This window comes from Papio anubis, chromosome 9 (genome assembly GCF_008728515.1).
Source record: "Papio anubis isolate 15944 chromosome 9, Panubis1.0, whole genome shotgun sequence".
Classification (NCBI taxonomy): Eukaryota; Metazoa; Chordata; class Mammalia; order Primates; family Cercopithecidae; genus Papio; species Papio anubis.
Genome location: NC_044984.1, coordinates 65,736,936 through 66,023,371, shown reverse-complemented (window position 1 = coordinate 66,023,371; position 286,436 = coordinate 65,736,936). Strand labels below are relative to the sequence as shown.

Sequence of the window (286,436 nt, the reverse complement as noted above, 5' to 3'; positions counted from 1 at the left end):
TTTATATTCAATACCAATCACAAAAATTATCCTAATGGCAAAAAGCACTTACTGTGTGAAACTATCAGATTTTATTTACAATCCCTTTGAATCTAATCCAAAGGGATTGGTTTCGATTTTCTGAAATGTGCAAATATTTGAGTGATTTGAGTGCCAACACACATATACCACAGTCTCTGCCTTGAAGGAACATAGCAGATGAAAATGGACATGTGGACCATTACATTATAATAAGATGATGATTTTATCCAAGTCATATATAAACAGGACTCAAGGAGAAAAGCACTTATGTCCCTTTGGTATGTTTAGGGATGGTGTCACACAAGAGAGGGGAGCATCCAAGGTAAGAACTGAAAGATGACAAAGAGTTTGCTCAGTGACTAAGCTAAAGGAAGGGCAATTTGTAAAGGTTTGTTTGGTGGTTAAGAAGAACATGAAAATAGGAAGTTCAAGAGAATGGAGAAGAGTTAGAAATAACACATTTTGGAGTGTTTGCTAAATAATTTGTTAAACCAAAAATTCATCTGAGAAACAGACACCTCTTTAAAAAATTTTTTAATATAAAAATAGAGGTGAGGTCTCACTGTGTTGTCCAGGCTGGTCCCAAACTCCTGGCTATAAGTGATCCTCCTGCCTTGGCCTCCCAAAGTGTTGGGATTACAGGTGTGAGCCACTGCATCCAACCAATATGTGCCTTCTTGACATTAAACCCAAATATTTTGTTTTTTAAATGTTTGTAGTATAGATTTTAAAAGACTAGGGAGCAATTTGAAGATGGATTTGTTGTATTAGATCGAGCTCATTCTAACAGGGCCTTAGGGAGAGGGTGGGGAGCAATGAAGGCAGGAATAAATAAATGGAATACTGTTTACCAGCAACCTTGAGGACAGACACTATGTCTGTCTGGCACATCCTAGTTTGATCAGTGTCTCTTATGAGTGTTAAGATAGTATTTTTGGGCCAGGTACAGTGGCTCACACCTGTAATCCCAGCGATTTGGGAGGCCAAGGTGGGCGGATCACCTGAGGTTGGGAGTTCCAGACCAGCCTGACCAACATGGGGAAACCATGTCTCTACTAAAAATACAAAATTAGCTGGGCATGGTGGTGCGTGCCTGTGATCCCAGCTACTCAGGAGGCTGAGGCAGGAGAATCACTTGAACTCGGGAGGTGGAGGTTCTAGTGAGCTGAGATTGTGCCATTGCACTCCAGCCTGAGCAACCAGAGCAAAAATCTATCTCAAAAAACAAAAAACAAACAAACAAACAAAAAAAAAACATAGCATTTTTTGAATTATAGTATTCGAAACAATTTTTTTTTTTTTAAGACAGTCTCACACTATTGCCGGAGCTGGAGTGCAATGGCACAATGTCGGCTCATTGCAACCTCCGCCTCCCGGGTTCAAGCGATTCTCCTGCCTCAGCCTCCTGAGTAGCTGGGATTACAGGCACCCGCCACCACGCCTGGCTTATTTTTTGTATTTTTTAGCAGAGACGGAGTTTCACTATGTTGGCCAGGCTGGTCTGGAACTCCTGACCTTGTGATCCGCCCACCTCGGCCTCCCAAAGTGCTGGGATTACAGGCGTGAGCCACTGCGCCCGGCCCGAAACAATGTTTTAATCAGAAAAAAATTAATAAAATATCACAATCTTCTTTCCCTTTTGTTAGTAAAATTGTGCTTTGATAATGTCTTTTTTTTTTTTTTTTTTAAGAGACAGGGTTGTACTCTGTTGCCCAGGCTGAAGTGCAGTGGTGCAATCATAGTTCACTGCAGCCTTGAACTCCTGGGCTCAAGCAGTCCTCCTGCCTCAGCCTCCTGAGTAGCTAGGGGACTACGTCACATGCCTCCATGCCTGGCTAATTTTTATTTCATTATTTTTGTAGAGACGGGTGTCTCGCTAAGTTGCCCAGGCTGATCTTAAACTCCTGGCCTTAAGTGATCCACCCATCTTAGCCCCACAACATGCTGGGATTACAAGCACGAACCCCTGTACTTAGCCTGCAAATAAATTTTTGTGTGAGCCTCAAATTACGGTCAGGATAGAGATAGACTCTTACCATTTTTATAGCCCTTCATGTATCTCGTCTAGATTGCCTAACCAGTATCTAAAACAGTGCAAATAAACTATAATGTACATTTAGATATAACTTGAGCAACAAAAATGAAAATAACTTCTCTTCAAGGCTTTACATTATCTTTATTTGTTTTACCATTTGCTTCAGTTTAGGGAGAAGGACTTCACAGAAGTCTTTTAGGGGGTCAGTGTAAAAGAACTTTCACAGAAATATTTATGTACATTTTTGAGAAATAACAGGCATGACAGTAATTTCCTTGGGGAAAAATGTTTAATATCACCATACTCAGAATACATTTTTGTGAATATGCAATTATTTAGTATACATTACAAAATCCTCAATTTTAGAAAGTTTCCAACTGTCTAAATATCAGAAGAATCCAATATTTTGGTACAAAGATGAAACATTTCCTATATTATAGCAAAATTAAAATCTACCCGTATTCTAACATTGAGAAATGAGATAAAACACAGTATTATAAAGTCTACTTTATAGGAAAGATCAAGTGACCTCAAAGACTTTACTATTTTCATATTTTAAGACACATGATTTGTCCTATTTTAGTAACCTGGTTCATATGTTAAACAAAGTGTAATGTGAACAGCAGAGAGGATTTGTTGGCAGAAGATCTATGTTCAATCTAGAACTATCTAGATCACAGACATTTCTATTCCTTGTGCAAGTTGGCACATAGTAAATGCCCAAATGAATAAATAAATCGAATTAACAAAGATGTCTTCATGTGTAAATCAGAGGTAATACCACCTACCACACAGAATGTAAGGAAAAAGAGAACAAATAAATACCAAAGTGCTTTATAAGATTCTGAGTTATTTTAAAAATCTGTGTTCATAGGTTTGTTATTTTACACAAAATACCAAATTTCAAATGAACCCCAGTACTAGATTTTGATGTACTATTTTATTTATAGCTATGTTTTCCTTTTAACAAAGATACCATTAACACCACATTTGTTCAGTGTTCATTTTAAAGGGTAAAAATGTTGTCTTATAGCTCCTTCAATAAAACACCATAATTCAGGTCAAATGCCAATGTCCTGTACCTCCTTTGCTAAGTCAATATAAGGAGGAATCTGTTTTGTTTCAAAACAAAAGCATTTGATTATAAAAAGGTCTACAGTTTATAGTTCTTACTGAATTCCAATTCAACAGCATTTACCAAAGGGACTTTATAGCTATTTCTTTTGTAGCATTTATCATATTGTGTTATAAATATTACTTCTCTCAAGAGATACAGCAACTTGAGGGCAGAAAATAATGTCATATTCCTTTGTATATCAAGTACCTAGCCTTTGGCTGGTTCTTTGTAGAGGTTGGTGCCCAATAGACGGAGGACAAATAAACAGAAGATCTGTGTTGTGACCAGCAGAGGAAAAAAAGCTATTATAATTTCAGTTAGTTTTATGGTCAGGGTGATAAAAAAAAAAAAACCTATTGAACTGAAAGCAGGATTTTAATAGACTCCTTTTAGGTTTTTCTCTGTGAATAAAGCTAGTTCAAAGGTAGACAAATGTATACTAATAAAACAATTTGATGCAAACAGTTTGGAGCATGTTGTCAGGACAGTAAAACGAAAATGACAGAGAAAACACAGAAAAGTTTACTCTAAAATTATTGAGTAGTAGTTTATTTAATACTGTCAAGTAATAATGAATGAAGATGAAGTAACTTTGTCAAAAAGTTGTTGTATTTTGCAATATTTTATTTTTATGATTTTTAAAATTTATTAAGATTTCAAAGTATTATTGTAGATGGGAACTGGGCTACATAAGTAAGTGTTTTGTATCTGGGGTGAAGGGTGAACCACATGAGAGTGGTTATACTTGGAAAAAATAGTTTTTATTCAAATGATTATTTGTCCAACTTATTTTGAGTTATAAGGTAGATGTGGTCAGTAAATGTTTGATGATGATTATATGCTGGTGAAAAGTTATTTGAAACCATACTAGAAAAAAATAAGTATGTAATGACAATTCCAAGGAACTACATCTAATACTTAAGATAAAGATAAAATAACTAGCAAGATTTATAACATCCACAAAAAGATTTTCATAAATATCTGTTTTAAATACCTCATGGGCATTCTAAGAGACTTTTCCTACCTTTGCATTTCCTTGGGAGGCATTCCTTAGTAAAGAGAGTGCTAAAACTGTAAAAGAATTCTTACTAGGATCCAAGCAAATGCAATCCTAAACAGTTGGCAAAAAGAGGGATTTTTTTTTAAAATCATAAATTAGCTATTACTTTACAGAAAAGTTTTATAGCAATTTATGACTTAGGTTTATGCTACCTTCATATGTTAGTATCACCAGTTTGAATTAAATAAGTTAAGTTAAATAACTTGATTATATATTAACACATTTTTACATGATTTCAACAAAGGTGTTTGAAGCAAAGGGTTCCTATTAAACATTAGTGAAATAAAGCAAACCCTTTAATTGTTCAAGTGCCAATGATAAGAATAGTTCTGATACTTTTATTTTGTAAAATAATTAGCATTTGTATACCACTATCACAGACATACACATATTTCTATAGGGAACATTTAATTTCCCTTATGCACTATGGTTGCTTTATTTGTTTTTGCTGTTGTTGTTGTTGTTGTTTTAGAGACAGGGGTCTCACTCCATCGCCCAGGCTGGAGTGCAGTGGTGCAATCACAGCTCACCACAGCCTCAACCTCCTAGGTTCAAGTGATCTTCCCACCTTACCCTCCCAGGTAGCTGGGAACACAGGCATGCTGGTTGCTCTATTTCACTCACTGAAAAAGGAGATAAAAAGCAAGCTGATGTCTAAAATAAACTGATGCCATTTTAAGTTATTAATACAAATTGTGAAGATATAAGTAGTTTCCTGTGATTAAATTTTACTGGGGGTTTATGAAGAGGAAAAAAAAAATCTCACTATATTGATATACTATTTCTGAGGTATAGCATGCATTTAGAAAGTAGTTAAAAAGAAAACAAAAAACCTTAGGAGTTTTGGTTATCAATCAATACGTAAGCACCAATTTTGAAGTTGGAAATGTAAGGTTTTTATTATGAGAAAAAGAGGAGTATACATTTACTTAGCTAGGTCCTGAACTCTGAATTATTTTACAACGTTTTCTTAGGTGAATATTATCAGCTACTAGATTTTACTAGTTTAAAGTACTTGAGGCCTTACCTAGTTTGGATGACTCAATGGTACTTCACATTCAAATATTTTCAAAATATTTTACAACCTATTTTAAAATCTAATATTCTTACGAGAGAGGCCATGACAAGCTCACTTTTACTGGTAAAACAAAATACAGAACATTTTAATTTAAAAACTTGCCCTGTACCTTTTTTTTCTATAAATTTTTCAAATCACAGTGCCAATTATAATTTAATACAAATCCCAGCAGTTTTAAGGTCATGTAAATGTTGGTTAACTGTTATTTAGCATCTTATTTAGAATGCAATATGCCAACTTTGGTACAGGAAAAAATTCTTTTCTAATGTAAGTTAAACATATTACTTATCATAAGCTGTTCTTTTAATAGTAGTTTAAAAAGACAGAAACAAAAAACACCTTTCAAACATACAATTTATTGGCAAAAATTTTAAGTCCGTAATTCTAATGTAAGGCACTTCCATTCATTTTCAAATAAAAATTTCATACAAATTTTTTTATTCTTTTGTAATCAAGTCTTCACAAATTATACAGTAATGTTACTTCAAGTAAAACTTTATTAAATAATGCATTTTGGCGTAAGTGCCATAATTATCTTTACTTCTGAAAAGAATGAAGGATAGGCATCAAGCTCTGTGCAAGCTAAACTGAAATGAAGGTACTCTTGGTCTGTTTTAGATTTAGACTCGGCAGTGTTTTATCTTGTTGATCTTGTTCAAGGATCTTAAAATCTTCCAAAGGAAGAGTGCTTAAGGCAGTTGGTAAAATGTGTTCTGATGTACCTTTAGGTAATACACTATTCGCCTCTAAATTCTTTACCAAACAAGTGGCTTTGATCCATCTTCGAGTTGCTCTGCGTTCCTTTTGTAGGCAAGTTTTCATTTTTCTTCTTAAGCTTGCTATTTCTTTTTCCAGTTTAATGATCCTCTTTTTTGCCTCTATAGGATTCCTAAAGGCATAGCTGTGTTCAAGTAGTACTTGCTGACTACTCATGTTTGATTTTAAATTAGATGGTCCAGCTGGGGAACAACTGTTGTTTTTCTTCAGAAGATTCCTTGACTTGAGTTTCTGAGCCGAATAAAATTAGAGGGTTGAACATAAATTATGAAATATCACAAATAAGCAAATAGTGTCCAGTTTTGGATAACAGAGTATTTAAACTGTTCTTTTAAAAGTCAATATCAAAACCTTAATAGGAAACAGCAGCAGCCATCTCATGTAATCCAAGATTAAGTTTTTTAACTGGCTGAATAAACTCTAGTCACCTACTTCTTTTTGTCCCATATCCAGAGAGATTCAAACATTGATTTGGAAATAGACAATGGATGTCCAAGGTTTTTTCCAAATCATTGACTATGATTCTATAGAGACTTTAAAGATCCTTTGCAATTTACTAAGGTCAATTTAGAATACATGTAGATATTATTTATGATATTAATTTGATCCCCTTTTAATTAAATACCATTTTCTCAATCTGATGAATATTTTAGAACCAGGGTCCTACTTAATGAAAACTGAAGGATCTGGAGAAATATATTCTTAAGTACCAAGTTTCTAAATATATTTACCTATTCATTTTTGATAGTTACATACGTCTTCAAGGATTTAAAATCTGGCTAGGAACATTTGCCAAAATCAGGAGATTTGTTTTGCTTTTGTCTCTTTCATTCAAATGGTCATCAAGTCCTGTTAAGTCTACCCACTAAATATTCCCACCATGAATCCTCTCCTCTCCATCATTCTTTTTTTTCCTTTCTCTGTTCCACAGTAAGGCTGAACACTGTCATTCTCGATGTCACTACTTACACTGGGCCTCTATCATATCTGTTCTGACTGTATTATTCTTTATTGATCTCTGCACTTCATTTTGATCCTCATTAATCCACATTCTGCCATGAGAATAATTTTTCTAGAATATTTGACATTTCTATTCTGGCCAAATTATTCTTTGCCTACCTATTATCTCAAGGGAAAAAAATCTTTACATGGCATACTATACAATTTAGGATCTCACCCCATTCTGCAATTTACCATCTTGATTTATACTCCAGCAATACTAAGCCACTGAGAGTTTCCAGATTATATCATATCCTCATAAGTCTGTGTCTTTTATTCATAAACATTTATTGAAACACATACTATGAATTCCTGGGGACACAACACTGAACAAATAAGACAATATGGTTCCTATCTTCATGAAACCTCAGTTAGTCCCTCTGCCTAGGGAATTGACAGGAACTCTTTTTTGATCTTTGTATCTCTAGCACTGAGCTTAGATTCTGGCATAATGGAAAGTTTACTTGTATTTATTAAATAAATAATCAAAATGTCAAAAATAAGGTACATTTCAAATTCAGTATTTGAGTATATACTATGTCCCAGACACTGTTTGAGGTGCTGAGGATTCACACATGAAAAAGACTAGTTCTTGCCCTCCTGGAGCTTTTCTAACATCAGTGGTAATTAGATTACCACAATCTGGTCTCCCATTCAGATAATAACTCATATACACTTAAAAGTTTAACTGTTACAAACAAGAGAAACAGTAGTTTTTCCTGTCTCAGAGGAAAACATGTTTGTCCTGCCTTTCAAAGCTAAACTATTTGTGTTCATTTTACCCTTTCTTACCCTTGGTGACCCTGTCTTTCCCAGCTAGGTTTTCCTCTCTGGTCAGATCTTCCCTAACTAGATAAAACATTGTTTTAATTCATTCGTCTTATATCTTAATTCTTTCATTTTTTAATTTTACTTTTTTTGCTTCATTTTTTCTTCATTCTTTCCTTTTAAATATCAGTTGCTAACATTTCCTACTCACCCCTTAGCCCACTGGTTTTTGATCTCATCATGCAACTGTAATTATTCTGTGCAAAGCCAAGATCCCTTTCCTCTATTTTAAACTCCCAAGGCTTCAAAAGCCCACTCTAAATGCCCAAGCTCTCTGAAGATTTCTGTTATGTCTGCCTCCCTCTGAACTTACATTCTTTGGTGTAACTCTGGCTGTGCTGCTCTTAAAGTACTTTACACATGTTATTTGTATGTCATTTTAAAATCAGAACACAGTGATGCTGGAAGTTTCATTACTTATATGATTTTTCAGTTTTACCAATGGTACAATTATTAATAATAATTGGTAATAATGTAAAATTCCAATATAGTAAAACAATTTGGATTGGGGAAAGAATATTGGAGTCAGGAGACCCAAACTCTGATTCTAGCCTGTACCTTTACTGTACAAAAGGAAGGTCTGCAACTTTTTTGAGGCATATCACTATAAATGAATCTCAGTTAATAACTGCATAAACAAAAAGGAATGGGTTCTAAAAATGGTTTTAAAAACAGGAGAGTAACATTACCTACCATAGACTTTATATGGGTACAAAAATCAAAAATGGTTGGAACAGCATCCATTTTAAGTCTTCGAGTTTGTCCTGTTAGGTCAAAACAGGAGGCTTCAAAGTGCTTTGAACAAAGAAATGTGTGTTTTCCTGGCACAAAATTTTTGCGCCTAACCAGGCGAACCCATTCTTTTCTTCTTTTAGGATCCAAAGGAAACCTTAAACAAAAAGAAATATGCAACTGAAGTTCCAACTATCATAATTCTGGTTGCACCTAAATGATTAAAAGAAATTTCGAAGATGATTAAAAGTGTGTCCCATTTACATAGAAAATGTTAAACTCACAATATCCAGACACTGAAACAGAAACCAATTCATGGTAATGTTTTATAAGTTTGAAAAACTTAGTCAGAAACTGACTTGAGTCGTTTTATATTTCAGGGCTTTTAAAAAGAGACACTTCTTCCCAATTAGCCCTTAATCTGGGCAGTAAAATAAAACATGACTAAACTGATTTAGATCAAGTTTAAGTAGAACCATTACAAGCAGGAATAATTTCACCATGCTTTAATCTGCTGCTGATATATGTAGTCAAGAAAAATCAGGTATCTAAAGATTAAATTTTGTCAAGGAAAGCCTAGGCAGATGCCAGTACTCCTTCCTCTATGTCCCATCATTATGACACTTACCACATTATTTTGTAATTTTTCCATTTTAATTTCCAATGACAAAGATTATAAATTTCTTGAGAACAGGGATCATTATATCTTGGCATGTATTTATCTTTGACACTTAGCACAATGCTTTGCAAACAGCAGGGATTCAACAAAATTTGCTAAATTAATACAAATACAGAATAATAATATTCTGTATGTAAACAACAAATATTTTTAAAAAGTCAACTCTTTAATTATGTAGTGCAGCAGAAAGCAAACTTACAAAAACGTAAAATGCTTTGTAGCAATGTTTTTCCTTTCATACTTCAAGTATAAAATACAGTTGACGCTTTAACAACATGGGTTTGAACTACACAGGTCCAATTATATGTGCATTTTTTTCAATAAATATATTGGAATTTGAAACAATTGAAAAAAACTTGCAGACAAACCATGTAGCCTGGAAACATCGAAAAAATTAAGAAAAAGGTATGTCATTAATATATAAAATATATGTAGATGCCAGTCTATTTCATCATTTACTACCATAAAATGTACACATACTAGTCTATTTTGTCATTTACTACCGTGAAATATATCGATTTTAAAAAGTTAAAATTATCAAATTTTGCAGAGACTGTACATGGCATCATTCAGTCCAGAAGAATGTAAACAAATGCAAAGATGCAGTATAATGATAACTGCATAAAACCAACTGTAGTACATACTGTACTACTGTAATAATTTTATAGCCATCTTTTATTGTGGTGAGCTCAATAAGTGCTGTTGAGTACCCACTTAAAGTGCCATGTGATGCTAATTATCTCTGTCTGAGCAATTTGTCTCTCCAGTAAGTTGTGTATCATGGCAGAAAGTGATTTCTCGCAGTTCTTGCATATTTTTCATTGTATTTAGTGCAATATCATAAACCTTAAATAATACCATGATACCCATATGAAGTGCCATTAGTGATGATGGATGTGCTCTAAGAAGCAGAGTCATGACAATACAAGAAAAATTTGAATTGCTTGAGAGAGATATATATCCCCCATAGATTTAGGTGTGCAGCTGTGGTTGCTTGCCATTTCAAAATAAATAAATCCAGGACCATTGTTAAAAAAAAAAAAAAATTGTCAAGCTGTTGCTACAGCTATGCCAGCAGGTACAAAGATCTTGTACTTTTTGTGAAATATCTTTCTATTCTGTATTGGAAATGCAGCTTTTATATGAGTGCACAATTGCTGTAAGAAAGTCATACCTATATTCCAGGACTACAGGTAGTTTTTTTTTAGAAAGAAAATTTTTTAGAAAAATCATATTAGAGTTTATATAGAACTCTGGAGAAAAAGTGAGGTTGTCATATGATAAAACAAAAGGAAGGTGAATGATCTGAAGCTGCAAATTTAATGCCATCAGAGGATGTTTGATAATTTTAGAAAGAGGTTTGGCTTAAAAAATGTGAAGATAAGAGAGAAACAGCTTCTGCTGACCAAGAGGCTGCAGATGTTCCCCGATGCCATTAAGACCATTCAAGAGAAAGGCTATCTGTCTAAACAGGTTTTTGATGCAGACAAAAATGCCCTTTCTTGAAAAAAAATGCCACAAAGGATATTTATTAGTAAGGAAGAGACGCAAACATCAGGACTTAAGGCAAGAAGGCATAGGCTAACACTGTTTTGTACAAATGCAGTTGGGTTTATATCAATTCTGCCCTTATCTACAAACCTGCTAAACCCTGAGCCTTGAAAAAGAAAGATAAACACCAGCTGCCAGTCTTTTTGTTGTAAAATGAGAGGCCCGGACACCGAGAACCCTTTTTCTGGATTGGTTCCATTAAATTTAGGAAGCACGTTGCCAGTAAGGTACTGCCTTTTAAAGTTCTTTCCATTTTGGACAATGCCCCTGGCCACCAAGATCCGTGAGTCCAACACAGAAGGTGTCAAAGTGGTCTATTCGCCCTCAAATTCAATGTCTTTAATTCAACTTCTAGATCAGAGGGTCACAAGTTTTAAGGATCATTACACATGGTACTCTATGGAAAGGATTGCCAACGTGATGGAAAAAAACCCAACAAAGATAGAAAACACTATGAAAGTATACAAGGACTGCACCATTGAAAATTATTACAGAAAAAGTGGTGAAAGACACCAAGCCCAAAACAATAACTTCCTGTTAAAGAAAACTGTGTATTTGTGTGTGACTTCACAGTCTTTATGACAGAGCTGATAAGGGAAATCATGAAAGAGATTGTTGATATGGCAAAAAAGGTGGACAATGACAGGTTTCAAGATATAGATCTTAAAGAAATTCAAGAACTGATTGAAGACACCACACCAGAGGAATTAACAGAAGACTGCTTGATGGAGCTGAGTGCTTCTGAACCACTGCCAGATGATGACGAAGAAGTTGTAGAAGAAGCAATGCCAGAAAAATTGACATTAGAAAATCTGGCAGAAGGGTTCTGATTATTTAAGACTGCTTTTGACTTCTTTTATGACATGGACCCTTCTATAACAGGGTCACTGAAACTAAAGCAAACAGGGAAGAAGGATCGGTACGATATAGAACCATTTTTAGAGAAATGAAAAAGAGTAAGACAGAAATTATGATATATTTCCATAAAGTTAGACCGAGTGTGCCTGCCTTTCCTGCTTCCCCTTCCACCTCTTTCACCTTTGCCATGCCTGAGGCAGCAAAACCAACCCCCCTCTTCCTCCTCCTCCTCAGCCTACTCAGTGTGAAGACAACAAGGATGAATACCTTTATAGTATCCACTTCCACGTAATCAATAGTAAATATATTTTCTCTTAAGATTTTTTTTTTCTTTTTTTGAGACAGAGTTTTGTTCTCGTTGCCCAGGCTGGAGTGCAATGGCGCCATCTCGGCTCACTGCAACCTCCACCTCCCAGGTTCAAGTGATTCTCCTGCCTCAGCCTTCTGAGTAGCTGAGATTACAGGCATCTGCCACCACGCCCGCCTAATTTTTGTATTTTTAATAGAGACGGGGTTTCACCATGTTGGCCAGGCTGGTCTCGAACTCCTGACCTCAGGTGACCCACCTGCCTCGGGCTCCCAAAGTGTTGGGATTACAGGGGTGAGTCACCATGCCTGGCAGGATTTTCTTAATAACATTTTCTTTTCTCTGGCTTACTTTATTGTAAGAATACTGTACAGAACACATGTAACATAAAAAATGTGTTGATTGTTTGTGTTATTGTTTAAGGCTATTAGTTCAATTTGGGGGGAATCAAAAGTCATACTCTGATTTTCGACTGTGTGGTGAGGGAGCTTCTGCACCCCTAAACCCTGTATTGTTCAAGGGTCAACTATATACTGATATGCATCCAGCGTGTACCTGTTAAGGAAGAGACAAATATAAGGGGCTCTCTCTAAAAATTATACCGGTAACTTGGAAATATAAGAATCAACAGTCGCATGTAGTCAGCTTGTGTAAAACTCTTTGGTTTGACTACATTATCCTTTAGATATTAATTATGAAATCACTGGTGCTTAAAAAGAACCACAAAATCCAAGTTAGAAGATCATGTGGTTCAGAAGCCCCCAAATGCAGCCTCATTAGGTAACAGCTTTGGGTATATCGCATATACTAGGTTTGCTAACATTACCAGCAATGAGGGGCACAAAGAAATGAATGTCTGGATTTACAGTCAACACTCTCCCATCTTCTGTCTCCATCACCCTCAACCCTATAGGCACCCTGATCTGAAGATACTAACATCTGTATATCACTCCACAATTCACATTTGCATTTTTTTCTATTTTACAAGAAAATAGAGATTTTTTTTTTTTCTTTGAGAGGGAGTTTCACTCTTGTTGCCGAGGCTGGAGGGCAGTGGCAGGATCTCAGCTCACTGCAACCTCTGCGTCCCGGGTTCAAGCGATTCTCCTGCCTCAGCCTCCTGAGTAGTTAGGATTACAGGCGCCCGCCACACCTGGCTAATTTTTTTTTTTTTTTTGTATTTTTAGTAGAGACGGTGTTTCCCATGTTGGCTAGGCTGGTCTCGAACTCTTGACCTCACGTGATCCACCTGCCTTGGCCTCCCAAAGTGCTAGGATTACAGGCATGAGCCACCGCGCCTGGCTGAATAATTTTCTGATAACTTATTTACTCTGCCTAGCCTCACCTCTTAACAACAATCTAGTCTCATTTCAAAGATCTCTGTCCCAGTATTTGACAGTTTGAAAATATTTCCTAAAGACTAAGCAAAAAATAAGGCTTTAAACATATTTCTTCTTGTCAGGGCCTCGATAAAGACTCAATAAACAAGTACTATCATTGTATTATTATTTGTGTAAGACTCTTCCACTCTAAGACTGTCTTTCAGATATTATTCAGGTCCTTAATTCTCTTTCTTTTAAAGCTCTTTTTAAAACTAGCTCCTTAATTAGGAAATCAATGCCTTGAATCAAACCTTAACTTGACCAGATTCTACTTAAGACTGTTAAGGAACCCTATCTTATTAAGGAAGTTTTCCATGATCAGAGGACTGGGTTAGATGTTGCTATAGCACTGATATCACAGTTTTTTGGTTACTTTTCTATCTTTCCCACTGGACTGTAAGTTTCTCTAGGGTAGGAGCTATGTTTTTCACTGCTTTGTCCCTGAGTTTAGCATAGTATCTAGCATAGTACCTGTTAAGCACTCAATGAACTTTTCTGAATCAATGAATCAATGAACTAATGGGGTTAATTTGGCACTACTAGTCTTTAGATTTTTAGATTCATAACAGAAAATGAATAATCAATGATTTTATATTTAATTTTGGTGTAATGTTTTTGTACAGCACTAACCTTGATCATGTTTTGGATGTGTTGTTTGGACTTTTCTCAGCACATTCAAAGAGTGGGAGATATAGCCATAAGCTAAATTTAGGTTCACCTTAATTTAATAATAAATCATCACATAAATATGATGAAATTAATATTATGGTAAGAGAAGGATATATTCTTATCTATACAGTAACAGAACCAGGCTCTTACAAATATTTGATGTTTTGAAAAGTCACTCAGTAGTTTAAACAGTGCTATTTTGTGTGCATCTTCAATAATCAGTTGAATGCCTCATACATTCCAAGCACTGTCCTAGGCACTGAAGACACAGTAGTAAACAAAATAGACATAGTACTTCTCTTCCATGAGTGTATACTGTAATGGGGAAGGTAGGGAATCAACTAGCTGGATGCAATGGAACAGTGGCCACTGTCTCTGGACTCAAACCAGGGCACCAATCCTTGCTCCTCTGCATAATATCTGGGTGACTTTAGGCAAGTTAACCTTTTTGGGTCTCCTTTTTATCATATATAAAGTGGTGATAAGAATGGCGCCTAGTGTGGTCATAAGGATTATATGAAAAAATGTCAGTAAATGCTTAGCCCAGTGCACAGTACCTGCTAAATACTAAATAAATGCTATTTATTATTATAATAAAAGTAACTACAAGTGTCCATGAGTCTTATAAAAGGGTAAGTACAAGATTGTATGGAATCATAAAACAGGAAGAGCTAGTCTAGTCAGGAGGCCTTAAAAATTATAGGAATCAGCTAGGAAAGTTAGGGTGGGTCAGTAGAGTGTTAAGAATATCTTGGGGACAGAGAATAGTGTTATGAAACAACGCTGGAGGACCTTCTAAGTCAAAGAGTAATTTTGAACCTTGTCCACCTTATCCAAAATGGCAATGGTAAGCCATTAAAAGGCTGAATTGTGAGAGCTGATTGTTAACAGAAAATCTGTGAGCCAGTTGTTAAACACACCCATTATTAAAATTAAATTAATATAAAGTTGCAATTAAATAAAATGAAAAGGTAATGAATACCAAAATTCCCAAATTTCCTAGTGATTTTACTGTTACCTTTACTCTTAAGGTTGTCTGTTTTATCTGTATGGTGGAAGTACTATAGAATAGTGTGAGACTGCACATCTCTTCCCAACTCCATAATCAGTGATGTTATATTGATAGCTTGAAACTAGACTTGGTAGTAGTATTTACATCATAGAAGGTGGGGAAACACTACAAATCAGGGCTTTTTCCCCTCCCTAAAGAACCATTTATTAAATATTTAGCAACATACTATTGATTATAGAAGAGTGGCTAGGAGTGCATGGATGGAAACAGTGAGCCAGTTAAAAGCCTACTGTAATAATCTAATCAAGGGGTAATGGTGAGAAGTCAAGGGAGGAAGACTTCCAAGTTTCCAGATGGGTAGTGTCTTCATTTACTGAGAAACAGAGTACAGGAAGTGGGGGTATGTTTGGGGAAGGGCAGTTTGTCAATATAGATAACAAATCTGGGTAACTAGAAGACCAGAGAAATACTGAGTAGACACTTGCCTATAGGTCTAGAACTCATTAGACAGAGATGGACTGGAGATACTGATTTGGGAGGCATCAACAAGTAGATGCTGAGACCACAGAATAGCTGAAATTATTTTGATATGAGTGTGAAGACCTGGGTTAAGGAGTAGAGAGAAGAGTAGCAAAGGAGATTGAAGACAGGCCAAAAAAGTAAGAAGATAATCATAAAATTAGTGTCAATTAATTTAAAAGTAGAGAGTATTTCAAGGAGGAAATGATCACACACCATGAAAAATGAATGTAGAGAGACATAAAGGTCATGTTAGCAAGAGCAATTTCAGATTACTGGGGAGACTTAAGACTAGAGTTGGCTAAGAGGTAAAAAAGATAGAGACAGTAAGTTTAGGCAAAATAACTTGCACATGGAGATACAGAAGTCTACTAATGGCCAGGCGCAGTGGCTTATGCCTGTAATCCCAGCACTTTGGGAGGCCGAGGCAGGTGGATCACGAGGTCAGGAGTTCAAGACCAGCCTGGCCAATATGGTGAAACTCAGTCTCTTCTAAAAAAATATAAAAATTAGCCAGGCATGTGGGCATGCACCTGTAGTCCCAGCGATTTGGGAGGCTGAGGCAGGAGAATCGCTGGAACCCAGAAGGTGGAGGTTGCAGTGAGCCAAGATCGCACCACTGTACTCCAGCCTGGGTGACAGAATGAGACTCTATCTCAACCTGGTTTGTATTTACGAAATAGGAATGTATTTTTATTATAATGATACTATTTTAAGACCTAAATTTCTGAGGTTACACATGAAAATATTCAATTCATAGGCAAGTTTTATGCATGTTATTGTACCACTATCCATCTTTTTTTTGTTTTTTCTTGACCCTGGCAATACAGGGTCTCACTGTATTGCCCAGGCTGGAGTACAGTGGTACAATCACAGCTCAGCGCAGCCTCAACTTCCCCAGTTCAGGCAGTCCTCCCACCTCAGCCTCCCAAGTAGCTGGGACTACAGGCACGCGTCACCATGGCCAGCTAATTTTTTGTATTTTTTTTGTAAAGACGAAGTTTCACCATGTTTTCTAGGCTGGTCTCAAACTCCTGGGCTCAAGTGATCAGCCCACCCTGGCCTCCCGAAGTGCTGGGATTACAGGTGTGAGCCAACACACTGGGTTAAACATTGTTATTGGTGTCTGGACTACCCTCTCTCATCTATCCAAATTACTAAATTCAGTAGTTTCTCCTAGAACATTTCTCAAATCTGTCCCCTCCTCTCCAATTCTACTCTAATATCACCCTAGTCTAGAAAATTGGGTGGACTTTCCTTGTTTTATTTACTACAGCTTCCTAACTAGTTTTTCTCTGTCAGCTCACACCTTCCCTAATCCAATGCTGATTGTGCCAGCAACTGAGTACAGGGTTTAGTTTAGTTGACATTGTAACAAGATTTCCCTGTGAAGGAAAAAATAGGTACATTAATATTCTGTAATAAGTTCCTTTCTCATCAAGTTCATTCCCGATGATGCTTGACCAGCACTTTCAGTAACACTACGATTCTCTACACTGCAACCAGAGGACTTTTTAATATGCAAATCTAATCGTGCCATTCTTTTTTTAAACCCTCCAAGGCTTCTTAAGTACTCTTAGGATAAAACAGAAAATACTTAAGTAGCATACAGGACCAAATCTGTCATCCTTTGGTCTCATTTGAAATAGCACATCCTTTGAGAAGTGTTCTTTGACGTTCCAAGACTAAGTCAGGTCTCTGAATGTTTCTTCTGTGGCACTTAATTATAATGATTTATGTCTTTCTCCTCCACTAAATTCTAAACTCCAGGAGGATTAGAACTTTCTGGATCCTTAGCACAATGTCAGGTAATTAGGAACTCCGTACATACTTGATGGATGAATGAACAAAGCACTACATATGCATGAACTAGTTTAAAAACAGAAACATCACAAGATTTTTTTTAAGTGGCAGCTTTTAATAAAAGTACAGTTCGTAATAGTGAGGTAGGGAAAAAGGTCAAGGATATAATTTCTACATACTAACATCACATACGTTGTTAGGTATATAAAATATATAAAATCAGGACCGGTGTCACTTAACTTTTTAATGTGTCTTTTCTTGAGGCACGTGGCAGGCACTTGCAGAGAAGGTAAACATTTACAGAGTACCTGTTATTTTCCAAGCATTGTTCAAAGTGCTTTCAAGAGTTCTGGTTTGACAGAACTAAAGAATTTTGATTTTTCTTCCAGCAAACAAAAGAAAACCTAGGTTCTTTTTATTACTCTGTTCTAGTAAGAACAGAAAGGTTATCTTTTGCACTTTAATTAACATCGCTTAATTCCATGGCTATCAAAGATGACTCAATTCCTCCGCAGAATTACTATGTGACTATTAGAAATCTAAATGCCTCCCCAGTCAATTCATCTAGTGAGAATTTCCTAATTTTAACGGGAACACAGCAGGCTTTTACGGTGATTGCTGATTGAATGGGAAGATCTCTTTCTCCCTTACGGCGTCATTCATGTCAAGACCCGGTCTAACAGAGGAATAAAAGAGTAGAAAATTACGATATCCTCCTGTTACTTTTTTACTAAGGGGTAATCACCAAACAGTACTTGGATTTCTTTTAGAAAATGAGTAAAGCTTCCCCGAAAGCAGGGAAAAATTGGGCAGATTTGAGAAAAACAAAGGACGTATGATGCTTCCCTGCTACCAGCTGGGAAAGTTATTAGAATTAGGAGAATCCTCCTGTTCCTTCCACACAAGCGATAGCCAGAATAGGACCTCCAGTTTCCGTCACCCCCACTCCCTGCCCAGGTTACCTGTGGAAGCTGATGTTAATGTGCTTGTTGTAGGTAGTGGCACAGCCCGCCGCGGCGCAATTGGTCGGCATTTCCCTTTCCCACTCATTCAGCGCCCTTAAGTCTCTACTGAGGCGCTGGCTGCTAAGCTTCCTTCGGGCAGAGGCTGGACAATCGAGGCAGGCGTGCCTTAATCGTGAGAGCTTAGTCGTGAGAGCGGAGTGGGAAGAAGGGGTGTGTATGTGGGGGCGGAGGCGAGGGAGGGTCAGCCTTCCCTTTCTCTTTATTAATATGGCGGACTAGAGCCCACAGAACTGGCCCTCCTGGAGCTCTAGTCGCCTTCGCTTGACTTCACCAACATGGCGGACACAACCCGTTCTTTCTCCCCGCCCCCAAAAGGGAGCGGATCTACTGCGTTTCTTCGGCAGCGGTCCTCACAGCAATTAAAAGGAAGTGTTTTCCCCTCCGATTACTATAAATTATAAGAGTTTTACAATAAAACTCTCTCAAGGATGCAACTAAGAGCAGCTCCACCTACTTCTGCATGCACCCAGCTGTACCAGGCCAGATCCTGCAGTGGGTGTGACCCGTAGACCGGAAGAGTGAACCCGAAAAAAGAAGAAAGACTACAAATCCTAGTGAGTATCGAGTGGTGTTATTATCGCGTGAACTGTGAGCCTTTGTTTCCTGCGTGTCGCAGGAAGTGACGTTTCGGGTACAGCCGCTACCAGAGTCCCTTTCTCGCGAGGCGGAAGAACCCCGATCGCTGAGGAGCAAGGGGGCGCTAGGAAAAGGAACTGGGTTGCGACGGTCCGGCGAGAGAGAGCTGGGGTGCGGGGAAGTTGGGGAACAGAGGCCGCTAGGTGTCCGAGTAGGGTAAGACCGCACCGACCCGGCGGAAACGAGGCAATTGTCGGGCGGATCCCCGGACGGAGAGCTAAGGTTGTGTGGAAGGCGCTGCTCCCCGGATGGCGACCGCAGATACTCCGGCCCCGGCCTCCAGTGGCCTCTCGCCGAAGGAAGAAGGGGAGCTGGAAGATGGGGAGATCAGTGACGACGATAATAACAGCCAGATACGGAGCCGGAGCAGCAGCAGCAGCAGTGGCGGCGGGCTGTTACCCTATCCGCGGCGAAGGCCTCCTCACTCGGCCCGGGGCGGTGGATCCGGCGGAGGCGGTGGCTCTTCCTCGTCATCGTCCTCTTCTCAGCAGCAGCTGAGGAATTTCTCACGCTCGCGGCACGCGTCTGAGCGGGGCCACCTCAGGGGACCCAGCAGCTACCGACCCAAAGAACCATTCCGGTCTCATCCGCCCTCTGTACGGATGCCTTCGAGTTCACTGTCCGAAAGCAGTCCCCGGCCGTCTTTCTGGGAGCGGAGCCACCTCGCCTTGGACCGTTTCCGCTTTCGAGGCAGGCCTTACCGGGGTGGGAGTCGCTGGAGTCGGGGGCGAGGAGTGGGTGAGCGAGGAGGCAAGCCGGGGTGCAGACCCCCTCTGGGAGGAGGAGCAGGATCCGGGTTCAGCAGCAGTCAGAGCTGGCGAGAGCCCTCTCCACCTCGGAAGAGCTGTATCCTTAACGTGGCGGTCGGCGCTGGGTGTGTCACTTACCAAAGTTCCCTTTAGCGTCATTACTAGGTCTGTGAGACGAGTGTAACTTTGAATCATCAGAACCGCTGATTTCTCCCTGTGTCAGTATACTTAAAGTAAGTTGTTCTTTGGTAATTCCCCGTGTGTCACACTATAGCGTTATTGTTAAGACTGCTTCATTGGATATATTAACGTGCTATGGACTGGGTTAAGCTGATGAAATCCAAGACAGTTAAGTCTGATTTGGAATAATACCTTAGAAGCCCAAGTTTCATTAGCATTTGTATTTTTGCTGGGACAGAAACTTTGTATTTTATGTGAAGTTGACATATTGTTAGAGAAAAAACTATTCATAACCAGTTTGGGGAATACTGTTGCTTTATCATATTGCGGTTTGACATTGAAAATTGTAAAAGTTTCAGTCTTCGCAGTCCTGCACTATTTTTGTGATTCTGTTTTTATCTTGATGTATTCCGGTTGCTGCCTTTTAAATTGCGGGGGGGGGGGGGTGTGGGGAGGTTAAAAAAAAACACTCTGGTGTCTTTAACAAGTCTGTTTCAGAGCTTTTTGATTCATTTGATCTTTTTGGAACGCTTTAGCTCCTTTACATTTGTATCTGTGTTCACTTTTGCGCATTGTGTAACTCTTCGTGCTGACTAAATGAGGGCCAGAAAGAGAAAGATAAACTTATCAGCATTTTTATTTTAATACGTTAGAGTGGAGGAATGTGTATGCGAGGGTGGAGATTACGGATACTTTGAGAAAGGAAATAGTAACATACCAGATTTTTGCTACTTCTAAGCTTATTCTCAGTTTTAAACATTACTGAGTTTACTCAGGATTTATACAGAGGAATCAGTCATCCGAAGGTTTCCTGTTTTGTAATGGGTTTGTAAAACACTATCTTGACTTACACTGTGACCATTGCAAAAGTTTAAAGACTTTCATTACTGGTTGTAATTCCCATAGTGTGATTTTTAATTTCGTCATTATATATGAAACTTAAAAGTAATGACAGTTATTTGGAAGACAATCAGAATTACTTTTATAGAACACTTAGGTCCAGAATAGGTCTTTCTCAAATGTCATGATGTAAAAGGGGCAAGGAATGTACATTTAGGTAAGAAACAGCAGCTTCTGATGCTAGTCCCCTGAAAAACCTTACTTCTGCAACGAAAAGTTGGGTTAGGAGCATTTTAGGATTGTTTCAGAGAAAATCATGTAGGCGCTGGGCGTGGTGGCTCACGCCTGTAATCCCAACATTTTGGGAGACCGAGGCGGCGGATCACTTGAGATCAGGAATTCGAGACCAGCCTAGCCAACATGGTGAAACCTTGTCTCTACTAAAAATAAAAAAGTTAGCCAGCGTGGCATTGGGCGCCTGTATTTCCAGCTACCCGGGAGGCTGAGGCAGGAGAATCGCTTGAGCTCGGGAGGCGGAGTTTCAGTGAGCAGAGATTGCACCTCTGCACTCCATCCTGCACGGTAAAGCGAGACTCCATTTCAAAAAAAGAAAAGAAAAGAAAATTATATAGATATTTAACTTTTTAAAAGCCAGCACATGGTTCTTCCAAGAAGGTTAGAAAACCTCTGTCCACGGTGTTTCTTAATTGTAGTCTAGTTTCAATCCAAAAGCCAGAAAGGCTATTTGAGCATATGTGTGTGTATGATTTTAAAATTTTTTCAATTAAAAAAAATTTTATTAAATTTATTTTTAAAAATTTGGAGAGACGAGGTCTTGCTATGTTGCCCAGGCTGATCTTGAACTTGTAGCTTCAAGAGATCCTCCTTCCTCGGACTCCCAAAGTGCTGGGATTTATAGGCGAGAGCCACCAGTCTATATGTGTTTTGTAAAGGTACAAAGATGAAACCTGTAGTTTGTATTAGGGAAACAAATGAAAATAAGTAGTTGTAGTTTAGTATAAAAAGTTGAAACTGAGGTATGTGTATAAAAAGTACTATGGGAGCTCAAAAGTTTTTCTTAAAAGTTTTATTCTGTGTTAGAAAAGGGGGAGGTGAGTGGGCTTTCTGCTTTTGTCCTCTTTCTGCGTGTTTATTCAATACTATTTTGGGCCTCTACCATAGACCTTTATTAATTGGTAAGCTTGTATGTTTTTATTAGTAAACTGACATATGATGTTGCAAAAAAAAAAAAAAAAAAGTACCGGAAAATACCCAGTTTGTGTGACTTTGATTTCTGTAGTAACTTGTCATAAATAAGATATCTTACTGTTTTTCTTTTCACAGATGCCGCACTTAAAAGGATGCTTGTTTTGATCCTCTGCTCATTGTTTTCCTCATGAAGTATCACTGATTCATCCTAGAGGTGGTGTTCTTTTTAAGAATTTGAGAAGGAAAACGTAGTTTCCAGCTACTTTTGTATAATGTGAGCAAACAAAATATTTGTTACAACACTTTATTCAAATTTATTTAATATCAAGATTGTACTCAGTTTAATTCATATTTCCACTGTGTGATTATAATAATACCTTTTTTATTTTGCAAATACTGTATAAAGAAATAATGCAGGTTACTCTGTGGCATATTTTTATAATTTAGAAGTAAAGTAGCCTGTGTATAGGGTTTTTTTATTTCTGTTTTTGTCATAACTCCTTTCACTGTAATAACTAAGATATGATAGTTGCAACTTTAAAGAAATAGAATAAACTAAATTCAATTGCAGTTCTTATTTTCATCCTTAATTTTTCTTAATGATAGACACTTTGTCAGTACATCTTAGCCTGTCTCCCTTGAATGACTGCTCTTTTAAACTTTCAAATCTGATGAGAGCTAACATAATTAGGCCAGTGTCTCTCATCAGTAAAAAGTCATTCCATTTTCAGCTGCAGCTGAAAAGGTTGAATAGCACTTCTTTTTGTTTAAACCAAGGTTCAGTTAGAAATTGTATCTTGACAAGCGTGAAATTAAATCTGGTAAGTGTTGGTTTGATCTTAGCTATTCTGTGTAGATAGGGGTAGATTTTCTTTAGCCTTAAAGGAGATTAGTCAGTTATAGTTGTAACTCAATTGCTTTTCTGTATTTTTCTATTTAGCATTTTTGTTAGTATATTTAATCATTTCCCTTTGCAGATATTTCCAAGGTCTTCAGTCTTTTTTTTTTTTTTTTAACTGCAGTTGTGCCTTTAAATGACTCCAGTGAAAAGTAAGATATAAATGCAGATAATTACAGAACTTACGTACAAAGAGTGCATAAGAGGGGAAAGGGGAGTGAGAAACTCCGCCTTCATAGAGGTGACGCTCAAATTGGGGTTAAGTTGAAGAACAGACAAACTTAGACACAAAGCTATGCAAAAATTGTGATGAAAGGGGAAAAAGTAAGTTTGGAAAGGAAAGCACAGGTCAGATTATATTTATTCTCAGGATTTTGGACTTAATTTTATTAGTGAAATTTAAACAAGGGGAGTCATCTTATATTTTTATTCTAGAAAGATTACTCTGACAGCAGCAGTATGAAGGATGGCTTGTAGGAGATAAGAGAAATATCTTTTCACCAGGGTAAACTCTCCTGTGGTAGGTAGAACGGTGGAGGTGCTGCATTAAAATGCTCAAAATAAGAAGAGAAAGAGGCTAAGTAGTGCTCTCTGAAGAGCACCATTATTTCACAAGTTAGAAAGGACTCAATGGAGACTTAAAAGACAAAAAACAAATAGGGAAACAAAGGGAAACGGGGAGTTATGGAAGCCAAGAGAGAAGTGGTTTATGGTGTCAGATTCTCATAGGGGTCAGGTAAAAAAAAAAAGTAAGGTTTGAAAACATTGATAAGAAAACTTAGCCACAGCAGTCTCTCTAGATTAATGGGACAGAAACCAGATTCCATTTGGTAAGAAGGGTACAGAGAAACTAGTTTTCTTCCAAGAAACTTGACTTTGAAGAGATCAGAAAACCAGAGATTTACTAGAACAGTTTTGCTGTAGAACTGTTAAGATTTTCAGATGTACTTACTGCTTATTTTTGTTTCTCAAATGATGGTAATTCTCATTTTTAGAACTGATCATCAGGAGAGTTTAAAAACCTTTTCTGCTGCTTGTCCTGTGAGGAGTTTAAACAGAAGAACCATATTTGGGGTACTGAATTGTTACATCCTAGCCAACTGAAAATGATCTATAGGCTGGGTGTGGTGGCTTATGCCTGTAATCCCGGCACTTTGGGAGGCTAAGGCAGGCGGATCACCTGAGGTCAGGAGTTCAAGACCAACCTGGTCAACATGGTGAAACTCCATCTCTACTAAAAATACAAAAATTAGCCGGGCATGGTGGCACGCACCTGTAATCCAAGCTACTTGGGAGGCTGAGGCAGGAGAATTACTTGAGCCCGCGAGACGGAGGTTGCAGTGACCAGGATCGCGCCACTGCACTCCAGCCTGGCTGACAGAGCAAGACTGTCTCAAAAAAAAAAAAAATCTATAAATGGTATATTAAAACCCTAGGAGGTGCTGTCTTTTCTCTTGCTAATATCTGGTCTGGAAAAATAAGGTATAACAATTCTCATGTATGAATTGTTTAGAATAAAAATTGTAGTTTGAAATTGTGTAGCTGTTTCTAAGGAAGAAGTTACTTTTCGTGTATCACTGTGTTAGAGAAGAAAATAAGAACAGTTGCTTCAGATTATTTTCATTACATTGTCCCTTCTCTGTAGGGGAAAAATAGGAGATATATTTTGAGTACTATTTTAAAGTGTTTTTTTTTTTTCTTTTTTTCTTTTTTTTGAGACGGAGTCTCCCTCTGTTGCCCAGGCTGGAGTGCAGCCGTGGGATCTTGGCTCAGTGCAGCCTCCGCCTCCTGGGTTCAAGCAATTCTCTTGCCTCAACTTCTCAAGTAGCTGGGACTACAGGCCTGCACCACCATGCCTGGCTAATTTTTATATTTTTAGTAGAGATGGGGTTTCACCGTGTTGGCCAGGCTGGTCTTGAACTCCTGACCTCAAGTGATCCTCCTGCCTCGGCCTCCCGAAGTGCTGGGATTACAGGTGTGAGCCACCGCACCCGGCCCCCTGAAGTGTAAATTGTCCACATCTGTGACAAACCATTCAGTTTCTCACTTCTTCATTCAGAAAATAATCTTTAACATACAGCTAATTATGACTTTCCTGGCACTTACAGAAGGAAGGATGCTATAACCTAACTAGGTGGACTATCTGTGGATACTACTGGTAATTATGACACTAGTGATTTTGTAAGTGGACTATTTATATGGTACTTATTAAATTCAAATATGGGCACATAATGAAAGTGGGTATTAGCTGCACATACATTAAATGGAATTTAGTAATTTAAAAATATCGATTCATTTTTCTTGAAAAATTAAAAAGGGAGAAAATTCATCCATAATCTATGTGTTTTTTTTTTTGTTAAATTTAACTGTGGAAAATTTTTGGAAACTGGTTTCCTTAATATGCTGCTCAGCCAAAAGTTTTGGAAGGTCTCCATCAAGAAAACAAAATTATTCATCAAAAAATGAAAACTGTGTGGAAGAAACTTTTGAAGATTTGCTTTTAAAGTATAAGCAAATACAATTGGAACTAGAATGCATCAATAAGGATGAAAAACTAGCATTGAGTAGCAAAGAAGAGAATGTGCAGGAAGATCCTAAAACATTGAACTTTGAGGACCAAACTAGCACTGATAATGTCAGTATTACAAAGGATTCAAGTAAAGAAATAGCTCCTGAGGAGAAAACACAAGTCAAAACTTTTCAGGCATTTGAATTAAAACCACTCAGGCAAAAATTGACTTTACCAGGAGATAAGAACCGTTTGAAAAAAGTTAAAGATGGAGCAAAACCGCTTTCCCTGAAATCCGACACTACTGATTCTAGTCAAGGTAATGGAATTAAATATTTCAGTTAGTAATGACTGTTCTTTCTCTAAAGGAGTAACTACTTGTTTTGGTAGTGTACTTCATTTAAATGATTGTACGCTCATTTAAATGATTGTAATTATCTGTAAATTTTGTACTTTCTGCGTAGACATATTATTGAATAATTACTAATTTTGTTTACTTTTAGTCTTTATTTCTTTATTTTTTTTTGCCTGACATGCTGGCCTCTATAATAGAATGTTATACATAAGTGATAATAGTGGACACCTTTGTTTCCTAACCAAAGAAAATGGTTTTGATATTTGTCATTAAATATGATGTTAATTTATTTGTAGGTATCCCTTATGGGGTAAAGGAGGGTTTTACTCCTATTCCTAGTTTGAAATTTTCAGTGTGAATGGATGTTAAAGTTTACAAAATCTTTTTTCTTCATTATTGGAATGAGCATCTAATTTATTCTAAGTTGTTAGTGTAATGAATTATATAATTTATTTCTAGTATTAAACCACCCTTGTATGCTTGCGTTTAATACAGTTTATGATATACCATTTTTAAATCATGGATTTGGCTTTTTTCTTTTCCTCTTTATTTTTAAGATATAATTGATATACAGTAAAATTTACCTTTTAACATTATAAATGTGTGTGTAGTTCTTCAGGTTTTGACAAATGCAGACAGTGCGTAACCATCACCAGCCACCATTAATATACAGAATTCTTTCATCAACCTCAAACAGTTTCTCCAAGTGTCTTTGTAGTTACCCCTCCCTCAGCCCTTAGTTCACCTGGTAACCACTGATTTGTCCCTATAGTTTTGCCTTTTCCAGAATGTCACATTAATGGAATCGTACAGTATATTGCCTTTGATTATCACTTCTTTCATTGAACATAATGTGTTTGAAATTCATTCATGTACTTGTATAGGTCAGTAGTTCTTTTTTGTTGAGTATCCCATCATACTATAGTTTATCCATTTCCCAATTATGTTTGGGTTTTTCCAACTTTCGGCAATTACAAATGAAGGTTTGCTAGTGTTTTGTTTAGAATTTTACAGGCTATGTTCATAGCCTGTAATTTTTTCCCCCCTCTTTTTCCTTGCCAGTTTTTAGTGTAAGGTTGTGATACTCAAATCGGTTGGGGCTGGTTTCATCTTTATTCTCTGCAATAGTTTAAGATTGGAAACATTCTGAGATACTTGGTAGGTCTTGCTGCTAAGTGTCTGAGCCTGGGTGGAGTTTTTTTCCGAGAAGGTTTTAATCTGACTTTTCGTGTTTTCTATTTCTGTTAAGGCAGTTTATGTAAACTATATATTTTTTGTAATGTGTCTTTCCTATAAGTTATAGAAGTTATAAAAATTATTCTTAAGAATCTTTACTTTTTTATCTATAGTATTTATAAGTTGTATCTTTTTTTCCGTGCTCTCTTATTTAATTTCCCCTGAAATAAGTACATAGCTTCTTAAACTTTAATTTCCCCTGAAATAAGTACATAGGTTTTTTCTCTGCTCTGTTCTTTAATTTCCCCTGAAATAAGTACAGAGGTTTTTCAGCCTCTCTCCTATTAAGATCATTTTAGGCCATCAAATTTGACTTTAGTTCTGTCTCAATCAAGTTGGGATGTTTAACTTTTTTCATTTGTTCTAAATATTTTCTAATATTTATTTTTCATTGACTTGTAGGCTACTTGAAAGTGTTTCTTCGAAACATGTAGGTTGTCTAGCAGTGTTTTTTATTGATATCTAAGTCGATCATACTGTCAGAAAATAAGATTGCTATGATAACCAATCTTTTGAAATACTTAAAGACTTCCTTTATTGTCTAGTATGTAATCAACTCTTGTAAGAGTTCTGTGTATGTTTGAAAGAAATTTGTAGATTACTTGAGCTTTTTGTGTTGTTCACTTTTTTATTTTTTGATACGCTTGATCAGCTACTAAGAGAAGTTTGTTAAAATTTGCCAGTATGATGATGGATTTGTGATTTTTACTTTTTGCTTTAAATACTTTGAAGCTGGGTAATTAAGTCATTATGTGGTGACTTTATCTCTGATGTTTTTGCCTAAAAGACTATTTTGTCTTATATATTAATAGCCACATCATCTTTCTCTTTATATAATTTCCCACCCTTTCAGTCTTTCTGTATCCTCATGTCTCAGATATTACTTGTACATAGTATAGAGCTGGTTTTAATTTATAATTCAGTATGACAATCTTTGTCCTTTAGCTTAAACATAGTCTACTCACATTTTTTATGATTATTGACATTTGGTTCTATTTCTTCTTTTTTTTTTTTTTTTCTCTTTTTAGTCTCTTATTTTTCTTCACACAATTTTTTTTTTTCATTTGCTAGTTTGGAAGTTAAATACTAAATTTCTGGTCTTATATTCCTGCCAGTGTTTAAAGTTAATCAAGAACCTTACCCTTTCCCCGAAATACAAAGAATGATGTTTGCTTAGTTTTGCCTATATTTTTAGCACTTTCTTGGCTGTTTGTATTATGTCTGGAATTATATATGTATAAATACATTCTCTGTGTGTGTGTGTGTGTGTGTGTGTGTGTGTGTGTGTTTTAGATAAGGTCTCACTGTGTTGCCCAGGCTGGAGTGCAGGGGTGTGATCATGACTCAGTGCAGCCTTGACCTCCTGGGCTCGGGTGATCCTCCCACCTCAGCCTCCTGAGTTGCTGGGACCACAGGCATGTACTACCATGCCCGGCTATGTTTTAAAAATTTCTGTAGAGACGGGGTCTCAGTATGTTGTCTAGGCTGGTCTCAAACTCTGGGCGCAAGTGATCCTCCTGCCTTGGCCTCCTGAAATGCTGGGATTACAGGTGTGAGCCACCATGCTCAGTGCTTAAATACATCCTTTAGACATTTTTGCTTTTAATGTGTTTTTGCTGGGTGGAAAACGATTTCTGTTTACTCTTTTTAAAAGATATTTTCCCTGGGTTTAGAATTCTAGGTTGTTTAATTATATGCTTTTTGTTTGTTGGTTGGTTTGTTTTTGAGACAAAGTCTTGCCCTATCATCCAGGCTGGAGTGCAGTGGTACTATCTTGGCTCACTGCAACCTCCGCCTCCTGGGTTCTAGTGATTCTTATGCCTCATTTTCCTGAGTAGCTGGGACTATGGCACATGCCATTGCACCTGGCTAATTTTTGTATTTAGTGGAGATGGGATTTTGCCATGTTGGTCAGTCTGGTCTCAAACTCTTGGCCTGAAGTGATCCACCTGCCTTGGCCTCCCAAAGTGCTGGGATTACAGGCATGAGCCACCACACCCAGCCCCTAATTATGTTCTTACTAACAATATTTTCTGATTTCCATTGTTGATTTTCGAAAGTTATCAGTCTTAATGGTTTCCAATTTGAAGATAATCTTTTTTCTTTGATTGTTTTAAATATCCTTTTTGTCTTTGATATTCTGTAGTTGAACTGTGATGTGCTGATTGTAGATTTCTTTTTTTGTATCCAGCTTGGAATTTGTTGTTTCTTGAATCTGGATTGGATCTTGCATTGGTTCTGAAAAAATGATCATTATCTCTTAGAATATTATCACATTCTCTCTCTTTTTTGGAACTCTGTATAGATGTATGTTATGTTAAGTCATCGTACTTTATCGTTCATGTCTCCTAATTTCTCTAAGTTTCTGTCACTTTGTAATTGACAAATTCTGGAAAATTTTCTCTGATACATCTTTCATTTTACTGATTCTCTCTTCAGCTGTATCTGATTTGCCTTAAGCGCACTTATTGAGTTTTAAATTTCAATTACAGTTTTTATTTTTATTTCATTTTTGTTTGTTTTCAAATCACTTTGATCATTCTTTGCACTTTTCTTCTCCCTGCTTATAATTTCAGCTTTATCTTTGTTTCTTTAAACAAATTAACCATAGGTCTGTTTTGTTTTATCTCCTATCCCTGCTAATTTTCAATATGTCAGGTCTTTGGGGGTTTGATTTCTGATGTTTGTTTTTGTTATTACTCATTTTTGGTACTTTCTTTCTTGAACAGTTAGTGGTTTTGTTTTGTTTTGTTTTAATGTGAGATGATCATTTTCTTTTGAATTTTAGTGGTGGGAAGTTTTTGAGACCTGGGACAAAAGTGCATTCTCCAGAGAGAATTTGCTAAAGACTTTAGCCTTGAAATCATTTCAACCCTCACTGGCTGCCCGTATAGTGTGAATTTGGTTGTAAACCTAAGTGATGATTATTTTGGGTTGCACATTCTCAGGGAGATGCCTTTCTTTCCCCTCTTCAATTTAGTGCTATGATTCTATACAAGTAGTTTTGAAAAGTATAACACAGAGGGATAGAAAAGACACACAAATAACTATCATGGAGTATAATACGAGTTATGTGTGAAAGCCTAGAGTAACACAGGAAGGATTAAATATCCTCACCTGGATTTAGAAAGGTTTCATAGAGATGTAAATGTTTGATATACTTCTGGAAAAATGAATCTTTTCCACTGAGGAAGTCAGAAGGAACCAAATGAGCAGATAGGCACAGAGGGCTTTTTAAGGGCAGTGAGATTCATCAAATATGTATGCAGTATGAGAGATAATGGTGTTTTTTTGGTGAGTGGTTGGACATAAAATTATAAAAGGACAGGTTAGTGTTGGATTGGGAGGGGCGTTTAATATTTTGCTAAAGAATTTGAATTTTGTTCTTTAAACATTGGGTGGGCTGTTAAATGTTTTTAAGCAAGAAGATGATTGATCAAATGTGTGTTTTAGAAAAATAACTGGCATCAGTATGGAAGAGTGATTGGAGGAAAATCAAAGAAGCTAAAATGTCATCTGAATCAGTAAATTATATAATTGTTTCTACATGTATATTTCCCCACCAATCCTCACCAAGACTCTACTGTCAAACTTAACGTTATTGGTGAGCCTTTTTTCCATATCTTTTGACAACTCTTCTATACCTTCATAATTTTTTAGGCCTTTTACTCAAGCTTTATTATTGTCAGTATATAAGCTTGCCTCTTATTTGAGGTAATCACACTCAATTCCAGCTTTTCACTTCCTGACCATAAACTTGTTTGTAATCCGTATCAATTTTCACTTCAGTTCTTTCATCCTGAGGGTAATGATTCTCTTGTTCTTGGCCATTTTGTTTTAACTTGTTCCCCTGGCTCTAACTTCTTCTGCCTTCTCTGGGACCTTGCTTTATTTATTCTGCTTTATCTTGAACCATTGTCTCCTTAGGGTGTTCTTAATATATTTGACTTTTCCATCCAAAAATGGAAATCCTCTTCCACCTTATCCTACATTCTGTCTTAAATTATGTCAAGTATTCTTCCTCTTTTCAATAAGACTTCTGAGACGTCTAATCTGTACCAGCTTTTCGCTTTACCTCTCATTTCCTTATTAGCCCAGTACAGTTTGCTTTTCTACCCCCATCACAATACTGAAACTACTCATGGTAGTTTTCTGTGACCTAATTGCAAATTTTAGTGGATGTATTTCATTCTTCCATTCATTGAAAAATTAGTTGAGCACTTTATTCCACGCTCTTGGAAATAAATTGGTGAGCAAAATAGTCACTTATGTTTTCATGGGCTTGCATTTTAGAAGGTAAAACAGTAAACATGATGAGTAAATTAACTGTTATGAAAGAGAAAAAGTATAGCAGGGTAAGTCAGAAAGGGATATTGAGGATACAGGTTGCAGCACTAATAGGGTGGTCAGCATAGGTATCTATTTGAAGGTGAGATTTAAAAAGAGACTGAAGACAGTAAAGGAATAGCCAAATGGATATCTGGTGGAAGAGGCTTCTACACAAAAGGAATAACTAGAGCAGTGATTTTCAAAGTGTGATTTCTGGGGACTGCATTATCTGGGAACTTGATAGAACACAAATTCTCAGTTTCTACCTTAGATCTGTTGAACTGGGAGCTCTGGAAATGGGGCCTAGCAATCTGTATTTAACCAGCCCTTCTGTTGATTCTGCTACATGCTGAAGTTTGGTTATTGCTGAACTAGAGAAATGACCATAATACAGAAGGATGCCTGACATGTTTGGGGAAGAACCAGGAGTCCTGTGCTAATACAGAAGAGAGAGTGAGGGGAATGAATAATGGGAGAGAAGCTGTTGGAGATGGCAGGAGGGCGCAGATCTTATAGACAGAGCCTTGTAAGAACTTTGTTTTTTTATTCCTAGTGAAATGGTGACCTCTTACAGGGTTTTGAGCAAAGGACTGACATAATCTGTTTTTTTTATATATATATATATATTTTTTTTTTTTTTTTTTTTGAGACGGAGTCTCGCTCTATCGCCCAGGCTGGAGTGCTGTGGCCGGATCTCAGCTCACTGCAAGCTCCGCCTCCCGGGTTTACGCCATTCTCCTGCCTCAGCCTCCGAGTAGCTGGGATTACAGGTGCCCGCCACCTTGCCCGGCTAGTTTTTTGTATTTTTTAGTAGAGACGGGGTTTCACCGGGTTAGCCAGGATGGTCTCGATCTCCTGACCTTGTGATCCGCCCGTCTCGGCCTCCCAAAGTGCTGGGATTACAGGCTTGAGCCACCGCGCCCGGCCTGTTTTATATTTTTAAGGCATCACTCTGGCTGCATTGTTGAGAATATTCTGTTGGGGGTAGATATCTCAGCTATATTCAGTGATGTTTTTCTTCCTTTGAAATTTTGGAATTTCTGTAATGGATTTTAAAAATAACTTTCTGATTTTCCTTTTCTGTCTTTTGTTTGTTTTAAATAATTACTTTTCCTATGTAATTTCTTAATTTGTCATGTCCTCAGTGTCCCATTTTCTAGGGGTGTTATCGTTGTGGTTTTAACTACTACCTAGGTGCTGGTGACTTTAGCTCACATTAGACTTTTAGTGGGTAATATTTTAAATTCTGTGTGACGAGAACAGTGTTCATTTTGGAGGTTTTGAGTAAAACTTGAGATAATTTTATTGTACAGACCTATGACAGTGGTAGAACAGTGTCTAGCTACCCATTTGATCAGTTTAAACCTGCATTTATAATCTTTGTATAAAGTTATATTTATTGTCTGGAATTTGTATTTATTGAATTTATTGTATTTATTATTTTGTTTTTGTTTTTGTTTTGTTTTTGAGACGGACTCGCTCTGTTGCCCAGGCTGGAGTGCAGTGGCGCGATCTCAGCTCACGATCTCGGCTCACGGCAGGCTCCATCTCCGGGATGGACACCAGTCTCCTGCCTTGGCCTCCTGAGTAGCTGGGACTACAGGTGCCCGCCACCATGCCTGGCTAAGTTTTTTGTATTTTTAGTAGAGACAGGGTTTCACCGTGTTAGCCAGGATGGTCTCCATCTCCTGACCTCGTGATCCACCTGCCTTTGGCCTCCCAAAGTGCTGGGATTACAGGCGTGAGCCACCGTGCCCGGCCTATTGTGTTTATTTTTAAGGTAGCAATGTAGTCGTAAGGTACCTGTTATGTTAATAGATGTTTGCCTCTATGCTACATTAAAGGGAGGTGCTGCCATTTTGTATAGACAAGTGAGATCCTAATCGACCAGTAGATTTCTCATGACCTAATGAAACTCATGTAGGAGAATAATTTAGTGTTTAATGTTTACCTGTTTATTTTTTGTCTGATAGTTATTACTATTCTGTTGTTTTTAAAAGCTTGATCATTTTTCCTACAATGGGGCATACGCATTCCCCAAAATTACCACACTGCAAAATTGTGCAATAAAAACAATAGGGTGTGTGGAGAAAATGGGGTTAGAGGAACAACACTCAAAAACTTTATCCGTGGCACATAAAAGATAGGAATAAATGAAAAATGATAGCACAGCTTTGCATGTGAAATGGGGGAAAAAAGTGTGAAATATTAAAGTAAACATGTCAGCATTCCATAAAATAGACCTGAAGTATACCTGTGGAAGTGGAATGTTTGCTACTTATGAGTTATTATGAAGTAAAACAAGGAGTGTTACCTGAAATCAGACAGTAAATTGTAGTACCAGATGTGGATGGATGTGACTTATAACACACACAATGAACTTGGGTATTTGATAGATGTTTGAAGTGTATGTTTGTGTATTCCTACATGGCTCAGATCAGTTGGGTGCAGTTTTCTGCAATCTTAGTGTTTCTCTGAGACAAATCACACATATAAATTTGTGTTATGCTCAAATTCTTTTCTTTTCTTTTTTCTTTTTTTTTTTTGAGACAGAGTCTTAACTCTGTTGCCCAGGATGGAGTGCAGTGGTACAATCTCAGGTCACTGCAACCTCCACCTCTCAGCTCCAAGCGATTCTCCTCTCTCAGCCTCCCTAGTAGCTGGAACTATAGGCACGCACCACCATGCCTGGCTAATTTTTTGTATTTTCAGCAGAGATGGAGTTTTGCCATGTTGCCCGGGCTGGTCTCGAAATCCTGACCTCATGTGATCCACCTGCCTTGGCCACCCAAAGCACTGGGATTACAGGCATGAGCCACTGCACCTGGTTGCTCAAATTATTTTCTACTCTATCAATCATGTTGCAACAAGTTCACATTTATAGACTAAGCCTTTCAACAGAACTCATTTGTCTTGAAATTTGGTCATTGCCTTCTATTTACATTGATTGAGGTGCTTGATTAGTCATTTCTCTATTTATTGAATAAGTTGCATATTCTTTGGTTCACTTGAGCAGTCAAATTAGGATGTTTGGAACATTGACAGGTGTGGTGTTATGGTAAAAACACTAGGCTTGAAGTTAAGATCTAATTTAATCCTAGCTTTGCAACTTCAGTTTTGTCATCTTAAGGAAAGATTTCTGAATTTTTAACATAATCTGTTTTAGCTACAAAAGTATCTCAACAGGATTGTAGATATTCTGTAACTTTATTATGTGATGTTTAAAGCTGTTGTAGATTACATAATATATAAATAAGGTTTCGTACATTGTTTCATCAGTCATCTGGGCCCAAGGCTAGATGTTTAGAAAAAAATGTATGGATAGACTTAATTTTATTGATACTTAAGCTGCTTCTACCGATGCTTTTCTAGGTAAATAAAAGACCAATTCTCTAATGCACAAATGTAGACATTGAATTTATTTCAGTTTAGAGGACTGGATTAATTTAGTCATCATTATATTCTATCAGTGTGGATAATCCAGTTGGTAATTAAGTGTTGCTGCTTGTTTCTATGCTTTATAAATTCTGTTCTTATTTGAAATGACTGTTTGTAGTTCAGAAGTCATTTTATTGAAAGTGTGGTTTTATTTTAATATTTTGAATCATTTTGCCTTATAACTTTCAGGAATGAGGCTGATAAGAAGTTTGTTCAGATTTTCGTTCTCTTTAATGGTGTTTTCCTTTGGTTGAGAGATTGAGAAAATGAGACCCTTTAATGATATCTTTAAAATAATTACCAGATATTATATAGGATTATTTTATTTTAGATTGTGGCTATCTTGGAGTATTCAAAAAATATTATTTTATTTTAAAGGATTACAAGATAAAGAACAAAATTTAACAAGAAGAATTAGTACCTCAGATATTCTGTCTGAAAAGGTAAGATGCTGCTTTGTAAGACTGTATCATCTCTGTATGACCCATTTTCACATTGCTTTATTTTGTTCTTTTGTAAGGGAAATTGTCTTACTTTCACTCATTTTCTTTCATCATTCCTATAACTCCATTTGGACATAAGCCTTAAAGATAAGAAATTCTTAGTGTAGTGACATCTTGGAGTCTCTTTTCCCTGGGTTCTGCAAATTATGTTTAATTAAATGTTATATATATTCATACAGGATCTTTTTTTATCATTTGTTTTTTTGAAACCTGTAATTTTGATCCAGATATTTTCTCCATTTTTTGTGGATTATCCTGTGTGGGTAAGCTTTTGGAGTTAGGTAGACCTTCACCTGGTATCAAATTCTATTTCCACTTCTTGTTAGCTGAGTGACCTTGTATAAACTATTTAGCCTTTGCTTGCTTCTATATTCTTTTCTACAAAAAGAACTTAACGTCTTCTGTCATCTGGGTTGTTGTGAGGCTTCAGTATAATGAAATACAGAAGCATCAAGCACTGTGTTTGACATGTAACAGGCACTCAATAACCCAAGCTTTTTCAGTTTGTTGAATTAGAGATCTGAAATATCTGTAGTTTTTTTCTTTTGAGATTTCAGTTTGTTTTTCTGTATAAATTGAAATGATTTAAATGGTCTAGGAGCTTTAGGAAAAAGATGGCCCTGAATTTAGAAATCATACTATAACGTACACATACACATTTTTAATACCCTCACAATTACCCTGTGAATCAAGTTGACATTATGTATATTCATAGATGAAGTAAGAGTCCTGTGAGTAGATTAAGTGACTTCCCTAAAGTTATATAGGAATTAAGTGTCAGAGCAAGTAATTTAATGAGCTTGTCTGACTAATGGGAACTAACGAGCTTAGCTCTGTGCTCTTGCTGTTCAAGTAGCTACCTCACGTATCATACAGATGGGGGACAGAATCAGTGGTTTCTTTCATGCCAAAGGGAGTAGTTGCAAAAAATAATCAAAAGTCTCACTGGGCGTGGTGGCTTATGCCTGTAATCCCAGCACTCTGGAAGGCTGAGGTGGATTGATCACTTTAGCTCAGGAGTTTGAGACCAGCCTGGGCAACATAGTGAGATCCCAACTTGAAAAATTAAATAATTTAAAACAAAAGAAAACAAAAAGACTTTGTCTCAGTGGAACAGTGAGGATAGCTTTATTTTAGTTAAACTCTCTACATGAGTACTGTTTAATAGAATTTTCTACAATAATGGAAATGTTTTATAGCTGTATTCTCCAATATGGTAGCTGTTAGCTACACGTGGCTATGAAGAACTTGAAAAGTGATTAGTGTGGCTTAGGTCCAAATTTTTAAATTCAGTTTTGGTAATTTAAATTCAAATAGCCACATGTGACTCATTGCTGCCATATTGAACAGCACAGCTCTAGAATTTCAGTACTAGGCAATAGAATTTGATACAGTTAAGTGACTGAGAACTTAAAAAAGAATCATGATAATTTTAAAATTATTGCTTACATGTAGTTATCAACAGTGGAAAGGGTAACTGTATACTGGTTTGGTTAAATTGAAGTACTGAAGTGTATGACAGTAGTTTAGGGCTTATAGTAGTTCATATTCAGGTGAAATCATTAGTTAGTATCCACTCTTTATGTTTAACAATAGAAATAATTTAATTGGATTTTAGGAGAAAATATAATTACGATTTACCTATAAGAAAAAGTTATTAGATAAGTAGGCCTTTATCTTTTGGAATCTTTTTTGACTCTTCCTTTCCCTTCTATGCACATACATAAAGAAAAAACAGAGTTTGTGTTTAACTTCAAGGGTGGGGAAGACAAAGCTATCCTCCCACCCATTATTAAAATCAATGGACTCTAATTATGAGCCTCTTCGGAGCCTCCCATTTTTCAGTTCTATTTTTGCTATTATGTGGAGAATATTTCGAAAGTGAAATGCAAAAGTTGTTTCAATTTGAAAAAAGTCTCAGACATCTGCTTTTAACATTATTGTCCTGTTTTAGCTTTCCTGAAGAAAAGTCTTATGTTTTCAAAATATATAAAATATTCAGATAAATATCTGTAGCCTTAGAACACATGTCAGCTGTAAGCAAATCTCTGTAGATTTTTCCCTTCACTAGTAATTTAAAGAATTAAAAAATATACACATAAAAGAAAATTTGTACGTTTGAATCTTGAGTATGTCTGTTGTTCTCTATTACTGGTGAGGCCAGCAAATCGCGTGATCAGGGAACCACTTCCTCCTTCTTTCCTTACCTCTCCTGGGTCTTATTTCTTCATTGCATTTGCTGCCATCAGACTTTTACTCTTTCAGGTTTGGGAAGCCCTCTTAAATGTTAGCTACTAACTCTTTTATTTTTTGCATTATCCTGTTCTATCAGTTGTACCGCCTCACCAACCCTACGTTACATATATACACATACCTTCTGCAGACTGATCTTCTATTCGTATTTTAGGAATTACATTAGAGTCTTAGGCTCTGGGAAGTAAATTAATTTACTTATTTTATCTGTATTTGCCTTGTCATATTTGCCTTCAAACTATAATTTTTATCTTATAAAGGATTTGACTTGATAAAATGTATAAGCTAAATAATAGAATTAAAAAATTTTAGCTCTTTCTTTTTGCTTTAAAGAAACTTGGTGAAGATGAAGAGGAACTATCTGAATTACAGCTTCGCCTTTTGGCCCTTCAGTCAGCCAGTAAAAAATGGCAACAAAAAGAACAGCAGGTGATGAAAGAAAGCAAAGAAAAGTTGACTAAGACGAAAACTGTACAGCAAAAAGTTAAAACAAGTACAAAAACACATTCGGCCAAAAAAGTTAGCACTACAGGTGATCATTTTTATTAAATTCTTGTGTTTTTGTTTTGTTTTGTTTTTTGAGACAGAGTTTTGCTCTTGTCACCCAGGCTGGAGTGCAGTGGTGTGATCTCTGCTCACCTCCACCTCCACCTCCCGGGTTCAGGCGATTCTCCTGCCTCAGTCTCCCAAGTAGCTGGGATTACAGGCGTCCACCACCACGCCCAGCTAATCTTTTGTAGTTTTGATAGAGACGGAGTTTCGCCATGTTGGGTAGGCTGGTCTCAAACTCCTGACCTCAGGTGATCCGCTCACCTTGGCCTCCCAGAGTGCTGGGGTTATAGGTGTGAGCCACTGCTTGTTAAATTCTTCTAGCTGAATTCATGTATCAGTATAGTTTTGGGATTTTAATTCAGAGTTTTGAGTTTGGGGAATTATAGGGCCCTAAAATGAAAGACAGTCTTATATAAACAACTTAAGAGGAGCATCATCATTGATGAATCGATAATGAAAATATTTTTTAAGACTCTTATTTTTCTTTTATCTCCTAACAGATACTAATGTTTCTGTATTTTTTATTTAAAGCTAAACAAGCATTGAGGAAGCAGCAAACAAAGGCATGGAAGAAGCTACAACAACAAAAAGAACAGGAAAGACAGAAAGAAGAGGATCAGCGGAAACAAGCTGAAGAAGAAGAGAGAAGGAAAAGAGAGGAAGAAATCAGAAAAATTCGAGATCTCTCAAATCAGGAAGAACAGTATAATCGATTCATGAAATTGGTTGGTGGCAAGAGGAGATCAAGAAGTAAAGTAAGAAATGCAAAAATATAAAATCAAAATGTTACTCTAAGTTTCCTTAAAGTCTTATTTCATAGATTCTGTCAAATAAGAAAGCTTATTTTATAAATAACTCTTGGAAGAAAGGAAGGTAGATTATAATTGGGAAAGCATCTTTTGTAATCGTAGGTATTAGAGGACAAAATGAAGGCTAAACTTATGATTAGCAGAGACTACTTTTAGCTTTTTTACCATTTTCTATTTAGGTAAAAGTAGGATTACTAAATTGTGAAAACAAAATGGCTGTTTCTTAAGTACAGGGGTAGAATTTCATTAGTTTTTCATTGTTTAGTAATGTAGATTGACAAGTATGTCATGACTAGTATGGACTATTTTAATGTTAAATCATCATATAGTAATAACCTTAGTGCATGTGGCTATTTTGTGTTTAGTGGTCAAGCATTTGTTGAACATTTACTATGTATATGAATATACTTGTTGTCTTCTCTTTTTCTCTCTCCCTCCCTTCTTTTACCCTCTGCACCCGAAAAGAAGAAAAAAAGCCCAAAAAGAGTACACTTGAGAATGTATTAATGAAGAATAGAGGGATATTAAAGAGTAAATTCATTAATTGGAGTTAGATTTGCTTAATCAAGGAATATTGTAAATATTTATACTTTGAACTTTTTTTTTTTTTTTTTGAGAGGGACTCTTGTCGCCTAGGCTGGAGTGCAATGGCATGATCTCGGCTCACTGCAACCTCCGCCTCCCAGGTTCAAGCGATTCTTCTGCCTCAACCTCCCGAGTAGCTGGGATTACAGGCGCCCGCCACCACGCCTGGCTAATTTTTTTGTATTTTAAAAGTAGAGACGGGTTTCGCCATGTTGGCCAGGCTGGTCTCGAACTCCTGACCACATGAGCCACCGCACCGGGCCAATAGAATCTTTTTCTAGAGATAAATATGGTATTATTTGCACATTATTCTTTACCTCCTCCTCGAGAGGTTTTGCGAGTTTTTAGTTTATTATAAACTGTCTCTGAGTGAAACATAGTAAGAAGTAGATAAGAAAACAGCATACAATAGGTAAACACATTTACCCAGAATTTGTAGTTTTCAGGTATCATTAATTTATTCATAATTAAAATGTTTTTGAATTTTTAGAGAAATGTTCTCTATGTAGTCATGATGACGTAAAACTTGCTTGTATTCCTCTAGTTTCTTAATCATACAGAAGTCATAAGTGTACAAGAGTTTGATGTCATTTTTACAAGAAGAGCTAATTATTTAGTGGCTTAGCTAACAGTGGGGGATTTCATCTGTATAGCTAGTATTTTGGAAATTCCATTATCTATCTCATACAGTTATGAAACGTCAGCCAGTGTAGCTGTCATTTAAATTGAATCTCCCAAAGATGTGATAGGCACATCTAACTGAATCACCATGATTTTTTATACTCTTCCCTAGAAGATAACTATCGGTTCTTTTGTGATTTGTAACCCAAGACAGAAAATGCTTTGAAACTAAAAAAAAGTGTTGTATACTTAGTCTTCAGATCCTGACCTGAGGCGATCCTTAGATAAGCAACCTACTGATAGTGGAGGAGGCATTTATCAGTATGATAACTATGAAGAAGTTGCTATGGATACAGATAGTGAAACCAGTTCTCCAGGTATGAGCCAAAACTTGAAACCTTTGTGTATTTACATGTATTAAATAGAGAATAGTCATTATGGTACTCAAAACCTTGAAAGAAATGTGTCATGCAAGTGAGATTTGCTGATGAACTGTATGATGATAGACATTATTTGTTGTTATAAATACTTAGCAAACCTCAAATAAGTAATATTAACCTTTATTTCCGAGTGTTTCTAGATAGCCTTTAAATTAAAAAATAAATAAATAAGGCATTGTTTAAACTCTTAACTATTGCTCCAGAAAGTGAAGATTGGGCCGGATGCAGTGGCTCACGCCTGTAATCCCAATACTTTGGGATGCTGAGGTAGGCAGATTGCTTGAGGCCAGGAGTTGGAGACCAGCCTGGCTGACGTGACAAAACCCCGTCTCTGCTAAAAATACAAAAATTCGCTGGGTGTGGTGGCATGTGCCTGTAATCTCAGCTTCTTGGGAGGCTAAGGCATGAGAATTGCTTGAACCTGGAAGGTGGAGTTTTCGGTGAGCTGACATCGCACCACTGCACTCCCACCTGAGTAACAGAGAAGATTCTGTCTCAAAAAATAAAATGAAAAGTGAAGAATGGAAAAGATGAGAACACTACTCTTTAGAAAAACAAACTCTTGATGTTTATATCCAAGATTCTTTCTGCTTTAGTCAAAGAACAAAAGACCTTTTTTGCTATTTGGCTTCCTGTCTCTTTCTAGTATGATAATTTGTAGAAATTTTGAGACAGAAAATTATACTAGTGGCATCTCAGGAAAGACTAGTTAGAACTGGTCAGGGCTATAACTCTCCTTTAGGTTGCATTGTCTAGAATCTGACTTATCTTTGAGGGCCAGAGACTTGATTTTGTTGATGTTCAGGGGTGATTGGCTGTGAGAGACCTATTCCTTCACAAATAATTTAAAACACGTAAGACTGAGACAGATAACAGAATGCAGTTGGCATTCCAGGAACTGGAGAATTTGGAAGAACACATAATCCGTGTATTTCTCCCTGTAGTCACATGGTGAGACCAAATCAAAACTAGAATCCTACTTTGGTGTATCTAGACTAGAGACAAAACAAAATATGTATTATTTGGCTAGTGTTTACCAAAATGCTCATTTTTCAGGTTGTTATTGTAAGCTGGTATATGATAGTCTTACATTATATTATGTTTTGATAATGTAATTTAACTTGCTTTGGTCAATCTTTAATTTTCTTATTTTCAGATTCTTGGAGATGATTCTTTGTAATTCCCAAGTATTGACAATATTATTAATACTTTATTTCTATAAAATAACTTTATGATCTATGCTTTTAATGATTTTGTGAAACATGTAGAGAACATACTCTCTATGCAGCTTTGTCTAATTTTTTTGCCACATTAACTGCAGATATTTATATATATATTTTTTTCCATTCAAGATCAATTTTTTTCTCAAATTTTGCCAACACAAACATACTATATTTGAGGAAATGTGCTTTAAAAATATCTTTTAATTCACTTTATCTTGTATTTAAAAAAATGTTTTCCATATAGAGTTTTTCCCTTGAGGGGGAAAAAAACAAGATAATTCAAATACAGTAAAAAACCAGTTTAGGATCTGAGGTTCCAGGCAGTTGAAAAATTGCTGGAAGGTTATTTTTTTTTTCACCAGGATACCACAATGGCAGAACAACTTGAAAATCAGAATACTAAAATGGTGGGGTGGTGCCGGCAGCTTCCCCATCCAGCTGGAGCACACAGTGCCACCAAGGTAGAGAGGCCAGGGTCAGAGGCAGTGGGCATCCCAATGCCAGCCTGCCCATCCATGTAATGAAAGCAGAGCAGGAACTGCAGCTGCATGGCCTTGGGAGCAGGTAGACTTGTGGAAAGCCAGGCTTTGAGGCTGCAAATACTTTGAGTACCACTGGTGGTCCCAGAGCAGGTGGAGCCTGTATCTGCACCTCTGTTCCAACCAGCCTCCTGGCACAGGGCTAGGCCCACATCCTGGCCTCTGCATCTTGATCTGGGCTGGGGCTGGTCCACCTCGTATTTCTGGCCAGTGCTCATACTGTAAGCCAATCACAAGTTATGTCAACTTCTTTCCTGTGTTGAAAAACAAGAATGACTGGGCAAGGTGGCTCACACCTGTAATCCCAGAACTTTGGGAGGCCGAGGTGGGAGGATCACCTGAGGTCAACAGTTCGAAACCAGCCTGATCAACATGGTGAAACCTCGCCTCTACTAAAAATACAAAAATTAGAGCCAGTAGTGGTGGCTTGCCCCTATAGTCCCAGCTACTCAGGAGCCTGAGGCAGGAGAATCACTTGAACCCGGGAGGTGGAGGTTGTAGTGAGCTGAGATCGCGCAACTGCACTCTAGCCTGGGAACTGAGCAAGACTGTGTCTCAAAAATAAATAAATAACAAGAAAGCATGACACAGAATCAAGAGCACAGTAGAAGTGCCTACTGTTAATACTATTAACTGAATCAAACACCAGCAAACACTTTCCCTGTTCTTTGTCCTCCTGGATGATCCTGACATGGTGGGTAGCATGAACCAGCACGTAATGGACTTCATCTTTTCTGCCAGTAGTTTCTAACATTCATGAATGAAGGCTCCTCTTGCTGAGGGCACCCTCTACCTTCCCACTGTTCTTTCAGACCCCCTAGTGGCGGGCCCAACACAAAGGTTAGAAAGTCCTCAGAAGCCTCTCCTGGCACCTGGCAGTGAGTCAGGGCTGGTTAAATCTGGATGAGGACAGTGCAAGCTGGAGGGCTTTCCTTGGAGATCAGTGCACTCACTAGGTCCACCCTCTCTCCCAGATACTAGGAAGGGAAAACATGCCAAGTCCGTAAAACGAGAGCACCATCAAATGTCAGACTATTAAACATTCAGATGTTCATGGGGCAGAACACTGAGCATAGACATAGCCTCTCTCTGCCACCTAATAACACAAATGTGACACAGCAGCCACATCTGCAGCGCTATGTAAAATGTTCCAAAGATTAGTGTAGATTCAGATGATCTCATTTGGGACTCAAGTCAACCCCATATAAGGCATGTGGATAATAATGTATTGACTTGTGAGACAACTGGGATAAAGAAGAAATGTTAGATTTTCTCTAAGATTATGTAGTTAGTAGGTAGGGTAGTAAGAGTAGTCTTTGAAACTGCTATATTTCAGTGAGCCTAACAAGTCATTGAAGATAAAATACACAATTATTTTTATCTGCTACCAAGGAAGAAAAATGCTGAGATGCATCAACTGTAATTATTTCAAAATTAAAATGTGAAAAAATGTGCACCTTATTGACTAAATACACTAAGTCATTCTTCTCATTCCTGGTTTTATTTTCTTTCAACACAGCTTATATAGTCCATGTCCTCAACTTTCTTTTGCTCCACAAGAAGGGAATAATGAAGTCACCACATCATTGTTTTCCTTTGGCTAGGGCACTTTGGCAGGATTCAAGGGAATTTTTTGTTTCATTATTTCTTAAAAAGTATGCTTGTGGTTTTGCTGTTTGTGTGTGTGTGTGTTTTAAGTGTGCTTCTAGCCTTTCCTGCTCTATTCCCTGCTCTCATCATTAGGTTAAAAGTGGAACAAAGTGAGAGTTTTGAGGACTAATCGTTAGTTTGAAGTGAATGACTGACTTTATGATGATATGACAATTTTAAATGGCTAGAGATGGACTTATGAGCGTTAAAGATTAAAATCTAATTTGCACTCCACCTAGATGTATTTCTTCAAACATAACATAAACCTAATGTATTCCTGGTGAAATATTTCTGTTACTAAACTCTTAACAAAAAATTTGTTTACAGCTCCTTCACCAGTGCAACCGCCATTTTTCTCTGAATGTTCATTGGGGTATTTTTCTCCAGCACCATCTCTTTCTTTGCCTCCACCACCTCAGGTTTCTGTAAGTCAAAATTGATTTCTAAGAAAATTATTTTATCTTGTCTTTTCTAATTTGTTTTTAAAAACAAATGAATGGTTAGGTTTAAAGATGGCTTAAAAAATCAGAATTGCTTACGAGAATTAATAGCAATGAAATATGTAGAATAAACAGTTGATTAAAGCAGCAAGCTATCCATTTGGTAGATTTTTTTCATAGCTAATTTTTAATTTCATGTTGACTTTCAGGTACCTATCATGTTTCCTTCTTCTCTTTACTGTTATCTAGTAGCTACTCAGAAAATTTATTCAAAAACAGAAGTTATCTACTGTTTTGGACTGTCTCTTTTTTAGGGAATTGGAATTTACATGCATTAGGATGCTTCTAAAAATTGATATTCTCTCCTTTCTCCTCTTTTCATAAAGATGGTTATTTTTAACTTGAAAATCCAGCAAAAGAAAAGCATTTTCTATGAAGTTAATTTCTTTCCCCCCGTCTCCAGTCCTCCCACTAAAAACAAAACAAAACCAAAAAACGAAAACAATAAAAGGAAAAGGAAAAAAAGGAAGTAGAGGAATCAGACATTAAAAGTTTTGACATTATTTTTAGATTGTGAGAGCCTAGAGATCAAATTGAGTATCTCTCAGTAGGTGTAAGAGGGAACCTTTCCGTTTCAGGAAAGATGCCTAGTGTGTTTCTAGAACATATATGGTGAGGGGAATATTAGAGCCAATAGTGAGAGAGAAAGCAGCACTTTCTTCGTTGTAATGTTTTCTTTTGGGAAATAAATAAATGAACTAAATGCCGAGAGAAATACTGGAAGATCTTTGATGCAAATACATACCCAAATTCAGGGATTTGTGTAAAATTAGTTTCCTTTATAGATATTCTGTAAGAAGTCATTTTAAGAGAGCAGTGGTGATTCTTCTTGATACTTAATTAATGATTAAGGTACTCTGGACTGTTATTCACAGAATCCCTTGGTTTCTAATTTTTATTTTTTACTGAAATATGTCTCGGGTTTCAGTATCTCTTCTTGCTTTCAGGTAGTCATCTAGAAGGAAGGACCCGGTATAGTTTGATATCTGTATTTTCTAGAATGCTAAATGTGTATAAGAATGAGAACAGAGAGGTTTCTATAATTTTCCTTGAAGTTAATAAATGTTTCAAATATATATTTTTTTTAATTGTAAAAATAACACTTTTTCATGGTTGGCTATTGATTTCTGGGTTTGTTTTGAGGTTAACATATACTTAGCTTACTATACTTACAGCTAAAATAATAATATAAAGTTTATTTTTTTCTAGTTTAATATTGCTGCAGAGATAAGCATTTGAGTTGATAAAATTTGCATTTTAATTATTTCTTTTTTAAAAAAATAGTCTCTGCCACCTTTGAGCCAGCCTTATGTGGAAGGCTTGTGTGTTTCTCTTGAACCTCTACCTCCTCTACCACCATTACCACCTCTCCCACCTGAAGATCCAGAACAGCCTCCAAAACCACCTTTTGCAGATGAGGAAGAGGAGGAAGAAATGCTGCTTCGAGAAGAACTACTTAAATCTCTAGCAAATAAAAGAGCTTTTAAGCCAGAGGTAATTTAGGTACTTGAACCTCTAGGTGGTGCTCTTGAGCTTAGCTTTACGGTAGTCCTACTTTTTTCTGGTTACTTGGGATTCATTGGACTTTTCTGCCAAGTGGGGATAATTCTAACATGCTCCAGATTTTTAAAGATGGCAGAAATTTATTTTTATTTGGAATGTTTCATATCTTTCTCTTCCTTATATAGGAAACATCCAGTAATAGTGACCCACCTTCACCTCCAGTTCTGAACAATTCACATACTGTGCCAAGAAGCAATCTATCAATAGTCAGTATTAACACAGTGTCTCAGCCTAGGATACAGAATCCAAAGTTTCACAGAGGACCTCGTCTTCCACGAACTGTGATCTCGGTAAAAACAAAAATTTAATGCTACTTTTATTCAAACAGTTGTGAGAAATTTCTATGAAGTTTAGCTGTCCTGTTTTCTACCCCTTAGTTTATTTATATATACACATATATTCACATATAAATACAAATTTTTAAAATTTATTTTTAATTTATTGATAAAATGAGAGCAACACCTTCACTTGAAAACTGGTAGAGTTTGGTGATAGTGTGTTGGGGGAGTTACTGTTTTCATCAGAGTGGTATACTTTCCTCTGTCGTTTCTTCAGCTTTTTTTCTATAGAAATTGGCTTATTCAGATTTTCTATCTTTTTGGAGTCAAAATTTTAATAAATTGCATGTTTTTTATTTCTCCCATCTCTTTGTATACTTTGTGTATGTTTTCCAACCAATGACTATACTATTATGGAAGAAATTATTAGTGATGTTTATTAAGGAAGTTGAAATGATAGTTTGTTTCTATCTTGTTTTCTAATGGCTTCAAAGTAAAATAAATAGAACATAGACAAGTTGAAATCTTGCCTCTGTTAGGTAAGCCAGTTTTGGCAATTTACCCTCTATATGTAACCACAAAGTATAGAATTTTGATAATTATGTAAAATTAACAAAATAATTTTTCTTTGGTTTTAAAAGAGTTAATTTAAATTGCATTGTGGTTCTTTATATAGAAAACGAAAATAAAATTTTAATGAGAGTAATTATAGTATAGAAAGACTTAAAGAGTATACAACATTTTATGTCTTGGGCATGTAACCAGTATTGGTTGACACAGTGGATTATGTAATACAACCCTAGAAGGAGACATAAACTGTCTACTTGGAGCCCATTATTTTTGTGGATTGAAATTCAGAGAGGTTAAATGACGTCCTTTTGGTATCACGAGTGATAATATATTGTCTTTGCAGCTTCCAAAGCATAAATCAGTGGTTGTAACACTAAATGATTCAGATGATAGTGAATCTGATGGAGAGGCTTCCAAGTCAACAAATAGTGTTTTTGGTGGATTAGAGTCCATGATTAAAGAAGCAAGACGAACTGCTGAGGTAAGTGCAATAATTAAAGGTGGAAAGAAAGATGACCTTTTGACAATCAGTAAAGTTTATTTTTTCCTGAAAATTAAACCATGAAGTTACAAATTTTTAATAACATTGATTTGTGAACATATTTTAAGTATTTGTGCTATGAGGACTTTATATAATGTATCAATGTAGATTGATTTTACTATTAAAAGTTTCCATTATTTGTGTTTCCTATTAAGTGTTTCCTTTTTCAAAATAGTAAAATTGGTTGGATAATTGTTGTTTGTAGTAAGGAGACTGTTGTTTTAGAGTTGTGTTGTGTTACCAGAAAACAGTTTTTATTAAAATTTATTATCTTAAGTACAACTTTTATCCTTTTTTCCCTATTTCAATTGTTGTTTAGCTATTAAATAATACAATGATTTTCAGACTGTAGATCTTGACTACTTGGTGGCATATATAATTTAGTAGTTATCAATGAACATTGTTTTAGAAAAAAGAATAGAAAATGATGAAGACATTCAGGTATTTCTAAATAAATTCAGTATACGCTGGGTTGCAATGTAAAATATAAATCTTAGTATGGAATTTTGGAAAGCTGATGATCTAGTTGACTTCAAATTTTTTTTTTTTTTTAGCAAGCTTCAAAACCGAAAGTACCTCCAAAATCTGAAAAAGAAAATGATCCTTTGCGAACACCGGAGGCTTTGCCTGAAGAAAAGAAGATTGAATATAGATTGTTAAAGGAAGAGATTGCCAAGTAAGTGTAATTTTATGTAATTTACATTAAAAGTATGTGATGTTTTCAAAACTTCTCTTACAGAGTTCATTGGCACTGGGAAATGAGTGATGATAGTTTCATCCAAGATACAGAGTTAATGTTTTATAACTCACACAGAAGAGGGAGCTGGATGGTCATACATAGACTTGAATAGAGTGATGTGCTGAGACGTAACCAGCTTAGAAAAAAGATGAAAACTCTCAAAGAGAAGGACTCCACTATCAACTTTGAATGTTAACTTGGGTCATGCATATTGGTCATCATCTTTATTATTAGTCGGTGTGATTAATATTGTTACTGCATGAAGTAGAATACGTTTTAAAATTAGTTTAAGTTTATTCTTGGGTATAATGCATATATCCTTTTTGATAATTTTAGCCGTGAGAAACAGCGTTTGATTAAATCAGATCAGCTGAAGACAAGTTCATCATCTCCAGCAAACTCTGATGTGGAAATTGATGGTATTGGCAGGATAGCAATGGTTACTAAGCAGGTTACAGATGCAGAATCCAAACTGAAAAAACATAGGTGAGCCTTGTTATCTTCACATATCTAATTGTTCCTGTAGTAGAGAAATATATTTTTGTGGTATATGTTATTAATAAGCATACTGTAGAATTATACATTTTCTCACTTAAACTTTGTAGAATGTAGAAGTCTGTCATTTTGTTGAATGATACTACATTTACATAAAGTAATGAAATTAATGTTTAAGTAAAAATACCAGCCAGGCATGATGGCTCATGCCTATAATCATAGCACTTTGGTAGGCTGAGGCGGGTAGATCACTTGAGGTCAGGAGTTTGAGACCAGCCTGGCCAACATGGTGAAACCCTGTCTCTACTAAAAATACAAAAAAAAATTAGCTGGACATGGTGGTGCATGCCTGTAATCCTAGCTACTTGGGAGGCTGAGGTGGGAGAATCGCTTGAACCAGGGAAATGTGTGCCCACCGCACCTGGCCCAACACTGAGTATTTACTATAAGTTTTCAACAGTAATTGACATTACCTCAAGCTTAAATGGTGTTTTTTTTTTTTAAAGAGATCAGCCTCATAGTTACTATTATCAGTGTAGCAGTGTTACTTTAAATACCTGTGTGATGAATATAAAAATATTCATCCCTTTAAATTTTTATCTGTGTCCCATTGTAGATGCATTTTTAAAAATTGTGTTACTACTTTGAAAATTTTTTATTCTGACAGTATTAGTCTGCTCTTGTAGGGAAACATTAAAAATAATTTTGTTATTTCTCATTTAGGATTCTCTTGATGAAAGATGAATCTGTTTTAAAGAATCTTGTGCAGCAAGAAGCCAAGAAGAAAGAATCTGTTAGAAATGCTGAAGCAAAGATTACAAAACTTACAGAACAACTTCAAGCCACTGAAAAAATTCTTAATGTTAACAGAATGTTTTTGAAGAAGCTTCAGGAACAAGTAATTATTTTAAAATACTGTAGTCTCCCATTTACTACACATTTTTATAGGCCAAATTTTCTGTAAGACAAACCACCATATACTAAAGCCAGCAACATATGTGTAACCTATAGTTTCTCATTGATAAATAATATTGGAATATTTTTATTTTCAGTTGAATAAAGCTGCGGTGTTTGAGAAGAAGAAATTTCCTGTTTTAAGGTTTTCATTTACATTTTGAGGATTATTCTATATTTTCAGATTCACAGAGTTCAACAGCGTGTTACAATTAAGAAAGCTTTGACTCTAAAATATGGAGAAGAGCTTGCTCGGGCAAAGGCAGTGGCTAGTAAAGAAATAGGAAAACGTAAACTGGAACAAGATCGCTTTGGGGTGAGTTTTTTATAGAAATATTTTACTTTTAGAAAGCAGAAAGTTTTTATGAAAGTTTTAAGGGTAAGATGTATATATAAAGTAACTTTGCTATAAATTCCAAGAGATTAAGATTAAAGCTTTGTTTTTAAATGACATCCACATTTTTGGATGCCTACTTTATTATTTTATCTTGACTTTGTTTTTTTCATAAGTCATAGATTAACTAGCAAAACTTTTGGCTACTTACGTTAAACTCTGTTTTATTCTCCATATTGATTTAGTTTTGGAATGTTAGCATTGTATGGTGGGGATAGCACAATTATCTTACCAGAAGTTGTTTATAAAATCACAGTGATGTGAAGTATTTATATCATTTTTCTCCCTTAGCCAAACAAAATGATGAGACTGGACGGTTCTCCAGTATCAAGTCCAAGAAAGCATTCAGCAGAACTAATTGCTATGGAGAAAAGACGGTTACAAAAGCTGGAATATGAATATGCCCTGAAAATTCAAAAATTAAAAGAAGCCCGGGCCCTTAAAGCAAAGGAACAACAAAATATCTCTCCAGTTGTGGAAGAGGAACCCGAATTTTCTTTACCTCAACCCTCACTTCATGATCTGACACAAGATAAATTAACCCTGGACACTGAAGAAAATGATGTTGATGATGAAATTTTGTCTGGTTCAAGCAGAGAGCGAAGAAGATCCTTTTTAGAATCCAATTATTTTACTAAACCTAACCTTAAGCACACTGATACCGCTAACAAAGAATGCATAAACAAACTTAATAAAAATACGGTGGAAAAACCAGAACTTTTTCTAGGGTTAAAAATTGGTGAATTGCAAAAATTATATTCAAAAGCTGACAGCCTAAAACAGCTGATTTTAAAAACCACCACAGGCATTACAGAGAAGGTTTTGCATGGTCAGGTAATTGAATATTTCATATTTTCTCTAAAATCTGGAATTCACCCCAGCCTTACTTGCCTTACAGAATTTTATTGTCTTTTGCAGGAGATTTCTGTAGATGTGGATTTTGTCACAGCACAAAGTAAAACAATGGAAGTGAAGCCATGTCCTTTTAGACCCTACCATAGTCCTCTTCTAGTTTTTAAGTCCTACAGGTATAAAAGAAAGATTCAATAGCTTGAATTTTGGGATTTCTCTGGTTTTTAATATTTTACCTTGAAAATTTGATGATAATGAAAAAGCAGTTGAATCATTGCTCTTGATAACCAGACTTAACCCTTTTAAGGAACATAAAAATTAAGTGTCCTGCTGTTGGGCTCAAACCACACTCTTGGATTTATCAATTCGTATCAAATTCCAGTTTCTGGCTATTGGTAGAAATGTGGAGAATTTTGGATTTCTGTTTGTTAGGGATTTTAGGAAAAATAATTGGAGTCTTAGAGGTTTTTTTAATTTTTGATTTTTAATTTTACTATTATTCAGTGTAAGAAGTGCATTGGCCAGCCTTCAGAGTATTTCTTTAGACGTTTTCAAATGATTAACTTTGTGGGTCCCCCAAAGTTTTTAGACTTTTAAAAGTTGTGAGAATGTTAAAGGGTTGCATGTTTTTATCTGAAAATTGTAAGGCACCTTCCAGGTAGTATAGACTTTTTCCAGATTTTCTTGTCTTAGCTGGTGATGTGTGTAAGAAATACCAGTATTATATACTATTTTATCATGTGGTGAGAAACTACTTTTAGAATACAAGGTTTTTTCTATTTCAACTGTTTTATGTTCTTGGTAAGCGGCTTGTTTCTATCACTTGATATTCTGGGTGTTTTCTCGAATTAATTTTGGCATTAATTTAATTTGATAAAAACCTGATAAATAGTAAGTATGGAAATTTTAACTTGAAAAAGAAAAACTAAAGTTTTCTTAGTTTTCTGAGGAATATTTATTGGGCATAATATACCTACCTGTTCACTCTTTTCACCTTAGATTTAGTCCATACTATCGAACCAAGGAAAAACTTCCTCTGAGCTCAGTGTCATACAGTAATATGATTAAACCGGATCAGTGTTTCTGCCGTTTTGATTTAACAGGAACATGTAATGATGATGATTGTCAATGGTGAGTAGTTTTTGTGAACCTTCTGTAATTTGAAAAACGGTCTTATTTGCTTAACTTTGATATGTACATGATTATCTTTTCTGTGTTTTTTTAATCTTAGGCAGCATATCCAAGACTATACGCTTAGCCGAAAACAATTATTCCAGGACATTCTGTCATATAATCTGTCTTTGATTGGTTGTGCAGAGACAAGTACTAATGAAGAAATTACTGCTGCAGCAGGTTTTTAAAGATTTCTTATTCTCTCTCAAATGAAAATTGAATTTAAGCAACTTAAAAATTATATGTTTAGTTGTTGACATTGTAAAATACTTACTATAATTCAGTGTGTTTACCCATAATGCTTTATCTAGATTTGCTGTATCCAGTATAATTAAGGTAAAAATTTACTTCCTCTGTTATACTAGCCACATTTCAAGTACCCAGTGGCCACATGTGGCAAGTGCATGCCAGCACAGATTTAAGACATTTCCAACATTGCAGAAAGTTCTTTGGACAGAGCTCATTTAAATATTTAGTTCCATTTATTTAAAAGAAAATATTAAGCTATTTGTATAGAAACTTTCCTGTTGATCTTACTTACTGTTTTAAAAAATAGAGGAAGGCTGGAAATTACGATGGCTGTTGTTTCCAATTCTATAATGAAATAAGACTTCATACACTTTGTGTAGAAAGCAGAGATTACTGTCACACATTGTGGGCAAATATTATTAAGCTTTTTCTCAGATTTGGTGCCAAGTAATAAACCTTAAGCTACAAATCTTTTGAAAGTAAAGGAAATAATAATTACTAAATTTGGTGTTATCACAGCCCAGAGTGATTGCCATGTCACTGAATCTATTTTATTGCTCCCAAATTGGGACTTTAACTTAATTATTTAGTTCATTTCAGGAACTATTTTTTTTTAGCCTAAATTGGGTATATGATGTGGTAGGATTTGCTATAGTAGTTAAGATAATACAGGCTTTGCCCTTTCAAATGCCATAGGTGTTATTGACTAGTACCATATACTCGCCTTTAATTCTTAAACTAGTTCACATCATACATTTTAATTATCCTAGTCTCTTAATTGATATTTGTCATGAAGATTGCATTGCATGTATTTCAGAAAAATACATTGAGAAACTTTTTGGAGTAAACAAAGATCGAATGTCAATGGACCAGATGGCTGTTCTCCTTGTTAGCAATATCAATGAAAGTAAAGGTCATAGTAAGTACATATATAAGAGAGAGAGAGAGAGTGTGTGTGTGTGTGTGTGTACTGCATCTCTTTCTGAAAAGGACTTTTTAGTTTCTGTATGACAGATTTTGTTGGTATTATGTTCTTAATATAAAATACATATCATTTCAGACTGGGTGCGGTGGCCCACGCCTGTAATCCCAGCACTTTGGGAGGCCTAGGCGGGCTGATCACTTGAGGTTAGGAGTTTGAGACCAGCCTGGCCATCATGGCGAAACCCCGTCTCTACTAAAAATATAAGAAGTAACCAGGTGATGGTAGCGTGTGCCTGCAGCCTCAACTACTTGGGAGGCTGAGGCAAGAGAATCACTTGAACCCAAGAGGCGGAGGTTGCAGTGAGCAGAGATTGCGCCACTGCACTCCAGCCTGGGTGACAGAGCGAGACTTCTGTGTCAAAAAAAAAAAAAACAAAAAAAAAACAAAACATATCATTTTTAAGATGGAGTAAATGTAGTTCTTTTCAAATATTGAATATCCTTCAAAATGTTAAAAAAAAAAAACTAGTTATATCAATTAACAATCTTCTCCTATCTACTTTAGCTCCTCCATTTACAACCTACAAAGATAAAAGAAAGTGGAAGCCAAAGTTTTGGAGAAAACCTATTTCAGATAATAGCTTCAGTAGTGATGAGGAACAGTCTACAGGACCAATTAAGTATGGTAAGAAGTTATGTAATTTAAGATCCAGAATTATTAAATTGTGGTGTTCCATCTTTATTTAACACTTTGCTAATCCTTTGGTGTATCAGCCTGCCTAGTTAAAAAAATTTTTTTTGTAAAAACGATGCCATTGGGTTTTTAGGCAATACAGTTAATTCACTGTGCAGGATTGCCTCTGAAATTGTAGGATATTTGTGTTCATGGCTTCTCTCCAGTAAATGCAAGCAGTACTGCTTAGTAAATAATTATGACTGCTTCAGATATTTCCAAACATACATTAGTTGTCTGGGAAGGTAGCTTCCATTTGAGAACCACTGCCCAGACTGTGTCCTCCTTAAGGGCAGGTGTTCTATTTTACTTCATCTTTGAATATGTTTTCTGACATGCAGAAGGCTCAAAAAATAAGAATGAACAAATGATGGATGAACTAATGAACAGAATAATGTATGAATGAGTACCTGTATGTTTGGCACATTTTACTTTTTAATTTCAAGTTTGCATTATTTGTGAATTAGCAAGTATCCAAGAGATGAATACTATTATATACTTATTTACACTAATGTAACACTTTTTTTCTAGTTTAGATATAGTAAAGTAATCTTTATAAAGTATGACTTTTAATTACTTAATTATAATTTGCAATTTAACAAACGTGAATTCATTTGATGATAATGAAAAAGCAGTTGAATCATGGTTACTGATAAGTCGACTGAAAAGGTAATGTCACTTAGCCTTAAAATAGTAGAGTCCTAATTACTCCTTTTGTTCTGGTGTAATTTTTAATAGCTCCTCTTTCCACTCAGAAGGGTCCTGGTTTGGGCGATAAATTATGTCATAGCTCTACCTTAAAGCTATGAGCTAATACATATCATTAGAATCTTTAGGTTTTTAAGTTATTTTAAAGATGAGAACAATTGTTTTCTTTTTCTTGCATCTGTGGACTAAAGAAAATATGAAGCTAATAATACTTTTTTTTAAAAATAGCTTTCCAGCCAGAGAACCAAATAAATGTTCCAGCTCTGGATACAGTTGTCACTCCAGATGATGTCAGATACTTTACAAATGAGACTGATGACATCGCTAATTTAGAAGCAAGTGTGCTTGAAAATCCTTCTCATGTACAACTTTGGCTCAAGCTTGCGTACAAGTACTTGAATCAAAATGAGGGGTAGGTCAGCTTCAAATCTTTGTGTAAACAGTTGCACATTTATATTTTTATGTTTGAGGGTTTTTTTACCTATGGTAATCAGTCAGGTTTCTTTCCTAGTATCAATGGAGTCTTTGTTTTTTGACAAAGCCAAAAGCATTTTATTGTTTAAAAGCTATTAGACAAGTTTAAGATTAGATCTTGAGTTTGTGTGCATGGCTCAGTGTATGGGTAATAAATTATACTAAAGTTTTTTACTCCAGTAGGCTCTTATTTCAAAGTAGGATTAGTTAAAACAGTAAATTCTGATTGGTGGAATGATTGATTATTATTTTTTTAAAAAATCATAGTAGTCATAGTTTTTTAATAAAATTATGATAAAATAATGGTGGAACGGGTTAAATTTTGTTAATTTGTAATGGATATTTAAAGCTTATCTGAGAACCTCCAAATTATGGTGAATTTTCTTTTTGTCTCTGTCATATTAAATTATATGTATTTAAATAAGGTAAATAGTAATAACTTATACAACCAATAGTTTGTATTACAAATGGCATCTTCTAACTTCTTGGTAGTATAAATAAGCCAAGAATAGTCTTTTCATAATTATAACTTTATAGTTACAATAATTCAAGGGTTTTTGGTTTTTTTTTTTTTTACACATTTCTTTGAAATATTTGACTATCTTAAAAGCTTTTAAATAAGGCAGTGCTGCAGAGTGCTAATACACCCACACATGCCTGGATGTGTTGCTTATTTAACTTTCCTGTGTGTCATTTCCATGTTAATGGGATAAATACAGTGTTTTCTTTTCTGACTCATTTACTGAGTGAAGGCCAAAAGAACTGTACATTATTTTATGAATAGGATCATGAGAAAGAATTATCTTCTCCAAGAGATAGCAAGCCCTTGACCGTTGAAAAGAACTATTATACTGAAAGCTTTGATATTTTGTACTTGCAGTAGCTGGCCTTGAGAGAGAGTCGTTTAACTTTTCCCATTCTTGAACAGTGTAAATCATAAAAGGTGTTGCTGAATATAGACATAAAGCACATTTGAAGTTGATAATCTTAGTGGTTTTATAACACTGTGCTTTTGTCTGTGGTAAATGCTTACTGAACGTTCACTTAAAACATTGTTGAGTCTGTGGAAAATCAAACTTTCAGGCACGTGATTTAAAATCTTAATCTAGTACCCCTTTTCATAAGTGATCCTGGCTTCTTGGTAAATTCTAATAAAAATGGAATTTTAAAATTGATTCATTGTATTAGCCCTGTTTAAATTTTCAAGCAGGTTCTAAAAAGCAGTCCCGCCTTTTCTTTTATATATACAGGGAGTGCTCAGAATCCTTGGATTCTGCTTTAAACGTTCTGGCGCGAGCATTGGAAAATAACAAAGACAATCCAGAAATTTGGTGCCATTACCTCAGATTGTTCTCAAAAAGAGGAACCAAGGACGAGGTGCAGGAAATGTGTGAAACAGCTGTTGAATATGCTCCAGATTATCAGAGCTTTTGGACTGTGAGTAGAAAAGATAACGTACATGTGCGTGTGTGTGTGTGCGCGCGCGTGTGTGTGTAATCTTTTGGATCATCTTAAATATTGATATGTAGCTTAATAGAGCATATGCCTTATCTGAATATGGATATAATAACCTTACTTTCAGTTTCTAGTAACCACAAAGCCACTTCTGGATCAGAATTTAGACTAAGCAGAAGAAAATATTTAGTGAAGCAGTGATTTTTTGTTGTTGTTAACTTTATTAGTAAAGAAAAAATGTAAAATTATTAAAAATTTCACACTTGCCTATATTTACACAGTTTTAGTTTGGGCAAAGTTAAGTGTAGCTTTTGCAAAACACCTGAAAAAATTATTTCTTTTAAATTTATCTTAAATTGCCTCTATAAAATTATAATGACTGCCAGGAAACATTTTTGTCTTTTTATTATTTGTTTCCATGCTTATAGAAATAATCCCAGTCTGTAATTCACACTAATATCTAAAGTTGCCAAGCTAAAAACATTTGATTGAGAAAAAGTGGCCTCCTCTTCTTTCTCCAAGAGAATGAGATGGTTTTTTTGGCTGTCAATTTTTGAGACAGGGTCTTACTATGTCACCCAGGCTGAGTGCAGTAGTGCAGTCATGACTTACTGCAGCCTCTACCTTCTGGACCCAAGCGATTCTCCTACCTCAGCCTCCTGAGTAGCTGGGGCCACACGTGTGTGCTACCATGCCTGGATAGTTTTTAGATTTTTTTGTAGAGATGGGTTCTTGCTCTGTTGCCCAGACTGGTCTTGAACTCTTGGGCTCATGCAATCCTCCTGCCTGGGCCTCCCGAAGTGCTGGGACTAAAGATGTGAGCCACCATGCCCAGCCAAGAATGGGATGTTTTTTACCCAGACTTAAAATTATAATTGATCCACTTGAGAAATAAAATAAATATTCACCTGAACTTTTATCACCTGAACTTGGGAGCCATTAGTTTCAGATAAATTTTTAAATAAATCTGTTGCTGTCAGATCTGTCATTTACTTACCAACTGAAGTTGTGAACCTGATAGATTTAGATAACATGATACTCCTTAATAAACTTCCTCCTCTATTTCTTACTCTTTGAACGTAGGTACTGAACAGATTTGGATAGTAAAGGATGCTTGATTTTATTTTTTTTCTTTTTTGAAACCTAGAGCATTGTACCAAAGTGAATGTTGTTGATCACTACAAGATTTTATAAGGTGTGGAATATTCAAAAGTTGTAATATTTTTCTTTGAAGTTGTTTGGTCTTTAATGTGTTTTGTCATGCATTTCCTTTCTTTTTTAAAAAATCTTTTTTGAAACGGAGTCTCGCTGTGCCACCCAGGCTGGAGTGCAATGGTGCGATGTTGGCTCACTGCAACCTCTGCCTCCCAGGTTGAAGTGGTCCTCCTGCCTCAGCCTCCAAAGTAACTGGGACTACAGGCATGCACCACCAAGCCTGGCTAAGTTTTATATTTTTAGTACAGGTGGGGTTTCACTATATTGGCCAGGCTGGTCTCAAACTCACGTGATCCACCCACCTGGGCCGCCCTAAGTGCTGGGATTATAGGTGTGAGCCACTGTGCCCAGCACATTTCTAATATAAGTCTATTCTCAAAACTTTTATATAGTCACACACCTAAGCAACACAAATTGTATGTGATAATAAATGTGAACTTTGGATATTCATCCTGATCTTGCTGCGATTTACCTTTTAAATCAGGGAAAAGAGAAATGAAATTGCTTCAGTGATGACTATAAGAGTATATCTGTATTGTTTTAGTTTTCATCTGATTCCACTTTTCGATATGTGATAGAAGAGGAATCTAGGTTGTAGTACTAGAAGATGGATTTATACATTTTTACAATTATCCTTTTTGCAGAAGTTGAAGATTTACTATGAGATGGTTTTTTAATGAAATGTGAAAAGTCTGTAGTTTTGGTTTATTCCCGTAAGGCAAGATTAATAATATAAAGGCCCTTTGGGCAGTTTTTACACCTAGAAAGCACCTTTGAAGAGAAGGATTACGTATGTGAGAGAATGTTGGAGTTTCTGATGGGAGCAGCCAAGCGGGAAACATCCAGTATTTTGTCCTTTCAGCTTTTGGAGGCTCTTTTGTTTAGAGTTCAACTGCACATATTTACTGGAAGATGCCAAAGTGCACTGGCAATTTTACAGGTAAGCACTTGTTACAGGATTTAATTGCATTTTGTAGAAAAAGTTTAAAAGGTCTACACTGTTATCCATAGCATTATTTAATGGTTGAAAGCACAAGATTTGGATTTGAATCCTTGTTCTTCCACTTACTGCTAAGTCGTGTGACATTGGGTAAGTCTATGACTTTATTTCCTCATTTGCCTGATGGGTGTAGTATCTTTTTTTATAAGATACTAATAAGTCGAGTTTTTATAAGATACTAATAGTAGAGTTTTATAATAAGTAGAGTTTTTATAAGGTTTCAATGAAAGTATTTTATGTTAAGAATCCACAGATAAACTTCAAGATTCAAGCCATAAGGGAAAAAAATCAGTCTGATGAAAATAATCTATATGAGTGTGGTTTAAAAAATTTTTTTTCTTTTTACTGTTTTGTCTTTGTCTTACTAGATTTTAAGTATCAGGACACTTAAGATGTACCAACAAATGTGACCTTTTTATTATTTCATAAACTTTAGCATGGTAAAAATTATGTTTATCTGGTATTGACATCTCTAAATAATTTTTTTATCAAAAAATTTAAAATTTTTCCTAGAATGCATTGAAATCTGCTAATGATGGAATAGTTGCTGAATACCTTAAAACAAGTGATCGATGTTTGGCATGGTTGGCCTACATACATCTTATTGAATTCAACATTCTCCCTTCAAAATTTTATGATCCATCTAATGATAATCCTTCAAGAATTGTTAACACAGAATCATTTGTAATGCCATGGCAAGCAGTTCAAGATGTAAAGACTAATCCTGACATGTTGTTAGCAGTTTTTGAAGGTAAGTATAAAGTTTATAAATTGTAATATCAACTGTTATAACATCAGTGTTTAGAACATTAACTACCCATTATTGTGATTCTCCATAATTAAGTGGAACAAATTTATATCTCTATATTGCAAGTTTTAGTTTCACAATTTATAAGGCAAATTAAGTATTGAATCAGAGAAGATGGTCACTGGCATCTTTGAAAACCAGTAACTTCATGATATTACATTATCTTTCTGATTGTGGCAAAGGGTATCTGTTAAATGTGTAGAGAAAATAAATTATGTAAGTTTGATGAACTGATTAAATCAGAGAACTAGGTACCCCTTTTTTTTTTTTTTAGCAGTCCATTAAGGTGGAAGTTTAAAGATTTGTATCTTGTCAGCCAATTAATATTTTCTCCATCAGTCAGTGAAGTTGGTTGCTTCTCTATATTAAATGATAGGCCTGTTGTGGAACACATTACAAGATGTAAAGCCTGTTCCTAAAAGAAGTATATAGCCTAGTCAGAAGATAAAATCTATACATTTGTCATAATTATTAAACATATAAGGCCATATAACTGTGTGTTAGTATATAGTCTAAACTGTATGCTACATAAAAGAGACTAGGGCCGGGCACAGTGGCTCATGCCTGTAATCCCAGCCAAGGAGGCATGGGCAGATCACGTGAGGTCAGGAGTTCGAGACCAGCCTGGCCAACGTGGTGAATCCCCATCTCTACTAAAAATACAAAATTTAACCGGGCGTGGTGATGCACGCCTGTATTCCCAGCTACTCAGGAGGCTGAAGCACAAGAATTGCTTGAACCAGGAGGCGAAGGTTGCAGTGAGCTGAGATCACGCCATTGTACTCCATCCTGGACAACAGAGTGAGACTCAGTCTCAAAAAAAACAAGAGACTAGGATCTGTGATTTATAGAATTATTTGATACTGGCCATGAACCCAAAGGGAAGAGATTGTTATAGATTGGCATGATAAAGGAAGTCTTCATAGAAGAATGGGGACCTGGAGCTAGATGTTGAAGCATGGCTATCAATATGACAAAGTGGGTCTCCTCAGAGATGGGAGTAGACCCTTGTCTTATTTATCGTTTTACTCCTAAGGTCCTGTAAGGATGTATGGCAAAATATTAAGTGCTTATTAAATGCTTGTTAAATACCCAGTGAAGGAAGGAAAGCAAAGAAAGGACATTACTGTTAGGGGAGTTAAACAAAAAGCAACAGGTAGATGGGAATTTATGCAGTGGATTTGAAGTGTGATTGGGAAAAGGGATAGGTCTTACCAAACTGAGAATTCTGTGCTGGACAATCGTAGTGATTAAGCCTGATAAGTAGAATGATACTTGATTTTCAAGAACCTTGAAAATGTGGTAGACTTGATGGCACTAGAGGTTCTTTAAGAAAGAGAATGTGCTGGAAGAGAAATTACACCAATGATAGGAAAACCAACCAGAAGCTGATGGCAGTAACTGAAGTGCAAGAAAAGTATCCTGGGAAGGAGGGTATTAGAGACGTTTTAAGTTATCACATAGAAATACATGGGGGGGAGGAGGCAGGGGGAGGCAGGGGCGGGTTGCAGATTAAATGTCGGGAAAGAGGAGAAGGAGTAATCAAAGATTTCAGAGTTTTGAGACTGGGAAAAGGAAAGTGTCATTAATAGAAAACTGGTAAGTTGGGAAGACTGATTTTGATGGTAGGAGTAATATTTGTGATTGTAATTGGTCATTCAAGTGGAAATGATTGTTGGCGGTAGGAAATAAGGAAGTGGACCTTGGCCATGCGTGGTGCCTCACATCTGTAATCCCAGCACTTGATAATCTGCTGACGCAAGTGGATCACCTGAGGTCAGGAGTTTGAGACCAGCCTGGCCAACATGGTGAAACCCCATCCCTACTAAAAATACAAAAATTAGTCGGGCATGGTGGTGTGTGTGCCTGTAATCCCAACTACTCAGGAGGCTGAGGCAGGATAATTGCCTGAACCCAGGAGGCAGAGGTTGCAGTGAGCTGAGATCGTGCCACTGCACTCCAGCCTGGGCAACAGAGCAAGACTCCGTTTCAAAAAAAAAGGAAGTGGACCTTACTTGGACAATTATCAATACATAAGTGGATTTGAGTGTTATTCACATAGAAGTTACTGTGTTATAGAATGCTTTACAGTTTTTATAATGTGCTTTTGAAGTAAATTATGCAGTAGTTGAGGCTATGGGATATTTTCTCTGAGGAAAATGAGATTTAAGAGCATAACAGTAAGGAGTAAAAGGGACAGTGGAGTCATTAAAATGGGAATAAGAGGAAATGTAAACAATCTCTTGGAAGCAGAAGCAAGAAGAAATTAAGAAGAAGAGGAAGAACACTGTCAAATGTTAAATAAAATGAAGGTAGAGGTGAGCTTTTATGTTTGGTTAGATAAGAGTCCTTATAAGTGAACCTCAAGAGTGTAGTTTCAAAATGATTGCATTCACTTTTAAACTCCACGGATCTGGGAAGTTGTGGTACCATTGGGTAAGGAGGAAATGGTCACAGCTGTGCAAAGTAAAACATTGTACCATTTAGTAAGTAGCAACAAGATCAAGAAAGAACCCTTTACAAGGGGAAAAGTGTGTTTTGATGGAGTAAGGAAAGGATCTAGTTTGGAGAGACATTCAAATGGCTGTGGGGCAGCAGGGCAAGACTTCCTTTGCAGTTGTCAGGGAAAGATGAAAAGATAATTTATTCTATAATTTTTTTTTTGAGATGGGTTTTAAAGAATTTAGGATAACAGAGATACTTGTTTAAATGAAAACACTGATAGATGCAAAAGCTCATATGGGATGACTTTATTCTTACCAGGAAAGTTGAGGAAAAGTTGAAGGAATTGAATTTTAGGATTTTGGAGATTGCTTGAATAACTTCCTTTGAGTAAAAGCCAGAAGCTCAGTAAAGGTGAATAAGATGATGGATGGGTAATCAAAGGGAGGGGTCATCTTTTCCCATTGGTCTCTAGGAGTTGAAGTAACACAGTCAAATATTTCATTTTTATGATTGACATGATTCATGTTGTGATGTTTTTGGGTAGATGCGGTGAAAGCTTGCACAGATGAGAGCCTTACTGTTGAGGAAAGAATAGAGGCCTGCCTTCCACTTTACACAAACATGATTGCTCTGCACCAACTCCTGGAGAGGTACAACTTAATTGCCAAGCAGCTCACCTTGTATTAAAAAGTGATCTTTTCATGTCTTTAACCTTTTTGTTTTTGTTTTTGTTAAGGTATGAGGCTGCAATGGAGCTTTGTAAATCTTTACTGGAATCATGTCCCATTAACTGCCAGTTGCTGGAAGCCCTCGTTGCATTATATTTGAAAACAAATCAGCATGACAAAGCCAGAGCATTGTGGCTTACTGCATTTGAAAAAAATCCTCAGAATGCAGAGGTTTTTTATCATATGTGCAAATTCTTCATCTTACAGGTAAAAAATAATGTATAATTCTTAAATATGATGCTTTTATATTTCAAATTTCCCTGTCAGCACCAGGAAGTGTTTCCTGGTCCTTTTACCCTTTGCAAGCTGTGTTAGGTGTTCCTTCTCTCTCTGCCATAGTTCTACCTTAACACTTATTACAGTGCTTTGTAATTTTATTCCTAGCTACTTTAATATATGCTATACTAAACTTCTTGAAGGCAAGGAACATGTTTACTCATATTTGCAGCCCAACGCCTACCACAGTGCTAGATGGCTAGTACGTAATTGATGGATGAAATGTGAGCCTATGGTAGTGTTAGAGGTTAAGCTGTTTAATCGTTAGTGGAACTTAATTCAGAGAGTAAAATATAATAACAGTTTTCTGAGTATGTCTCAAACTCATCCCCTCCGCCCCTTACCCACCCAAGAAACTTAATCTAATGAGTACTTTTTTAAGGCTTTTTTTCCCCCTTGTGACATTTTAATTAAACATTGTAAGCCTGATATATATCCCCCTCCCTCTTTTTAAAATAGAATCGAGGCGATAATCTTCTTCCATTTTTGCGGAAATTTATTGCATCCTTCTTTAAACCGGGGTTTGAGAAGTATAATAACTTGGATCTGTTTCGGTAAGTTGTAGAATTCTTAGTTTGTAGAGGAATGAGAGGTAGCACAGTTCAGTAGAAAGATTACAGTTTTTTTCTTATATGATTACATTTTAGACTGACTTTTTAGTACTTGAATACCCACTTAACAGAATACTCGAAACAGAATAAATAGAACAATAAAAATGGAGGCAAGATGGAAAATTCTTTAACATTCTTTGGATTAAACACACTATACAAAGTAAGGCATATATTATAACCATAGTAACTCATTCTTTTACTTTATTGTTATTGTTGTTAATTTTAGTACTGAATATTATAGCACTTAGTTATCCCAAGGCAATCTCAGTGATTTTTTACAAAATATATTTTCATTTATTTGATTGGTTATCAAAGTGAATATAAATAATATGCCTTTTTCTTTTTTTAATTCTGAAGAGAACTACTCTAGCCCTTGATATGTCATGGAGTAAGAAGTTTCAGAGGATCCTTTTCTCAACCATTAATTTCTTAATAGCTCATATAGAGCTGTACTTACTGTCTTTCCTGAGAGTTCCTATTCCAACAATAAGAGGTCGTGGCAGGTTTTGAATAATGATTTTTTAGGGGGGAGCCTCTTAAAATTATCTTTCCTTTGTCCTCCCCATCTCTTTATGGGGTTAGCAAACTTTTTTTTCTTAAGAGCCAGAAAGTAAATATTTTAGGTTAGCAGGCCATGTAGCCATGAAGTCTATTACCACTACTCTACTATATTGCTTTATTGAGAAACCAGCCACAGATGAAATGTAAATGAATGGTTATGACTGTGTTCCAGTACAGCTGTTTACAAAAATAGGCATGGTTTGCTGATCCTAAGTTAAAGCAGCATCAAAAGGAAAATATTTTATCACGACATACTCTATTTTGTATTAGGAAGAACTGAGAGAAGAAAGACCTAAGCTGAATATCTCTCAAAAAAATTTATTGTAGAAAATACAGATGAGTGAAAGTAGAATCTTAAAGCCCAAATTTTTTTAAGTAAGTGATCTACCCAACCTAGACCTTGTTTTTGTTGTTGTTTTTAAATTTTATTTTAAGAAATGGAATCTCGCTCTGTCTCCCAGGCTGGAGTGCTGTGGTGCAATCTCACCTCATTGCAACCCTCCGTCTCCCAGGTTCAAGCAATTCTCCTGTCTCAGCCTCCAGAGTAGCTGGGATTACAGGCGCACACCCCCCACACTTGACTAATTTTTTGTATTTTAGTAGAGACAGGTTTCACTGTGTTACCCAGGATGGTCTTGAACTCCTGAGCTCAGGCAATCCGCCTGCCTTAGCCTCCCAAAGTGCCAGAATTACAGTTGTGAGCCACTGTGCCCGGCCCACCCTAGAACTTTTTGTGAACATGGCAGTTTTATTTGAGATTTGGGAACACTATTCCCTTCCAGACTTGAGTCTTTGTATGTGTCCTCTTATGGTAGCAATTTATTGCCATAGCAATTTTAGTGCCCTTCCCAAAGGACCCTTCTTTCTGCTCTGTTACATCTATGTTAATATTTACAACTAATTACAAAGGAAATAATTCTAAATGCAAATTAATAGAAAATAATTAAACTTCTATAAGGAGTTTAGAGATTTTTCAGCTTCTCCATACTCAATTTCTTCCTCGTTTAAATTAGTTTGCTTTAACATCTCAAGCTCAGGCAAAGGACTAATTCAAGGCTGAACCAAGCTCTTTAGAGATTGCTGGTTCTGGTCTTCCCTTGGGCACGGAGATAATGGGTTTAGTTTAAAAGAAAATGCTACCAATTTCTGCCTTGGTAACTAATCAAAGATTTTCACATCTTCTTGATGCCAGCTTAATAAGGCAGAATAAATAAGCATCAATAAAAATTTGAAAATGAGTTGTCTCCAAATATATTCTCATTACTAAGTCATCTTTATTATTTTGTGGAAATAGTCATAATTCACTGAGAATTAAGAGAAAAAGGTATTCTGTTTATAGCTTATTTAGACAATAATGAAACCCTTGTTTACACAAAGATTGTGCATTTCTGTTAATTTAGAAAGTCTTTTTCATCAGCTATTAGGAGAATGACGATAGATGAGATAATTTTTGGCCTTGCCATACTTACTGTATATTGATACAAGTTTTTAAAATTTATAAATTGTCAATGTTTATTAATAGGAGAAATCTGCTCTTAATTGGTTCAAAACACTTTTAAAATTTCATGAGTAGAAATTGTTAAGCAAAATACTTAGCATTGTAATTTTTACCTGGAGTTGAATCAACTCTCTATGTGACATTTAGTATAAAGATGGCAGGCAGAAGGAACTAGATAGGTAATTTTCATGTGTTTCAAGTCAATTTGAAGATTAAGTAGATAGCTAGAAAAATTAATTTGGGGATATCATTTACTTTACTAAAGTTAAACTAGGGATTATAGTCTTAAGTAGATTAGATTTGAAGTTATCTCTTCTGACCATCTCAGTTTTCAGTGAGGATGTTAAGGGATTAACTCATGGTAATGTAGCTTGTCTTGGCAAAGTCAGGATTATAACCTGACTTCTAGATGTTCTGTTTCTTCTCTTTCTTATGTTTGCCCCTGATGCAGCCTGTCTAATTGATTAAGACTTGTCCCCTTGCAATTATTTAAAAATTTAAGACAAATAGTTATACTAGATTGTCATTTTTGTGATCAATGTATTTCCTTTAAAAACGTTGTTCTTAAGGATGGTGGTATCTTACACACAGATTAAAATACACTGGAGGGAAAGTGGACTTAGTCCAGTAGAATTCTTTACTGATTGACTTTTTAGAGTTACTGGGATTGACTTACAATCCTAATAAGTATTGTGGTTTTTCAAGAAGGGGCTATAATTTGTAATATTTCCCAAACTTATTTGATCATAGATCTCTTTTGACAGGTACCTTATAGGCTAATGTGTTATAGAATACACTTTGATATCATGTCTAAAATTAAACTTAAATGGGTTGTATGTGTGTATGGCTGTATGTGAGAGAGATTACTTTCAGACATAAGTAATCTTTTTTTTTTTTAAGAAAGGGTCTCACTCTTTAACATGGGCTGGAGCACAGTGTTGTGATCTCAGCTCACTGCAATCTCTGCCTCCTGAGTTCAAGCTATTCTCCCACCTCAGTCCGGGAGTAGCTGGGACTACAGGCATGCACCACCACGCCTGGCTAATTTTTGTATTTTTTGTAGAGATCTTGGAGTTTCACCCAAGTTGTTAGCCAGGCTGATCTTGAACTCCTGACCTTAAGTGATCCACCTACCTTGGCCTCCCTAAGTGCTGGGATTATGGGTGTGAGCCACAGCCCCAGGCCTTGTAAATCTTTTTTTAACAAGAAAGTACAGATTTCATTGGAAAATTTCAGATACTTGGTAGACTCATTTGTTCTTTTTAAACTAGGTTTAATTAGAGGATTATGGGGTTTCGTTTAATCTTGGGGATAGAATAAAAAATTCATTTTAGGAGGAGAGTTTTTCATATAGGTATAAAATAATAAAATTGTGGCCAGGCACAGTGGCTCATGCCTATAATCCCAGCACTTTGGGAGGTTGAGGCATGTGAATTACTTGAAGCCTGGAGTTCAAGACCAGCCTGGCCAACATGGCGAAACACTGTCTCTATTACAAATACAAAAATTAGCTGGGCATGGTGCTGCATGCCTGTAGTCCCAGCTACTCGGGAAGCTAAGACATGAGAATCACCTGAACTTGGGAAGTGGAGGCTGCAATGAGCCGAGATTGTGCCACTGCACTCCAGCCTGGGCGACAGAGCGAGACTCGTCTCAAAAACAAACACACACAAAAAACATTGTGAGTAACGTGTAATCCTAGAGATGTGACCAAACAGGTATGGTATGCATATGAAAAGAAAGTCTCGTTGCTTTCTAAAAAATATTTAAATGAAATTTAAGTGAAACTAACGATTTTAAAAAATATGTGTGTAATTCATGTGTGTATAGGTGTAATTTAAAACAATACTTGGTTTTTTTTCAGGTATCTTTTAAATATTCCAGGACCAATTGACATTCCATCTCGTTTATGTAAAGGGAATTTTGAGGATGATATGTTTAACCACCAAGTTCCTTATTTGTGGCTGATTTACTGGTGAGACATCCACTGTGGAGAGATATTGCATACTAGGCCTGCATTTGCTGTTTATTATTGAATTACACTGTGTTTGTTATAATTAACTTGATGTTAAAGTCATTGAAGCACAATTGAAGAGATGCTAAGGTTTACTATATACTAGAGAAGAAAGATCAAAAGAAGGATTCTATTGTAATAACATCTGTAATGTTTAAAATCCTTTGTCATTCCTTCACCTGATAGAATTGAATGATAGACATGTTTTCCTTCATTTTTTAAACAGCCTTTGTCATCCTCTTCAATCAAGTATTAAAGAGACAGTGGAGGCATATGAGGCAGCATTAGGGGTGGCCATGAGGTGTGATATAGTACAGAAGATATGGATGGAGTAAGTTTAATTTTTCTTGATAAGAATGGGATTTGGGGATAAAGGGGTATGGTTGGGAAAGGTATGACCAGCTTTCTTGGTGAGAGAACTACTGGCTTAGTTGTTCTAAATTACAATATTTTTCTTTTGGCAGTTATCTTGTCTTTGCGAATAATAGAGCTGCTGGATCCAGAAACAAAGTTCAAGAATTCAAATTTTTTACTGATTTAGTGAATAGATGTTTGGTTACAGTCCCTGCCCGATACCCCATTCCTTTTAGCAGTGCTGATTACTGGTCCAACTATGAATTTCATAATAGGGTAAGAACTCAAAACTTTTTTCTTTAGATGTTTGTATAAAACAAAGACTTTAAAAATGATAGCAAAACTCCTGTTTTATATCAAGAGAGCTTTTTCTAGGACTACTTTCTTAACATTCACTATTATTCTTGACCATGTTTCTTATCTATTTAGAGTCTATCAATAGAACCCTTTGAGGCTCAATTAAAATGTGCATTAATTATTATGTTATAGTTATGAAAATTTAACATTGGAAGCAAAATAGGGATATTAAGGTGTAATTAATATTAATGAAAATGAAACATATTATGAAAAAACATCAAATCAAAGATTCTATTGTAATACCTGTAATGTTTTGCTTGAGTAGTTGAAAATTCTACTGAATGAAAAATTTAGTAACTTCAAAATAAGTAAGAATGGGCTTATACGTTGTAGCTGCTCTTTTTGTAAATATTTTGTCAAGCAAATATAGCTATACATAAGGCATAAGAAAGTTTAAGATTAGGTGCTGCTTATAATTCTAAAAGTAGAATCTAAAGATACAGTTTTGTGATTACCTTTTTAAAAAATTTTTTTTCAGGCACTACTTTTATTCAGCGCATTATAGGCTAAAAAGCTCCTTGCTAAAGCTTATTGTAGACTAAAACATATATATGTTTTATTTATTTATTTTTGGTGGGGTGGTTTTGTTGCTAATCAGGATAACCAATTATTATGCTTGTACTTCTATGCCATTCTTTATCCCAGGATCTCAAACCACTTTATGGACATTAAGTCATTTACACACGGGCATTCCATGAGCAAGATGTGGCAGGTATTATTAGCCCTATGACTTGCCGAGCTATACAGCAAGTAAAGGTAGACTCAGGAATGAAAACCCGGACTCCTGGCTTCTTGTCAGTGTTCTGCCCATGGTTCTCATCACTAGACCATATTTCCTAATTCGTATTTGGAAAGTCACTAATAAAATTAATGGTAGGAACTGTAACTCACAACATCATACATTACTATAATTTATACATTCATATCTTAAAGACCATTTTGGTTTTCGTGTTAAAACACATAGGTAATTGGATTTCACATTTTGGTTGCATTCATTTTTCGCCCCCCTCAACCTTTACAGGTTATTTTCTTTTATTTGAGCTGTGTTCCAAAGACCCAGCATTCCAAAACCTTGGAACGGTTTTGTTCAATTATGCCAGCTAATTCTGGACTTGCATTGAGGTAAGAAAAAGTAACATTCTTTTGGTTCTCTGCCTAATGGAATAGGCTCTTCATATAAAATTATTCTTGAAAACTTGATAAAAATAGTCTGTTGTTCCATTATGTCCTCATGAATATATACTACTTAATTTCAGAGTTGTTAAGCCAATATTTAGCTATTCGTTCAAAAGTCAGTGTAAAAATTCTGGTCGCTTCAGAAAACTTCAAGTTACAAGGGGGCAAATAATTCCATTCAAGTAAAGTTCATCTGTGTTCCCTAAACACACACCATCTGTCCTTAGCATGTGCATTATAAGCGGTAAGCTTGTTTTCCATGGCAAGGAAATATTATTTAAGAGGCTTTCATATTTTCACCTAGGTCAGTTGCTCTCAAATATTGGCAAACATTAGAATCTCCTGGGATGCTCATTTAAAATGTAGATTCCTGACCTTGAGCCCTCACACCACATTTTTGAAGCACTGATTAGGGATTTCATATATTCAATCAGAACGAGATTTCTCAGCCTTTCTTTGTACTTTCTCTGCTCTGATACAGCAAACCCACTTTCATCCACAAGAATTATGCTTTTTAATTCAAAAGGGTACCCTGCACGCTAATGCATTGGCCTCCACTTGTACAGTCATTCCCACTGCATCAGTTGTATCTTATCGTTTTATGGATCATAAGATACCTAAAATATTTATAAAATGTTCCCTTATGTTTTAAAGGATTTACATTTCATTTAGCATGTATTTGGGCAAAATCATATAAAAGTTTAAAAACTACAGTTGAGACAAACATAATGGTAGTATTTTACAATTTTCTTAGCAAGCCTGCCAATCTGTAGAAGCTCATTACAGAAATGTTAATTATGAAACACCTTTGATAAAATGTGAAATAGAAAATGTGGTCATATTTTGACATAGTTTTCTATTGTGATAGGCATTTTAGAATGTAGGTAGTTTACTTGTTTATTTTGTTGGTAAATCCCTACCTCTGTGTTTTGACACTTATTTCCTCTGGTCGTCCCTGTTCTTTTTTTCCAGGAGAATAGAGAACTTTAATGGTTACTATACATGCATTTTAGTTCAAGAAATATTCAAGATTGATCATACTCTAAGAAAGAAAAATACCAGGAAATTGCATTAGTATCAAGCCATTAGTTTAAAAAAAAAATTGGGATGGGAAATAGGGACTCTTATTTGGAGGGAATGCTTTTATGTCCTATAGAAATACATGCACCTTAGTGTAGTTTGGTAAGATGAGCATAGATCTTGACTTGACCTCTTCATAGTTTGCACATTCCTGTCCCAGGGTAATTTTTGTAAGAGACATTCTGAAATATTTGCTGGGTAGCCTTTATGGAATTTAACTAATCAAGATTTATACTTAATCATTGTGCTCATAGAGCACATTTGGGGTTCCCTACACTGCAATGCTTTGTTCATTTTCCTGAATGTACTTTACAGGTTACTTCAACATGAATGGGAAGAAAGCAATGTTCAGATTCTGAAACTTCAAGCCAAGATGTTTACATATAATATCCCAACATGCCTGGCCACCTGGAAAATGTAATGCAACAATCATGTACATGTTTTTATAGCTATTGCTTTTATTTATAAGGTTTGCTCCAGGCAGGTAAAATCTGAAATGACATCTATATATATATATGTATTTTTTTTTTCTTTTTTTCGTGGACAGATTGCTATTCTTAATTTAGATTTGTTTTTAGCATTTACTGAGGTTTAATGAGAGTGAGTACTCATTAAGAATTGCCTCTAAAAGCAAAAAGCATAGACTTTTAATTTTCTTTGAAGGAGAACATTTAAGTAACAGTACTGTTATCAAACAAATCTGCTACAGTCATTTTAAGACCGCCTCTTTTGAAATGTGGTGTGTCTACCCTGTTATAGTCTGATTTCTTCTTTCTTTTAAAGGTGTTAGTGCTAGGTATTTTTGACTAGTAATTATGAGGTGTTTTGTTTTTGTTTTTGTTTTTTTTTCCTCCCGTGAACGTTATTTATGTTCAAAACACTGGTCTGCTTTTTTCTTGTAAAGTTGATAAAAATTGTTGAATTTTTCTTTTCACTATAGGTTTTCCTCCTTGGAAGTTTAGCCTGTTAACTTTCAGGAAGTTTTGTACTCAGATTCCCACAGTCAGTATTCTGCCAGTGGTGGTGTTTCATTTTGTTCAAAGATATATAAATTTTTCTTTTCCTTTTTCTGTATTCCTTTTTTTTTTTTTTTTTTTTTCCTTAGAGCCATTGCTGCTGAGATTGTTCTAAAGGGACAAAGAGAGGTAAGCCATGGTTGAATATCAGATGGGTCACTTTTAAAAAGTTTTTCTGTCCCTTTTGTTGACTTCTCAATTTAAAAGAATTAAAGCACAGAAGTTAACATTTCATGCACACTAGGAACCAGGTGGGGAAACAAAAGTAGTTAACATTTTAAGAGCACCAAATATTTGGAAACTCCAAAACTCAGCATAACCATTTTGTCTCAGATGTTACTGTGAATTACCATTCTTTAAACAGATAGAATTATGAAGGTGTTTTTCATTATGTTTTCTGATGGAATTGTGTGTATATCTATCTTACAGGTCCACCGTTTATATCAGAGAGCCTTACAGAAGTTACCTCTTTGTGCATCACTGTGGAAAGATGTAATGCTTTTTATCTTTTATTTTATCTTGATGTTTTCCTGTAAATTTTCTGCATGTGCCATATCCATTGATGTGGTAATGCTCAAACTCTAGCTAAGTCTTACTTCTATGCTTCCCTGTCTTTTACAGCAACTCTTGTTTGAAGCATCAGAAGGAGGTAAAACTGATAACCTGAGAAAACTAGTTTCCAAGTGCCAAGAGATTGGAGTCAGCCTAAATGAGCTCTTAAATTTAAACAGTAACAAAACAGAAAGCAAGAATCACTGAACACTGGGTGCAGTCAGTTCTAAGTCCTTATAATAATTGCCAAAATTATTTGAATGATTCTTCAAGATTAGGCTGATCCCTGGCTAAGGTCTGTGTAAGGCAGACAAGCATTATTGATCATATCAAGTTCCCTACAATACCCTGTCCTCAAAACCGGAAGCAATGAACATGATCCTCTTCGGTTGGATAAATGAACTTCCTGTTTGGCCTGCTTCTAGGCCCTGCCAGATTCTCATAACATCATATACGTAAGTATAGTTCCTCAAAGTGACTGACATTTATTTTAATTTTGCCTTGTTTTTGTTTTTTATTTTCTCCCCCATTCCTTTATTTTGTGTTATTCCTGATTCACTTGACACTCTCTGATGCCTGAGAGATTCCTGTTTGGGATTTAATATCCAGGGCTGTGTTTACAGTAAAAAAGCAGGCAGTCCCTTTTAGTTTTTCCTTTTTAAATTTTTTTGAGATTCTTCATTTCAGGATTTAAAACTATAGCAGTCCATCTTAAGGAAAGTGTAACTGCCATGGCCACAAGTCTGCTAGTTGCACTTGAATGCTCTATCAGGGTTGTTTATTGCCCTTTCTACGTTCTGGACTCCTTGCCGAGACTGTTTAACTTGAAGATTAAAGAAACTATTGCAAATGCCAGTGCATCAGAACCTAAGAGTGGTCAAATATTATGTGCAATTTTTTTGTAAAGAAATTTTAATTTATAATAAAGTTTAACAGTTTAAAGAACAGTTAATATTTGAACTGCTTTGTATTGAAATACTACTTTGTAGTATTAAAATTGTTTATATACTTTTTTAATATAAGTTAACTTTCTAAAAACTCTTGCTGTCTTTATTCACTTTTCACACTGGTGGGAAAGGGTCGAAGTCGGAGATAAAGATATTTACCATAACTTATAGCAGTACTTTTTTATCTTGAAACTGCTTTCTCATTAAAAAAAAAAATTTAATGATTTCTTAATTCATGAGAAGATGGATACTGTTGTGAGGACAGTGAACAGAGAGGTTTGCACTACCATTAAATTCCTTGTTCTCAAATTCACAGTGTTTAGAAGGTGCCTCCCAACTGTAGTTTGAATGATTTGCCTAGTGACATGCCATCTTATGTTGAATATTAGTGTGATTGAATGCAAAGGAGACCTTGCTTTTTATTTTGTTTTCAGTTTATATTTGGTTGTTTTAACCTTGGCAAGAAAAATGTTAATGACACACACACACCACCACAAGTCTGGTCTTAACAACTTGCACTTGAACTGTTAGAGGCAGAGCAGCAACCCCATGAAATACCAGGCAAACTTGTACATGTTTACATTTGTATAATGCTCACTAAAAATAGAACCATATTTTACCAGACAGGGCGATTTGGCTAGTAAGTGCTGTTTGATGGGGTCAAGAATGGAATCCATTTGTCTAGTGTCTTTCGTTTAATCAAAAAGAAAGCTGGAGGCTTACTGGTTTTTCCCTAAAACCAAAAAAATGTGGGTGGAAGATAGTAATCCTGGAGGAATAGATACCTATCTACTCACTGTATGCATTTAACTTTATATAACTTTGAAAGCTTTTCCTGCTCTGATTTTTTGAAAACAGTTGTTAGGTGCTTAGTAAAATATTTCCAGTGTGTGCCTCCATAGTGTAACAGTTTTTAATGTTAACTGAAATGTCTCAGTAGTTTTTAGGAGACAGTGCTAAGCTTGAACTTTTGTTGCATTAACAGTTCCATCAGCAGTAACTGTTTTATCTGTCCCTTTTTTTTTTTTTTAATGAGTTCTTTGCATTGGTGTATGTAGAATTCCACTCAGTGCATGCAGTCACAGGGTCCATCCATGGAGGCTGTACACTGACAACTCTAGGGATGGCCATTCACATGTTCTGCACAGTCATGTAGGAATAGGCCCTGTTTCCTCTTTGATCCATTGTCATTGCTATTTAAAGGTATCTTACACAAATGATATTGCCTTAAAGATAAATTCTCGTATCATCTTTTCTTCCTGTCAGTTTATAAACTCACTTTAACCTTCACATTAAAAAAAAAATCACACACACTGCTTAAGGGTGAGGTATATGTTCCTGTCATCCTTCCGTTATCAGTTTTACTTTTTTTTTTTTTAATGAAGTGCTTTCAGTACATGATAATTAAAGTATTAAGCAAATTTGGGTTAAAGTTTTTATGGTTATTGCAGAAACATGAATATAAAAATATTTAACATACTGTGTGACTAAAGTCTTTCTTTTGGACAGAGAAAAGACTAGTCATTGAGAACTGCAGTCCCTTGTATCTGCCACCCCTGCTGGGGGACAAAACATGCTAACAAAAGAGGCCTTTTTAGGCTGTGGGATTTTATCTCTGATAAAGGAAATGGAGTGGTAGATTGTGATGTATTTTTATGTGTTTTTGTTCATTTTAGAGAACAGCCTAATATTTCTATTTGCCTTTTAACGGAAAGTGGACCTTGTAACGTTGTTTTTCACTCGATTATCTAAGGCGGTTTGCTTTCAATTAAAGGGTGTATAAACCTACATCATAAAGTAAGCAAGAATCTCCAGGTGCAACATCTAAGAGCTAAAGGCACTAAGCAGACAAGAAAAAAGTGATTAAGACTGACAACAAATGTAGAGGGACTTTATTGAAGATTGTAGTTCAAATATTTATTTTTCAAGGTTGTTGAAAAGGTAGGAACATGTGGCTAGAATACAAAGCAGGGCCAATATTCTTGGTTAAAGCTGTCATGTGTTCACAGATAAGTCCTAATTTCCTCAAGTCTGCTTTCATGTCTGTATGTTAACATTAATGTGAGGGAAGAATGGGGAAATACAATTTTAGTGACCTTTCAGGTTTCAGGATTATGCCTGCAGGTGTGTCATTGCCCTTCAGTGCATATTAACAGTAATTATACAGAACATTTTGAACAAGAGCTGGTCAAGAAAAGGCAAGCTTCTGATGAACATTTCTGATATTGTTTCTTTTTTGTTTAAAATTAGGACTATATCTTTCCAAGCTGTGATGCTTCTTAATGTAGGTGGTAGAGTCAAACTGAAAAAGAGCTTTTTCTTTCTTTCGTCTTTTTTGGGGGTAGAGGAGTTTATTCCATATGCCACCAGAATGCCCCCTTTCTACAGGTGTTCCTCAGTTGCATGTTTCACTATTGGGGAGAGGGGCGGTGAACAGCTACCTCAGGACATGCTGTTCCATCCTGTCCTCATTCCCGTCTTCCACTCTCATTCACATAACCTTCCTCACTACTTTTTCAGTACTACCTGATTTAGATTATGATAAATGTGAAAAGGTTTTTCAATTTTTTCTGACATCTTTGAGGTAGATAATGGAAACTTGCCTCTGTCTTCCACAAATGCTAAGATGGATATAGAGATTGTCTCCACTTCTCATTTGGTGACCTTCAAAAGAGGGACCCCACAACATGTTTTTCAGAAGCCTCATGAAGAGAATCAGGCATTTTTTCATTTCAGAATCCATTTGAGCTCTGTGCTAGGCATTGTCAATACAGAGAAAAGGGATCCCCTTTTACGTTCTAACAGAAGAGGAACGTATGCCAAGGAAGCATCTCCAAAGGGTATCTATCCTAACTTGAGTTAGAAGTTGGGAAAGGCTTCCTGAATGGAAGTTAATCACTGAGCTAAGGGAAAAAATGGAGGAAAAGTTGAGACCAATAATAATTTCAAAAATCGTGTCACTTCTATCTGCACATTTGGAAACCTGTACATTTTTTAAAAACTTTCTGAAAAGCTTTAACTTTCCAAATTCATTCACAACTGAAAATTCATTAAACATAGTAACAGATGTGTAAAACTCCATAGCAGCCTAACTGTTCAGAAGAGAGTGCCTTTGGGGCATCCTGTGCTTCAAAAGCCACATGAGCATGAGTGACTAGGAGTAATCCTATTGGAAGACCCAGTTTAAACAGCATTGATTTCCAAAGTCTGATTGTAATTGCAGCTGCTGCTACTAGCTTTTACTTTTTTCCCTCTCTCTAACTTCTTGGGTAATGCATGAATAAAATGTCACTTGCAACATTTATTATCTACAACTTGCAGAGCACTATTTCAATTCCAGTCTACATGGTTTTCCATTACTTTTTTTTAAACCTTTCCTATGGTGTTGAGCCATTACGTTTTAAGAGTCATGGTTATTTTTCTGTTTATATAGAACTACCCAAAGTGGGCCGGGGGTGGTGGCTTACTTCTGTAATCCCAGCACTTTGGGAGACCGAGGCGGGCAGATCACGAGGTTGACGGATCACGAGGTCAGGAGATAGAGACCATAGAGACCATCCTGGCTAACATGGTGAAACCCCGTCACCCCGTCTCTACTAAAAATGTAAATTAGCTGGGCGTGGTGGCGGGCACCTGTAGTCTCAGCTACTCGGTAGGCTGAGGCGGGAGAATGGTGTGAACCTGGGAGGGGGAGCTTGCAGTGAGCTGAGATTGCGCCGCTGCACTCCAGCCTGGGCGACAGAGCGAGACTCCATCTCAAAAAAAAAAAAAGTGGCCCAAAGTGTCTTCACTGCTTTAAACTGGTTTTTCCATATGACCCAATACCAGAAATGTTTTCAACCAATGTAAAGCTAATTAAAGCCAGGAATAAAATGATTCCGTTGAGGAACAACAATAACCAAAAAAAAAGTTTAAACTTAGAGGAATGTGTGCTTCCTAGTTTAATGGAAGGCAGAAGTTCCAGAGTATCTGAAGCCATTACTACTCTTAAGTGGTGGGTGCTGTGATTGATCTGAATTTTCCCTCCAGTGTAAGAATAAAACAATACAAAACAGTGAATAGAACGTTAAGAGTATGTGAGTTAATTGTATTTCAATTACCATAGAGTAACATGAATATTTTACGCAAGACTATATAATAAATTTTCAAACTATAAACAAATACGACTTTTCAAGGGCTGTCTTCTATGAATTAAGTAAAATTTTAAATTTAAACATGAAAACTATTTGCATAGCCTTTCTTAAAAAGTATATACATTTGCCTTTTGGGAATCTGAAAATCTCAAGACTGATTATCAAGTCCGTTGAAATCAAAGGTAGGTTTACAATATTGTTTGGTCAGTCAAGCAGCTTGATTGCAAAAGTTCTTACCTAGCGAAAGTAAGCCATATGAAAGAGAATGATAGCCAACAGTCTAAAGGAGCTGAATCAATTAGGAAGAATGACAGACTGGTGAGCTGTTTGCATTAGTGGACATAATCAGGGCATATGCTGCCAAGGCCAAAACAAACACTCAACTTGGCACATCATACAGTGAAATTTATGAGATTGCCAGGAGATAGATTTGACATTTCATACTGTTTGAAATGGAGCTACAAAGAAATAGTTTCAGGAAATGGAGAAGTGTGAACCAATGTGAGTGATGAAAAAGTGTGTATCTAAAAGATCTGGGTATTAGATTCAGCTCTACCATAAACTAGCTATGTAATTGTGACAGGCCATTTCACTGCCCCCTGTCTCTTTTTCTGCATTAAAATGGGGAATGATGTGTACTTACCTCAGGGGTGTTGAGATCAAATAATAGGAATTACCTTTAAAAAAAAAATGAGAAGTATTTTGAGTTTAGAATCATGTTCCAAAATTTTGAAAGCAGAGATGCTACAAAATAATAGTTTGCTTCCTCTGGACCTAATTTCTTTTCTTCTTTTTTTTTTTTAATTTTTTTTTTGAGACAGGGTCTCTTACCCAGGTTGGAGTGCAATGGTGCAGTCATGGCTCACTGCAGCCCCAACCTCCTGGGCTCAAGTGATCCTCCCACCTCAGCCTCATGAGTAGCTGGGATCACAGGCACACACTACCGTGCTTGGCTTTTTTTCTTTTTTTTTTTTTTTTTGTATTTGTAGAGACAGGGTTTCACTGTATTGGCTAGGCTGGTCTTGAACTCCTGAGCTCAAGCAGTCTAACTGCCTAGGCCTTCCAAAGTATTGGGATTACAGGTGTGAGGCACCATGCCCAGCCCTGGACAGAATTTCATTGCTGTCACTTGATAAAGAGCATATAACTCTACCAATGCTCAAGCATGAATTAGTTGCTGTTTGCAAGAGAGACAGCAGAAAATTGTAGTGTAGGCCAGGTACCGTGGCTCAGGCCTGTAATACCTGCACTTCGGGAGGCCAAGACAGGAGGATTGCTTGAGACCAGCCTGGGAAACAGCGAGACCATGTCTCTAAAAAAAAAAAAAGCTGCTGTCTAAATTCAGTGGCTCATTCCTGGCATTACCAAAATAACAGATAAAAATATCAGTTAAGAGATGGTCGGCCGGGCGCGGTGGCTCAAGCCTGTAATCCCAGCACTTTGGGAGGCCGAGGCGGGTGGATCACGAGGTCAGGAGATCGAGACCATCCTGGCTAACATGGTGAAACCCCGTCTCTACTAAAAATACAAAAAACTAGCCGGGCGCTGTAGCGGGCGCCTGTAGTCCCAGCTACTTGGGAGGCTGAGGCGGGAGAATGGCGTGAACCCGGGGGGCGGAGCTTGCAGTGAGCCGACATCGCGCCACTGCACTCCAGCCTGGGAGACACAGTGAGACTCCGTCTCAAAAAAAAAAAAAAAAAAAAAAAAAAAAAAGAGATGGTCTTGGCTGGACGCGGCGGCTCACGCCTGTAATCCCAGCACTTTGGGAGGCACTTAGCAGCTGCCCAGCACCTGCTAAGGCAGGCGGATCACGAGGTCAGGAGATCGAGACCATCCTGGCTAACGTGGTGAAACCCCGTCTCTACTAAAAATACAAAAAAGTTAGCCAACTTGGTGGCGGGCGCCTGTAGTCCCAGCTACTCGGGAGGCTGAGGCAGGAGAATGGCGTGAACCCAGGAGGCGGAGCTTGCAGTGAGCCAAGATCAGGCCACTGCACTTCAGCCTGGGCGACAGAGCAAGACTCTGTCTCAAAAAAAAGAAAGAGATGGTCTTGAGACAGGCGTGGTGGCTCATGCCTGTAATCCTAGGACTTTGGGAAGCCAAGTTAAGACGATCTCAAGTTTAGGAGTTTGAGACCATCCTGGGCAATATAAAGAAACCCCATCTCTTTAAAAACAAGGTCTTTAGGTTTTAAAGTCAAAAGGAATCAAAATTTAGTCTGCTCCTGTTTTCCGTTCTCAGGATTCTCAGCATGTTGGCTGTATTCCCTTTGTGGTGAAATAGAGGATAAAAACTACCCCTTAATTCAGTACTCAGAATTTAAGTGTAGAGAGTATCTTAATAATCGAAGCCACTTTCCACACTTTTTTGTAGTTGCCTATAAAAGAACATGAGAGTGTTGACCAGTTAAGTTTACTTATTTTGTAGGCAGCAGTCATAAAATGACCTAACCAGGCAAGAGGACTTGCATAGAGTTTGCATATAAGATAATAATCCAGGAACATACTTTTAAGAGAAAAGAATTGCTGGGTTTTTTAAACCATAATTAGACCAAATTTGGCTGAAGCTCTGGCCCAGTGATGAAAAATCAGAGAATGCAGAACAAGGGGTAATTGGTAGTGTTCACTTGGTGATTAATACTGTTCTAAATAAAAGTAATATCTAATTTGGGGGTGGAGAGGAAAGGATGTGAGTCAAAATAGCCAGTAGTAAAATCCAAGGCTTACAATTCAATGTGAATGACGCTTTCTATATTAGAATTGACAGATGAAAATAGCAGTGGTTTCAAAGTTTCAGTAGGGTGGACCAGGGCTGACTGTATGATACTCCACTGTAACAGAGACCTAGGCACCTGTTTGTCCTGTGTGACCTCCTTTCCCAAAAGGGGTGCTACATATGGTTGTGTTAGTCATGTCCTGTGCAAGGACACATGGCCAAAGGCTGAACTAGCAGGGGATGAAATTAATTCCAAAGCACCTAAGGCACCAGTTGAGTCAGCATGGAGGAATGGTGGCCTTTTAAAAATCCACACAAAGGGATCATTAAGAACCCAAGCTCTATGGGGAGGGTTGGCGTTTTTCCAAATTGCACAACAGCACCACGTGGGCTGGTGGTCCTGATGATTCTAGATGGTTGCTCCACACCCAAGCTCTTTTGTTCACATTCTATTTAGCAGGAAGGAAAAATGAAGGGAAGCAAGACCCGCCTCCTTTCTTAAGAGGACTCAGAAGCTGAACATGCCACATTTGCTTTTGTCCGATTGTTCAGAACGTAGACGTGGCCACTGCAGGGAGGCTGGGCAATGTGGTCGTTATTTTGAGTAGCTCCGTGGACCACATAAATTCAAATATGAAAGGGAATACGTATCTAAGGAACAACTAAATATGTGCCACACTACCATCAAGTGGAGTAAACAAACTGTAGAGTGGAGTTAGTGGCTTCAACCTAGCTTTTTTGGAGGCCTAAAAAAGTTTTAAATAGTGAACCTGTAAAATCTCTTCTAGTTCTCTAATTCTACTCTATAATCTTGAGTTTGGAAGAGGGAAGCTAAAATCACATTTCCCAGACCTAGCTGGTCTGGAAATTTAATAAACGGTCATTTAATAACAACTAACACTTTGTTGAGATTTTAGTCTGTCACACCATTGTAAGTGCTCAAGGAATATTTATTTACATTTTCACAACAACCCTATGAGATATTGCTGTAATCTCCATTTTACAAATGTAAATTGAGTCATGAGAAATTAATTAACTCAGCCAGGTCACAAAGATAGTAAATGACAAACCCAGGAAGTTGACTTCCGAGTGCCTGCCCTTAATTTGCAACCTAAAAATCCCCTAGAGTAAAACTGGTCCACTGAGAAGCAATCCTGAGAACTTTGAGGGAATTATTGAGAAAGAGGCACTTTCTTTTTGTTACTAATCTACACTAAGTTAGGGGAATGTAAGCCTGGAACAGTGGGTAGTTGCCTTGACACAGCACTGTTAGAGCCCCCTGGAAGTGAGGCCCAAGAGGAAAGCAGAGCCAAGAGCTGAGGAAAGACATTCTTGGTAATAGCAGAATTTGTTGTGTCTGAAATCAGATAACGCTGAATTCTTCAGGCATTTAAATGTTTTCATTCTCATTGACTACCTCTTCTCCCCATTTGAAAAATTGACCTGGCTTTGCACAGTGTTTCACACCTATAGTTACAGCTACTCAGGAGGCTAAGGTGGGAGGATCATTTGAGCCCAATTCAAGGAGGCAGTGTGCCACGATCACATCTGTAAATAGCCACTGCACTCTAGCCTGGGTAACATAATGAGACTTTGTCTCTAAGAAAAATTTAAAAACTAAAAATCGAGCTTCTAAGACTCAGTATAGGTTCCTGTCCTCTGAAAACACTAAATTTAAACATTTGTGGGTGTATGCCTGCAGAATGTAACATCACTGATTAAGTCATTGGACAATCAGGACAAAAGATGGTGTAAGTTCTTAGAATTGTATGAATTGTGATCTAAGTTGAGAGGTATGGAAGTGAGAGAATTGCATATTTAGATATGTAGGGGGTAGGGCTGAGAAGTTTCAGGAGGGAAATAAATATAGCCATAGTGCTTAAATTCTTTTTGGATTTTCCTTGGATTGAAAACTTGGCTGTATGATTAGGAGAAAGTTCACTTAATAATTCTTAAGTCAACATTTCTTCATTTTTAAGATGGGATTAGTACTAGTGCTTATTTCACCTGAAGTTGTCAGGATAAAATAAGAGCATACTAGTAAAGGGCTTAGCCATAAGAGATGTGTGATAGTAGAAGCTATTTGAGGATAGAAGGCTTGGAAATGTGGGTTAGGGCAGTGTTTCATAATAATAAGAAAAGGGTGGGCAGGTGCAGTGACTCATGCCTGTAATCTCAGCACTTTGGGAGGCTGAGGTGGGTGGACCACTTGAGATCAAGAGTTCGAGGCCAGCCTGACCAACGTGGTGAAACCTTGTCTCTACTAAAAATACAAAAATTGGCCGGGCATGGCGGCTTGCGCCTGTAGTCCCACCTACTCAGGAGGCTGAGGTGGGAGAATCGCTTGAACTCAAGAGGCAGAAATTGAAGTGAGCCAAGATTGTGCCACTATAGTCCAGCCTGAGTGACAGAGCAAGACTCTGTAAAAAAAAAAAAAGGAATAAAACAACTTATTAGTGGTGGTGGGGTCTCATTGCTTGATAAAACTTTTCACTAGAGGAAGAAGAACAAGTAGAGACCAAAAGTGGAATAATTGAGTTTGAACCGTTATTTGGTGAAAGAAAGTTCTAGTAAAGGTTTGGAAACTAGTATTGATGGATGGGATGGCACTTGCAAAGAGATGAAAAGAGAATACGGCTTTTTCCGTTGGAGATTCCCTGGTGTAGGGAATGTGCTAAAAAGACTACAGTGATCTAGGCCTTTGCTGCTCAGTGTAGTTCTGGATCTACAGCATCAGGGTCATCTGGAAGCTCGTTAGAAATGCAGAATCTCAGGCCCTACCCAGACCCACTGAATCAGAATCTGCATTTTAATAAGATCCCAAGGTGATCTCATGCGCATTAAAATTTGAGAAGCACTGCTCCAGGCTAGAGAGCAATGCATGGATTTCCATTGTTTAAAATGCAAAAGAATGAAGAAATGTGGTCCCAAATCACTGGGACATCTGTTTTAATATCTGTGATACAGTAGCAACAAGTTGCATAGTCTTCTTTAGGCTTACTGTTTCATTATGCAGTGTGTGCCTGCCAGGTTTCAGAAACACAAAACTAACCACTAATTTTCATCCTTATCAATGCTCTTTCCTCCAAAACTGATGCTAAGGAATACTTCTGGCTTCCCAAGTTTTAAATATTGAAGTGCTCTTGAAATTTAAGTGAACTATAACTCCTTGCTTACCCACAGTATTAGTTATCTATTGCTGCATAACTATCCCAAAACTTACCAACCTAAAATAACAAACATGTGTCACAGTATCTGTGCTTGGCTGAGTGATTTGGCTAAGGGTCACTTGTGAAGTTGAATCAAGCTATAGGCTGGGGCTTCAGTCAGTCATCTGAGGTTCCACTGGGGCTGAAGGATCTATTTCCAAGATTGCTCATACAGTTGTTTGCAGGCCTCAGTTTGTCACCATATAGATGTCTCCCTAGGCTGCTCGAGTGGTTTCATGGCAGGACAACTAGTTTTGCTCAAATTTAGTGTGCTGAGAGAGGAAAAAAACAGAAACTTTGGTCTGATAACCTAATCCTGGAAATGACAAGTATTAATCCATTTTCACACTGCTATAAAGAACTGCCTGAGACAGGGTGATGTATAAAGGAAAGAGGTTTAATTGACTCACAGTTCAGCATGGTTGGGGAAGCGTCAGGAAACTTACAATCATGGCAGATGGAGAAGGGGAAGCAAGGCACCTTCTTCACAAGGCAACAGGAAGGAGAAGTGCTGAGCAAAGGAGGAAGAGCCCCTTATAAAAACATCAGATCTTGTGAAAACTCACTCTCACGAGAACAGCGTGGAGGAAATGGCCCCCGTGATTCAATTACCTCTACCTGGTCGCCTCCTTGACATGGAATTATGGGGATTACGATTCAAGATGAGATTTGGGTGGGGACACAAAACCTAACCATATCAACATACTATCACTTCTGCCATATGCTGTTAGTCACACAAACCAAACCTACCTAATACAGTATGGGAGGGGATTACACAATGGTGTGAACACCAGTGAATGAAGATCACTGGGAGGTTGTCTTGGAGCCTGGCTACTACAGTGATGGGAAAAGCACTTTGCTTTGTGCAACCAGACTCATCAATAGCTCCAGGTGCAGCTTATACAGCTGGGAGCCTCTTTAGTCTCTATGGAGAGGACGGAGTGAAACAATGAGTGACTTGCAGATCTCACACCCATATTCACATTACTTCTAGGGCTGCTGATCCAATCAGAAATGGATTTTAATCTTGCTTGGATGGGGGAAATAGGGGAGTATGAAAGCAAAGAGCACCTATTTGGTTGAGACTGCCTTTACATTTCAAAAAAATTTAATGCAGAGTAGTCTCATCAGTTCTTTAATTCATAATTGTATCAACATTGGGGAAGGATGTTTTGCTGGAGAGTGGTCAGACTAACTCTTTGAAACAGGTCGTATCTACTAGGCATACTGACTTTCCCATGTCAAAACTTGGTTTTTTGTTTTTTGTTTTTTTTTTTGGTCTAGAGCCAAAGAAGCAATGAGTGATGTGTATAACCAAATGTTGGGATAACTCCTTTTATCAATAGGCTTGCATCCATTTCTCTTTATCCTGATGCTTCTTAATCAGCTCTGTGCAGCTTTACTCTCTGCAATTCTCCATACTTAACCATGCACATAACCAGCCCAACACACTGTACATCCTACGGTCCATAAACTCTTAAAATTAGAAAAATAAATTATATAGAAGAGTTGTCAATCTCCACTGAAATTTGGCTGGGATAGATCGCTCCAGTCATACATTAAAAATATTTAAATTTCCTTCTATTACAAAGGTATTCAGAGAAAAATCTCTGAATATTCCAGAGATTGCAGAGTGTAAAATCAGCTAAACAATCTTTATCTAATTATTGTAACAAAACAACATACCAGGAATTCTTATTTTGCCATTGGGAAATAAAGTTATGTTGGCAAATAAAATTATGTTAATCTGAAGCAATGACATTTGGTCCACTTTAGATCAAAGGCCCCTCTGTACCCCAGAGGGCCAATTCTGCTCTTGTTAGGACAAAAGGCTTGGGTAAAAAGTACAAGTATTTCTTTTTCTTTTTTGTGGGTCACCTTCTTGTTGTTGCTTCCAATAAACCTCTCAGTGGTTAGCAAGTTTTAACCAGAATATCAAGCAAGATCATTTTCTTACTATGAAATGGAGATTTAAAATTTGATAAGTTAGATAAGTATCAGGTATACAGGAACAGCATATTACTCCAATGAAAATACAACCTTTCGCATAATTAATATATCTCCATGACGTATATTACTGTTTTTTTATTTTTACAGTTAATTGGTGTCTTAGTTCATTCAAGATGCTATACCAAAAATACCATAAACTAGGTGACTTATAAACAACATTTATTTCTCACAGTTCTGGAGGTTGGGAATTCCAAGATCTATGAGCTGGCAGAGTTGGTGTCTGCTGAGGGCCCATTCTTCATAGATGGTACCTTCTATCTGTGTTCTCATATGGTGGAAAGGCTATTTGGGGCCTCTTTTCTTCTATCTGTGTTCTCATATGGTGGAAGGGCTGTCTATCTGGGGTCTCTTTTACAAGAGGACTCATCCCATTGATGAGGGTTCTGCCGTCATGACCTAATCACGTCCCTAAAGGCCTTACCTCCTAATTCCATGACCTCAGGGATAAGGATATAACACATGAATTTTGGAGGGACACAAACATGCAGACAATAGCAATTGGAAAGTGAACTTTGCTGACAGACACAGTATAATATGATTGTATCAACTCCATTTTACTGATGAGCACTTTGAAGAAAGGGAGCTAAAGAAAATTGCCAGGATCGCACAACTTTTGAAAGTTGGAGTTGGGACTGGAATCCAGGTGTTTTGGTTCATTTTATCTTGCTATAACAGAACACCACAGGCTGGGTAATTTATAAACAATGTAAGTTTATTGGGCTTATGGTTCTGGAGGCTGGGAAGTTCAAGATTGAGGGGCCGCATCTAGTAAGGACTTTCTTTCTGTGTCATCCCATGGCAGAAGGCAGAAGGGCAAGAAAGCACAAGAGTGTGAGAGAGAGCCCAGAAGAGGGCCAAAGTCATCCTTTTATTAGGAATCCACTCCCTTGATGGACAGCATTTATCTCTTCATGAGGGAAGAGCCCTCATGATTTAATCACCACTTAAAGATCCTACCTCTTGGGAGGGGAACAAGGGTTAAAAAACTAACTATTGGGTATTCTCCTCAGTACCTGGGTGATGGGATCAATTATCCCCCAAACCTCAGCATCACACAATATAACACAGGTCACAGACCTGCACATGTCCCCCCTAAATCCAAAAAGAAAGTTGACATTATTTTTTAAAATATATATATTTATGAGGAAAAATGTAATGTTTTGCTACATGTTTACAATGTAGAATGACCAAATCAGGCTAATTAATAAAATAGCCTTATCACAGTCTATCTTTTTTCTTTTTTTTTTTTGAGACAGAGTCTCGCTTTGTTGCCCAGGCTGGAGTGCAGTGGCACGGTCTCGGCTCACTGCAAGCTGCGCCTCCTGGGCTCACGCCATTCTCCTGTCTCAGCCTCCTGAGTAGCTGGGACTACAGGCGTCCGCCACCATGCCCAGAGAATTTTTTGTATTTTTAGTGGAGACGGGGTTTCACCATGTTAGCCAGGATGGTCTCAATCTCCTGACCTCGTGATCCGCCGGCCTTAGCCTCCCAAAGTGCTGGGATTACAAGCGTGAGCCACCGCGCCCGGCCCACAGTCTATCTTTAAATAATACACTGCAACACCCATATTATAAGAACCCTATAGCAGCATATTTGCATTTTTTCTTTGTCATCATTTGCACTATTATTCTCAAATATTTTACTTTTACATCTATTCTAAACCTCAAAATACACTCTTAATATTTTTGCTTTAAATAATTATCTCTTTGCCAGATTTGTTGAATTATAATTGGTATACAGAAAACTGCACATAATTAATATATACAATTAGGCAAGTTAGTAGACATTACCATCACTGCAATCCAGATAATAAACAAATCTGTCATCTCATAAAAGAAAAAAAAATCTCGACTCTTAACATTTGCATTGGGGATTAAATTTCCAAAACATAAACCTTGGAGGACATTCAAACCATAGCACCAGGCTACTTGGATTCAAAGTCTGAATGCTCAGTCACTGTATTATATTACCCCTGAAGGTACCCACCCAATGAATGTTTACAGAATAGTTACATTTTTCTAAATGTGTGCTACATAAATTTTTTATAGACAAATTTTTTAAAAATACAAAAGGATATTTATCCAATTCTATAAATATTTCTCCTAGTCAATGCTTTAGCCAACATTTTTACTCATTTTTTAAAAATATGAAATGAAATGTCATGCCTCCACTACTCCCCTTTACCCTGGACTCAGGATAACCACTTTTTCTTTTCATTTCCTATTCTCCCATGCCCTAGGAATGATAGCTCAATTCTCTCTTAAGGTCTACTCCTGTAGTCAGTACAGCGGTTCTTCAACTTAAACCTGCATCAGAATCACCTGGAGGCCATATGAAAACACAGATTGCTGGACTCTACTTCCAGAATTTCTGATGCAGTAAGACTGGAGTGATGCCTGTCATTTCTAACAAGTGTGCATTTCTAACAAGTTCCCAGGGACCATACTTTGAAAATCACTAGTGTAGCTGTTAAAAGAAATGTCTTTGAGACCTGTCTCCCCTATTTACTACGTAAATGATCTTAGGCAAGTTAACAAATCTTTGTGCTATTGCTTAATCTACAAAATGGCAGTGATAACAAGACACATCTCATAGGCTTGTATCCTAATTAAGTGACATATTGTGCATAAAGCACCCAACATACAAGTCCTTATAATAACTATTATGACAGGCTGGCTTTTCTAGATAAGCATCCACTTAAAATATATTTAATAATAAAATAATAGTTATTAGCAGTAAAAAGGTATTCCTCATTCTTTTTGTTTGTTTGTTTTTGAGACAGCCTTGCTCTGTCACCAGGCTGAAATGCAGTGGCATGATCATGGCTTACTGCACCCTCAACTTCTTGGGCTCAAGAGATCCTCCTACCTCAGCCTCCTGAGTAGCTGGGACTATAGGCGTGTACCACCACGCCCAGCTAATTTTTACGAATTTTTGGTAGAGATGTGGGTCTCATGTTGCCCAGGCTGGTCTTGATCTCCTGGGCTCAAGCAGTCCTCCTGCCTTCGCCTCTCAAAGTGCTGGGATTACAGCATGAGCCACCACGCCGAGTTTATATGCCTCATTCTTGATACTTCCTTCTCTGTAGAGGGAGCTCCCTTAATGTCACTATCCCGGCCTTTTGGTATATTCATTCACTGTCTTCTCCCAGGGGAGCAGGAATAATAGATTTTATTGGAGCATTTGGGAAAGGAATCTGGCCTGCTTGAGTAAGCCCCTTCCTCTTTTTTTAAAAAATTTTGGAATGAGGTTGTCCACTTGGATCTAAGTTCTGCAGCTCCAGAATTATAGGGCGTCTTGCCTCCCAGTGGGGAGGCTATGGCCATCCAATGCTGCCAGCGACTGGGAAAAGAATATGACTAGCTCTGGAGAGCGCATTGCTGAGATACTTAAGACACACTCTAAATATTAAGCTTATGATTAAGAAATGTGGCAGATTGATACGTATCTGCCTTATTATTTTTTCTTGTTTCTCACTGTTTAGAACTCAGGCCAAGGGAAAGGATGCTATTTGTCAGAACCTTTCAAATCCAGTACGAGGTCTGAATCTTCAGCTATGTGGTATTTTTGTCTTGATAGATTATTGAGGTTTACAGAGGCTGTGTCCACAGATGAGTGTATGTTTTCATATAGACTACCCTGGTCTTTAGCAAGTCTAAGATATTCGAAAGCTGAGAAAAAACAGGGTCTTTTGGGAACATGACATGACAGAGCCTTCTAGAGACCAAATCTCCTTCTCCTCCTGGTCCCGGGAAGATATCTCCAGAAGCTGGGAAACAGCTTTGTGAAGGTGGAATAAAACCGCCCTGTCTGCAGTTGAGATCCTTCTCTGAGAGGACAGCCACATTTCTGGCTTATCACAGTCCCACGGGGTAAGCCTCACAGATTACACTGAAAGAACAAAATGTAATGAAATCTAGGGGAGAAATCACACTCACTCCCTGATGTTTCCTTCCATAGGAGGGAGCACTATTAGAGTAACACCCTGGCAGCATGCCAGCCTCTTACTGATTTTTCCATAGGGAGGATAAGTGACATATCTTATTAGAATTTAGAACTCTATTTTTTCTTCCTTCTGTTACTGTCCCCAACAAGGTTACATTTGGCTCTGTTCTCCCATGGTGTTATTTTATAGAAGCACACTTCTGTGTGGGAAGGTGTGTGGTGGTCTGATGTTCTCTGTGTCTCAGTGGACAAATCTGCCGAATTCTCACATTAAGTATTAGGAAACCTAGTTGCCGGTGGATAAAAACCCTGCTATCTTTGGTCAGCTTTATCGGTAATGAAGGTGATGTTTTACCTCTGTTGCTTTTCTGTTTGTCCCATTTTTAATAGGTTTGGGGCAAAGGCGGTTCTGTTTATTTTGCCATTCCAAACTCTAGACAATGGCTACACCTTTATTGAGCATGTATGATATACTAAACACTTTGATATTAATAATTCCTCAGTAGAGAGTAAATAAGCTGTGAGGAAATAAGCCATTATTATTATTCCCATTTTATAAACAAAGAAATGACCACTTAGAGGAATTAAGTAACATGCCTAAGGTTACCCAGGTGGTAAATGCTGGTGCTGGTACTCAAGCCTAGGGGTGTCTGATCCCAGAACCCTTGCAGTTATTTCTACCACTCTCTTTGTCCAAATTTCTTACTTGAAAACAGAAAGGAAGTTTTTAAAAATAGAGTTTTAGGTTGTGAACCCCAAAAATCTGAGACAGATCTCAGTTAATTTAGAAAGTTTATTTTGCCAAGGTTGAGGACATATGCCCATGGCACAGCCTCAGGAGGTCCTGATGACATGTGCCCAAGGTGGTCAGGGCACAGTTTGGTTTTATGCATTTTGGGGAGACATGAGACATCTCAATCAACATATGTAAGATGTACATTGGTTCCGTCCCGAAACGTGGGACAACTCAAGCAGGGAGGGGGCTTCCAGGTCACAGGTAGGTGAGAGACAAATGGTTGCACTCTTTCAAGTTTCTGATTATCCTTTCCAGAGGAGGCAATTAGATATGCATTTCTCTCAGTGAGCAGAGGGATGACTTTGAGTAGAATGGGATGCAGGTTTGCCCTAAGCAGTTCCCAAATTGACTTTTCCCTTTAGCTTAGTGATTTTGGGGTACCAAGATTTCCAAGATGTATTTATTTATGTATTTATTATTGACTTATTTTCCTTTCACAAGGTAAAAAAAAATTCCATCTGTATGTACTGTATGTATTATATGTAAATGCCTACTTTGTTTTGGATGTTGCATAAATATATCTAATATAATGAACAGAGCAAGTGACCATAGCAAATGAGGGATAGAATGATGATTCACGGAAGGGTCAGTGGTTTCCTGCTGTATGTCCCCTGTGGCAATGGAAACTGTAACTAAGCTGGGGAAGAAAGGCTTAAAAGATTTTGCCCAGACGTTTAGGAAAGACAATACAGCTATACTAACAAACGTTTTGGACAGTTGGGGGTGGGCATTTTAGTTGGAGAGTGGTTTTTTTGTGAGGGATAATAACAACTACCAAAAGTTCTTCAAACTGGTTCAAATATAAAAGGGGTTCATTGAAAGAATACAACAGGCAAATTCCCAGACACCTAAAAATAGGACCAAAAACCATGACCAAGCCACCCAGGGAATGGAACTGTCTAGAAACTTTATCATTCCTAGAGCTGCTTGGCATCTTCTACTCCTTTTTGCTTGCTACCCCAGTCTTTTGTTTTTCTCACCGTAGTGGCCATTTCTACTTCTCAAAACTTAAATTTACACATAATTTTGGCTTCTCATGGTGTCATTGCCAGCCAAAATTCTGTTTGATCTTTCAGTTCAAGCATCTTCCCTTCATGATCTGACTGAGTGTAGCAGTGAGGACGACCAGACGTCACTCTTGTCGCCATCTTGGTCTTGGTGGGTTTTAGCCGGCTTCTTTACTGCAAGCTCTTTTAGCAGCAAGGTCTTTATGACCTGTATTTTGTGCCAACCTCCCATCTCCTCTGTAGAATGCCTTAACCATCAGGGAATGCAACCCAGTAGATTTCAGCCTCATTTTACCCAGCTCCTTGTTCGAGACGGAATTGCTCTGGTTCAAACACCTTTGACAGTTGCAGTGAGTCGAGATCACACCACTGCACTCCATCCTGGGTGAAGGAGTAAGACCCTGTCTCAAAATAAATAAATAAATAAGAAGTGGAAGGCTTTAACCCAGCCCTGGGATAGAGTGTTTCTATTGTCCCCTTCACCTTATGGATTTCTCACCAGTATGGTGACCCAGTTTTTCTTCGTCTTTGCTTCAAACACTTCTGTTGCTTCCAGTTGATCATCTCTATTCTGTATTTTTTTTCTTGTAGAGATAGAGTTTTGCCATGTTGCCCAGTGCCCACGCTGGTCTGGAGCTCCTGGGCTCAAACTCCTGGGCTCAAGTGCTTCTCCAGCCTTGGCCTCCCAAAGTGCTGAGACTACAGGTGTGAGCCACCCCACCCAGCCCAATCATCTAAATTCTGTAACTTTTCTCTATGGCATAACTTTATTTGCTGGTGCTTGTTACCTCAGCCCATTTCCCCAACACTTCCCCTACAAGGTTTTCCCTGAGGGCATGCACTTACTACTAATCGTCTTGCCTCAATTTGAATCTTCTGCTTCTCTAAAAGGGAAAGAATCTGGTTGTTCATTGTCCTTGTGGGACAGAGCCTTGGGGGCTGGGCCATCCAGAGGTTCAAGGACCAAGACAGATTTTCCTCACTAAGGGAGGCAGATTGGGGGTACTAATCCAGCCCATGCTCTCATATTTGCCGTTGTTTTCCAGCCACAAACCCTAACACATCCTCTGTGGATGCAGCATCATGACAGTTTACAAATACCATGGCAACGCCAGGGTTACCCTATATGGTCTAAAAAGGGGAGGCATTAATAATACACCCCTTGTTTCGCATATCATCAAGCAATAACCATAAAAATGGGCAACTAGCAGCCATTAGGGCTGCTCTGTCCATGGAGTAGCCATTCTTTTATTTCTTTTTTTCTTTTTGAAATGGAGTCTCGCTCTGTCGCCCAACCTGGAGTGCAGTGGCCCCATCTCGGCTCACTGCAACTCCACCTCCCGTGTTCAAGCTATTCTCCTGCCTCAGCCTCCTGAGTAGCTGGAATTACAGGCACATGCCACAACACCCGGCTAGTTTTTTGTATTTTTAGTAGAGACGAGGTTTCACCATGTTGACCAGGCTGGTCTCAAACTCCCGACGTCAGGTGATCCTCCTGCCTTGGCCTCCCAAAGTGCTGGAATTACAGGCGTGAGCCACCGCGCCCGGCCAGATTCCTGTTTTTCTTGTTTCCACGTGTGTCCTACCAGTAACTCTCTACTCTCCATCATGACTTATGATCAAAAGAGGCTAACTAACCACAGTCATTGAATATTTCATCTCAGTAATCTAATACTTACAGGCTTAGATCAAAAATGATACGAAGAAAGAAGGAAGACAGGCAGCAAATAGAGTGACGGGTAGACATCTGAGGACTGTCAGCAGCTAAAGAGACAATCTGATGTGTGATGTCTTAACTTTGCCATCTATTGCTGTTTGGTGATGGTATTTCTGTGATTTGGGGCTGTGGCTCTGGCTTACTAGACTTTTATCTGTACTTCTCACTACCTGGAGAGAGAGAGAGCAGTAGAAAGAACAGACATCAAATCTGCTAGAACCTTAAAGAGTTGATATTGTTTCATCAGTAGTTTGAGGGCAAAGATCAGACTCAGTCAGGAACCAAAACAATGAAGGGACTTTTCTAGTGTTGCACAGCAGGTCTGTAACAAGTGGGCTTAAATCTCACGTCTTTATCCTTCACCATGCTGAGTGGACTGACGAACGCCCACCCACTTGTGACAACTATACCCTCTGGTTTCAGGATGTTGATATAAGGTCTCACTGCCTTCCTCAGCAATCTTCTGAATCTGGCATTCCTTCTGAGAAGACTAACAAGCATTCATCCAAAACGTTGGTCATAGGAAAGTGAGCTGTAATTTGATCTAACTTCTCACTCAGTATGGTAGTTTTTTTTGGTATACAAGAGACCTGATGGAATCTTTCTTAGGTAAGCCAAATCTGTCTCTCTGAATCGTTCACCAGTTGGTTCTTGTTCTCTTAAAGAGTAAGTCAGCTTACTCTACGACTGTTTTTCAGTTCTATTAAGTGAAACTTGGGTTTTAGTCCTAGTTCCTCATCTGTGACCTTCGAAAGTCACTTATTCTTCTGACTCTATATTTTCATTGGCAAAATGACAAGTCCTGCTTTGCTCATTCCATAAGGCTGTCAAAAAAGGGAGAAAAGACAGGATCCATTTATTAAATACGTACTATTGAATACTTTTCAGGTAGTGTGATGATAACTTTATATACACTGAGTTATTAGTATTTCCAATGCTATGAGACTGGTGGTATGATGCCCATATTTTTGAGGAGAAATTTGAGGCTGAAAAAAAATTAAATACCTTGTCCAAGGATTACACAGATGGTAACAGAAGTAGGATTTGAACCCAGGCCTGTCTGGCAGTTGAGTTTAATCATTTTACTATTTGGCCTACTATAGGCTGGTACTTAGAAAAGCACTTAGTAAATTTCAATTATTCAAAGATTTTAAATATTTTCCTTTAGCCTGCTTTTCTCCAGGTGATACATTCTCCATTTTTTAGGCTATTATTTGATAGGATATCATTTCCCTATTCCACTCACTGTTTCATTCACTGTTCTCATGGAGTAGCATGTTTTCAACATTCCTGTAAAGTACAGTCTCTAGAGTGGAAAGTCATGTCCACAATGGGTATGAACCTGTATTCCATGATGCTTCTCCAGCCTATCACATGCATTTTCTGCCTGTTTCTGAGGTTTTATCATCCTACCCGATAGGCTTCAGGAACTTGTGTGAGATGAATGAGTCAGTGTAGAATCTGATTCAACATCTTTAGAAATGTTCATAAGGACATTGAAATGGGGATAGGGCTACACAGCCCCTCCCCACTTCACTTGCAAGGAAAAGCGACCATAACCTAATCGTAGTTAAGGGTCTCTGTGGCCTGAGACAGAAAATGGTTAGTGTTTAGTGGCCCGTAGGAAGACAGTCTCTTTTATCTGCATAGTGGAACTATAAAATCAAATCTCCAGTACTGAAGAGCATGAATGGAACTAGTAGGGTCACAGCAATCCCGTCTATTTGTCTAGGACTTCTTTCTCATCAGATGGGCCCCTGAACTAAATGTGGTAAGAGTAACAAAGAAGTAGGACAATGTTATTTTTTCATATGTTAAAGTTTTTCTGGTTCTAAATGAACAGGGTGTGGCTACTTTTGTTTCCTTTTACTACTTCATTTTTCTATTTTTAGCCAAAACTAAATGAGTAGATGTTTTTTATTTCATATAAGAATGATTTTCTCTTCAGTAAGAGTTGAACAAAAATTGTGTGTGATAACAGCCACCTAATATATTTTTTTATTAAAATGTCCTTCAAAATAGTTTGTCATGGGTGACATATGAAGAGAGGGACTACAGTTGATGAGTTTTTTGATGTAACTGGTTAAATTCAAAAGCAAAGGTAGCTCCATCGTGAGCATAAGGTCTTAGCTTAAAAGGTGGCTTTCCAGAGAGGCCTTTCCTGAGCTCCACGTCTAAAGCAGCACACGAATCATTCCCAACAGACTATTTAAAATAGCTTCATTTCCTTCATTTATGTTCCTATTGGATATTTCCATGTTTATATTTGTTTATTGTCTATCTCCCCTCCACTGGAATGCGAATTCCAGACCTTGTTTTTTGTTATCCCCAATGCACAGAATACTGCACATAATGGTGCACAGTATTTGTTGAATAAATGAACCTGTTTTTGGAAACAAAATTGTTACTCCCTTACTTTAAGCTAGTTCACAGTTTATGGTTTTTACAAATTTGCTCCATGGTTTGTTCTTTACTGTTGTTCAATCTGTCCCCTTCTCACTGTAGATTTATTTATTTGTGGATGTAATTCAAGTTCTTTCTGATTATGCTATATTAGAGTGAAGAACATTTATCAGATGTCAGTGTTTTGTGTAAGGTGTATTATGAGTAGTGTTTTGTCAATAAAATAATAAAGCCTATGGATTTATCTAAAGAAATAAGTTGCAGTGAATTTAAGTATCTGTTTTTTTTTTTTTTTTAATTACATTACTGTCTTGTGTTTTCTTGAGTGGGAGACAAAGGGGCTGCCAGGACTTGTTCCTGACTTTGGGCAAGTATATTAAAAATATTAAAAAGAAAGAATGAGATGCATTGCTCTAGAGGCAACTTTTATATCTGCTGCCTGGGCTAAGAGGTGTGAGAGTAGCAGGAGTGAGCTCTTGTTTCCGCTGAAGATAAGCCAAGCCAAGCCAAGCCAAGCGTGGACTGCACAAGAGAGGATCCCATTGGATACCTGTTAACTAGGTTTGGGCATGTGGTTAAGTCTGATGGGTAGGTGGAAAACTCAGTGCCAGGTGCCCTGTGGGTGCTCCGTAAACATGTTAATTTTAGCAATAATACTGTGCCTCTTACCAGTACTTCATGGTTTCATTTTGCAATCCATGCAAGGAGGGTGGGAATCACCACTGGAGTTGGTAAGGTCTGGCACAGATGTCTAGAAAAATAATTTCATTTCTCATGTTTTTGGGGATGAGGACTGAAGGGGAACAGTGCGTTTCTTTGTGCCCTGGGAATTGCATGTCCTCATGTTTTGGCCTTGACATAATCATAAAATGAATTATTTAAGGTTGATTTGTTATTCATATGTTTCTTTCTAATTGTGAGGTTTTTTTCTTACATTGCAAAAGAGGTTTGAGACCAAAAAAAGTTCTAGCTTATAAAATCCAAACTATCATAAGCTTCACAACAGTCAGGACAAAATGGCGTTATCAATCATAAACAATTCAGGAGTTGGTAATGATATTTTGATTTGTTTTGTGAAATATTGATTTTTTAAGATAAGTCCCATATATTTCGAGTATTAAGAACAAATATTAATACTTAAATAGCAAAGGTACTTATACTCCAAAACTTAAAAACATTTAGGAGACTATATATCTGCCTGTGGGCTCAATAAATAGACTTGAAAATATTTTGTTTTATAGTCACATTTTATTACAAATTTATTTTTTACCCAATAGAAAAGCAAATTTAGAATCTATTTACAAGTACTATATATTTACATATATACAGTTCATGAATTTAAAGAAAATGGACAGAGAAATGCAATATATATGGAAGAATATGCCACTGTACAAGGTTTATTATCATTATCATGGTCCTTAATGTTACTGAACCTTTACTATAGTAATAAATACAGTTCTATATTTACACATCTTATAAAACATCTCATAAATGTATTTTTTCAAATCCAAGTTAAAACATCTGATCAAAATAAACATGCTTATATAAAAATAAATCTACCTAACAACCATTTGGTTTGGATGTATTGAAGCTAATATAGGATAATAGAAGGTAAGAATTAATACTTTGACTTTTCTTATTTAATAACTTGCTTCTTAAAATACCTAACACAGTATTAATATCGAATAAGCAGAGAAGTAATGTTCCTGACACAAGTGGGTTATCCAGAGAGAACACAGCTAAAACCAAGCTAAATAAACAGGATAATATGTTACTGAGTCTCTTGAGTCCAAAGTGGTGTCAGATATTGGGTTTGCCAGAGCTGCTAGAGAGGCATGTGTGAGAAGTTGTATCAGTGGACTTAATTTATGTCATGTGCACATTTGATCATTAAGATACACATCGGTTTGAATCAACTGATAAAAGCTCTTGCAAAAATTATTTACTAACCCAGGAAAAAAAAAAAAAAATTGCTTACTGTCTTTTCCAGGTATGTTCATTGCTGGCAGTGGAATTCCCTTCTGAGCTTTGGGCACCAAGGAGTTAAAAGCAAATCAGATAAGACATACATCACCTGTGCATGATTGCCTTAGTAACAATTTAAGAATTTCGGTCAATTTTCCTTTCAAAATATTTGTAAGCAGTTTTATTCCATGAGGGTGGAACTATCTAGTGCTGATATATAAAACCTGGTATCTCCAAAATGATCTCAATATGAGTGAGTTAACAATACCTTACATTATCCATCCAAGGGATTGGTGCCTTGGAAGGATCCTTTCTGAGGAAAGGCAAAGGAGGGCTCAGACATCTTCACATGGTCATTAGAATGAAATCCTATGGATCACAGCCTCTACCTAGTAATGCAGTTCATTGAAAACCCTTATTTTCCTAATTCCCCCAACAACCTCTTGAGTTTGTGGGTTTAAATAAACCCATTTTTGGAAAGTAAGTGGGTTCTCCCTCCTCCCAAAATGATTACATTGGTGAGTTTAAAGAGAATGCAATTCAAATCATGGAGAATCTTTTCTAAAGGAAATTTCAATCTGCTTTTTTGATCTGGGCTCACTTAAATAGTGTGACCAATCTATCCCTTAGCTGAACAAATTAGAGAAGCAGCATTTAGACTTATATTCACTCTCAAGTATCAATAGGTTTTCAGCCTTTTCTCACTAACTGAGAGATTCTTTTTTGGTTTTTAAACCGAGTTTCACCTCAGCTCTTATTAGTTACTGCTCTGATATACTCAATCTCACATTTTCAGGTTCTCAACTTTTGAAAACATTTTCTTTCACATATTAATTAGAGACATGGGACAAATGCCACAGAGGAAAGATGGCAGCTCTCAGTCACTGGATAAGCTGGTGATGGCACGGAACTGGGAGGCAGGTCATAAGCAATGCTGGAGCTGGTAAAGGTTACCAAGGCTTGGGTTGAGTCACAGGACTGTTTTTCGACATCATCAGAGTTAATTGACATCAGGCTTGGGTGTTTTGATCTTGTCCAGAAGTAGGTTTGCTTTCCCAGGCTCACCAGGTCCTCCTTAAAGTGAGGATTGAAGAGGATGTAGAGAAGGGGATTGAGACATGCAGGAAGTGGGACTATCACCAGAAGGATAAACTTAATTACTTCAGGACTGATAAATGTGAGGTTTAGTAAAGAGGAGAAGGACAAGAAAGCCACGGGGCAGTATAGGATGCAGTTGGTGAAGAGCAACAGGGCAATGTGCTTCACCATAGAGCAGTCCCAAATATTCTCCAGGTCTCCCTTGTCCAAATTGCAGTAGAGCTTGGTGTAGGCAATGGTCATCATGAGGAAGCAAAGGGAATTGAGCAAGATGAGAGCGACCATGTAGCCTGTGGTGCTGGGCTCCCCAAAGGGCAAAGGCAGACAGAGAGGGGAGGCGCCATACTCGCTGCCACCCAGCAGGGGAACTGCGGCCATGGTCAAGGCCAGCAGGGCGCAGAGCAAAATGATTACTTTCAGGCTAGAAAAGGGAGCTTTCATTTCAAATTTTGCAGAACATTTCACAGAGAACCCACGCTCCAGGGCTGCCAGAGTAAGCAGGAAAACAGATGATTCCGAAGCAAAAATGGACAAAAAACCAATGACTTGGCAACCGACCCCATTCTCCCACCAGGCACCATGTCGTGCAAAGCTGCCAAAAGTGAATGCATCCACACCAGCCAGCACAGCACTGGAGACTCCCGTGAGCATGTTCACCACTGCGATGACCCCAATTAACAGTTTAATGGGGGAAATGTACAGAGGAGATCTGAAAACTGTTGAAGTCACCAAAGCATTACAAGTAAGTGCCAGAACTGCTATGGTCCACACTCCAATTCTGATCAGCCAGCCATCAAGCAGGTGTTCACAGGGTTTGAAGGGGCCTAGAAGTCCAAGGAAGGAAAAGATTGAGTATCAAATTAGGGTTTACAACTTTTGCTGAATTACCCTTTTGTCTCTTTATTTAGGATGCCAAGAGATAGTAGTCAAAAACAGCCTGATAACACACACTGCCCATGTGCATGCTCCACTATCTCAAACCACTGTCACCCTGGATCTTCTGCAGCACTAGCTGGGTGAGTACACCAGGTGCTCCTGTTCCAGGGTATTGATGGAGAAATGAGAATGGAGAATTTTGATCACTTGATTGAAGTCCCTAAGATACAGCTGTGTTGGCACCAGGTAAAAAGCCAGATCTCCTGGACTTTTCATTACATAACTTTTCAGAATATTTCCACAAGTTTCCATAGGCAGACAAGGAGAATCCCAGGGAAATACTCCATAATATTATGAACGTGCGTTTCATGAAAATATCATCTTAGTTTTAGATTAAAATTTGAGGTTAGGGAGCAAGGAACAATCTATTCATTAAGAATAAAATATCAACTCTTCCTAGTTGTCTTTTTTCAACTGGCTCATCCTGTTTTTTGGAATGGGACAAACTATTAAGTGAATTCAACTTCACTTTCCTCCCCTCCCTTCCCATCTCTTCCCCTCCCCTTCCTCTTTCCTTTCCTTTCTTCCCTTCCCCCCTCCTCCTCCTCCTCCTTCTCCTTCCTTCCTTCCTTCCTATCTGTACAAACTATTATTTACGTTTACCAAATAGTTATTTATAAGAAAAACCTAAGTCACTTTCAAAAGTCGGTGATTACACAAAACAAGATTATAGCATACTATTTCAGAGTAAATTGCTAATATCATTTTAAAAATTACATATACCTCTAACAGCATACTTGATTCTTTAGTTTACATTAAGTTAAATCAAAAGTCCTCCCACCTCAATCCTATTGGCAAGTGAAAACTCTAGGGAATGAACATTTGTATTTGACAGGCCACTATGGGGAGGGTTACTGATGAGCTGCATAGCTGGCACAGATTTGGCTTTTAAAGTATAGCTGCATTGTTTTTCATGGACTCAGAATCAGTGGTGCATACTGCTGTTGAGGAAGTTTTGATGCCTTTCTCACCTGGGGAAGGTGAACACTGCACTGAATGAAGGGCTTTCAGGTCTTCCTCAAAGTCAAGCAGGAAATCTTCAAGGTCACGTTCATCTGCAGGCACAAGAAGTCCCAGAATGATTAGTTCTGCCTCTCTTTTCAAGGGACCAAATCCCAGAGTGGAGAGTCCTGGGTTATTCTGGAGACATGAACTGTCACAAATTCCTTGTGCTCTAGCTTTCTTGCAAGTCCCTTATAAAGTTGCCTTTGGATGTTCGACTCAAGCTGCTGTGACATACTATTCTAGTACAACTGGGGATGAGGGAGAGTGACCCAAGACTCCAGGTATAACATCTAAACTCTCCCATTCTGCTCTTGTTCCCTGCAGCTCATGATGTTCCCACATTGAAGAGCTAAATTAGAGGAGGCTATGGGCCTCTTCATTCAGAGCAGAAACCACTTTATCCAAATTTCTAACACTACAATAGCTATAGTGCAAATGTTCTAGGCTGTGTTCTCTGAACACCAGAGGGAGAATCAGATACAGTAAGTTTCAATCTTCCCTGGGGAATTCTGCATAACAGAGGACAAATCAAGTAACTACTCGGTGCTTGGTTTAGCTATCCATGAAATAGGAGTTTTGTGATCTAACATATTTCCCCAAAGACACAGATTTAATTGGTCTCATGTGGGAATTGGGGACCAATTTTTTTTAAAAGTTGCTATGTGATTCTAATAGGTGGTCCAGGGTTGAGAATCACTGCTTTTGAAAATAAACTCCATGAATGACTGTCTCTCTCTGTTGTTCATTGTGTGCTTTCAAGGCCTAGAACAGTGCCTGGCACAAAGTAGGCTCTCTAATAACTTTTTGCTTGTGTTTTTATTTTTTGAGTGAACATTTTTGAGAGACATTAGAGTGGGTGAGGCAGGAGGAGCAAAAACTGAAGCAAGAACAAGATGCATGCTGTGGCCTAAAACAAAAAAGGCAAGGACCAAGATATCAGTTCCTTAAACAGATACGCAGACAGGAAAACCTGGTAAGGTTATCTGCCGACAGACTGAATCATACTTGCTTTGGAATCAACAAACCATTAAGGCCCAAAGGGTGAGAAGCCATCCTTCTGTTTAGTCTGTTTAGACTTTGTGCAAACTCGCAGGGTTGGCAGGGAAGGCAGGGGGTGGTGCCCAAAGCGCCTCCTCATTACCACAGGTGTGGTTTGAGAGGCATTGTTGTCTGTTTAGGTAACGTCTTAATTCAAGGAAAGCCAAGCTTTACAGACATTATCTCATTTCACCTTCCGGACAGATACGCCGGGGTGGGGTAGGGGAGGAGAATGATTTAGAATCAGTTGGACAAAAAGTAGGATTCTTAAGCCCTTCTGCTGAAATACGAAGGAATCTAAAATGTTTATATCTTTCACTCCTTCCAGGCCATAAGAATGAAACTGGATTTTGTCTTCTGGAGAAAAAGGTTCTGAAGTGTGTATGAAAAAGGCATCCTCCGAAATAGCACCCTTTAAAAAGCTGATGGAAACACCATGTCAGTAATCACCCCTGAGGACAGTATATGCTAAGCGGGAATCTAATTATAAATATAAATATAAGAATTCACCTACAGAACAGATGAAATTTTAGAATGAATCCTGAGCGAGTTTTCTCTTTCTCAGGTAGTCTTTAAAAAGTGGGATTTATTCACAATTTGCTGAGGTACAAGGACTTGTCTGAAGTTCAGATAATCTGTTTGATAATTATTTTTTTCTTTTTTTTTGAGATAGTCTTGTTCTGTTGCCCAGGCTGGAGTGCAGTGGTGCAATCTCAGCTCAGCTTGCTTTGGAATCAACCTGCCTCCTGGGTTGAAGCGATTCTCATGCCTCAGCCTCCCAAGTACCTGGGATTACTGGCATGTGCCACCATGCCTGGCTAATTTTTTTGTATTTTTGGTAGAGATAGGGTTTCGCCATGTTGGCCAGGCTGGTCTCAAGCTCCTGACCTCAAGTGATCCATCTGCCTTGGCCTCCCAAAGTGTTGAGGATTACAGGTGTGAGCCACCACGCCCGGCCTGTTCAATGACGTTTCATCGAACGTAATTCATTTTCATGTGTTCCATCGAACACAACACAATTTCATTACCATGGCATAGCAAGTCCTACCTTGAACCTGAAACATTCCAGCATCTTTCTTATGAAGGTCGTCCATACTGCTGTTGTCACCTTTATTCCATTGATTAGAAATCTTGTAGGCATTCTCACACACTCCAAATGCACAGCACTGGTAAGCATAAGGCATTTCTATAATCCTTTAAATGAACAAAACCCAAACAAAAAACACTTAAAGAAACGGATAATTAAATATAGTATTCATCTTCTTTCACCCAATTATTCTACCTTTGGATTTTAGCCTAAATAAGTAATCCAAAATATAAGTTATGGGCATAAAGGTGTTCATTACAGTGCTATTTATAAAAACAATGAAGTTATTAAAAATGATCACTATGAAATCTTAATTGCTGAAGCTGAGGGATGCAACTTCCATTACTCAAATGATGGAAAATTTCCAAAATAAAAAGGTTAAAAAAATGACTGCTAGGAAAAATTGTAGCAACATGAAAAACTGCTTATGGCAGAATAAGTGACTAAAATATGACATCTATTTCTATGCACATTTTGAGTCTAACAATTAAAAACGCACTGGAAACAAAGCTTGGAAGGAAGTAACCTTAAAATGTTATTTGGGGGGCATTTTCAAGATTTTTGTTCTTGGATGCTTAACAGAGACTGGGAAGGGTAGACTTTTGGGGAGGTGGGGCTGGTTAATGAGTACAAAAATAGGAAGAATAAATAACACTGACTATTCAATAGCACAACAGGGTGACTGTAGTCAATAATAATTTAATTGGGCATTTTAAAATAAATAGTGTAATTGGATTGTTTGTACCTCAAAGGATAAATGCTTGAGGGGATGGATACCCCATTTTCCATGATGTGCTTATTACATATTGCATGCCTGTATCAAAACATTTCATATGCCCCATAAATATATACACCAACTATGTAACCATAAAAAATAAAAACATTAAAAATTAAAAAAAAGATTTTTGTTCTCTCTTATACTTTCCCAACTCTCTTTTGGGGTTTTATTATTTTCATAATTTTAGAAGTATGTAAAAACTACCGTGGGTTAAAAAATACATAATCTTTCAAGATACCTCTTTGTCAGTAATAAGCATAACCAATTTTAAGCAGCATTACGTCCTCAAACAAATATTAATTTAGTACATTTTATTAGATACATACAAGCTAAATTAAAAATTGTAAACAAGAGTAGAATAATGTTATAACATTATTTAATGACATGCCCTAGTTTATATATATCCCACGGATCAACGGTTTTCAAACTCCTCCAATGAACTCTGATTCTGGGAGGCATCTTTGAGAAGGAAAGGAAATATGGTCAGGAGGATACATTTTCCCACTGCAGGGCTTGTCCTAACAATGCTCCAGGGTTAGGAGACTTGAGGGCATGAAATGCAATTCAAAAGGGTCTCACGACCTCATAAATTTAGAACACCACTATAATACATCTATTATTTCACATGACCACAAATGCATCTTATTAGTTTTAATGACAAACTCACTTGAGTTCTGGAAAGTTTTCAGATGATATCAAGCTCTGTAAGGCATGATTTCCTGTTAATTTTAAGTGAGTTAAACCATGTAACCCAGTTACAGGAAAAGACGACAGGAGGTTGGACGATAGGTCCCTGCAAAACATCAAATAACAATTGGCTTTTAGTCTATGTTAGCATAAAACATTTATGTTAAAAAAAACAACAACCTAATGATCGTTAAACTACTCAATAAAAACTTCTAAGCAGGGTCCTTACTCTTAACGGTAAAAGTAACCATTTTGGTTTAGCTAGGGATAACTTTTCTATTCACAGTCAGGATTGCAGGGGAGAAAAGGTTTTAATTGTATTCAAATTGTTCTATATTCAGCTTCATTTTGTCAGGTGGGGACGTCTAAAATCAAGGGGAAGGTGCTATATTTAATTTGAAAAGTGATGCTGACTAGATTAGAAGTGAGAAGTAAAAAGTGTAGGGGGTGTATTTACTCCCGTTCCTCTTCTAACCTCTGTCTAACCAATTTCTTCTTTCTTTATTAGATAACAGATGGGGAGAGGAAGGAGCAAGAGATGGGAAGTTGGAGCAGGGAAGGGACGGGAAGGTTCTCTATCAGTCAAAATGGCATAAAATAAAATGGAAGCCCTTCAGACCTGAACTGACATCTTATTCCATTCCACCTGATTACTCAGCAAGAATAAAAAACTTTGGCTGAATAATGAGAACCAGGTGTCACCCAGATCAATTATCCACTTAAGGGCCCATGTGGCCCTGGAGGAGCAGAACTCCTCCTTGGCTCTGACAAGCTCTAGGCACGGAGAACACAGAGGGCAGGTCATCTGCGCATTTCCAGCTTCTTCAACAAAACCAACTTTTAAAATGAACTAGATGGTCCCCAATTATTAAGAGACATGGCATAAACAAGTTATGGAATACTCACAGCTTTATTAGGGATGGCAAAGTGGTAAATGCATTGGGGTGAATAATAGCAATTTTGTTCCAAGCCAAATTCCTATTTTGAAAAAAGGCAAATGAGAGAATTAAATAGAATCAAGAACATGTGAAGTTTTATCATAGGCATTCAGTCTTCTACCAAAATTAATTTAATTTCCATTCAGATCAGAAACAATTAACTTATCAAACTGCCCTTCAGATTAAGATGTTAGTGGTATAAAATGACTAATGAGAGAACTTTAAATCAAGCTTGTTAAAACCAATTAAGGAAACATCATTCAGGTGGATATTTTGGTTTTTACTCTTGCTAAAAGGTTAACTTTAATATGGTTGTAAAATTTTATTAGGGCCTTTCTAAAATGAGTGGTTGTAGCAGTGTGGGAAGGGACAGAAACTTCTGAGTCTCTTCTTCTGACAAGTAAGTTTTAAATTACAAAATGTCCTTGGATGGGTAATGAAACTCAAAAAAATGTGGGCACATCACTCATATATGTTAGGCCTTGAGAGAAACACAAAGATGCTTTCAAGAAAATTTCCAGGAAGGATACTGACAAGTAAATTATTAGCCAGGATATGAATAAAATAGGGGCCAACATATGTTAGAAATAAAATTCTTTGATAGTAAAGAAAAAGTACAGTTTATGGGGAAATAAAATTCACTTCCCATGTACACGTAATGAACTGCAGATAATTAAGTAGGAATAAAATCTTTTACAAAAACTTCTGTAGATAATTTATCAGGAATAAGAACTACATTTTTAAAAAGGAAGGATGAATTTAAGATTTTTGATTTTTGTAAATGACTAACAATGGTAACTAAGATGTAGGCATTTGAGAGAACTGAAAGTAAACAAAGTCAACTTTTCTCAAGTGTAGAAAAGTTGATGATATTGGGCTCCAGGGTTACCTTAATAAATGGTATGCACAAAATATTTACATTCTCATTTGAAAGGTTCCTTAGGGACCTGTCCTCCTTTCCTGGAGGAAACTGGAAGTCTTTTCCTTGATCCCAGAACAGAAGAAAATTGCAGCTAACAAGGGGAGGAAATGTATGGAAGGCAGAAAAGTTACAAATGGCGGCTGGGCTTTGGGTAATTGAGTGAGAAGACTGTCTTCTGTTGAGCTGCTCAAGAAATACGTGTCACTGAGGTGAGCAAGTAATACCATCTGTCAGAGTCTTTTTGGCAACTTTAAGTAGATCACGGTGCCCTGGGAGAGCTTCACAGAGCAGAATATCTGGAATGTAGGCCAAGTCCTGCCATGGTGCTTAGAGTGATTTGACTGGGGTTTAAGTAAATATGTGAGAATTTATATGTTCAAAGGCCTGTAATTCCTTTTCAATTCATGAGCCTGTGTGCTGGAATCCTCCCAGCAGCCCCAGTGGAGTCATTTTCTGCTTTCCTGCCCTGCTCTGTGCCTGGGGCTGATTCTGCAGGCTGCATCCCCAGAGCTCCCTAATGGCCTCAGTTGTATTCTCAGGAGAAGCCCCAGGAGGAAAGGGAGGTCAGGGCCCTCATGGTCTTCTCTTCCCTGTTTTGGAACCATCTCTCTCACGGCAGCTACAGACTTCTCAAGGGCTGGAACACTTCTCCATGCTTAAGCTCTTTCTGTGTCCTGGAAACATCATTTCCTCCCTGTGACTCTAGCCCCAGATGTTACTGGTTGCTGCACACCTATCCTTTGCTTGTTCCCTGCCAGCACCTATGTAAGTGTCTTTTCATTTGAACCGTCTTTTTTAAAAATTTAATTTAATTTTAAGTTGCAGGATACACATGGAGAACATGCAGGTTTGTTACATAGGTAAACATATGCCATGCTAGGTTTGCTGCACCTATTAACCCATCACCTAGGTATTAAGCCCTGCATACATTAGCTATTTATCCGGATGCTTTCCCTCCCCCTGCCACCCCAATAGGCCCTGGTGTGTGGTATCCCACTCCCTGTACCCATGTGTTCTTATTGTTCAGCTCTCACTTATAAGTGAGAACATGCAGTGTCTGGTTTTCTGTTCCTGTGCTAGTTTGCTGAGAATAACGGCTTCTAGCTCCACCCATGTCCCTGTAAAGGACATGATCTTATCCCTTCTTATTGCTGCATAGTATTCTGTGGTGTATATGTACCACATTTTCTTTATCCAGTCTATCATTGGTGGGCATTTGGGTTGATTCTATGTTTTTGCTATTGTGAATAGTGCTGCAATGAACATGTGTGTGCATGTATCTTTATAACAGAATGACACATACACACACACATATATATTTTCTGAGACGGAGTCTCACTCTGTCACCCAGGTTGCAGGGCAGTGGTGCGATTTCAGCTCACTGCAACCCCTGCCTCCCAGGTTCAAGCGTTTCTCCTGCCTCAGCCTCCTGAGTAGCTGGGATTACAGGCACCCATCACTATGCCCAGCTAATTTTTTTGTGTTTTTAGTAGAGACAGGGTTTCATCACGTTGGCCACACTGATCTCGAACTCCTGACCTCAAGTGTTCCGCCCACTTCAGGCTCCCAAAGTGCCGGGAATACAGGTGTGAACCATTGCACCCAGCATTATGATTTATATTTTTGGGGGTATATACCCAGTAATGGGATTGCTGGGTCAAATGGTATTTCTGCATTTCAACCATCTTAAATGATTTCTATTTCTTGCTAGAACCCTCAAAGGCTATATACTTATTTTCATAATAATAATGTTGCATAGTTACAATATGCCGGGTACATTTATGAGTTGTTTTTTTTTTTTAAACAGGTTTTAATCTCATAACCCTCACCACAACCCTAAGAGGTAGGTATTATCATTTACCTTCGTTATACTCATGAGGAAACAGAGACACTGTATGATAAGTCACTTGAGTAATAAATTACAGAGTAATCTCACGAGCTGCAATTCAAACCCAGGCACACTGACTTCACAGTCCCTGATCTTGTGCTCAGAACATGTTTAAATGCTTAATAATGAAAAAGCCACTGCACCAGACCCTGGGCTGGAAGTTTTACTGAAATTTGAATTTATGGGAACTTAAAAAAGTTCTTATTGTTTTCAAGTATGGCATAGTCTACCTGATGACAGTTCTAAGTATTAAGTTCTATAGTAGAGAATGTGCAAAGTGCATCAGAGTGAAGTGGGCCCAAAGATAGAAGATCTTGTTCTTGTGAAATGGGCAGGCGGAAAGTCACAGGTGGCGAGGAATCCTATAGGCAATGGGAATAGGAGAAACAGTGGCTCATGTGTCAGGGACCTGGAGTGTGTTGAGGAGCGATCACACTGTACCAGGAGGCTGGAATCAGATTTTGAAGAGTGTTGCTGGGAAGTTTGGTCTGATCTTGAAGACAACAGGGAAAATAATTAGAAAGTTTTTGAAGCAGGAAAATAACATGATTAGATACTTATTTAAGAAAGAATAAGATGAATGGGTAGAGAGATGATAGAAGGACTGGTTGGGAGGACGACGGTGATCCAAACGAATCATTAAGGGCCTGTGGTAGAGGAGTGGAGAGGATGAATTGATGAATGATTGAATGTGAGGTCACAGGGGAAGGAGGAATTCAGGGGGATTCAGATATTTATTCTTCAGAGTCTGTGTCACATTCTTTTGGTATCTTTAGAGATCGCCTTTTTTTTTTTGACAGAGTCTCACTCTGTCACAGGCTGGAGTGCAATGGCGTGATCTCAGCTCACTGCAACCTCCACCGGCTGAGTTCAAGCAATTCTCCTGCCTCAGCCTCCTGAGTAGCTGAGACTACAGGCGCACGCCACCATGCCCGGCTAATTTTTTGTATTTTTAGTACAGATGGGTTTTCACCATGTTGGCCAGGCTGGTCTCGAGCTCTTGACTTCGTGATCCACCTGACTTTTAATATAGAACTGACTTTTGGGGCAGCCAGAAATCAAACTGGGTGAATAAGACAGATCATAAAAGTATTTTCCTTTTACACTTCTTTGTTTTTTAAAAGTAAAACATTACATAAGTAGATTTCAACCAAAAGTAAGAGAAGGGCAACACAACGAAATTCAGAACAAGATGTTATTCTGGTAAACTTTTGGGAGAAAGTGACTCTTAAAAGTAAATTTGGCCGGGCGCGGTGGCTCAAGCCTGTAATCCCAGCACTTTGGGAGGCCGAGACGGGTGGATCACGAGGTCAGGAGATCAAGACCATCCTGGCTAACACGGTGAAACCCCATCTCTACTAAAAAATACAAAAAACTAGCTGGGCGAGGTGGCGGGCGCCTGTAGTCCCAGCTACTCGGGAGGCTGAGGCAGGAGAATGGCTTGAACCTAGGAGGCAGAGCTTGCAGTGAGCTGAGATCCGGCCACTGCACTCCAGCCTGGGCGACAGAGCAAGACTCCGTCTCAAAAAAAAAAAAAAGAAAAAAAAAAAGTAAATTTAAAGTCTTTTGAGGAATAGTATTATTTTACCAAACGTATAGTCTCTTAAGGACAAAAAACAACTTTAGAAGTCAACAAAAGAGAAAGGTTTTTAACAAACGTACTATAGTTTAAACATTACCTATCATCACCATTCATCAAAATCATGTTGAAATCCAGTTTCAGTATTGAAAAGTTTTAACTGTTATTTCACAAAATAATCTGCTAGTAAGTTAAAAAAACTTAATATATAACATTTCAATCATAAAATGGAATTAAATACAAGTATTTACAAATCTTAGTTGCCTGAGCAACAGAAGTGTTTCCTAGAACAGCTGTGTTCAAACCTTAGTGTACTTGTTAAAATGCAGATTCCCAGTTCCCACTCCAGAGATTCTAACTCATGAGGCAGATAAGGGTCTGGAGTCTGTATTTTTTAGTCTCCTCCAGGTGATTATTAAGCACTTTGAGACACACGTTGAAAAACTGCTTAACCAGGAAAAAAAAGCAGGCAGATAGAATTATGTGATTATCCCATTTTTGCATGTAAAATGTTTCCTGTTGATTCCAGGTTGTGAACAGAAAACAGAGTAGGCTAGTCAACAGCTTAGCCTCCTTCTTCTTCATTAAAACTTCCTGCCTGCTGACTGGTAGAGAGCATAATTGCAAACTTACTAGTTTTAGATTTATTCTTGGAAATTACTAGAAGCAAAATACTTGCTGTTTCATAGCAAAAATACGCACAAAAGTCCAACCAGAATAGCACACAATGAAAATAAAGCATTAGGGGAAGGCCATGCTCTGTGCTGGGGAACGCACTGGGAGGTGATACTCACAGAGATCGGAGGCTAAGCAACTGCTGGAAAGTGTCAACTTTAATTTCGTAGATTTCATTATGTCTTAGGTCACTGAAATGACAGGGTTCCAAAGATTGATTTCAAAGTTACTGGTTTCAAAGATTACAGACTTCAGATAACTTTTATAGAGGGACTACCTGCCCTCAATCAAAGGAACACATGAAGTGTATCTATCAAGTGACTGATTTTTGTTTGTTTAAAAAAGAACATTACCATTTACACACTCAAGTATTGTCTGTTTCAAAGGAGCTAGTTTGCTTGGAAGGACGTAAAACCATATTCCAAACATGCAATCATCATTCAAAACACTGGAGGACTCTTCTCGTGCTGCCTTCTGAGTCTTTCTTGGATTCTTTGAGGGTCTTCAGGAGGGTAGATTCTTTGCCTTTTACAGATAGATTTGCTTTGTTTTTTTTCCCTTAAGCACCCAAAGGCATTTAGAGAAAAACTAAGTGTGAAGGGATAGATGGTTAATATTGTTCTGATCAAAACTGAAGTGTGACTATAAAACAAGGCTGTCCGCATGCGGTGGCTCACGCCTGTAATCCCAGCACTTTGGGAGGCCGAGGTGGGCAGGTCACGAGGTCAGGAGTTTGAGACCAGCCTGGCCAACATGTGAAACCTCGTCTCTACTAAAAATGCAAAAAATTAGCCGGGCATGGTGGCGGGTGCCTGTAATCACAGCTACTCGGGAGGCTGAGGCAGGAGAATCACTTGAACCCACGAGGTGGAGGTGGCAGTGAGCCGAGGTCACGCCATTGCACTCCAGCCTGGGCGACAGAGCAAGACTCTGTCTCAAGAAAAATCAAAAACAAAAACAAAACAACAAGGCTGATGTTTTGTAGCAGAGTCAATATTAAGAGAGGAATTCTAAAGGGTTTCATGCATAAGTAGCATCTGTAGCACCTTAAATATGACAAATATGGCCTTCCCCTAAAGTTGACTATTGTGAAACAAACACACCAACAAACCCAAGTCCCCACATATTAAAAAATAACACCACTCATTGGATATGTAAGTTTGATTGTACTTCTAAAATAAGAAAAATTTCAAAGCCCAAACATACCCAATTCACTAGTACCCTGAGTTAGGGGGAGAAAAAAGCAGATATATAATAAATGTTTTACTGATATTATGCTACAGTTCATGAAAAAAATAATATTATCTATGTTTCCCAACTTTCTAACCACCCTGCACAGTCACACCTTGTGTGTGTAAGAAGGAAAAGGATCACATGTCTCCCCGGTGAACTACAGGGTAAATGAACCAATGACCCTGAGAAATGCAAGTTTTGATTCTTGAGTTTTGCTAGATGACTTAGAGACTTCTAGACTTACATTTTCTGAAGCTTTTGGCAGACTGAAAAACTGGGTAAATCTTCTAATAGGTTGTAAGACAGATCTCTGAAAAACAGAAGGTGCAAAAAGGGAAAATCTGTTACAAATAAATCATAAAGAAACATGCTTTGCTCTCCTTTTCCCTCCAAGATGTTCTATTTCCCAAAGGCAGACTCTGATCATTTTCACAGCCCTGACATGGAGCAGGTAGTCACAGGCATTATTGGATTAACCAGTAGATTCAAATGTTGACTGAAACGTAACTGTTAGACTTCTTTAATTGCTTTAAATAATTTACTTAATGAATTCATTTATATTCTGTTAGTACTTCTCTATAATGCTCTAGCTATTATCTTACTGCAATGAGTACAAATTAAATTAAATAATTGTTCCTCTGTCTCTAAGAGCTGCTACATTTTCTACAGCTAAGATAAATCATTGTTGTTTCTTTTCTAATCAACTCTTTAAAAAAAACCTAACAATTCAAAACAGCAGGAGCTTTGAAATCAATCACTACAAGAAGGAGGCGGGGGAATGGAATCTAAGAAAATCTTCAGCCAAAATTCAACAAATTACAGAATAACAAAAACATCTGGGCATATTTATAGTATAATATAACTAATCTAAAGCAAGCCATCATAATTTGCAGAAAGTTTGAAAGAAAAGAAAGTTGGTAGATAACGTAACATAGATATACAAGAATAATTTTGTTTCATGTTTTAAAAGTTATCAGCTAATCAACTAACACATTTTCATGCCTGATTCTAATTCTTAAAACCAGATCACCACTATGCAATGGGAGAATCATGCTTTTTCTAAGAGGCTTTAAATTATTCTTATAATTGATCACTTTATCCTACACTTATTGAATAAATGGGATTTATAAAGGAATGAAGTCCATTTACTCCGCATAAATAGTACAGATGAAACTGCCTGTAAACCTAAATTTGTAACTTTCTGAAGGTTTGAAAGATACGCCCCCACCCAATACCTCCAAAACCTCACACCTATGCACAAATATACCTGATTATTAATATGGTATGTATTTTTGAAAAGTAGTGAATATAATAAAATGGGCACACATATTATCAAAGCTGATAATTGGTTTACTCATCTCTGCAGGCTGCAAAGGGGATAATCCTTCATCGTCTACCTCTTAATAGAGGGAACATAAGACCTTCTACATAAAGGCATAGTGTTGCCTTCTACCTAATGATTTTCATGGCTAACACTGACCAAGCACTTTAAAAAAATTATTACTTTTTAAAATTCTGGGGTACATGTGCAGGATGTACAGGTTTGTTACATGAGTAAACGTGTGCCATAGTGGTCTGCTGCACCTATCAGCCCATCACCTAGGTATTAAGCCCAGGATGCATTAGCTTTTTTCCTTAATGCTTTCCCCCTCCCACCCTCCCCCAGCAAGGCCCAGTAAGTGTGGTTTCCCTCCCTGTGTCCATCTGTTCTCATTGTTTAGCTCCCACTTACAAGTGAGAACTTGCGATGTTTGGTTTTCTGTTCCTGCATTAGTTTGCTGAGAATAATGGCTTCCAGTTTCATCCATGTCCCCACAAAGGCCATGATCTGATTCTTTCTTATGGCTGCATAGTATTCCATGGTGTATATGTAGCACATTTTCTTTATCCAGGCTATCATTGGTGGGCATTTGGGTTGATTCCACATCTTTGCTACTGATGAATAGTGCTTCAATGAACATACATGTGCATGTATCTTTATAATATAATGATTTCTATTCCTTTGGGTATATACCCAGTCATGGGATTGCTGGGTCAAATGGTATTTCCAGTTCTAAATATTTAAGGAATTGCCACACTGTTTTCCACAATGGTTGGAAATTATATTCCTACCAACAATGTAAAAGCATTCCTATGTCTCTGCAACCTCACCAGCATTTGTTGTTTCTTGACTTTTTAATAATTGCCATTCTGACTGGTGTGAGATGGTATCTCATTGTGGTTTTGATTTGCATTTCTCTAATGATCAGTGATGTTGAACTATTTTTCATATGTTTGTTGGCTGCACGTATGTCTTTTTTTGAGAAGTATCTGTTCATATCCTTGGCCCACTTTTTAATGGGGTTGTTTTTTCTTGTAAATTTGCTTAAGTTCTTTGTAGATTCTGGATATCAGCCCCTTGTCAGATGGATAGATGGCAAAAATTTTCTCCCATTCTGTCAGTTGTCTGTTTGCTCTGATGACAGTTTCATTTGCTGTGCAGAATCTCTTTCGATTAATTAGACCCCATTCGTCAATTTTTGCTTTTGTTGCAATTGCTTTAGGCGATTTCATCATAAAGACTTGGCTCATGCCTATGTCCTGAATGGTATTGACTAGATTTTCTTCTAGGGTTTTTATAGTTTTGAGTTTTACATTTAAGTCTTAATCCACCTTGAGTTAATTTTTGTATAAAGTGTAAGGAAGGGATCCAGTTTCAATTTTCTGCATATGGCTAGCCAGTTCTCTCAGCACCATTTATTAAACAGAGAATGCTTTGTCCATTGCCAAGCACTTCTTATATAAAGGTACCATGTTTATAGCTTTATTTGTATTATCTGGTTTAATCCCTGTGGCCACGTTATGAGGGAGGCACTATGATTCTAACCATACGATATGAAATGACTTGCCTAAGTTGACCCAGCTAGTAAGTGGGGAATGTTACACATAGCCTATAGAATGGGCTAAATAATTCCCATGCACCTGATGCAAAACTAGGCATGTACAGTGAAATTTCCTCAAGTAACAAGTACTCACTGGATGACTTAGCCGAAGCGGGAGAGCTCTCAGATCTATATCTCCAGGAGAACATACAGCACCTTGTACTAGGGGTGAGGCTCCTGGGTTCTAGTCTCAACTTCAGCTAATTCTACCTGGTTTATACACTGGCTAAGCATTGACATCTTTCTCAGGTCTCCTAAATGAGAAGACACCATTTTGCAGGGTCATTGGGAAGAAGAAATGATTATTATAGGTGAAAGTGCTTTGAAAATGACAAGATCTACCATGAATGTTATGTGTATTCCTGACGGCTTTTCAAGTTCCAACTTGAGGAAAGAATAATGGTTCCAAGGACGTGAGAAATATAATAAAAGCTAACACTGACTGAGAGTTACGGTGTCCCAGGTACTGCTGTAACTGTTTGACATGTAGTCATTTAATCAGTCCTCATGAGAACCCTCTGAAGGAAGTGGCTACATCTCCTTTTTATAAACTGGGAAACTGAGCTGCAGGAGGAATAATAATGTGCTCAAGATCCCATGCTGGCATATAGAGTCTGGATTTGAACCAGAAAAGCTGGCTCCATAGCCTTTGCTTTTAAAGTCATTTTGCCAGTGAGCCTCCATTCATGCAATTCTAGACCTGAGTGGTTACCACTCTTGGTGTGACATAGCAGAGACAGATGCAGTTTAAACACTGGCTCCTTACTTACTAGCTCTAGTGTGTAAAATCCTAATCATATAACTGAGACAGTTTTCTGGAGAAATGGGGATGATTATACCTGCTCTGGGTGTGGTAGGCAGAATTCTAACATGGTCCCCCAAATTTCTACCACCTGATATATACACACTTCCTCTCAGTTATTCAATCAAACTGATTGTATTTGAATTCAAACTCACTTCTTTCTTGCCTTGTGACTTTAACATTTAACTTCTCTAATTCTGTTTTCTTATCTGTAGCTGCACTTCATGGGGTGGGGTGGGGAAGAAAGATTTGCTCTATACTCCCCTCCTTCAGATGTGAATCACTGACTCCAAGGCTACCAAGTGGTGTCACTACACCCATTGAGCAACTGGAGTCTGAAGTGACAGACTGGGGCTGGGGAAAGGCAGAATCACAGCAGCAGCCATTCCTGTTCATCTACTTAACATTCCGAGTGCTGCTAAGTAAAGCTTATGGTGAATTTACAGGCACTCAACTGCCACAGGTGCCTTCTATGTGAGTGCAGTGCCATGGCAAAAGATTAAGAGTCCTTTTATTAAGTCCCTACAATGCTTGAGAGGACAATAATTGTGTCGAGTGGAAGTTGAGGGAGAAGGCTAAAAACGGAAGGTCAAAACAAGGCTCCTTTAAGCCATGTAAACTACTTGTTTTCATAACACATGGGAAAGGCAGAGGAAAAAAGTCCCAAGTCAATAGAAATAACATATGCAAGCTGTTTAACCATTACAGGAAACATTAGAACATGGCACTGACAACTATATTGGAAGAATGTTTGATCACCTTTATGAAGGATTATGTGGATCTGATATCTCAATGTTTGATTTTGGCATCCATATTGGGTGGTTGATCCATTATGTTATTTTGTTCTGCTCTGCAAAGCCTTTAGAGGGGGAAATAAAGTGATTTGGCCTGTTCATGTCTTTTCTGAAAGAAAACATGTGCCAACTGAAAGTCTAGTGGGAGCTTGTTTGGGACTTAGAAAACAAAGGTACATTACCATTGTTACCAGGATCATGTCAGAGAGCCTGGACCAAAGAGGGCAAAGGAGGCCTGACCTGCTGCAGACCTGCAAGGAAAGAATTTTCTCCTCTCTTAAAGAGATTATTGAAATCATGTCTGCCATTTCACCCCTAAATGGAAGTTGCCTGTTTACACAACATTATTGCCTTACTGATACGCACAGCACTTGGAGATTAGGTAACTGATTGCAGACGGTTTGAGGAAGAGATGAGATCTGTGCTCCAGTTAAAGTCCTGTTAAAACACAAACCAGACATAATTCTTTCATTCGGGCATCACACAGTGACATATTTTGACTCACTGATGTTAAGACTGATCAAGCTCTAGCGGCAGTGTATGTTCTGGGCGAAGTCAAGAGTCTACTCAGTACTTACAGACTCTCCAGGTTTGCAGTTCCAGTTAAATCAGGAAATTCAGTTATTTGTGAGGCACCATTCAGAGTCCTAGAAGGAGGAGTATATGAGTATTACTGGCAGAAGATTCTAGACAGGGGTAATTTTTATTGCCATTTTCAAAGGACCTCAACCTATAATATTCATCTGGCTTTTCACAGCAACCCTGTAAAGGGAAAGTGATCCGTAAGAGACATAGAAACTTACAGTGTTCTTAGTTCAGGTAAATGTTGAAAAGCAGATCTCCCAACAAACTGGATGGGATTGTCATAGAAATGTCTAAAAGAAAGCCAAACAGCAATTAATATCTTAGTATAACATTTGAAAGATGAATATCTGTTCAAAATTTGAACAAATACATTAAATGTACTTATGTAATTTTTGATTATACTGTATTACATAACATTCCCAATTCCTTGGTTTCAGGCAAACCTCAAAAGTGTTTTGACTCACAGTATGAGACTTCTGGTAGGGAATCTGTACTATATAAAATTGAAGATTTCTGACAGCAAAGGAGAGATGAGTGATAGTTACTAAGGAGAAAAGCAAGTAAACTGAACACTTAACAGTTTCCCTCCAACATCTGTAGAATATCCATTGAGTGGCAAAAAGGTAATTCAAAGTACTGGCCATGAGATCATTAATTAATGAAAGATGAAGTCTATCTATCAGTATCTACTGAAGGTTATTATATCTGCTGGTCACCATAACATACACAAGAGACTCATCAAATTATTGGAGAGGAAATGAGCTATTCTGGCATATGTCTAAAATTAGAATTTTCTTGAATTAATTATTGTTTTAAAAGGTAAGATATTATTAGAGCTTAAAAAATATTTTGTTTTACAGATGTTTTCACTGTAGTGGTATTTGAACTGCCTTGTCAATGGAGTGCCATATACTTTTTAGCTGAGTCTTTCTTCTAGTCCAACTAAACTCTACAAATATTCATTGTCTACCATGTTTAAAGTATGAGGGTAGGTATGTGAGGATTTAAATATTGATTTATTAAAAAGCTGTCACTGTGTAACTACTTTGGGCCTGGCATTACACTAGATGCTGGGGGTTTGAAGAAGAATGATAAGATGTTCCTGCGGTAAAGGAGCCTGGATTCAGCTGGGATAAAGCAAATAAATAACAGCATATCACTTTCTATTTAACAAAGCTCTTGCATATATATATATATAAACTCTTGCATATATATATACACACACATATGTGTGTATATATATATTTAACAAAGTCCTTGCATGTATGCACATACGTGTGTGTGTGTATATATATATGCAAAAGCTTATATATATATATATGCAAGAGCTTTGTTAAATAGAAAGTGTATATATATATGCAAAATCATGTATATATATATATGCTCAATTGATCCATGCAACAACTTTATAAGATTCATAGTGTAGATACTATTTTCTTCACTTTTGGAGGAGAAAATTGAGGCTCAGATACCTTGGCAAGCTCATTACCTCCCAGAGCCTCAATTTTCTAATTTGTTAAGCTGAGATAATAATGCTTAGTGGTAGGGTTTGCATAAGAATTAAAAGAGCTAATGCATGTGTAACATTTGAAACAGAACCTGGGATACAGTTGTTACCCAACAAACCTAAATCCTCTTCTGTCCTCCTACCCACTGAGCTCTTCTTTTCTCTTGGGATGAATCAGTAAGAGAAAGAGCTAGAGTTGGAATTTGGACCTTATGATGAAAAAATGGAGCTTTCCTCTTACTATCTTATTAGCTCTTAGCTATACCATGTACTTGTATGCATATAATTGTGTTCACATACATGTACATATATATATACACACACGCACTATATATATATGTGTGTGAATATATACACACACACACACTATATATATATGTGTATATATACACACACACACACTGGGCAGGTATGAATATACATGTTTGTGTGCATAAGGTAGAAGTATCATAAACACACATAAGGAGTTTTAGGGTTCTCAGGAGGGAACTCTCTCATATGTTCGGGAGAGATTATAAAAAACTTCAAGAAATGGCATTTGAAATGGGCCCTGAAAGACAGAATTTCAAGACGCATAGTGAGGGAATGGGATTGTAGGAGCAAAGGAAATAAGAAAAGAGCTTTGTTCCATGAACGTAACTTAGTCAGTCTGGTTTATGACTTAGGGTGATTGAGGAGAGCTTTGGGGAACTGGTTGAGAAGGTTGGCTTAGGCAATGTGTAGCCTTAGGCTGTGAATGTTAGGGTGAGGAGTTTGAATTAGTGTAAATAGGCATCCTGAACACACGTTTCACAGCAGGAGCAACAAGATGGTTGCTGTGCTTCAAGGAAGATGACCCCCGCCAACAGTGAAGGGAGGGAGGCCAGCATCATGCAGACTGGTGAAAATCTAGATGTCATGGCTGGCAGAGTGACTGGTGCAGTGGAGGTTGGGAGGTATGGATAGGATGGGGACTACAGAGGTGGAAATGAGGAGTGGGTAGCCAACTGGATCGGAAAGCATTCACAGAAATGCAGGCTTTGAAGAGATGGAAACAGATGCAGAAGCAAAGAGAGGACAGTTTCAGGGAGAAAGTGGCTACTACTGTCAAATAGTGGATAGGAGCTCTAATACTTATGGTGGGGGGTGGGGGGGTGCGCTGCTAGTTCCTCGAGGAGTATCAGGGAGTATTAGCATATCAAAAGAGTGATGAAAAACCAGTACTGTGGCTGCAGAAGGAGGAGCAAAGGCAATGTCATTTGCCAACCTCTTAATATGCAAATACTCTCTAATGAGGGCTAATGTTTATTGTCAATACACTTTAAAACTCTTAGTTTGGCAAAATATTGCCAGAACATTTCAGAAACAATGAATAGTTTTTTTCTTCCAGTTGTCAGGGCTAATTGGGACTCCTGCTCATTTGTGACAAATAACACATGGTTCCAGAAAGCCCGTCAATCCAGTTGGCACAGGACCAACATCTGCCGAGAAGTGCCCCTAGAGTCATGTTTAACAGTTGTCCTTACTCTCCTCCTCTATATTCAGGCTTCTCATTCACAGCCTCAGGTTTGATGGTGTCCCAAACCTGCCTTGGAGAGGAGCCTTTTGTCTAAGAGCCAGCCTCATACTCATAACTATATATCATCATTCTTCTGTATTAAATGTGAAACATAACGTTAGTTATACTTTGTAGTTGTAACTCTATTTTATTATTTTGTTTGAGACAGGGCTCTGTTGCCCATGGTGAACTTCAGAGGCGTGATCATAGCTCACTGTAACCTCCAACTCTTGGGCTCAAGTGATCCTCCTGCACTGGCCTCCCAAAGTGTTAGAATTACAGGCATGAGTCACAGTACCTGGCCTATTTTATTCTTTTATGGCATATAAATCCTCATATACACCTTTCTAAAACATTATTTATCTTTCTAGATTTACATCCCAGTTTGTATAAATGTGATGTTTGGGCATAATAATGAATGACGATAGAGACTTAGCACAAAACAGTATAAACCTCCTACCATCAATTTAGGCTGGAGTCTATTGCTGTAAAAGACATCTATTTGTATATAATAATTTATATTTCTAGTATACTCAGGTTTAAGTTCAGAATGACTATGCAGACTTGACATTAATGCTCTAAAAATCAGTTTTATTCCTTGGAAAATAGAGGTAATAAAAAGCATTATACAAGATTATTTTAAAGATACCTAGCACATCTGGAGATACAAATCATAATGTGATCTTTAAAAAAATCTTTTATATTATTTCAATGTTCAGCTAGAACCTGGCAAAATGCATGCGTATATACCTTTCTGTATGAGCTCTTAGATTGACTGAGACGAAACTCAAGCAAATATAGAATATTCATTGTATTTGAAAGTATAATATATGCTATATTTCAGGATGGCGAAACCAAAAAGCATTATAGTCACTTACATTGTAATAAGAGAAGGGTTGCCTACAAATGCTTTCTCAGGTATTGACCTGATATTGTTGCTATGAAATCCTCTAGAAAGAGAAAAAACATTATAAAAAATCATGTGTGGAGTAAAATTATTTAATAGAATCCCCCACCCTGACCACAGTGGCAATAATCAGAACCTTTAGTAACCAGAGGACAACGTTAAATTCCTCTATGCATCTTGAAACTTAGGTGCCGTTATTTACTCTCTAGGGGATAAAAAAAGTCATGTGCTGTCATCTTAAAGGAGAAATAAAGAATCTGAAAATAATAACTGCACTTCATGAAAACTCACAATCTAATGTTATAAGAAGAAAACCTGTTAATATCCAACAGAGCATCATTGTATAAAAGCAGGAGAGAGTGGAAACCATTTTTGGAGAGATTATGATCACTCCTCCTGACCCCATTTGAAGCTAGAAGAGAAAATTGACTTAAGCTGCAGTGAAGTAAAGATTTAAGTAGTCTCCTTATAAGGACAAAATTTCCTGACTTGAAGAAAGGTGCCCTGGCTCAGTGAGTCTGTAGTTATAAGCTGATTGTCATCTGTTGTTGTTGATGTTGTCTGAATGGCAGAGAAGCAGATTCAAGGATCTTTGGAGCTTATTTGGGCCTGTGGCTGTATGAGGTGACCCTATGCCACGAAGCCCAGCTAAGCCACACATGGGGTTTCCTGAGTCAGAACACCCTAAGGGTTTTTCTTATAAACAAGCTCCTCTGTGTCTCCTTTAGCTGTATGTCTTATTTCTCACTGCTAGGGAAATGAGGTTCTATGTTTATTTTCCTTTCCAAGTGTTAGAACATTACTCACATAGGTTATTTATCTTTTTAGATACAAAAAAGCGAATCAAATTTTATCATCTAAAAGGCAGTATATGCAACCCAGTGGCTGAAAGTCAGCTTTTCTTTAGTAAAATTATGGGGCTTTAGAATTAAATAAGATTCATTAAACATTTACAAATGAAATACAGTTAACCCTTGCACAAAATGGGTTTAAACTGCATGGATCCACTTTTTGTTGTTGTTGTTGAGACAGAATCTTGCTCTGTCTCCCAGGCTGGAGTGCAGCGGTGCAATCTTGACTCACTGCAATCCCCGCCCCTCTGGTTCAGAGCAATTCTCGTGCCTCAGCCTCCCAAGAAGCTGGGATTACAGGCATGTGCCACCAGGCCCGGCAAATTTTTGTAGTTTTAGTAGAGACGGGGTTTCACCATGTTGGCCAGGCTGGTCTCGAACACCTGGCCTCAAGTAACCTGCCTGCCTTGGCCTCCCAAAGTGCTGGGATTACAGGCATGACCACTGCCTGCGTGGCTCCACTTATACGTGGGTTTTCTTCAGCCTCTGCCACCCCTGAGATAACAAGACAAACATCTCCTCTTCCTCCTCAGCCTCCTCAATGTGAAGATGACAGGGATGAAGACCTTTATGATGATCCACTTCCACATAATAAATAGTAAATACATTTTCTCTTCCTTAGGATTTTTTAAATAACATTTTCTTTTCTCTAGCTTACTTTTATAAGAATACAGTACAGAATACATATACAAAATATGTGTTAATGGACTGTTTATGTTATTGGTAAGGCGTCTGGCCAACATTAGGCTATTAGTAGTCAAGTTTTTAAGGAGTCAAAAGTTTTACGTGGGTTTTCTACTGTGCAAGGGTTGGTGTCCCTAACCCCGAGTTGTTCAAGGGTCAGCTGCAATGTATGTGAATGCATCTCATACTTTACTAGGCACAGACAGTTTGATTCATCTATTTCTAGACTTATGCAACCCAGAAATGTTCAAGTTCTCAGAAATGCTCAGCAACTAAATTCCATTTTAGTTCTATACTAAAAATCTACAAATATATAAAGTATATAAATGTTGGGAGAGTATGTATGGCTTAGAAAAAGAGAAAAGAATATGACTTACAGAAATATATGTATTTCTTTTATATATATGTTAGAGAAACCCAGCATAAATAAAAAATATTATCTGGTATTTGCTAGACATAGAATCAATTAAAATATATTTCAAGAGTACTTTATCATTATTTATATAAAGTTAAAATTTTCTAGCAAATCATATTATGTAAAATAATCACATGTATTTTTAAATAAATTCACAAAAGGATAAAGTTCTCCCATTGAAATTGTCCTAAATACTTACAGTTCTTTAAGGTTGGAGAGTGTTCTAATTGCAGTGGGGAATTCATCAAGGTTATTGTAATTTAAATCTCTGAAAATGAGTAAACAGTATTTTCAGTTTTTTATTTAAAACTTCATATATACTCTACAAGGAAAGTTAACATGCTATTCCAATGAACCCATATGACTAATGGAAGTTCTCATTGCTTTTGTTGATGGAAAGAGATTTTCTTGGCTTGTTGACTACCAACATTCTGTAATTAAAATGGTCATTTGACTAATCATAAGAAATTTGAGAGTCAAGGCTCAATGGCACTGGGGCGTCTCAAAAAGAGAGTGTGCCGGAGCATTAGCTTCTAAGTAGGAAAGATGCGTCTTTGACCAGGTGTTGATGGCTGCCTGATGGAGCTCTTCAACTGAACCCAGCTCACTAATTGGCCAGTGTGAATTTGCACTCCTCAGGGCTCCTGGATCACATCCCTTTTCTTGTTCCCTCCTTCACTCCCTTGTGACATGACATCTTGCAGGGCTGCTTTGTCTTTGACTTTCACAGGGTTCCCACATCCCTCCCAGCCTGAAGTCCAGGATGAATCTTACTTCTGGAGAAGTTTATGCGGGACAGGGTACTCTCAGAAAGGAATTTTGTCTAGAATTTCTTCAGTGTCGTAAATGATTCAGAAATAGGATGTTTTCTTTGATCTGTGCAGCAAAGTTCTATGTTATTCCTCATGACCAGAGATGAAGTGGTCAAATTATCTCAAATCATTAGTTTCTGTATCTGTTATAGCACAATTGGCTTTTCAATTTCATTACTCACAAGTGCTTTACAGACTTACTCTACCTTCTATCTAGATGTTTGTATGAAAAAGTAATTGCCTCCTGGTCTCTGGGAATGGCAGATTTCCCAGATGACGCAGAAAAACCTTTTGGTCAGGCAATCACATGTGGTTAGGTTCTCCTCTGTGGAGAATTGCTATTTAATTTTAAGAGAGAGATAATCTGACTGAGTTAAACATGAATCAAGGTTCCTACTTGTCTGGCACAAACCATCCTTAAGCTATACTGCAGGCAGGAAACGCGTGTCTTTTGTAGACATAAATTTTCTTCCTGTTTGTAAATCTCTCCAGATGCTCTGTTTTGATTAAACAAGGATTGGGCCCTTATAAATTACTTGGATTTCTAGTGAGGGAAAGGAAGAGGCTGGAAATAACCAAATTGCTTATCCTCTGTAGCCCTGGGCATGGTAGGGGAAGGAGAGACAATAAGACTCACATGAACTTTTCCCTGACATGTTTTGCTCTATGTTATTTACGTGCAATCCTGGGTCCTTACCCCAAAGATTGAGAGAGGGGAAAAAAAAGACTATTTATGGAAATACCCATCAAAGCCCATCTTGTTTTTCATTCCTGTTATTGTTCAAAAGGGCTGGAAGGTGATTTCCATTGGTGAGATTTCTGAGCCCAGCCCTGTGTAGATAAGAGTTCTAATTTTTCCTAGCAGCTGATGGGAACTGCTTGTCTATGCCATTAAGTTGATGTAAAGGTCCTGCCTGGACGAGTTCATCTTTGCCACCTAAGAGGAAACACAGGGTGACTTACCCCTGGAAAGAGCTGTTAGCGCTCATAGGCTAGAAGAAGAATACCATCAACACAGGGTCCCTCAGGAAATTAGTAACCCAGATCTGGTTAGAAGCTAAATTGATTATGAACAAATTGCTAAGCTCTGTATGCAGATGAACAGTGGGCCCCAAGGGCACAGGAGAAGGGGTCTTTGGTCTTTGCATTTTGCGGTTCTGGTCAGAGCCAGCATTGCAGATTCAGTGACCTGTGTGGTTTATTGCATTTGAGTATTAAAAATGTGAGGGTAGGGATGACATGGTGACATGGCTGCAACCACCCTCCTCTCCCAGCACACTCAGGACCCTCCCTGCCTGTCACCTCACTCTCATCACACCTTTCTCAACAGGGCAATGAAGAGCGTCTCCTCCCCCGGGAAAAGCCTGGGTCCCTGCTGTGGCCCACAAGAACCTCTACCTTGGCTCTGTGAGAGTGTCTAGGATATGGTCAGCTGACTGGACTCTATTTTTACTATAGGTATCAATTAAGAACTGAACTTTTGACTTATTCTTTGGAAGTAGTATATAGTAGTAAACATGGATTTCAGAATCAGACTAGAGGAGGAAGCAAATCTCAGTTCTGCTACTGACTAGATATGTAATAACTTTACCTCGCTAGAGCCTAAACTGGGATACTGTAAGAAGTAATTAAAACAATGTATGCCAAATGCTAAGTGCAATATTTGATTATAGATATACTCAATAAATAGTAGCTATTATTACTTTTCATCTTTTTTTCTTTTTTTGAGACAAGGTCTTGCTCTGTCACCCAGGTTGGAGTGCAGTGGCATGATCACAGCTCACTGCAGCCTCAAATTCCTGGGCTCAAGCGATCCTCCCGCATTGGCCTCCCAAGTGTTAGGATTACAGGCACGAGCCACCATGCCCCGTCCCCTTTTCATCTTTTGAATTGCTTTAGCATGAGCTGTCACTGTTTCCTAATGAGATGCCTGTTCATCTGAGATGGAAGACGCAGGCATTGGCCTGGCCTGCATCCTCTCATTCAGCAGGGAGTACCAGACTCATGAACAGTGAGCCTGAGTGATCCTTGACAGAGACTACACGTTTCTAAGCAAATAGTCACTGCGCAGTAGAGAACATCTCATTTAGTCTATAATGATTCTAACTAATTTATCACTCTCATTAGATTAAAATAAAATCCCAATTTTATTGCTCAGCCCTGTGAGGGTTGTGTGTGTAAGATAATGCCACTGTAAATATCTGTTGAAAGCTTAGGCAATTAACCGAATCAAACAAAGTTTGGCTTTAAGGCTATTTTGATTCTTTCAGAATATTCATGAAAATACTGAAAAAAGGGAAACAAATAAAAGGTCAACTCACAAAGTCTCTAGGCTGTGGAGCCCATCAAAGCATTTCTTTCCCAGGGAGTGGATTCTATTGTTATGGAGATGTCTGCAGTAGAACATTACAGATAGTTAGGAAGACACACTGCACAGAGCACACTTACCATTTTGATAGCTTAAATCCAAAGAAACTTAAACTGAAGAATGCACTAATTATAAGAAGCTAACTTAAAAAATGGCTATATGCTGCATTCACTCATACCACAGATGATTCTATACCAGAGAATTTAAAAAACAGTCACAGTTTTTTACCTTTTAGCTTTGGGACATCAGGGTGTGTATAATAATATGAGCAACACAATTGGTATAAGTAAGTTTGGGTTTCAAGGCTTTTTTAAAAAATTTTTAAGTTCAGGGGTGCATGTGAAGGTTGGTTACACAGGTAAACTTGTGTCATGGGGGTCTATTGTAAAGATTATTTCATCACCCAGGTATTAAGCCTAGTACTCACTAGTTATTTTCCTGATCTTCTCCCTCCTCCCACCTTCCACCCTCTGATAGGTCCCAGTGTGTGTTGTTCTGCTCTGTGTGTCCATGTGTGCTCCCATCATTTAACTCCCACTTCTAAGTGAGAACATTCAGTATTTGGTTTTCTGTTCCTGCATTAGTTTGCTAAGGATAACGGCCTCCATTCATGTTCCTGCAAAGGACATGATCTTGTTCTTTTTTATGGCTGCATAGTATTCCACGGTGTATATGTACCACATTTTCTTTATCCAGTCTATCGTTGATGGGCATTTAGGTTGATTCCATGTCTTTGCTATTGTGAATAGTGCTGCAGTGAACATACACATGCATGTGTCTTTATAATAGAATGATTTCTATTCCTTTGGGTATATACCCAGTAATGGGATTGCTGGGTCAAATGGTATTTCTGTCTTCAGGTCTTTGAGGAGTTGCCACACTGTCTTCCACAATGGTTGAACTAATTTACATTCTCAAGGCATATTTGTAAGCATAGTTTGTTCAGCATGGCTTTGGGATATAGGATGTTAAGCAGTGATACTGACCATCATTGACACCTGGAGGATAGATGTAGCAAGCACATTTTCCAATAAAGCTGAAGGCATATAATGGCTACCTTCCCAGGGCAGGGGCACAGGTTAACAGGAAACAACAATTTCAGTCACAGGCAATGGTGATCAGATTTTTCTGCTACCCAAGGAGATTAGTTATCTTGACACAGTATTAGTGTATATAATTGTCATCTTTGGCTCAAATGGTAAGTCAGTTAGGTCAGAGCCAGTTAGAACAGCTGTGCACAACTGAAAACTGGACCAACTCTCAAAAGGCTTTTAGAAAATGGGCTTAAGGAGGACAAGGTTTAAAAGTGTAGCTGGATCTGTATAAATCCATTTCCTCTAGTGGAGGAAAAGAAATTAAAGCATATATCCAGCTTCTGGTGGGTCAGTAGTATCATCTTTATATGTGAAATTCAGTGTAGAAATTTCTAATATCACAAAATTTCTTTTCCTTCTATGCTAAGATTTTTGTTCTAATAAATAAATTTTCATTTTAGGTGAGATTTATGTAACATTCATTGAGGATCTTCTACATGCAGCATATGAGGAAGGAGATTGAGGGGAACCTGAAAAGATAAATAAGATATTGTCCAGCCTCAAAGGAGTATATATTACAGTGCAAGGGACAGACATGTCATCAGGTGGAATGATTGAAGGAAGCGGTGGGTCAGTGGGTGGGCATGAAACAAAGAGAGAAATAGTGAGACAAAGCCTTCCTCGATGATTGGTAATTATATTATACATGTGAGGGTCATATTGCTACATTTTTAAAGAAGACTGATTATTTTTCAAACTATTACTTCTTTGAGAATCATTTTTTGATTCACTAAAATAATGAAATCTAGACATACAGGGGGAAAAGCTGTGCAAATGCATAACATGCTGTCAATTAAACCACCTTTGCAAAAATACAACGGTGAGAAAAATATGACAATGAAAGAGATCTAACCTAACCGACTCCATCTTGCCTTTAACCTCCAAGCTGCCCTTGTCTATTCCTGGGCGTAGGCTGAACTAACTTTGGGAGGAATTTAGTTTATAGTTTAACTTTGAAACAAAATGATAACAGCCTGTTTCCAAAACAAACTCTCTCCTTGCCTGGGGACCAGACTGCCTTTGTAAAAGTAACAAATTAGCCACAGATTAGAAATTATGGTTTAGGAGTCATGTAGCCAGAGGCCACAAGACTCCTAACCTCTGAGTTGCTCCTATGGATAACATCGCTATTGTTTAAAACTTAAGATTGGTGTTCAAGATATTTTTCAGACCGTGCATTCTGATAGATCAGATGGAACCACCCAGATGGGTAAACTGGCCCATCTGGTCTTAAGGTCCTCACCCAGGACTGACTCAGAGCAAGAGGACAGCTTCAACCCCCTATGATTTCATCCCTGACCCAACAAACCAGCATTCCCCATTCCCTAGCTCCCTGCTAGCCAAACTATCTTAGAAAAAACTCTTGCCTCTGAATTTTCAAGGAGGTTGATTTGAGTAATAATAAAACTCTAGTCTTCCATTGAGCTGGCTGTATGTGTGTTAAACTAATTTTTTTTTTTTGAGACAGAGTCTCACTCTCTTCTCCAGGCTGGAGTGCAGTGGCACAATCTTGGCTCACTGCAACCTCGGCCTCTTGGGTTCAAGTGATCCTCCTGCCTCAGCCTCCCTAATAGCTGGGATTACAAGCGTGTGCCACCATGCCCAGCTAATTTTTGTATTTTTAGTAGAGGTGGGGTTTCACCATGTTGGCCAGGCTGGCCTTGAACTCCTGACCTCAAGTGATCCACCCATCTTGGCCTCGCAAAGGCGTGAGCCACCATGCCGGCCTTGTGTGTTACTCTTTATTGCAATTCTCTTGTCTTAATAAATCGCCTCTATTTGGGCAGTGGGCAAAAGGAACTCACTGAGCAGTTACATCATTTGTTCTCATTTCTCTTTCCTTGGTAAGGGTTCAGAAAGTTCTTATTAGAGAATAAGAAGAGCATCTTTCAATTTGACCTGAATTATCAATCATTTTTAAAAATAAGGAATTTTTATTAACTTAGGTTACTGTACTAACTGTATAGTGCGGTGACTCCTTGTGCAATATGTAATGGGCTCCTCTAAGGCAGAGGTCATATTTCATTATCTTTGTATGCCCTGCGGTGCTTGGCACCTAGCAGGTGCTTGATAAGTATTGTTTAAGTCATTTACACAATTGGAGCATTTATAAGTCATTTTGGGGAGGGGCTCAGGAGGTTTTCCTCCCTTAAAATGTCCCCATTTAAGCTTTGAAGAGCCAGCATTTTAAGGCCAAGGTCTTCCAGTGACATTAGAAACTGTTAAAAGAGAGAGCAAAATCAATAAAACTTACAGAACTACCAAGCTGGAGAGGTTTCCAAAGGCATAGTCTGGTATGTGGTGTATTTTGTTCAGGGCCAAGGTCATGGCTTGCAATGCTGATAAACTTCTAAAAGCCTGGACGGGGATTTCTGTTAAAGCGTTGTCATCCAGCCACAGGTGCCTCAGGGAATGCAGGCCACTGAAACAGCTTGGGGGCACATAGCTGATGTGGTTAGCATCCAGACGCCTGTGGAAGAAAGAAAGCAAGAATGGAAAAGAGAGCAAAGCCCAAGCCGAAGGTCAACTCTTTGCAGGAAAACCCTCCCCATGCATGACGAACAAGAGTGGAACAGGGCCTGGGGTCCCCGGGAGCCCTGACATCCGGAGCGTTTTCTTCTCCAGATGAGCTCTCCTTCTCATTCATGTGTAGACTGTTGCTTCCTAGGTCCTCTGGCTCTAAAATTCCATGGTGCTATGATTCTCTTCCAGGCTTGTAGGTAATGTTCTTTCATGGATGGAAGCGGCCTCCCCTGAGGTATGGAGTTTCAGTGTGATGATCTTTTAGTTTCTTTCTGACACTAGCATAGAGATACCCTTTTCTTCCTCCCACCCTAAGCCAAAAGAATGTCTTTGCTTTCCCTGGCTGTTTTGAACACACTAAATATACTAGTCTAATAGGTTGTTCAGTAAGCTCTGGGAAAAGATTGTTTCATTTCAGTATTTGAAGGAACTGAGTTTTTTTGTTTTTGTTTTTGTTTTTTTGAGAAGAAGCCTCTCGCTCTTGTTGCCCAGCCTGGAGTACAACCTCCATCTCCTGGGTTCAAGCGATTCTCCTGCCTTAGCCTTTCGAGTAGCTGGGACTACAGGCGCCTGCCACCATGCCCAGCTAATTTTTGCATTTTCGTAGAGACAGGGTTTCCCCATGATGACCAGGCTGGTCTTGAACTCCTGACCTCATGCGATTCACCCACCTCGGCCTCCCAAAGTGCTGGGATTACAGGTGTGAGCCACCGCACCCTGCCGAGTAATTTTTTTTAATTTTTAATTTTTTATTTTACTTTAAGTTCTGGGATACATGTGCAGAATGTGCAGGTTTGTTACATGGTTATACATATGCCATGGTGGTTTGTTGCACCTATCAACACATCATCTAGGTTTTAAGCCCTGCATGCATTAGGTATTTGTCCTAATGCTCTCCCTCCCCTTGACCCCCACCTGCCGACAGGCCCCGGTTTGTGACGTTCCCCTCTCTGTGTGCATGTGTTCTCACTGGAACTGAGTAAGTTTTCATGGACTGCTAGAGACACGCCTCAGGGAAAACAGAGAGGGGGCCCCTCCCTTTTTCTTAGGACAGCACTGAAAAGCCTGAAAACTGCTGGCTTTCTTGCTTATCCTAACCATTTGTGTGAAGAAGATGTTTGTTTTTCTGGCATTCTAAAGGAATAATAAAATTAACAACTTCCCAGCTTTTGCTTCCTTTTCCTACACTCCATTTTCATCTGTTTTAAAATGGGGAAATACATCTAAAAATAAGTCTGGTTAATGAGCTGTTGCCACCTCAAAGCCAGCAGAGGGAGTGCAATACATTTATTTTGCCCCAATCCAACATAAACAGTGGCTATAATGTAAAGGTCCTAATTTTTCGTATGGAAGTGACAAAACTCACATCATTTGCAATTTTCTGTAAGATGTACGAATACTAGAACCACCATCACTCAAACTATGCTTCCAATAGCCCTCACTTGTTTTTTTTCCCAATCTGCTTTTAAGACCCACACATTTGCATTTTCAAAGATAGGATTAAAAAAAGAAGAGCTGTATTTTAGTAGCCCATGTATTAGGTAGGATTAGAAAATCACAAGTGGATTCTGAAAAATGTTTTCGGAAGCATTTAAGACTAAACAGATGCAGGAAGCACACCAGGATCACAAAATAATCTCCAGCAAACCAAAATTAAACAATTTAGAAATGAAATTCTTTGTTGGGAGGAAGCTCATTTCTATGGAAAGCAGCTTCCTCACTTTTGGCCACTATGCCACTTCAATCATCTTCTGATTCCTACTTCTACGGACTGAATGGGAAGGAACAAGCAATGCCTCAAAGGCCCTCCCTGAGCCACATTTTGATAATAGCTGAGATAAGGTCACTTGGAGCAAATTTTAAGAGTTGGGTGTCATAGTCCATTTACAACTAAATTTCCAATAGAACAACTATCATTGTCGGCAACAGAAACGCAGCTTTCAAACATCTTAAGGTTTTGTCAACAAATGGAGCCAGAAATGTTTAGAAAACTCAACACCATCTCTCCTTCCTTTCTCTAGCAACAATGTGCTTGGCTTATGCTCACATAAGGTATAATTTCATCAGGAGATAAAGAGGTGATTGCTTTTGTTTGACTAGAAGTAAAGCACACATGTAAGCTCTCCTTAACTATTGCACTGATTAAAGGATAGAGACTTAATAATTTCAGCTTCTACGTTCATGCTGATATGTTGACTGATCATTGCCAGTCGTTTATGCATTGAAAGTATGAGTGATGGCTGGGCCCGGTGGCTCACACCTGTAATCCCAGCACTTTGAAAAGCTGAGGCGGGCAGATCACCTGAGGTCAGGAGTTCCAGACCAGCCTGGCCAACATGGCGAAACCCCATCTCTATCGAAAATACAAAAAATAGCTGGGCGTGGCAACGCACACCTGTAGTTCCAGCTACTTGGGAGGCTGAGGCAGGAGAATCACTTGAATCCAGGAGGCAGAGGCTGCAGTGAGCTGAGATCATGCCTGGCCAACAGAGTGAGACTCTGTCTTAAAAAAAAAAAAAAAAAAAGAGTGGTTTCTAAAAGTCTTGGACTGGGCATAGTGGTTCATGCCTGTAATCCCAGAACTTTGGGAGGCCGAGGTCAGGGGTTCAAGACCAGCCTAGCCAACATGGTGAAACCCCATCTCTACTAAAAATACAAAAATTAGGCTGGTGTGGTGGTGCATGCTTGTAATCCCAGCTACTTGGGAGGCTGAAGCACAAGAATTGCTTGAGCTCAGGAGGCAGAGGTTGCAGTGAGCCAAGATCTCGCCACTGTATTCCAACCTGGGCAACAGAAAACAAAATAAAATAAAAAAAGTCTTGAAAATGACAAACCTTAAAGTTCATTGCAAACATTGGGATGCATTTATGGAAAAGGCTCTTTCAGCATGAAGTCATAGGATTGTCTTCTTTGGTATTTTATGTTGCTACCAAAGTTTCTGCTGTATCTTGAAGTGACCCAGGTATCAGTTCCCAATGTTAATATAGCCGTTTCTCTGGACAGATATCTTTTATGAATCACGTTTCTTTTCCCCCCAGAAAAAGGATGTAATCTGGCCTCCACACTATCATCTTATACCAATTTGCTATCTGAAATGAAATAAGACAGGAGAATTCTTCAGAGATCAAACACTCTAAATACTAATATTCCCAGATGTAATGCTTAACAGCGTAGACCTTCAGATGTTCCGAGTGAAGCATCAACACATCTCTCTACTAAACAGTTTCTTCATATAAGTAGCTCTCGATAAATGATACTCCTTCTAAATGCAGTGTTTTAGAGTTCATATCCACCTGAACTCAGTGGTCTAAATCTAGTTCAGGTATATTGTTCACATTCAAAGGCATTATCTGATTTAATTTCCTCCTCCAGCTTTGTTAAGGAATAATTGACAAATAAAAATTGCATATATTTATGGTGTACAATGTGATGTTTTGATATATGTATATATTGTAAAATGATTAAATCAAGCTAATTAACATATCCATCACCTCACATACTTAACATTTTTTTGTGGTGAGAACATTTAAGATCTAATCTATTAGCAATTTTCAAGTGTAAAATACATTAACTGTAGTCATCATGCCATACAATGGATCTTCAGAAGTTATTCATCCTGTCTAACTGAAACTTTGTACCCTTTCTCCAACATCTCCCCACTCAACCACTCCCACTCCCAGCCCCTGGCAACCACTATTCTATACTCTGCTTCTATATCTGATTTACTCTTAACAGAAGATCCCAAGGGTAAACAGGAGTAGAGAATTAATTATCCAGTCACTCATACAGGTGGTTCTTTCACAACAAGGTTAAGACTGTGGACAAAGCAGCTGACAGGGCAGAAGCTGTGTCCATTCAGTAAGTAAACAAAGAGTTCATATTATGTCAATCTGGTCTTTTCAGGGAGCTGAACATTCTCTATTCATATATTTGAAAAATGCAATATTTTAGCAGTTGGGTATAAGATAACATCACTATCCAGTACAAGAAGACATATACATACAAAATATGGTTCCATAATAGACTTATTGTCAGTAGCAACAAAAATAACTATATTATATAGTTCTGCTTTTAAGTATTTCTTTGTTATTTCCATTTTATGCAAGTCACAGAGGGTGTGTGTGTAGGCACCTTAGAATCCATAAATTAGTGCAGAGATTTGGAATGGGAAGTTCCAGGTTCCAGCCAATTCTAGAAGCTGTATGACCTTGGCCAAATCAACAGACGTCAGCTTTCACATCTGTAAAACGGGGATAACTCCTCTCTGTCTTATAGGGTTGCTTTATGATTAAGGAAATAACACAACAGGACTTTGTAAATATAAAGTACCTTAATGATTTTAAATATTATTATATGAAGCTGGTTAGCACTTTGTATTGTTGTCTTTTGACCATTGAAACCATTCAGAAAAATAAAGGTAAATTCAAATTTTGTTTAAGCAAAAGTGGCTAAAATGAGTGCTGGATTGTCACTGAATTTCAGTTCTGCGAAATGCAGGCTATTTCTTTCAACCCTCATAATAGAAATAATTTAGAGGTGCTTGCATTTAGACTTATAGAAGTCACCCTTATTTTTTCAGCCTTTACTATTATTGCTACGCGTGTGTATACAGACACACACATACACACACAATGCAACAAGGCAAATAGTTTTGTTTCTGACACATCATCAATTACAGTATCTGCATTCTGAAGGTCAAAGAAGTGGTGACATTTTCAGAGAAAGTTTCTAGCAACGATCTTGGCATCTTGGCCATTTAAGCATCCACTGAAATTGTGACAGAAGCAGCCCCAAACCTGTCTGCAGTTATGCGCAGCAAAGTAAAACACTTTCAATAACGAGTGGCCTTGTCTTCATTCAAATAAAAGCTCTTAATTATGATCTTGAAATGCCATCTGAAAAGTGATCACTATATGGGAAATATAGTGATTTTATGTTCCTTTTGGGGGAGGTCTGTTACATATAGTTTATAGTATATAGTATGTATAATTTATAGGTAAAACAAAAATTTTCCCTACATCTTATGCCATCTACAACCACCTACATAATGGGCATGTGGTAAACTGGAAAGTGCACTGAATTAGGAGACTTGAGACACAGATTTAGGTCAAGACACTGTCATTTAATTCCAAGATTTGAGGGCATATTGATATCTCTCTCTGTGGGCCAATGTTCACATGTATAAGGCAGAATCACATGTCACAGAATTGCTTTGGGTATTAAATGAGAAAATATAAATGTGTTTTGTCAACAGTAAGCATTCTACTGTTTAATGACAGGCTTTATTATTTGAGGAAAACCTTCAAATTTAGGAAGTGGTATCATTTTTTTCCCTCTAAAAGTTTATTTTATTCTTCCTGAAGTTTCTTAACCCTTTATCCTTTCACATCTGTCTATGGGAGATTGCCATTTTCTTGCCATATGGGCTGGTGATTCTCTATTTACTATACATTCTTTAATCAGTACGCTACGCTGCATGTTTTAATCAGTATTATAGTAAGGTTTCCATTACAGAGAAAAGAGGATGCACATCTTCTGTGTTAGGCCAGCAATAGAATAGCTGGTGTCCAAAAGGCTAAAATGGCTGAGAAAAAAATTACAACACCTGGTGCAAGAACAGAGTTTTATTAAGTATGAGTCTTTGCAATGTTACTTAGAGGGCTACAACTGATGAGGAGGGGTCATGGCATGACTTTTGGGTGTGTGTTGAAATTACTCCTTCTCCAGAGGGAGGGCTTGAGGTTGAAGACTCCACAATTACTGACGAGGCTCTGCTGCTCAAGCTGCTTGGCCAAGGGGACTGTCTCTTATGGACCCAGTTGTTGCCTCCCCACCACTGAACCTGGTCAAGAGGCCTCAATAACTGTGAGTATCCAAAGTTAAGTGGAGTCTGGATGACATCACTCCCAGATTTCTGGGCTACCTGTCTGTGAGAAATGACTCATCCTCTCCCAGCAGTCTTCAAGGTTTGCATAAAAGTGTTTCTCTGAAATGAGGGTGTTGTAGGCTTTCTGACTGGAGGCGCTAATAATACATGTGCTGTAGAAAGGTCACTCTAATAGCCATGTGTAGGAGGGCCTGGTGGGAAAGTACGTGAACAAGACAGTGGCAGCCATCAGGGTGAGAAAGATGAGTACCTGAAGGAAGTGTGGAAATGGCGAGGAAGGGCCTACTATGAGGGATGTTAAATATGTGGGCCTGGTAGAGCTTGGTGACTCCCCAGATGTGGCCAGTGAGGAAGGTGAGGAAGCTATGGTGAATCAGCATTCTGGCCTGGGCAACTGGATAGATGGAGGCCATGCAAGAACAGAGATGAATGTTACTCAGTATTAGGTAAAATAAAAATAAAACATAACTCCATGTTCACTGTGAATGTGGTTCTGTCATATCAATGTGTTCTACGTGGCAAAGAGCTAGAAGGTAACAGGCAAACTGTTAATATGTATATATTTTTTGAGACCGAGTCTCACTCTGTCGCCCAGGCTGGAGTGCAGTGGCCCAATCTTGGCTCACTGCAACCTCCACCTTCTGGGTTCAAGCAATTCTCCTGCCTCAGCCTCCTGAGTAGCTGGTATTACAGGTGCATGCCACCACACCCAGCTATTTTTTTTTGTATTTTTAGTAGAGACAGGGTTTCCCCCTGTTTTCCAGGCTGGTCTTGAACTCCTGACCTCTGGTGATCTGCCTACCTCAGCCTCCCAAAGTGCTAGGCCTCAAACAATTAATCTTTTATGTTCAGGCAACCCCACCTGCCCCCGCCACCAAATAAAATAAGCTCATTTTCTTTGTGTTTAAAGTTTTCTTCCTAATATTTCTATGTAAAAATGGTTAATTATGTAAATTTTCTCTTTTACAAGGAACATTTTGCCAAGCTACTCCATACTCCCTGATGAAACTTTCCATTTATAAATGGTGTTATTGTGAAGATTAGAGAATGAGATCATTATTGCTATTGTTGTTCCAGAAAATGGCCCTTTATACATATCTCATATATGACACCTTGTCAATGTATCACACAAATTTATATATTTGTTTAAGAATGTCTTTGATGAGCCATTAACTACAATAAGTAAAGTGTTAGTCAAAAGATAAGCCATTGATCTTGGTTAATTCCATATCTGAGATGACTGTAAAAATGTCAATTATTAACATGGATGACTTGGAGGAAAAAAAAAGCCAAAAGTGTGAAGAATGTTGCAGCTGCATAATACAGTTTATAGGGATTCTTGTAATAAACAGAGTTATGAAGCAATGCATTTTTATGACTGATATTGCTATTTTATATTTGGATGGGCATTTACTTATTTTTTGAGACAGGGTCTCACTCTGTCACTCACGCTGGAGTGCAGTGGCAGGATCTCAGCTCACTGAAACCTCTGCCTCCTGGGTTCAAGTGATTCTTCCACCTCAGCCTCCTGAGCAGAGCAGCTGGGACCACAGGTGTGCACCACCATGCCCAGCTAATTTTTTTTTTTTTTTTGAGACGGAGTCTTGCTGTGTCCCCCAGGCTGGAGTGCAGTGGCGCGATCTCGGCTCACTGCAAGCTCCGCCTCCTGGATTCACGCCATTCTCCTGCCTCAGCCTCCTGAGTAGCTGGGACTACAGGCGCCCACTACCGCGCCCGGCTAATTTTTTGTATTTTTAGTAGAGACGGTGTTTCACCGTGGTCTCGATCTCCTGACCTTGTGATCCGCCCGCCTCGGCCTCCCAAAGTGCTAGGATTACAGGTGTGAGCCACCGCGCCCGGCCACCCAGCTAATTTTTTGTATTTTTTGGTAGAGACGGGATTTCACCATGTTGGCCAGGTTGGTCTCAAACTCCTGATCTCAAGTGATCCTCCCGCCTCAGCCTCCGAAAGTGCTAGGACTACAGGTGTGAGCCACTGTGCCCGGCTGGATGAGCATTATAAAAATATTTATTTTTATTTTTTTACTTTTGTAGAGATGGAGTCTTGCCATGTTGCCTAGGCTGGTCTTGAACTCCTGGGCTTAAGCAATCCTCCTGCCTCGGCTTCCCAAAGTTCTGGGTTTACAGGTGTGAGTCACGGCTCCCAGCCTGGATGAGCATTTTTAAAAAATAAGTTTTAAAGAAGTGACCAACCCTCTTAAACAGTATATTGTACATTTTGTGAGACCACTTTGAACAAGTCATGATAGCCAAAAAACCACAGCAATTTAGTTCATTTATAAATTTTAAGAAATGAAAGCATTCTTGATTATTATTTTACTTTTTCAATAAAGTGAAAATCGTGTAGTTCTGTATCTGCATATATTACAGTTTAACAAAGTACATACATTTTTTGTTGTGAGAAAATTTACTGCATTGAAATTTTATTGCCCTGGAATCAGTGGATCATTGGAGCTAAATTTGTCACAGAATTATTATGATACTATTGGGCTATTATTTAATCTATATGTACTCTTACATCTTGAATCCATAATGATTTATATTAATTCTTCACAATAACACCAGAGTCACTTTTGTTGTGGTGGTGGTTATTTTTTTTAATATTTATGGAGACCATCATGTGTGATTCCAAATTAATATCTAGGGAGATATTAAGCCTATCTAGGAAGATATTAAATAACATGATAGCTTATATGGGAAATTTGTGCTTTTGTCTTTCTAATCACCATCTTATGTACTGGTAAACTTAAGGTGGCCAGTAGGAAGAAAAATTATTGCTTTAGACTTACCTCTGAAATGGTTAACAAAAAAAAAAAAAAAAAAAAAAAACAAAGAATTTCCCCCTCTCCAGCTTGGGGAGAGATAAAAGTCTACAGGTTCATTGAAATGCAGTAATTTAGAGACTAATCAGCTGTCTTGACTAGGAGCCAGATGAAGTGTCTAAAGGAACCAAACCTCTGTCTCTCTGGCATCTTTGAGGAGTGCAAGACTCCAATAAGGAATATATTTTAAAGTCAAATTACATTAAAAGTTGCTTGGTGAGCTCAGAGATCACCACTGCTGTGAATACTGTAGCAAGGAGATGATCTACAGCCAATGTAATGTGAGCAATAACTTCTTCAGTTTTATTTTTCTTCATAGAAAACGAAGACCCTTTTTCTATCAGGGGCACCATTAGTCTTCCAGGTATCACCAGGGTTAAAATCTAGGGGTCATTTTTGAATCTTCCATTGCCTTCCAAACAATCATTCATCAAGTTCTTTCCATTTATCTTCATCTCCGAGACTTTCCATTTCCACTGTCTAGTTAATTCTCTTATCTCTTCACACCTGCATTACTGCAACAGCCTCTGAGCTGGTCCTTTTGCCTTTGATCTCTTATCTCTTCAATTAATCCTGTAGGCTGCTGCCAGATTAATCTCCCTAAAGTTACACTCTAAATAATCCCCCTGTTAGAAATCTACAGTTCTTCCACATTATCATTCCTTTTAAACCCTAACTTTCTGTTCTGATATTCAAAGCTCTCGTCTTACCTTATCTGGCCAAACTTTTATCTCATTTCTCTGTCCCAGTCAAGTCTCTTTCCTGGCTCTTTCCCACAGTACTTCTGGGCCTTGTGTTCATGAGCATCCCCTACTCACTGCCTATCTGAATCTCATTAACCTTCCAAGACTTAATATCATGGTTCTTTCCTGCGTCTTACTCTTGGAATGGGGAATCCTCAGCTGAGACAATGGGAAAACTAATTCTGGCAGATAGATCAACTCTAAAATCTCTGCAGGAACCACTGGGTCCAACTCCCAGCCCAAGAAAGGCATGTGGGAAAGCCAGGGTATAGAGGTAAGAGTTTGGACCCAGGGAGATGAATGAATGCAGGTTACAGTTAAACTAGAGGAGATGAACTGACTTTGAGTGGCTGACTAGCCTCTGGCCATATCACCCTGAATGTGCCCAGTCTCGTCTAGGTAGCCATCTAGATCAACACTTAGAGTTTGAGGTTTCAGTTCAGTTCGATAAGTACGTCCTAGTGCTTTCTTTGTCATAGGTACTCTACCTGGTGCTGAAGATCTAGCAGTAAACCAGGGAGGCATGGTCCCAACCATTACGGAGCATGTTTTCTAAAGGGTAGTCAGACAAATCAATCATTATAATAAAGTGTTAGGTGAAGAGAAATGCATGGTTGGGGGGCCTAAACTAGATTTTACTTGTTTTATCTTTCAGTCCAGATCTGGATTTCAAACTATGTGGCATCTCTACTTAGTTGTTCCTCCTTAAACACAAGCGCTCAAGACCAAACTCATTATCCCAGAACCACATACTCCCCAAATATGTATAGCCGTCTCCCAGTGTGTCTTGTCCAGTGACTGGCTTCAGTAAGCACATGGCTGTATAAACCAGAAACTTAGAAATTATTCTCCACACCTCTTTCTGCTTCATTCTTCATAGCCAATTCATTATCAAACACTGGTAATTTCATCTCCTAGATATTTCTCAAATCCATCTCCCTTTCTTCATCTCCACTGTCCCTACCCTGATGAAGTTCTCCTTTCTCTCCTAGACTATTGCAGTGACACAAGTCTGAGTACCCCCACCTGCCAGCCTTAAAACTCTCCAAAGGATTCCCATTGCTTTTACAATAAAGACTGAGATCCTTGACATGTCCCAAATGTCTTTCAAAGGGTCTGGCCTCCACCTGCCTCACTAGATGTGCTCTTCTTGCAAGTCTCTCCACCTCACTGCTGCCTCAGCTGCACTGACCTTCTGTTTCTTGATATACCAGGTTTCCCCCACCACTGTAAGGAGTTGCACACATAGTTCCTTCTGTCTGGAAAGCTCTTCTTTCTTGTCTTTGTCTAATCAGACCTTACCTTTGCATTAGTGGCAGGATGCCTTTCACTTTCTCACCTACGGTTTCCTCTTCAGAAAAGTGGAGACAGTTTCTACCTCACAGGTAGTGAGGGACCAGACAACTAAATGCACAGAGAAACAGTCGAAAAGGCTGACTGGCTCACGCTTTGATACTGTTGCCTTCCCTTCTTTTATTTTTTTCTTTCCGTTTTGCAACATTCCAACTTCCCTTTCTTTTTATAAACATTCACAATTATATGTCTACAGGTAATATGTGTTTCTGTCAAGCCTTTCCTTCTTCTCATCAGTGCCCATTTTCTGCAGAGGATTCTCTGAGAGAGGTAAGATAATGTGGTGGTGAAATGGGCAGATTCTGGAATCTGGTGGCAAAACAGGGCTCTTATCCCAGACTCACCTCTAGCCTGACTCCGTTAGAAACCATGTGACCTTGGGAAGATCAGCTGACCTCTCTGCTCTCTTTGCTTCCTCAGTACTAAGGAAGGAATAATCTCAGCACCTACTTCATGAGGTTTCTGTGAGGACAAAATGTGATGATGCAAGTAAAACTGTTTAATAAATATGGGAGGCTGCTGCTTTGATAACTATGGATGTGTATTCAATTCCACATTCTAATTTTTGTCTTTGCAATATTCCCATTCTCTGCTGCTTTCCTTATGTGCTTTCCTCTCCTCACAACTGATCACAGACCCTGTTTATCCTGAAAACGCAGAAAGACTCTGCCTCATTTATATGGCTGTCATCTCTGTAGCCAAGAGTCCAATCTACTTTCCAAAGTTAACCTTCATTTTACATCACAAGCTTTAAACAAATTTATTTTACTTTTCATTCCATAACACCCATGTTCTCTTTATTTCTCTGATAGGACGGCCATATATGCAATTTATCACAGGACTGGCAGGTAACCTGATATAAGAATCTTTCATGCATGGCTATTGCATAAAGTATTCGCTTTTCCCTCCTTATATGATTCTGTGGACAATGCTCCAATTTTAGCTCTCTCTTCTTGTAAACATTATGTAGAAAGAGCTTTTCCTGTTAAAATAATTCTCCCCTAATGTTTAAATTGGAGAAGAATCAGGGCAAAACTTTGCCTCCTCCCAAGAATTCACTGGGTGCTGATCTGCATATGGTTCTGTGAAGTGAACGCTTCACTGTGCAATAGACAAATGCTTTGGCCTCTAGAACTTCTAAGTCCACCTCCATCCCAATACGTACCTAACATCCTGGCACTTTTGTGAAGAAAGCAAAACAAACTAAAATCATGGTTCATTTTTATTGTGTAGGCTTGTGATTTCTGTTTCTGGAGACTATTTTAGTGGAAGGAATGTCACCAATACTAAAACCACTTTTTTTTTTTTTAAACCCCTTTGATCCTTTAATCTTACTCTTTTGGCTACCTCATCTTCCTTTGTTTTGGTCTGCTTCCACTTCCTTGTCTTCTGTTTCTTCCTTCCTATTCTACATCCCATGTCTGAAGCCAGTTAGGCTCCTGGATGCTAATGGGAGAAAACTGCTCCTGGTCCTAGGCTTGTCTTACTTTCTGCTCAGCACTTGAGCCCCATCTCTTCCTCCTACCTATTCCTCTCTCTTAGTTTCTCTCTCTTTTTTGACTACTGTAAGGAAAAGACTACCATGCAGAGTCTGATGAAGTTATTGACATTTTATAGAGTCCAGGGGTGGGTTCTATAGCCCTGAAGATGATATCATAATAAGATGTGCCAGGGAGGAATTATACATTATTCTTGGGTTTTAAAATACAGTCATATTCTGAAGATGAATATTAGTTAATTGGAGAATAGAGACAATAATAAAGATATGTTTAATTCTTCTTTCACTTCCTATTTACCAACCTACTACCTTTGCGATTATGCACATTCCACAGTTAGCTTCACTTGTGCACACTTGGAATAAAAACCAACATGCATTAAATAATACTCTGGTTATCTGGACAAACATGAATACGTAACTCTCTCTGATCATCCTGAACTTCACTAGTGACAGTGAGTTGCTTAAAATTCATTAATGATGATCACAAATGAAGCAATGATTTTTCTTTATAGATTGATTTCTTAACTATTAACATAGAAGTGTGAGGGTACGGGAGGGTTAAGTTTTGAGTTTCCATCAAATCACTGTAATCTGATGCTAGTCCTCAAATGTCTACACTGCCAAAAGTTTTTTGGTAAAATACAGCTTACTGTGAATTCTGATTACATTTCCTATTCCCTTCCAAAAAACAGAAAGGAAATTAGGTTATATTTGATTACATTACAAAAAATCTAATTGGTGTCTGGGCAGTCACTGCCATGTCAGAAGCCAAATGTACATGCTGTACAGGGGCAGGCTCTGGGCTTCTGGGCTCTGGCTTGTGGGCCTGCACTCTTATTCCTTAGCCCAGCAATTGGTTAGCATCAGAAGAGTTAAAAGAACACAAGTGTCCTGGGCACTGTGGCTCACTCCTGTAATCCCAGCACTTTGGGAGGCCAAGACAGGCGGATTACTTGAGGTCAGGTGTTCGAGACCAGCCTGGCCAACATAGTGAAACCCTGTCTCTACAAAAATACAAAAAATTAGCCAGCCGTGGTGGCAGGTGCCTCCAATCCCAGCTACTTAGGAGACTGAGGCAGGAGAATCGCTTGAACCTGGGAGGTGGAGGTTGCAGTGAGCTGAGATCGCACCACTGTACTCCAGCCTGGGTGACAGATTGAGACTCCATCTCAAAAAACAAAACAAAACAAAAAAACCACAAGTGTACCTATGTGTTTCCATTATGAACAAAACAAAGCATCTTTTGTATATGTGTAATAAATGGAAAATTAACATTCCTTGAAACATGAGCACAATTTGTTTCTTCCTCACAGCAATGTTACCAATTTCAATATATCAAATTTCCTAAACTTTATTCAAGGAAACCAAGTGTATATGGGTGGAGCAAAGAATGCAAATGATCTATGTCAGTCGTTTTCAACCATTTTTGATTTGTGGACCACTTTGTTAGTGTTCTAGAACACTAACAATTTTAATTTCTCAAATGCATTTTGCATACGAATCACCTAGGATTTTGTTAAAATGAAGATTTTTATTAAGTAAGACAGAGCTGAGACCCAGTGTTCTGCATTTCTCAGGCGGTGCTGATGCTGCTGGCCCACAGAACAAATCTGAATAGCAGGGTGATAGAGCATGTGGCCTCTTAACTTTATCTCCCCGGGTTATCAGTGGAATGCATAGGCATGCAAGCTGTTTTCAATTAAACACAAACGCGACAATGCCTGACTTTTATATTTTAAGTATATTATTAGCTCATAGTAGAATGCAAAGTATGGATTTTGTTATTATTTCAGGTATTTCTTTTCTTTTTTTTCAGAGGCAGGGTCTTGCTCTATATTGCCCAGGCTAGAGTGCAGTGGCAGGATCATAGCTCACTGCCGCCTCAAATTCCTGGGCTCAAGTGATCCTCCCACCTCAGCCTCCACCATGATTGGTGGGACTACAGTCATGCATGTGACACCCAGCCAATTGTATTTATTTACTTAATTATTTTTAGAGACAGCATCTCGCTACATTGCTCGAGCTTATAATTTCAGGTTGGAAAAGAGTTCAGGAGAATACTTTGTAGATCATCTGAGGGAATGCTCCAGGTCAGGTCAATAGTTTTCCTAATTTTCACTTAGGAAATACTTAACTATGCAATTAAGCCAGTTAGAAAACACTAGTGCATGCATGAGTCCTATCCTCAGAGATTCTTTTTTTTTTTTTTTTTTTTTTTTTTTGAGATATGGTCTTGCTCTCTCGCCCAGGCTGGAGTGCAGTGGCATGATCAGGGCTCACTGTACCCTTGAGTTCTTGTTGTGCTCAAGTGATCCTCCCACCTCAGCCTCATGTGTAGCTGGGATTACAGGCGCAGGCCACCATGCCCAGCTAACTTTTTAATTTTTTATAGAGAGACAGGGGTCTCACTATGTTGTCCAGGCTGGTCTCAAACTCCTGGGTTCAAGTGATCCTCCCACCTCAGCCTCCCAAAATGCTGAGATTATAGGCATGAGCCACCACACCTGGCCAGAGATTCTGATTTTAATTGTTCTAGGCTGCAGCCTAGGTGTCAGGTCTTTCCAGATGAATCTTATTTGCAGTCAGTGTTCAGAAGGCCCACTGTAGAAGTTATTCAGTTGGTGCAAAAGAAAATGTGGTTTTTGCCATTACTCTTTATACAAGGCCAGGCATGTAGAAAGACAGTGAGCACACAGCCCCTATCAAGTGTAGAGTGCTTCTTAAAGAGTGAATGTATAATCCAAGAAATATAATAATGTGGAGAAAAATAAAGTGAATTCAAGAGAGTGAAAAGAAAAAAAAAGAGAAGCCATGTAGAAAAAAAGTCTAAGTGAAGATCTAAGGCTTGACTCCAGTCCAAGAAGAGATGGCAATGGAGTGGAGGCTTCCCAGATGTTGGCAGTGTGGATGAGGCAGAGTCCTACCCTCATCATTACTTCATTGATGTGGAAGCACAGAGGCTAACATATGGCCTGGAAAATGAATGGAGAATGGATAAGGAATGCATGTTTGTAATGACCAGTAAACTCAAACTAATGTTTTTATTTTTATAAGTGCTTAAAGGAAGAAAGAGAAGCTACAATTAAATACTTTAAAACCAGGACAACAATAGAACTTTAAAGGGGCACAATGTGACCTAAACCTCCAAACTGGCCTGGTGTATGTATAGGTGGGGTACTCCTTTTGTTGGTACAATATGGTGTCTGCAGGGTTGGTGGTTCAGCCTATGTTTATCCTTCTCTTCTCTTCTCTTCTCTTCTCCTCTCTTTCTTTGCTGTGGGGTCTTGCTCTGTAGCTCAGGCTGGAGTGCAGTGGCATGATCATAGCTCACTGTAAACTGTAACCTCAAACTCTTGGACCAAGTCATCCTCCTGCTTCAGCCTCCCAACTAGCTGGGATCGCAGGCACATGTCACCACACCCAGCTAAGTTTTTAAATTTTTATTTTGTAGAGGTGGTGGGGGGCATCTCACTATGTTGCCCAACCTGGTGTCAAACTCCTGGCTTCAAGTGATCCTCCCACTTTAATCGCCCAAAGTATCATGCTTTTTTTTTTTTTTTTTTTTTTTTTTTTGACAACTCTTAAGTCTCGTATCAGAGCAGCACAAAAAATATCAGTGAGAAAAAGTGGTCCACCGGCACACATTACCAACATTCAGCACTCACACTGGTCTGTCTGTGCCCTGGACAAAGGGGCCCCTGACAAACATTGCATAACTCAGCTGATACAATCCAATGTGAACTGGGGGCCGAGGATCCATCTAGATCCTTTAGTTTGGATGTGGTCACTGTCAAACCAGAAAGTTAACCCTTGACCTTTTCACAGGGAACACATATTTATAAAGTTTCAAAACGTTATTCTTTTTGCAAACCAGAAACCAAATGTAGAGACACCTGGTGAACAGTAAATACCTAGACTGTAAGAAACTAAATCTGAACACCTTTATCAGAGAGGCACCACCAGTTCCAGCGAACAAAAGATTCATGGTTTTCTCTTTCTCAAAGAGTTCACTTCTGCTTGTGTTCTGTTTGTGATCTTCTTTCAGCTGATAGTGGCTTTTGGTTACAAACTCTTATCCTTCTATCTACTGCCTGCCTGGCAGCTGTTTAAAGTTCCTATTGGCTACCGCCATTATCTCCGTTTCAATTTAACCACTAGATCCCGGTACCCTTACACAGATGCCCCAACTTGAGGCTGTTTTGCTTCTCCAGCTGTTTCTTCTTTCCTTCAGGTAAAGGCTTGTGCAACAAAGGAGAAGTGATACGGTCATGACATTAAGGAGCTCCAGAAAATACAACAGACCTATCCCATACCACAAAGGGGCCCTTGTGGGCTTGTTTATCTATAGGCTGGTGAAAACCTAGGAAGTCACTTTGTTTGACTGGAGTAAAAGGCTTAAAATGATCTCGAGCACAGATTTTCTTTCATTTAAAAAAAAAAAAGATCAAAGGACGAAAGTATCATCTTCAAATCTCACAGTCCTCCCTCTATGTTACCTCAGTAAAAGGCATTAAGCAAACTATATGTAATTATTAACCAAAGGATTCTTTACAACAATTTTCAGCTGGAGTCCACAATGTTTATCAATATTTATTTGCCCTTTTAATGCATTTATCTTCCTCATCACGAACTACAACCCAGTATTTTGTTTGGCAGATGTGTACCTCCAGTGTAAGTAAAATTAGAGCATATATCACACATGTGTGATATATTGGAAATCATGCAATATTTTGTAAACACACATTCTAATGGGAGGAAGATTTACTGACGAAACAGTAGTGGTATAGACTTGCCAAGTAATCACTACAATCAACTGCTTACAATACAAGCTCCAAAACATTTAGCTGGTGAGAATGTTCTTTTGTGAGTAATTTTATTTATTCAGAAGTTTTCCATCAGTGTGTGTAGGGGGGTAGGAAACTCCTGATGGAAAAGTTGTGGATTCAGAGTAGGGAACACCAGCACCTCTGTGAGTCCATGTGTTTGTGTGTGGTGTGTGAGTCTAAGGCATGTTTGTATCTGTGGGATTGTTTATGGCTACGTCTGCACATCTGTGTTCTGTGATGGGGAAGCTTCAGAATATACCAGTAGATCTTAGGCTCCTGACTTGAGGATCCCTAATGTATTATATAGGCAGTACTAAAAAAAGTAAGCCTTTATTTGACTCAAAAAAACTTGATTACAAGACAACTCAATCTAAAAACAGAATAAATCAAAGATGTCAAAATGTCTAGATTACAGCATCTATTTTTCATTTATTTATTTTTTAAATTATACTTTAAGTTCTAGGGTACATGTGCACAACATGCAGGTTTTGTTACATATGTATACACGTGCCATGTTGGTGGGCTGCATCCATTAACTCATCATTTACATTAGGTATATCTCCTAATACAGCATCTATTTTTTTAAGTAAAAGGAAAGCATTATTTCTTATTTGAATTCAGAAGCAAGAATATTACAGGGGAATGTAGGACAGGATCTTGGAAGTAGTGCTTTGGACTGGAGGTGCTGAAATTAAATGTCCACCCTAAAACCCCAAACTTGAACACTGGTTCCTCCCATACATACTGCTCAATGAGACAATGAAGAGTTGTTGCTCTAATAGGCTCTCATTCACAATTTATTTAGGTATGACTTCCAACCAAGGAATATACTAAAATGGCCAACTGAACATTTCAATGCTTTTCCCAAATTGATCTTAAATATATTTTGCAATGTCTACTATACTTACAGGGATTGAAGGCTTCGCAAGTTCTGCAGAGCTTCTGTGGGTACCTGTCTTAGCTGATTATTCTGCAGCATACTGTATGTTAAAAGAAATAAAGAAAAATGTTAAAAAAAATGAACAATAACAGGCCATAACAGGGCCAGGCACTGTTCCAGGTGTCAGAAAAACAACAGAGCATCAGACAAAGTCTTATCTTTTGGGGAGCTTAAATTCCTGTGAAGAGTGAAGATAATTAAAGATGAACAAATGAATATATTAATATAACATGAGACAAGTGATAAGTACTATGAATAAAAAACAAAACTATGAATTTGGGATAGATGGTATAGGGGGTGAGATTTTTATTTTAAAGGTGGTCAGGGAAGGTCTCTCTGAAAGGTGATATTTAACTGGAGACCAGAAGGAAGACAGGTAGAAAATCCTTGTGAACATTTGGGAAGTTACCAAGGAAAAGGGAAGAGTAAGTACAAGGGCTGGAGGTTGGAGGGAGCTTGCTTGACTTGTTAAAGGAGCAGCAAAGGACCAACTGTGTCTGAGGAATGAGTGAGGACTTGAGGTTGGGAGAGAGAGAGCCTGAGACCATCTCATGGAGGGCTTCCCGGCCAACATAAGGCCTTATTTTATGTGTGATGAGAAACCACTGTTGAAGGGCATATGTACGAAAATGACATGCTGTTATGTATGTTTTTAAAGGATCATCCTGCTGCTTGTATAGATTACACCAAATGGAAATAAGGATAACGGTAGGATGCTAAAATTGTCTACCTTCTCTGCATGGCTGTATTTTGATATAAGCTAAATTCTTTTTGTGAAGTATTTGTGTTTCTGCACTTGCACTTGAAAAACTTGAACAGTTTTTCAGACTATGGGGATGACAGAATGGAAACACCTGGGCGCTATGAAATAAAAATATATCATTGCTAATGAGGAAATAGCAGGGAAACAAATTCCCACGAGATTCCTTATAGTTTGCTACCTTATTCGTAAATGTTTATAACACAAGCATTTTGCAGCACATTTTTTTTTTCTCCCAGTATTTGTAGTCCCTGTAAGCCTGAGGCAGAAGACTATTTTAGGAAAGCAGAAATTTGAAAGAGATACTTCTACTTATTAAGTTGCAAACTTGTGTTTGTATTTCAGAAACAATCTGCCTGGTTCTTTCATCTCTACCAAGGAAGTTTCTGTTTACCACCTGACTAGCTGGAATTCCACCCAGGTGTGTCTCACTCCAAAGGTTGGTGTGTTTTCCAGCGCACCAGGCAGCATTCTCGAGGCATATGTGCTGACTGTGCAGATTCTCAGATTGCATATGAACGGTATGGTTACGAACATGGATTCTCAAATCTGACCACCTCTTCTCCGCCACTAGAGATGGGAAAACCACCGAGTCTCTCCATGCCTCAGTGATTAGTAAATAACACCTACCTTGGCAGGGCTCATTGTGATGATTCAATGAGTGAAGGTTCATAGAACAATGCTTGCTACATGAGAAGCATTCAGTAAAAATTGGCCCTTTTAATGTACATTCATAGGCCCTTTCTCAAAACGAATAATTTTTGTACTGGATTTGACAATTTAATGAGCCAGAGAAAAAGAAAACTCTGTGCCAGTGGTTGTCAAACTTTAGGGTTCATCAAAAGCCATTGGAAGGTGAAAACAGAATGCTGGGCTCCACCCCAAAGTTTCTGGTTTAGTAGGTCTGAGTAAGGGCCCGGAGATTCACGCTGGTAATAAGCTCTCAGGTGATGCCAACACTGCTGAGCAGGGCACCACCCACTGAGAACCACCCCATGCTATGCTAAATATGTATGTATGTATGTATGTATTTATTTATTTATTTATTTTGAGATGGAATCTCACTCTGTCGCCAGATTGGAGTACAGTGGCACCATCTCGGCTCACGGCAACCTCCACCTCCTGAGTTCAAGCGATTTTTTTTGCCTCAGCCTCCCCAGTAGCTGGGACTACAGGCACGCGTCACTGCGCCTGGCTAATTTTTGTATTTGTAGTAGAGATGGGGTTTCACCATGTTGGCCAGGCTAGTCTCAAACTTCTGACCTCAAGTGATCTTCCCACCTCAACCTCCCAAAGTTCTGGGATTCTGTAATCCGAGTTGTGAGCCACCGCACCCAGCCTATTTATTTATTTTTTTAGAAAAGAAGGATAGGAGAGTCTCGCTTTGTTGCCCAGGACTGGACTCGAACTCCTGAGCTCAAGGGATTCCCCTGCTTTAGCCTCTAGAGTAGCCTGGACTATGGGTGTGAGTTACTATACCCAGTTATCTAAATATTTCTACACTTGGGGAAGTAGGAGTGGTTGCATGTACCTGTAGTCCTACTTACTCTGGACAAAACGAGACCCTGTCTCAAAAAAAGAAAAAAAAAAATCTTCATTTGACCTTGAGGAAGAGCTGCATTGGGCTTGGAGATAAGACCTAAGCTTTTAGTCTTGGCGAGGAAACTCATTTAACCTCCTGACCTTTGGTCTTTTATCTGTATAACGGGAATAAAATCGTCTGGTTGAAAAGGTGTTGGAGGATTAAAATATGAAAGTATTTATAGTACTTTTATGTATATAAATACGTGCTCATATACAAATAAGACTTGAAAAATATTTGGAGATCATAAAAATTATGCCTTTCTCACCATGCCTGAGATTGTTTTCTAAGGAACGTAATTACGTCATTTGTATTCCAATAGTTCTACTCAATTAATTTCATTATGTTAAACTTGGATTCAATTAAAATTTCATAAGCCAAGAGTCACAAATGTATTGGTTCCTTAGGAATAAAGTTGAGTTTTAGGAAGATCCCTACACTTCACTTACCAGTTAGGGAATTAGGAGAACTGAAACTCGAATTCTATGTTTTGCATAATTTACCTGGATATTAAAAGTTTGGATTTCTGTGTTAGTTTATTGTTATTTTACATTTTTGTCATTTTACATTTTCCCAAGCAGTTTCAATCCATCATCCAATTTTAAGTTCACAAAAATGTTTTCTAGGTATTGCTTTACTTTTGTGATACTTTTAAATGATAAGATAAAGATAATAGAATTAATTGATGTCTAAACTGTTTATTAATAAATAATATATTACTGGTACAAAGTATGTATTGCATTGTCCTTTGCTTTACTAACCAAACAGTGAAACTCTTAAAGTATGATTTCCCTAAAATATCTGAAAAATTGAGGTGGAAGATAAAAGAGTTTCAGATAGCTTTTCGTCACTGAATAGTGGAGAACTTTCTCTCCTGCTTTATGTATCTTCCTCAGAGAATGGAACTTAAATGAACTTTAGTAATGATAACTTTTTTGTGTGGGGTTGGGAGACAGGGTCTCACTCTGTTGCCCACATGGGAGTCCAGTGGTGCAATTTCCGCTCACCACAACCTCCGCATCCCAGGTTCAAGCGATTCTCCTGCCTCAGCCTCCTGAGTAGCTGGGATTAGAGGCATGTGCCACCACCGCCTGCTAATTTTTATATTTTTAGTAGAGATGGGGTTTCACCATGTTGGCCAGGCTTATCTTGAACTCCTGATCTCAAATGATCCACCCACCTCGGCCTCCCAAAGTGCTGGGATTACAGGCGTGAGCCACTGCGCCTGGCCAATGATAACTTTTAAAGCTACCCTCAAGCTACCTCCCCATGACTTAAATTTTCAACCATGTCTACCAGTAAAACACCAAGAATATAACTTAAAAAACAATTTAAGCCCTGATCACTCCCTAAATAAGGAACTTTTGTTTAATTACTTTCAAATGACAAAACAAGAGCAAGTTATCTTTATTATATCATTATAAGTCTCCAGTGGGTTAATTAGAAAATTCTGTTTTTGTTTAAGATCTTCCAATGGGAGACAAAACAATTACAAGGTTTATAGTGCTAGGGGGTGCAATTAAAACAAAACATTTACACATGGCTGCTGATTTCTTTTGAAAATACTCCTTACTGAATACGTGCAATATAAACATACTGAATATAGGTGTAGGCATGTAAAACTTCATTTTTATCATTCACATATGATTAGGAAAAGAAAATGAAACACTTTCTCTAGAGACAAAAGATGACTTCTATATTTTCTTAATTTCTTTGTCCCAGGAGCTTTAAAATTAATCACTATTTCATACAGCATTCCCATGCTACTCTATACAATTTTTTGGTCCCTCCCCCACCTTTTTTTTTTTTTTTTGGCCAACAGGACTAAGTAAGAACAGGTACAGTGATGAAGAGGGAGATTAAATAACCTGCTGAATGAGAACTTGGTTACAACGGAGCTCAATTCTTAGGTATTCCTTTGGCCTATTTGTCCTCTGTGCGGATATAAAGTAACCATCAAGGCTCTATTCTGGGTCTACATGAGAATGGGGGAATTCTGGCTCATTGTGACTTTTCTATGGCTAGTTTTACCCATCACCTCCATGTGGTTTTGGTTTTGGTCTTGGGTGGCAGAAGGATGAGCCATTCTTTCATGGAATGACTTACACTAGAAAATGAACCTTTGCTGAGGACAGCCTGGTTCAGAATTCCACGGACTGGATATTTTGCCATATCGAACCAATTACTTATTATTTTTATTAGGGCCAATATTTACAGGAAAAATAACTTTAAATATTAGGGATGTTTTAGCATTCACAGTAATAAGATTTCAGATGTAAAACAGACCTAGCCAAGGATGGCTGCTGCTGTCTTCATTCTCCATCTTAATAGATTGGATCAAGATTATTTTTCTCTTCTTTGTCCATGCATCCTCTTTACCATCCTTATTCAGGTCAGGGCCCAGACAAATATTACTCTCACATTATCTTCCTCCCCATATCACAATACCATCAGTTATTTCTTTTCTCCAGCCACTTTTGAACTTTATAAAACAGTTAAGAGAGTTTTCATGAGAGTAGGGACAGGTCTATCTTGTTCAGCATTTTACCTGTAGCACTGTGGTTCTCAAGTATATTGGATTCAATGTTCCCTTTAATAACAAACATTTTGTAATGCCACTTCTATTATACTTAAGTAAAATTCATGGAATGGTAGCCTATTTACACACATTATTTCAAAGAAAAATGTCAATATAGTTTATTGATGTGCCCTAAATGTATTATAAAGAAGAAATATAAGAAAAGTAATTTATAGTAAGATGATATAAATGTCATTATATACATGATGCTCATATGCAACTACCTCAGGAAACATTTTTATGAATGAATCAGATGCCTGCCTCTACTTTTTTTTTTTTTTTTTGAGACAGAGTCTCAGTCTGTTGCCCAGGCTGGAGTACAGTAGTACTATCTTGGCTCAGTGCAGCCTCTGCCTCCCGGGTTCAAGAGATTCTTGTGCCTCAGCCTCCCAAGTAGCTGGGATTACAGGGGTGCACCACGACACCTAGCTAATTTTTGTATTTTTAGTAGAGATGAGGTTTCACCATGTTGGCCAGGATGGTCTTAAACTCCTGACCTCAGGTGATCTGTCCGTCTCAGCCTTCCAAAGTGCTGGGATTACAGCCGTTTGCCTCTACTTTTAATAAATAAGTTTGGGTGTGAGAAAAATAATGTGATCAGAAGCCATTCTGCATGAGAATGGGAACATGAGAGTAGAGGTCTAGATGGATACTAGAATAAAAACTAGTTGAGACACTGATATGGTTTGGCTCTGTGTCCCCACCCAAATTTCATGTCAAATTGTAATCTTTACAGGTTAGGGGAGGGATCTGGTAGGAGGTGATTGGACCATGGTGGGGGGGTTTCTGCCATGCTATTCTTATGACAGTGAATGAGTTTTCATGAGATCTGATGGTTTAAGAATGTGTGGCAGATCTCCCCTGGCTCTCTCCCTGCTGACGCAATGTAGGACATGCCTTGCGGCTTCGGCCATGATTGTAAGTTTACTGAGGCCTCCCCAGCCATGCAGAACTATGAGCCAATTAAAGCTCTTTTCTTTATAAATTACCCAGTCTCAGGTAGTTCTTTATAGCAGTGTGAAAATGGACTAATACAGATATGTAATGACAGATCATAACTTATATAAGGGAAAGAAGGAAATAATCTTTATTAAAATAAATATAATATGCCAAGTCAAATTACAAATGTCATGGTGGAGAAAATCAGGAAGTGTGACACTCACAATTGAGCATGAATATTCTCCCAAATGAGTGTTCCTTACAGATGAATAGTGTCAAAATAATTTTCTATGTTTTAGGGCAAGATAGTGTGGAAATATCACAGAGAATATTTATCCTGTCTCAAAATTCCATAACATTCTGAAGCAAGCATTCATTCCCCAGTACTTTAAAAGGCCCTGAAAATCCCTCCACAGGCAACAGAGAATTGAGGCTAAATTGGAAAAAGAAATAGTCACAAAACTGCCTTCTCAGAAGTTGGGTGGTAGACTTTACTAGGTAGTAAAAGAGTAAGATTAAAAAAGCAATAAGCCTGCCACCCTCAGATAAATAAGTCATTATATAATTATCACAACATAAATTTCACATGATTGTGCTCTAAAAACCTTAAAAGGCAATAATACAAAATATTTATAAAGCAAACTTTGTTGATGAAATTCAATGAGATCCTGTGTTTCTTGTTACTCTGGTAATTTAACACTAGTTATTTTAAAGAGGTTGCACATTTCCATGGTTCCATATTTTTAATTTGTTTTGTGGCTTTTGAGGTAATTCTTCTACTGCATTATTTTATTTTATTTATATATTTTTTGAGACAGGTCTTGCTCTGTCACCTAGGCTACAGTGTAGTGGTACAATCTTGGCTCACTGTAGCCCCAACCTCCTGGGTTCATGAAATCTTCCCACATCAGCCTCCTGAGTAGCTGGCACCACAGGCATTCACCACCATGCCAGGCTAATTTTTGTATTTTTTGTGGAGATGGGGTTTTGTCATGCTGCCCAGGCTGGTCTTGAACTCCCGAGCTCAAGTAATTCAGTCACCTCTGCCTCCCAAAGCGTTGAGATTATATAGGCGTGAGCCACCATGCCCAGCTACTAACACAATTTTAAACTAAATGTGTGGTTAGAAATCTTAAAATATCAGGAATAGACAGGATGTATAAACTAGTTACTTATTTAATTATCTTGAGAGAAAATGTTTATTCCATTTAATTTTTCCTGTGCAAATTATTAAGCATATGCAGAACTTCTGATAAAACATTTCAATACAATTACACATTAAAGTATTATTGATTTATAGTTGGTATGGAGGGACAGTCAGAAGCCAGAATAAGGGAGAATTCTTTATGCTGGGCTGTGCAGCACATTGCAGGACAGCTTACTACATGCCAATCATCTGGACAACCAAAGATGCTCCCACAAATTTCCAAAACACTCTGTAACAGGCAGAACCAACATTGCTGAGAAAAATTGTTTTAATGCTGTTATGGTTTGAATGTTTTTGTCCCCTCCAAAAATTCATGTTGAAACTTAATTCCCAATGCAACAGTGTTGGGAGGTGGGGCCCTTTGGGAGGTGTTGGGTAGAGCCTTTGGGAGATGTTTTAATTAAATTAGCAGAAAAATAAGAAATGGTGATCTCAATGAATTTCTTAAAAGTTTGCTTTATAAATATTTTGTATTATTGCCTTAAAAATGTTTGGAGTACAATCATATGAAATAGATTAATTCCATTGTAAAAAGCCTTGTTGGAAGAAGTTTATTCCCTTTTTGCCTTTCCACCTTCTGTCACAGGAGGACACAGTATTCCTACCCTCCAGAGGATTTGGCCCTCAAGATGCCATCTTGGAAGCAGAGAGCGGCCCTCACCAGATGCCAGCACCTTGATCTTGGACTTCCCAGCCTCCAGAACTATGAGAAATAAACTTCTCTTCTTTATAAATTACCCAGTTTGTGGTATGCTGTTATCATAGTACAAACAATCTAATACAAAAACCAAAATACTTTTAAAAATATTTGACAGTTTGAGTACATTCATTGAATATTAGTCTTTAGATCAGCAAAGTAAAGAGAAGAGTGAACACAATTTCTGGCAAGATTTTTTTCCTCTTGAACTCTCCTCACACTGACAGGGACCCAGCTATAGTACAAAGTCTGAACATGGCCTTTCCTCACTTACGTACATCTTTTCCTTGACTCTTCATCATGCCTAGGATATAATAATATCCACTTTTTTTGACTTAACATATGGGATCCCTGCAACTGGGACTCCTGTCTTTGCGAGCTCTTCTCCAAATGCTCTGTAGCGTCTCCTGAATGCTCAAGTACTAACCTGCTTGGAGCTACTGTTCATCCCAGGTCTTTCTTGACTCTGTGTTGCTGTACATATTGTCCCCTCAGTCGGCTATCTTATTTGAGTGGCTAATTCCTAGTTGTGCTTCAAGATTCAACTCCTGGGTCATCTCTGGGAAAGCCTCTCTCCCAGGAAGCCAAATCTGAGCCATCGGATGGGACGACATCAACTCCCCAACCTCTGTAGTTTCACAGTACCCTGCACAGGTATCTGGACACACTTTCCACAAAAATCAGAAGTGATCTCTGTTTTTATGTCTCTGTCCCACTATCTTGGTCCCACAGTCTGTCACTAGATTATAAGCTCTTCAAGGGCATGAACAATATTTATTGATCTTTATATTTCTAGTAATAATTTGTTTAACGCTAATTTGAGCATGACATGCACTAGGCTTTGCTGAACCCTTGATTGTACAGGAGACAGGAAACATTGGTTAGTAGGAGTGGATAAAAGAGAGGGTCTAAATATCATTTTTTTCTGATGGAAAGGGTACATTTTAATAGTTAGCTTGAGAAATAACCTATGCTTTTCATTTTTGAATCAGATCAATCCAGTGCTCTCTAGAGTGTTCAGGTAAAATATACCTTAAGAAGCAGCAAAGTGTGTGCAGGAGCATTCTGGGTAAAAAGTCTGTTTGTAAGTAAAAGAACATATCAGACATGAAGGCACAACTTTTTTGTTTAATACACAATAGATATTCTATTAATAAGCATATAGCATTGGGTCAATATCATACAAAATGAAGAAAAGATTGAAAAGTCTAGAACTCCCTTATTCTCTCTAGATCATCAGCCTGAATCATTAATTCAACAAATATTTATTAAATGTCTACTATAAGCAAGGAAGTGTCATAGGAGCTGAGGATATACCAGTGACCAAGACAGATGATATCTCTAATTTCATGGATCTTTAGGGCATTGTGGGAAACAAACATTCACTAGTAATGCACTGGTGAATGCAATTAGAAATATATAATGGTATAATTATTAACATAAAATATAAAAATGTTATGATAGAAAAATTAGTATGACTTCATACTAATTAGTATAATTCATATTTAAGAATGCAAAGATTTAAAATTATAATTATATGTAATTATAACTAGTTTATATATAATTCATATATATCCATATTAATTTATACATATTCACTTTACATATTTATAATTAAAGTATAATTATGATGTCTGGAGACACACACACTAGCTTATATATCCAATATACACTTTGTTAAGTGAATTAAAATAATTGATTCTAGTAAAATTTATTTTGAAAGTATCCCAAATACTTAGTGGTACATAGCTCGACATGGGAAAAAAAAAATCACTTTAGTTCTTATCTAAACTTGACTCTCACGATACATTTTGAATGGTTCCAGATATTTTTTGGGGGTTTGTGAAACTATATACAACTCAGAATTTTACCACAAAAGGAATTACTGTTAGGGTTTGGCAACATTACAACTTAAAAACATCTCTTCTTAGTAGCAAAAAAAGAAAAAGAAAAGAAAAAAATTCAGACAGAGGAAGGGAAACCAAACCTAATCTCCTAAGGTGATCAAATAATGGTTCTGCTGTTGAATTTCACTTTTAACGAAATATTAAATCGAATTAAACTGTTTTTTTAACCTATGTGTCTTTTAGGCCACTGAAATGCAATTTTCAATAAGCAGAAATATATCAAAGTTAATAACTTTTACGTCAAAGAAAGAAAATCAGGATTTTTTTCTGAGATAAACTTTTCCTTGCATTAACTATTTTATCTACATAAGTGCCTCTTTCTTCTACACAGAACAAACTAAAAGAAAATTAAACAATGGGTACCAGAAGAAGGAAGTATTCAATAATAATGAGTTTTCTGGAAAACAAATTGAGAAATTGGACATTAAATAATGAGAAACCTCATATATTTACAATTTTCAATGAATTAACAAATAAACAACTGCTCAGTGTATCTGCTATACACTAGGTTTTGCCCTATCTATTCACAGGTGGAACACAAACTTGGTTTTTGTAGCTGATGCTTATTCACCGCCCTTTGAAACCAGTTCGAAGCTGTGGTCTCATTATGTCAGCATCACAGTGATTTATTCACCCTGTCATCAAAATGCTTTTGAAGACATGCACCCCAATTTCACAACACAAAAGGAAAGGGAAATACTCTTTTAAAAGTCTGAGTTGATAAGGTAGTTATTTAAAGGCAAAAATTTAAGATATTAAAATTAGAAATGGAGAGATGAATTTTTTTTCACATACAAATTTAGCCAAGTATGATATGGCTCTATGGTACCAATGAAGTAAACTTGAATTTAGATGAATTATCCCATGGATTTCAATAGTTTATTAGAGACAATCAACGTTTACAAGTTAATTAGCAGCCATTTGACACTAAAATCAGAAATATATCCAACAACACTCAGTTTACTTACAGAACTTTAAGACTGTAAAGGCCGGTGAATGCTCCCTTGGGAATGTATGTCAGAGCGTTTCCCGCAAGACGTCTGTGGGTTTCAATGGAGAGGAGAGAGAGTGAGCATACCTCTTCATGTGGAAGGCATTTAATTGTTAAAAAAAAATGCAATACAACTACGTTTAAACCACAAGTATCAAAAGCAACTGTCAAGAACTTTGTTTTGTTATATTTTGCAAAAAAATCTATAAATTTCTAATTAAAATGTTGGCAGAAGTGCCTAAAAAGAAATGTAATAAATTACCTACTTCACAATAAATCATTTAATAGCTTATACCATATGTGCATATATATAAAACTGTCCTTTAAACAAATTTTTAAGCAAATGCTAACACCATATGGTAATTTGCAAAAAATTGTAATGTCAAAATGTGACTGTCACATGAGTTTTACAACTATTCTTTGTAAGCATTTTAGATTAGATAAACATTAGAATCTTTCTGTTGCAACTATACCTCAAAATACCCAACGTTCTTATAAATTTGTCAAATAAGAGTGTAGACTATCACAATCACTTTTTTCTAAACTCCACCAGCAAAGGACAGAGTAGCTTAAATTTAACATGATTTGGTAGAGCAATACTTAAACAAATTGAAAACAAAGAGATATTAGCATGAAGGACATTAACATGGGTTATTTAATGGAAAATTCTGACATTATTAAATGGTAAAATTTTAGAAGGTTACTTTATAATATTTTTCTACGTAGGAGATAGCCACAGTGAAAACCTGTGCAAAAGATCAACAAGATGTGGTACCCGAAACATGTGAGTCAGTATTTTTTCTGCAGCCACATCAAAGCCGTAACGTCATATGTTAAAGAACAAAATGGAAAATGCAAAAACAACAATGTGACTCCAAAGAGCACAGTATTTTGAGGAGCTGATCATACAGAATGGTGAGTAGAACTGGGACTCAATATACCTTTGCCCTTTTTTCTTTTTTCTCTTTTTTAGAAATAGTTTATTGCCAAGGCTGGCCTTGAACTCCTAGGCTCAAGTAATCCTCCTGCCTCAGCCTCCTGAGTAGCTGGAACTATAGGGATGTGCTATAGTACCCAGCCCCCTCCTTTTTTTGATGGAGATGGGGATTTAGGGATAAGGATTCGGTTGGTCCGATTGACCAGTGCTTATATCTGAAGGACCTAACAGCCTCAAATGTATACCTTCAATACTATCTTTAAAGGAGAGAGTATTCAGTCAGAGATCCACTGACTGAACTGAAATAAGCCATTTCTCATACAACTTTAAATATATGTCCCATTGCCACTTCACACCACTGATAATATACTATAAATGAATATTTAAAGAAATGCTACACTTATCATATGAATAGAACTTCAGAGTAGTATTTGTGGTATGTGTATTTAAAGCATTATTTATACAATGCAAATGAAATAAAATTAAAATACAACACACTTTTAAAAATTATGCTTAAAAACATTAACAACATAAGAAGGTCCTAGGATCTCTCCGAGAGGCTTTGCTTATCCTGCATCTGCAGCACTAACTTGCTTTGTGCTGTTGAATTGAAGTTAGTTAATATTGCTGAGCCTTGCTGTCCCATTAATTACAAGAAATGTTAAGATAAAATGGCTTCTTGGGTCCCTTCCAGATCCAAACCTCCATGATTTCCCTACCTGGTCTTGTGGTCATTTGTGTTTGTCCCTGTTTTTCCTTTTCTTAACAGATATAATCTTTTAAAAGACTTGGATAGCTCTTACATTGTATTCCTGCTACCTATCTCATGGTACCTAAAGAAGTGTTTTTTCAAGTGATAAATAATTTAGTGGCCCGCTCTAAAATTAAGAAAAAGAATAGAGTAGACAAACAGCAGAATAAATGGAATGAAGTATTGTTTTATAAAAGCCTTTGTTTCCAAATATATTTGTGAAAATGGATTGAGGGGAGGAAATTTGTTTCTTCCTATACATGGTCAGAAAGGTTTGAGAGCTGCTAGCCTAACCATTGTGTAGGCACTTAATAAATATGTGTTATTAACATGTAATTCAGCATAATATTTGACCAGGGTAACTTAAGGATGTTTTATTTCTTTATTTCCTATAAAACTGTCTTATCAGAAAATCCTCTTTAGACACTAACTCTGACCTTCCATCTTGTCTCCCCATATTCAGTCTCGACCTACTCCCACCCACTCCATATTCACTGATGGTCTTTATAAAGACAACTCTGACCATATTACTGCCCTATTCAAAAACTCTCTGTCAGTTTCCATGCCAGGTAAATAGAAATGAAAAGTCCTCAGACTCTTTTCCGAGAATTCCCTGATCCCTACTGGATACTGAACCAGACCACGAGGTTTGCTTTTTTTAGACATGCCCTCCACATTCCCCCCTCTTGCCCTTTGTTCCACCTAAAATGCTCTCCTTTCACTCCCTGTTTTTCAAAGCAACCTCAGTGCTACCAAAAGACTTCAAAGTAGAGAGATTGCCCATGAGTTTGGAAAGCATTTGGAAAGCTCAGTTTCTGATGGTCCATCTCTCTATTTTGAACTCCTTTGGTAGCACTTTGTGTCTTGCTATAGATTTTATAATATACCTTGTGTTATAGTGTGTACTTGTCTTATGACACATGAAAGACTGGGAACTCCTTGAACCTGGGTATTCTCTTGGTATCCGTATAGGGCCTTGAATACTTTCTGAAAGTAGGTTGCCCCAGTAGTGCCTAACTAACCAGTTGAGTAGAGACTACTGACTGTCCCCCAGTATCCATTCTCCCCTTGTAGAATAATTCCCCCACCCAGAATTTTAGCAGATTACATGGCCACCCAGCTACAGTCTGATTTTCCAGTTTTCCTTGCATCTAAACCTGATTATGTGACTAAATTCAACTGTGATCAAAAGTGATATGTGAAACACCTGTATCACCTCCTTAAACAGACATTGCTTGTTCTTAATTTCTTCAATTTCCCCTTCCTGCAGAAGGGGTACTGGTGAGACATCATCAACAATTCTGGTTTGGAGAACATTCCACAGAAGGCAAAACAAGAACAACAAAAAACCAGAAGGAACCCGGGCTCCTGGATGACCCTGTGGAACTGAGCTGTCCCAAAGCTCTGAAGTCTGTTTTGGGTGAATAATCGAAACAGGACGGACCCCTGTGGTATCCTCTGAGAGTCAAGGACTGAAGGATTATTTAGCTGTCTGGGCTGGTAAACCTCCGTTGCAGGAAAGAAAGGTATGGTATCATACTTGCCTAGATATTGGCCCCAATGCATCATGTTTGCAAAGCTGTTTCAATCTACAATATTCTCCGTCTCTCTGCTTTATTTGCCTTTCGTCTTCCTATTGTTAGCTTGCAGTTGGTGCACCTGAACTATCACAGACATCGCATGTTGCTATTTTCCTAAAAGTCAGTCTAAGTTGGGAAGAAATGTTATTCTTTCAAGCTATCTTTTTTTCTGGTCTTGGCTATGCATATTTTTATTGTGGTAAAATATATATGAAATAATATTTACCATTTTAAACATTTGTATGTGTAGATTCAGTAACATTTAAAAATTTTTCCTCCCACACTAGCTTGCCTGTCTAGAGATTTTTAAAAATTATACTTTAAGTTCTGGGGTGCATGTGCACAATGTGCAGGTTTGTTACATAGGTATATATGTGCCATGTTGGTTTGCTGCACCCATCAACTCATCATTTAGGTATTTCTCCTAAAGCTGTCCCTCCCCCAGTCCCCCATCCCCCGACAGGCCCCATGTGTGATGTTCCCCTCTCTGTGTCCATGTGTTCTCATCGTTCAATTCCCACTTATGAGTGAGAACATGCGGTGTTTGGTTTTCTCTTCTTGTGTTACTTTGCTGAGAATGATGGTTTCCACTTTCATCTATGTCCCTGCAAAGGACATAAACTCATCCTTTTTCATGGCTGCATAGTATTCCAATTCAGTAGCATTATATATATTCGCAATGTTGTCTAACCATTACCACTATCTACACCCAAATTTTTGATTATCCCAAACAAAATCTCCATAACTGATGAGCGATATCCCTCCATTCCCCTTATTTCCAGCCCCTGGTAATTTCTATTCTACATCCTGTCTCTATGAACTTGCTTTTTCTAGGTATCTCATATTAGTGAGATATATATATCTCACTAATCATATAATGTTTCTTTTTGTATCTGACTTATCATATAATGTTTTCTTTTTGTATCTGACTTATTTCACTAAGCATAATATTTTCAGTGTCCAACCGTGTTATATCATATATCAAAATTGCATTCCTTTTTGTGATAGAATAAGGTACCATTGTATGTATATACTGCATTTTGTTTATCCCTTCATCTGTTAATTGAAAGTTGTATTATTTCCATCTTTTGGCTCTTGTGAACAGTGATGCTACGAATATTAGTGTACAAATATCTGAGTCCCTGGATTCCATTCCTTTGGGTATATATCTAGTAGTGGAATTCTTGGGTCAAATGGTGGTTCTATGCATAACCATTGGAAAAATGATTATACTTTTATATATTCCTACTAATAATGCATCAGGGTTATAATTCCTCTACATCTGAAGCTATCTTTTTTATATCCCACAGTATTTATTGAGGGCCTGCTCTGTGCTGCTGCCACTTTATTATGTTTTTAAATATTTATTTATTTATTATTATTATTTTTTTGAAACAGGGTCTCACTCTGCCACCCAGGCTGGAGTGCAGTAGCTCAAACTTGGCTCACTGCAACCTTGCCTCCCAAGCTCAAGCAATCTTCCCGCCTCAGCCCCACAAGTAGCTGGCACTACAGGCATGTGACACCATGCCCGGCTAATTGTTGTTGTTTTTTTTTTTTTTTTGGTAGAGCCAGGGTTTTGCCATGTTGTCCAGGCTGGTCTCGAATTCCTGGACTCAAGCGATTCATTGCCTCAGCCTCCCAAAGTGTTAGGATTACAGGCGTGAGCCACAGTGCCCAGCTTTGTGTTAGTACCTCTTTAGGTGACAGTGATACAGCAGTGAATACCAGGATAAAGCCCCCGACCTCATGGAGCTGGTATTCTAATGTGACAAGATAGTTATTAAATAAAAAGTCAAGTGAATAATATAACATGAAAAATGCTCTGAAAAAAGCAAAATCAAAGCAAAGGGATAGAGAACAATGGGTGGTGGTTGTGGCGGTGATGGGCTATTATTTCAGATAAGATGGTCAGAAAAATCTCTCTGCTGAGTAGGCATTTCAGTAGACGCCTGCACCATGCAGGTATTGATATAAAGACAACAAAATTCCTGAGGTAGAGTATGCCTGGTGTGGTCCAGAAGCTGCAAGGAGGTGATCATGGCTGGAGTGGAATGACAGCAGGAGGATGGCAGGAGGTAAGGTTGGAGAGGTGTCCAGGCCCATCCCATAAAGGTCTTTGCAAGGATTTCAAATCAGAGAGTAGTGTGATCAGATCTGTGTTTTAGAAATGTCCTTCTGATGGGACCCTTTTGTATATATATTTATTTAACCTTTAAGTCCAGGGTACATATGCAGGTTTGTTATATAGGTAAACTTGTGTCATGGGGGTTTGTTGTACAGATTATTTCATCACCCAGGTATCAAGCCTAGTACCCATTAGTTATTTTTCCTGATCCTTTGCCTCCTCCCATCCTCTGACAGGCCCCAGTGTGTGTTGTTCCTCTCTATGTGTCCATGTGTTCTTATCATTTAGCTCCCACTTGTAAGTAAGAGTATGTGGTACCTGGTTTTCTGTTCCTGTGTTAGTTTGCTAAGGATAATGGCCTCCATCCAACTCCATCCATGTTTCTGCAAAGGACGTGATCTTGTTCTTTTTTATGGCTGAATAATATTCCATGGTGTACAGGTACCACATTTTCTTTATCCAGTCTACCACTGATGGGGATTTAGGTTGATTTCATGTCTTTGGTACAGTGAATAGTGCTGCAATGAGCATATGCATTCATGTGTCTTTATAATAGAATGATTTACATTCCTTTGGGTATATACCCAGTAATGTATTGCTGGGTTGAATGGTAGTTCTGTTTTTAGGTCTTTGAGGAATAGCCACACTGTCTTCACAATGGTTGAGCTAATTTTCACTCCCACCAACACTGTATAAACATTCCTTTTTCGCCACGATCTTGCCAGCATCTGTTATTTTTTGACTTTTTAATTATAGGCATTCTGACTGGTGTGAGATGGTATCTCATTGTGGTTTTGATTTGCATTTCTCTAATTATCAGTATGCTGAGCTTTTTTTTTTTTTTCTCATATACTTGTTGGCTGCATGTATGTCTTCTTTTGAAAAATGTCTGCCCACTTTTTACTTTCTTTGTTTTTTTCTTGTAAATATTTTTAAGTTTCTTATAGATACTGGATATTAGATCTTTGTTAGATGCATAGTTTGCCAACATTTTCAATGGGACCCTTTTAAAGCGGAGAAGAGACCAGGGGCTCAAGAGTGGAAGCACAAGAGGGACTAAAATCTTCAGATGGGAGATGGTGGGATAGTGTAGCAGTGGCAGAGGTGGCATGAAGTGGTAGGATTTGGTGTGGAAGAAAAATCCAACCTGATGAGCCACTAGGGTCGAGGTGGAATGTAGGCAGTCAAAGAGGAGCAACGTTTTATACTTACAGTTACATTATATATAATCCACATGCATTTGATTAGTTATCCAAAGTGCTATGTATAATACTGAAGCAAATGAAATGGGCATGATGTGATATAAAAAAGTTGCTTTTTGAATTAAGACAGATTCGGGTTTGGTTGACCATCATAGACAACTTAATTGATCAGACTCAAGTGACTCATAACTTATTTTGGTCAAAATGCCCCTAACTATCCTGCTCAGTCAGGACTTCAACAGTGCATTTGTGAGCTCTAAAACATAGCTTTCAACTAGGTGTTTATCAGCTTTCACTGCTGTGAAAGTATCATCAAATAGCTGGATGGTTTTTGAAATAGTGACTTTGGAAATGAAAAGGAGAAAGTAAAAACTTTATTTTTTTAAAACTAGTTTAAATTATTGTTAGGGTGAATGCCTTTCTGTTACATTTCCTGAAACTCACTTCCCACAAATAGGTTTTCTTTTTTGGGCAGGGACTTTCGGTCCCCTGAGTCTATATTCGGAACTAACCTGTGGAACCACTGACCTGTGATATCAGGGCAGTCTGTCTTAAAGCAAAGGAATTTATGATCTGCTATTAGCTCTTTGCTGGGCTGGTGGCAGATCTGTCTCATTGACAAAAACAGCAATTTAAGGAAATTATTCCCCTTTTATTTCTTTGCCATGTGGGGTGGCTTTAGTACTTTTAAAACCGAAATGCATGCAAACATAGGAATAAAACAGGCTTTCAAATGTGTTCACAATACACAAATAGGAAGAAACACACACATCTTTCTTGTGATGATTTGAACTAACAGTTTGCTAAGCAATTATTTTCCAACCCTAGAGAGCAACATAACATCTGGTCAGAAGTTTTGTTTTTGTTTTTGTTTTTAAAACGCTGTCTCTAAAATTATCATTTCATGGGAATATTTTTTTCATCATCTTCACTTCTGTAATAAGATATAACTTGATTAAAAAAAACTTGTCTTTCTACATAAAATATTTTTAAAAGTTTTTATCCCTTAAGTCATTGCTCCAAATATGACTCATATTGCCCCACCATTGTTAGTTTTACTGACTTAATTGCTATTAAAAGAAAAACACCATTAAGTTACAATAGACAATAGACACATTCCTATTTCAATAAATCAAACAGGTAGATGTTTTGGTGCTGTAAAAACCATCTACAGTATTTTGGAGAATGTACAATTTTCTTTGAATTGCTAAAGTAATTTGAATCTTTAAAAGATTTTATTTTATATTTTGTAGCTACCTTTTGTAAAATGGAGGGATGAGAGCAAAGCAATCACACGTAGGTCTAATTTTTCCTCTCTAGACATAGGGAGAGGTATGTGTACAAGATCGGGGGAGTACTGAGGATGGAAGGGGACATTTGACCTTGCATTTGAGACCCTTGGGAAATTATTGTGCAGGAAACCATGGTCCAACATGGGTCCACTTGGCTGAGTAGCATTTTCAGAGCTAAGTGAGAAGGACTGGCTAGATCTACTAGGCCTCCTGGGTCAGTTCTTGCACAAATTTCTTCTTGACTTCTAATTTAGTTATTTTTTTTTCTTTCCCTTTTTGATTTTCTTCCTTCTCACCATTAACTTGCTGTGAGACAACACAAGTTACTTAACTTCCCTGGGCCTCATTTCCCTTACATTAAAAGAAATGAAAGGGTTCTTTCATGAAGGTCTTTGTCTACCCTCAATTTTTAAAAAATTACACTTGCATTTCCTACTGTTACTTTTTCTCCCTCATTCTCCTCTTCCTCCCTTTTTCTTCTTCCTGTTTATTGTAAGATTACTTTATTATAACATGTCATTAACATTGTAAAAAGCACTTTCCCATAATTTATATCATTGAGTAGGTCAGGGATTATTATCGTCCACATTTTGTAGATGAAGACACCAAAGCTCCGAAAGGTTTTATGTAAAGTGAAAAGCATTGTCGCTTTCCTTATTTATTTAAAGGTAGTCTGGTCTTCTTATGGAGCATGGAAGCTATGCAATAGCGGTGCTACTTAAATAATTAGTGTAGAATTAACTTGAACATCATAATTCTTGTGATTTAAAAGAAAACGTTTCATCAGACTACTTGGTAAATTCATGCTGGCTCCTAGAAATTGTCGCTTTATTTTCCAACTTTTACAAAGCACACGAGAGTGAAAGGGCATACACTCTATAAATGTTAAATTAATTTCTTCTAGAAATTTGATGAGGGCTATCAGGCTTAATGGTAATAATTTCCCCCCTTTTTCCATTCTAAAGATCTGGATGGTACTTGCCTATTTCTAGTTTTCTGGTACTGTTTTCCTTCTCTGTGATTTTCCAATATTGATTTCAGCAGTTCTGTGACTATTTCTGAATTTTCCCACTCTTTGGAGTTCTAATTTACCTGAATAATTAATTGCTGTTAAACTATCATTTAAATGTAAAATTTCTGAAAAGTCTTTTATTCTTTTATAAAGTATCAAAATATTCTCATTTGGAAAAAAATTGTCCTAAATAAAGTTAGCCAAAACTATGATAATATAATTAGGGACTCTCAAAAGATACATAAGTGATGAAACCAGGATAATAATAGTCAATTAAAATTGATATTCATGATTCAATTCAATTAATTGATTTGCTTTTGTTACTTTTAGGGCCAACTACATTTATAGGTTTGGCTTTGGTTTATCCATACAGGAGCCAAGTATCTGAGTCATATGAAGAATTAGAAATATGATGAAACTTATAGTAAGATGTAATTTTCCTCAACTTGCAGTAATGCATGACAGCAATAATTGACTAAGCCCACCATGGTAGGTGTTGTTTTACGAGGTGCCCCTGCTGGTCAGATGGGAACAGATACATAAGAACTTAACCTTCTTGTGTTCATCTTTGGTAAGATTTGCAGAAGCCAATTTAGTGCCTTGGATACAAGAATCATGACATTTCATCAATGAATTTTCTTCCCATTTGATAAAAAAATGTCTTTCCCAATACTCCTTGAAAAATTGCAATTTTCAAAAACTGTATCCACCCCCTTCCATTGTTCTAGCCAATGCCTCAAGTGCTGCCGTCATTGTGTCAAGCATATCCAATTTGTGAAATCCAGCCAAAAGACTTCCTTTCTTAAACTGTGTATTCATGAGCTGTGCATTTTGCTTTCATTATTTGATATAATAAAAAATATTCAGATTTCAAGGTACAAGGGCTAAGAATTGTTAAGGACTAAGACCACTGGACTGAGTAAATGAACTCTTTCAAATCATTAAGGAGATCCTTTAATGTGCATAGGGCCCTGTGGTTTCTTTAACCAGACTAAGAGAGTTCAATTTCAATTCCTCTATGGAATCTTCCTTAACCGTCTCAGTTAACAGTCAGCTCTCCTGTAAGATGCATTCTATAAAATCTAAGCCTATAAAGGTTGATTTTCTATCCTCTACCCTTTCTTTTAAAGTTTTTTTTGTTGTTGTTTTTTAAGATCCTGGACTTAAGGATCCTCCCGACTCAGCCTCTCTCGTAGCTGGGACTACAGGTACGCACCACAGTGCCTAGCTCATTTTCTACCCTTTTATAAGCAGTCTATCTGATTATAGACTCCTAAACTGAAGAGTCTTATTGCATGCACAGAGCAGGGAGCTCAACTGATATTTATTGATCGTTTGATCTTGTTTCCAAAGGCAGCTGGCCATACTGCTGCAGTTGCTTCAGGTCTGGCATAACTATTCCAAGATAGCTAGTCATTATAGAAGCAGATTAGAAACAGCTGAGGAATATTCCTTCTTTGTTACATATCAAACTTAAATTCAGCAATTTCTTAGAGCACTTTCAATATGCCACATATAGTGCTTTTGGGCATATAAATAGTAGCTACTATTTATCAAACCGTTCATAAATGCTAGGGCACAATATTCAGTACTTTATGAGCATGGTGCTATTTGTTTATAACAATCACATTCAACAATTAGCATCATCTCCATTTACAAATAGCAGAATGAGCCAAAGAGAGGTTATTTGCTCACACTGTGTAGAAAAGTTCATAGAAGAAAATTTGGTTCAAATATAGCATTTTGACCCCAAATTTGGGGTTTGTAATTATTACTCTGGTTAAAGGAAGGTTGGTCTGAAGCTTAGGTTGGTTAGGAGCAATCCTGACCCAAAACAGGAAAATGCAGGGACACAATGGTTGTATCACTTGAGGCACTGGCTATCAGAAAACCATTGCCCATTGCTTTTTATTTAAATTCCTCTGACTGCCTTTCAGATTCAGCACGATCTTACTACTCTTACCGCTATGACTGGTCATCTCTTCTTCCTCTTCCTAGGCTCTCTTTTAGTCTTCATCTTCCAACCATAGATGTTCCTCAAGTTTCTGTCCTCACACCTTTTCTTTTTTTCTGCTCTGCTTAGTGGTACTCAAATTTTAGTGTGCATTGCCATCACCTTAGAAGCCATAAAAAATTCAGATCCCCAAGGCCCCAATCCTGACCCAGGGAACCAGACATTCTGGGAGAAGGACTTGGAAATCTGCATTTTTTAATAAGCAGTTCCAGTGATTTTATTGTAGATTGAAAAACTACACCAGGAAACACAGACCTCTCTCAAAGTTCTCTCTCAAGGTTCTCATCCACCCAGCACCTTCAACCATCACCTCTTCGTAAACTGCTCTCCAATCATTATCTCTAGAACAGACCCATCATGCTTCACACTTACATTCCAACAATGTTACTGACATTCCCATTTAGATGTCCTGCCGCCCCCTTACCCTTAGTATATCCAGAACTGGGCATCCTCTTGCCTCCAAAATCAGTTCTTCCCTTGAATTCCCTGTTTCTGTCCCTCACCAGGCTCCTGCCACTTGATTTCATAACCCTATTCAGAATCATCTCTCATCTTTAGACCTCCCCTTTAGTCCCTATGTTCAAACAACTGATGAGTCCCTGACTGTCTTCGTCTGTTAGGGTGCTTTCATATATTCCAGTGGTTCTCAGCCCACCTGTAGAGCTTTGAAAAAATGATGTCTGGGTCCCCACTGAGATCTATTAAATCGGAATCTCTGGGGACAATCCCTGGTCATTAGTAGCTTTAAAAACTGTGCTGATTCTAATGCATATTCAAGGATGGGAAACTTTAAAGTTCTCTCTGTTTAATATTTGTAAGATCACCTGAAGACCTTCATGGTCTCCATCCCCAGAAACAATGATTAATTCATTAATTGTTGAGAGAATTAGGACAGGTGATTTGTTAACAGATTTTAACAGGTACCCAGGCTAGGCGCGGTGGCTCACGCATGTAATCCCAGCAGTTTGGGAGGCCAAGGCAGGCGGATCCTTGAGGTCAGGAGTTTGAGACCAGCCTGGTCAACATGGTGAAACCTCATCTCTACTAAAATACAAAAATTAGCTGGGCACGGTGGTAGGTGCCTGTAATCCCAGCTACTCGGGAGGCTGAGGCAGGAGAATTGCTTGAACCCAGGAGGTGGAAGTAACAATGAGCTGACATTGTGCCACTCCACTGCAGCCTGGGTGACAGAGTGAGACTCCGTCTAAAACACAAACAAATAAAACAAACAAAAAACGAGTTACCCAAATGAGACAATGAGAACCCGAACTAGGTGGTGACAAAATCAACTGAACAAACGGGAAAGACACGGTGGAATTATGAGCTTTAAGACTTGAAAATTGGCTGAATATAGGAGGTAAGAGAAGAAAATGACAGAAAATGACTGACAGGGCAGGCACAAGTCTGGATACTAAGAATGCTGGTGGCAAGCAGGCAAGGTAGGAGAAAATGCTTGTGGGAGGCTGGGCAGGTGACACATGATTGAATCTGGTTCTGCACATGTTGAGTTTTGAAGTATTGGAAGATACTTGGTGGAGGTGTCACTTAAGTAGTTGGGGATTTTCAAAATGTGGTAGCTAAACCAGCAGTATTGACATCACCTGGAAGTGGCTTATAAATGCAAATTCTTGACTTTCTCCTCCCAATCCCCAGCCTGCTGAAGAAATTCTGTGGTGGGGCCCAGAGATGTGTGGTTTTACAAGCACTACAGGTGATCCTGATGTCACTAGATTTCGAGAGTCACTAGCCTGGAGTAGTGGTCCTCAAGCTTTACCATGCATCAGAATCACCTGGAGAGCCTGTTAAAGGCAGTTTTCTGAGTTTAATCCCCAGAGCTCCTGATTTACCAAGTTGGGGTGGGGGCACATGAATTTGTATTTCTCAAAAGCAAGCTCATATAAAGAGCAAGTTTAGATAAAGAATAAATAACAAGGTGGTGCCAGTGCACCACTGTCCAGGGACAATATATTGAGAACCATTGGCCTAGCAATCAAAGGCAAAAGAGATCTGGTCTGGAAACAGATTTGGGGGTCATCTATATACAGAAAGTCATGAGTTTCTTGCTCAGACACCTATTGTAGCCTCCTACTGGGTCCTTTGGCTTCCATAATTCCCCAATCTATTTTGCAGGCAGAAATCAGAGAAATCTTTTAGGTTCATAAATCCTATTGGTTCACTAGCTGCACACAATCCTCCAATGGCTTCCCATTGCTCTTATTTGATTTCCATACATGACTTAACTGGCCCTGCACGATCTGGTCTTTTCCTTCCTCTCCAACTGCATCCACATCATTTCCTTCTCTCTTACTCTGCGCCAGCCATACTGATTTTTTTTACAGATCCACAAACACATCACGTTCTTCCCACCTAAGGCCTCTGCTCACACTGTTCTCCTGCTTAAAACACTGTATCTCAGCTCTAGGGTTCCAATCCCTCCTTCACCTTCTCATCTCAGTTTAGACATCACCTTCTTAGAGAGACCTTCCCTCCTTCTCACCCCTTGTTATTTGTTCGCTATCTATACCATGTTTGTGTTATTCACTGCTCTTGTCACAATTAGCAAACATCATATGCAGTTGTGTCCTTGCTTATTATCTGTCTCCACTACTCAATTGACAACTTCCTGAGGGCAGGGGCTTGCTGAATGAATGAATGAAACAAACACAGCAAGTCCTATTTGCTCTTATGTTCTCAGTGGTTTCATAAATGTGTGTTGAATGGAGGAAGTATAGAGAAAGGAGACAATAAAGTTAAGTGGAAAAATATGCAGGATGTCTACATTTTATAGGGTGTGGGGGAGAATGGAATGCTAAGGAGAAAAAGGAGGCAGAGAGGTAGGGCACTTTCAAAACAGTGGCTTAATTGTCATAACAAAAGATATACACTACAAACATATATATATATATATATATATATATATATATATATATATACAGCAACAGATATCTAAATGTCTATATCTAGCTGGATGGATAGCCATTTGGAAGACTACCCATACAAAATAAGTGCCATGAAATAACACTTGAGTTTCAAGGAGGCAGTGTTTATAACCAATGATCAGATCTATGAAGACAGGAGACGATCACTGTGAGAAGGCCAAAGGCCTGAAGATTATTCATGGGCATGAAGGCGTTTTTATTTTATGAACACAACTCAATATGTGGATTATAGTTTACCAAAGTTCTTTGATCATTGTTTCATTTGATCCTCAGTAAAAAAAAAGATCTCAAAAGACAGGCAGGACAGCTATACAGACGCTATTTTCAGTAACATGCTGGGGAAGTAGAAGTAACAAGCCTAGATTATGCTTTCAGAAAGTTTAGTGATCTCTCATTACAAATTTCATCTGTAATAATAGATATCTACTATTTATGTAGAGATTCTTCATGTCCAACCATAATATGAGCAAACAGTTCCAGGGAACAATAGTAACTTAAAAACAGACCTCCCTAGAGCTTCTCATGTTTCTTTTCTAAATCGAGTATTTGATTCCAATAGCACTAGAATCTGGGAAGATTTTTTAAAATGCTACTTGGAAATAAAGGCTTTTAACTTGGACAATTTTAAATGGTAACAATTCGTTCCCCCCTCCTTATTTGGTCAGACTGCCAAGCTAAGTTTAATGTAACTTGTAGATGCCAGCAATAGTCACCATCTGCTATTAGCTCCTAACATCTCTACCACATTCTGATGGATCAAATGTAGGATCTTTTATTTGTCCACATAACAAGCGTTAACGGAAGTTCCTAGAACTGAGTAAATAGGAGGAGAGATACTGTTGGAAGGAAATACAATGATTTCTCAGGTTATTAAAATAGTAAAGAACTATCTGCAATCGTTGCCTATATCCATTAAAGCTCAGAATTGGAAACAGTTTTTCAAGTCCAGGATCCCTGAGATTCCTGCAAAATCAGGCTCATGAAATAAGAACATAGGGGGTTAAAATCTTTTGGAAGGTGTTTTCATTTTCCTAATACAACTCTATATACAGAATACAGTTTACCAACATTCTTTCATCATCCTTTCATTTGATTCTTGGAAACACCTTAAAAGGGAGGCAGCACCATTCTCTTCTGAGGCTTAGTGAGCATTAAGTGGATTATCAGCTAGTAAGTGGCAGAGCCAGGATGGGAATCCTGGGCTTCTGGATCTAGATTTTGTGCTCTTCTTTCTATGCAGCACAGCTTCCCTAATTTAGACCTGCTTTTCTTTCTTTCTTTTTTGCAAAAGACTCCCCTTCTCTATGCACGGGCACATTGCCACCAGAAGGACAACTGGCCTGTGCATATCTGGTCACCTTGTAGAGTCACAAAAACAAAACAAAACAAAGCAAAACAAAACTAAACTAAACAAATACAAAATAAAATAAGACTGAAATGTGTCAAAAACTTGTGGCATAGGTAACAAGTTTTCTAGACTGTCAGGAAGGAGAGAGGAAGACAATTTTCTGTGATAGCTGTTCTTCTTAAATACTTTCTGTAATTCGTCATTCAATCAAGAGTTATGATGCTTTTTTTTTTTTTGAGACTGAGTCTCACTGTATCACCAGGCTGGAGTGCAGTGGCACCATCTTGGCTCACTGCAATCTCTGTCTCCCAGGTTCAAGCGATTCTACTGCCTCAGCCTCCTGAGTAGCTGGAACTACAGGTGTGCGCCACAACGCCCAGCTAATGTTTGTATTTTTAGTAGAGATGGGGTTTCACCATATTGGTCAAGATGGTCTCGATCTCTTGACCTCGTGATCCACCCACCTCGGTCTCCCAAAGTGGTGGGATTACAGGTGTAGGCCACCGCACCCGGCTGAGTTACGTGCATTTTTAAACATTAAGTCAGTGGATACCTCTAGCGCTTTACTGATTCTTACAGGATTTTGAACTGTGACACTTTTGTTAAGGCTTAGCCATGGATGAGAGGTGAACCAGGGCTATCTACACAGTTTATAATATAGTTAAAGGAATTAAATGAGGGAAATGATGTATCAGGTAATTAGAGCTAAGGGGAAGAGTGGTAATGTGGCTTTATTAATAGTGATTTATTTTTACTTTTTATTTTTTCAGACAGTGTCTTGCTCTGACGCCAGACTGGAGTGCAATGGCCCAATCTTGGCTCACTGCAAGCTCCGCCTCCTGGGTTCAAGCGATTCCCCTGCCTCAGCCTCCTGAGTAACTGGGACTACAGGTGCCTGCCACTACACTCAGCTAATTTTTTTTTTTTGTATTTTAGTAGAGGTGGGTTTCACCATGTTGGCCAGGATGGTCTCAATCTCCTGACCTTGTGATCCGCCCGCCTCGGCCTCCCAAAGTGCTGGGATTATAGGCGTGAACCACCGCGCCCGGTTGATAGTGATTTTTAAAGACTGAGTTTTATGGTGGGGGGTTTCTTAATATTATTGATAGTATCAGTGACAGTTTCATATTTAATGTATAAAGAGATAAAGCACAAAAATGAGCTGAATAAGCTGAATGAAAGACTTAACACTTTCATACAGTGTCCTAATTGTCATAACACACACACACACACAGAGAGAGAGAAAGAGAGACGGAGAGTTAACATCTCTATCTAGCTGTATGGGTGGTTGTTTATTAGTTCAAGTAAAATATATGCTATATAAACATGGTGCTGAAGTATATGCACTTACATGTACAAAATACGATCTAAGACTCTTTTGGACCTATTGAACAATGCTAGATTGGTGAAATTCTACACCTGAAAGTTCTGATGATACTTTTTTCATAGATAGTATATAATAGTCATAGATTAATAACCTGAATGTCCAATCTCTTCCTTCTGGGAAGACAGCTCTTTATTGCTTTCTTTCTCATTCCCAGACACATGCACAGACACGTATATACACACTGATCATTACACAACTCAGTTTATAGAGCATTTAAAAGTATTCCACTATGCAAACTACTGTGAAATCACAGTGCTAGGTGCTACTGGAGAAAAGAAAAGCACAAATAAACCATGCACAATTCCAAACCTCCCTCCACTTTCTAAGCATGGCTTTGAAAGTTATTTTGAATCTTAGCTTTGACCTAGGTTTGAATCTTAGCTCTGATACATACCAACTCCATTATGTTGGGCAAGTTCCTTATTTTCTCTGTATTTAAGTTTTCTTATCTGTTAACTGGGAATAATAATATCTACCTTTATGGGGTAATAATTCACTGAAATGATGTGTGTAAAGCACTTTCAACAGTGATTGGCACAGAGTAAGCTATTATTGTTGTTATTACACTTATATTATTATTTTTGAATATCATATAGCCTAAAAGAGAATATAGACTTAAGCATATGTCTACCAGAAACAATCAACAGCATAATAAAAATGTTCTGTTAAAGGATTTTTTGTTTTAAACAAAAAATCATAGAACCTCCCCAAACCCCTAAATTTAGCTTTGGGAACAAAGGAATAAATCAAGAAGAGTTGATCATTTTTCCAGGTTTTGTAAATACTAACTTCTTTTGCTGCTAAATGAATAACGATGTCTTTAAGACATCAGTTAGGTGCAGCACAGAATTATATATGGAAAAGCAGTCTTGATTTTAAATTCAGCAAGTCAGCCGGCTTAGCAGAAAGAATTCCAGAACAGAATGAGGCAATGGAATGAATAGTCTCTAAAGTGTCTCCTTTATTTCTGAAATTCTGTGATTCTATGGTCAAGATACTTGATGAAGTTTCCAGAGAGATAAAAATAAGACAATGCAGAAAAGTATTACTAGTAGCATTTTCAAACGGTAGTTCTCTCCACAAACACCATTGCTTTTTTTGTGATTTTTTTTCAACTATCTTTTTAAAAGCTGGCCTTGGAGCAGAATTAATATTCACCTCATGAAGAAAGAGGAGTTATTTTGAATGAGTTGGGTCACTGAAGGAGGAAATCTATTAAACAAAGTCCTTGGGGAAGTGAATTATTTATTGATTCAGCTTGTGGTCTAAAGCTGAGGTGTGTGTTGGGGGAGAAGGGAAGCATTTTGCCATAGGATATTATAAGGGAATTAAAGGGAAAAGGTTAGGAAGGGCATACCTTAGAAATATGGTGGGTAAGCAGGGCTAACTATTGTATATTAATTGTGGCAGTATAGGGAGAACAAGACAGATATAATTTTTTAAAATTCTGATGTTTGGAAATTATTTAAAATAATGTTTAAAAGTGTTGACTAATGTCAATGAAAATCTGTTACTTTTTTCTTAGGCAGTTAACATGTATAAGAAACTCCTTTTATATATTTTGCTTTCTCATTAGTTCATTCATTAAAAATTGACAGATTATTTATTATGTACCAGCCATGACTAAGACAGACATTGTTCCAGCTCCTATGAAGGTTAAATCCTAGCGATGGAAATGTCCTGAGACAAAAGAGGAGATGGAAAAAAAAAAAAAAAAAAGGCCTAGGACCTAGAGTGAAAATCCATTCCCTGAATGATAAAAACTTGCTGTACAATCTGGAAATCTAAGATTCCCTACCATAACCCTTGATATCAATTTGATCACATGCAACTGATTTCAGTAGTAAAACAATAGCATTTCATAAAACATAATGCCGTCAAAAATAAATATAGATAAAACTCCAGAGGGGAGCAATTTCAATATGTTATCCTCTTATTCTCTTGAGAAAATGATTAATGTAGTGTAATTTGGTTATGATGAAACATTCTTTCCACCTCCCATGGTGGATTCTGGGGTGCATTAATAATTTAAATTACCCCCCAAATTAGACTCTGACTTCAGGATTTATAAAGAAAATATTTTCAGAAGAGGTCGTTACCTAAACAATTCCTTTAATCAACAGTCAGAGGACTGACTCAACTGATGGTGCCAAACGTTCTACACCAGGGCTGTGATGGGGTATCCCCTCCTTATCCCCATCATTCAAAAGTGTAAGAGGGTCAAGTGAATTTTTAAATGCAGATTTTTGATTTATACAGTTCTTTTTCATCTTGTGAAAAGTGGTTACTAGACTTAATCAAAATTCCTCTGTGCATCATTAACTAATTTTAGCTTCTTCCTTTTTTAGTTTTTATTTTTAGTGTTTGGAAGAGCCCAGTTTTAAATCTTCTGTGGATTTCACATTTTTCTACTGAAGCCTTGGGGGAAGCTACATTTAAAAGTAGGGAAATAGTAATTAAAAGTGATTAGGACAAGAAGTTTTGGTGCTATACAAATGTGGACTCAATTCTCCCCGTCACAAGCCGAACCAAGCAGCAGTTTTTGGTTTTGATTATAGCTTTACTTGCGATTTTAATAAACATGAACCAGTATTCAAACTTTTAATATCCTGCTGCTTAACTATTTCCAAAGAGCTATCCAGTTCTTTTAAACAGGCTTTGTTTTAAAATTTTAATTTGTTTGGCTCAGTCTCACCTTAGAAAGTTGTAGCCTTATGGTAAACTCTTTTATAAGTTGATTTCCAGAATCATAAGCAATTCTATTTTTGCCCCCTCCCAACTAAGTGTTTCCTCATGTTTCGAAACTGTTGGTGCTGACAGGTTTTCTGCCTTGTTTTATCTGGTTCCCACAGTAAGTATGAGAGACAAACACAAGAATGTGCCCAGTGTTGACTGGATGCATCAAGACTACAGTGATACTTACAACTCCTCTAGGAACCGGAGGCTGGGCAGGGGATTCGGGAGCAGCTGACTGATGTTGTTCATACTGAGGTCTCTGGAGGGGAAAATAGACAGCGTGTGAGGAGCAGCGAATGCCACCACAAGGAAATCCAGCTGTTCGATTCACACATTTCCAAACAATACAGTAAAATGAACTCATTCCTCTGCTTGACAAATGAATCGATATTCTACATCTTAAATATATTCCTTTTCTCCAACATTCCTGGCAACATCATGGGCTCTCTATCAAATTAGAGACTGTAGGAGGAACTTACATGAAATTCAAAATGATTTAGGCCATTCATGGGCATGGTTGTTATTCTTTACGTTTAAAATTATGTGAGTGGACAGCAAAGGAAACAGACATAACTCAACTTTAGACATAACTCAACTTTGTGTCTTGCTTTAAATTGTGTGACAAAGAGAAATGTCTTCATCGCGCAACTCTAGAAGTCCTGTTTTTCTCTGGGACTTTAAGCTTGTAAAAACAAATGTTTTGATTCAAAGAAACTTAAAAACAACAACAACAACAAAACAAGACAAAAAGCCTATTCCCTCCTTCTAACATGTTCCTTTTGCAGGTTCTCAGATTGCATTAAATAAGTGAAATGAACCATAAAACGAGGGTGTAAGGTGATCCTGCTCTGTAGCACACTTCCTGCTGGGCCTGCACAGTAGTTCCTGGCACAGGAAACAACAAGCCACTTTAGGCAGAACTCAATCAATTTTTGTTTTAAACGAAACTCCGTGTAATTACGTTTTATTCTTCCCCCCCCCCCCCCATTTCTTTAGTGTCTCTTACATAACCCCACAGCATCATGGGTATATGCCCTCTGTATCTCAGAGGCCAAAAGACTGACAGCTGGACAAATTCTAATCAAGACCAACTCAGATTTTATATAGTCAGCTAAAGGTCACTTAAGAAATGACTTGTTGCACGAACCTGAAGATTCAGAACTTATGGCATTGTATTCTCAGACCGGGCCTGCATTAAAATTTATCTTGAGAAAAGATCATGAAGTTCTTTTCAACCTGAATTATTGCTTTTATTAAAGTGAACACATGCATTGCACCTAATCAGCTGATTCCATTCGCAACATGTTGGTTCCTTTATCAAATATTAACTTTACATCAGTGACGCTAAGAATTGAGGAACCATTCACTCTTTGCCTTTAAAAAGTCACAATAATGTGCAAAAAACATAAAATATTTTATTAATTGTTTCAGAGTATGGTACCACCCCGAAATTGCTATTAATTTTATTATCTGTTAGTGAGCAATAAATAATGAAGCCAAGTAAATGCTATGTTCTTAAGCTAAAACTAGACAATGCCATAAGTATAGACTACAAATTTTTGCATTGTCCATACTCAGAAGTCTGGATTTTTCTGGCATTGTCCAGATAAAGAAGTCAAGTAATTGATAAACAATTTCATTTTTTTCCCAAATATTCCTGTGAAATAGCACAGCCACTAAGTTCACTGAACAGGCATGTTTTAAACTGATCAATGCAGTTTCTGGATTCCTCACATTGATTATAGAATCTCTGCAAAGACTTGATATTTCTCAGGAATATTCACTTTTTAAAATTTGATATCCTACTTATTTCCTAAAACGATCAAAGTGGTTTGATTTTGGGCCATGTCTATTGGTAACACAGATCAAACCAGTCTTGACATCAAGACATATGGTGTGGAGAGCATAGATTTTCTCTCATATTTTTCTATGTGATGTGGAAATCACTTTAGAACAAATGTTGATCTTGTCTATCTGCAGAAAGCTCTAAATAGAACATGGTCATTTACATATTAAGGTGATTCATAAGCACTCCACATTATTTTTAATATTTGTTACCCTATTTCAAGTACTTGGAAGTGAGGCTTATGTAAGCATTCACTGTCTGGTTGCCACCTGAACACTTCTTATTTGCGGAGGACACTAGGGCAGCAGAGAAAGTGCAGGCAAGCCTGAGAAGAGCCTCTTGGGTGGGAACTTAGACTTTCCCATTCACTAGCTGCATAATCTTGGGAAAACCAACCTCATTATGCAGCCTTCCTTATTTTTAAACAAGGGTGTCTCTATATGAATAGCTTGAAACCCTATGATTAGCCATTTCCAATCAGAGGGGGGTGACTTAATTCTTTTCTCAAAAAGGAAAGTACTTGGCTGGGCATGGTGGCTCATGCGTATAATCCCAGCACTTTGGGAGGCTGAGGCAGGTGGATTACCTGAGGTCAGGAGTTTGAGACCAGCCTGGCTAACATGGTGAGACCCCATCTCTACTAAAAATACAAAAATTAGCTGGGCATGGTGGTGGGCACCTGTAATCCTAAGCTACTTGGGAGGCTGAGGCAAGAGAATCACTTGAACCCAGGAGGCAGATGTTGCAGTGAGCTGAGGTTATACCATTGCACTCCAGCCTGGGCAGCAAGAGCGAAACTCCGTCTCCAACCAACCCCTTACCACCTGTTTTCTAATACAGGCTGTTTTCTTTTAAAAACCCTCTAGCAGTTTATATAAACTTGTAGCAGAAATAACTTTTTTTTTTTTTTTTTTTTTTGAGACGGAGTCTCGCTCTGTCGCCCAGGCTGGAGTGCAGTGGCCGGATCTCAGCTCACTGCAAGCTCCACCTCCTGGGTTCATGCCATTCTCCTGCCTCAGCCTCCCGAGTAGCTGGCACTATAGGCGCCCACCACCTCGCCTGCCTAGTTTTTTGTATTTTTTTTTAGTAGAGACGGGGTTTCACCGTGTTAGCCAGGATGGTCTCGATCTCCTGACCTTGTGATCTGCCCATGTCAGCCTCCCAAAGTGCTGGGATTACAAGCTTGAGCCACCGCGCCCGGCCGAAAATAACTTTTAATAGCAATGATCTAAAACCAAATGAAATGGGTCTCTAAAATAAAATTCAAAATGGGCAAGGTAAAAATTAATTTGCCTGCATTTGCTCTTTTCCCTTCTATGTGCACTTTTGCATTGATGTTAAAATGTAATTATGGTTCTCCAGCTTAGTGTATTCCAAACATGGTGAAAGATGAAATTTTTAAAATTTCTAATTTGCTGTGGACTTACACTACTATAAACTATAATAAAAATTGATTACTAAAAAGGTGAAATAAAAATACAAAGATACACAAAATACAAGGCTCAATATTTTATTATGTGATTTAACAGAAATAGTTAAATAACTACAAAAGTTTCCAGACTTTACTCTGAAATTCTTATCTGTTGTGGATCAGTAAAAACAGCAGTGGCCTGGGGTGGGTCCTTCTCTTTGGCAAGTGATGCTCCTCTTGCCTTCATATCAAGAATGGTGAGGCTTAAATTACTTTTAGCCTGCTCATCTTTGACTTAACAATGATAGAATCAGAGAATGTTTGGCTGCTAGAGAGGACTGAAACTCACCAGGTGAGAATGCTCATTATAGATGAGGAAAATGAGGCTCAGTGAGGTGAGGTGGCCTCTAAGTTTCAGTGCAATATTTAGGGGGAAAGCCCAGGCCTAGAATCTAGGTCTAGACCTTAGGGTTTTTGATTTTGTTTTGCTTTCTTTATTTTTGTGTACCACCTTTCTAATTTTTGCAAAATATCTTCATTCTGACCCTCAAATTATTTTTAAACTGTTCCTTTTATTTTTCTACAGCATTTGGTCTTTTTGACTCCTGCTACACATATAACCTTAGCAGAAAATGAGAGGTCTTAAAATAATTTCCAAGCCTGTGCATTATTTACACTTTAAGTTATTATTTTAAAATGCTCTGTTTTTTTTTAAACCACATCTTGCCCATGATTCAGTTTCATAAAAATCAATGAAGTCACATAATGAATTTCTTGATGTTTTGTCAAGATGTAGAAATTAATTTTGAAGAAGTGGTCACTATGTAAAAGGATTTTGTAAGAAATGGATGATTGATTTCTGCTGTGACAAGATGGTCAAATAAGTTAAACCATTCTGCTCTGTCTCTGATCCACCTCTTATCTATGCTATACTACTGATCACATCTAGAAATCTAGAATAGAGATTGCAAATTCCATGAGAGCAATTGTTATATATAGGAACCACCCCAGGAGCTTTAAAAAATGTTGATGTCTGGACTGGCACAGTGGCTCACACCTGTAATCCCAGCATTTTGGGAAGCTGAGGTGGGAGGATTGCTTAAGGCCAAGAATTTGAGACCAGCCTGGGCAATATAGGGAGACCTTGTCTCTACAAAAAAAAAAGAAAGAAAAAAGAAAAAAGAAAAAAAAATGAGCTAGATGTGGTGGTGTGTTCCTGTAGTCCCAGCTACTTAGGAGGCTGAGGTGGGAGGATCACCTGAGCCTGGCTGGTTGAGGCTGCAGTGAGCCATGATCCCACCACTGTATTTCAGTCTGGGCAACAGAGTGAGCCTCTGTCTTAAAAAATGCTGATGTCTAGGTTCTATCCCCAGGATTTTGGAGTTAATTGATCCACTGTGGGCACTGGAGTTTTTAAAAGCTTTTCGGGTGATTCGAATGCTCAGCCAGGACTGAAAACAACTGCCTGGAGTAACCCTAAGTTTTCAGGCCAGTTCTCTGACCCCTGCAACTCACTTGAAATTGAGGAAGCTTACGATGATGAAAGGTACTGTTTCTTATGAGTTCCTATGGGTTGCATCCCAGCAGACAGTATCTTTCCCTTAAAAATGTTTTTGTTACTTGCAGCTCTATTTCTTTTTCATTTGACAGATGTTAAATGAGCATTAACGTGGTCAGGTTTTATTCTAGGAACACAGTGGAGAATATATCTTAGTCATCTTTAACTTTTCCCTTTCCCACCATCCTACGTCCATAAGCCCCCGGTGTTAATTGCACTACAGAGTTCGCTGGATCTGGACCCTCTTCTTTCTTCTTGGCTGCCTTTGGTTAGGCCAAAGGCAGTACTGCTGAAAACCGTTCTGCTCTCCATGTTTACTGTGTCTCTTCATTCTGGGTCATCTTCTACACCATGGCCAGAGCAGTCACCCTGAGAAGTCTGTCTGCTCATCACTCTACACAGAGCCACTGCTAGCCAAAAAGAAATGCAGCCCCTCAGGTAGATGAATTAAAAGAGGACTCCCTCTCCTGAGGGGTTGAAGAATTAAAGAAAATATCCTTTTCCTCCTGAGGTAACAGCTACAGAGCAAGTAGGGTGAATGGCTTGGCAAGCAGAGCTCAGCCTAGAGTTTAGACCCCATGAAGGAGCCTCTGTGCAGGATACAACCTGTCCAACTGTAGCCATACAGCACAGTGCTATCTGAGAACTGCTGGCTCTTGCCTCTGGGAGGAAATGACGCCCAAACTCCATAGGCTCTTCACAATCTGGCTTAATGTGGGTTTCCATCTTGATCTCATGCCACTTTCCTCCATGCAATGTGTGATCTAGTTACATGGAAATTCTTACCGTTTCCCTTTGCATGTGTCTTTACACGTGTGGTTCTCTTCCCTGGAATGCATTATCCTCTCCATTTCCAAATTACCACTCCCCCATGTCTCTTCCAAGGCCATTCAAGATCTAGTTCAACAGACCCTTGTCATTCTGACACAACCTCTTATCTTTCCATCTTCATTGTTCTCTATTTCAACCTCCAGTCCTTTGATACTTCCTGTATCAAAATTCATCTTAGCCCCAAAACCTAGGCTGTTGATCTCCTAGATCACCATGTCACCAACACTCTCAACTCCCTAGCCCCTGTCTTTTGTTTTACTTTCCTGGAAAAACCTCAGCTCTGGAAAAACACCACAATTCCTTTATCTTCTCTGTTATTATCCCAGGATACTGAGTGCTACCAGAAAAAAAAAAAAAAAAACCCTCATAAATGTGCAGATCTGTGACTATAAATTCACGGTCTTTGTGTGTTTGTAACACCAGTGCCCAATTCTGTGCTTTGCTGTTGCTCAGCTTACTCCCATGGGAACTGCTGCCTTGAACCTCTTCATCAATGACCACCCCCATCATGCTCATGGGGCACCTGTCCTCTTACTTTATGGAAATAACTGGGATTCTTTGGGCCACCAAGGATATTCTTTGTCCCCTGCTTACCACACCTATACCTTCCTCCTTATTAGCCTTCCTTATGGATCCCTTCCCCTTTAGCATACTACAGCACATGACTGTGTGCTATGGACTGAATGTTTGTGTTCCCCCAAATTCATATGCTAAACCCTGAATCCCTAAGGTGGTGATATTCAGAGATGGTGCCTTTGGGAGGTAATTAGGTGATGAAAGGGGAGCCCCCATGATGAGATTAGTGTCCTTATAAGAGACATGAGAGAGCTCCGCTGTCTGCCATTTAAGGATACAATGTGTGTAAAGCAGACATGCTAACCACTATACTATAGAACCATGTTAAGGATACAGTGTGAAGTTGGCCAATTGAAAACTGAGGGAGCTGACCCCCAGAGGACACTGGATCTGCTGGTACCTTGATCTCGGACTTCCCAGCCTCTAGAACTGTGAGATATACGTTTTTGTTGTTTAAACCACCCAGTTTATGCTAATTTGTTGTAGCAGCCTGGACAAATGGCTATACTGCCTCTAAGAGCATGAGGTATAGAACTGTTCTGAAATAAAATGCTCTTGGGAGCAAACTCTCTTTGTGTTTTGCTCACCTTTCACAATGTTTGTTTTTGCTTGTAATTAAGTTTCCCTCTTCAGTTGATCCTATTTGTTTTCTTTCCTAGGGATTCCTCAAAGATTCTCATTCATTGAAAGGTGCCCTTCTACCCCCATGCCCAAGTGCCACTAACTGCTGCTTCTCCTCCTCTTTTTCCTTCTGCTCCCCCCTTCTTTTCTCCTTCTTCTCATTCTTATTCTAAAGTATCTTTCTTATCATTTCTAGGATTTGTTGTGAGGGAGATGACTAAAGTAGATACTTTGTTCATCATCTTAAAATTCAGCCATAGTTGAGATTTGGTATTTGAATCAGTGAATAAGGAAGCCCTTTCTTATAGTGTTACTATTTTAAAAAATTAAGAAAACAAAAAAAAAAAAATCAATGCTCTTTCTTTAATCTCACCACAGTGGAAGACAAATATTTACTTCTTTAGCAGCACAGTGTAATTCCTATTTCTTCTAAGTACAATCATTTTAAATTTGTCTTTGGAGATCCAGTGGCATTTAGCTCTCTGCCAGATACCTTTGATAACAATGGATCTAGGCTGGAGCCATTCCAGCACTTTTTAATCGATCACTTTTCAAATATACTTCTAGAGATAATATACTTCTTGTGAATCTCGAAAGGCAAGATGCAGGCTTGAGTAGCATTTTATTATAGTATGAATAGTATTATTTCCAGGTACCTTAAAAATGTTATCATTTTTAACTCCAAAACACTGTATCCTTAAGAATATTTTTTTATTGAAGTATAACATATACAGGAAAATGCATAAATTCTGTGTCCAACCTGATAAATTTTCCTTCCTCCTTTCCTTCCTTCCTTCACTTCCTTCACTTCCTTCTCTTCCTTCTCTTTCTTTCTTCTTTCAACCAAGGTTTAACTCTGTCACCCAGGCTGTAGTGCACTGGCATGATCATGGCTTACTGCAGCCTCAACCTCCAGGGTCCAAGTTATCCTCCCACCTCAGCCTCCCGAGTAGCTGGAACCACAGGTTTGCACTACCGTACTTGGCTATTTATTTATTTATTTATTTATTTATTTTTGTAGAGATGAGGTCTCACTGTGTTGCCCAGGCTGGTCTTGAACTCCTTGGCTCAGTTGATTCTCCCACCTTGGCCTCCCAAAGTACTGGAATTACAGGCATGCCACCGCGCCTGGCCCCTGATGAATTTTCACAATATGAATACACCTTATGAACTAGCACAAATCAATAAATAGAATATTGACATCACCTCAGAACTCCCTCATGTTCCCTTCCATTCACTGCTCCTCACCAAAAGTAACCATTCTCCTGACATCTAACACTTTACATTAGTTTTGCTTGTTTTTAGTCTTTCTATAAATGTAATCACTTATAGACATTTTTGTGTCTAGCTTCTTCACTCATTATATTGGTTAGATTTATCCTTATGTTGCACCTAGCAATCCTTTATTCCTTCTTTTTTTTTTTCTTTTTTTTTTGAGACGGAGTCTGGCTTTGTCGCCCTCGGCTCACTGCAAGCTCCACCTCCCGGGTTCATGCCATTCTCTTGCCTCAGCCTCCGAGTAGCTGGGACTACAGGCGCCCGCCACCACGCCCGGCTAGTTTTTTTGTATTTTTAGTAGAGACGGGGTTTCACTGTATTAGCCAGGATGGTCTCTTATCTCCTGACCTCGTGATCCGCCTGCCTCAGCCTCCCAAAGTGCTGGGATTACAGGCGTGAGCCACCGTACCCGGCCCTTTATTCCTTCTTAACGCAATATAGTGTTTCGTTTTATCATTACACCACAATTTATGTACCCACTCAACTGTTGATGGAGATTTGGATTGTTTTCAGTTTATGACTGTTATGAACAGTACTGCTATATTCTTAAACAAATTTACTGAACATTCATAAGTGTACGTATTTGTTAGGTACGTATCTAGGAGTTGAACTGCTGGGTATTGGTATATGCATATGTCTGCTTTAATAGATACTGCCACATAGTTTTCTAAAGTGGTTATATCAATTTATACTCCCGCAAGTAGTCTATAAGAATATCAATTATTTCATATCCAATAGTTTCCATTTGTTGTCACCAAAATTGGTATCATTTTTTTTTCTCTCTCTCTCTCTCTTTGTTGAGACGGAGTCTCTCTCTGTTGCCCAGACTGGAGTGCAGTGGTGTGATCTCAGCTTACTGCAACCTCCGCCTCCCAGTTTCATGCCATTCTCCTGCCTCAGCCTCCCAAGTAGCTGGTACTACAGGCACGTGCCACCACGCCCAGCTAATTTTTTGTGTTTTTGATAGAGACTGGGTTTCACCATGTTAGCCAGGATGGTCTCGATCTCCTGACCTTGTGATCTGCCAGCCTCAGCCTCCCAAAATTACAGGCGTGAGTCACCGTGCCTGGCCTTTTTCTCTTTTTTATTTTAGTTATTTTGGCATGTACAGCGATATCACATTGTGGTTATAATTTGCATTTTCCTCATGTTTCATAGAGCTGAGCATCCTTTCATATGACTTTGACCATCAGGATACCCTTTTCTGCAAAGTGCCAGCAGAACATTTTATCTTATTTGATGACCTTTGAATTAGAAGTAAAACATACTTGCTGTAACAAGTGAAACTATACACTGATTTGTAAGGAAAAGGCTGGTAAACTTTCTTTTTCTAATATTACTCTCTTTTTCTAGTATTATTTCTCCTCGGGTTTCAAAGGAATTCTTTTGAAAGAGTTAATAGTGTAATAGTTAAAAGTGTGTATTCTGTAGATATTTTGCCTTAGTTTGAGTCCTGGCCTTGATATTTCTGAGCTAAGTAACCTTGAGCAAATTATTTAACATCTTTGTACCTCAGTTCCCTCATCTGCATCATCTGTGAAATAGAGATAATAGTATCTACTTCAGAAAATTGTTATGAGAAATGTTAAAGTAAAATTAAAATGGAGACCAGGCCTGAAAACTTTCTGAGCAAATAAAACCAGTTAGGGCTTAAAAGTAACCTTCATCTAGCTTAAATTGCAAATATAGGTGGAACCTGACTGGGGTCACACTGCAGATATAAGCTAAACTTAACTGGAGTCATTTCTGGTAAATGCTTATGTTGAACAGAAATTAAACTTAACTCTAGTTAATCAGAAGCAGCCAACTAAGATATAATTATGTGACTAAGAACTTCCCAAAAAAGCACCCCCCCCAAAAAGATAACTGTAAGTCAATCAGATTTCTTTGTTTTACTTTTGCATCTCCCATAAATGCTTGCCTCTGATGTTCTGCATTGGAATGCAAAACCTCTGTTGGTCTGGTGTTCACCAACTCATGAATTACTTCTTATGCAAATAAACGCTAAAATTTTACTGTGCTTTAGATTTTCTTTACGTTTGGTGTCAGAAGTGGGATTCAACGGAGACACCCCACCCACCCTTGGACCATGCCACTGGGTGTATCAAGAAACCAGGCAAAAGGTACCTGCTGAGTCCATGGAGCTCACTGCTTTCTCACTGCATCTGGAGGTCCTGGTTAAGTCCCTCTCAGATTTCAAGCTCCACAATTCGCATCCTGAGCGCTCCAAGTTTATCTGAATCATTTTATTCCCTGTTGGACCCAGAGATCAAATCTGAGTGCTTGACATAAACTAGACTGGGTCCAGTCTAGTGCACTAGTGCACAGAATAGATCTGGAATCCAGATTGGGATCTGGAGGTTAAACTGGGTATTCAATAGGAACTAGACTGAGTTTGTAGTTGGAAGCCTAAGGTAGATAGAATTTTAGAAAGACAGAATATTATGGGTTTGTCAATATCTAAGGAGTCTGGGACTTCTTTACTGGGAACACCATCAAATTTTATATTTAGAAATTATAGACCCCAAATTTGTGCCTTTCTAGAAAAATGGGTATGCCTACAAGAAATAATTAGAAGTTGTAGTGGCCGCAATCGGGAAATTTTAATATAGATAAAATTGTTCATTTATGGGACATAATGGAAAAGAATGGATCCTAAATACCGCAGAAACAATGGTACGCAGTTTTTGATTGGTATACAGAGGCTTACAAAGAACTAGCTGATCCAAAATTGCCTCTCTAAAAGACTCTGTACTAAAGCCAGGCTCAGTGGTTCATGCCTGTAATCTCAACTCTTTGGGAGGCCTAAGTGGGAGGATGGCTTGAGCCTAGGAGTTCAAGACCAGCCTGGGCAACATAGTGAGACCTAGTCTCTCCAAAAAAAAAAAAAAAAAAATTAGCTGGCCCATGCCTGTGGTCTCAGCCACTCAATAGGCTGAGATGGGAGGATCACTTGAGCCTAGAAGGTCAATGCTTCAGTGAGTTGTGATGGCACCACTGTACTCCAGCTTAGGTGACAGAGCATGACCCTGTCTCCAAAAAAAAAAAAAAAAAAAAAGCAAGCTTATTTACTAAAATAAATAAGACAACTGAAAAGCTTAAGCAATAAATTGGGGGCAAAAGTAAGGAAATTATGTAGTAACTGATGTGACTTTTTTTCCTGCCTTTATTTTCTACCTAATTATTCTAAATCCACAAATTCCTTTGTGAAACCATCTCTTTCTCCTAAACCTACTAATCCTTTTGCTGAATTACATTTTTATCTGGAGAACAAAGACAGAAAGGAAGTTAAGTAAATGCCTCATAAAGTTAGGCCCTCAGAATACCCAGGTTTGGTTCTTATAAATAATTTTACTCCTTGGTCAAAAACTGAACTCAAGAGCCATAGCAAAATATTTTCCAAATTGCAAAGAAAATCCACAAAAATGTTCTGAGGAATTGAGAATCCTCATAGGAGTCTATGACCCTGGATTTCCTGATTTATATCAGTTTATACACATAATATTAAGACACAGAGATGTACACAAATGGATAAAAAGAGCAGGATGGGATAAGCCTGAGGAAAGGACTGCTGACTCTTCAATAGTTACTTCTAGGGATGGTAAAAATGATGCCAGAAAAACAGCTGAAAAACTGCTGGAAATAATCCCTATTGTCTTCACACAAAAGATTGGTCCATTATTCAACTATGTATACAAAGAAAAAGAAAGAAATTAGTTTCTGATTACAAGCTAGATTTGTTAAATATTCTGGTCTTAAAATACAGCAGGGAAAATTTCCTGCTGAAACTAAAATAGCTGTTACAGCCTTATTCATCCATGGACTCTGACCAAAGCTTGGTGACCTGATTAAAAAATGAAAGATTGGATGGGAAGTTACTGATACAGCTGAATTAGTCATCATGGTTGAACATTTTTGGAGAACTTTAGAACAAGAAAAAGGTGAAACACTGAAAGAAAAAATATTAAAGGCTTCTATGTTTACAGCTGCAACAGCTACAGGGACAAAGTCCAAGAGGGCCTCTTCATTCATATCATAACTCAAAATCAAGAGGTCCTGAACAAAGAAACCGTGTACTTTAAGATGTCTGCCATCATTAGAAACAGTCAGGCCATTGGAAAAAAAGATTGTCCACTCTAGTATTAGTCTCTAACTTCCTCTGTTAGAGAAAATTCCCAACGCTTTGACTCTCAAGACAATAATTAACATGAATGGGGTTCTGAGGGATTCTCTGGTGAGTTACTTCCTATAACACCCTTATGTTTTTAAGGAAACTCAGATCAAGATCAATGGGGAGTCATGTATACACAGTGTTGGTGGATAATGGAACCACCTTATCGACTTTAAACCCCATCCTAATAAACCAACAAATATATTGGAGTAAAAAAATATTTCTGTGGTGGGGGTTTCAAATCTAGTTCAGAGAATTCCTATGACTAAACCAGCTGAAATGCTGAATTAGTTTCAGAGAAGCATACCTTCTTCCTATGTGACACCTCTCCAGTAAAGGTATTGGGATGAGATTTGCTTTCTAACCTGAGAAGACACATAAAGCTCTCTTCAGAAGGAGAAATAACCCTAGAAGTCTCTGATCCTCCTGAACCTAAACTGCTTTGTTCTTACAAGTAGGGGTTGATAACGTTGAAAGCCAAACTTATACCAACCCCAACCTTTCCGGAGTTCCCCAATATCTGTGGGCTTCCTCCTCCACTGACAGAAAAAAATTGCAAGTCCCAAACCTATAAATATCCAACTAGACCATTCTAAGCCATTGCCTAAATTTCTCCATTTACCTCTAAAGTTAGAGGCAATCCAAGAACTTTCACCAATTGTAGAGGAGTTGATAAAACAAATACTTGTAATTTCTTGTACTAGTCTCTATAATACTCTAATTCTGTTAGCTAAAAGAGCTAATGGATGAGGTTGGAGATTTGTTCAAGACTTGTGTGCAATAAATAAAATTATAATTCCAAAATTTCCTGTAGTTCCAAATCCCAACACTTTGTTATCTAGTGTGCCTACAGCTGCCAAATGATTCACAGTGATAGATCTCTGCTCTGTCTTCTTTAGCATTCCACTTGATAAGAAGAGCCAATACTTGTTCGCCTTTATTTGGAAAAACCAGCAATACACCTGGACTGTAATGCCACAGGGGTCCACTGATGCCTCATGTTATTTTTTTCAGGCATTACACCAAGACCTGTCAATCTCACAATTTCCTAGAAATTCTACTGTATTTAACATGTAGATAATTTATAGTTATGTTCTTCTACCAAATAAAACTCTGTCATAGATTCAACTTCTTTCTTACAACCATTACCTTACAAGGGACATAAAGCCTCCATGGGAAAACTTTATTCTCTAAAGAAAAGGTCTATTAAGACATGATTTGACTGAAAAGAGAATTTTCCTGTCACCTGAAAAAAAAGTCAATCCAAGGTTTCCCTAGACTCATGACTAAGAGATAATTAAAAGGATTCCTTAGACTTTGGGGATACTATAAAACTTGGGTCCTCTACCTTTTTCTGTTGGCATCCCCCTTATATAAACTTACAAAAAATCTGTCTTAAAGTCTGTATTAGTTCATTTTCACACTGCTTTGAAGAAATACCCAAGACTGGGTAATTTATAAAGAAAAAGAGGTTTAATGAACTCACAGTTCCATATGGCTGAGAAGGCCTCACAATCATAGCAAAAGGCAAACGAGGAGCAAAAGCATGTCTTACATGGTGGCAGGCAAGAGAGCATGTGCAAGGGAACTGCCCTTTATAAAACCGTCAGATCTCTTATTCACTATCATGAGAACAGCATTGGAAAAACCAACCCCCATCATTCAATTAACCTCCTACCAGGTCCCTTTCATGACATGTGGGGATTGTGGGAGCTACAATTCAAGATGAGATTTGGGTAGGGACACAGCCAAACCATATCAAAGTCTTTGCTATGGGAAGGTAGTCATGAACAAACTTCCCATCAGATAAAACTGGCCTTACAAGAGCCTTCAGCTTTAAGGCTCCTGAATTATACAAAATGTTTTACATTGTTTGTTTACAGACATGATGATCAGGCCTTGGGAGTCCTGGCTCAGGAACAAGCGGAAAGACAGTGACTGCTTATTAGAGTCTCCAGTTAGATCTAGTGGCCAGAGCATATTCAAATTGTCTGAAAATAGTGGCAGCAGCAGCTACATTAGAAGAAACCTCATCTGACCTAGTATCAGGAAATGAAACTGTACCTACGAGTCCCACATACAGTTATAAGTTCATTAGATTCCAGTCAGACCCAAGCAGACTAACATCTTATGACATCTTTCTCCTGTAACCTCCAAATCTCCATCTCGAATGTTGTAATCTCTGCTTAGCCCTGTCGCTTTGCTACCTCTGCCTAATGATGGAGAAAACCATAAATGTGTGAGTGTGATATCACAACTATTGACGCCTCACATTGATTTATGGTACATTCTGTTAGATAATCCTGAATTAATACTTTTTGTTAATGGGTCTTATGCCAAAAAATATACAAAGGAGATACCAAACAGAATATGCTGTTTGGTATATACTCAATATGAACTAACAGAAAAGGGAACTCTTTCACAGTTTAAGTTAGCACAACCTGCAACATTATATCCTCTTACTAGGGCTTGTCATGTAGCCAAAAACAAGTTACTATTTGATTTTTATGTTTTTTTTTTGTTGTTGTTTGTTTGTTTTCAGGCTGGTTCTCAATCTGTTGCCCAGGCTGGAGGATAGTGGTGTGATCACCAGAGCCTCAATATCCTGGGCTCAAGTGATGCTCTCACCTCAGCCTAAGTAGCAGGGACAACAGGCATGTGGCACCATTCCTATAGTCCCAGCTACTTGGGAGGCTGAGGTGGGAGGATGATGACCTTTCCATGACCTGGCTAATTTTCTTCTCCTTCTCCTTCTCCTTCTCTTTCTTTTCTGTAGAGATGGGGTCTCACTATGTTGCCCAGGCTGATCTCAAAGTCCTGGGCTCAAAGGATCCTCCTACCTCAGTATCCCAAAGCGCTGGGACTACAGGTGTGAGCCACCATGCCTGGCCTAAGTTAACATTTATACAGACAATAGATACACTTTTGTAGTGGTCCATGATTTTGGAGTGTTATTGAAACAAAGAGTATTTCTCATTTCTAGTGGAAATCCCATCAAGAAGGGTCATAGGTAGATTAATTTCTTTCAGCTATTCTACTGCCCTGATAGGTTGCTATTATTAAAACTGAAGCTCATATTCATAAAACTAAACTTAAATGTTAATGGAAGGGATTAGCAGATTTTCACACCAAGTTGACTAGCACTGAAATTGTTAAAATATGCAATCTGTATGAACTCCATAAAGTCAACTCAAATCAAATTACTTATGATCATTCGTTCAATAAACAATGCTGTGCACCTGAATTGGAACAACAAAAATGTTGTCTAAAAGGATGCAAACTTAATGCTAAATGAGGACTTGCCAAGAGCCTGGATAGCTGCCTAGTCTTTCCTGAGGCCTTGAAAATGCCACTCTTAAAAGTCCTGTACTCCATTATTCATCATTGTATGGATAAAATGGTTCAAATTGTTAAAAAGTACGGGTGGGATGGTTGTTCTAAAACAACAGAAATGGTGTGTAACCATTGTGTGGCTTGTCAAACCAGTAATCCCAGAAAGACCCTTAAAGATTCACGTGGTATATTTCCATCACCTGCTGGGCCATTTAAATATCTACAAATGGATTGCATTCAATTGCCACCCTTAGTGGGATAACAATATATTCTTGTGATAGTGTGTCTGTTTTTAGAATGGATTAAGGCCTTCCCTTGTAGAAAAGCTGATGTCACAACAGTAACAAAAATTTTATTTAAAATCATTTTTCTTCTGTAGGCATCCCCGGACAGATTTCCGGAGATAGGGGAACTCACTTTACTGGACAGGTTATGAAACAATTAAATAAGATTTTACAAATCCAATGGCATTACCATTGCCCTTATCATCCTCAGTCCTTTCAAAATGTTACAAGGATGAATGGCATCTTGAAACTAAAATTAGCTAAATTAATAAAGTTTATTGGATTAACTTGGCCAAAAGTTTCACCACTGGCCTTAATGGCAATTAGATCAACCCCAATGGGAAATTACAAATTAGCCCCTTATAAAAAGGAGTCCTGTGTCTTTGAAAATAGAGCCTCATGTATCTCCTGGACTTATTTGCTAATATAACTCAATACTGCAAAACATTGATGCATTATGCCAAAGTATATTTTCACCAGGTGAAGAAAGCTTTCCATAACCCATCTGCTGATGATCAAGCCTTCCATGACCTAGAACCTGGAAACTGAGTCTTTTGAAAATTACACCCGAGAAAAACTGCCCTTGAGCCTCATTGAAGGGGACCATACTATTTCTTCTTACTACTCACACTGCAGTAAAACTTCAGAGTCTTGAAACTTAGGTCATGTCTCTCAACTAAAGAAACCTCCCTTAGACTTTTGGGCTTGTCAACCTATAGGTGACTTAAGTAGATGACATCACACAGTAGACAGCTTCCCCAAGATCACAAAACAAGACTTCATTTGACTATTTTCCATTGGCTAAAGACTCATTTTTGTTTTACATTTAACACAAAATGTCCAAACTTGTATTCTTACTTAGTTGGGGACTTCCACTCCTCAAACTGAACATCCTCTAAAGTCTATTGTTCAAAGTATAGTTCACTAACCAAAGCAATTGCTGCCTATATAGTCATCTGGATGAATAGGAAAAACCACAGTTAATATTAAAACTTGCTCCCACACATACCTGGGCGAGCAATTCAGGAAACTGGCTTTCTAAAAAAGCTTGGTAACCACCTCTTGGCAGGTCAGTTCATATTCATAATAGACTAATTTGGAATTAGAAGGAAGCTATTAAAGAAAAAGGGATGGTGTATAACTACTGTTGATTTTATTACTGGTAATTTATCCTTACGCATAGAAAACCTTCATGGAATTGGGTTCTGTCTAGGGAGTATTCTAGACTCCCTCTGTAATCAAACTCTTTGGTTTAACACAGATTATGAAGACTGGACCTCTACGTATAATAACACAGATACAACAGCAAAACACGACCATGATATCCTTGACCATACCATTAGAAAATTCAGCCAGGTGCAGTGACTAACACAATCCCTCAGAGGCTAAGGTGGGAGGATCTCTTGAGGCCAGGAGTTAGAGGTGAGCCTGGGCAACAAAGTGAGACCTCGTACAGAAATAATTTTAAAATGAGCTGGGTGTGGTGGCATGGGCCTATAGCTCCAGCCACTTGGGAGGCTGAGGTGGGAGGATTGCTTGAGCCCAGGAGTTTGAGGCTGCAGTGAGCTATGATTATGCCACTACACTCCAGCCTAAGTGACAGAGTGAGACCCTGTCTCAAAACAAAGCAAAACAAACAAAAATCACTAAAAGTAGTGTTCAGTGAAAACACCGAAGACAAATGAAATTCCTCTATGGTTTCACTGTATAAAATTAATAGTTTTGTTTATTGAATAGAGCAATATTTGAGACATATTTGAAAAGAAAGCCAATCATCTTGTTTAGTGATGGTATACATGGGTTACTATATCACATTTATAAAATTATTTTTGTTCCTACTCTAATTTAAACCATAACCATTCAACCTGGTAATGTACAAATGTAGATATGACAAAAAATAACCATGACATTTATATTACTCCCAACTGGTGAGTCATGGGATCCCCTTTGACTTTTTCTCTCAATAATGCTAGGCTGTTCATCTTGTGTGACAACAAAATATATAAAGGTTTTCCACCTAAGTGGTCTGGATACTGTGGTTTGGGCGATCTCTTACCCAAAATGACCAGATAAGACTCTTTAAATGCTAGTGAAATCCTTAACTTAGGGTCATTTGTACATGAAGTGATCCCTCATAAAAGAGCCCTCTGTGGTCTTCCAAACCCGAGCATACAAAGGGGTTTTCAAATTTCATTCTATTGTAAGAGCCCCTCTTTTTAAATTCTCAGCTAGAAGTCTCTGAATTGAAAAAAATCACTTATTAGTATTTCAACAACTCTTTTAAGAAGTTTTAATGATACTTTAAATTCTCTTCAAGGAGTACAATCTGAGATAAATAATTTAACCTCAGTGGCACTCCAAAAGAAACAGGTTCTTGATCTTTTTAGCTGCTCAACACAGAGCACAACACAATTGTGCCCTACATGGCAAAACAAAGTTGTTTTCATGTTGACAAATCAGATATTGTTGCCCAAAATGTAAAGAATATTAACAAACAAATCCAGGTTTTACATCAGATAAGCACTGCCTCCTCCATTGATCTACTCAGTTGGTAAAATCATGGCTCCTGGAATTTTTGCGCAGAGGAATTTTTCAACCTTTGATTTTTATTTTCTTTATAGTCGTAATGTTGACTCCCCTGGTGCATTTTATCCTCTCACAGGTTTTTAATATATTTTCAACAGTCACTCACATGTCGAATGATTGCTGTCAGGCTCAGACAACTCGAGGACGCTGACTATGTACTTCCTGATGGCAGCGATGTGACTCTAATGATGATAACAACATCTACCTGACTTTATATCCCAATAACTGTGTCAACAGCAGTAACTGAGAGTAACAGTATGCTATTTGGACACACTTTCAGCTTGTTGAGAGGATGACCAAAAAGGAAAGATTATTGAAGTAAAATTAAAATAGAGATAACACCTGAAAAATTGTTGAACAAACAAAACCAGCTAGATGTTGAAAAAAAACAGCCTTAATCGGCCAGGTGTGCTGGTTCATGCCTGTAATCCCAGCACTTAGAGAGGCCAAGGCGGATGGATCATGAGGTCAGGAGTTTGAGACCAGCCTGGCCAACACAGTGAAACCCCGTCTCTACTAAAAATATAAAAAATTAGCTGAGTATGGTGGCAGACACCTGTAATCCCAGCTACTCGGGAGGCTGAGGCAGGAGAATCGCTTGAACCCAGGAGGCACAGGTTGCAGTGAGCCGAGATCGCGCCACTGCACTCCAGCCTGGCAACAGAGTGACACTTCCTCTCAAGAAAAAAAATAAAAAAAAGATAATTGTGTAAACATAAGCCAATCAGATTTCTTTTTTGTTTTTGAGACAGGGTCTTGCTCTGTTGCCCAGGCTGGAGTGCAGTGGCACAATCATGGTTCACAGCAGCCTCACCCTCTCTGGGTTGAGCAATCCTTCTGCCTCAGCCTCTCCAGTAGCTGGGAGTGCTGGTGAGTGCCACCACACATGGCTAATTTTTACTGTATTGTATTTTATTTTTTTGCAGAGATGGGGTCTCAATATGTTGCCCAGTCTAGTCTCAAACTTGTAACCTCAAGTGATCCTCCTACTTCAGTCTCCCAAAGTCCTGGGATTACAGGCATGAGCCACTGTACCTAGCCCCAGATTTCTTTATTTTATTTCCTTATTTTTTTTTTTTTTTAATTAAATGCTTGCTTCTGATGTTCTGACATTGGAACACTAACTTTCTGGTGGTCTGGTATTCCTCAATTCATAAATTACTTCTTACACAAACTCTTTAAAATTTTATTGTGCTTCAGATTTTTCTTTAACAGAAATAATTGAGCTAATATATGTAAAGTACTTAAAACAGTACCTGGCACATTATAAACACTATATATTTGCTATTATTATCATTATAATAACACAGACTTTCTCTCTCTTTCTCTTTTTTACGTGAGATATTTACTGTCAGTCATAGAATCCCTTAATGTTTTTACAAATTATAACTCTTGCCTATACAGCTGTATCAAGAGTACAGTAATGCTAGCATATTGATGTTCATAGTTATCTTGAAAAAATGCTTTTAAATTATAGGATCATTCTAAAATATGTTTAGAGCTAGCTGCCTTAGGTTTTACTGGTCCCTTATTAAATGGTTATATTAAAACTGTGTTAATTTTTTAGTGGGAACTTCAAAAAGAGAGACTTAAACCAAAGCTCATTTGAAAATTTTTACATTATCATTCTAATCTCCATAGACAGAAATAGTTAATGTGACTGGGCATTCCTCTGCCCTATTTATATTGTGTCAACAACAAAATGATAGATGTAGATGTAGTTATTTGTGGAGAGGTCACTTTCCTAGGAACCATGTGTACTCAGCTCACATCCCAAAATAGAGAAGGAAGCAAGCAATCAACACAACAAAACCAAAGCAAAACATACACAGAAAACAACAACAATGACAGCAAACCAAACCCTTTGTGAACATCCAGAATCAAAAGCCTGTAACCTTAGGCACAAAGGTTTATGCACTTTCCTCAAGAGGAAAAGACCCCACTCAGAGGGAAGTATTCCTTGTTCAAGCACTCTTAGTGTTTGCTTGTTTTGGTTTTAAATCCATAGTAGTGAATTACCAATAGGAGGTGGACTCAACAAGGCTGGCAATAATGTGGGAAAACAGATTTACAAGCTAAAAGAATAATAATGATATCAGCCCTGTAGCTGTTTGATCGTTTAGCATAACAGTTCTACATATCTCAAAAACTCTCAAGGGCAACCAGTTTCTTTCCCCCAAGATAGTGTAGCACTTTATAAACTCGAAAGGACTGTACTGTTATTAAAATCATCGGAAAAGCTTAAGTATCCAGGAATACCCTAAGGTTCTATTTCTCCTGCCTCTGTTTTTTCTCGCTACACGTTTTTCTTGGGAAATCTTATTTAGCCATGTGAAATCAATAATCACAAGAAATTATGAACAATTTCTAGCCTTGAGCTTTCATCTGAGCTACAGATTCTTACCTGTTCCCGAAGGAACTTCTCCAGTTGGTTAACTGACCCGTTACCTAACTCATCTCAAATTAAACTCATTATTTTCTCTTTTTTCTCAAAACCAGCTTTCCCCTTTCTGTTTTCTCATTTTGATTAATACGTCCCCATTCTCTCTATTGATAAAGCAGAAACCTCTGGTTTACATCATCCTGTCATTCATCCCCACTCTCATCTAAATGGCCATCAGTCCTACTGATTATATCTCTGAAATGTTTCCAGAGTAGTCATAACTGATGTTATTTATGCTAAGCACTTCACACACGCATGTTGTACACACACACACACACAAACACACACACACACAACCTAATTAATCTACAGACAACAGTCCATTTTACAAGTAAAGAAACAGAGGCATGTAGAACTTAAGTAGCTTTCCCAAGGTGAGACGGCAGTAGGCAGCAGAGCCAGAGTCTGAACCCAGTTAGTGTGACTCTAAGGCTTGTGAGGCCAGCTCCTTTGCTGCTATGCTGTACATTGAAATTCATGATCTAATTTCCACTTTCTTGCTGCCGTAGTTTAAAATTCAGGTTCTTATCTTTGTGTGATCATTTTCACTCTTAAGAAGTACCTCACACATGAGGAGGTACCCCAGAAAAACTCTCCTCTCCACTTTTCTGGTTTCTCGTGCCTTTGTGCCATTTCTGGCTTTCCTCTTTGACAGTCCCTTTGGAGTGACTCCTTATTCAGTCCCCTTCTCTGAAAAATCTGCTCTACTTCCACCTAGCCTTTGGATCTCATTTTTTGGGTCCTTTTTGACTCCATCAGTTCATCTCTCTCCCAGCCCCAGATTCCACAACTCCAGTTGGAATCCTGAGTTTCCCACCTTTCTGGGAGAAGACACGCAATAGCAGTGGGCTCTTAATGAACTTCTCCACCTCAGTCTTTCCCCCTTTGCAATCCATCTGGAGTTAATTTTTTTCTTTAAGGATAAAGGCGTTAATATTTTATATTGTGCTTCCTTTTTTTCTTATAACAGTAACTTATTTGTCTGGAACTTTACAGTTTGCAAAGCACTTTGATGCCCACAAATTTTCCCAAATTTGTCTTAGGGGTGGAGTAATGTCAGAACCCAATTTACACTATATTCCCAAGGAGCTGCTTTGAAATCTGGAGAAGAAATATTGTTTCTGTGTGTGATATATGAAGATGGATATTTGCAGAGTCCTAACGAAGACTGTGCTATAATTCATAGTATGAGTGTTCACTAGAGTAATATATTCTGCTCTTCTTTATGCATAAAAATATCAAACAACTGGTTTTGGAAGTAGGACAGAATTTCCCAACCTTGACACTATTGATATTTTGAGCTGGATGGTTCTTTGTTATGGGGCTGTCCTGTACATTGTGGGGGGTTTAGCAGCCTCCCTGACTTTACCCACTAAGTGCCAGTAATACCCACCCTCTTTCCAGTTGTGATAACAAATACTTTTCTAGGCTTTTATGGGGTGAATTGTGTTCCCTCAAAATTTGTATATTGAAGTTCTAACCCCTACTAACTCAGAATGTGACTTTTATTTTTTTGTAGATAGTGTCTTTAAGTTTAAATAAGGTCATTAGTTTGGGCTCTAATTTTATATGGCTGTAGTCCTTATAAAGAGAAAATTTGGACATAGACAGGTGGAGGGAAGGCCACATGGAGACACAGAGAGAAGACAGCCATCTACAAGCCAAAGAGAGAGGCTTCTGAGGAAACCAACCCTGCCAACACCTTAATCTTGGAATTCCAGCCTCCAGAACTGTGACAAAATAAATAAATTTTAGTTGTTTAAGCCACCCAGTCTGTAGTACTTTGTTATGGCAGTCCCAGGAAACTAATACATTGCCAAATAAATGTCCCCTAAGGTCAAATCACAGTTGGTTGAGAATCACTGGACTGGTACATATGAATTTCACACAGAAAAGTATTAGTTTTGTCTTTTTGATGAAAGAAAAAGTAAATTTCTAATGACTTTTTTTTTTCCTTCAAAAGAGGGAATCTGAAGTACCTTCCCTGTCCACTTTCTTTTATACCATAAATCTCTTCTAGTAGATAATTTCGTTACTTTATAATTCGACAATGAAAAGAAAAAACAAAAAGCAGACCAAAAGGCTAAAATGATGCAGTGCATCTAGGAGATGATTCTGGTGTTGTGTCATTGAGTGTGTTATGTCTGTTAAATAATTCTGAGCTGTGGCTGCACCTAATGGTTCCATAATAATTATACAGAAAATACCCCTAAGGCAACATTTCAAAAAAAATTTTCCAAAAGTTTTAATTAAAAGAACGAGGTCTATTTCATTTCTCTCAGACAGAAACTCCCACTGTTGTCCCTACCTTGTGCAATAATCAATAAACAGAAATATCTTGCAGTTAACACGGTGTGACCCTGGGACCCTCTCATGCCAACAGGATGAAATCTTCCTTTCCCCACCCACTTTTCATCTAATATCCTGAAGTACATGCAAAGGTTCTGAGTATAAATCATTTTACTATAAAGGCACATGCACACATATGTTTATTGCCGCACTATTCACAATAGCAAAGCCTTGGAATCAACCCAAATGCCCATCAATCATAAACTAGATAAAGAAAATGTGGCACATATACACCATGGAATACTGTGCAGCCATAAAAAAGAATGAGTTCATGTCTTTTTTTTTATATACTTTAAATTCTAGGGTACATGTGCACAACATGCAAGTTTGTTACAAATGTATACATGTGCCATGTTGGTGTGCTGCACCCATTAACTCGTCATTTATATTACGTATATCTCCTAATGCTATCCCTCCCTCCTCCCCCCACCCCCCGACAGACCCTGGTGTGTGATGTTCCCCTTTCTGTGTCCAAGTGTTCTCATTGTTCAATTCCCACCTATGAGTGACAACATGTGGCATTTGGTTTTCTGTTCTTGCGATAGTTTGCTGAGAATGATGGTTTCCAGCTGCATCCATGTCCCTACAAAGGACATGAACTCATACTTTTTTATGGCTGCATAGTATTCCATGGTGTATATGTGCCACATTTTCTTAATCCAGCAGGCCTGCCCTACAAGAGCTCCTGAAGGAAGCACTAAACATGTAAAGGAACAACCAGTACCAGCCACTGCAAAAACATACCAAAATGTAAAGATCATTGATGCTAGGAAGAAACTGCATCAACTAACGAGCAAAATAACTAGCTAACATCATAATGACACGATCAAATTCACACATAACAATATTAACCTTAAATGTAAATGGGCTAAATGCTCCAATTAAAAGACACAGACTGGCAAATTGGATAAAGAGACAAGACCCATCAGTGTGCTGTATTCAGGAGACCCATCTCATGTGCAGAGACACACATAGGCTCAAAATAAAGGGACAGAGGAAGATCTACCAAGCAAATGGAAAGCAAGAAAAGGCAGGGGTTGCAATCCTAGTCTCTGATAAAACAGACTTTAACCCAACAAAGATCAAAAGAGACAAAGAAGGCCATTACATAATGGTAAAAGGATCAATTCAACAAGAATAGCTAACTATCCTAAATATATATGCACCCAATACAGGAGCACCCAGATTCATAAAGCAAGTCCTTAGAGACTTACAAAGAGACTTAGACTCCCACACAATAATAATGTGAGACTTTAACACCCCACTGTCAACATTAGACAGATCAACGAGACAGAGAGTTCATGTCTTTTGCAGGGACATGGATGAAGCTAGAAACCATCATTCTCAGCAAACTAATGCAGGAACAGAAAAACAAACACTGCCTGTTCTCACTCATAAGTGGGAATTGAACAAAGAGAACACATGGACACAGGGAGGGGAACATCACACACTGGGGCCTGTCAGGGGGTGAACTGAGGGAGAGCATTAGGACAGTAAGTAAAGCATAAGGCAGTAAGTAAAGAAAGATGTAACCACAAACTATTCTAAGTGAAAAGAATGGAGAGGAGGGAGGCAGGGAGAGGCAGGAAGATGATCAAGGAAAGGACATATTCTTTGAAAGGATATATTCTATATTGGAAGATCAAGAGGACTTATCTGGGGGGAAAAAAGTATTTAAGAATGAAGAGGAGCCAGCCATTGGAAGGGACGGTGGGGTGCAGATGAGCATTATGGGCATTGGGGGGTAACAGAGGGAGAGCATTAGGACAAATACCTAATGCATGCGGGGCTTAAAACCTAAATGATCGGTTGATAGGTGCAGCAAACCACCATGGCACATGTACACCTATATAACAAACCTGCACATTCTGCACATGTATCCTGGAACTTACAGTATAATAAATGAAAAAGAAAAAAGGTCAATTTGATCTTTCATCCCATTCCATTTCATGGGTTCAAAAAGCCGTTGCTGGTTGCTCATGATCTGAAGAATGGAGCCTGAATGTTGTTATCTAGCTATCGTATGAGGAAAAAGAAAATGAGTTACTGATTTAGGAAAGAGAACAGGTTCTCAAATGACAGTTTTGCCACCATATTGTTGTTAGACCTTGGTCACTTTTAGGCTTTTGTGGACTTAACACCCTAATGTACTCTAACACCTATTTCATGCCACCATGTGAGGATTAAAAGAGATAATGTAGGCAAATGCCCTTAGAGCAGCATCTGATAGTTGGAAGGGTCTCATCAGCTGTTGGTTGAAGTTTCCATGGTCCAGTCCTAATCCATTGGATTAGGCTTATTTCTCTGTAAACCCTTCCATAGAGTCTATATTCCAGTCCAACCAGACTGCCTTTTATTCTCCCAATGGGTCCGGAGGTTTCCCCCTTCGGATTGACACAAGAAGTACATTTCCAGTAAACTTTCTCCTCAAGAGAAGGGATCTGGAGAAAGATTGTCCTATGGGCTTCTGCACCCAGGCTTTGCTGGGGTTGTGCAGACTTGAGACACTACAGGTCAAGTGTCTGGTACAAGGTCCTGTCCAGAGGAAGCATTCACCATCTCTCTCTAGTCACACCTCCTGGCCTGCCTGCTTACATCCCATTTGTTCCTCTTTTTTTTTTTTTTTTTTGAAACAGAGTCTCATTCTGTTGTCCAGGCTGGAGTGCAGTGGCATGATGTTGGCTCACTGCAACCTCCACCTCCCGGTTCAAGCATGTCTGCCTCAGCCTCCTGAGCAGCTGGGATTACAGGCACATGCCACCACATCCAGGTAATTTTTGTATTTTTAGTAGAGATGGGGTTTTGTCATGTTGGCCAGGCTGGTCTTGAACTCCTGACCTCAAGTGATCTGCCTGCCTTAGTCTCCCAAAGTGCTGGGATTATAGGCGTGAGCCACAGCACCCAGCCTCCTTCCTCATTCTTAAGTGCTTGGCCACTTCCTGCTTCCACTCCTGCCCCCTCCATAAGTTGTTCTATATGGCAGCCAAACAGATTTCCAAAACAGAACTAGATAATTCCCTGGCACTACCAAAAATTCTCCAATGGATTCCTGTGCTTTTTAAAAATGATATGCAAATGCCTAAGCGTGGTTGACAGGGCCCTGAATGCTTGACCAGTGCCTAACTCTCCATCCTCATCCTGAGCCACTGGTCCCTCCATTCCTCCATCTACCTTGGTTATTATACCCACCACTGGGGAATTCCTCCTACACCCCAAGCCCTTTCCTTTCTCAGGGATTTTTCTGCACATTTACTTCTGCCCATAATGCTCATCTGCACCCCACCGTCCCTTCCAATGGCTGGCTCCTCTTCATTCTTAAATATCTTTTTTCCCCCCAGATAAGTCCTCTTGATCTTCCAATATAGAATATATCCTTTCAAAGAATATGTCCTTTCCTTGATCATCTTCCTGCCTCTCCCTGCCTCCCTCCTCTCCATTCTTTTCACTTAGAATAGTTTGTGGTTACCTCTTTCTTTACTTAGTGCCTTATTTTCTTGAATGCCATAAGGGGAAGGGGATGCTGAATCACCAGCTTCTAACAGCATTTGGCACGTGGTTGAAACACAGTAAATACTCCTGTTGGTTGATCAGCTGAATGAATGCTGCATCCTCTGGCACTATTCCCTTCCTTTCTTACTCTAGGAGGCTTATTTTTGATAAATATGTTTTTTGTGGGTCTAGGAGGATAGTACAGCAAGCAGGTTAAGGATGTTAAAGATTACTGTATCTACCTTGTGTTTCCTTTAAACAGTTAGCTAAAATACACTTCTAAAAATTACCATAAATGCTTATCTATTTATCAAGCAGACATTACTGAACAACTCATAGAAAAAATAAAAGGAAGTCAATAAAACGTATTAACTTTTGAGTTAATTTCCAGTTGAATGTAGAAGATGTAGAAACGTGATTGTATTTTAAAATCAAATTGAGAGGACACAGATTCTACTCTGATTTGCAACTGAATAGTATGTGAGCCTGCACAGACACATAAGCTTATTCCTAAAGTGAAAATGTCCTTCATGAAGTAAAAGAATCTTCACTTTCTTACCTTAGTGATACGGAGAATGTGAATGTAATGTTTATAAAGCGTGTTCCGAGCTTCTGTGAAGTGCCCACAATATAATTAATGAGTTCTTGTTACTTTTGCAATGCTTTCAAGCATTTTAAACCCAAAACACAGGAGTAAAAACAGAAATGTAATTCTCCAAAAGAACAAAATATTACAAGATAGGCCCTGAATTGTATTTGGTGACCTATGTGTTTGTTTTAAACATTCCCTTTCTTAAACTAAAATAATCCCATAGATACTGATGTGCATTAGAGAAATGAGAGACAAAAAAATTTCCCCATGCCATACCTGGCACTTTAAAATTATGCTATGGGAATAATTTTCTAGCTAAAGTTTGTCTTTACTTCAATCTGGACTTATTGACCAACACAGAAAAGATATCATTCAATTTCAAGTAAACAGTTTTCCCATTCAATTTAACCAAGGTTCCAGTAGAGGGAGCAGAGTCAACAATTAGAGAAGGGAGATCTTTAAAACTCAGATACCAGTGAAAAGACCAAATGCTGAATTAATTTGAGAAATACGTAAGACTTCATTTTCGCTCCCAGTAACGTGGCTTATTTATTTGCCTTCCAAAAGCATAAAGTTGGTCATCTGTCTTTCCTTAACATTTACCATAGAACATTCATTCATACGCTGACAAGTGTCTCAAGAACCAATAAGTCACCGATGCACTTTCAAAAACAACCGAAGGTATAATAATTCACTGTTATTGGTTAATAAGTTACAAAGTGTAAGAAAACATAAAAATAAGTATAAAATTTAAAGTCTTTTTAGAACAAGTCTGACTACATATACAGTCAGAAATTTAAAATGTCAATGTAAGTTATATCCAATGTAAAATCAGTTATTAACTAAGAAAAGATGCAAGAGAAAAAAATGAGGATATCTCAAAAAGAAGAAGACCTATGCTTATATCTTTATAACGAACCTGTTAAAGTAACTGAGGTATGGGTGGGAACTCAAGAAGCACATATTGATGATTACACTAAAGGAGCCACAGAGGCAAGGAGTTGTATCCACCATGAAAAAGTGAGTTTGCAAATATTACTATAAATGAAACAGTAAGAAGTGGAGAGCTAATACTCATGGAAATTTACCAGTAGTTGACACACAGCCAACTCCAGCTGCCCTAGAGTTGGGGCATGCACAGCTTGTGTGGCTGTGTTAGTGCCACTTACTATGTCCCTGGAAGTTAGTGTCATGAAAGGAGACCATCATTAAAAAGAAAAATTTCCAAGGCAATTAGTAGACTACATTATCAGCAGTAAGATAAGGATTTTATCAATTCATACAAAAGTGTGTAGTTTTAAATCTGTTTAATGAGTATGAAGCTTTTTATTCTTTTATTTTACTTCTTTAAAATTTTATTCTAGGTTAAAATTATATATATGTACAATATATATTACATTATTAAATATATATATATATATTTTCATGCTTTTTAGAAGAACTACAAGCCTTATAATGAAGAAACAAAAAAGCCATTGGGTCCCTCTCCCACCCTTTCCACTCCTGATTCCCATTTCCCAGAGGCATCCATTTGCACCGTTTAGTGTGGAGTCTCATAGGGGTCACTGTCTTCAGATTGTAAATCACCAGTCTTCTACCAGGGTTATTGTTTGTGGTGAGAAAACGGGTGGTGAGGAGGCAGTTGCCTGGCTGTGTGAGCTAAGGGATGTGTTTAACTGCTTATTATTAAGACTTTTAGTGGATCTTCCTATTTTTGCCAGTACTCTGACCTTCCAAAGTACCCTTTTTAGGGTTTTACGGCAGGAATTGGCTTGCTTCTTGACTTATTCCATGTCATTTTCTCCTAAGACATTTCACAAATTTGTTAATGTATGCTGTCTACTGTAATTTCTTTCCTGTTTTCTGTATCTTTGTAGGTTTATGCTTTTTAAGTTACTTTTCTGTCACTTGAGATGAACATTTGTTTAATCTGCTATATTTTTCTTAAGTTGGGGCCACATACCAGTTATGCAAATATCTGCTTCTTTAGGTATAACGTTTTATTTTTCTAATCCATGCCAACCTGATTAAAAATAGCCACAACATATTCTCTCCATAACTTTGCTTGTAGTCACACTTAGGAACTTAGTTCCCAAAAGATTTACTTCCCAAAATCATGCTGAAAGTTCCAGCCTTGGCTGGGATGACTCATCTCCCTGCCAAGAACTAGTTCTTTTGACCATAGTGTGGTGTCTGCTGTTTACCTCCTCTCCTGCCCTGACTTGGCTGTGGTGATGTGTCAAGATGCCATCAATGATCCACCAGTCAGCTATTTTAGATGCTTAACTTTGGCATTTTATATCTGAGACCAAAAAGTATTCAGAGCTCCACTGGTACCACCATCATCCATGCTACCACCATGGCAAATCCCACTGCCCTTGACCCAGACTTCTCCAGTTAGGCACAGTTCCTTTTAGATACTTTCTAGAAGTAGATGGACACTCCATATAGATGGATCATTCCTCAGTCAGGCTTGAACCCCAGTGTAGACACATGTTGGGGACAAGTTAATCAATTTACTCAGAATGATCTCACTTACAAGTTTGTATGCTTATGAAGAACATGTCCTTAACTACTGCATGTCAAGAAAACTGTCAATGCATTTTCATTAGCTGGGAAGAGCTTCTTGAAGGAGATGGGATTTCGGTAGCTCTTTTTCAGTATCAAATGAAGAATAGTAAGGTGAGGTTGGTATTCAGAGGAAGTGGTTGGTGTTCCAGTGAACCACTGGAACTGGTGGGTTTGGGTGAATTTACTGTCCACCTATTAATCTGGCTGACTGGATAGTGTCCTAATATTCCCTCATATGTGAGCCCCATTGAACCTTCTGCTCAAAGAGGACAACCTTCCTAAACAGAGGAACCCCGTGTGCCAATCCCCAACGTATCAGTGATTTTTCTATCCTGTTAGAATCTCCAAGCTAACTCTCAAGGTTCGTCCAAGGAGGAAAGGATGTATAGAATAAAGGTCTTCATTTTCTAAGTAAGATAAAAATGGTAAAAGTTTCGTTGTCCTCTCAGATTTAATATAAAACCTATCTTCCCGTAAAAATCTCTCCCAGATCTTAGCTGCTTAGGAATTAATCTCTTCTTCCACTAAACTCTCTGAGAATTTTCTTTTTACTTATATTGAACCGTTAATCACAACCTTTCTTTTGTCAGGGTTCCAAGAGGCCCTGACACTTAAACTGAGTCTTGAAAAGAAATATCAGCTATGATAAGGGGATGAGTGAGAGAAGGAAAAGCATTTCGGGTAGGAGAACAGCATGTACAAGAGCATCACAGCGTAAGAGAGCAGGCTGTTCTGCAGAAACTACAACAGGTTGGCATAGTTGAATGGAAGTGTCTGTGTTGCAACATGACCCATTAGGAGGCCTGAAAAGCATCAACAGCCAAGACCAGATCAAACTGGCCTCAAATGTCACGTTGAGAAGTTCAGACTATCCTGGAGGCTCTGGGAGCCACTCTAGGACTTTAAGCAGGGAAATGACATCATCTTTGGATTTAGTAAATCTCTTGGGTGGCAGTTATTTTTCTTTTGTTTTAAATTAAAGATGTATAAAGGGAACAATGTTTTAATTTTGGAGATTGTATAGTATGTTTTAGTTTATTTTCCTTCTTTCTTGACAGTGAGCATTTTTTTTGTCATTTTTGTGTCATTATTCCATATTAATTTTGAATTAGACACATTAACAGGCTTAAATTAGAACAATTCTTCACACGTTCTTTCATTTGTGGTCAAGCAATCTTCCTAGATGCATTTTTGGGAGACTTACACGTCTGCCAGCTTCAGACTGGCTGTGAGAATCCTCTTGAACCCTCCTTGCAATTCCAATTAGTCATAGATCAAAACATTAATGTGGACAGATGAAAGCAGCAGCCCTCATGCTTTATTTCCTAATATCATCTGTCTTTGCTTTGAAAAGCACACCAACGGGATCTTCTGCATCTGTACACCCTAAAGGCAATTTAATCTCCCTTGGCCAACATTAAAGCTTTAAAGTAACTCTATGCTATTATGTATTTTCCCTCCTTTTCCAAGTTCAAGATTATATAATTTACTTTTTATCAGACTCATTCTAGAAGACGATTAGTTGCCACATTGTTTATAGTTTTGAACATTATCTAAAAGAAGCCCTACAAGCTTAAAATTAAGTAAACTGATTTTTCCACATACTGTCATGTGAAATTGAACACAGGCAAGGACATAATCTAGAGAGTATTAACATATGTTGCTTTGTAATATCTTTACTAATGGTAGTATTTTAAAGGATTGGGGAAGTAAACCATCCGTTTATAAACTTTAATTACAAAAATAACTTCTCCCCACTTACTGGGTTGATTTTAAAACAGATTTTTCTGTAGGTGTGGGTCTCCCACCTTAAAGCTTATCCTTTAAAGTACCAAGACATTTTCAATGTTAAAAATTGGTATAGGAATATTTTAGTAATTTATTCTATAGTTTACCGTCTTAAAAAGAATTTTAATTTCTCTTATCATTCATGGTCACCATCTTAGAAACACCAGTACCTGCTTGGGAGCAACTTTTGAAACTAATGAGTGAAATCTGTGGGATCCTTTGTTCACACACCAAATGGTGATAGATAGCTTTGTTTTATCTTTTGGTTCTAATTTCTGAATTCTCCTTTGCTGTTTTTTGGGTTATTAGTTGATAAGTCCTGCACTTATCAATGAAAAGCAAAAGGGATTTTTTTTTGTATTTAGTTTTTAAATAATTGAAATATATATTCAACATACATTCCAAAGCCAAATAAGAAAGCTTATCTGGATTATATGTAAAAGAAAACAAGGCCGGGCGCGGTGGCTCAAGCCTGTAATCCCAGCACTTTGGGAGGCCGAGACGGGCGGATCACGAGTTCAGGAGATCGAGACCATCCTGGCTAACACGGTGAAACCCCGTCTCTACTAAAAAATACAAAAAACTAGCCGGGCGCGGTGGCGGGTGCCTGTAGTCCCAGCTACTCGGGAGGCTGAGGCAGGAGAATGGCGTAAACCCGGGAGGCGGAGCTTGCAGTGAGCTGAGATCCGGCCACTGCATCCCAGCCTGGGCGACAGAGCGAGACTCCATCTCAAAAAAAAAAAAAAAAAAGAAAACAAATAGGATGTGAAAGAGATCCCAGGGCTAATTTTTGAAGAGATTTTAGTGTATAAGATTTGTACAGTAATATTTGACACTCAGCATCCTATTTCAACTCTTGGATCTGTCTTAAGAGGCTGAAGTTGCAAGAAGACTGACCTCTGGGAAAGCGAGGTGTTGTTACTTAGCTGCTTGGTAGGATGGTAAACTGACTCTAACTTTTCAATGATTGCAAATGAATACAGAGTGTATTACTTCAGGATCTGAGGATATATAGATAACTATTCTGTAATTTCATTTGTTTTATATATCATAATAAAACACTAGTAATCTGGTAAATTGAATAATCATATTCTTAAAATTAAGGATGACTTAAATTATCACTCCAAATTTATCCTTCTTTTTAAACCAAATTCTAAATTTTGTATTTATATTTATTTACTTATTTATTTAATAAAAACATTTTGTAGACACAGGGGTCTCACTATGTTGCCCAGGTTGGTCTTGAACTCCTGAGTTCAAGTGAACCTCCCACCTCGGCCTCCTGAAGTGCTGGGATTACAGGCATGAACCATTATGCCCGGACTTAAAATTTTTTTTTTTTAATGACTAAAACAGACAGGGCTGTGGAAATTAACCAAAACTCCATTCATTTTTCAGTTTCTTTCTGAAAACTCAGCTTGTCATATTAATTCATTTAAAGTCCTGCCATTCATCATTCAACAAATTAATAAAGAACATTTTTTAAAGTGTTGAAAAGATGTTAATTTATAAACCTATGACACAATTTCCTCCCAAATCATAATTCATTCACTTATTTATTCACTCGACCAACATTTCTATAAATGTTGATTGTTAGAATCTTCTGTGTGCCAGATCCATGATGTGCCGGGAATGCAAGATCCTGTAAGACACGGCCACTGTTAAAATCTTTCAGACTAGATTGTAGTCTCTTTGAGGGTGGAGATTTAGCAAGAATTAAATACTAAAATCTGATTATGTTCATATATGAATTATTGATAGCATAGTATATGTGAACTGAAACTTCTATCACTCTATTCATTGAATACTCACTCTTGGGGAGAGAGAATTTAACCTAAAGCCATAAAGTTTGCTCCCAGATGTTCCAAGTGAATTCTGCTATCCACTTAGGATTAGGTTTGCATTGTCCTTTTTGATCATAGAATGTGCTTTATACAATCAACTTGTGCTGTGGTATGCATGTGCCATGTGTAACACATATTTTGCTACTGACTAGAGTGATGGAAGTCAGATGTTAGAAACTGTTGTTTAGCCAGTATTCTTAATAGTGTTACAATGCCAGTGTTGAGAGACAAGGATCACACCCTTGTGGTACGGATCTCCCAGCCCTATCCTTTCTCAGGTTATGTTTGTTTAACAACATTCTTGAAACAAAGGCTTTGCCTATTTTTCATTTCAAAAGAATATTTCTTCTTGTAAAATCTCACACAAGATAGGAGGACATGTTGTGGTTGTTTGATGTGGAAGATATGTTTGAATAAGGACAGCTTTGTGAAACCTATTATATCCACTGGGGCAGCTCTCCCTCGGAGTGAGTTCCCTATTTACTGGGTAGGTATCTGTGGGCATACTTGCTTCAGGGACAGCCTGGTGTCCTGGAAAGAACACTGACCTGGAGGTCAGACGGCTTCTGTTCTGCCATGTATGAAGCATGGAAACTTGAGCAAGTTACCTTGTGCATCGGTTTCCTTGTTTATAAAATGGAGATAATAATAGTTATCTCATAGGGCTATTCTAAGGTTTCAATGGCATTACAATGTTTGTATATGAATGCATTTTGTCATGAATTGTGCATGATATATACAATTAGTATATAAGTAGTAATAAGCATACTTATTAACTAAAAATGTTATATATGCTCCAGGCATATCACTATGTTTAAAAAAGTTTCAATAGGTTTTTGAGGAACAGGTGGTGTGTGGTTACATGAGTAAATTCTTTAGTGGTGATTTCTGAGATTTTGGTGCACCCATCACCCAAGCAGTGAACACTGTACCCAATGTGTCGTCTTTTATCCCTCACCTCCCTTCCACCCTTTTCCCTGAGTCCCCAAAGTTCATTTTATCATTCTAAAGCATGTCACCTTTTTTGAAAGCACTAAGACAAAGACAAGCATATGAGAATATGTTGTTTTTCCCCTCATGATTCAGAATATACTACATACTCTTTTAGTAATAATGATAGCTAATATTTATTGAGTGCCATTATGGCACAGGCACTGTGCTTGGCACAATCAGTCTCCATAACGATCCTTTGTGGTGGGTGCTGTTATTACTCCTGTTTTATAGCAAGGAAACCGAGTCACAGAGAAGCTAAATATCCTGCCCATGATCACTAGCTGGTAAATTGTGGAGGATTCAAAACAAACTTGCTTAGAGCCCTCACTCTTAAAAACAAAACAAAACAGCTGTGTTGAGCTATAATTCATATACCATGCAACTCACCTAAAGGATTACAATTCAGTGATTTTTAGTACATCCACGTAGTTCTCCAACCATCACCAAAATCTAACTTCAGACATTTTCATCACCCAGAAATCCCATGTCCATTAGTAGTCACTAACCAGTCCAATATCCTCCTACTCCTCAGCTCTAAGCAACATAATATGCCTTCTGTCTCTAGTTCTGTCAGAATAGATTTGCCTATTCTGGACATTTTGTACAAATAGACTCACACACAAGGCTCATTCATATTATATCAAGTATCAGTACTTAATTTCTTTTAATTGTTGAATAATATTCCATTGTGTAGATATACCACACTGTATCCATTCAGTTGGTGGACATTTGGGTTATTTCAATGTTTTGATAGAGCCTTCATTCTTACCCATTATGGTTGACTTCATTATTTATTAGTCATTTACTATTATTAAAACGTTTTGATTATTAGGTAGCTCTGATCATTTACCTTCCTGATAAAAATAATTTTTAATTCATTAAACACTTACTGAACAAATACTGTGTACCAGATAGGTATGTCAGGGACCTGAACAATATTCCTGTCCTCATGGGGCGGGGGAGACAAACAAATAGTTATGAATGTGGTAAGTGCTCTAATAAAGATGTAACCAAAATGCTGCGGGAGCTCAGTGGAGGGGACCATACTTCAGACAAGGGGAACATGGGTAAGATGGGGCAGAAAAGCTCCATTGAGGGGTGGCCTAGAGCCAAATCTAGGGATGAAGAGGGATTATCTAGGTGGAGTAGAGTGAGGAAGACAATCTTGGCCTCATGTGCAGGGACAGCACATGTTCTGTCAGAGATGGTTTGTTATAAGGTGTCCGTGAGGCAGTGCAGAAAGTTGAGCCTGCCTGGAGATGGGTTGGGAGTAAGATTACAGCAAGATTTATAGGCTGCGTTTGGATTTTATCTCATACTTTAGTGTTTCCCGAACTCACTATTTAGCTATATAAGGACAGTCACTTAAATATGATTCTATATACATTTGTGTATGTGTGTGTATACACACCCACCTACATGCATAAAGACATATATGTGTGTATGTAGACATATCTATAGACCTATGGATATATATTATTGGATTCAAATTACCTAGGGAAGTTAAATAAAAGTGGAAAAGATCTATCATTACCTATAAATAGAAAACCAGTATCATTTGTCATACATGGAAGAAAACTGTTAAAGTGTATACAATGAAAACCAAACAATGTTAATAAATTCTAGTTAGATTCCTAGTTAGCTCTTGCCAAGTCAAACTGAGCCTGAAGCCTGTTCTCCCTTTGATAAAAAGGGAATTTAGTGAGAGCAACAGAGGTGTGGAAGACAAACTAACCCTCGCTAAGACTTTCTCATTGATGAAGCCAGAAGGGCTGAAGGGAAATTGAAAAGCGAGCAACTTTCCCTTCAGGTGATAAGATGTTTTAGATTTCACGACGCAGTACCAACTAAGATCATTTTGAATACCGCTGGTGGTATGGGTACCCCCAGGAGGCACCAAAGGTTTTTTAGCAGAGGTAGAAATGTCGCCCTGGTGGTGGCCTGGGAATGAATTAGAGGACCGTCAGCCCATAAGGGGCCACTTCAATAATCCAGGTGAGAAGGGAGGACAAGAATGGGCCCTGCACACTGGAATGTGTGTTGTGCGATGGTACTCTGCCTAGAGGTGAGCCTTCATTAGGTTCCGGCTTTGAAAAGAAAGAGCCTAAGGGACCACAAGACTTCCTAGGTGTTGGCGGGTGGGGCAGCGGGGAGGCAGTGGGATTTAAGGCACTTGTGTAAAAACCTTTCCTTCCTTCATGGCACTGGGCCTTTCATTGTTACCAAGGCAGTTAAGTGGGGGCATTTCTTCGGGTTCGGGGGAGGTGTGGCCGACTGAAGTGGGCCGAGAAGCGGCTCTAAGCCTTCATGCGTTTATCCTTTCAGCTTCCACTTCACTGGATTTTCTCAGTTTCTCCGCTTTGACCTCACCCCCATCTCCTGGCCCTCTTGGCTTCTTTGTGTCAGTGTCGCTTTCTGTCAGATCACTGTCAGCGGCCTAGGGAAATGGGCAAACAAGGCCAGAGCGTGCTGCTCCTGAACCGCACTGATTCCCACTCCCAGCGCCCACGCGGAGGCAGGCAATTGGAGTGACAGGCCCGCCCAGCACACAGTGACTCATCTCAGCCTCTAGGATCAGGCCAGGGGACGCCAGGAGTTTGCCCTGTTTATGAAATCACCTCCAGATTCCACTGAAGTTAGTAGCAGAAGGCAATGACAAAGTGTGAAGTGAGGCAATTCTAATCCACATTATGACTGGGTAATATTTTAAAATTGCATTCAGATTTTTACCCTATGAAGAAACGTTTTAAATATAATCTCTTTGAAAGTGGGTTACTTTTCAGGCTGAATAAATTTACCTGGCCAAAAACCAAAGGCAAAATGCTCAGAGAATGAATGTAGAAGGAAAACGATGCCCACAGTCATTCTGGAAGTAGAAAATAATCTCCACATTAAAACTAAACATAAATTTAAACTAAACTAAAACGTAAAAATTGAACGAAGTCTAAACACCTTTAGAAAGCATCAGTTCTCTTTTTGAACAATGTGACATTACACTTTTAATATTTAGGGGGGCTATTTACAGCTCCTATATTAATACAAAGGTAATTGAGAAAGATATTCTCTACATACATAATTGTTCTGCAAGAGTTTAATTCTCACTGACAAACAAAATTATGAGTACTTTCTGAACCCAGAAATATATTACCCCTTTTCTAAGCCCCGTGTTTTAGGAATTTAGCAAAGATGTGGAAAAACAGGCAGGAAAGAGAAAGCTCAACAACATGTCCACGCACCAAAAAAAAAAAAAAAAAAAAAAAAAAAAGAGGCTACCACAGAGATCCTTCAAAGTTGTCTTCTGTAGTGGGAGGATTTCCTTTAAATCCTTTTCAAAAGCATATGGCTGGCTTTGAAAGCTTAAATGGCATTTGTCAACCATCAGTAAATCTTTAAAATTGTTTCTGCAAATAGGCCAACTCAGAGTTTCGGCTTTTCCCATTAATCTTTAGGTAGGACCACTGAAGACTTTTTCAGAGCCTAGATAATGCCTTGATTAAAAGGCTCATTCAAGAGGGAAGGCTTTAGCATTCACCTTGGGTACATAGTCATTTCTCCAGGGTATTCATGGGCTGTTATTTCAACTCTGCAATTGTGCCCCAAACAAGACATTTTTTGCCACAAAGCTTTGGGTAGAGAGACATTCTTTAGTGAATTACGGAAACTTTGCCCTTCTATTTGTCACAGCTTGTTATTTTTTATCAAGAGAAATCAGTGCAAATAGGAGACTCAGACTGACAACTTTACAACTGTTGCCTTTAAAAGCAGACAACATTTTATTTTATTTTTCCAAATGCCCCGATAGTCTTGCTAAAATTACATGTACCTGTCTGGGTACTGTCTTGCCTACCAGTTTGTCACTTACAGCACAGTTTCTGGCCATCAAAATAAATATAGAAACAAATTAAATAGATGAAGGCTAGAGCATTAAAAATATTCAATTACCCTTTTAAACTCTCACAATGTTTAGTGAAATTTAATCGGCGTATCCCACATTAATATGACATAATGTTCCTTAGCCTATGTAATATTTTTAAAAGCATTTCTCTCAACTTTGTGAGAATTAATAAGGAATCAGATAGGCTCTGTGAAATTCTTAGATGGAATGTGTTTTGCAAGTTTAGACAATAAAATACTTCGGATTTTCATGAGGTTAACATACACCCATCTCTAGAACTTACAGCATTCCTATGGAAATGACATGAAAAGAACAAGTAGTTTCTAGGCAGAATATTCAGAATTATGGCAACTAAAATTACTATTGCTTGCAACCTGCCAAATTGGCATCGTTTGTCCACTGAAAATATTAGTTTTGATCTCTACCATCATTCTAAGATATTTTTGATATTACTAATTATTACTGAAGTTACGTGTAGCTAATACTTTCCTTAGCAAACACTGCTATCTGGCAAACAAACAAACAGACAAATGAAACAACTTTGATTTCCCCAAGAAAGATAGTGATAATCAGAAACAGAGGAAATGACAACCAGCCATTCCTGATGCAGATGTTAAAAATGACAGCAAAGAGGAAGTGCCTACTATCTTCAGTACTGGGTTCCTGGCATTTATTATGCCCCCAGTTCTTCAGTCCAAATCCCCTCCAAAGGCACTTTCTCATCAGTGAAATCTTGAACAAGTCTCTCTCAAATGTACAATTATCTTCACTACCTTATAAAGTAACTTTAAAACTTCAGCCTTCTGGAAGCAAATTAGAATGGCCATGAAAGCTGAAATTCTCGTGGAGTCCTGGGGAAAGTATAGGCTTTGGAATCAGACAGATCTCTTTTCAAATCCCCTCGCTCCACTATTTATTGGGTTTGTGAACTTGGAAAATTCCTTAACTTCTCTGATTTCTTTATTTATGGAATAGAAACAAACCCCACCGGTTTGATGTCAGGAGTAAATAAGTTAACATATGGGAAGTCTGGCAGATTATAAATGATGACTATTTTTGTTACCAAAAAAAAAAAAAAAGCCTGGTCCACATTATTTGCCTTTTTGCCTTCCTCATCTTCCAAGCATTCAGACCCTACCTTACATAACTATCTTGGTAACTCTCATTATCACTGAAGATTCACTACAACTTTAAAGTCAGATGCATTCTCCCTATTTCCAAGGAGGACATGTTACCAATTTCACAAAATAAATAACTCCCGAAAGAGCCATCGTTATGTTCCTATCTCCTCAATTTCCTTAAATTTAGGAAACCTGAAAATGACAACCAGACCTTAGATACCAAAGGAAACCATTTAATTTTTCAATTCTTTATAATTTTCCAGCTCTTCCTTAGCTACTACTCATAAAAAAAAGCCATGGAAGACAGAGGAAATTATTATCACATGTATTATAGGATCAATTTTTTTTTGGCAGGGAATCCAACTGCAAAATAGTATGATCGTGAAGAATCATGGATGCAGAACATTCTTTTTATCCCCCAAATAAGTGAATTTTTTATTTAGTCTGCTACATTTACTTTCCATTTCTTCATCTTCTTCCCGTTCAATTTAAATAAGTCAATGCAAGGTGACTTCTTTACATGATATTCTCAACTTTACACCATCTAATATTTTACCAAGCCAGGAAAGAACTATAAGTTTAGTAAAAGCACCTTAAGTGTTTGAACTCCATTTAATAAAATAAAATCTTTACTAAAATGAAATGATGGAATGTTAAGCCCTTTCAGAGTTGATGATACAGAAGAAACATAATTTCATAATCCTCCTTGCTCCTTTGATTTGCCTCTTGATTCAGAAAGAAGGATTATGCCAGTATATTTTGTCCTTATTCTAAAAATACAAACAAACAAAAAAAACTGTTCTATTCAATGGATAATCCTCATAGCTGTCTGACCAAATGCTGTAATTCATGACTTTCTACTTCTACATAAAGGCACAGGAATCACTGAAGTACACCAGCCATCTAGTTGGTGGCACCTTGCCAGTCCTCCCAGGTGCAGTGCTGGATAAAAAATGATCTCATTCTATTGAGTTCTAACAGTGTGCTAGACATTGTGCAATGGAAAGGAGTATGGAACAGGTGCAACTGCTGCCTTTTAAGAGTTCACAGTTGAAGACCAACAAAATACAGTGGCTGCTGTTGTTTCACTGATTTATTTTTATTTAGACTTTTCTGAGTGGTTAGGCAGTGGCCATTTGATAATTTCTGTGCTTTGGATTACCAGAGACTGCTTGTTATCTCATTTCCAGTTATGTTACCTGAAAAAGGAGTCCTGAGGTAAGTTTCTAATAGAGGAATTGAAAAACGTCCTTCTGCCAGGTGTTAAATAGCAGGAGTTTACCTGATGGACATGGAGACTATAAATGTAGGAAGAGAGGAAGTTTATGCAGCTGGATGGGAGATGGAGTTGGGCTAGTATGGTAGTATTCTGAGGCTGCTGTGTAATTCCCTGAGGAATCCTAGTACTAGGAAACTGAGTTTTGTTTAAAGCACAGACGGAGGAAAGCCAAGGATCATAAACATTCTTTGGAGCAGTAGAAATGCACACACATACGATAAAGACAGGAAAGGAACTGACTAGAAAGTTAAAGGAGCCTATGAAACAGGAAAGCAGGAAAATGGTAAAGAAAGAGAAAGTCTGAAATAATTTTCAGGATCCCACTGAGGGTTGGCCATTTTCAGAGTAGTACCACCTTACTGTGGTGAGCCCACTTTCATGATTCTCCTAAGAATGATGGCAGTCTTGCCTGTTCACTCCCTCTTCCCAACTAAATCCTTTCAGACCAGTTTTAGGAGATGTTAGGGTATGCTGCCCAGTCACCCCCGCTTCAGGACTGAGTCACTCATTCCTGCAGCTGGAGCTCCAGCTGAGCTGCCTTGGTGAATGATTAAAGAAAGCCTCCTTGCCCAAGGTCATACTTCGAGGAGGGACTAGGGAGGGGGATGCCTGCATCCAATAACTGGTCAGTCTGAAGGTATGAAGGGGCATTTCTGAAGGGCCACTCCATGCCAGAGCTCCCTGTAGTATTGGTGGAGGATCTTGTGACCTCATCTCAGTTTAACTTCTCCCTCCGCCCAATCCTGCCTTCTTCAGTCCTCCATCTCTCTGCAGGTTTGATCCTGAAGGTATACCCCAGGAGATTCTTTACTCAAATCTCCAACCCCAAGTCTGCTTCCCAGGAAAACTTTTTTAACCTACACCCCTGTTTTCTGAACATAAAAATCTCATGCCAACTTTGAATGTTCAAAGACATTTTAAATTAAATATCACTATTAAAATCAAAACAACTATGATATTTAATGTATTTATTCAAACAACAGATGTATCCTCTAGCCGGCTGAAACTTTCTTTAATACAGACTTATGATTATTTCCCTTCTGTCTACTCTAGGGCCATAATTGTAGCTTATGTGATAAAATTCTGATTTTTCTTAACTGAGTTCATTTTTTTTGTCTCTTTCAATCCATCTTCTAGATCAACCTGGGGCCCTATGTTTCCTCTATTTGTGTTTAACCCTTCTGGAAAGTCATCATTTTCCTAAAACACTTATTTAGTGTATTTCATGTCATGTATTTCTGAATATGTCAGATACCCCTAACCAGACTGTATGCTTCACTTGTAGTTCAAAGTTCATTCTGGGCACTGCTCCTGGGTCTGTGATAAATATGTGGACATACAAAGATTCATCCCTCCCTCCCTCCTGTCCTCCTTTCTTCCTCTTATTCAACAAATATTTACTCGGCACTTACTATGTGATAGGCATGGTATTAGGCTCAAGGGATTCAACGGTGAACAAGACAGATATAGTTCCTGTCTTTTTAGAGTCTTCCTTTGAGATATTTTTCATGGAGATAAACATTAAGCTGATCATAATGCAAGTAATTATTTAATTACATTTGTAAATATTGTGAAGGAAAATAAAAGGTATTTTGATACAACATACATGATTTAAGGAATCTTTTATAAACTGACATTTAAGTCCACCCTACAATAACATATTTTTGCAGAGTTTTCTATATTCCTTTGGCCCAAAATTAACACTTCAAAAAGTTATCAGTAACCTCTCAGACAGTATGTTTTTTGCCTATACTGACAAAGGCCTTCTTTTAAACTTTTGGTTTAAAAGTCAGGTAGGATCAAGACCTTTTACATGGTCATTTGATGTACTAGAGATTATGTATATACACACATACATATGTGTACATATACATATATTATAATTTATATGTGCTAAAATATATTCCAATAACCTGTAGATAAATAATAAATGCAAGAGAGCCATTTGTTGCAGAGATGCTAATCTTTACAAGTATACAAGTAGAATGATCAATTACCTTGTGTTAATATTTTCTTTAGTACTATCGTAAATTGGTCTCAAAGCTACTTAGTCAAGTAGGGATTTGGAGAGACGGATTTAAATAATCATCATTGTCATCATAATGGTTGACATTTATTGATTGTTTGCTATCTGCTAGGTGCTGTACTGAGTATTTTGTTGAACCAATCTCATTTTATCCTCTACAGTGCGTACTATCACTGTCACATTTTATAGATATGGACACTGAGATTTAGAGAGACTTAGTAATTTGTTCAAAGTGACACATCAAGTAAGTGACAAAGCTAAGATCTCAACCCAAATGTTTCTAATGCTAAAGCCTAGGTAAACCTCTTGACTGAAGCTAAGAGAATACACAGTCTGAGTCTACTTTGGGTCACTTCCTAAAGCTGTGGAGCTCTGCACTGCACAATTCCTTGAGTTGTGCAATCCAGCAATCTTAATCACCTGTGTCAATGTTCAAGAACAGATGCTCAGGTTTTTCTGGAGGTGGTACCCAGGAATGTGAACTTTTTTTTTTTTTTTGAGACAGAGTCTTACTCTGTCCCCCAGGCTGGAGTGCAGTGGCGTGATCTCGGTTCAGTGCAAGCTCTGCCTCCCGGGTTCACGCCATTCTCCTACCTCAGACTCCCGAGTAGCTGGGACTACAGGCGCCCACCACCATGCCTGGCTAATTTTTTGTATTTTTAGTAGAGACAGGATTTCACCATGTTAGCCAGATGGTCTCGATCTCCTGACCTCGTGATTTTCCCGCCTTGGCCTCCCAAAGTGCTGGGATTACAGGCATGAGCCACTGCACCCGGCCTAGGAATGTGAACTTTAAAAAAATCCTCATGAATGATTCTGATTTTTGCCCCAGTTGTAAACTACTGGGCTGGAGTATAAATGCACTCAAATATTTATAGAATTTTACTTAATCTATTGTAAAGTGACTAAATGTGCTAAAACCATAATACTAAATTTTTAATAAAATAGAATCACAGTTGAAGTTTTTAAAGTATGACTTTGCTTTTTGCTGATTTTATACTAACTTGTGAAGGCATTAGCCTAGTTAGTGATACAATTAATATTAAAAATTCAAGCCCCTTAATGCCCTATCCATATATGATATGACTACTTTGGTTTGGGTTTTCCCTGAAGAGCAGTTAGTTGGCAGGTGAGAGAACTAAGACTATCTGGGATGTATTAATGAAGTGTTTTGAAGCCTTGGATGAAGATGTTGGATTTGAAGCACTGGACAATGTTGCAGCATGATGGGTCCTTAAGTGAGGTGTGGCACAGTCAAAGCTGGTAAGAGAAAGATGGAATTAGTCAGAGTGCAAAGCTTACGCCAGTGGGGCCATGAGAAGAGTGAGGAGAAAATTGTGGTGGTCCAAATGAGACTTGCCTGACATGAATGCACCATAAAAGATGATTGGCATCTATTGGATGAGACGATTACTCCCAGCCATTGATGAGGAGATGGTACTTGAGAAGAGCTTGCAGGAAGGACTTTTACCCATGGGAGAAACTGGTGAGAGCAGAGACGGGAGAGGAAAGTAGAAGCAGGTTAGAAAAATGGAGCCCAGTCCAATTTTCCTGAACATATAGAAAACTTGGAAAGAGAGTATGGAAAAATAAGGCCAGAAAGGTCAAATCTTAGCATTTTATAGCTAGGAGGAGCTTTAGCTTTAAATTAACCTAGGATTTCCATCTGCTAATGAAGACACTAGAGAAGGAGATATTAAATGACAGCCATTCAGAGGCCTAGTTGACAGTGGAAACTCTCTCCAGACTCTCAGTCCTGCATGAGTCTGGCTGTTGGAGCACAGCTGGGTATGATTTGAGCTGACTGTAGAGATCCTGCATGCAGGGCTACGGATTTGGAGTTTTCCCATCCCTGGGCATTGGTGGAGCTTTCTGAGCCGGGAAGTGACATGATCAGCATTCAGTTTAGAAAGACTGATTTGGCAGTGGTACATGCATGAGATGAGAGGGAGGTTAGGAGGCTGAGCAGGTATGTGCCAAGCACAGTTAACAGGATCTATTAACCCATTTTACAGATAATGAAACTGAGCTTTGGACCATGGCCAAATTCATACCCGGCAGATTCCAAAACTTGTGCATTTAAGGCTGGATTCTTAGAGCACTCACCCCACTTCAGATGGGACAAGGGGATGGTCATCAGGGTGCAATGCTAGAGAGTGGTCCAGGATGATTAAGGACTAAGAAAAGGCCATTTGGACTAGACAGTAGGAGGTCATTGGTGGCATTTAAGAGAGAGTGATTTAAGTTGAATGGTGGAGGTGGCAGGCTGATTTCAAAAGGGATGAAAGAGTGACTGGGTGGTAATGAAATAGTGGCAATGAATATGGCCTTCTCTTTCAAGAATGTAGGTAGAGAGGGGAAGGAAACAGAATGGAAACAATTTGAGGAAATTGAAGAGCATAGGAAAGACGCTTTGATTTTTGAAGTGAGGAATCTATCATTCCCCCAATAGAAAATATGTATATAACACTTATATGTGCCAAATGCTCTGCTAGTGGGCAACATGATAATAAATAGACTAAAAGGGGGAAATAGAGGATGCTATGGTGATATCTTTAAATGGAAATCCCTTTATCAAGTAAAATGCCAAGTTACCAAATTTAATACAATATGGAATGATACTAACCTTTAGATTTCAAATGTCTAGAAGAGAATTAACTGATATTATCTCCATTTGTGTCCTCCATAGCACCTTAAATAATTCATTCACAATAAAAATTTGCTGAATGAATAAACTATTGGTCCCAGGAGATAAAAGGGAATGGAATGACAGATTATAGATTCGTGATAACTTTGGAAAAGAGGCAAACACGTCCCTTCTGAGATATGAGGAAAGGGGGCAGGGCAGACACATAGGTCATCAGAAGCCTGGAGATCTAGATAAAGCTAAACTGTGGTTTCCGGCTGCTATGCTTACTACCAGAAAAGGTGCAAGACAGATTATAACCCCCAAATGTAGATGCTGTGGCAAGGAGAGTGGATAAGGAGCAATTCCTGGGAAGATCTGTCATGGTTCTGTTCTCAGCAGAGCAATGATTTCTGAAAGCCTTTCGAAGTGGGTAGGATTGAGTTTCAAGATAACGGCCTAGTTGAGTGTTATGCAGAAACCATTCATTCATTCACTTATTTTGTAAGGGTAGGGTTGAGTAAAGATGTGGAGAAGTAAGAAAACTATCCCTGTTTTACAATAGGAAATGGAAGCGCTGTGTAAGGCAGGATGAAATGGAAGTCACTATGTAGGAGAGGAGGAAGAATGGGGATGGATGATTCCTGAGAAAATAAGCAAGTCACAGAGGAATCCCAATCTGATTCTGCCTCCACTTTTCCACCGGTTCAGGGGCACATAATGCCTGTGGGTTAAACATGACATTAATTTGCAAGTTAAGCATCCCTTACTGTATATAAAGTTAATCCAGGGAGATGCATGCACTAAAATGAGCACTGGATGATTCTCATTTAGCAGAAGATATAACAGATAGCAGAAGACAAAACAGATCAGGAAGACTTAAATGGTACCTGCCAGTCATATCGTTAATCAGTGACAGAGTGGGATGAAAACCCTGCGCCTCAGACGCTTAGCGCACTGTGAAGGAAAACTTGAAGAAGGACCTTAGGCTTTATTTGGCAGGCAGAAGTCATGATTGGAACTGAGAAGTTTACTCAACTTCTCCCCACTAAACTTTTTGTGTCTTCCCATGAGTCCTTGTGACTCTTAGGATCCTTTTTGTATTTCTCTCTTCATCATTTTCTCATTTCCAGTCACTGTTGTCTCATGTTCAGCAAATCTGAAACTTTCCTTCCACATGCTTTCACACTCCTGTGCCTGCGCTGATGTGGGTCCTGACTTCTAAAGGGTATGCCCCATTCATATGGTGAAAACCTCCCCACTCTTCAAGAGCAGGGCAAGCATGACCCTCTCTGTGAAGTATTTTCAACTCCAAGTGGAGTGAATGATTTTCTTCTCTCTGCTTCCACAGGACATTATATCAACCTCTGTTAGTAACAATAGCTAACCTTACCTTGTCTTTACTACCTGCCAGGCACTATTCTAAGTGGTCTGCAAACAAACCCTTGGAAACAGCTCTAGCCCACACATTCTATTTCACAGATGAGAAAAACGGAAGCCCCAGAGGAGTAATAATTATTTAGAACAATAACAATAATTATAAATTATTATAATTTATAGGAGTAATAATTATTATAAATGGTCAGTACAAATAATTTGTCCAAGCAAATAAGAGGTAGTGCCAGGATTCCAATACCAAGTGATTACCCCAGAGGAAGGCTCCTAACCACTACACTACTTTTGTTTTCTTGACTGTCTTCCTCAATTAAATTGTGAACTCCAGAGAGCAGAGGCTGTTCCTTAATTCATCTTTGTTTCTTGGGCCTAGTCTAGAACTGGCCTGATAGGAGGTGAGGAACAAATATCAGTTGAATAGTTGAATTAATAAACTTAGATTTGGCCAGCTCCCCCTTGTGAACAAAAATTGGGAGAGTTTACTGTGAATGAGAGAGGAATAGAGGGGAATCATGCTTTCTACTTCCAGTGGGGAGTAGGGCTCAGTATATGGACCTGGCCCTCAGCTCCTTGCTCCTCCATCAAATGCAGGGGAAATGTACAGGCTCGTATATCATGATTACCACCTTCTCCTTATGTTATTATTAGGGGTGCAAATAAATGAGTTCATAATTGTATTTCAGAAGAATTGAAAATGAATGAGATATGCCCAGTAAAACTATAAGCCAGTAAAGCAGAAGGTACACTTATGAAATCAGAACACAACTGCAGAGTGCCTTGCCTTACGAGAGGGCTCCTAGTAATGAGAGGTCAGATCTCACAGGAGGATTCTGCCTCTTAGGTACTGCATTCAGGCCTCCTTTGGTATAGGGTCATTACTGGTCTTACTAGGTTATGCTACATATTATAAGTGCAGAAAGCACAGAGGAGAATTCAGCCAGTGCTCAGACTTAAATGGGAAAGTCTAGAATACTCCGTCCCTCTCCTTTCCTTGGCAAACTCTAACTCATCCTCCAAGTTTCAGATTAAATGTCATTTCCCAAGGGAAGTGTTCCCTGACCACCAAGACCAAGCAGGTTCTCTTTTAGTGCACTCCTGGTTGCCATCAGAGATCTTTCATCTGAATAATTTATATTTAAATATGCATTTAAAAAATGTCTGCTGCCATACAAAGGCAAGGATTGTGTACATCTTGTACACTGTTATACCCTCAGCATCTAGCACAAGGTGGGCAGTTGATAAATATTAATTGTGTGAATAAATGGATAAATGAACAAATAAATTTGCAGGCACACAAAGCTGACACTCTGAAAGATCTCTTCCACAGTCATAGATTGACTTCTTACTCATAGTCGCCATCTTTTCTAGACTTTATAAAAACTAGCAAGAAAGTAAAAACAGACTTATTTACATTTTTAAACACTGCTTAAGGACTTTTAAAACAGTGAAAGAAGAGTTAAAATGTTTGTTGACTGCAGCTTTCCAAAAAATAGAAAAAATCAGAAAACTAAATCCAATTATTTTAAGTAACTTTAAAAGTAAGGTAGAATATTGGTCTTTAAATCATATTTTCTAGTTTCCTTTAGAATTATTCCACAATAATAGTTTCTCTATAACCTTGAAGCTTGTTGAGCTCCAACCTCACAGAGGCCCTTTTAAAAGATCTACTCATTTTATAAGGAACATTAAATCTGACTGGAAATACACACTTTGGTATCTAAGAACCCTAGCACAGGAGATTAGTAGCCAAAAAAGCAATTAAGTTTACAGTAGGGTTACAGATACCATATCTACTACAAGAGTTTGAAAAGGGAAGTAATGCAAAGGTCATATCAACAAGAAAAAAAGTAACACTAAATAGTAGATTTTATTTAAGAAACAAAATCCCATATTCCAAAATCTTTCCTTCTCATCTAATGACTACATATGTTTGGGAGCTTAGAAAAAAACAAGAAAGGAGGAGGCGGCACTACTGAAGTTGGTAACTGGCACAAAAACCATGAACCAGGCTGTGAAACTGAAGCATCTGTGGTGTCAGGTTCCTGATTAACTTTTTCAATTTGATCTTAGATCCCATTCTAGTATGTCCAGGATTGTAGGATCCCAAGTTGGCTGGGTCTGTGTGCATGAGAGAAGCAGCAACAGCTTAGGGTTCAAATAAACGCAGGCAACTGCCTCCAACAACTCACACGTGAAAGACTGAGCTTCAGGGAAAAACCACCAACGCTTTAGGACTAGACAATAATTGCACCTTTTTACGTGAAGGTAAAGGTGTTCCCACAAAACAGCGGGACTATATGACACAGACACCAGTTATAAGTCACTTTTGGTAACCTTGTTTAGTTACATAGCACTATGTAAATCCCTGGATTTACAATGGTTGTGTAGCCCATGAAACTATCTTTAGCTGAAGTTCCTCTTCTGTGTCAGTATCCTATTTTGAATGAACAATGCTCTTAGATGAGCAGAAAAGATGTATTTAGCTCCCACCATTACACTTTCTGATCTCCTTTACTTTAGCTCTTTTGAAATAACATGAAAGCTTTGGCTTGCTAATTACTTCTAACCAGCTCATAGAAAAATTAGTTTATCTTCCTGATCAAAGCAAATTAGGCAGATCATGGTTGATTAGAATGCAACAGTAAAATCTCCATACTTTCTCTTCCATCCCCTTTCTCTCAGAAATAGGGTCTGTGTCAAATATGTAGGTATTTCCCACGGCCAGGCCGGACTCTGTTTCCAACAGGGACTGTGGCTTGGACAATGGTTCTTACACAGACACTAAAGTTCTTTAGTTCAGTCATTGTGTTCGAAAAGAACTAGTAACCCCTTAGCTAGCATTTGATGAAACATCTAGATTTACATATTTCCTTAATTGCATTTTTGAATGTGAGTGAGATTTATCTGACCAAAGTTAAATGCCTCCTTTATTCCCCTACCATAGGCAAAATTCAACTCCACGCTCTTAAAAAAAAAAGTGAAATGGGGGTGTATGGAATCTTATTCAATTTCCATCTGAACAAATTTTAGGGTTTCAATAAAGTGGGACGAGGGAGTTACGTTACCCAAGACAGGAAAGATATATCTTTACCTTTCAAAGTGGAAATGTCAGCTTCTAAAGCTTTGGCTTGCTCAGCTCTTTCAAAAAGGCTGTTTTGATTTTAAATGAATGCTATTCCTTGTTGCCGAATTCCCCAAATTGGTTGCTAAAAAGCTCTGAAATGATGGTCCTTAATAATTTCCAGCTAAAATGTCTGTTATGTGATTGTAAAAACCGGAAAGCTAGGTTTTATTTTCTTTATTTATTTACTATAAATTAACAGTAAATCTTGCATTTAGCTCCATTTAAACCTCCCTCTGCAGCTGCCCATTTGAAAAATAAAATGGTTGCCTTCTTTCACTTCAGTGGGTACAATACAAAACATCCATTGAGCTTTCCCTTTATTGCAGCTGCCAATGCCCAGCCGACTTTTAACAAACCAACCAAGCGGAATCACAATGCAGCTGCAACATTTTATGGTATTTCTGTTGGTTCTCTTTTGAGACTGAAGGTGTTAATTAGGAATCAAAGAACACAACCCTGCCAGCTTTCTTTCACAAACCATACCCTGGTCACTGCAGTTTTCAGAAGAAAAATAAATCTAATAAAGGGATAAAAATGTTGTTTGTCACACCAGTAAAGTGTACTTAAGACCCTTTGATCAAAAGCTTTTTATGTAGTCTTGTCAGATGGGCTGGAAATATTGTATTTTTTCCTTTTCTCCCCCGTCTTCATGTGGACTTATCTAAATTTTGAATTTAATGTAAGACTGGAATATAAAAGTATAAGCAGTCATGTGTGGGAATGCTTTGTAGGTGATAACTGGTCTCATAGAGTAGAATAATTTTGCTTCTTAGAAAATTTCTCATAGTCAATGTTCCATCATGTGAAACTAGGTCTTCTATCAGTATATTATAATATTCTAACCATAAATTTTTATGCTTACAATTTACAAATACATCTGTCAATACTCTATTTACTGCGATTATTTATTACATAAATCTCTCAGTGTTTTAGGGGATCTTTTTATATACAGAATTGAGTAGTTTCATAAGCATAAAAACCATGTCTATATGCACATATTTATACAATGTTAATTTATCAAATGGTTTGTCATTTTTGTATAATTTTTTGTGTATATTGAGTATCATACATCTAAACAACGACGTGGAGTCATTACCTTTAATCTTTAGTCAAAGTTAAAAGCTTAAAGTAAGTTTATGAAGTTAGCACTACTGGGAATTAGTCAAGCCTGCTAGCTTTCTCAGCACGAGGTTTTGCTGCTAGGTGCACAAATCATGCCAAAATCCATTAATCCTGCTAGAGAGAGGCAGAAAGAAGGTCTGCTTGTTGATTTAATGTTAATGAAATGAATGGGCTCCTGAGGCTACCTACAGAGGCTCTCTAAACTGTAAAACAAATAAAGTCATTTTAAGTAATGCTCGTGGCAGGAGAGTAAACAATGCTTCCAGATTTGCTGCACAAAATGGGAGTGGGTGTGGGTCTGTGGAAACCTCCCATTTTCTACAATCCTGCTACACCTGCCCTATTGCAATACACACAAATGTCAAGCTGATAGACTCCTAGAATGACTGAATTAGGAAAGACCTCAGAACATATGTTCACCTCTCTTATTTTACAGATGCAAAAATTGAGACAGGGAGGATATGCATCTTGCCAGAGATTCTGTGGCTGATTAGTGGGGTAGCTGGGCCCAGATCAGTGGTTCTCAAACTTGGTCTCATTTTGAATTTGCCTTGGGGAGTTAAAGTACGTTCTGATACCTAGCTCCTTCCCTCAGAAACTGTGATTTAGTTAGTTTGGTGTGGGATCTGGGCTTTGAGATGGTTAAATTAGCTCCCACTTGGAACTAATGTGTTGGCAAGTTTCAGAACTACAGACCTGGACTTCTAATCTAGTGTACTACTCTCCTGCACTTTTTTCTTGTTTTGTTTTCTGTTTGCTTTTTTTCCCCTGCACCATAGTGATACTCCCAGTTCCCAGGAGTATTCCAGTTGCTTTATCCTGTAGGTTAGATATATATTTTGAGATTTTGAGGGTATTTCCACAATGAGTGGTTTTTTTTTTTCTTATTCCTTTGTGTATATGCATAGATGTGGCCGTGGGGTATGTGTGTGTGTGTGTGTGCGTGTGCATGTGTGTGTGTGCCTTGTGGATATCTCGAAGGATTGTACTCTACCCATGGGGTGAGCCAGCTCCACAGTGGAGCCAGTAGCCAAGCTCTGTGCTATGCTTGGCAGGTTGTCCTCTTGCCTCACTCTTCTCTCTGTCTTGCCCTTCACCTCTCCTTTGAGTTCCTTTGGGTATTGTTTTATTTCTTTCTAATTTGCCACAGTCTCGTCTCCTCTGGGCTGCCACTTTCCTCCTACCCTCTCCTCTCCACTTGAAGGATTTCCCTTTGAGAGAGATGCTCTGACTCTTCACTGAAAATTGTTTGACTTTTGCTGCCTTCTGCTTCCCTTGGTTTGGTGATTATTTATGCTGTTTGATAAAGGTGGGCTGACAGAGTCTACTTCTCCAATCTGTACTGCTGGATGATATGTAGTAGATGTCTGACGATTTCGTCCATGTTAGATTTAGAGTGGTGAAATAAATCAGCTTCCTGGTTTATTAATTCAGTAGGCACTCGGGAATTCTAGAATCATCTTTCTATATGTAGTAAGATATAAGGAGATTTCCCTTGTTTTTTTCAGAACTGCTCTCTTGATGTCATCAGTTATGGGAAAAGTCAGCTCTCCCCTTTTGCAGAAGGGTACAGAACATCCGCAGAGACAGTAATACAGGCTCATCCGATAGGATTAAAAGACTCTCTGCTCCAAGAACTGCTCACCTATCTCTCTTCTCCCCTGAGGATCACTGGGCCTAATTCCAGAGGCTTCCTGCTTGAAACACAAGTCCAAGTGGTACTTTGACCCCCTATTTAACTTTGAATCCCCTCTCCTACACAAATTCACATCATTGATACCTATTATTCTCAGGGAACGATATTAGCCTCATCACCATCACTGACTGAAAGAGCCTTCCCGCAATTATGTTGAACCAACTGCTTCTTTGTCAAAGATGAGTACTGAAGTTCCTCATGAAAATTACATTATTTCGAATGTATTTTCAGGTAGACACAAGCCCATTCCTTAAATCAGTTTTTGTTCTTAAAGTAGAACTATTTTTTCAGTTAATATAAAAAAAAAAAGAAACACATTTTTGTTGTGTTGAAATCTTGGGTTTTCCTGAATGTATTTTTGGCTCTGAAGGAAGGTTGAATTCCCAACTTTCTCTCAGTCCCCTCAAATCCATCATCTCTTGCCTGCCACTGTAGCGAATCAACGGCTGATACTGGAGCTTCTAAGAGCAGAAGAAGCTAGCAAGCTGAATTTTTCTTTCACAGTCAGGAAAAGTCATGAGGGTGGATGAGATTTTAAGAAAAAAAAAAGGAAAGGATAAAAGCACTTCAAGCCCGGGACTACAAATTCTGGGTCATTCATTAAATTGTATCTGAGGAGTAGAGTCCTAACATTGTGCCATCAGCCTACTCTCTGTGACAAAGTGTTCACTCAGCCCTCATCTATCCTGGGGATTTGTGCAGTGTCTTCAAAATGCTACACACTCATGTGCAAATATGAAACTTCATTTAAAACACATAATCTTTTGTCTATTTGATACAAAGGATCAGAAACAAAAGTTAGAATATTTTTATTTATAACAGTTGCTGGGTGATGCCAAATTCATTTGAAGATGCCCTTTCTTTCTCCTCTAGTTCTTTACCTAGTAGGTGCCTTTCTGCTGTTCTTTTCTTGTTTTTAACATTAAGAAATCTTATTTAATGAAAATTACATTTAAACTTTTAAACATTCAGGACAATTAATTTAGCTAATTTAGGGAATAACAGTAAGAGACAGCATGGTATACTTGAAAAGCATGGGTTTAGTGTGATAGTAACTGTACCATCATCAACAGAAATAATTGCACCTAACATTTAATGCATCCTACACAAGTGAGGTGCCATGTAAAGTGCTTTATGTGCATTATCTCACCAGTCTTCACAACAACTTAGTCAGGTAGATGTCATTATTATTGCCATCTTACAAATGAGAAAACTGAGGCATTGGGTAACTTGTCAAGGTCACTGAAGATAAGGCTGCAATAGTCATCAAGAAATGTTCTCATTTCTAACATCAAGAGATGTTCTCATATTGATAGTAATAACTATTTTACTGTTTGTTATGAGGGTCAAATGAGGAACTACAGGTAAAAGCATCAACAGCACTTTTTGAATTTTTTTCCCTCTGTCTTGGGATATTCCAAACAATCAGTCTGCCAAATTTAGAGGAAAGAATCTCTCTGTCATCACATTATAAGATTATATCAGAAATTATATCAAGTAGTCTCACTCCGTTGCATGTTTGGCAGCTAGAAAATGGCATCTTATGTCTTAGGCATGTGGACAGTTTGAGTTTTACATAGAGTTTAGGGGAACAGAAGAGTACCCTCCAGAGAGAAAACTGTGCTGACTGTCCTTTAAGTGTGCCTGGGCTATGTGCCCCTTTGAAGTTGCCCAGATGCAGACATGCATGGACACCAGGTATTTTAAAATGTAGGTGTTAATATTATTCAGGTGTGATGAGGCCAACAGATCAGGAGATGACTGCCATTGAAAAGGGAGTTTGTTACTCACAGTTCCCAAGAGGAGAGGACTCACCATTCCATGCAGAGCCACACAGGAAAGCTCTGGGCTCAGTCTGGAGATAGAAGGAGCAGCAGAAAAGCATGGGCAGGTCCTTTATTGTGGTTTCCATGGGAAGGAATGGACAAGGCAGGGTAAGCAGGTTTAGGATCGGCTAGTTGAATAATTTCAGTGTGCTGTGGGGTGTAGGGGCTATCTCAATTTATTGAAACCTGAGCTTGGGGTGAGTAGACCAGGAGAATATTGACATAGAGTGTAAGAGCCCTGAAAGAGCCTGGGAGAGGGAGTGGTTGGGGGTGGGGTGTGGCCTTTGGATTGGTTGGTTTGCATATGAAAGGTGCACTCCAGAGAAAATCATTTGCTATCTCCAGGAATTCCTTAGCCCTAGGAGGGGCAGTCTCTCTAGGAGCAGCAAGGCTCCAAGATGTCGAAGCACCATAAAATAGAGAAAATGAAAAACGTGATAAATGTACAAGAATCCTGTGTTCTGATCCAATTTTCAAGGGGTATATAGTCCAGTACTGGAAACAGACAAGTAGATGAAATATGGTGATCAAGTGTGGTGAGCGCTATGATCAAAATGGGCTCAGAATGGTGTGGGAGCATCAAAGACAGGTTTCTAAAATGTGGGGTTACAGAAAGCTTCCCAGAGGAGGTAACATTTGAGCTGAGTATGGGAAGACTAACAGAGGTTAGCAAAAGAAGAAAGGCAATCCCAGCACAGGGCAACACATGTGAACACCTGGAGGCATGAAATAGGGAAATTGTAAGATGCAGTTTGAAATGGCTGGAGAGAAGAGAGTTTGGGGTGTTAAATTCAGACTAAAGCTACCCCTTTACATATTCTAAGTTTGGCCTAAAGGTTTCTCCATACATAGTAAGCTGCAACCTAACTGGATGTGAAAACAGACTGTAACCTGCTCTTGACCCAAGCACCAAGTTTTGTTCAATCAAAGATGGCTCACTATTCAAACTCTGTTCAAATAAGGCCAACACCAAGCTGTAATCAATCCATCTGTTTCTGCACCTCACTTCCATTCACTGTTCTTCACTTTCCCTCTTCTGTCCATAAATCTTCTTCAAACCACATGGCAGCGCCAGATTCTCTCTGAATCTATTCTGGTTTGGGGGCTGCCCAATTTGTTCCTTGCTCAATTAAACTCTGTTAAGTTTAATTTGTCTAAGGTTTTTCTTTTAACAGGGAGCTAGCGAGGGGGAATTGGCAGCAGGGGTTGCAGGTTAGGGATGAGGCAAAAAAAGTTGACTTTGTGGGCTAAACTGAGGTGTTAAAAGTTATTATGAAATTACAGGACACCACTGAAGGATTGAATATAGGTAAGACATGACCAGAGGTGCATCTTGAAGAGACTAGCAGGATAGTAGGGAGTGTGTGTGTGTGTGTTGGGGGTCTATGTAGACCATGACAGGAAACTGCTACAGTTATCCAGGAAAAAAGTGAGTAGACCCTGGACTAGTGCAATTTCACTGCTAGAAGAGAAAGAGAACAGTTACAAGGGACATTAAGGCAACCAAAATTTGATAAAATTAAGGTCATAAATGAAATTTTAATTACAATAATTAGAGATTTAACTACTATGAACAGAGGCTGGACCTGGTGGCTACTGCCTATAATCCCAACACTTTGGAAGGCTGAGGTGGATAATTACTTGAGGCCAGGAGTTCGAGACCAGCCTGGGCAACATAGCCATACTCCCATCTTTACCAAAAACAGAAAAAAGAAGTAAATGACAATTATGAACAGACATTTGGGGGATTAATTATGCTTAATTATTTTTCAAGCTAAATCTGAGTGTTCCTTTTTGCTCTGATATGGAGATACTGTATCTGTATTTACAATGGACCAAAATAAGATGATACTGTTAAAATTCAGGTACACATCTAGATATGGACATACATAATATGTGTAAACAACAGGATATTTGGCAACATCTGGAAAAAGTAACTGGGAGTTTTTGAGTTCATTGGAGTATCTGACATTGAAATATAAAGGTGACCAAGAAGTAGTACTGGGCTGGGGTTTTCAGGAGATCTGGAGTGTAATTCTGTCTTTGCTAGCTGTGTGATTTTCGGAATGTCATTAACCCCTTATGAACATAAATTTCATCATCTGTGAAATAAAGACGTTGGATTAGGTAAATTCCAAGGTTCTTTCCATTCTAAATTCCCTGGGTAGCCATGGCTTTTGACTCACTGAAATCCTTTGTAACCCATCTAAGTGATTTTAATTCTGTTTATTTGGGCAATTCGGGTAATGCTCTAGCAATCACGATTAAATTTCAGTCTTGCATTGTGTAATGTGATCTTAGATATACAGCTTAGTCATTCTGGTAATTTGTGGATAAAAGATTATCCTTTTAGTTCTTCACAGTAGAACTTACTCTAAATGTAGTTAGGTATTAGTTCAAACTCTAAATTAGGTTTATTATAATTAACATAAATCTCCCCAAATTTGCTTTCCTTCACAATATACAATTAATTATATTCTGAGATGTTCCTACAGCTAAGGCAAAGAGGGTTTCAAGTTACTATGTAGTAGTCATTCAGGACCAGAACATATCTACCTAACACTTATGACTATAAGACTCTGGGGAAGTAGATGTTTTCCTACAAGGCCAGCAGCTGGAAGGTGGAAGGTGGACACTTGCTGTCAGTTAATCATGCTGCTAAACCTTTTGAGATCTTCAAATAAGATATGCTCACAACATGGGAGAATCTGGTTTAACTAGGATTTCCTTTTGCTACCCGAGCTTGAAGACTCAATAAAAAAAGATCTTGAACTTCCTCCTGTACTATATTGCACTGAGTCCCAGAGAACAACAGCTGCTGAAGAATAGGGACTGTGCATGAGCTAAGATCTTCCACCGTAGGAACAGTAATGTAGCTTTTCCAAGTTAAAATCAGAGACCCCAATTTTGGTGACTGGAGTTGATACTTAAATCACAAGGACTCTTCTTTCTAAACTTCCCTTCATCTTCTAGTTTGAAGCCCTTGGTGGGGAAAGTGTCTGAGATAAGGACAAGGCATCCTTTCAGTTCTCTGATACTATCTTGAAGCGAGGGATGAAGAAAGGTAAAGAGAGACACAGGAGAAGTGTATCCCCTGGGAACAGGTGTCTAGTGGAGTCCAGTAACTCACAGTCTTTGAGTTCTGTCAGCACTGTCCCTTGGGTAGCAAATTTCTTCCGTTAGCCCTTCCACCTCTCTTGCCATTGTTTTTCTAGGCTTTTCTCTATGGTACAGTTAACACTGTAACAATGATAGAGTAGGCTTATTGCCAAATGCAAGCATGTCTGCTAAGGGTCCCTTCAGGACAGAAAGTACAAAGACAAAGAGGAAGATTCTTTATTCTCCATCTTTACTAGAAGACTCCAAATTCACTTTGTAGATTCACTCAACAAATACTGTGAAATAAATGTTTATTGTGAAAACGTCAATATATATACAAAATAGTTCATTAAGGAATATAACATCTTCTATGGAAATTTTTATTTGGTTTTCATAATCAAATAATAATCACCACATATGTAAAAAACTGAAAGGTTATATTTTGTGCTGATAGATTTAAAGACCAATTGATTATGTAACAGAGTTCCTTCAAGTAAGTGCCTCACGAGAAAATTTATAACCTAAAACCTTCAAGCACCATGTGGTGTTTTGTGCATCGAACCAATAAACTCATTAAAATAACATTGCATAAACCCAAACACAACACATTGAAAGTTCTAACACAGCCCACATTAACCAACCAACTTTAAAATAATATCCTTGTTATGTACTAAGGTTAAAAATTCAGCAAATTCTTTATATTTTTTCCACTTGAGATCATGTGTGGTTTTCTACTTTCCTGAGAAGTACACTTTTGTGGCTTTTTTGATCAAAGAAAGGTTATTTTTACAAATCGACATCTTTTGTGGAGGTCTCTGCTCCACTTAATCAAGGTTTCAAGGAAAAAGGAGAACAAAAGTATTTACCAGTGTTTTAGTGAAACTTAAAAATTCTAAGGTTATTTTCTCAGTGTAGGCTTTGAAAAGAAGGCACGCATGTAAGCTTAGTCACCACAGTTGTGTGTGTGTGTGTGTGTGGGTGTGTTTGTGTGTGTGAGGGAGACAAGGAGGAGGAAGGGGGAAATAAAGGAATTTGGCTGCACATTGAGGAACAGTTTGAAACACTTGGCTTCTAGTTGTGAAAGATGAGCAACATGGAAAAAAGGACGGGCTAACAAGGGACCACTTGAGGAAAGCTTAATCTCGCCTGGCAGGCTGAGGAGGGAGGTCAGCTCCATGCACGCGTTCTCAGCTGGAGTTGGGCTCCCTTTGCCAGGACGATTGTCTTCTGCATTTCAGTTTCTGAACTGAACTGAAGGTGCCTTCAAGCAGCCAGTTCCACAGTCTCTCCCTTGTAAAGGGTCGGCCCTCCACGGCTATGCCCTGCCAACGTTTGTATCATTTCTGCCAAGCAAGTGCACAAAGGGAATTGTTTCTTGTTGGTGTGTGTATTAGTGTGTGCACGAGACACTTTCTTCCCCCTTGGCCATCACAATCCTTGTTTGAAGCAGAAGCAAACACTCCTTCTGAAGGCAAGAAGGATAAAACAAGTATGTGGAAAATGTGCATATATAAAAAATAGGATATTTGAAAATTAGAGATTGTTGAATAATTTTAAATTATTAAGTCAGCAAAAAGCTGGAGTATGAGAGTACTTTTTTAAAACATTCTAGATACTGTACCCCAAACATATCCTAATTTTTCTAAACATCAGTACTGTTTTTTCTGTTGACTTTGTAATACAATAAATGATTAATGTATATCAGGTTAATAAGCTGAATTAAAGGACTGAGGAAATTAGATGCATAGTTCCGAAAAGGTTTTTCATTGTTTGAAGGAGGGAACTTTTCTATGACTTATCCAGATTTCTAATTGACACATAAGTCTGTATCACTAATTGTCTAATGGTTAAACCATGCACAGTTTAAAAATATGTTGGGGAATTTGATAAAACTTTGAAACAATTTTCTATTCTGAATCAAATGAATAACATTATGATACCTTTGAGACAACAATTTATCTCATTTCATCCATTTTAAAGGTGAATACAAGCTCAAATAGAATTTGTCTGTTAAGAAAGTTCATGGCCATTTGAACTAAGAAATAGTTCCAAAGAATGCAGCTACTTCATTTGATACATAGATCTGGTTATAGGAAAAAAGTTTCATTCTTGCCTAGGTGGTTACTAATCTATTGATCACTCTTCCCAATACTCTGGCAGCTACCACAACTTATCTCTGATTTGGAGACAAGAAAAATTGTTTCTGTGGTAGTAAGAAAATGGATATATAAAATTATGTCTACTGAACTTATAATATTGGCCCTAAACTCTGTAACGTAATGCTAACATTATTGGAAAATTGAAAACTGCATTTTGCTCTGGAATTCCCTGAAAAAATATTTCTGGTATTAGGGCTTCATACATTGTGTTCCTGAAAAGAAAAATGGGCTGAAATATTTCAGCACCAATTAAAATGATTACGAGGCATAAGTATAAATTGGAAAGCTGGTTTTCTTGGGTTGCTATAAATTGGCCCTGAAGATAACTTCAAAGGAAGTCCAAAAATATTTTGAGCAATGGAAATACTTGAAATAAGCTTACAGTAAGCTTACCTATTAAGAGGTACTATTATCACTCCTAAGTTGTCACAAGTTGCCCCACCACAAGAAGGACATTGACTGAGCAAAGCATGTAGTACCTTTGTGGGGCCTATGACTCAGTAAAGTATTTAGTGCCAGATACTTAGGAAACACAATACAACTATCAGTTATTATGACTATTGCTATTAAAAAAATAAAGTAATTTCTACATGTAAATCTTGGCATGTGTTAAAATAAACAACTCATTGCATCATTTAAACTGAACACAATTCAGCTGTATTTCAAATGGGGCTGGTCAGTAATTGTGGCCAGCGGCCTTGTGTTATTTGTACTTGCGGACTAGTAGTTCTCACCTGTCTTTCTCTGACTCCTATTAGCCACTGGGATTTCAGCAGCTGGTTCAGCCAATTCTACTCAATTCAACATTACCGGTATTTACTGAACTCCCTTAAGAGCCAGGCGTTGGAATGGGCACTTGGGATATAAAATGGAAAATGTCCTACCCTGGAGGAGCTCACTGCCAAATAAGAAGAATAAACCCTGAAGGAGAGAGCCTATCATGAAACCCTGGGGTGTTATTCCATCTGACTTTCAGGAAGTTGTTTATACGGTCAGGTCAGGAGTTGGTTCCTTTGCGTACTCTCCAAGTAAATCTCAGCGTCTCCAATTCCAGACTTAAACATTAAAAAGAGAAGTAATACTTGAGGGTATACAGAAGCACTTCTGCTTAGGAAACATCTTTTAAATAGTTTTCCACTAATGCTAATGCCCTGTTGAGAGCCTTTTAGCATTACCACTAGATATATTATTCCATTTCTTGAAATCAAATGACTAATGTTTTTCTCCCTTCCAATTTCAAGCCAGGCATTCCCATTGGGCTTAATCCATTTAACAGAAAAATGCCACAGATTTTAAGAACGGACCTGCTTCCCACCATATAGCTTATGGAGAACAAAATCAATTTTGAATTATGAGCATTTAATCAAAAATTCCACATTATAGACTGTGAAATGTCTTCTTTTGTCATAGATAGAGATCCACAGGTGAAACTGGGCATATAGTTGGTTATTTACAATGGTTAAATAAAAGTGTGGATTAAAGCTGACAGATCTGGGAATAAAAGAGTTGTAGTGGGCTAGAACTCATGGGCAGATTTAACAAGTGAAATTCCACCAAGATACATCAAAAATAGCAACAGGACTAGATATTCAGCTCATTTTGCTTTATATGTAATACACCAGTTGTGGCTTTAGCGCCAGTCTGATTCATCTCTCTACTACAAACTGAGACTCTATAAAGGAAAATATTGCAACTGGAGTAAGGAAGTTGAATCTTATAGGAAGGAATTTGTCTTCTCATGAAGACTTCAATTTGCCAGAAGTATCTATTGGGGAAGTGTTTACAAGAAAATGTGCCATTTAGCCTTATTCTAAATTTGCGTAATAACTGAACCAAACAAAAACATTACTTCACAAAATTGCTCATTGGACAACCCACTACTGTTTTTCATTTCTATCTTATGGCATGTGATTTAGATTATTCAGAAACATACTTAAATTTGTAGCTAAAATGACTTAAATGCATGAATTTGATAGAAGAAATATAAAAAAATGCTTTGCTGTAAAATTATAAATATTCTATAATGTCTTTAATTTTGATAGCTTTATTGAGTTGTTTGGTCTGATATTTCTATGCCTTTGACAGATACATATTTTGAAAACTGAAAACAATACAATAGTTCAGATATAATACTTAACTCTCAGAAATCATAGACCAGTTTTGTGTTTCTGAACTTCTTTAAACACATCCAAGTGTGACTGGCCTATTATCGAAACATGATGTTATTTACACAGGCTATTTCTTGATTCCGATCTTCTAACTCATTTATGATTGCTACCTTTTGTTGCCACATCAGAACTCCTTTACTTCAAGGAAAATGCATAACGAAGAAAGAAAAAACCTGAAGATCATGTTTATTATATGTAAAAATTCATTCTTGTCACACCAACTCTGCCATGCATATGTTAAATATATTCAGTAAAATATTTATTTTAAATTTATGCTACAAAATTGTTTGAATGAGCTCACTACTTTAAAAAATTACTTAGGCTAATTATCAATTAGTTTTAATAATTCATCCCATAACAAAAACACTATGGAAAAAATCCCCAGGAATCCTGGAGAAAAAGAAAGAACTTCATTAAAATGAAGAAAATTTACTGGCATCATTATGTTTTAAACAATTCTAAAAGTACATTTTAGAGCAAACTGTATAATGTTTGTAATTGATCTAAACGTTAAGGCTGTTATAAGAGTTACTATTTTTGTAATCATTTCTAAAGTACATTTTCTTTTATTTAAGATAAGAAGAGAAGCAGAACTATATTAAATCATTTTCAGAGAAGATTCTAAAAAGGATCTTTCATTTTGAAACTGCATCTTAAATACTTAAAACACATTTATGATATTAAGATAGTGCCTAATTAACTAATTGTGACTTTTGTTCTGTTCTTATTAACATCAGTTTTACTAGTTATGTGTAAAATTAAATTTTGTTTCAAAGTTACATATGAAAAAGTAACCAAACTACATAATTAAAAAAAAAATCTTTTCTCTTGGTTCCTTTGGTTTATATAACATAAATTTGCTTATGGATGAAATGTGAATGCCTTTAAGCAACAGCAAAGAAAAACTCAGTTTCCTTTTTAAAATAAAATAGCTGTTCTGGACCAATAAAGAAAAGTATATTTATTATGTTAGGATGTTCATTAGGATTTAGTTTTCTATCTGAATGTCACACTAACTAGATGACAGGCACATCAAAGTAGCAGAGAGGAGTTTACTTTTAAGATCCTATTAACAAAAATGTCCACATTTGATGCATTAAAGTAGCTTACCTATACTAAGATTAGATGCTAGAACTACTTTATTTAGAACAGATCACAACTGGTAGATAGAGATGTATTAAATGTTGTAAACAACTTTGTCTGCTTTTATATCTCAACCTTGGTGTGTTCCTTATTTTCTGCTAAATAAACTTTGTTAGCCCCTGTTAGTAAAATTAGAGCCCATAACCACTTTCTGGGGGGCAGGGGGAGAGAAGAGATGAAGATCAAGATTTTTCCAGTGTTTCCACTCTGTTCACTGGTCGAGTTAAAGACCTACTGTGGAAGGCAGCTCAGTAAGAAAAGAGAGTCAATATTAATATTTGGACTGGCTTAAAATTTTGCTTTTCTGGGAAAAAAAAGATGACAAAATGGCACATAAATATTGCTTGCATTCTATGAAGATATGTAGGAAACTTTCTTTATCTACAAGTCTGACTAGCTGGCTATCAGATTGTGGTAAATGTGTACAGCTACTTGCCAAATGTGTACAGCTGGAACTTGCCATCGTCAATCTGTTCGAAGAAAAGTAAATGCTTGCTCTTTTTTTGAGGGGGATTAGGAGATAACATTTTGACTAAATAAATGATGATAACCTCTTACAAATAATAAAAGATAGGAGTTCTGGCTTTTCACCACATCAGTCTTTGTACACTGCAACTTTCTCATTAAGGATTAATTTCTACTGGGCCCCAGTGGAGTGGAGCTATAACTTCGTGTTCCCTTTGAACATCAAAGGGAAGTTATTCTTTCAAATAAGAAAATCAGTAGAACACACACTCGTTTATTTGAATATGAGTAAATAAAAATTCCTCTTTTATGTTTTGGCTGCACAAGTGAAGACAGAAATGGTCAGAGAATACTAGGTGTAACCAAAACAGGGCATCATCTACTCTTAAGGTCTGCACAGCATTCCTGTGGTTGTAAAAAACCAAAAAACCCCCCAAACCCTCAACACCTGCTCAAAGGGCATCCCATGGGCCCTGGCATTTTTTAGTACATAAGGACACCAAATTATGAAATCACACATCATAAAGAACACCACATTGGTTATTTACTTCAGGACTGACTTCTATATTCAGCACTCATATTCCTTGAACTGTGTTGCATTAGAAATAAGTATTTAACATTTACTGTATCACTTTTTACAGACACTCTGAGTTTAATATTTCATAGGGCACTGGGAAAATGTCTTCTTAGGCCACTGTACAGGCTGTCATCAAATAACATGATAATAATATGGCACTTAATTTCCTAATAGTATCTTAACTTCAAGAGGTTATCTATAATATAGATAGATGGTTCTATCTATAGATACATAGGGAACATTGGCAGTAGGTGGCAGCAAGTTCTCCTGAGCACATGGAGGACACAGTCAAATGCATTTGAGGTATGTGGGAAATGGTTTAAAGCAGAATTTTATGCCAACTTTTAGTAACGGAAGCCTAACAAATGTTTGTTCTTTCAAGTGAGAGAAGAAAGCAATCTGGAACTATTCATAAGCTTATTTTCTGTATTCTTAAACATATTTTATAATGAATGTATGATTTAAATAGTAGGTTAAGTGTTTGGGGGTACTGCACACCTCCCTTGCATACAGTCAAACTTCAGCGTGATGGGAAAGAAGAGTTATAGACTGCTAGGCAAAATTGCCAAACTGGTCTCAGAAATTCAGTGCATTGGAGAGCGCGGAATCCTTGCAACACTGACTTCAGCAGTTAAACCAGAGAGGCTGGGGATGAGTATTCTGCTTTGTAGTAGAGACAGCTGTTCAGGAGGAGGAAATGTGAATTCTGAGAGCATGATCATTTAGGAGAGCAGATTTCCATTCCTGGAACAATATCACTACCACATGTATGAGTGCAATTGAGGGGAAACCTGGTGGGGAAAATAGTTTTAACATTCTTTCAGGTAAAAAAGAAAAAGCAGTCAAAATAGCTTCATGGTAGAGGAGGAGGCGACCTGCCATCTACCAATCCTAAAATCTAGCAGGATGGCACCTTTCTTTAAAGACAATATTAAAGCAAGTAAGAGACTTTTTTTCTTCCTCACTGTCTCCAGAAAAAGAATCACTACCTAGTGGAAAATGTTGTGCAAGCCTCTTCATGTTTCTTCCCTCCAGAAAACAACTAAGCAGATGGAAGAACTGGTTCACAAACATCCCAACTCTTCCCTGCCAAGGTACATCAGAGACGCCGAAAACTGGGATTGCCTGGGCTTGGGGTGGGCTCGCTGCAGTGTCTGGAACTAAAACCTAGATGTTTCACCTTGTGGTAAGGAGCACCTGTTTCCCAGAGTGGCCTAGATCCTGGTCTCTGCTGGAAGGAATGAAGCCCCAGATGCTTTGCACGGGGGTAGGGAGAGTGGTCTTGGTCTCCGAGAATAGGGTTCCTCCTGGGTCACCGCGTTCACCCAACCACCTGTTACCTTCGGGCCTGCGTTTTCCACAGACAAAATTATGCTATGAGCCGCTGCCTCAGGGCTTTGGAAGTTGCAGTGGGGGAGAGAAGGGGTGGGAGAAACCCCCAGGGATGATAGAGAGCTTCAGGTCTCCCTTTGGGTGTCGGAGCCGCTGTTTACCAGCCCAACAGCCTTCAGCCCACTTCCCCTTTCCTCCCCCGGGGGAAGAGATGGTTAAAGATTACACAGCAGCCGCGGGTACTTCAAAGGGCGGCGCGGGCAGCCAAAGGTAAAGATAACGTTCTGGCAGCTCTAATCGGGGTTTGTGGTTGCCACATTTTAATCACGCCGTTAAAAAAAGAAAGAAAATAAAAAGAAAGGAGGGAGGGAAGGAAGGAAGAAGGGAGGAAGAAAGGGAGGAAAAGAGGAAAAAAAGAAAAAGGTTACATCACATCACCGTGCAAGGGATGCAGACTAAAAACCCTCTGGAGTTGGGCAAGTTGTTTCTTCTTTGGGGCAACTTTCTACAGACCATCTTTTCGTGGAATGCGACTAGACGCAGAGAGGCGGTTGGGACGGTAACCAGATGGCAGCCTGCCTTTGGGTACCAGGTTCTGGGTCACAAATGCCCACTCCACACGCAAATGCCTGCATTTGCAGGAATTCACCCAGCGATGTTTCTAGAGCTGGACTGGGAAGCTGCGGCGCAGCAGCGCTTTCCCGGGTTGCACTTGAAGCCATTTCTCTGCGGGCCCAGAAAGTGCCGGCACGCTACTCCCCGAGACACGTGCATTTCTCTGGGGGCCCTAACAGTCCTGGCCAGGATGCCTTTGACAAACTCGCCCGCCCCCGCCCCCACCCCCAGAACAGGCTGGCGCCGAGGAGACTCCAGCCTCGCCTTGGACGAATCTTCCTTCTCCTCTTAGCCTGTCTCCCGGAGTGACGTGGGGAAGCACTTACAGGTAGGAGGTGAAGACGCTGAGGTTGGAAGGCAGCTCCGAGAGCCCCAGGTCGGAGCAGTCCACTCTGAGCAACATCCTGCCGTCGGGCTCGCAATGACAGTGTGTGGGGCAGCCCCGCAGCAGCGCACCAGACCTGGGCGAGCTGCTCCCGGCCGCCAGCTGCAGCAGCACAGGCAAGGACAGGAGCACACCGAGCCGGGAGGTGTCCATGGTGCCCGAAGTAGGGGGCCACGAGCCGGACGCGGGCGGAGGGCAGCACCGGACTGCTACGGGCCGTGGCGCGCCGGGCGCCACTCGGTGGGCTTCTGCAACTCAGCGGGAGTCTGCAGCACCAAACGCAGCGTTCCTGTCCCGCCGGCGTGGGCGGCTAGGAGAAGCGCGGCGGGGACTGAGGTGCCGGTTGCCGCCACGCCGGCCTTCGGAGCAGCCCTGGCTGCAGCGGCGACAGTGGCGGTGCGCCTTGCTGCTGCTCGCGGCCTGAGCGGTGTGGAGCAGCATCTCTGCTTGCACGCTCGTTTTTTAAAGCGCTCCAGCCCGAATTGCGCGCCCAGTGACGTCAGCGCAGCCTAGCTTCCCAGGCACCCCCTGCCCGGCCCCACTTTCCCTCCACTTGTCCCCTCCCTCCTTTCCCAAGTCCTGGGCTGGGAGGCAGCAGGCAGCCCGCGGTGCTGGCGAGTTCTCGGCGCTCCCACTGAGCCTCCGCGGGGAGGATTCAGCGCTCAGCGCCGCGCGCCCGAATAAGGGATCCCCACCTTTACCCCTTCATGAGTCTTGGAGACCCAGATCTGAGAGTCGAGAGGGACCTGCTTCGGAGAGACCTAAACGGACGCACAAGGACTGGAGGATGCAGCACGTTTCCCTCGAGCCCGCTTCAAATAATGAATGAGATACTTGGAGTGATTAAACAGAACAAAACAAAACAAAAACACAAAAACTGAAATTCGATGCAGAGAAATAGTTACGTTATCAGGGTAAGGAGGCAGGCATCCCCGGCGAATGATAGGTGGCATTTTTGATCCTTACGTCTGCCGCACGGTCTGACTCGCTTTTGCCCTAAAATCAAAGTGCTAGGCTAATCGCTAAATAAATACAGCTCCTGCGCGAGCACTCCACTGCTGCCTTCCTTACTCTTGCGGGGTGAGGAAGTCGAAGTGACTAATTGTTTTTAAAAGTGGTTTAGAATACCTTAGAAGTCACTTTTAGTAAATCGATGCCAGACAGACAGATGGCTGTTTGCTAACTTCCGGGGACTTTTCATCTTAAGTGTCAAAGGGTTCTCTGAACTGAGAGCAGTCCCACCTACGTGAGTGACACTGGGGTCTGAGAACCGCTGCGGAGCGCCAGGGGGGAAATGCATGTTCTTGCTTCAAAAAGTGTCCTATAGTGAATCTGCAGGAGAAAGGAGGAAAAGGATTCAGGGCTTTCTTGGAGAGAAGCCCTCAGTGAGGTACAAAATAGCCCTCGCCAGACCTGAGTGAGTTGCTGAAAGAGGTGTATTCCAAGCCTGCCACACCAATTCACAAAAATACAATTTTCACTCTGGGGCACAATGCCTCATAGCATCATGAAGGCAGGAAACCCTTTTGATTTTCCAAGTCCTTTTAAATCTTCCTCCACTTAGACTGCCCAACCAAATTTCCCATATAAACGTCTAAATTTTAGAGTTGGGAAGATTTGTTTCTCTGTGCAGTGTATGTGCCTTCCTTCATTTACGTCCAAAGCTCGCTGTTTGTTCACCTAAAATATCTAATTTCTTGACTACAATCTGTAGTCTAAACATCTTCCTTTCTTGAGTGAAAAAACAAACAAACAAACAAAAAACTTGACAGTGCTAAGTGCCACTGAAAATTGTGAGTTAACTCTGGTTTCTGCACAGTCAGTACAGAGAGCCGGCGTCTCTGGGCATCCTGTTCCTTCACTTTTCCCTATGTATACCACATTCATTGCTATTTTGTGCTTATTCTCACGTTATTCTTGCTTCCCTTAGCCACTCTTTCCACATTTAAAGAATGCCTACCCTGTGTCTTTCTTCCTTTTTTAAAGATTTTTTTTAAATTTCAATAGCTTTTGGAGTAAAAGTGGGTTTTGGTTACATGGATGAATTATATAGTGGTGAATTTTGAGATTTTAGTGTGCTCATCACCCAAGTAGTGTATGTTGTACACAATATGTAGTTTTTAATACCACACCCTTCTCCTACCTTCCCCTTTTGGGGTCTCCAAAGTCCATTATAACACTCTGTATGCTTTTGCATATTCATAGCTTGGCTCACACTTATAAGTGGGAAAATATGGTATTTGGTTTTCCATTCTTGAGTTACTTTACTTAGAATAATGACCTTCAGCTCCCTTCAAGTTGCTACAAAAGACTTTACTTTATGCCTTTTTATGGCTGAGTACTATTCCATGCTGTTTGTATACCACATTTTCTTTATCCACTCACTGGTTGATGGGCACTTATGTTAGTTCCGTATCTTTGCAATTGTGAACTGAGACACAATAAACTTATGTGTGCATGTGTTTTCTTCATGTAATAATGTCTTTTCCTTTCAATAGTGATATGATTTGGCTCTGTGTCCCCGCCCAAATCTCATGTTGAATTGTAATCTCCAGCGTTGGAGGAGGGGCCTGGTGGGAGGTGATTGAATCATGGGGGTGGATTTCTCCCTTGCCATTCTCCTGATAGTGAGTTATCATGAGATCTGGTTGTTTAAAAATGTGTTGCATTCCACCTTTGCCCTCTCTCTCTCCTGCTTTCCCATGTGAAGACATGCCTGCTTCTCCTTCTTCTTCCACCATGATTGTAAGTTTCCTGAGGCCTCCCTAGCCTTGCTTCCTGTACAACCTGTGGAACCATGAGCCATTTAAACCTCTTTTCTTTATAAATTACCCATTCTCAGGGAGTTCTTTATAGTAATGTGAGAATGGACTAATACAGAAAATTGGTACCAGGAGTGGGGCATTGCTATAAAGATATCTGAAAATGTGGAAGCAATTTTGGAACTTGGTAATAGGCAGGGTTTGGAACAGTTTGAAGGGCCCATAAGAAGACAGGAAGAAGAGAGAAAGTTTGAAACTTCTTAGAGACTTGTTAAATTGTTGTGACCAAAATGCTGATAGTGACATGGACACTGAAGTCCAGGCTGAGGTGGTCTCAGATGGAGATGAAGAACTTATTGGGAACTGGAGCAAAGGTCACTTTTGTTATTCATTAGCAAAGAGGTTGTAGGCATTGTGCCCCTGCCCTAGAGATCTTGGAACTTTGAACTTGAGAGTGGTGATTTAGGATATCTGGCAGAAGAAATTTCTGAGCAGCAAAGCATTCAACATGTGACCTGGGTGCTTCTAACAGCATAAGCTTATATTTGTGAATAAAGAGATGATCTGAAACTGAAACTTATATTTAAAAGGAAAACAGAGTGTAAAAGTTTGGAAAATTTGCAGCCCTGTCAAGTGGTAGAAAAGAAAAACCCATTTTCTCAGGAGGAATTCAAGCTGGGCCTAGGAAGGAAGAATGATTTTGCAGGCTGGGCCCAGGGTCCGGGTGTCCCACTTCCCTGAGGCCCACTGCCCTGAACAACCTCAAGACACTGCTCCCTGCATCCCAGCCAGTCCAGTTCTAGCCATGACTAAAAGGGCCCCAGATATATCTGAGGCAGGCTGCTCCAGAGGGTGTAAACCATGAGTCTTGGCAGCTTTCACTTGGTGATAAGCCTGTGGATGTGAAGAGGGCAAGAGTTGAGGCTTGGGAGCTTCCACCTAGATTTCAGAGGATATATGGAAATGCCTGGATGTCCAGGCAGTTGTCTGCCTCAGGGGTGGAGCCCTCATGAAGAACCTCTACTAGGGAAGTGCAGAGGGGAAATTTGGGACTGGAGCCCCCACAGAGTCCCCACTAGGGCACTGCTTGGTGGAGCTGTGAGAAGAGGGCCACCATCCTCCAGACCCCAGAATGGTAGATCCACTGACAGCTTGCACCATGTGTCTGGAAAAGCCTCAGGCACTCAAAACCAGCCCATGAAAGCAGTCACCACAGAAACTGTTACCTGCAGAGCCACAGGGGCAGTGCTGTCTGAGGCCTTGGGAGCCCACCCCTTGCATCAGTGTTGCCTGGATGTGAGACATGGAGTCAAAGGAAATTATTTTGGAGCTTTAAGATTTAATGACTGCCCTGTTGGGTTTTGGACTTTCATGGGGCATACATCCCTTTTGTTTTGGGAAATTTCTCCCTTTTAGAATGTGAACATTTACCCAATGCCTGTACTCCCATTGTATCTTGGAAGTAACTAACTTGTTTTGATTTTATAGGCTTATACACCAAAGGGTACAGGTACAGGGCTCTTTCGGACTGTGGACAAATGTTGAGTTAATGCTGAAATGAGTTAAGACTTTGGGGGACTGTTGACAAAGCATGATTGTGTTTTGAAATGTGAAAAGGATATGAGATTTAGGAGGGGTGAGGGATGGAATGATATGGTTTAGTTCTGTATCCCTACCCAAATCTCCTGTTGAATTGTAATCCTCAGTGTTGCAGGAGGAACCTGGTGGGATGTGATTCAATCATGGGGCAGACTTCTCCCTTACTGTTCTCATGATAGTTCTCATAAGATCTGGTTGTTTAAAAGTGTGTAACACTTCCCCCTTCACCCTCTCTCTCTCCTGCTCCCCCATGTGAAGAGGTATCTGCTTCCTCTTCACCCTCTGCCAGGATTATAAGGTTTCTGAGGTCTCCCCCACTATGCTTCCTGTGTAGCCTGTGGAACCATGAGCCAAGTAAACTTCTTTTTTAAAAAAATAAATTACGCAGTGTCAGGTAGTTCTTAATAGCAATGAAAGAACAGACTAATACAGGTAGATACCAAATATTGGGATTGCTGAACTGAATGGTAGATCTACTTTTAGCTCTTTAAGGAATCTCCATACTGTTTTCCGGAGGCTGTACTAGTCTACATTCTCATCAGCAGCGTATAAGTATTCCCCCTTTACCACATCCATGCCAATGTCTATTGTTTTGTGACTTTTTAATAATGGCCATTCTTGCAGGAAAATGCAAGTTGAAACCACAATGATGTTTAACTTTTTTTTCATGTGTTTGTTGGCCATTTGTTTATTTTCTTTTGAGAAATGTCTATTCATGTCTTTAGCTCACCTTTTGATGGGATTATTATTTTTTTCTTGCTGATTTGTTTGAGATTTTTGTCAATTCTGGATACTAGTCCTTTGTCAAATGTATAGTTTGCAAAATATTTTCTCCCATTCTGTGGGTTGTCTGTTTACTTTGTTGATTATTTCTTTTGCTGTGCAGAAGCCTTTTTTTTTTTTTTTTTTTTTTTTTTTTGAGACGGAGTCTGGCTCTGTCACCCAGGCTGGACTGCAGTGGTGTGATCTTGGCTCACTACAAGCTCCGCCTTCTGGGTTCACGCCATTCTCCTGCCTCAGCCTCCCGAGTAGCTGGGACTACAGGTGCCTACAACCACGCCCAGCTAATTTTTTGTATTTTTAGTAGAGACGGGGTTTCACTGTGTTATCCAGGATGGTCTTGATCTCCTAATCTCGTGATCCACCCGCCTCAGCCTCCCAAAGTGCTGAGATTACAGGTGTGAACCACCGCGCCCGGCCGAGGCTTTTTAATTTGATTAGGTCCCATTATTTGTTTTTGTTTTGTTGCATTTGCTTTTGGAGTTTTAGTCATGAATTCTTTGTTTAGGCCAATGTCCAGAAGAGTTTTCCCAAGGTTATCATCTAGAAGTTTTATGGTTTTTTTGTCCTAGATTTAAGTCTTTGATCCATCTTGAGTTGATTTTTGTACGAGGTGAGAGATAGAGATCCAGTTTTATTCTTCTACATGTGGCTTGCCAGTTTTCCCAGCACCATTTATTAAATAGAATGTCCTTTTCATTTCTGTTTTTGTATGTTTTGTTGAAGATCAACTGGCTTTAAGTATTTGGCTTTATTTCCGGGTTCTCTATTGTTTCCCATTGAGCTAGGTGCCTACTTTTATAGTAATACATGCTGTTTTGGTAACTACAGCATTGTAATATAACGAAGTCCAGTAATGTGATGTCTCCAGATTTGTTCTTTTTGCTTAGGATTGCTTTAGCTAGTTGGGTTCATTTTTGGTTTCCCGTGAATTTTAGGATTATTTTTTCTAATTCTTTGAAAAATGATGTTGGTATTTTGATAGGAATTGCATTCAATCTGTAGATTGCTTTGTGCAGTATGGTCATTTTCACAATATTGATTCTTCCAATCCATGAGCATGGGATATGTTTCCATTAATTTGTGTCACCTATGATTTCTTTTAATAGTGTTTTGTAGTTTTCCTTGTAGAGATCTTCACCCCCTTGGTAAAGCATATTCCTAGGGATTTTGTTTTTGTTTCTGTTTGCAGCTTCTGTAAAAGAGATTGTGTTTTTGATTTGTTTGTTGGCTTGGTCTTTGTTGGTATATAGCGGGGCTACTGATTTGTGTACATTGATTTTGTAACCTGAGACTTTACCGAATTTGTTGATTAAATCTAGGATTATTTTAGAGGAGTCTTTAGGGTTTTCTAGGTATACCAACATATCATCAGTGAACAGTGATAGTTTGACTTTCTCTTTTCCCATTTAGAGGTCCTTGATTTCTTTTTCTTGCATTATTGCTCTGGCTAGGACTCCCAGTACTGTGTTGAATGAAAGCGGACATCTTTGTCTTATTCCAGTTCTTGGGGGAATGCTTTCAACATTTCCTATTCAGTATGATGTTGCCTGTGGGTTTGTCATATATGGCTTTTATGAATTTGAGGTAAGTCCCTTCAATGCTTGTTTGTTGAAGTTTTTTTTTTTTTAATTTTTTTTATCAAAAAGGGATGCTGGGTTTTACCAAATGCTTTTTTTGTATCTATTGAGGTGATCATATGGTTTTTGTTTTTAATTCTGTTTATGTGGTGTATCACATTTATTGACTCAAGTATGTCAAACCAGTGATCCCAGCCTTTCCGGGGGAAAGTGGGGGATGGGGGAATAGTTTCATGATGAAACTTTTCCACCTCATAAGGAGTGTGCAATTTAGATCTCTTGCCATGCACAGTTCACAATATGATTCACGCTCCTATGAAAATCTAATGTTGCTGACCTGACAGGAGGTGGAGCTCAGTGGTAATGCTCACTTGCCCACCACACACCTCCTGCTGTGCGACTCAGTTCCTAATAGATCATGGACCGGTACCAGGGCATGGCCCAGTAGTTCATACTGCATGCCTAGTATGAAACCCACTTGATCATGGTGTGTTTTATTTTTGATGTGCCATTGAATTTGGTTAGTTAGTATTTTGTTGAGGATTATTTGCATGTTGGTTCATCAGGGATATTGGTCTGTAATTTTCTTTTTTTGTTATGTCCTTTCCTGGTTATATATTTCTCTAAGTGTGTCTTTTACCTCCAGAAACTGTGATTGTTTTTTCTTTATGATATCTACATCTCTGGAGAATTTTTCATCCATATCCTGCATGTAAAAATAGTTCTTTAAGTTGGCTTTCACCTTTCCCTGGTATCTCCTTGAGTAGCATAATAATCAACCTTCTGAATTCTTTATCTGGTAATTCAGAGATTTCTTCTTGGTTTGGATCCACTGCTAGGGAGCTAGTGTGATCTTTTGGGGCTGTTATAGAACCTTGTTTTGTCATATTACCAGAATTACTTTTCTGGTTCCTTCTCATTTGTGTAGACTATTTCTTCTAATTATGTTTGAATTTGTGATTTCACTGTGTATTTTTAAAAATTCTTTTTTTTTCCTCCTTAAGGATGTGACTTTAATGTTTATAGTTTATTGCAGCTTAATTTGGCTCTTCGTGCTTTCAGGAGTGAAGCCTCTGTATGAGTTCCTTGGTTATAGAAAATCTTGGTATGATGACTTTCTCAGTTTCTGGTTGTAGTAGCAATATGCTTAATGTGTGAGCAAGTTCACAGTCTGATATAGGGTTGGAATGGTAGACGTTTCTTGAAGCTTATCTCATTCCCCTGTGGCATACACTTTTTTATTTATTTACTTTCCCTATTATTTTATTTACTAGATTGAATAGTTCAGGCATCATGCCAATAGGGGTATGGTGTCCATGGGTGATAACAGGATATGGCTAAAGCACGTGGTTAAATACAATACCAAATGGTGGGCAGGGGTGGCTGGGGAAGCTCTCAGTGAAATGCACTGAGGCCTTATCAGAGGGAAGGACGGCACCCACCCCTACCCTTGCCAGGCCAGCAGGAAAGCCATCTACCTCTCAAACACCCCTGAGCCAGTCTTCTGGCTATTCTGATCAGATAGACACCTCTTTTTATGTACAAGCCTGTTGATGTTCCAAGTAGAGAGGAATTGTGACTTTACTTCTCACGCAAGCCTGTACCTGGGGAGTGCCCCTCCTGTGGGGAAGGAGTCACCCTGAAGTGTTCCAGAGAGGCTTCCTATGGGTATGCACATGCTGAGCTCCCATGGGAAAAGCCCTAGCTGTGTCTGCAGTGATGGATGAGAGGGAGAAGACGTCCCCTACTCTAAGACCCTTCATAAGCATCGGAGTTGCCTGACTTTTGGAGTAGGGCCTAAGACGTTGTCTGCTGAGCCTAGCACTGCAACTGTGCCTCTTCTGAAAGAGATTTCCCACCAAGGGAAAGATCGAGGACTTAAGGCCTACTCTCTGGGTTCCTTTGTCCCACTGGGTATTCCCTTGATGTGGTACATTCCCCCTTCTCCTATGAGTAGAAATCCCTGAGAGCCAGACTACTTGTAAATGCTACTGCTCCTCTGGGTCTAGCCACCCAGTGTGACTGTGATGCTCCAGGCTGGTGCTGGGGAATATCTGCAAGAGATCCAGAGATGTCGCCTGTCCTTAAGTCTTCCAGCAGCAGATACCAGCTCTAGCTCTGATGGGGGTGCCAGCGGAGTGATGTAGACTCTGTAAGATTCCTCGGCTATGGATAATCTTAGTGTGTTGGCTTTTCCAATGCTGACTATAGTACCAATGAACAGGTCATATGGACAGACGCAGGGCCTCCTGGTTAACCAGGGTGATGCAGACAATGGTGATAGCTGAGGTCACACACAAGTTTTCTCCTTCCTGGGTGAAGAGTTGTTCTTTCTACCTGCCTTCCTTTTTAAATAATTAAAAAACCCCCATCCCAACCATACCCCTACATTATTTATGTTGTGAAGGCAGCTCAAGACTTATTCTTTCTGTGACACATCCCATGAGCATAGTCTGCATTAATCACCAATCAGCAGATATTTAAACAACTACAACTGCGATGCAGCAGTGTCCTGGTGGAGCTTGCAGTCTATAGGGCATGACACTCTAAACAGGAATCCCAAGGCTGATGAGTCTCATGGAAATGTATTTATAAGTATCACATGGTTTAAAGCTAAAGTTTTTTTGAATGCATATTTATTTTGTTTTTCCAACTTAACCACTTGGGAGGCAGGGTCTAGACAATTTGTCTCTTCTTTACCTGTAGGACTCATATTATGGACTCACAGTAGTGACTACTTAACAAACATTTGTTGACTGATTGACTCATCCACATAGGCATCCAAATATGGTTGTGCCCACCATCTGTTTAAGGACATTAAACAACACTTTCTTTGATTTCAAAGTTCCTAAAAGAAGCATAACACTTTGGTTGTGGAATGAATCAGGCAGAACTGTGTTTGAATCCAGGTTTTGCCAGTTTCAGATTGTTTGATCACAGGTACAGAATGAGCTTAAGTGTCAGTTACCTTTTCTGTAAATGGGGAATATTATTAAAACAACCTAGGTTGTTGTTAATGTTAAAATATCTAGAAATTGGCCTAGACCAGAGTAGATTTTCAATGTGTGTCAGTGTCTTCTCTCTTCTTTTCAGTAATTTAAGTTCGTTAACAAATTTATGCACAGCAGAGAGATTTTTAACTCAATAAGTAGGGAAGACAGTTCTGCTGGATGAGGTTAGGCATAGTAAAAATCTGTCACTTTTCCTTCTTTCTTTTTTTTTTTTGGATACCCAACATTTCTCTCCTCTCCTTTTGGCAAAAGTGCCCTTTGGGAAACTTTCCCCCACACCTTAGGACTCTAAGTCATATGACCCATCTCCCTGTCTCTGGTGTAGGAATATAACCCAAGCAGAAAAATCTGAATTTGGCTGGGGGATTGTCCTAGACCCTGGGATGAGAGGGTCTTCTCTGGCTTCATGAGCTCTAAGGACAAGCAAACCTGAAGCTTATGGGGACTGCTGTCCTGCTTCGTGAAGAAAGTTCACTGGAAATGGAATATTAACATTAAAAAGGAGAGAAGCAAAATCCTGAGGTCATCTTCTAAACAACTAAATCTAAAGCCACTTCTGCTCCATCACCTCTTCATTGGATAAACCAATTAATTTTGTTTTATTTTGTTCTTGGAACTGGTGAGTGAAAATTCATCTGTGATCACTTACAATCAAGCATATTAAGTAAAAACTCAAAGCACAAGAAACGTGAACATTTGAGAGTGGCCTGATGAATCTTCAAGGTCTTGTAAACCTTATTTCATAGAAAATCATATGGATGGAAACTAGGAATGGTTCAGCTGCTGCTGATTTTGTGGCCTGAATGAATGCATGTTGATCACTTTATCTTAGCTAATAAAGAAATAAGGATAAAAATACAGCAAACCAAATTCCTTTCACACGAAAATAAAGTTTCAGCAAGGCTGTTGAGCAGTGGTCTCTGTTTGGTGACAAATGCCATTTAATTGATAAGATCAGGTTCTTAAATTGCATGATAATGACCAACAACATTGACTCAGCCCTTTACACAGACATGTGTTCTTCTTGTTGGGTCTTCATAAGAGGTAGGTACGATTCTTACCCTACATTTAAGGATAAAAAATGCAAGTGGTTTTCCTAATGATGACCAGAAAGTTTGTGATGGACACCAAATTCTAACCAAGCCTTTTGACTTTAAGTCCTGGATCCTTTTCCAAATCCCTTGGGAATTCTAGTCACATAGAGACTTAAACTGGATAGAATATGGGTTTATTATTATTTTATTGAGAAAGAAATTCACTTGTTTTTATAAAGAAAAATGTGATCTTTGTGAACAGCAGTAGAACCAGTTGGAACAAAGAATGGCAGTTTATTATGTGAACAGTAGGGCCAAGTTATATCTTAAGCCTTCTTTCACCTGAAACATGTATATTTCTGGCTTCTTTCAATCAGTTACTCACAGGAATGCATCCTGGTGAGACATCAGAGAAAAAGCATCATGACTCTTACATGTAAGGCGAGTAGGCTAATGTGATATTTATTTAGTGTTTTGTTTGGGAGAGAGGTTCTTATTTATAATTTTGGAATGTATTTCTGTGTTATTAAGCTGTGGTATAATGGACTATCTCTAGCCAGGATAGAAACCACTCTTTATTCTTTTGACTCTTATATTGTAAGTTCTTAAAATTGACTCTGGTGAAGTGTATTCTGCTACGTGTCTACTTTCTGGGCTTGCTAAACGGATGTTTTCCTAATTCTTTAATCTTTGATAAAAGTCCACAACTAAAAACATTCACATACACCACAAGAATTATTAATAAGCTTAGTTGAAGCATGCCAGGGTAATTTTAGTTAACAGGTAAGTCAATATTTTTTTTACAAGTATAGTGAAATAGTGTTTACACAACTGGTGGGCTATTATGGACTTATTTAACTTGTTTGAAAGAGTATACAGCCCATTATTTGCCCTGCTCATTTTACATTCACGATATAATCAGGCTTATGTGGAATTTCTTAACTTCCTTTCACCAACAAAATCTAATTAATTGAGAAGGGAGGAGGGGGATTGAGGAATAAAGATGTATTTTCTTTCAGGATTATTTATTTTGCGAGAAAGCATTAGTTCAGCTAATTCATTACTTTGAAATAGCCAATTATGTAAAATCAATCGGATCTGTCCTTGATTTTATCCAACATAAAGGAAACCTTTAAATATATCCACATGTTCACAACATTCGAAAAGAAAGGACAGTGGTATATGATATTATCAATTCTTTAACTTGGTTTGATCCCTTGTCTAATTCCATGTATGATAATGAACATGCTCCTACTGGTATGCAGCCTGCTTCCTGAGAACATGTGTCCAATCAAACTCATATGTAAACCAGGGGTAGGTTTTCTTTTCAAACCAGGAATAAAATTAATGAGAAAAAGTAACAAAATATTTGAAATTGCATGATCTTCCTGCTCATCTGTGTACTTTATTTAATTCTGCCAAATATTGCCTTCATTTCCAGAAGTGGATACTTCCATATGCCCAATCTGATGGATCTTTTTCTGGTCTTGTTAGAACTTCACTTTTAGGATTTTTAATCATCTATCATGTCCATGTGTTCATATTTAAATGGCAGGGCACAGAGAAAGCTTGGGCTGTGCTCCAAAATGATGAAGTGCTAACAGGTTCCTTTTTGGCAAAGCTGCTTCCCCCAAATCCTGCAACTAGAGTATGTATAGACCCATAATCCTTCATCTGCAGTTTTGAAATCCTAAGAGTTCTGAAAAGGGAAAGGTTTTTTGGAAACATATTTGGTGGTATCATTTAAACTGAACTGATGTGAATCTATTTATAAGCTTTCTCTCATGTCATGTAAATATTCATTGAAGTTGCCGCAGAAATATAGATGTGTTTGATTGTAGGGTATTTCCCCAAACCCCACTGAAGATTTTATGTAATATATAGGATATCACTCTTAAAATATTCTATTTCTAAAATCCTCCAAAATTCTGAATTCTGTAACATCTGTCACCCTGATGTTTTTGGCTAAGGAATTATAGATCTGTAAACATCACCCAACCATGGAATATCTATCCAATAAACTATTTTTTGAAGAAAAAGAAGACAGAAAAGCAATAAAACTCATTGTATGACGAAAAGGTGGAAAGTGTCATTGAGAGGAAAACCTAGAGAGGGAAGAAAGGAAGTAGCCAGCTCAGGTGAGATGAGCAGCCATTACTGGGCACAGTCCCCTTTGCAGAGTACAGGGCAGAACTTCCTGTATTCCCACTCTTGACAAATATTTGTGAAAAGGCTAGTATAAAGCATTCTGTATGTTAGGACTTAATTCTCTCAAACACTAGGGAATAAATAACAGTGGGTAAGCATATTTCAGAATAGAGAAAATCAGAGGTATTGAGCAGAAATAGTAAAAGGAGATGGAATGATAAAGCTCACCTAGAAGAACAAATTTTGTGGATTTTATTCCAAGGACATGCAGGATTTATAAAGTAGAGTAAACATGTAAAAAGCATGCTATTTACCAAAATATATTTTATTTTGATAAGTCTGGTGTATTTTAATTGAGTATGTATAGTAGCATTTCACTTGCAATTACGATCTCATAAAGCAGGGTAAAATATATTGCACAAACATTGTGGCTCTAGTCAATGAATCATAGTAAAACATTGTCTAGATTATTGCAATTAAAATTTACAGAAACCTTTTGTTGAGTGTTACTAGGTTTGTGGATTAATAAAATGACCCTGCTTGTTTTCATTGTTCTTTAATAAGAAATAATATTTTGATTTTAAGTTTCATTGATTATTTTTCTTTTGCATAGATTTTAGATGGGCACTTTGCCAAAGTAAATCTCATTGCTGTTTTAAAAAAAGTTGAAATACATTTTTAAAGAGATGATCCCTTTTGTTTTCTTACCAAGCTTTATTTGTTTTTGCTCATATCTTTTCTGTTTTTCTCACTCCTATTTTCTCCCTATCTTACCCTCAGGATTGCTGGAAATGGGTGGGATGGGGTGTGGGTCATTGGCTCAGTCACCTAGTAGAAGGGGAGTTTGGCATAATAACACAATATAGCCTTTGGATTCCCACAAGCCAGGATTCAAATCTCTACTCAGTCATTTATAAGCTATGATACTTGGACAAACTTATCTCTGAGTTTCTTCATCTGCAAGATGAGGATAATTGTACCAAGTTTGCAGAACTGTTAGTAGAATGAAAGCTAATGTGTGTTACAGGGCTTTGCGTGAAGTAACACTTATTATATAATAGCAATAAGGGACTTTTCATTCTTTTCCTAAGGGCTTTTTCCCTTAAGAAAGTCTTTTCAGCTCTTTAGAAATGGGAGGACAGAAACAGGCAAATAGATCGTTTCTCCTTCCTCTCTTCCTTCCTTGCTTCCTTTCTTCTTTCCTAATGACGTGAGTACTTTGACCATTTATCATGATTTCATGAAAGCAGAGTATGTCACACAAAATTTTGGGGCCAACTCTCTTGGGAACATTTGTTAGTGAAACATTCTTACTGAGTTACATTTAACAGGCCACAGTTTCCAGTTTTAGTGAAGCCTCAGTTCCCAATCTTAACCAGAATGAGTTTATTCAAAGACATTGATTGCCCATCCAAATAGATGCCAAGCACTGGGAATGTGGGAATAAATACATATGGAACCTGCTTTCAAACAATTCACTGCCGAGTTGAGAAGAGACATGAAAAACAAATAATTAAAATGTTGCACAATAACCAGGATGAAAACATATCCTATGAGGGTAAAAAGGAGGGGAAACTAACTCTGCTTCAGATAAAGGTTTCATAGAAAATGTGCTGTTTAGAGTGAGCTCCTGAAAGATGAGCAGGAGTTTGTTAAGTGATGAGGAATAGTAATGCATTCCTAGGAGTTGGATGGAGACAAAATACAATTTTTAGATAATGATTAGCATGGCTGTAGCTTAGGGCAAACATGTGTGAGTCTTGGGAGACTGGCATGAGGTGAACCTGAAAAGATATACTAAGGCAGAGGGGTTGTTAATATGGTGCTGTATGCTGTGTTATTAAGCTTGGACTTGGTTCTGGGTGCAACAGGGGGCCAGGACATCCTTAAGCAGGGGAGTGGCATAGTCTTATTTTATCTCTGAGAAAATAGAACTCTGGTGTCCACATCGGGAATCTGTGGGAGAAGTCAGAGATGAGTGGTAGAAGCAGGAGTCAGGACGTATTACTGATTTGATCAAGAGGCGAGAAATGCTGTAATCAATATGTAACAGTAGATATGAGAGGAGGCATGTGTTAGATTTCAGAGATATTTCAGGGGCAGAATTGGCAGTATTAGGTGATTATGGTACACACAGGGCACAGAATGGCTGTACTGTCTCCATTGCCTTTAGCCTGGGAAGTTGGGTAGGCTGTGACTATTTCCTGCAAAATAATTACGATTTTTGAGTCCTTATTTGTGCCAGGTGCTATGTTAAGTACCTTAAATACATGTTTCCCCATTTATGTCTCTCAAGAACCCTGTAGGATGAATATAATCATCCTCTTTTTATAAAGAGAAAACAAGGCTCAGAGAAATCAAATAACTTTCCAAAGTCACTCTGCCAATAAATGGCACAGTTAACATTGAATGTGTGGTCTCTGCTTGACTCAAGCCACGTTTTTAAGCCCTGGAAGGAGAGCAGGCTTTGAAAAGAAGATAATCAATCTAGCTTTGGACATGTCAAGTTTGCAGTTGAGAAGAGTTTCTAAAATAATGAAAGGTGCTGACTATAACATGTGCCTTTGCAGCTCCAAATCTTCCTTGACATGGATTCTTAGATTTGCGCCAGACATAAATTCTTGATCACAGACTTGATGCAATTGTCTCTATATTCGTGTTTTTCTCTCCCCATGGTAGACCAGTTTTGGCTCTAAAATCCCAAAACTCAGGAGCTGTGTCAGTATCCTAACAACTTGTGATGGCAAATATTTTTGGCAGGTGATTTCCAAGGTTCTTTATTCTACTTAAGCCGTTTCCAGTCACATTATGACTGAAATTTGATGCATTTTGAAGGCAGAAATGTCTTTTTTTCCTTTTTTGGATGGTACCAAGAGCCATATATCACACTAGTATTTTAAAAAATGTTTCTTTTTATAAAAACCTTTTATAAACTGGCTTTTTCTTATTTTTTGTATCATCAGATCATAGTACAGTCTCTGAAGGTATTCTATAAATGTTTGTTTGATGAGTCAGTTACAAGAGGAATACAAGCTAGTTGTAGAAACATTGGAAAGTAAGCAAGTATAGAACAAAATGAAAATCATCTGCAATATACCACTCGAAGATAATTACTGTTAACATTTTTCTTCTGTTTTCTTTCAATCTTTTAGTGTCTTATATATTTTTACCTAATTGTGATAATTTTTCACTTATAATGGGAAAAATATTTTCCCTTATCATCAAATGTCTTTGTAAACACGTTTTTATGTCTTCGTGAGCTATTATTCTCCCCATACTATATATAAGTAAGTTGATGCTCAGAGAACTTGAGGAAATTGAGGCTCAGAGAACTTGAAAGACATTCCTAAATATATAGTAAATTTGCTCTGTCCTATACATTATGAGACTTCTCAATCTGGTGAGGAAGATTCAACGTTTAGGCAAATAACCATACTAGGGTGTAGCGTACGGGAAATTCATTAGGAACAGTTCAAAGAGTTATAGGATTTTGTAGGCAAGGGGAAGTACATCCTACTTATGGAATCAGAGAAGGTTTTATGGAGCAGGCTGCATTGAGATGGGTCTTACATGATTGGCAACAATTTGACATTGGAAAAAGACATTTAGGAGCAGGGGAGAGTGTCAGCAAGAGGATGATGGCAGAAAAGCTTAGAATCCATTGAAAATTTAAACTAATACAATGTGGTTAACTCTTGGACTTTTGGAGAAGATTGCATTAAAGTTCACATGCTTTGTAGATAAATGGGAAATTTGATCAGAACCCTGTCTTAGAAGGATTCTTCTGGCAGCAGGGTCTGGGACTGATTGAAGGGAGAAGGTGACCAAGAAACCATTGATTGTGCGCATACTTACGGATTCAGCATATGCTATTACATGCTGGCTATGCCAGCTAGAAGAATACAATAATGAAAATTTCCAAGTGGGCTGGTTAGAAGAAAGGTGGTGCTATTAAAAACGAGGATATTTCAGGAAGGAGGGCCCAGATTTGTGTGTTGAATTTGAGTGGTTTGGACTCAGCTGGGTATTCAGGTGCATTAGAAAGAGGGCAAGGATAGATGTCCTCGCATTTGGGAATTTTGGTTAGTGAAGTGGTCATGACTGGCATTGATATTGAGAGGTGATGGATGTAGTTGTGAGAACTGATGAAATATCAGAGGAAGAGGTTATAGATAAATATCCAACATTTATTGAGCACTAAATATGTATCAGGCACTGTTCGAAGCACTTTACAAGTACTAGCTCATTCAATACTCACGACCCCATGAGTGAGGTATTATTAACATCTACATTTTATAGATACCCTATCTTATACACGAGGAATATAAGGCCTAAGATCACACAGCTAGAGAGTTTTAAATTTGGGATTTAACCTCAGGCAGGCCGACTCTAAGCCCATGTTGATAACCCCTATTTTATGCCGCTTCCCTGACAGAAGACAGAAAGAAGACCAACCTGAGAAATATCAATAATAAGGGGACAGACCAGGAAGAGGAGTTTGCAGGACCAAAGAGGAGTAGTTAGAAAAGGGTATTAGAAAGAAGCCCAGGGAGGCTGTGGCCAGGAGGACAGGTAGATGGCGTCAAATACTACAGGTATTTTCTCAATTGAAAGGTATATCAATGTTGGTATGAAGCAGGCATGTAACAACATAGTATCAAATTAAGCACACGCCTGAGGGAATAGTTACAAATGACTTATAATTATTGTTTCAGTAGTTTAATTAATAAACTGGTAATTCTAAAACTACCTTCCTCAAGACTATTCTCTTAATGCAATTCGTTAACAATCTATTGACCAGTACTACAGATTTAAACTATGCTAGGTACAGAGAGTGCTAGAAAAGGGACATTTATTTATTCATTGACTAAATATTTACAGAGAACTTACTCTGGGCTAGGCACTGTGTTTCATGCTGAAGATACACTTACTAGGAAAACAGAAATGGTTCCTGACCTTCTGGAGCTTATGGTCTAGTGGGAGTGGCAGGCCTTCATAATACACACACACACAAACACACACACACACACACACACACAGTATGTATTTACCAACTGTACTAAGTTTCACGAAGGATCTTTTTTGGAAACAAAATTTACCAACGAGAAAATAAAGTGGTAAGCATAAATGAGCCACATTCCTTAGAATGGTTTTTATTCTGCTTATCTGTTTAGCAATTCTTCTTTTCATAGATAGATAAAGTAAAGTTATTCTGAACACTAATAAAATTATTCTTTCTCAATTAGTGGGAAGCAGTTTTACTTTTCACCTGCCTTTTTTCTTTAGGCATTTTTCTCTCCATTTTTCCTTTACTTGTGAGGTTGTATAATTGTGGCAACAGCTTGTTGGTTGAGGTTTATTCTTGTGCAAGCAAAGAAAATGAATCAAGAAATCATATTGATAAATGGGGGTGGAGCCCATCAGGGGTTTTGGCATCTCAATTTCAAGGCTGCTTTGAGTGTTGTAGAAGATGTGTGTCATCTCCAACATATAGGCAGGTTGCTATATTAATTAGCTCAACTTCCTTAAATACTTATTAAGTGGAAGCCTTTTCAGAGCAATAGCAATGTTTTCTATAGAACGTTAAAAAAAAAAAAAAAAAAATCCCTTGAGTGAGCACTCCAGTGCCAAGTCACTGTGGACATTCAATCGGTAACAACACAAATGTGGATTTCTAATGTTTGTTTATACTGTTGATTTGTCCATATATGAAATTGATGGCAGTAGTGGCCCATTTTGGAGCAGCCGCTGTGGGGATGCCAGCTGCAGCAGGGGGCAGCGTGGCTGAGGCTGCACACTCCACAGAGCTGGCAGGGGTCGGGAACAGGTGGGAGCCTGCCCCTTACCAAGTTAAAGTGGTGGGAGCCCTGCGTTCCTGGGCACATCTTAGGCAACCAGCTGCAGCTCTGGACCTGGTCATCCCTGAACTCTCAGGCACCTGGGAAGCCCCCCTGCCCCTGTAGGCTTGGATGTGCCTGCTCCCACTCCGTGGCCTCTCCCCACTCCTGGTGCCTGCTCTGATTTCTGGGCAAAGTTGAAGCCGAGCCTGGGTGCTGTCACGACCCAGCCAGGTGTGCACATGTTTGGGTGGCACTGACACACCAGCCCCCTGCCACGTTGGCCCCCTTCTGAAGATTTGGGCACCAATGAGCGCAGGGAGGGAGGTCAGGGCAACTGAGAACTGCTCAACATAGGCCTGCAGGTGCCCCTTGTTGTGAGTAGCTCGGGGCATGGTGGACAGCATGTTGATGAGGGCAGGCAGGCATCTGGGCAGAAAAGGGTGGGTCCCTAGTGAAACACCTTCAAGCCAGACTGCCTGAAGCCTGGGGCTGGGCTGCCAGTTCTTCTGGGCCTGCTCATGGCCACCCATGGACCAATCAGCACGTACTTCCTCCCTTCTGAGCCCATAAAAATCCCAGACTCAGCTAGACTCAAACAGAAGTCAAGATGACTTGCCTATGGAAAGGAGCTACCCACTGTGGGTGTCCTGAGAGCTGTTCCATTGCTCAGTGAAACTCCTCTCTGCCTTCCTTGCCCTCCAGTTGTCTGTGTATCTTGTTCTTTCTGGACATGGGACAAGAACTCAGGACCTACTGCATGACAGGACTGAAATAGCTGTAACACAACAGGCCTGAAAGACACCCCCACATGCCACTTGCCATATTGCAGGTGACGAGAAAAACAGAAGAATGGTGGCCTTTTGGGGATCCCAGACCTAGGGGCTCCCTGAGCCAGAGCTGTGACACCCTCTTTGGGGCTCTGTGGTTCCTGGCATCTCCAAGCTTCTGGGTGCCACAGTGTTCCACCCATCCAGACACGAGTGACCGCAGTGGATGTGTGCAGTATATCTGGTCTAGTCACAGCCTTGCACGGAGCCAGCACCTATGCTGGTGCCTGGAGCTGCCTGCCCCACCACAACAGCCAGTGTGACTGTCTGTGTGCAGTGGCCGGACCCTGTGTTCACTTGCCCACACACTTCTCGCCGCTCTGTGCCTGGTTTACCTTTAGCAAGTGTGGGATCTGGGCCAGTACTTTTATTTAAAAAGTTTTTAGAGACTGGGTCTCACTGTGTTTCTCAGACTGGACTCAAACTCCTGGGCTCAAGCAATCCACCTCAGCCTTCTGAATAGCTGGAACTACAGGTGGGTGCTACTGCACCTGGCTTGGAACTGACTATTATGTGTGCTATACTAGATTTTGTTTCACAGGCACATTAAAGTATTGTTTAAATTTAAAATTGATCTGCTTAAGTGCCAGAAGCCTTAAGGCTTTAACAATATTTAGGAGGTCAGTTAACATCTATTTTTGGCTTTCCTTCATCATTGCCACTTATTCAACAAGTAGTTATTGAGTGCCTGCTATGGCAAGATCCTCTTGGTTCTGGAGAAATAGCAAGCAAACAAAAACAGATAAAAATCTCTGCCCTTTACATTCTACAGTAAGTTTACATGCTAGAGAGGCAGATAATAAATAGAATAAAATTAATAAAATATAACATATTCTAAAATCTAAAATATATAGAATGTCAGGTGGTAATTGGCTTAGAAAAAACAGTGATGGGAAGGTAAGAAGTGTGAGGTCAGGGAGGGTGAATTTCTGTTTTAAGTAGAATGGCCAGGGGAGGGCTCACTGAGATGTGATGTCAGATAAAAGACCTAAAGAAAATCAGAGAGTGGGCTGTGCAGGCATCCATGGGGAGGAGCTTTCCAGACCGAAGAAACAGCAAATACAAAGACCCTGCACTGGCTGGAGCAGGCTGTCATGTTTGATGGGCAGTTGGAGACCAGTGTGGCTGGAGTGCACTGAGAAGCAATGAGGACTTCAGGATGGTCTCTGACTGGCTATTAATAGCAAGGACGTTGGATTCCACTTTGAGCGTGATGGAGAGCCACCGAGGGTTTGAGTAGAGGAGTGATGTGATTTAATTTATACTTAAAGGAATGTTTTTGTCAGTTGTGTGGGGAATGGATGAGTTATGAAGAGGGGTGAAGGAAAAGGCAAGGATATCTTAGCCCAGGTGACGGCTTGAACTAGGGTGATAATGGTGGAAGTGAAACCAGTGCCTGGATTAGGGGTTGGATTTGGGATATGTCCTGAAAATAGATTGGACAGAATTTGCTGATGGATTGGATTTGAAGTTTGTGAGAGGGAGAGAATAATCAAGGAAGGAAGAATTCAAGGTTTTTGGCCTGATCAACAGAAAGGATGAAGCTGTCATTAACTGAGACATGGAAGACTGTGGGAAGAAAAAGTTTGGAAGAAAAGAAAAGGAGGCAGGAATTGAATGTGTTAATTTAGAGAGCATATTATGTCTGAATGCAAACACTGAATATGTGATAGAATCTATGTGTATGGTGTTCAGAGGAGGACTCCAGGATGGGTATCAAAATTTGGTAATTGTCAGAATGTACATAGTATTAAAAGCCACAACACTTGTTGAGATCACTAATGGGGTGGGTACAGGTAGAATAGGGAAGAGGTCCAGGTACTGAACCTGAAGTGCTCTGAAAGCTAGCCTATAAAAGGTCAACTGCAGAGGCTGATGCATAGAACCATTACCAGCAAAGATTAGGGAGACGTGGGCACTGAGAGTAGAGGAAAATTAGAAGACAGCAGTATCTGGAAGCTATGAAATAAACTATCTCAAGCAAGAAGGAGTGATCAATAGTAAATCATACTCATAATTAATTTAAAATGAAGAGGGAGAACGTCTATAGGGTTTAGCGTTGTGGAAGTCTTTAATAACCCTTAGAAAGAGTTATTTTTGAGACAAGGTCTTGCTCTGTCACCCAGACTGGAGTGCAGTGGCATGATCGTGGCTCACTGCAACCTCAACCTCCTGGTTTCAAGGGGTCCTTCCACTCAGCCTCCCACGAAGCTGGGACTACAGGTGCATGCCACCACACTTGGTTAATTGTGATGGAGACTGGGTCTACTTGGAATGAATTCACTTATTCTGTTTGAAAATGCCTGAAAGAAACACCCCAAAATATTCTCTAAGCAAAAGACCTAAAACATATTTTCAGATATTGAGACAACAACAATAATATCAATGACAACTGACATTTATTCTGTACCTATTTGTGCCAGGGACTATGTTAAAGTGCTTTACAAGTACAATTTTATTTGACTCTTCACAATAAACCTATGAATTAGGTTCAATTATCTCCATTTCATAAATGAAGAAATTGATGTTTACAGACTTTTAAGTGTGTAAAGTCACATAATGAGTAAGTGATGGAGTTGAAATACTGGAAATATTTTCATAATGCTTTTACACTGAACGATTATTTTGTTTCCAGGGTATATTGATTGCCTTTGGAAATAAATAGTCTCATGCTTTGAAACTAAAGTGGCATTTTTCACATTCCATTTATTTCACGTCCCTTTATTTTCCTGCTATCTAGCACTCCTACAATATTGAAAAGCTATAACCAGTTCCTTTATAGTTGTTTGTATGGTGTTTTTTGATGCAGAGAACTACCTAACATGTTTCAATTTATTAAATTAGATTAATTTGTTCAATCAAGTTAAATGTTATTAAGGAAAATGCCATTTTCTAGAACGATTTCTATTTTTAATAGAAATTTATTTTGAGGAACTTTATTACATTTTTGGAAATATATTCTTAAAATAATTACATTGAAAACCCATTGAACATTTAACATACTCATTTCATGTTCACAACTTTTCTGTGTGGTGGACATTATTATTATCTACATTTTACACACGGGGAACTGGAGGTTTAGAGAAGTTGAGTAAATTGCCTGAAGTCACAGAGCTTGTAGGTGGTTGCGTAACGATTGACCCCATGTCCTCTGAAATTACATTCCATGCTTTTTCCACTACAACATGCATGTAAATTTAGTTAATTCCAATGCTCAGCTTGAAATATTATATCTTTACTCATCTGTGTTAAATTGATTACCCTTATTTGATGCACCATTGTAACTCTAACAGCTGGAGTGACAGGGGCCCAGAGTTTTAGGAAAGCACGTATATATTTTTAGATTAGGTATGTGTTCTCAGGGAAGCATGCAAGTAGTTTATTATTTTTTTCTTTTTTAGGATTGATGCTACATAACCTGAGAGAGGGAAAAGCAGCATTACTGTTGCTTAGCTATGCTCTTCATAGTTGCTGATTCTTTTTTGAGGATGTAGCTAGGATTGGTGTTAGCAGGGAAATGGAATGAACACAGACTCTGCCATGAATTCTGGAGCCTGCCCTGAAATAGGCTGGGGACTGTGCTATTGATTTTCTAGAATGACTTCCACAATTTCCCAGCCCTCCTGAATCTCACATTCAATTCACCAAAAAATGTTGATTTTCTTACACTAGCATGCCCTTCTCACATTTGCTTTTGAGCCTCTGATCAAGCTTCTATTCTATGGCCAGAATGGTTTATTAGAAATGCAACTATGATAACCCAGGTTTGGGTTCAAAATTCTTCAGTGGCTCCCCATTACATTTAATATAGAATATCAATCCCTTAACATGGCCTACAGGGTCTGACCTGGTCTGGCTCCTCCCTACTCTTCAACCTCAGCCAGCACCATTTTTCATTACAGCCCCCAGGCTTTCTTGAAGTTCCTTTAGTCTTTTCCTTCCTCAAGGCTCATGGAATACTATTTCCCCTGCCTAGAATATTATCTTTTCCATTCTTGGGGGTAAGTGCTACCTCCTCAAAGAGCTTCCCTGACCACCCAATCTAAATTAGGTCCCCCCAGCCCCTGTTATAATTTATCTTATTATTTTCCACCTTTCCTTCAAAGTATTAATTACAATTTGGTATTACATTTTATTTGTAGGTTTACTCTATATCAAGACCCCTCCCCATATAAATGTAAGTCACACAAGGGCACTTTCTATATCTGCTTTTTTTTCACTACTGCCTGGTAACATAATAGACATTCAATAACATTTATAGAATAAATGAATGACCTTTCATAAGCTGTTTTATCAACCTGGGATATAACAAAAATAGCCAATGTTTATTTTGCAGTAATAGCCTAAGCACTGTAATGACATCACAAATCGGTTGATCCTGGAGCAGGGGCAAAGCTGGGAGATGCATGTATGTAATGAATAGGTTTTAGGGAAGGATGTTAATTCTTTGTTTTGCTGCATTTTATTGATTGTCTAAAAAGCAAGTGATAGGGAAAGAGAAGAAAAGGATTTGGTCAAGTGTCAAATTCTATCACACTATTTCTAGATATTCTTACGGAGAATATTGTGCAATCAAGAAGCTGTGATGTATAAGCAGATCAATATGAACTTATTTTAAAGAGATGAATATTCACATCAACTTTTCAACCCTTTTGATAAGTAGAAATAAGTAGGGACAAAACTCAACTGTCCCTAATTTTCTTTAAATTTAAAAATAGTCTTACTGTCCTCACAGGATGCGGGATTGGGAGCAGAGATTGGTTAACAATATCATTTTAGCTCCCTCTGCTGGTGGTGAATGATGCTTTTAGCAGAGGGCTGATGAAAAGTGCAACTGTTGCTAAAGATAGGGATGAAACACCTTTGCTGTTGCTGCTAGGCTCCTGTTAGTCAAGGTAGGAAGCAAACATGCTCTTTTTAAAGCAATTTTTAACAACTTTATTGATATATACTTTATATACGATAAGATCACTTGTTTAAAGTGTACAATTCAATAGTTTTTACTTTGTTTACAGAGTTGCACAACCATCACCATAATCTAATTTTAGAACATTTTCATCGCCCCAAAAGAAACCTATCCATTGGCTACAGCTCTGTTTCTTTAGCCCTACCTCCTCTGCCACTAGCTCCTGGAAACCACTAAATTACTTTCTGTCTCCATAGACTTAACTATTTTGGAACCATTTGATAAATGGGTTCATACAATGTATGTTTATTTGTGTCTGCCTATTTCACTTGGCATACTGTTTCTAAGGTTTATCCATGTCGTGGATCAATATTTCATTAGTTTTTATTGACAAATAGTATTCAGTTATATGAACATACCACATTTTGTTTATTCATTATTTGATGGGCAATGAGATTATTTCTGCTTTTAGGCTATTATGAATAAAGAAGCTATAAACATTAGTGCCTAAGTTTTTAGGTAGACATATGTTTCAATTATCTTGAGTAGATAGATATCTAGGAATGGAATTGCTGGGTCATATCTATATTGAACATTTAGAGGAACTGCCACTTTTTTTCTAAAGTGGTTATACTGTATTACATTCTCACGTGCTCTTTTGGATAGGTTTACAAAGTAGTGCCTAAGAGAAAGACAGCTAAAATTTATTGTCTTTTGTCATTTATTCTTTTAAAAAATTTTAAATTTTATTTCAGTAGTTTTTGGGTAACACATGATTTTTGGTTACATGAATACGTTATTTAGTGGTAATTTCTGACATTTTGGTGCACCCATCACCTGAGCAGTATACACTGTACCCAATAGTCTTTTATCCCTCACCCCCTTCCACTGTTTCCTCTGAGTTTCCAAAGTCCATTATGTCATTCCTATGCTTTTGTGTCCTCATAGCTTAGCTCCAACTTACAAGTGAGAACGTATGATATTTGGTTTTCCATCCCTGAGCTACTTCACTTACACTAATGGTCTCCAATTCCTTTCATTGCTGTGAATTCGATTATTTCATTCCTTTTTATTCCACGGTGTCTATATACCACATTTTCTTCTTTCACTCATTGATTGATGGGGATTTAGGCTGATTCCATATTCTAGCAATTGTGAATTATACCGCTATAAACATGCAAGTGTCTTTTTCATGTAATGACTTCTTTTCCTCTGGGTAGATACCCAGTATTGGGACTGCTGGAACATACGGTAGTTCTACTTTTAGTGTTTTAAGGCATCTCCATGCTGTTTTCCATAGTGGTTGTTCTAGTGTACATTCCCGCCAGCAATGTAAAAGTGTCACCACATCCATGCCAACATCTATTATTTTTTGGTATTTAAATAATGGCCATTCTCTCAGAGGTAAGGTGGTAGCTCACTGTGGTTTTAATTTGCATTTCCCTGATAATTAATGATGTTGAGTATTTTTCATATGTTGATTGTATATCTATTGTCTATTTATGTCCTTTGCCCACTTTTTGATGGGATTATTTGTTTTTTTCTTGCATATTTGTTTGAGCTCCTTATAGATTCTGGATATTAGTTCTTTGTTGGATGCATAGTTTGTGAATATTTTCTCCCATTCTGTGGGCTGTTTACTCTGCTGATTATTTCTTTTGCTGGGCAGAAGTCTTTTAGTTTAATTAGGCCTCATCTATGTTTTTTTTTTTTTTGGTGCATTTGTTTTTGGGTTCCTCATCATAAACTCTTTGCCTAAGCAGATGTCTAGAAGAGTTTTCCCAATGTTATCTTCTAGAATTTTTATGGTTTCAGGCCTTAGATTTAAGTCTTTGATCCATCTTGAGATGATTTTTATATAAGGTGAGAGATGAGGATCCCGTTTCATTCTATGTGTGGCTTGCCAGTTATCCCAGCACCATTTGTTGAATAGGGTGTCCTTTCCCCACTTTATGTTTTTGTTTGCTTTGTTGAAGATCAGTTGGCCCTAAGTATTTGGCTTTATTTCTGGGTTCTCTATTCTGTTCCATTGGTCTGAGTGTATTTTTATACCAGTACCATGCTGTTTTGATAATGGTAGCCATTTAATATAGTTTGAAGTTGAGTAATGTGATGCCTCCAGATTTGTTCTTTTTGCTTAGCCTTGCTTTGACCATGCAGGCTCTTTTTCGGTTCTATATGAATTTTATGTTTGTTTTTTTTCTCGTTCTGTGAAGAATGATGATGGTACTTTGATGGGAATTGCATTGAATCTGTAGCAATTTTGACCATACTACGAAAAGCAGTATCATCAAAGTAATATATTGCTTTTGGCAGTATGGTCATTTTCACAATATTGATTCTACCCATCCACAAGCATGGGATGTATTCCCATTTGTTTGTGTCAACGATAATATCTTTCAGCAGTGTTTTGTAATTTTCCTTGTAGAGATTTTTCACCTGGTTCTGTATATTCCTATGCATTTTATTTTATTTTTTTTCAAGTGTTGTAAAAGGAGTTGAGTTCTTGATTTGATTCTCAGCTTGGTTCTTGTTAGTGTATAGCAGTGCCACTGATTTGTGTACATTGATTTTGTATCCTGAAATTTTACTGAATTTATTTATCAGATTTAGGAGCTTTTTGGATGAGTCTTTAGGGTTTTCTAGGTATGTGATCATAACAACCGTGAACAGTGACAGTTTTACTTCCTCTTTACCAGTTTGATGATTTTTATTTCTTTCTCTTGTCTAATTGCTCTGGTTAGGACTTCCAGTACTATGTTGAATAGAAGTGGTGAATTGGGTCATTCTTGTCTTGTTCCAGTTCTCAGGGGCAATGCTTTCAACTTTTCCCCATTTAGTTCAGTTTTCAGGCCAGCTGTGAAACCATCTGGTCCTGGAGTTTCTTTTTGTTGGCAATTTAAAAAATTACTGTTTCAGTCTTGCTACTTGTTATTTGTGTGTTAAGAGTTTCTGTTTCTTCCTGATTTAATCTAGGAGGGTGATGCATTTCCAAGAATTTAGCCATCTTCTCTGTGTTTTCTAGTTTGTGTGCATAAAGGTGTTCATAGTAGACTTGAATGATCTTTTGTATTTCTAGGGTATTGATTGTAATCTCTCTCATTTTGTTTCTAACTGAGCTTATTTGGATCTTCTCTCTCTTTTCTTAATCTTGCTAATGGTCTATCAATTTTGTTTATCTTTTCAAAGAACCAGCTTTTTGTTTCATTTTTCTTTTGTATTTTTTTTTTAGTGTTAATTTCATTTAGTTCTGCTCTGATCTTTTGTTATTTTTTTTCTTCTGCTGGGTTTGGGTTTGGTTTGTTTTCGTTTAGTTCTTTGAGGTGCGACTTTAGATTGTCTATTTCTGCCCTTTCAGACTTTCTGTTGTAGACATTTAATGCCATGAACTTTCCTTGTAGCACCGCTTTTGCTGTGTGCCAGAGGTTTTGATAAGTTATGTCACTATTATCATTCAATTCAAAGAATTTTTAAATTTCCATCTTGATTTCATTGTTGACCCAAAAATCATTCAAGAACAGATTTAATTTCCATGTATTTGTATAATTTTGAGAGTTCTATTTGGAATTAATTTCCAGTTTTATTCCATCGTGGTCTGAGAGGATACTTGATGTAATTTTAACTTTCTTAAATTTACTGAGACTTGTGACCTAGATAGATATGGTCTATCTTGGAGAATGTTCCATGTGCTGATGAAAGAATGTATATTCTGCAGTTGCTGGGTAGAACGTTCTGTAAATATCTGTTAAGTCCATTTGTTCTAGGATATAGTTTAAGCCCACTGTTTCTTTGTTGACTTTCTGTCTTGATTACCTGTCTAGTACTGTCAGTGCAGTATTGAAGTCCCCATTATTATTGTGTTTCTATCTTATTTCTTAGGTTTAGTCATAATTGTTTTTATCAAATTGGGAGCTCCAGTACTAGGTGCATGTATATTTAGGTTTGTGAAACATTTTCCTTTTGGACTAATCCTTTTATCATTAAATAATGTCCCTCTTGATTTTTTTTTTTAACTGTTGTTGCTTTAAAGTCTGTCTTGTCTGAAACAAGAGTAAGTACTCTTGCTCACTTTTGGTTTCCATTTGCGTGGAATATCTTTTTCCTTAAGTTTATGAGAGTCCTTTTATGTTAGGTGAAACTCTTGAAGACAGTAGATACTTGGTGGGTGGATTTTTATTCATTCTGCCATTCTGTATCTTTTCAGTGGAGCATTTAGTTCATTTATCTTCCCTCTTGGTCTTGCTGACTTCAAGAATGAAGCCACGGACCCTCGCGGTGAGTGTTACAGTTCTTAAAGATGGTGTGTCTGGAGTTTGATTCCTTCGGACGTTCAGATGTGTCTGGAGCTTCTTCCTTCTGGTGGGTTCGTGGTCTCGTTGATAGGAGTGAAGCTGCAGACCTTCACGGTGAGAGTTACAGCTCTTAAGGCAGCGCATCTGAAGTTGTTCATTCCTCCCGTCTGGAGTTGTTCATTCCTCCCAGTGGGTTCGTGGTCTCGCTGGCCTCAGGAGTGAAACTACAGACCTTTGCGGTGAGCGTTACAGCTCATGAAGGTGGCATGAACCCAAAGAGTGAGCAGTAGTAAGAGTTATTGCAAAGAACGAAAGAAAGCTTCCACAGCATGGAACCAGACCCCAGTGGGTTGCCCCTGGCTGGCTTGGTTTGGCAGCCTGCTTCTATTCCCTTATCTGGCCCCACCCACATCCTGCTGATTGGGCCATTTTACATAGAGCTGATTGGTCCATTTTGACAGAGTGCTGATTGGTGCGTTTACAATCCCTGAGCTAGACACAGAGTGCTAGACAGAAAAGTTCTCCAAGTTCCCAATAGGTTAGCTAGATACAGAGTACCAACTGGTGTATTTACAAACCTTGAGCTAGACACAGGGTGCTGACTGGTGCATTTACAATCCGCTAGCTAGACGTAAAAGTTCTCCAAGTCCCCACTAGACTCAGGAGCCCAGCTGGCTTCACCTAGAGGATCCCACCTCAGGGCCACGGGAGGAGCTGTCTGCCAGTCCCACAGGGTGCACCCGGCTCCTCAGCCTTTGGGCATCGATGGGACCAGGCGCTGCCGCGCGCAGGGGGCGGCGCTGGTAGGCGAGGCTGGGCCGCGCAGGAGCCCATGGGGGCGGGGAGAGGCTCAGGCATGGCGGGCTGCAGGTCCTGAGCCCTGTCCGCGGGGAGGCAGCTGAGGCCCTGCCAGAATTCAGAGTGCAGTGCAGGCCGGCCGGCACTGCTGAGGGACCCCGCGCACCCTCTGCAGCTGCTGGCCCGGGTGCTAAGCCTCTCACTGCCCAGGGCCGGCGGAGTCGGCCGGCGGGGGTGGGCCTGCCACTCTCAGTGCGGCCCGCTGAGCCCACGCCCACCCGGAACTCGCGCTGCCTCCGGAGCCCCGCGCCTGCAGCCCCGGTTCCCGCTGGCGTCTCTCCCTCCACACCTTCCTGCAAGCAGAGGGAGCTGGCTCAGGCCTCAACCCGCCCAGAGAGGGGCTCCCACAGTGCCCTGGCGGGCTGAAGGGCGCCTCAAGCACTGCCAGAGTGGATGCCGAGGCAGAGGAGGTGCGGAGAGCGAGGGCTGCTAGCACGTTGTCACCTCTCATCAGGATTAGTATTGAGATGTGAGGTACTATTTTATTCGTCATGTTAGTTATTGCCTTAATACCTTGTTTTTCTTTTTCATTGTGTTATTGTTTTATGGGCCCTGTGAGATTTATGCTTTAAGGAGGTTTTACTTTGGTGTATTTCAGGGTTTCATTTCACTATTGAGAACTGTTTTATAGCATTTCTTGCAGCGTTGGCTTGGTAGTGGCAAATTCAGTGTTTGGCTGAAAAAGGCTATCTCTCCTTCATTTATGAAGCTTAGTTTTGCTGTATAGAAAATTCTTGGCTGACAATTGTTTTGCTTCAGGAGGATAATCATGGAATCCCAGTGCCTTCTGACTTGTAAAGTTTCTGCTGAGAAATCTGTTAATCTGATAGGTTTTTCTTTATAGGTTATCGGATGCTTTTGTCTCACAGCTCTTAAACTTCTTTCCTTGGCATTGACTTTAGAAAAATCTGATGACTGTGTGCCTAGGTGATGATGTTCTTGCAATGAATTACCCAGGTGTTCTTTGAGCTTCTTGTATTTGGAAGCAAGGCCAGGAAGTTTCCCTCAATTATTGGTTCAAATAAGTTTTTCAAAGTTTTAGATTTCTCTTCTTCCTCAGGAACATCAATTATTCTTAGGTTTGGCTGTTGGACATAATTTCAAAGTTCTTGGAGGCTTGATTCATTAAATTTTTTATCTTTGTCTGTCTGATTGGGTTAATTTGAAAGCCTTTTCTTTGAGCTCTGAAGTTTTCCCTTCTACTTGTTACAGTCTATTGTTGAAACTTCCCAGTGCATTTTGTATTTCTCTTAGTGTGTCTTTCACTTCCAGATGTTGTGATTGTTTTTTCTTTATGATATCTGTTTCTCTGGATAATTTTTCATACATATCCTGTTTTTAAAAAAAATTCCTTAAGTTGGTTTGCACTGTTCTCTAGTATCTCCTTGAGTAGCTTAATAATCAAGCTTTTGAATTCTTTATCTGGCAATTCAGAGATTTCTTCTTGGTTTGAATCCATTGGTGGGGAGCTAGTGTGATCTTTTTGGGGTGTTATAGAACCCTGTTTTGTCGTATTACTGGAATTACTATTTTGGTTTCTTCTCATTTGGGTAGAATATTTCAATGGAAAGATCTGGAATGCAAGGCCTGCTGTTCAGATTCTTTTGTCTCATGGGGTGATCCTTTGATGTGATGCTCTTCCACTTCCCCTAGGGATGGGGGTTCCTGAGAGCTGAACTGCAATGGTTGTTATTGCTTTTCTGGATCTAGTCACCCAGTGGGGCTACCAGGCTCTGGGCTGGTGCTGGGGAATATCTGCAGAGTCCTGTGATGTGACCGGTCTTCAGGTTTCCCATCCATGGATACCAGCACTTGCCAGTTTTTCAACTGTCTCATGGAATATGCAGTGGTGTTCTGCTTCTGTCAATGCATCTGTGAACTATTTTGGTTTTCCTGGTTCATTCCTGCAGTGGTTCTTGGAGCAAAAGTTAATGGTGTGAGTCTCCATGCATTGTTCTGTTTGTCCAGGTGAGAGCTGCACGTTAACCCTGTTTTCTATCTGCGATCTTGTCCCTCTACATATTCTTATCATTTATTCTTTTATATTACTTATATATTTTCATATTTCCTCATTTGCTTTAAAAGTTTTTGCTTGGCTGGGCGCGGTGGCTCACACCTGTAATCCCAGCACTTTGGGAGGCCGAGGCAGGTGGATCATGAGGTCAGGAGATCGAGACCATCCTGGCTAACACGGTGAAACCCCGTATCTGCTAAAAATACTAAAAAATTAGCCAGGCGTAGTGGCGGGCGCCTGTAGTCCCAGCTACTGGGGAGGCTGGGGCAGGAGAATGCCGTGAACCTGGGAGGCAGAGCTTGCAGTGAGCCAAGATCGCGCCAGTGCACTTCCACCTGGGCGACAGAGTGAGACACTGTCTCAGAAAACAAAAATGGTTTTGCTCAATCTATCTATTCTTTTCCATTACCACTGGGAAATCTCTCTCTCTTTCTCAGAAATGGGGTTTCACTTTGTTGTCTAGGCTTGACTCAAACTCCTACCCTCAAGGGATTCTTTCACCTCAGCCTCCTGAGTGGCTGGGACTACAGGCATAGTCATTGTACCTGGCTCCAATTTCTTTAGTTTTCTTCTCTGTGAAGATGTACAGTGAGATGATTTCCAGGCTCTTATTCAGCTTAAATATACTAGGGTAGGATGAAAAACCTAAGTATTGTGCTGATTTTTAGTTTCCTCAGTGAGATTGCTGTAAAACTCCTTTTGGAGAAGAATATCATGATGGCTTAGAGTATTGGATCTGGAAACAGACTATTTGGGTTAAGATCCTTGACCTATCATTTTCTGATTGCATAACACTGAGAAAGGAATTAATTTTTCCAGCTTTATTGTTTATAACTGACAAGAGTTATATATAAATAAATATAGTGTACAATGTGATGTTTTATGTATACATTAGAAATGATAATCACAATCAAGCTAATTAATGTGTCTATCACCTATGTAATTATCTTTTTTTTGGTGGTGAGAACATTTAAGGTCAACTTCTTAGCAAATTTCTAGCATGTAACACAGTGCTATTGACTATAATTACCATGCTTTGTGTTAGATCTTCATAACTTATTTATCCTGCCTAACTGAAGCTTTGTACCCTTTGGTTAACGCTTCCCTATTTCCCCACTTCACAGTCCCCGGCAACCACAATTCTACTCTCTGCTTCTATGAATGTCATTTTTAAAGACTCTGTATATAAATTGAGATAATGCAGTGTTTGTCTCTTTGTACCTGGCTTCTTTCACTTAACAAATGTGCTCCAAGTTCATCCATGTTGTCGCAAATGACAGGATTTCCTTCTTTTAAAAGGCTGAATAATATTCCATTGTGTTTATATATATATATAAAATAAATATATTCACAATGACATATTATATTATATACACATATATTTTTCATTATCCATTCATCTGTCCATGGACACAGATTGAGTCTATATCTTGGCTATTGAGAATAATGCTACAGTGAACATGGGAGTGCAGATACTTCTTCAAGATCCTAATTTCAGTTATAGTGGATATATACTCAGAAGTGTGGTTGCTGGATTACTTGCTAGTTCTATTTTTAATTTCTAAATATAGTTTCATATTGTTTTCTATAACGTCTATACCAATTTACATTTTCACCAACAGTGTGCAGGGTTCCCTTTTCTCCACATCCTTGCCAATGTTTGTTATCTTTTGTCCTTTTGATATTAGTCATTGTAATAAGTATGAGGTGATATCTCAGTCTGGTTTCAATCAGCATTTCCCTGATGATTAGTGATGTTGCACATTTTTTTAAATATGTGTGTTGACTATTTGTATGTCTTCTTTTAAAAAATGTCTGTTCAGGTATTTTGCTTATTTCTCAATAAGGTTTTTAATTTTTTACTATTGAGTTGTTTGAATTCCTTAAATTTTGATATTAACCCCTTATCAGATATATAGTGTGCAAATATTTTCTCCCATTCTGTGAGTTGTCTGTTCACTCTGTTAATCATTTCCTTTGTTGCACAAAGGCTTTTTAGTTAGATGCAATACCACTTGTCTATTTTTGCATTTTGTGCCTATGTTTTTGGGATCATATAAAAAATTATTGCCCACACCAGTGTCAAGAAGCTTTTCCCCTGTGTGTTCTTTCTTGTAGTTTTACAGTTTCAGGTCTTACATTTAAGTCTTTAATCCATTTGGCATTGGTTATTGTATATCGTATGAGAAACTAATTTCCTTCTTCTGCATATAGATATCCAGCTTTGCCAACACCATTTATTGAAGAGATTGTCCTTTCCCTGCATGTGTTTTTCATACTTTTTATCAAAGATCAGGTAGATTTTGTAGAAACCAGGTAGTGTGATGACTCCAGCTTTCTTTACTTGTTCAAGGTTGCTATGGCTATTCAGGGTCTTTTGTAGTTCCATATGAATTTTAGAATTGTTTTTCCTATTTCTGTAAAATGCCATTGGAATTTTGATAGGAAGTGTACTAAATTTGTGAATTGCTTTGGATAGTAAAGACATTTTAACAATATTAATTCTTCCAACCAGTGAACATGAGATATCTTTCCATTTATTTGTTTTCTTCAATTTCTTTCATCCCTCTTCTACAGTTGTCAATGTACAGATCTTCCAGCTTCTGGTTACATTTATTCTTAAGTGTTTTTAAGTTTTTCTGATGCTATCATATAATTTTTGATTTTTTTCCAGATCGTTTGTTGATAGTGTACAGAAATGCCACTGACTTTTTTATGTTGATTTTGTATTCAGTGACTTTACTGAATTTACTTATTGGTTCTAATAGTTTTTTTTAATGTAGTGTTAAGGGTTTTCTACATATAAGATTATGTTATCTGTAAACAGGAACAATTTAACATCTTCCTTTTTGGTGTGGATGCCTTTTTTTTCTCTTGCCTAATTGCTCTGGCTAGAACTCCCAGCACTATATGGAATGGAAGTGGCAAGAATGGGCATCCTTATCTTCTTCTTTTTTATTTATTTTATTTATTTTATTTTGAGACGGAGTCTTACTCTGTCACCCAGGCTGGAGTGTAGTGCCGTGATCTTGGCTCACTGCAAGCTCTGCGTCCCAGGTTCATGCCATTCTCCTGCCTCAGTCTCCTGAGTAGCTGGGACTACAGGTGCCTGCCACCACGCCCAGCTAATTTTTATTTTTATTTTTTGTATTTTTAGTAGAGATGGATTTTCACCATGTTAGCCAGGATGGTCTCGATCTCCTGACCTCGTGATCCACCCGCCTGGGCCTCCCAAAGTACTGGGATTACAGGCATGAGCCACCATGCCCAGCCCCTTGTTTTGTTCTTGATCATAGAAGAAAAGTTTTTAACTTTACACTGTTGAGTATTATGTTAGTTAAGGGCTTGTCATATATGTTTTTTGTTGTGTTGAGGTACATTTCTTCTATACCTAATTTATTGAGTTTTTATCTTGAGAAAATGTTGAATTTCATTGTTTTTGTACATCTGTTGAGATGATTATATAATTTTTACTGTTCATTCTGTTCATGTGGTGTATCATATTTACTGATTTGCATGTGTCAAACCATCCTTGCATCCCAGGTATAAATCACTCGTGATTATGGTGAATAATCCTTTTAATGTGCTGTTGAATTCAGTTTGTTAGTATTGTGCCATTATGTTCATCAGCGATATTGGCCTGTAATTTTTTTTTTTTTCAATATCAGGGTAATGCTGACCTTGTAAAATGAGTTTGAAAGTGTTCTCTCCTCTTCAATATACTGAGTTTGAGAAGGATCAACGTTAGTTTTCCTTCAAATGTTTGGTAGAATTAACGAATAAATTCATTAGGTCCTTGGGTTTTCTTTGCTGGGAGGTCTTCAATTATTGATTTAGTCTTCTTAATTGCTATTATTGTGATCATATTTCCTATTTCTTCATATTTCAGCCTTGATAGTTTGTACATTTTTAGGAATTTATCCTTTTTTTTTTTTTTTTTTTTGGTGATGGAGTCTCACACTGTTGCCCAGGTTGGAGTGCAGTGGCGTGATCTCAGATCACTGCAAGCTCAAATTTATCTATTTTTTTAGTATTCAATTTGTTGGCATGTAATTGTTCATAGCAGTCTCCTTGATCCTTTGTATTTCTGGGGTATCAGTCGTAATGTTTTCTCTCTCATTTACAATTTTAATTATTTGAGTCTTTTATTTTCCTTCTTACTTATTCTAGGTAAAAATTTGTCAATTTTGTTTGTTCTTTCAAAATAACCAAATCTTGGTTTTATTGATCTTTTTATTCTTTTTCTAATGCCTGTTTCATTTATTTCTGCTCTGTTTTCATTATTTCCCTTCTTCTGCTAACTTTGGGCTTAGTTTGCTCTTTTTCTAGATCCCTGAGGTATAAATTTAAGTTGTTGATTTGAGGTTTTTCTTTTTTCTTACTGTAAGCATTTATTGTTGTAAACTTTCCTCTTTGAACTGCTTTGGCTGTATTCCGTAAGTTTTGTTATGTTGTGATTTCCATTTTCATTTGTATCAAGATATTTATTTTTTTAGTTTCTTTTGTGATCACTTGGTTGTTCATCCGTGTGTAGCTTGATTTCCACATATTTATGAAGATTCCATTTTTCTCCCTTTATCGATTGGTCAGAAATGGTGCTCAATATAATCTCAATCTTCTTAAATTTCCGAAGACTCATTTTATTGCCTAACATATGATCTGGCCTGGAGAATGTTTCATGTGTGCTTGAGACTAACATATATTCTGCTGCTGTTGGAGAGAATGTTCTGTATATGTCTTTTAGGTCCATTTGGTCTACAGTGTTGTCAAAGTTTGCTGTTTCCTTATTGATTTTCTGTGTGGATCATCTATTCATCATTAAAAATAGGATGCTGAAGTTTCCTATTATTATTGTATTGCTTTCTATGTCTCTTCTCTCTTCTCTTAATATTTGCCTTATATATTTAGGTTCTCAAATACTGAGTGCATATATGTTTACAATCATTATATTGTCTTAATGAATTAACCCCTTAATCATTTTATAATGGCTTTCTTTGTCTTTTGTGACAGTTTTTTTTTTTTTTACTTCATGTCTATTTTGTCTGATATAACTACCCTGATCTCTTTTGCTTACCATTCACATTGAGTATCTTCTTTTTTCCATCTCTTCACTTTCAGCCTGTGAGTCCTTAAAACTAAAATGAGTCTCTTGTAGGCAGCATATTGTTAGATCTTGATTTTGTTTATCCATTTCATTACTCGAAGTCTTTGATAGGAGAATTTAATCCATTTATATAAATAAATTATTAATAGGTATGGATTTACTATTGCCATATTATTGATTGTGGTCTGACAATTTTGTTTTTCCTTTGTTCTTTTCTTCTTCTCTTGCTGTCTTCCTTTGTGATTTGATAATTTTTTAATAGTGGTATGCTTTGATTTCATTCTCTATCTCTTTTGTATCTACTACACGTATTTATTTTTGTGGTTACCATAAGGCTTACATAAAATATCTTATAATAGTCTGTTTTAAGCTGATAATAACTTGACTGCATACAAAACCTCTACACTTTAACTTCTCACCCACATTTTATCTTATTGATGCTGTAAATACAAGATCGAATTTTGTTTATTGCTTATTCACTTACAAATTATTGTAGCTATAGGTATTTTTAATATTTTATCTTTTAACTTTTATACTAGAGTTAATGGTGATTTATGAACCACCATTACAATATTAGAGTATCTAAATTTGATGATTTTTTACATTTAAAGTGAGTTTTATACATTCATAGGTTTTCATGTTGTTTGCATTCTTTAATTTCAACTTGAAGAAATCCCTTTAGCATTTCTTTTAAACAGGTCTAGTGATGTTTCATAAATCCGTTAGACTTTCTTCAGCCTTTTTCTTTTATTTTGTACTTGTTCCTCAGACTGAATAATTTTAAATGACTTGTCTTTTAGCTTGCTAATTATTTCTATGCTTGATTGAGTTTGCTGTTGAAGCTCTTTATGGCTTTTGTTTTCTTCAATTCAGTCATAGTATTCTTCAAATCCAGAATTTATGTTTGCTTCTTTTCTATTGCTTCTATCTCTTTATTGAACCTCTCATTTTCTTCATGTATTATTTTCTTAATGTTGTTCAGTTGTCTATCTGGGTTCTCTTGTAGCTCACTGAGTTTCTTTTAGATGATTATTTTGAATTCTTTGTCAGGTGATTTGTAGATCCCCATTTCTTTAAGGTCAGTTATTGGTGACTAATTTTGTTCTTTTGATGGTGTCATGTTTTCCTGATTATTCATGATCCTTTTGGTCTTATGTTGATGTTTGAGGAAGCAAGCACCTCTTCCAGTCTTTACAGATTGGCAAGCCTTTCACCTGTAAGCTGTTTAAGAGATTCTGGGCAGGTTGGCTAGCGGGGTTTATGGAAAACTTGCTTCTTGAATCCTTAGGCAGTGACCCTGGTACTTGGGTGAGTAGGTGGGCGAGCCTAGTGCTTGTAATGTTGGGCCTGGAATCCGGGTCCACTGGAGTGTGCCTGGATCATGGATCCACTAGAGCCTGGGGCTGTGGGCACTGGCATGGAGCTGTGGTGGGCCTAAAGCTTGAGTCCACAGGTGCCATCTTCATTCCTGAAGCTATAGAAGCTGGTGTGGAGCTTGAGCTACATGGGATAGCTGGGTGGGCCTGAAACCTGGGACCACAGGGTTTGGCTTGGAGCCTAGGGCTGCAGGCAATAGCTCAGAGCCTGAGGTATGGTGGTTAGTCTGGTGCTGGGAAAGACCTGGAGCCTGGGGCCAGAGGGGTTGGCCTGGCCTAGCATTGGGCCTGGATACTGAGTCTGTGGGTAGGGACTGGAGATACAAGGTGTGGGGATTGGCTTGGCATGGGGGCTCATGGGGTGGGCCTTCTGCTGGCTCTGTGGTGAAGCTGTGGTATTCATTTCATAGTCCTTTTCCCGTGCAGAGGGTACCACTTTTCATCCTACCCTCTTCAATGCATATTTTTTTGTTGTTGTTTATGTGCCCTACTCAGGTTCTGTAATCTCTCACTTGGATTCCTTAGCTCTTATAAAGATGTTTTGGTACATAGATAATTGTTCAAATTGATGTTTTTAGGAGCAGGTGTGTGCTGGAAAGCCTTATTCCACCATCTTGCTGATGTCACTCTGGTAAGGACTTAGTGTTTTAAGTCTCATATGTAAAATGAGAATAATAAAGGTGATAATCTAATGGGATTGTTATAAAGGCTAAATGAGGCAAAGTGTTTTGCACAGTGCCAGGTGTATATATAGGGAGCTCTTTGTAAATGTTGGCTGTTGTTATGAGTCTACCTCATTCCTTGTTAGCTCTCTGAACCTGGCAGGGGAACAATGAATAATTCTGTAGTTGTTGAGATAGCTCCTGAAAGAAAATGGGTTCCTCACTAACACAGGGGCCTTTTTAGAAAGCGGAAAGAGAAAAAGAAAAGACAATCAAAATGACTGCTATTATATCTGTGTCTACATATACAGAATACTGCATCTATATCTCTATCTTCAGAAGCAAAGTGCTGACCCCTGCCAAAAAAGTTCGTGGCATTAAAAGGCTGAATAATAAGATGAGATAAAAGTTTTGAACTTTTAAATTTATCTCCCCTAATGCTTTTTTTGATGCATTTTCCCTATTTAAAATATTATAAAAGCCATGATGCCTACATAAAATTCTCATATATGTATACACCCGAAGTCTGATGTATATGGACACATTCTGAGTAGACATATACTGACACATTGATAACCTAACAATTCACGGACCCAGTGTTAAAAAGCACTACATTGGACATGAAGGATTATTTACGTAGTTCTCCCTTTATGCCTTCTGAAGTTTTTTGTTTTTACTTTAAAAAAATGCTACTTCCATTCTTCTCAGAAAGCTTGAAAAAAATGAATATAAGTCACTATGCTGTCACCATTAAAATGGCCAATTACTTTTTCTTCACAGTTTAGAAAATATTATAATAATAGAATTTAGGAGAAAATTAGTTTTAAGATGTGGTACAACAGAAGCAGAAAATGATACTCAGAGAAAAATGCCATATATAAAGACTCTCAAGCTCAACTGTGAGCACATTGTAACTGTGTTTATGAAAGCCCTGAGAATTTTGTACAGGGAAGGTCAGAGAGTGTGATGGTCCTTCCTCTAGCTGGAATGGGTGGGATGGACAGCACTGAGGGGAGCTCTGTGGTCTCTTCTGAAATTTTTAGGAATGGTGGGATCTGTGAATGGTCCAAAATCTTCTCCCGGATTTGGAGCTCTGTCAAACTCTTTGTGACTATGAAGACAGAGTAGGTGGAGAGAACCTAGTGCCTTGAGGTTCATTCCTTATTGGCTGAGGAGTTTCTATCTCATCTGTAGTACTTGCTGCAATGTGGGGTGAGGTCAGATAAGGAATGATGTGGAATGAACAGAGATTTCTCCTTCTGTTCTGCCCTTCTCCTGGACTATTTCATTAACTGCTCTATTCCTTTCTGTTGGCTTCCCACATCCCCAAATTCTCAGCCCCGTGCTTATGATGTTGAGTCCTACTCTTCCTACACCTAGGAGCTCCAATTGGATTCAATGTCTAGTGTTTACTCCACAGATGTGAAGTTTCAGCTCTTCATTCTTTCATCCATAAATTTAAAATGAAAGTGAACTCTAAATTAAGAAGCTGAATCTCTAATATGGAAGTTGATTGAAAATGTTGTCTGGTCATTTATAAATTAATTTTTTATGGCTATATTTACTCTTGGGAAATTGAAAATTATTAACTGCAAATCCAATATGCTACTGTGAATAAAATGATAACCAAAAATTTTATTTTATTATTTCATGAGGGCTATTTGGATCTGTAATGCAAGAGGCATTTCAAAGTTTGGACTGTGCTTAAAAAAAGTTGCCAAGTATGTTACATTGTACATTTAGTTTTCAACGTGGAGGAAAAAATCCCAGATTCAATAATTCAGTGAACTAACACAGTTCTTCAGAGCTTTAAGTGTATTTGCAATTAAGACACTAATTGCTGTTCATTGGCTGATTCTTTCCCCTGGAAAGCTTTGTTCCTCTGCAAAAATGTAAAGTCTTACTATTGATCTGTACTCGCAAAACCCTGTTGATTTAAGCAGGACTGTATGAGGTGAGAACAACAGCAAAACCAAGAGACTCAATTTACTCAGCTTGGGTTTCAGGAAACATATCTAATAGCAGACAGTTCCTGTTTTCATTGTTTTCCATTTAAGTCCCTGCAAAATCAGATTGTCTTCAAATAGATGCTGCTGCCATTGGTATAAGACTCAGTTTCACATCCCTAAAGAAATAAAGAGTTTTGTAAAAATTCACTCTACCTTGGCCTCATGTATAATGGGCCTAAGTCAAGCCGAAAGGATCAAGATGGATATCGTGCAAAAGCAGTGATAGAATGACAGCATCGAAGATGTAAAACACATACTCTTTAGACTCTTTAATGTAGCCCTCAATCACCAAGGAATAATTGCAGGTGGATGGAGGTGAAAAGGAATTTCTTTTGAGAGCAATTCCATTTTGTCTGTTTTGGAAGCATAATACGGGTTGGTGTTAAAGACTTCTGAGGAAAGAAAGCAGGGGATGTAGTTTGAGAAAACTGCTACCTATGATTGGTCTCATTGTTTGGAAAGGTCTTGGGCTTGGCTGTTTTCCTGGAGTTTTGCCTTGAAAGAGATGAACTCTGACCAATCATTAATAATGCTAATAATAATAATAATAATAATACTGACTAATGTTTATTGAGCGCATAGTATGTGTTACAGGTAGGTTATACACTAAGCATTATATATACATATGTATATATTATATATATAATATATATGAAATCTAAGTTAGTATAGCAACAGTTCATAATGGTTTGAATTAATGCTTTCATCCTCAATGGCTGCAGAGTGTGATGGTTAAAAGAAGCTATAGGATTTTATTTCTTCTTCCAGCTCTATTTAACTATGTGACCTTAAGTAAGTTTCTCTCTGAATCTTGGTTTATTAATCTGTATAATGGCATAATAAGGCCTATCTCATTGGGTTTTGTGAGGATAAAATAATGCTATCCACTGGCAGAGACAGATGAATCACCTTGCAATACAGTATGATTAGTAGGATATATTTTAGGGTGCTGGGAGCACTTGCAGGAGGACTTCCTGTTCTCATGGGACTTTGGGAATGCAGGACTTTCTGGAGGAGCTGCCCTTTAAGTGGTAGCTTGAGTTATTGATGGGAGTAAGTCCTGAGAAAGTGAAGGAAGAGTGTTCCTATTTGAAGGAGTAGAGTATTCTTGGAGAATTGCATTTTGCAGCACAACTGTGAAGGGAGTGTGGGCAGGTTGAGAGATGATGCCAAAGAACTCAACAAACCCAGCTCATAAAGCATTTTGGATGGCATTTTGGGATTTTGGACTTTCTCCTGAGACCAGAGAGGGGGTAATGAAGAGTTTTAAGTAGGAGAGTGACATAATTAGATTTGTTTTTTGTGACATTCACTCTCTTTGAGATTAAATGTACTAAAACAGAGACCCTTCCTTGACCCCATCTTTGAGCAAGCTCATGAACCCTCTTTGGTTTGTGGACTGTCATCAAGTGAGCTAACAGGTATTTTACTCCAGCTGCACTGACTTCTGTTATAGCATTTTCTTGCTCTGAATTGTTTCCTTATCTGAGATAAATGACATTGTTCAGAGGATAGTAAAATAGCATATCTGCTCACAGACATGGCTAGACCAAATGAATACTTTTTTTCTTCAGTTGCTTTATTGTTTGTTTGTGGATTATATACTTCTATATTAAATGCAGCTAAAATTTAATTTTAGAATGACTTTCAACTGCTTTCTTCTGAATTGAAACCGTTTACTGAGAGTTGACATGTACTTAGGCAAAGCAAACCATTTTCTAATCACAGTAGAGTAAAACAATAGTAAAGAACATTTGTAGATATTCTGCCTTTTCTTGTTTCCAATCTGGAAGTTTGTTACTCGAGCAAAACACTCAATAAAATCCAATTGGTTGTGTGATTTTTTTTTTTTTTTTTTTTTTGTGAGGGGATTATCTGTGCTTCTGGTCACTTTGAATAGAAAATTGATTTTAGTTTATGATTACAATCTTATATTCCCAAAAGATTCCAAGAATATTATTTTTTAAAATAAATTGAAGAATAATGTATTTCTAGATCATGTTATATTGATTACCAATTACTATTTTATAAAATATTTTTGAAAATGTCAACACATACATAGTTAGATATAACAAAAATAAGTCACATTGGACAAAAATATTTCTGCTTTGGATTTCTGGTGAAGCAGGCA

General features: G+C 38.2%; 3 protein-coding genes, 1 long non-coding RNA gene and 1 other non-coding gene across 11 annotated transcripts; 2 read left to right on the top strand and 3 right to left on the bottom strand.

Annotated features, from left to right (window-relative positions):
* Window positions 1-2,180: 2,180 nt before the first annotated feature.
* THAP2 (THAP domain containing 2) lies at window positions 2,181-18,967 on the bottom strand. Its single transcript, XM_021922602.2, has 3 exons — window positions 18,390-18,967; window positions 8,609-8,804; window positions 2,181-6,319 (listed from the first exon to the last, which is right to left on the bottom strand). The coding sequence occupies exons 1-3, from the start codon at window positions 18,458-18,460 to the stop codon at window positions 5,894-5,896; spliced, it is 693 nt and encodes a 230-aa protein (XP_021778294.1). The 5' UTR covers window positions 18,461-18,967; the 3' UTR covers window positions 2,181-5,893.
* Window positions 17,353-73,251, top strand: ZFC3H1 (zinc finger C3H1-type containing). Of its 7 annotated transcripts, none has more exons than XM_031650622.1 (35): window positions 17,359-19,934; window positions 25,376-25,792; window positions 35,210-35,274; window positions 37,921-38,119; window positions 38,671-38,894; window positions 40,408-40,531; window positions 44,334-44,431; window positions 45,791-46,000; window positions 46,195-46,359; window positions 47,261-47,398; window positions 48,013-48,134; window positions 48,534-48,683; window positions 49,416-49,590; window positions 49,831-49,962; window positions 50,332-50,874; window positions 50,959-51,068; window positions 51,892-52,023; window positions 52,124-52,245; window positions 53,132-53,233; window positions 53,804-53,923; window positions 54,905-55,091; window positions 56,404-56,590; window positions 58,575-58,763; window positions 59,337-59,574; window positions 62,621-62,726; window positions 62,813-63,011; window positions 63,540-63,634; window positions 67,615-67,725; window positions 67,991-68,095; window positions 68,229-68,394; window positions 69,497-69,597; window positions 71,047-71,148; window positions 71,837-71,876; window positions 72,177-72,239; window positions 72,369-73,251. In XM_031650622.1, the coding sequence occupies exons 1-35, from the start codon at window positions 19,337-19,339 to the stop codon at window positions 72,504-72,506; spliced, it is 5,973 nt and encodes a 1,990-aa protein (XP_031506482.1). In that variant the 5' UTR covers window positions 17,359-19,336; the 3' UTR covers window positions 72,507-73,251. The 7 variants fall into 7 exon arrangements, 6 of the variants coding, with proteins under 6 accessions (XP_031506485.1, XP_031506484.1, XP_031506482.1 ...); XM_031650623.1 differs by having other exon boundaries at window positions 17,360-19,934; window positions 54,908-55,091; XM_031650626.1 differs by lacking the exons at window positions 17,359-19,934; window positions 25,376-25,792 and adding exons at window positions 20,003-20,070; window positions 22,202-22,340.
* On the bottom strand, window positions 43,380-43,503 carry LOC116269060. Its single transcript, XR_004176379.1, has one exon. It is a non-coding gene; the product is annotated as a small nucleolar RNA SNORA17 (small nucleolar RNA).
* Window positions 73,252-96,409: 23,158 nt separating the features above from the next.
* Window positions 96,410-243,961, bottom strand: LGR5 (leucine rich repeat containing G protein-coupled receptor 5). The gene is made up of 18 exons (XM_009181214.4): window positions 243,445-243,961; window positions 177,074-177,145; window positions 157,538-157,609; window positions 146,868-146,939; window positions 128,542-128,757; window positions 125,147-125,218; window positions 122,213-122,281; window positions 120,035-120,106; window positions 116,331-116,402; window positions 116,106-116,174; window positions 115,894-115,965; window positions 111,255-111,320; window positions 109,897-109,968; window positions 104,682-104,753; window positions 103,756-103,881; window positions 102,272-102,417; window positions 100,152-100,235; window positions 96,410-99,068 (listed from the first exon to the last, which is right to left on the bottom strand). Exons 1-18 carry the CDS (start codon window positions 243,654-243,656, stop codon window positions 97,981-97,983), a joined length of 2,724 nt encoding a protein of 907 aa, XP_009179478.2. The 5' UTR covers window positions 243,657-243,961; the 3' UTR covers window positions 96,410-97,980.
* Window positions 98,873-101,948, top strand: LOC116268891. The gene is made up of 3 exons (XR_004176120.1): window positions 98,873-98,986; window positions 99,153-101,226; window positions 101,552-101,948. It is a non-coding gene; the product is annotated as an uncharacterized LOC116268891 (long non-coding RNA).
* Window positions 243,962-286,436: the final 42,475 nt, after the last annotated feature.

What these genes read in the sequence shown, in the direction of transcription:
- LGR5 (XM_009181214.4), bottom strand. Translation starts at nt 243,656, where the DNA reads ATGGACACCTCCCGGCTCGGTGTGCTCCTGTCCTTGCCTGTGCTGCTG. An exon ending in CTTTACAGTCTTAAAGTTCT is followed by an intron (nt 146,940 to 157,537) that starts GTAAGTAAACTG and finishes TTTAACATACAG; the next exon opens with TATGCTGCAGAATAATCAGC. An exon ending in GAAAACTTTCCAGAACTCAA is followed by an intron (nt 102,418 to 103,755) that starts GTGAGTTTGTCA and finishes GTTCATTTAAAG; the next exon opens with GATTATAGAAATGCCTTATG.
- THAP2 (XM_021922602.2), bottom strand. Translation starts at nt 18,460, where the DNA reads ATGCCGACCAATTGCGCCGCGGCGGGCTGTGCCACTACCTACAACAAG. An exon ending in ATTAACATCAGCTTCCACAG is followed by an intron (nt 8,805 to 18,389) that starts GTAACCTGGGCA and finishes TTTTTGTTTAAG; the next exon opens with GTTTCCTTTGGATCCTAAAA. An exon ending in GTACCCATATAAAGTCTATG is followed by an intron (nt 6,320 to 8,608) that starts GTAGGTAATGTT and finishes TATTCGGCTCAG; the next exon opens with AAACTCAAGTCAAGGAATCT.
- ZFC3H1 (XM_031650622.1), top strand. Translation starts at nt 19,337, where the DNA reads ATGGCGACCGCAGATACTCCGGCCCCGGCCTCCAGTGGCCTCTCGCCG. An exon ending in TAGTGAAACCAGTTCTCCAG is followed by an intron (nt 40,532 to 44,333) that starts GTATGAGCCAAA and finishes ATTTGTTTACAG; the next exon opens with CTCCTTCACCAGTGCAACCG. An exon ending in CTGCACCAACTCCTGGAGAG is followed by an intron (nt 62,727 to 62,812) that starts GTACAACTTAAT and finishes GTTTTTGTTAAG; the next exon opens with GTATGAGGCTGCAATGGAGC.